The sequence below is a fragment of the Chanodichthys erythropterus genome, chromosome 14 (genome assembly GCF_024489055.1).
Source record: "Chanodichthys erythropterus isolate Z2021 chromosome 14, ASM2448905v1, whole genome shotgun sequence".
Lineage (NCBI taxonomy): Eukaryota > Metazoa > Chordata > Actinopteri > Cypriniformes > Xenocyprididae > Chanodichthys > Chanodichthys erythropterus.
This window is the reverse complement of record NC_090234.1, coordinates 33,466,625-33,706,197: the sequence shown is the minus strand read 5'-3', so window position 1 is coordinate 33,706,197 and position 239,573 is coordinate 33,466,625. Positions and strand designations below refer to the sequence as shown.

Here is a 239,573-nt window from a genome sequence, read left to right as displayed (position 1 = left end):
TTCCTGCAACACAGATCATAAGGAGACAAGGAGCTTTGGTAGATTCGGGGTTTATGCAGACAAATATGACTGTGTGCTGAAGGGCACTTCCTGTAGCTTGCCTGGTCTTGCTTGTTGTACTTGATACCACATATCCAGTATAACAGCATGAATGCAGCACTACTTTTGAAGAACAGTTCTAGAAAAATAAGGTCAATATCAAGTAGCAAATTTACAGTTCTTGGTCCCAGTATGTCAATATGCTTTGCATTGGAATAATCAGCATTTGTGGCATAATATTAATTACCACAAACTTATTTTCACTTTTTTCTTTTTCTTTATTAAAGAAAGAAAAAAAAAAGAAAATGGTTTTATTTATTTATTTTACAATGGAAGTGAATCCAGCCAATCCATGAACATTGAAATACTCACTGTTAAAGGTGCAATAAGCGATTTCAGAGAAACACTGTTCACAATTCTGTGAATATTTGCTAGATGTTTGTTCTGTTTGTGTGCTGAAAAATAAAATATTGTGTTTGTATGACAGCTGTTTCATCCATACTTACGCGAGCTGTCTGATGCAACAGCTGTTAGTGCTTGCATATGTTGTATAGCTTGTTTGTTATTTGGGGGGTCGAGCAATGAGGGAGGGGTGTGTTTGTTTTGGGTGTCGATTTTGATTATAAACATTGTCTCAGAAATCGCTTACTGCACCATCAACATGTTTTTTAGTGTAAAAAACTGCTTGGTAATCTTTTCTGTATAAATTTGTATCCTATTTTACAATTTGTTGCCATGACAATGCAGCTAATACCTTAAAATGACTGCACATATTATTTATACAGATTTACTGCTCAAAGTTTTAACAGAAAAATTAATGTACATGCTTTGATAAAATTATAAACTTTACATTTCTACTTTTAAATCCTTCAGAGGGCAAGGATTTAAATGTATAAATGTAAAGTTTATAATGGGTACTACCATTGTATGTGCTTCACCATAGTAATCAAATGAAATTGAATTATGAATCCAGATGAAAATCACTCAGTAGAATTTGCCCAGTATCATAAATTTAAATTAGACCTATATATATAACACACCCCTCCCTCATAATATATATATATATATATATATATATATATATATATATATATATATATATATACATATATATATATATAATATATATAATATATTATTATTTTTATTTTTATTTTATTTTTTTTATTTTTTTGGAGTGCACTTATGATGTTTTTAAAATAAAAATATGTTGCTAGCTGTCTTGTCTTTATCATTAACTGTTGATGTACTACTTACGATAAACATATGATAAAAAATTACTTAGTTCGAATCACTCTTAAGTCTCTTGATTTCAGTTTTCAACTTTAGTGTGCTTTATTGTCATGAGCCTTTTTTTTTTTCTTTTTTTTTTTTTTACAAATAATTTGCAAATGGACTTCAAGTTAAAATGGACTGTGCTGGATGATTTGTATGTTTGATTCACTAAAAAGTTTTGGCTTATTAGTCATTAGTTGTGAAAGTAATTCCCTCCATTTTTTCCACTTCCCACTCTTTACTTTCTCCAGGTTCGCTGGTGAGAGAAACCCAGCTTCAAGTAATTCCATAGTGATGAAAGGAAAATAAAAAACTCACCTTTTTCTTTGAGTCTTCTTTGAATGACACAGAAAGTCGAAAAATGTCATTACTGTCCCATTGCCTTGTTCCTCACTGAGGCACAAAGCTGTGTGATTTTCTCAGGTGGAGGGTTTTAGTAAACAAACACACAAACAGGGGGACAGTGTGGTCTGGGGGAGCAGCAGATAATTAGCACTTCCATTCCCAGTTGGCTTTTCTTTAATAAAGTTTCACCCCATGTCAGAAAATAATTGGCTCACTCACTGTTATGCTGTTTACTTTTCCTCTGCCTCCATTGTGGCGTTAATCTTCTTCGCATAAACAGGCCTGCATTGATGTGTTGCAGGGAAGAGGGGTTAGAGTTGTCCCCGGACAGACTGACAGACAGACATACAGACAGATAGACAGACAGGAAAAAAGGAGACATGCAGGCTGGATGCACTCATACCTGCCATGCTCCCTTCAAGCGGTTCTCTAATGGGAATACACTGAGACAGGCAAGACAGGAGGGCACAGATAAGTTTGGCTGGATGACAGCCATGCCGACAGAAAGACAGCTCTGGAGCTGTAATGAAAGAGAGAGGGAGAATCGAACAGAAAGGAATGAAGGGAAGGATAGGAGGAAGTACATAAAGGGATGTTTCAGGACCTTAGCTGTCTTGCAGAATTTACCTTTTAAGCTTCAGCTTTAGGATCACATTTTTGTTTAAAACACTGGTATCTTTAGAATGAAAATGAACCTGTGATAGATGGAAGTACGGTCAGTTCGATGTACCTCGGTGGTGATTGCTAAAAGGATAGTTTACTTTCAAAAATGTATTTCCAAACCTGTATGGCTTGCTTTCGTCTACGGAAGACAAAAGAAGATACTTAGAAAAATGTTTTAATGTTTAAATGTTATTTTGAACCCCACTGACAAAAAGAGCTGAAATTTCATTTATTGCAGTTAGTGAATCATTGAAAATTTTTCAGTGGCACTATTCAGACAAAATGATTAATCTGTGATTTCATGTACTAATTTGAATGGGACTAGGTTATCAGTAGTTTTCACTTAAACAGTAGCATTTGTTGTCTGGATGAGGCCATTTATGTACTGTAGGAGTATGTGCTCTGGATGTGTGTGTCTCGATATAAATCAAAATAATCAGGATTTATGTAATATTTGATGGAGGAATTAATGAAGGTTGTAGTGCCAGCTGTTATTTTACCCAGAAAGTTAAAGCAAAAAGGTTTAAATCCATAATGAAGGCGCATCCAGCAAATTTAGCTTTAGTATTGGAATTTAAAAAAGGTCAAAATCAATGAGAGGTGTCTTGAAAATTAAATACCATAATTACACATATTCCTATCTGGAAGGGATTAGATTTCTCAAAGGATACCTGAGGAAGGCAAAAAACTATAAGTAATTTGCCTACTAAATTTTACTTATAAATGTTGTGTTGGAGAAACACACAGACATGTTTGTCAGTTAACATCTCAAATGATAAACACTGTTCAAAAGTTGAATCTGAATCTGAAACATTGTCAAGTGGTTCCACACAACTATATTGAATAATTTGTACAAATAACAATTTAGTTGTATGAACAAAAGAAATTCAAGTAAAGCTGACAATGTCTGAGTAAATACAAATCATTTGATATACGTAATATTTATATTATGTGCAATTTACTTAATAATGTTATGTTTATTACATGAGGTGAACACATTTATTGACTTTATTTACCTTATTAAATTAACTATTTGCTCTACAAAATGCACTCAAAAAATAACTCACTGAACAAACTCGATTGAATTGAGAGCAGGAATTCCATCCTAAACATGCATATATGAGGCTCACAGCCTAAACACAGATCTTCTGCATAATGGTATCCACAAAAATAAAAATAAAAACATTACAGAAGCTCCTCTAAATATCCAACATAACTGAACATTAAACACTAACCTAAACTAACAACATCTTTCCCTTTACTGAAAAAAACCCCCATAAAATAACACTTTAATCCCTAAATTTACTCTCCTAATGCAGTCATTTGCAAAGCATGCTGGGAACTACAGTTCCCATTCAGTCGGTCACGTTCGACGTACGTCGGACAGACCGACGAAAAGGACGAATAGGAATCTCGCCAGAGAAGCCAATCTACTTCGAGTGTAACTAAACGAGCCAATGCACATTGGCATGCAATCATCTGCATCAGCTGCTCACCTCGCAGCGCGGGTATATAATGAGCAGCAGGTGCGTTGCATCTTCAGCTTTTCGCTTCGGAGCCGAACTACTGCAAACACGGTGGTTTCTACGAGCGAGTGTTTGAAGAACGGACTTCAACGAGCCAGCTCTCTCTCTGACTGCTCTTCTCGTCCGGTGCAGGAGGAACAGCACAGCAGCGGGGCCGATTTTTTCTTCTTTGCTTTGTGTTTTGCCTTTTTTATTTGAGCAAATTAAGCTGTGTATCAGCGTGAAGGCCGTTTTCACGGCTGGTGACGGTGCGCTTTAAGAGCGCTAAAAAGCTGTTCTCACAGCTGGTAAGAGCAGCGTCTGCAAAGAGAGTGCACACGACAGGCTGCACATTCCCTGTCTGTGCTGCAGCGGCTATTCCCCTGCGTGCTTCAGCACCTAAAAGAGTCAGTCCTTGAAAGAGCTTACACGAGTAGTTCGCGTCTTTTTAAAGATGTCGTTCTACTTGTGTGCTGCTGGATGCGGTCGTTACCTGGCGCCCCGGGATGGTCACCAACGCTGTATCGCGTGCTTGGGCTTAAGGCACGCTGAGGCGGCGTTTGTGGACGAGTCATGTACCCATTGTGGGATGATGACCGTCGCGGAGTTGCGGTCTAGACTCCAGTTCCTGCAAAGGGGCGGAGTCCCGGTGCCGTTGCCTCGTTCCAATCCTCCTCAGAGGGTTGCTTCGGGCAGCGGCACTGGTGACCTGAGGATCACGGTGAGCGCGCTTCCTTCGGGGAACCAACCCCCTAGGAACCCTCATCCCTCCTGCACTCCGCAGCCAGTAGAGCTGCCGGGGGAGCGTGGTGGACCACCCCAGAGGTGTGTACCATCCGTATCCTTCGGAGCTCCCCAGGATGACCGGATGTCGATCGCTGCATCGGAGGGTGAGCCTGATACTTCCGCGGATGACGATTCGGCGCAGCTGCCTCCCTCGGGAGTAACAACTGTGCCCGATTCAGACCCGGAAATGATGGCTATGTTTTCCCGGGCCGCCAACAGGGTCGGGCTCGTGTGGAATCCTCCACCGTGTCCCGAGCCCTCGAGGTTGGACGATTGGTATCTCGGGGGTGGCAAGGGCTGGTTCTCAGCCCCCCACCCCAGTGCCTTTCTTCCCGGAGGTGCATGAAGAGCTCACTGGCACGTGGACGGCACCTTTTACTGCCCGAAACCGTGTCGGTGGGTCCTCCTCCCTCACCACCCTTGACGGCGGGGCAGCGAAGGGTTATACGCGCATACCCCCTGTGGAACGGGCCGCGTTGCCATGCAACTGTGCCCCTAACTCCACCTGGCGGGGGGAGCCGTCTCTCCCTTCCCGGGCCTGTAAGCACTCGTCGGATCTTACCGGCAAGGCTTACCAGGCCTGTGGGGAAGCTGCCTCTGCCCTACACGCTATGGCGTTGTTGCAGGTCCATCAGGCCAAGGCACTGAGGGATCTGCACGAGGGTGGTCATGACCCACAAGTTCTTCAGGAACTTCGTGCTGCGACGGACCTCGCGCTTCGTGCGACGAAGGTTACGGCGCGGTCAGTGGGTCGTGCGATGTCCACACTTGTGGTCCAGGAGCGCCATCTCTGGCTGTGTCTCGCGGACATGAGGGATACCGACAAGGTCAGGTTTCTTAATTCCCCCGTGTCCCAGACCGGCCTCTTCGGCGACGCGGTCGAGAACTTTGCCCAACAGTTCTCGACTGTACAAAAGCAGTCTGAGGCCATCAGTCATATCCTGCCGAGGCGGTCAGCTGCTGCTCCACCACCGCCCGCAGCACCTCAGACTGCTCGTCGCCGAGGGCGCCCCCGCGGCCGCCCCCGCTCCCGCGCCCCAGCAGCAGCAGCCTCCGGCCAAGCGGCGCCGTGGAGCCGGTCGCGGTCGGCGCCCAGCCCGTCCCGCCACCCCCCAAGAAGAAGGGTGGCAAGGCCAAGTCCAAGCGGCCCTAGGACGGGCGACCCGGAGATGGAGAGGACTGCTCACAGGAGGTGGTGACCGCACCGCTCCTTCCCCCGGAGGAGGGCCGGGTGGAAAATCTTTTGTTTCCTTTTGTTTTTGTTCCGCCGCTGGCCCAACAGCCAGCGGTACCCAAATTCTCAATAAAAGAGCAGTTTCCTCTATCTCCGGGTCCGAAGAGGGCTCGGAGAGCAGTGGGAGGGCAAGAACCTCACCACTCTCATCCCCCTCTTCTCTCGCCAGCGGACAGCAGCGAGCAGCAGGCAGTCAAAGCCTCGACTGCTCCCTCTGTCCACCCGTGGAAGCAGGTAAGTGTTGCACAGCACACTGTGACGCCGCGTCGGGCCGCCTCGCAGAGAGAGCCCCCGGGCCGCGTCCCTGCGTTCCACCTCGCTGCCCCCGCTGCGGGTGCGCCTGTGGTTCCTCTGGTCCCGCTGGTACGGTCTCTGGGGGCCTGGTTAGCGCTCACCAGTCCGTCCCGCTGGCTCATTCGGACCATCAGGCTCGGCTATGCGATTCAGTTCGCCCGGCGTCCCCCCAGGTTCAGGGGTGTCCACTTCACTGTAGTGAAAGATGTCGATGCCCCTGTCTTGCGTGCGGAGATCGCAGTCCTACTGGCGAAGGATGCGATACAGCCGGTCCCTCCAGCCGATATGAGGTCAGGGTTCTACAGTCCCTACTTCATTGTACCCAAGAAAAGCGGCGGGTTACGACCGATCCTGGATCTGCGCGTCTTGAATCGGAGCCTTCACAAGCTACCGTTCAAGATGCTCACGCAGAAACGCATTTTCGAATGCGTCCGTCCCCGGGATTGGTTTGCAGCGATCGACCTGAAGGACGCGTACTTTCATGTCTCGATCCTTCCGCGACACAGGCCTTTCCTGCGGTTCGCGTTCGAAGGTCGGGCATATCAGTACAGAGTCCTACCCTTCGGGCTGGCCCTGTCTCCCCGCGTCTTCACGAAGGTCGTGGAGGGAGCCCTTGTTCCCATGAGAGAACAGGGTGTTCGCATTCTCAACTATCTCGACGACTGGCTCATTTTTAGCACAGTCCCGGGATCAGTTGTGCGAACACAGGGATTTGGTGCTCAGACACCTCAGCCAGTTGGGGCTTCAGGTCAACTGGGAAAGAGCAAACTCGCCCGGTGCAGAGGATCTCTTTTCTCGGTATGGAGTTGGATTCGGTCGAGCAGATAGCACGCCTCACAGAGGAACGTGCTCGGTCAGTGTTGAACTGCCTGAATACGTTCAACGGCAGGACAGCGGTCCCACTGAAATTCTTTCAGAGGCTCCTGGGGCATATGGCGGCTGCTGCGGCTGTAACACCGCTCGGTCTGCTTCATATGAGACCGCTTCAGCACTGGCTTCACGGCCGAGTCCCGAGATGGGCGTGGCAGCGTGGCACGTTCCGGGTGTCAATCACTCAGGAGTGCCGCCGAACCTTCAGTCCGTGGTCGGACCCCTTGTTTCTTCGGGCAGGAGTGCCCTTAGAACAGGTGTCCCGGCATGCTGTGGTGTTCACAGATGCTTCTGCCACCGGCTGGGGTGCCACGTACAACGGGCATGCAGTGTCAGGGGTTTGGACGGGACCCCATCTGCATTGGCACATCAACTGCCTCGAGTTGCTGGCAGTACGCCTTGCTCTGAGCCGCCTCAAAGGCCTGCTACGGGGCAAGCATGTACTGGTCCGTACGGACAACACTGCGACCGTTGCGTACATCAACCATCAAGGTGGTCTACGCTCCCGTCGCATGTCGCAACTCGCCCGCCATCTCCTCCTGTGGAGTCGGAAGTTTCTGAGGTCGCTTCGCGCCATTCATGTCCCCGGTGTGCTCAACCGTGTGGCCGACGAGCTATCACGAGCTGCGCTGCCAGGAGAATGGTGACTCCACCCCCAGGTGGTTCAGCTGATCTGGAGAGAGTTCGGAGAGGCTCAGGTAGACCTGTTTGCCTCACCAGAAACCTCCCACTGCCAGTTGTTTTACTCTCTGACCGGGGGAACACTCGGGACAGACGCACTGGCACACAGCTGGCCCCGGGGCCTGCGCAAATATGCGTTTCCCCCAGTGAGCCTACTTGCACAGACTCTGTGCAAAGTCAGGGAGGACGAGGAGCAGGTCTTGCTGGTTGCGCCTTACTGGCCCAACCGGACCTGGTTCCCAGAACTCTCACTCCTCGCGACAGCTCCCTCCCTGGCCCATTCCTCTGAGGAACGACCTTCTTTCTCAGAGACGGGGCACTCTTTGGCACCCGCGTCCAGACCTCTGGAAACTCCATGTCTGGTCCCTGGACGGGACGCGGAGGTTCTAGGTGACTTACCCCCGAGGTACTTAACACCATCACTTCGGCTCGCGCACTGTCTACGAGACGTGCTTACGCCTCGAAGTGGAACCTGTTCGTCGAGTGGTGCTCTTCTCGCCGGGAAGACCCCCGAAGATGCTCGATCGGTGTCGTGCTTTCCTTCTTGCAGCAGGGGTTGGAGCGTAGGCTGTCCCCCTCCACCCTCAAAGTCCATTCTGCTGCTATCTCCGCTTACCACGACCACATAGATGGCAAATCTGTTGGTCAGCACGACCTGGTCGTCAGGTTCCTTAGGGGCGAGACGGTTAAATCCTCCTCGTCCCCCCTCCATACCCTCTTGGGACCTTACTCTGGTGCTCAGAGCACTTCAGATTGCTCCCTTTGAGCCTTTGCTGTCAGCAGACTTAAAGATTCTGTCTATGAAGACTTTGCTGCTGGTGGCATTGGCCTCCGTCAAGAGGGTAGGGGACCTGCAGTCATTTTCGGTCGACGAATCGTGCCTACAGTTCGGGCCGGGTGATAGCCATGTGGTACTAAGACCCCGGCCTGGCTATGTGCCCAAGGTTCCTACCACTCCCTTCAGGGACCAGGTAGTGAGCCTGCAAGCGCTGCCCTCGGAGGAGGCAGACCCAGCCCTGGCTTTGCTCTGTCCAGTTCGCGCCTTGCGACTGTACATAGACAGAACTCAAAGCTTCAGGACCTCAGACCAGCTCTTTGTCTGTTACGGAGGCCAGCAGAAGGGAAAGGCTGTCTCCAAGCAGAGGATGGCCCACTGGATAGTGGATGCCATCGCCCTGGCTTACCAAGCTCAGGGCGTGCCCTGCCCGCTCAGGTTGCATGCCCACTCCACGAGAGGTGTGGCATCCTCCTGGGCGCTGGCTCGTGACGCCTCGCTAACAGACATTTGTAGAGCTGCGGGCTGGGCGACACCTAACACGTTCGCTAGATACTATAGCCTTCGTGTCGAGCCGGTCTCCTCCCGTGTTCTCGCCTCAGGTCAGAGGCACGGAGAGGCCCCGGCTTAGTGTCGGCTTGCTGCGCTACATGCGCGTTCTATTCTCCAGAGAGTCCCTACGGGCAGACCCTGTTGAGTCCTCCGGTTACCCTTCGGCAGCCGACGTGGCGGAGCGTCTGGCGCCAGGCCTATACTCCGTTGTATCCTTGAGAACCGGATTTAGGCTGGGTTCCATATGTGTGACCCTACGGGGATCCCATATGGCTTTTCCACGGCTGCTCTTAAACGAAGCCCGTGTCTTTCCCTCTGGGAGAACCCATCTCTATCGAGTTGGAGTCACCCCAGTTCTTCCATATGTAGCACAGCCCTACAGGGTTAGTCCATATGTACTTCTCCACATAACTCCTTCGGGGAAGGATGTGGCTTCCGCAGCGTTCCTTCAAACGAAGGTTACGCTTTCCCAGCGTTATCCAATAGTCTCACTGAATGGGTTTTGGAACAACAGTGATCGACCCTCTCTGTGTGTTAGCCCTGTCCCACCGCCCGCAGGCAAGGGGGTTCAGGTGGCTTACAACAGAGCGCTGGAGGAGGGCAGCTCCTGTGGCGCTTTGGTAGGGATTCCTATTCGTCGGTCTGTCCGACGTACGTCGAACGTGACCGACTGAATGGGAACGTCTCGGTTACAAAAGGTAACCGTCGTTCCCTGAAGGAGGGACCGGAGACGTACGTCCCGTCGCCACAGTTGTTGTCCTGCTGTGCTGCCGCCTGCTTGGTTCGGCTCCTCAGCGAAAACCTGAAGATGCAACGCACCTGCTGCTCATTATATACCCGCGCTGCGAGGTGAGCAGCTGATGCAGATGATTGCATGCCAATGTGCATTGGCTCGTTTAGTTACACTCGAAGTAGATTGGCTTCTCTGGCGAGATTCCTATTCGTCCTATTCGTCGGTCTGTCCGACGTACGTCTCCGTTCCCTCCTTCAGGGAACGAGGGTTACCTTTGTAACCGAGACGTTATTTGTCAACATTAATTCGTGCTATTCACTTATTTTTCACTTAAGTAGAAACAACTCAGTTAAATTAAGTTCATGTAGTTACATGAGTTTAAAGGTGATAGAGAGGATTTTTTCGTCGACTGAGAATCCACAGACTGTTAGTGAGTTTTTGAAATGAGCGCATGTGTAAGAACAACCCCCCTCCTTCACAGCTCATTTCAAAGGAACGCCTCCCAAAACTCATGCACGAGTATTGGAACACGAGTGTTTACCACCGGCATTCGCTGTGTCGTGTTTTTTGGATTCATTATGTCGGTCTCACCGCAGGTAACTCATAATCTGCAGTTGTTACTCCTGTCTCCTGACAAAAGCATTGCATGCAGCGCCTGTGGAGTGTGGAAAGTTACTGGAGCGCGCAGCCACGCACGTCTCTCACAAGGAACGTCATGGCAGTCATTGACAAGCCAGAGGGCCAATCCGCGCACGTCTCTCACAAGGAACGTCACGGCAGTGATTGACAAGCCAGAGGGCCAATCGTTTATGCGATGATCGCGTAAACGATTGGCTGATGTTTTTAAGGCCCTACCTCATGCACAGATGAGGTTTAAGTAATATTGCAAAAATGTATAAAATAAAACATCCTCTTTAGCACCTTTAGGTAATGTGAACAAGGATGGTTTGAGTGAACAGTAAAAGTAGTTCTGTTTTTTTTTTTCTAAGATTTTTTTTTAAATAAGTCTCTATGCTAGAGCCATTACTCCAGTCTTCAGTGTCACATGATCCTTCAGAAATCATTGTAATTCACTAATTTAATGCACAAGAAACATTTCTTACTTTGAAAACAGTTGTGCTACTTAATGTTTTTGTGGAAACATGATACATTTTTCTTCCAGGATTCTTTGATAAATAGAAAGTTATAAATAGAAATATTTGATAACATTATTAATGCCTTTTCTGTTACTTTTGATCAATTTAGTGCATCCTCGCTGAGTAAAAGTTTTAGTTTTCTTTTTAAAAAAAAAAAAAAAATATTCACCTTATTGTTCTTATTGAAAACAAAACGTTTGAACAGTAGAGTGTCATTAAACTTACCTGGTTCAGTGGATAAAAAATATGTTAAGAAAATGTGTTAAGAAAATTACTATGACCAAGGATATTTAGACAGTCCAACTCGATGAATGGACTGTATTTCTATGCTTCACATCCTCCATTTTTTTTTTCCATTTGCATCACAATAAATATTGTGTCTAGCTATCCAATTTGACTCAAAAACAGTAGGCCTAAATAAAAACCCCATACAATCAAAAATTTAAGTGTTGTTGTGTGAATGGAGCATTGTTAAAATATAAAACCGCCCTGATAAAAAGAGCACTCAAGGCCTATATAGAAGACAGTTCTTTCAACATCACTGTTGAACAATCATTTCCCACTTATAGTGTAACGCAATGAGAAATTGCTTCTATAAATGGATCCCTGCTGCTTCTTCTTCTCATTTTAACTATATCCTGATGTGTGGAAGCTGAACGAATGACAAAAGCCCATGGAGTAATTGTATTTGATGGGCATGGTAGACGCTGCTTAAAAGACCTGCAAATAACTGCCATTTACAGAAACCTGCATCATCTCGATTTTTTTTAAAAACACATTTTGCGAGTGTTTTTAAAGGAGGAAAAATAGCGCTGCATTGTGGGTTTTCTTTACATCTCTTTACTAATTCAACATGCATTTAAAAAAGAACAGATGGTAGTCTGATTGTGTCATCAGCATATTTCACGATGACATTTAATGCAATTTCATAGCTTTATATATTTACATTGATGCCTGTCATGCATTCCAGGCTGTTAATCCCATATGCAGTGTAGTGTGTATGTGTGCTTTGCAGAGTTGTGTGACTTGATATTCTCAGTTAATGTTGTCTCAGAAGTACTCACAGGTGTTTTGAAAATGATAAAAACAGTTCATCGTCTCGTCTCGGTGTGTGGTGCACCCATACTGAATCCGTTTTTCCTCTAAAAAAAAAATGTTCAAAGAATGCTTTTAAGAATATATTGTACTGAGGCGAGAGAGGACTTTTCCTAGTTTTTTTTTATTTATTTTTTTTTATCATCAGCTACATTTTCACAATCCACAGAGAATTTGCAGTGCCGTTATCTGCATGACTCTCGGCCAGGTTTATGAGGAAGCTTTGCTGGGTTTGATAAGGGTCCTCAGGCCGTTTTCCCTGGTGTGAGTTTGTTCATCTAACTCTATAGAGAAGTCAGGCATCATCACCACCTGCTATGGCTGGTAAACCAAGGAAACAGAAAAACATCTAACTCATTATCTTTTTTACTGCGAGGACTTCAGAACCATTATACCTTCTAATCAAGCTGTTTTGGCTAATCCACGTATTTAAGTTTGATAAATGTCCCCATAGGAAAATGACAAATGAGATTTCTTTAATATCTCAGGTGATTCTCATAGGCAGCAATTAGTTTAATGTTTGCTTAAAGTATTAGTTCACTTCTGAATTCAAATTTCCTGATAATTTGCTCACTTTCATGTTATCTAATATGTCCATGTCTCTCTTTCTTCAGTCAAAAAGAAATTAAGGTTTTTGAGGAAGACATTCCAGGATTATTCTCCATATAGTAGACTTCAGTGGGGTTCACTGGGTGGAAGGTCTAAATTGCAGTTTCAGTGCAGCTTCAAAGCTCTCTACACAATCCCAGATATAAGAAATAAGATATCTACGCAATCCTAGAAATAAGGGTCTTATCTAGTAAAACTATCGGTCATTTAAAAAAAAAAAATATTTAAAATGTGTATATACTTTTTAAGCACTAGCTCTGTGATCCGCATGCATGACGTAATCACTTTACAAAGGTCATGCGTGACGTAGGCAGAAATTCCGATCCAGTGTGTGCAAAGCGAACATGTAAAGATTAAGCCAAATGCCCTTTACAAAAAAAATTAAATGAAGTTTTTCACCCTACCGCAGAATTTCCACCTACGTAACGCGTGACCTTTCAGTGTAATGTGTGTCGCATCGCAGAGCAGTGCAAGACAAGCATTTGTGGTTTAAAAAGAATATACTTTTTTTTTTTTTTTTTTTTTTTTAGAAAATGATTATCGTTTTGCTATAAGACCCTTATTCCTCATCTGGGATCGCGTAGAGCCCTTTGAAGCTGCACTGAAACTGCAATTTGGACCTTCAACCCACTGAACCCTACTGAAGTCTACTATATGGAGAAGAATCCTGGAATGTTTCCCTCAAAAACCTTAATTTCTTTTCGACTGAAGAAAGAAAGACATGAACATCTTGGATGAAATGGGAGTGAACAAATTATCAGGAAATTTGAATTCAGAAGTGAACTAATCCTTTAATGTCTCCATTTCTGCCAAATAATCTTTCTCCTCAGATTCTTTCAGAACAGATTGTTTGTCCTATCCAGTTAATGGTCAGAACTGTATACTCTTTCTTTGTCTTTCTTTGTATTTTTTTTATTTTTTAAAGAAATTATAGGGGACACATCAAGCTTATTAATCAAACATAACTACTGTGAACTCCATTCAAACCCCGTGAAGTCACTTAATTAGTGCAGTTTTCTTTCCTGTGCTGATGTGGAAAGAGGAAATTAGTGGACATATCATTGCTTGACTTTCAGAAATTTCCAAGTCCACTTGAAAGGCACAAGTTTTGAGCACATGAATGATAAATCGAAGTTATGTTCACGAGTGGGAAACTTGGAATTCTAGATGATACATGAGTTTCAGAGTTTTGATATTGGAAGACAATTTATTATTGTCTAATATAGACAATAATATTTATATCTGTATATTAAGAGATCAAGCAAGTCTTGCAAGTTATTTTAGTTTATGCTGAATTTCAATTATTTTAGGTCTGATGTACAGAACAACTGATAGACAACACGTGTAAAGTTAATCACTTAACTTACATTTTGCTTTATGTAACAAACATTTAGTTTTGATACATAATATCAGTGATAGAAATTAATAATTGCCATTTTCAGTTCAGGTTTAGGTTAGATTTATTGTTCACAACATAACTTTTGTTTTGTTTAGGCTACTTTCGTGTTATATATCCAACTTGAATGCGTGACATAATAACAAATGCCGGGGGTACGAGTTTACCAGGTGCACTAGAAGACAGCATCTCTCTCTCTCTTTATGAACCATGGTTTGCTATTATCTAGTTGGTGGCAGGTGGTATTACGTGGAGAGAGAATCTAATTTTAAAGCGCATTTGACTGGACAAGAATCTGCATAGTGCTGAATAAGTGGTCAATATTTTTTGTTTTGATTTCCCTGAGAACATTTTAAAAGAGTTTATCACTGGAAGTGAACTTTTATAAACTTTCAGAAGTTCACAAGCACATAGATGACCTCAGAGCTATCAGACATGGACTACACATAAATGCACATTTTGATTTGCTTTTCAGTCTCCTGATCTATGAAAGCACAACTTCTGAGCAATAACATTTTCCTCGGGGATACTATTTGGATTCTAATATTGTGTTAGAAATATAGCCTAAGATATTTTAGATAAGTCAAGATTCAAAACTTCAAAAGAACCCAATGCTTCACGCTTAGGTCTAATCATTACAGGCAACAGCTACAGCATGTTATATGTGTGAAAGCATTGTAATAGTGTGATGTTACCCTTGAGTGTGCTCTCTTCCAGGTGTAATCTAATGGTCAGGCTGGCACTGATGTGTCGTTTACTGGGCTCGGTTCACTTTAATGAAACATGAGAGAGACTGCACTGCTCTGGCTCAGGCGGCTAATTAAACCAGGCTTTTATTTTAGCCCGTCATTTGATCTGATCCAATTAAACCTGTGCTCAGTGTAGCCAACATCGGTAGCACCTGGTCACACTCACTCTCCTCTTCATTAAAAAACGTCACTCTGGTTAAAATGGGTCTAATATATCCAGTAAACTAAACGGTGTTTGAAGAAGGAAATGCCAATCTATTAATTTAACAACATCCCTGATCTCTTGGAATAAAATAAAACAAAATATAAAATTAAATGAAATAATATTAAATAAAATAATATGTAGTTATTGTCTTACAGTCACTTGTAATGATGATGATGTGCTTGATGCTGGTCTTTGATGATCTTGGGTTTTGGTTTCTTGCAGGTCATTGAATTTTGAGAAAGAGTCAATATCGTGGAGGTTGAGTTTTCCCTCTCGGCTACACAATCTATTTCTGCATGGATTTCCTGGAATATAATCAGAGTTTGATCATCTCCCTAGGACCAAAGTTCAATCTCAATAAAACAAGTCTGTTTTTGGAATTATTTAGTTCTGTTGTGGGCCCAGCTGTGTTGGCACTATTGATACAAGCAATCACTTCTGTGCCTATAAACAGTCCTAATCAAATATTGCAAGAGCATATGACTGTTAATCAGGTTAAGATCTCCATTCTGGAGCGTTGAGAATCAATATTGTTGTGGATTTGAGTACTACTCTTTTTTTTTTTTTTTTTTTTTACTTCTTTTTTTTTTATTGATAAACATCCCCTATCGTACAAAGAAATCACTCAGTTAAAAGTAATAAAAATGTATCTTTCCCCATGCTGCCCGAATGAAATTGAACTGTGGAGTGAGAGTGATGTGTACCCTCTTTCCCCACTAGGCAAACTCATTTGGAAATTTCTATTTCACTGACAGCACAGCTTCCTGACATTTTCTCTTCTCTAAACAAATCAATGTTGACATTTTCCACACGCCCCCTGACCGTTAGCCTTAAGACTGGGATGCCTTTGAGTGAAGGAAGATATTTGTATTTCCGTACTTCACTCCTACTTTCTTAATCCATACTTTAAAATTCTCTCTTGACTTGTGATGGCTGCTTTTCGCAAAGCTGGCGAAGGAAACCCCCTGCTGTGCTGGTTTGAATCTGTTGCTTTTTAAACTTTACGTATCGAAAGCCTAACGCATGCAGCTAATAAAAACGAAATCAAATTAGAAAAGAGAAAAAGCAGGTGTGAGGAATACAGTTACTGGTAGAAATCAAAGATTTTTGTGTAGCAGCAGGAAGAAATGAGAGTTCAAGAGAGGATAGCTGATTGCTAACTTAAATGTTTCTGGCTGTGATATAGTGAGAAATGTTGGGTGATACAACTTGTGTTCTTTTCAGTCGAATACTATATATAGTACCATCAAGGACATTTTCATTAAATACTTCTATTACTAGTCCAGTGCTGTGTTGCCACTGAAAAAATTAAATTTTACATGCACTTGTTTATTAATTTTTATGCTTGCATACTTAAACGTTTGTCTTTCTATGGTATATTCAGTGTTTTTTCTTGTAAATTCTGCTGATTTGTCAAGATAACGCTGTATCTAACAGAGATAAGGTTTTGTCAAATTAGAAAAAAAAAAATATTTTGAGAGAAATATTTACTGTTGAAATTATTACTTTTGAACTTTTTATATATCAAAGAATCCCACCACAACTGTTTTCAACATTTTATAAGACAAATCTGAAGACTGGAGTAATGGCTGCTAAAAATTCAGTTTTGCCATCACAGGAATAAATTAGATTTTACTGTATTTTTAATCAAACAAATGCAGCCATGATGAGTATAACAGACTTCTTTCAAAAACATTAAAAATCTTAAGGACCTGTGTACTGTATATCCCTACAACAGAAGAAGAACATGAAGGAAGAGGTCATACAACAACAGAAAGCAAATTTGAAAGTAATTCAAATGAAGCTCATATAGGTAGGATTCTCATCTCCATGCATGTTCTTCGTTGAGACCTGACTAGGGATGTACAATTATGCCAGAGACACAATTGAGATTTGCCTTAATCTGACAGACCATTTATCTTAAATTGTGTCTCAGCATGATGGCAATCTTGCACCATTGTTCATCCTCTGCTCTACCTGACTGAACGTTGAACTTTTGCCAGATGTATGAATGCAACGGATGACTAGCGTCCCCCGCCTCTTGGTGCATTTGATCTGGTCCTTTTCTTCTTTTTGTTTGTCTTATTTCTCTCTCTCTCTCTCCCTCCACTCTCTCTCTCCGCTCTCCCTCCATCAGTAGTTGATGATCAGGCACAGAGCAGATGCTCCCTGCCCAAGTGGCCATCTCCTATGACTACCCATCAGGCTGCTGAAATGGGAAACGCAGCCTCCATGTGTGAAGAGCTCTGAGAATAATGCAGTCATTACCATTCCTGCCTGACCCTCCACAGACACACACCCTTATGTGCTTGCGTATCAGGCAGAAAGATCACCGACCGCACTAGACGCCGCACGTCCAAGGACCTTTGCCGCCAATGAACAGTTTCAGAGTGCAGCCTGTAAATTCACTGAAGAGAGAAGGCAGAAAATAGAGATGCGGTGAAACGAGTACATGGAGCTTGTGTAGCGGGTGAAGCGTTCTTTGCGTTTGATTAGAGAGGGAGGTGGAGGAGACTGAAATAAATGGACGATTTATGAGCAGATTTTAGAGCTCATTCGGCAGTTGTTTTGTGGAAATTTGGTCTATTTTGTTGGAAAGTCTTTTCCGTGGAAGCTGTGGAGGCCCTTGGTTGAGCATTGACATGTTTTGGCTGTCTGGCATTTTAGAGCTGCTCTAACAGAGATGGAAATATCCCCCTGCTTTCTGTGTTCGTGAATGAATTCTCCTGAATCAGCATGCTCTGATTAACACTAATATCAAAAGTGTCGGTACTTTGGCACCAGGCTGAAATAAAATGAAATAAAATGCTGATTCAAGTTGACTCACATTAACACAGATGCTCTTAAAGGAATAGTTCACCCAAAAATGAAAATCGGGTTATCATTAAGTCACCTTCTTGTAATTCCAAACCTGACTTTCTTTCTTCTGTAGAACACAGATAGAGATATTTAGCACTGTTTTGCCTCACAAGATGAAATTTAGAAAAGTTTGACAAGTTTATATACATTGCCAAAAGTTTTGAGATGCCTGCCTTTACGTGCGCATGAACTTTAATGACATCCAATTCTTAATCTGTAGGGTTTAATATGGACTTGGCCCACCCTTTGCAACTATTAACAGCTTCATCTCTTCTGAGAAGAGAGAGATATAGATAGATTTCCAGACAGAGAAGCGTGATTCGTCACTCCAGAGAACACGTCTCCTCTGCTCTAGAGTCCAGTGGCGGTGTGCTTTACACCACTGCATCCGACGCTTTGCATTGCACTTGGGGATGTAAGCCTTGGATGCAGCTGATCAGCCATGGAAACCCATTCCATGAAGCTCTCTACGCACTGTTCTTGAGCTAATCTGAAGGCCACACAAAGTTTGGAGGTCTGTAGCTATTGACTCTACAGAAAGTTGGCGACTTCTGCACACTGTGTGCCTCAGCATGCGCTGACCACACTCTGTGATTTTACGTGGCTACCACTTCGTGGCTGATTTGCTGTTCTTCCCAATTGCCACCACTAACAGTTGACCGTGGAATATTTAGTAGTGAGGAAATTTCACGAATGGACTTATTGCACAAGTGGCAACCTATCATGGTACCACACTTGAATTCACTGAGCTCCTGAGAGCGACCCATTCTTTCACAAATGTTTGTAGAAGCAGTCTGCATTCTGAAGCAGGTGCATGATTTTATACTTTTGGCAATATAATGTGTGTATATATGTAAACTCATTTTTTAACTGAATTAGTTCATTTTAATATTACAGCATTTTATTTGTGTATTTCTATTAAAGTTTTTAAATAAAAGAGAGTGCACATTAGCATAATATATATATATTTTTTAAATTGGTATTAAAAATCAAACCATACTACTAGCTGCATGTGCATATACGTTTCCAGGCTCATGAATATAGCGTCCTTTCCAGTCATTTCACAGTTTATGGTCAAATCAAACATGTCACCTGCCTGGCAACAGAGAGGCAGACTCAGTCAGATGGAAAATCAGAGGACTGCATTCCAATGATAGGCATTATATGGTGATTCTTTTCACTTTTTAAACATGCTGATGGATGTCTTGTCAATACAGCATAAGCACACTCACTTTCAGGATGAAAAATGTGATGAAAATCCATGAAAAATGTGAGCCCTCTGCTTTCATTACAGTACTTTCCATTCTATTAAAAAGAACAGAACATCTTATCTTCCCTTAAAATCATCTTGTATCTAACCTAAAAGGCTGTTCTCAGCCCAGTGGGGAACTTTATTGCTCAGAACGTACTCTTTCATAACTCAGGAAAATTAATGAATTAATCATTTGTTCTTTCAGTTGATGAGAAGTGTTTTGATTATTTTTAATATTCATATTGAAATATCTGACTGCGTAAATTTTAGGCAGATCTATTGACAGAAATGCAATATAATATACATGACTATGTTTTCAGTGGTGTATAAAGACATAATGAACCATTATGTTTTTATTACCTTAGAATGAGTCATTTCTATCTACATACACCATGAGTCCCCTTACATGTTAAGTTGTCATTTTGCTTTGGCATGTTTCTACAGTAGCCCTAAATGGACAAACTGCTTTACAGAGCATGTTTTGTCACTATGTGGTTGTGATTCTTCTTTGTTGGTGTTTTTATAAGCAGCTTACATCATCACTATGTTGAATACGCATGGAGAAGTAGTAGTCGTCTGGTTTATTAGAAGCAGAGACCATTCTTTGTTAGAAATAAGAAGAAACCTCATTGCTTGACTGGCTACTCTCTTCTGTCTAAGACAATGACATCTTTGTCTTGTGTCAGGCACCGTAGCTTCTGCTAAAATTAAAATTTACACACTGCACCTTTAATTAAAACTTGCCGATTTCATAATCACAATTATGAAAATTATGAAAAGTCAAATCGCAATTGACCCTTCGCAAAGACCTGCCCCCCTTAGTTACTTTTGCTTTGTCCGACAAGCCGTGGCGCTGTCACGCTACACACAGTGAAAAATACATTGCGGAGCCAGGTACGTGATTTTACATTACTGTTACTTCCCGGTTTGTGAACGGGAACATGGTTTGTTTTAACATTACCAACATATTATTATGTGTTTGATAACATAGTCAAGCCAAATGCTAATCATATAAATTACCGTTATGTGTTCAAAGTTGCAGTGCTATACGAAAAAAATGCATTACCATTCTGATACATCGACTTGTCGACAACCCTGTATAATTCACTCTTCCTCTTCTTCTGAATCAGTTTATAGTTCAAACATATATGGCTTAATTATATCGATCTTTCCAATTGCTATAGTGTAGCATTTGCTACAATGGGCTGAGTGGATCAGGAATTCTGAGCTTGTGTGATCAAGTGTAGGTGGGGACTAATTTGCATATTCATGGATCCGCATATACTAAATGAAGCAAGGATGTAGAGTTACATTCAAGCTATTTCAGGGCATGAAGAATTTTTCACTGAAACAAAACCTAAATATGCCGTTTTGATTATCAAATGAGTTAAATTGTTCAACTTGTTGTCTCATTGGTGTCTAGAAACAAGTGAGATATTGAAGAGATCACAATTGTATTTTCTCTTGTAGTATTATAATAATCCTTTTTGTCCTTTTGATGAAAGGTTGGTGTAAAAGCAGTTTTCTGAAGTGGTATTGAACAAGATTTTACGATATTGAAGCTGGTAGAGTCAGTATGAAAGCAATTTTTCCTAGCTTGTGGAAGTAAATCGCTACTGATGACATAATTTGCTTTCTAGTATAATGCTTTTCTCAAAGCTGCTTGACTCTGAATAAATTGCCTTCAGAGAGCATCTCCAGGTATCTGTGGCAGATAGAGGGTTATAAATACTTCTGTAACATAGTGAAAACTGGCATCTTCTCCTCCTGAGTCGTTACCTAGCTACAGTAGCTAGCAGCTGGTGCCAGTATGGTACTCACTTTGATGATGCAAATCACTGTGGTTCAGACCAAGAATCAAATTCAGATTCAGACTAAGCATTCTAATTAAATGTGAAAACAGCCTAAGATTATGTATAAGACATTGCATGCAACATTTTTTTTTTTTTTTGCACATTGAATGTATGCATTACAGAGGCTTTGAAAGAAAGATGTTTCACTATTTGATACATAACGCTCTGTCTCTCATTATGTCCTCGTTTCAATCCCCACTTCACTGAAGTCTTTCCCCAGTTTGTCTTCATTGTCTTTTAGAAGTGAGTGAGCCATTCATGGTAAATTAATGAAGACATTTGAGGAGGAGGAAAAGGCTTACTTGAGTATTCATTTGAGCTTGATTTGATTGTTCCCTAATTTCACAGAGACAGAGGAGGGATTCTTCTACAACCCGAGCGAATTTGATTTCCTACGATAAAATGGCAGTTAAAGTGATTAAAGTCGTATTACAGACTCCGGAGGGAAAAACCAGAGTGTTGGATGAATTACTTGGGCGACTTGAGCAAAGCTCTGACTACATTAGAAATCCATTTGCATATTTTGGTATAAAACTCTCGATGTGGGTCTGTGTAAAGGCAGAATAAAACACTGGTGAACGGTGGTTATTATGGGGTTGGTGAAACACTATGAAAGATGTTACACTATAAATTCATTGAATTATATTACAGACTGTATGTACAGAATGGATGCTGTTTAAATTGAGAATGCATAAAGAAACGCTGCACATTACCATGTTCAGTACAATATTATTTAGCATGGTTAGCATGGTCCAGTTCACCCCTGCTGGTAGATGTTGTAACTTCACCAAAAAAAAATAAATAAATAAATAAAAATATCCAATGATGGCTATTCAAAAGTAATTTGAATATGCTTATATATTATATTATATTATATTATATTATATTATATTATATTATATTATATTATATTATATTATATTATATTATATTATATTATATTATATTATATTATATTATATTATATTATATTATATTATATTATATTATATTATTCTTTTTTGTGCCATTAGCTTAATATAATATTTCTGGTACTGCTCTTCTGTTACAAGGTTGATGATCTTTGTGCAGTTCATTGGATTTGGCTGACACTCGGCTGGCAGGTGTGAATGCGACTGATAAGGATGGGTCATGGTGGCTCATTTTACTAAGATTACATTTTCATCAGTACCTTTCTCACTTTTAGATCACACTCTCTGATGTGAATGCATTAGATCAAGTCGTAAGAGCAATTCTAACCAGCCAAACATTAAATTCTGAATGTGGTAAGATGTAAAACTCAATTTATCCAGAAACAAGATATAGGTTTAAGTAGTGATTCTCTGGTCATTTCTAGTATCTAGGTCTTTTATATTGCAGTGCAAGGTCACAGTTTGCCATATTAATGTAGTATACAACTGATGTTTTAAGATTTTTAAGATAAGTTATGTGTGCTTAAAATGACTTTAAATGTGCTTGATTCAGTTGGATTTATAATTTTGGGGCTTTTGGTTTGTAAAAACATAGTCCCCTAAATCTATCCCTAACCATATACCTATCACTAAAATAAAATAATAGGTGAATAACACTGATGTAGAAGCACCTAACCCTGGTTGTAAGACTGAAGCTATAAAAAGACAGGAACCATAATATTGTCCCTCAAATCTGATTGAAATTACACTGTTTTTACAGTTACAGGAATATAAAATTACTATAAGATTTTTGTCATACCCTATACAACAAAGTTTTAAAGGATAGTTCACTCCAAGATGAACATTCTGTCATTTACTCACCCTCTTGTCCTTCCAAACCTGTATACAACTGATGTTCTTCATGCAGAACACAAAAGAAGATATTTTGAAGGTTTTTGTCCGTACACTGAAAGTTATTGGGGTCCAAAACAACATTGAACCTCACTGATTTTCGTTGTATGGAATAATAATAAAAAAAATAATAAAAACATCATCTTTTCTGTTCCACAGATGAAAGAAAGCCATACAATGATGACATTTTTTTATTTTTGCAAGAACTTTCCTTTAATATGAAAGAATTACTGTATAAATTGGAAGTGCAGCCCTTGAGGCTAAAGTGGTCCTCCTTTGTGGCTCCAGAGCTTTCAGAAGTTGAGTCGCCCTGCTCTTTGCTATCCATTGGTCTGCTTCATCTCAATTTCTTTTCCGCTAAGGACTTTCACGCCAGATCGGTTCAACTTTAGCATAATTGCCCTGAGGGAGAACTTGATCCTTTGGGGGAGGCCAAGTAGAATGGGAGACCTCACATGAAGATTGGAAACGATTAAGTGCGCGTCTGGCTGTGAGGAACGACCCCTATGAGAGGTTACTGTGTAGGTGAGTGATGGGGGCAGGCCTGTTCCGCTCCAACTCTGCCAGTTTCTGAATGCCTGTGTGAGGGCTGGTAACAGGGTCAGCATGTTGGTGTGAAGTGGGCCGACTGCTTTTGGATCTTGTTCAAGTTTGTAGTGCCTGCTTAGGAGAGGCAGGCCTTCAGCCAATGTTTCGAGGACATATCGGCAGAGCAGAGGTTTTTTTGTTTTTTTGTTTTTAATCAAAATCAGCGTTTTTTGTATTGTAAAGTGCTGCCTTTGGAGTGCCGCTCTAAGGGGAGCAAAAATGCTTAGCTATAACCTTGCTTTTACCATCCTGCCTGTGCAGGTGTTTAGTCTATAGCTTAGTGTGGGTGGTTAAGTTGTTATGAAAGGCCAAAGTCATCCAAAAATCGTTCAGTCAACCCGCTGCCCTCAAAGTGGGTGGTTGAGCCAATGCAAAGAGACAGGCTTATTTCGGAAAACAGACAATATATTTGCAGCTCTGAACTGTTTATAGCCGAGCGCCGTGTTGGTGCAGCTGGTGTCGAGAGTGGTCCGGAGAGCATCTAACTGTGTTAGAAAGCAGATGATGATTTTTAAGTGCATCTGTGGCAATGCTGACCTGGAGGAGAGAGGTTGAGAGAGATGAGCGCTGGCTTTTGACACTCTCAGGTGGGGGTGAGCTTGGCGTGGGCAGCGGTGATGTGGGGTCCATGTGTGGGTGAGTGAAGGGCTGCCAAGCCCCAGCTGCTAAGTGTGCCCTCGAGGGTTAGAGGGAGGCATGAGGAAATGAGAAACAAAGTGTGATAGTGAAATATATTTGGTATACTGAACATTTAGAAGTCTTAAATCAAATTGTAGCACATTTCCACAAATCCAAAAAGCACAAATCCATAGCACATTTAATGATTTTTACAGTCATTTTGAGTTTTTTTATTTATTTATTTATTTATTTTTGTGCTTACAAGGAAGAAGTGGATAGATATTATTCAAACTTTCTGGTTAGGGCTTAACCTTTTGGAATTAATTCATGCTGAACCACTTAACCGACTGCACAGACATTCAAATATTGTTTGTAGATCATTTTAGTCTATTTTTGATTGTAAACTTTTTTTTTTTTTTTTGTAAACATTTACAGGGATGGTCCACCCCGAAATGAAAATTCTGTCATCATTTACTCACCCTCAAGTTATTCCAAACCTGTATGAATATCTTTCTTCTGCTGAACACAAAAGAAGATATTTTAAGGGGAGACACTACAGGCAAATACACTGTTTTTTCAGCCACCTGTCCATTTTGAGATTTTGCGCCTTTTGGCTTTTAGTTTTTTGCCTTTTTTCAGACTGGTGGAAAGAAAACATCCAAAATACACTTTTAAGTGTATTTTTTATAGCACTTTATCTATTTGCGTCTATAGATTTCAATTATAGTAAATATATTTAAAGGCCATTTTCTCAAAATGAGATTTTTCTCCTGTTCTGAGTCAGAAATCTCCACTTTAGCAGAACTTACATACACCAAACTTTACAGGTTTATTCCTATCTATATTCTGAAGGTTTTTACAGAGGGATTTGTTGATGTATAATTTGCCAGATTTTCTACATTTTATTCCTAAAAAAATGGTGAACATTTATTTTTTTCTGGCTGTTTATAGTATTTTCTGATTTATGAAATGATAAAAAGATATATGCAAAATTCCCTCTGTAGAAACCTTTGAATTTAATATGTCCAAAAAATTAAACAAGAATTTTTAACCTGACTTCATCCAATATTCAGATTTTTGTTCTAGAAATGTATGCAAATTAGCGCATATTTAATTAGATAACGTCTCATTTTCATATTTAATCATAAGATTTTAGAAAACTTGTAATACAAAAAATATTTGCAATTTTTAATGTAATCAACCAGCTGGGGAAGTATTGTGATATCTATTAGTTAATTATTTTTTATTCACCTGGGATGTCTCACCTTGTGGGTGACCAAACAGTTGATAGTAGCCATTGATTTCCGTCGTTTTTTTTTTTTTTTTCCTTCTTCTTCTTTTTTCAAACTACTTTGTTTGACACCGATAATGACATAAGTGCTGGACGAAATGACCTAAAATCAAAATCTTGATTGATTGAACATTTTACTATTTATTTATTTATTTATTTATTTATTTATTTATTTATTTATTTATTTATTTATTTATTTATTTATTTATTTATTTGCCCTTAGTTCACTGACAAGGTTTGTGCTGTAAATATGCTTGCCTATTAAAGGTGGGACATTTTTTCCTAATGAAAAAGTGCTCTGACATAACGGCTCACTTTCAGCAGTTATTTTATCTGTGGTTCATAATATTTCTTACAGAATGCTTGTTGTAAATCAGATACAGATAAATTAGCACAGTACGTTTATTTGAATGCATTAATGAGAGAGCGATTGTGTGTGTGAATTAATCATACCGTCTCTCTATTAATTGTGAAGCTGTGGGTTGTAAGTAGTTACTTCAAAAGTAGAAAAATACCTTTTATAACTTTTGAGTTTCTAAGCTACTTTAGTGATAAATCACAGGACAGCGTTGACAACGAGTTTCTGCGCTCCTCTCTGTGTGAGCGATACTCACGTGATGTGCAGCTACAGTCAGTATGAGTGTTTGTGTGCCACAATGCCTCAGTGCAGTAGCTCAGTATAATGATGCACATCCAATAGTCTAAAATCACTTGAATGTCCAAACTGGAAAGCCTTAAAACACATACAACTGACAAACTTTCGTGAGGACGCAAGTAAAAGTGGGCATTTGAGTTCGCCTCCGTGTTGCTTCCATGCCGCTGACTGGATGGGGCAGAGTCACGTGACTACACACACGGTTGTATGTTTTTAAGGGGAAAGTATCAACAAGTTAAAAAAAAAAAAAAACTAAATAACATACATGGGAAAATTACATTGGTTAGAGGTTCTACGTCGTAGAGGTTTACGTCGTCCAGCCCTATGATGATAGAATTTTTATTATTGAGTGAATTATCCCTTTAAAAGGTTTAGCTCACTCAAAAGTGAAACTTCTGTCATTATTTATTTACTCACTGTCATGTCATTACACATTAGGGCTGGGTATTGACACAATTTTCATGATTCGATTAGATCTATTCACATGCTTGCGATTCGATACTGATTTAGATTTGATTCAGTATCGATTATTTTGGATGTTGTATATCAGATTACAGTACATGGCAAATTTTAACAAATGCTGTAAACATGTCAGTTGGTACTGCTATATATTGAAGGTTAAAATTAACTTATTTATATACAAACACTTAAATTACACTCAATTATGTTTTTATAATAAATACGGTTCATTTGTTAAACATTAGTTAATGGATTAACTAACATGAACTAACAATGAGCAATACATTTGTTACTGTATTTACTAATCTTCGTTAGTGTTAGTTAATGATAATACAGTTGTTCATTCTTTGTTCATGTTAGTTCACAGTGCATTAACTAATGTGAACAAGCTTTTAATAATGTATTAGTAAATGTTGAAATTAACATTAACAAAGATTAATAAATGCTGTAGAAGTGCAGTTCATTATTAGTTCATATTAACTAATGTTAACTAATGAACCGTATTGTAAAGTGTTACCAAATAATGTTTAGAACTATATAATCATATTTCTACTCCAATTCGTTTTTTTTTAAATAGGCCTATAAAAATTTAAATTGTGGCTGTCATAACTGATTTATTTAAACATGCATTAAATATTGAAGAACATTAAAAATTATAATGAATATGTAACAGTGCATATATTTATCAGAATGCTGCTCTTTAGAGTTTATTTTTCTAGCTGATTAACAAGTGTATGGTCACTGAATATGGTTTTTCTGAGGTAAATGTGACGTTACTTGACACTGTTTACAAGTTGTTTAATTGATGTCTTTCCGCGGTTGAAACACTGATAGAGCTATTACACGAGACATGATAAGGATTTTGTTAAGTTGTACTGTATCTTTTAACATACCTTCAGATGTTTAGTCATGTTTATTTCGCTCTGTAACTGGTATTAAAGCAGAGGAGAGGATGTTCACATGTGCCCCTTCTCTTTAACTGAGGCGCTACAGCGGTCTGTCACGCCACATTAAACAGCAACAAAACGGTATTTATTTTTTGAATCTCAAAATAAGATGGATGTCATAAATCTGAGACTTTGCTTCATATCAAAAGTAACAAAGCACAAAGATTATTGTGATTTATTAGATGGGAGGCACGCTACATATTCTGTTCATTCATCAACTGAAAACAGACTAGACTAATCGATTCTTGGGATTTAAGAATCGATATCGGCTCGTTAAAATGAGAATCGATTAAAATCGTGAAATCTATATTTTTTACCCAGCCCTATTACACGTCTGTCATGTTAAATTTAGTTCTGAAAGTAATGAAAATTCCCACCACAGATTATTTATTCTATTTAATAGCATTTTGTGATGGGAATGACAGTGTGAAATAAAATGCCTGACAGCTTTGACTAATATTGCAGTTAGGATTTTATGTATCCTAAATGAACACAATCAAATAATATATATATATATATATATATATATATATATATATATATATATATATATATATATATATATATATATATATATATATATATATATATATATATATATATATATAAAATATATGCAAAAAATATATGCAAATTAAAAAAAAACTAATATATATATATATATATATATATATATATATATATATATATATATATATATATATATATATATATTATAAACATAATATATATATATATATATATATATATATATATATATATATATATATATATATATATATATATATATATATATATATATATATATATATATATATATATATATATATATATATATATATATATATATATGGGTCTAGGGCCAGTTTTAATGTGGTCTCCATATCACAAACAAGTTGAAATATGTTACTTTTATGTCCCAAACTTTTTTTTTTTTTTTAATTAAAAGAGCCTAGAGTTGAAGAAACACTCACAAATTAGAGAAGCAATGTCTAATTTGTAACCAAATCATTCTTTTGAGTAACATTTTTCTCTGGCATATTTTAGTTATGAACCGCATCCCAACCTGTTTGAACTGGAATTGTCACTGACGTTCTGCAGCTTTTTATCCCTGAATCTCTGACCTCTGTTCCTGTTCCTCTTGGCTACCTGCTCTTTTTCACAACCCATTGAACTGTTTCACTCTGTTAACTCCATCATTCATACATTTTACAGCGAGCTCATTGTATCTCCCCACCACCCTTTTCTCATTTATCACTAGCCGTCTACCTCTCCTCTTTTTTACACATGGCCTCAATGCACTCCCTCATTTGTATTTGAGACCTGATCTCTTTGATTTATGACTTTATGCATTCAGTTTTCCAGTATACTCTTCTTTTTCCCCCGCAAGGCTGCATTACTGCAGATTAGAAAATAGAAGAACGCACATCACTTTCCTCTACTCTAATGTATCAATTCCCTGAAGCCATTACGTCAAGGTCATGTTTGCCGCTACACCACCACCGATGATAACTCCCTAGGACTCTGCAGAGTACTTGACAGGTGTGCGTGTTGGTGTGTGTATTCCTGTCCTCTCCGAGCAGATGGACCACCGTGGGCCACAGCCCGTCGCACACAGCCGCGTGCAAAGCCGTTCATCCATCAGGCTCTGTACATCTAATCCTCTCCGCTCTTGTGCTGTTAAGATGCTTTAAGCTGGAGGAAGGCATGAGCTCTGTGTGTGAGTCTCTCAATCCACAGATATTCCGGAGGGGAGGAACTGCTGGCACGGCATACTGCTTGTGAAGGGGAATGCATCATTGACTTCATCTCTATCTGCACCTTTTGAAGGCCGGTGTGGCCTGTCGATCCCCAGGAGCTAATTTGTGAATGTCTTTGGATTATCAGAATAAACAAGCATGCGGGGTAGAGAAGGGGATGAGAGCGATATTTAATAAAAAAGGTGTCTGGCTTGGGGGAATGGAGGTGGGCCAAGAAGCGGCTGGAAGATTGACAGTGGGGGAGTGACTCGAAGCGTTAAGAAACAGAGCATGAACAGTAATTGTACAGTAAATCAACAGCTGGAATTATATTGAGGCGCTTGGTGTTAAGTATACGAAGCTGTTGAAAGTAGAGATACTGCAGCTAAATTTAATTTTGAATAATGCATAAGGTGTATGGGGGTATAGTGGAGCACAGCTGCAAATCACAACAAATATATTTACAGGGTTTTTCCTGGCTCAGAAATGGTCTTCGAAATCGCTGCCATTATAAATCACTGAAGCTGTCAATTACAACGTGATATACACAAAGCTGCACGTTTGCGAAAACTCCCATTATAATTAATGAAGCTGTCTTCACTGTGCAATGAATCTTTTATTGACATCGTGTCTCTACTTTGTTGGTTATAATGAAAGGATTTGCCAGTGTTCAGAACTTGCTCTGAACAAAAACTTAGCCGTTTTGAGTGGTGTTGAGCAGATTCTGACTAGGTTAGTTCAACCAAAAAATGAATTACTCTCCCTCATGTCGTTCCACACCCATAAGACGTTTGTTCATCTTCGGAACACAAATTAAGATATTTGTGATAAAATCCGATGGTTCAGTGAGGCCTACATTGCCAGCAAGATAATTAACACTTTCAGATGCTCAGAAAGCTACTAAAGACTATTTAAAACAGTTCATGTGACTACAGTGGTTCAACCTTAACGTTACGAAGCGACAAGAATACTTTTTTGTGTGCCAAAAAATTCAACAATATCTAGTGATGGGCGATTTCAAAACACTGCTTCATGAAGCTTCGAAGCTTTCCGAATCATTGATTCGGAGTACATATCAAACTGCCAAAGTCACGTGATTACAGTAAACGAGGCTTTGTTACTTCATAATGCCAAGTTTACACTACAGGACTTTAAACGTTGGCAGATCGCTGTACTGTTCAGACTACATAATAGGGCTGCACGATTAATCGTAATTGAATCGAAATCGCGATTTGGCTTAGTGCGATTATGACATCGCAAAGATTTTCGATTTTTAATTATATAAATATGTACACAGCGTGTTAGTGAAGAGCTGCTCTGAGATCAGTAGTAAATGACGCTCCATCTGAGAGCACTGCATTAGAAAAAGCAACACACGTCAAATATACAAACTTTCCAAACACAAGAAGCCTTTTATGAACTTAAACATTTACTGTGTTTTTACTCCAAACTCACTTCATAACGTCAGTTGACTGTTTGAAATAGCATTTTGATTAGCAATGGATTATAAATATAACGTACTTTATGGAAATACCCGAGAAGGCTTGAAGAAAACAACATACAAACCATGTATTGTTGTAGTCGTCTGTTTATTTTATTCATGTTTAATCAATCAAAGCGTTTCTACCTTCTTTTTATTCAGTCACAGTGATAGCATGATGGCCATTGGGGATTTCCTGGAACAGCGTTTGTTATATTGTGTATATTTGGAGTATCTGCTCAAGGGCGCCCTCTTGCGTCCAGTATGAAACAGACATGTTTAGGTAATCCTGTTCAGGGTAAAAGTAGGAAAAATAATTCCTCTCTCTAAAGAAATATGTTCAATATGTTTTTCTTCAGCGTACATAACTGTACAGGGTTTTTTTCCACAGTGGATGCATAAGAGGCACATAGTTCATATTAAATACAAGGACTCCATTTTTGATTTTGCATACCTCCTGACAAAAATATAGAAATGATTGAGACTTTTTTCATAATAATATAATATTTGATTATAAATCATTAGAAAGGTCTAAGGATTTATTGACATACTGCTTGTATGTTAACAGGTAACCCCACATTTTGTCATGCAAGTTTTAAATATTATTTTCTAATTATTATAGTTATATTGCTAAATACTTTAATAATGAAAGTTATTACAACAGTAATATTTCTTATTTGGTTTAATATTTTTATTTAGCAATAATGATAATAATTAAAATAATTAGTCAAAATAATATATTAGCACAAAATTTCAGGCCAAATTGTGCAGCTCTACAAACAAGCAAAACAAGCCTGATATTGTTTATAATTTTTTTTCCCATTTGTTTTATAAAATCGCATTTTAAATCGCAATTTTAACCAGAAAAATTGCAATTAGATTTTTTTCTCCAATTTTTGCAAATCGTGCAGCCCTACTACATAACTTGCTGTGGAGACTTTAAGTCTTTGTGGTGTTCACACAATGTGACACTACGTAAATGATCTGCAACAGGAGGTTACACACTACATGAGCTGAGAACAACTGTCACCCAACGACTTTATTTGAAAATGGATGTTGGGAGGAAATAGACCCTTTTCACATTTCCAGTTTTCTCAGAAGCAGAAGTTGTCATAGTTGGGTAAAACTCTATGGAGGTGAATGAACGGCGACGTGTCAGCGAGCCTCTTTGATGCGTCGTTGAGTAGTTCATACATAAAGTTTGGCGAGCGCCGATCACTTGCTGATTTTCCCCCGATCGCAGCCCGACCTGTTGGCGAGCTCATTATCTTGTAAATCAGGCTTAAATTGGGCTTAGTGTAAACTTGGCTTAAGTGTTTCGAAATGTCAATGGTTCACCACTGGGGGCCATGACTTTGGCAGTTGAGACACGCTCCAAACCACTGATTCGAAGATTCATATAGCTTTAAAACTTCATGAAGCAATGTTTTAAAATAGGCCATCACTATATATTGTTGAATAAAGTCGTTATTTTGTTTTTTTGATGCACAAAAAATATTCTTGTCACTTCGCAACATTTAAGGTTGAACCACTGTAGTCACATGAACTGTTTTAAATATGCCTTTAGTAGCTTTCTAGGCGTCTGAAAGTGTTAATGATCTTGCTGGCGATGCAGGCCTCACTGAGCCATCAGATTTTATCAAAAATATCTTAATTTGTGTTCCGAAGATGAATGAAGGCCTTAAGGTTGTGGAACGACATAAAGGGTGAATAATTAATGACAGAATTTTCATTTTTGGGTGAACTTACCCTTTAAACACATTTGATTGGCCATTGCGCTCACACACTCAACAGATATGTCTGTGATTGGCTACAAAGTTCAACGCTGCTAAAACATGTTGTAAATATTCACAGAGCACTTACATAAAAACTCACTGAAGCAGCTATCAGAGATACTGCAGAACAGCAAGTATTTTATATTTCATATTTTTCTAACACTTTTCTAAATCTGTACTGTACAAGTTCAAACAATTTCCTTACTTTCCAAAGTAGGCTAACTTTTTTTAAGGCAGATTTTAACAGCTGATGGCACTACATAAACATGTATTGTAACTTTTTTTCCAAGCAACATATAGATAAGCAATCCAGCCACATACACACACATACGCGCAAAATGGTCACATTTAATTTACAGCAAGATAATTGTATTACAGAAGTGTCAATTTAGTAAGAACACAGCATCCAGGTCCCTCCAGGGCTGCAGTGAGATTAATGGAAATGCTAATGGACTGATATCTTCAGCTATATCAGAACATAGTTATGTACTTTATCCTAGACTGGTTCTGTATTACATGGAAACAGTCTTAACATTTAGTCTCGAGGTGTGCCAGTGTGAATGAATGTACAGTACCTGCTTGTGGCTCTCTGCATTCCCAGCCTGCCTCTGAACCTGTCAAAAATATTACTTGTGTTATTTATTCTCTTCTCTGAGAATGTATTCTCAGCCAAACACTGCCTGACTGAGTTGTACCCTTTATCTAAATGACCCTTTAAACACTCCATGAAGCAATTCAAGCTTTTCATGAGAAACAGATTAAAACTCACTCATGCCCTAAATCAATTTATCAGCAATCGGCTGAGACGGCTAATTAACCCCCACTGTTTCTACCGAGAACCTCTTCATTTGTTAACAAGTGCATACACCCACCCATCCAGCATTGACGCACCTCTGCATCTTGTTTTATTCTGCCTGTTGCTCGCTCCACCTCACCAGAAGGCCCCACGGCGCTCCTGCTGTGCTGTACGTGTATGTGTGTTGTTCAGAGCTCTGCGCTGGTGTCTCTGCCTGTAATCTCAGCGGGTTTCCATGGCTCACTGGGTGATAAATAGAAGTGGTAAATGGATATACTTTTTTGTCCTTGTCACCAGATCCATCTCAGGATCTGTTATCCTCCCTACCCTCAACTCAGCAGGCACGTACACTTCAAATGTCATGTGCAGGGCGCGCGTGTGTGTGACGGTTGTCTTGTTCGGTCTAACACTTCGATGCACACTTGCTGGTCGACTCGGCTCTCGAAAGCCATTGTTGTGCGCACAGTTTAATCCTAAAGAGCAAAGGAAGCAGATATACTTATATAAATCAATAGATCCTCAAGGCTGTGTGCAACTGAAATGCCAACACTGTGTTGTTAGGAGTGTGTGTGTGTGTGTGTGTGTGTGTGTGTGTGTGTGTGTGTGTGTGTGTTTGTGTTTGTGTCTGTGTGAGTATGTGGGTGTGTTCATATATCCGTCCACTTCATCATTTGCCAATCAACCACACAGAATGCATTCTGGACACGTAAGCACTAGGACAAGGCAACAGTCATTGAATTTCCTCACCGTTCAAGGCTGCAAATCACTTATGGGTATATGAGAACCAGCAAATGTCAAATAAAGCACAACATTGCAGCATTCAAAAGTCTTTAACGCACAAGATGTGTATCAAGCAATCAATGTGCAATCCAAATATATATTTTCACCCTGTTTTGTATTTGGTATTTCTTTTCGTGTGTCGTCTTTGCCAGCTTTGAGCTGTGATCTTGATGTGTCGTATTGATGTGCAATTCTCCAGACAACTTTTATTGACATGCTGCAACAATTTGACAAAATGATCTGTTAAACTATACCTTGTGTGACAGCTATAATATCAGCACTTCTGTCCGCTGACGTGTCTCTCTGCTGGGCGGTTGTGATATCTCTGTAATAACATGCTTTTGACTTGACGCTTAATTCAATTGGCTCTCTGTCTTTGGATGATCAAAAATATGCTGTTGTTGTTGGATGTTGATTTACGAAATCTAAATTTGATCTAGTTTGGCATTGCATTATTTATGCATCATACTGTAGTTATTCAGTGGCGTTCTGTTTGGTTTGTGTACCGAGAGAGTGTTTGGATCCCTCTTAAAGCCAGAGTGAGAATTGAGATGACTGAATTCAAATATTGATTCTGACCTAAATTTGTTTTTGTTGTTTTCTCTCAGAAATGAGAGGAGTACAAGCAGGGTGCAAAATTGGCAATTTACAATGGGGCTTTATTTAACCAGTTTAATATTTGGTTTTTCTCAATGACCTGCGCTGTTTGACACAAATATGCAACACGAAGAAAAAATATATATATACTACCATTCAGAGGTTTTAGGAATAAATTGTATATTCAAGATGTTTACTTCTGTCACAATCTGTCACAATACATGATGAACAAGAATGAATAAGAGTGACAACTTCATCCTATAATCAAAGTGAGAAGAATTTTGGTAATAGATTTTTTTTTTTTTTTCTATTGTCTATACAGTGAAAGTCACTGTAGTTCAGTGTTGTTTTGATCCCCAATGCCTTTTATTCTATTGTACAAAAACAGTTCTTCAAAATACTTTTTTGTGTTCCATAGAGGGGAAATAAATCATACAAAAATCATTTGAACAGCGTGAGGGCGAGATAATAATGACAGACTTGAACGATCTCTTTATATTTAAAGGTGCCCTAGAATTAAAAATTGAATTTATCTTGGCATAGTCAAATAACAAGAGTTCAGTTCATGGAAATGACATACAGTGAGTCTCAAACTCCATTGTTTCCTCCTTCTTATATAAATCTCATTTGTTTAAAAGACCTCAGAAGAACAGGCGAATCTCAACATAACACCGACTGTTACGTAACATTCGGGGTGTACGCCCCCAATATTTGCATATGCCAGCCCATGATCGAGGCATTACACAAGGGCAGACCGTCTGGATGTGCACAGCTGAATCATCAGACTAGGTAAGCAAGCAAGAACAACAGCGAAAAATGACAGATGGAGCAATAATAACTGACATGATCCATGATAACATGATATTTTTAGTGATATTTGTAAACTGTCTTTCTAAATGTTTCGTTAGCATGTTGCTAATGTACTGTTAAATGTGGTTAAAGTTACCATCGTTTCTTACTGTATTCACAGAGACAAGAGCCGTCGCTATTTTCATTATTAAACACTTGCGGTCTGTATTATTCATAAACACAACTTCATTCTTTATAAATCAATCCAACAGTGTAGCATTAGCTGTTAGCCACGGAGCACAGCCTCAAATTCATTCAGGATCAAATGTAAACAATATAAAAGTATACAATACTCACATAATCCGAAGCATGCATGTTGTATGCATGACGAACACTTTGTAAAGATCCATTTTGAGAGTTATATTAGCTGTGTAAACTTTGTTTATGCACTGTTTAAGGCAAGCGCGAGCTCCGGGGGCACATTCAGGGGACACCTTAGACTTATATAACATCTTGTAAAAAAACATTCAGTGGCACCTTTAAAATGTGCTGTAGTTGAATTGAATCATATGATTCTTTTCACCAAAATAACTCATTCACCAATTCATATGGTGACATCTTTAATGAATCATTCATGTCACTTACATTCTTACAATTCGATTTGAATGTACACTACCATTCAATAGTTTGGGGTCTTATTTTTTTAAATAAATGTTATTTTCACCAAAATTTATTTGATCAAACATACAGTAAAAAGGTAATACGATGCCATTTTAAATTGTAATAATATTTAAAAATTACATTTATTTCTTTGGCAAAGCTGAATTTTCAGCAGCCATTCCTCCAGTCTTCAGTGTCACATAATCCTTCAGAAATCATTTGAATATGTCTATTTTGGTGCTTGAGAATTTGTGCTGCTGCTTATTTTGTGGAAGCCGTGATACATGTATTATGAGTCCCTGACAAATTGTTCAAAAGAACAATATTTATTTAAATAGATTGCTTTTCAAATCCAGTTTTAACTCTCATTTGGTGCTTGGCAGGTGTTCGTTTTTGACCCTGAATAGAACAGAGAAAAAAGAGGATAGCAAGACAAACCCCTTCACACAGCATAGATCCCTTTATTGATTAGTTGTCATACTCCAGTGTCCAGAGGTCCGAACTTCAAACAGCTCTTTGTTGAAGCAGATGATAACCCAGCAATGTACACCACAAAGGACAATTGAAAGCATATTTTTAAACATCCCCAAATGCATCGTTGGCCTGAACGCTTTAAATAGACCTTGGATATTTGCTGGGAACACACTAAAAATGCTATCGGTTATGCCTGCTTCACGCTTCTCACTGGATTTTCTGCAATGCTCTTTAAACATTAATAGCGCCAAATGTCAGGCCTCCCACCCTTCCATCTTCCTGTGTGTTTGGATTCTCCGCAGTCCCTAATCCTGTTACTGGATTACAAGTTTTATTCCTCTCCATTTCTTCTGTTCCATTTCCCATGAACCCAAACACTGCAGTGCTTTAGGAGGCCAGTTTGAGGATTAGCATAGCATTACTGAGGTGTGAAACCACATAGCTATGGTACCACTGGGTAAAGAAACCACAGAGGATCCTTAGAGCAGCAGTAATGTATATTCAAGTCCATGTGTTAACCATGTGTTATCTAAAAGTGGATATTGTTCTTAAAGGCTTATTGCGGGTGATCTATCCCTTTAAACATCCGCGGATCCGACCAAATTGCACAAAAGGTTCTTTATAGTATAAAAGGTATAAAAGGTCTTCATATTATTAAAAAGTGCTTCACACTAAGAAAAAAAATTGTTCTTTTAAGAACTGTTCCATGAAAAGTTCTATTGGTAGCCAAAAATGGTTAATTAATGGCATCACTTTGAAAATTTCCTTTTGGAACATTTATTTTTAAAAGTGCCCTAGAATGCTTTTTCACAAGATGTAATATAAGTCTAAGGTGTCCCCTGAATGTCCCCTGAATGTGTGTGAAGTTTCAGCTTAAAATACCACATGGATTTTTTTTTTTTTTATTAATTTTTTTATCTGCCTATTTTGGGGCATCATTATAAATGCGCCGATTCAGCATGCGTCCCCTTTAAATGGTCGCGCTCGCCGCCCCCAAGCTCGCGACTCTATAATACATTGCATAAACAAAGTTCACACAGCTAATATAACCCTCAAAATGGATCTTTACAAAGTATTTGTCATGCAGCATACCCGATTATGTAAGTATAGTATTTATTTGGATGTTTACATCTGATTCTGAATGAGTTTGACAGTGCTCCATGGCTAAAGCTAACATTACACACTGTTGGAGAGATTTATAAAGGATAAAGTTGTGTTTATGAATTATACAGACTGCAAGTGTATAATAATGAAAATAACGACATGGCTCTGGCTCCGTGAATACAGTAAGAAACAATGGTAACTTTAACCACATTTAACAGTACATTAGCAACATGCTAACGAAACATTTAGAAAGACAGTTTACAAAAATCACTAAAAATATCATGATATCATGAATCATGTCAGTTATTATCGCTCCATCTGCCATTTTTCGATATTGTCCTTGCTTGCTTACCTGCATAATGTCTGATGACTCGGCTGTGCACAGCTCCAGACGTTAATACTGCCTTATCTAATGCCTCGATCATGGGTTGGCATATGCAAATATTGGGGTCGTACATATTAATGATCCCGACTGTTGCGTCACAGTCTGTGTTATGTTGAGATTCGCCTGTTCTTTAGAGGTATTTTGCACAAATCAAATTTACATAAAAAGGAGGAAACAATGGTGTTTGAGACTCACTGTATGTCATTTCCATGTACTGAACTCTAATTATTTAACTATGCTGAGGTAAATTCAATTTTCAATTCTAGGGCACCTTTAAGAGATTATGGGTACTGTAAACACATATTCTCTTTAGTTTTACATATTTATCTGTATTTGAATTTGCCGCATTATCTGAATCAAGAGCAGAGTTTTTGGCTTTCAAATGACCCTGAACTGAGACAAAGAGATTTAATTGCTCTAAGTACAAACCCATACACACCCACACACACTCAGACAGCATCTTGTTCCTACACAATCTTTCTTAAAAGACTGTCCAAGGGCTTTATTCATCCTAATGAATACACCATAGAGCTTTAACATTGTGTAGGTCATCATATTTATTCGGAACAGTAGACGGATGTGACTCTCAAATTGACTTGCAGACAAGTGTGAATTGAATATCATCTGTATGGTAACTGCAGTCAATGCTATGGGCGTAGCAAGCATTATAACACTTTAAAAAAATCTCTAAGTGCACTTAATTTTTAAGCAGGCTGCACTAGGGTGGTCTTCCATAAAGCCATCAGCTTGCCTTTACCACTACATTTTCATACCTGGTAATTTAGTGTCACTATTAAATCGATTTAGAGCTACAATTATGTTCTATAATTAAAACAGGCCAGACTTTTGACTATCGGCATAAATTACAATATCATTATTACAGTATTGGCATATTGCAGCTTATTCTGCAACAAAGTGAAGGTTCGTATAAATTATAGTGTAGTGTTCTGTTCTGCGGACATTTTCAAAGACATGACACCTGTTTGTTGACCTCCTGGTCAAAATTTTGTAAAAAGCACAAAATATTTCAATTTTTTTTTTTTTTTTTTTTTGCAAATGTCACATCACATTAATCATATTTACAAGCAAAGCTGGAAAGCATTGTATTGTGTATATTTATGCTTAGTGAATTGTATATATGATGTACATCTGTTGCAAACTTTGTGTATTCAGTCTTCTTTAAAAGTATATTAAAATACTGTACAAGGCAGGCTGATCCTTTACATGTATTCTGCAAGCAATCACATCATCAACGCATGGCACAAGCTGATTGGCCTCTGTTGATCCTGCAGCCAATGAGATTGCATGCTCAACATTTAAATACTCTGATTCAGTGTTTGTTGTAAGGTAGTCCTGCAGCGCGATATCAGAGTTCTTCTGAAAACGTCCACCTCCCCCAGCTCCACCTGCCTAGATCTGCTACAGGATTTATGAATGTCTATTGATGCAGCATCAGCATATCTTACATTCTCACAGCAGTGTGTCTGTTGCTATTGACAATAGCAAGTCCATACCAAAATTAACAGCACGTTTGTGTATTTACAATGTAATGTAAATTTGTATAGTGATATACATTATATTATATAGTGTATAGTTATATTACATCTTGTGAAAAAGCATTCTAGGGCACTTTTAAAAATAAATGTTCCAAAAGGGAATTTTCACAGTGATGCCATTAATGAACCATTTTTGGCTACCAATAAAACCTTTCATGGAACAGTTCTTGGAACATGGAACATTTGGAACAATTTTTTTCTTAGTGTGAAGCACTTTTTAATAATATGAAGACCTTTTATAACTTTTATACTATAAAGAACATTTTGTGCAATTTGTGAGTTCCTCTGAAAACCTCCACCTCCCCCAGCTCCACCTGTCTAGATCTGCTACAGGATTTATGTATGTCTATTTATGCAGCATCAGTGTATATATATATATATATATATATATATATATATATATATATATATATATATATATATATATATATACTATTAATAAATGAGCAAAACTTGGCCACTAAATATTAAATATTCAATTATTTTAATTATCATAATTAAAGTTTTAATTTTTTTAAATTGAACAAGCACAACATTCAGCATTCAATCGAATATTCTTAAAGATTAATTATTAATAATAATGTTACTTCAACATATTGTTATTTCGACATAATATGTGTGTGAGCAACATGCAAGATGTGCATTTGTAAATTCAGTGAAAGTGTGTTTCAAATGGTGTAAGTATGACCGCGGCGCGCCGGCGCCTCCATGTAATTATTATATTGTCTGCTATATTGCTTTTTATGTATTAAATCCAGGCAATTGGTTGATGAAAAATGTATTAAAATTAAGATACAATTTATACTAAACAAAATTCACTTTAAAGAAAATCTTTCTTCAAAACAAAACTTAACAAACTTGAAACTATATGTGCTTATTTAATGGCTTAAACATGTACGCTACTACAGACTCTCTTTTTGTACAAATTGCAGCACATTCATTCCGGGCTCGGGCTTGGGCAGAGAATCTAAGCTCTAGTCTGTGTATCTATTGACAATAGCAAGTCCATACCAAAATGAACAGCACGTTTGTGTATTTACAATGTAATGTAAATGTGTATAGTGATTTTATTTTATTTTTTTAATATTACATTAGAAATGTGTGTGCATATACATTATATATATATATATATATATATATATATATATATATATATATATATATATATATATATATATATATATATATATATATATATATATATATATATATATATAAAATATATAAACTAGTATATAACTTAATAAGTTATATAAGAGGGTTAAATAAGAGGGTTTTCTTGATGTCATCTGTAAAGAAAAGTCATTTCAGAGGTAAAAAAAAGTTATTATATTTTGATAACCGATTACACAAACCAACATTTTGACAGGAGTTTTGCACAATACTCCTGTTTTCATTTTTCGTAGCCTGAGAGAGACTGACAACCCTAACATTAGCGATTGAATGCAGAAAAAAACACTGATGTGCATACTCATGCCATACGAATGTCAGTGACGTGACAGTTCTTGACATGCTAGTTGTCCATTGCAGTTTTTGAACATACAACACCCAGTCTGCTCTTAAAATGTAATTTGTGAGTAGTCAATAGAAAGGCTCATGACCATAATTAGCACTGAAAACAGGATGCACAATATGTTTTTTAGCTTTATTGTTAGCTTACAGAGAAAGAAAATCCTGCTTATGTGTCGTACTTTTTAATTTCTCCCACTTTTTTAGTCTTGCCCATCTCTCTGTAGTCACTCTTGTTGGTTGGTCTCATTTTTACTGCATTTCTCTTTTCTTCTTTTCTCCTTTAATATGTTTGGTGCAGTGTTGCATTCTATTCTCTGAAGTCTGACAGAGAGAGACTGATGTTCAGTTGCGGATGACGATGTTCACTCGTTCTGGCTCAATGAAGGGAACTGATCTGAGCACAAGCTGAAAGCAACAATATTGATCTATTTGGCTTGTGGTTTTGTAAAGTATTTGGAGCCATCTAAAGATACAAAACACCCACACTATTACTACTAGGATGTGTATATATAAAATTTTAATACTCAAGTACTTTTTTAGAATTATTTTTTTCTGCAACAAGATTTATGACGAAGTATTTAACATCACATAATGTACATGTATAAAACACTCGAAAAATATGTAATTTGCCTCTGTTCTTATTTGTGGATATTTTAAATTGTGAATTCACCAATTAATAGATTTCATCTTGAGGTAAATAACTAAAATTCTACTGTAGAACAACCTTCAACTAGGCTGATGTAGGAGCCAGTCGATATCTCAGCACAACATTGTTTTCATATTGATTCTACTGCTCTGACAGTAGTGAGAGAGGAAAGTTCTCTAGATGCAGAACAAGTAAACTTTTCAAATGGACTTTGAATTTAAGTTAATAAAAAGACCTTAATTTCAGTCATTGTGAGATTATTTGCACCTGTTTTCTTTTGATATAAAAGCTTTAAGAACATGTTGAGTAAGAGTCGCACGTGTTTGAACCGAGGGGAATATTCTGTCTCTAGTGGGCTTGCTGAGCTAAAATATATAAGAGAAAGCTTTTATCTTCCATTAGCCACAAACGATGAATTCATACTTGTGGAGTATGGGGTTCTGCTTTAATGAATTGCGTGAATTGTTTGTTGTTCGGTATGTTTTAGCTGTACTGTTGTTTCATGCCCTTTGATGACCTTTAATCACATAGGACATTATTTAAGAAATGTCATATTTCCAATGAAAAATGGCTCATGAATGTCATTTCATGGTGACTTTAAATTTCCGTTCAAAGGATAACATTTCTTAGCAAAGCAATATACAAGAAATTCTCCAGTGCTCTTTCTATTTCTCAATCACTCTTCATCTCTTGCATGAATCTGTCTTTCATTTCATTTTTTTTTTTTCCTCCATATCCATTTCTTCCTTTCTCTGTGCAGTTGCTGAGCTGGCAAATCTCTCTCAGCTTGTTACTGACTATATGCAGAATTCCCACTATTCTCTCTGTTGTGTTTTCAAGCTGACTGATTATAGCAGGTGGGCCAGTGCCTTTGCCATCTACATGTTTAGATGAATGCACATTATAGAGATGTATCTGCATATTATAGAGATGTATCTTTGTACCACATAGCCAATCTCATTTAGTTTTGTGTATCATTAGTCAATGTGATGCAGATTAAAGTCCTGCTACTGTGCAAATGAATGATTAAACACTCCGAGCTGTTCGAGTTCCATTTAAAGGACAACAGGGTCTTTTCGTTCAAGCTCATTAGTTACGTTACAGGACACAAGCGGGATTTACAGCTTTCTTTGGCTCCTGTGGAAAAGAAAGTAAATAATGGATCAGGTGATGGTGGTCAGGTGGGTTGGGGGTACAAGTCAGTGGGTGTGTGAGCCTGGAGATTGGTTTTGCAGACAGGTGACCTTCCCACATGAAAGTGTCTAATAGCTGACTTATCTCCTGTATTATTTACCGCTAAATGGCTGTGCCGCCAAACCAGCTCAGAAGGCAATTAAACCTTCACATAGGCATGTATTCCCTCTCTCTCTGACCCAATCGCTTAATTGGGGGTCCATAATCACACTCATTTCCTGTTCTCAGAAATACAATTACACCTGTGGCTCTGCCCTTTTAAACCAGGCCTGATCTCCACACACATCACACCAACTCGGTTCATCTAATTTATCAACCACGCAAGACAATAGGATTACGCCCTGCTGAACAGACCCACGGCCCATTAATGATTCTCATGAAAATCATTTGCAACTGAGATGAAGCTGTAAAAATGATTAAGGATTCTGCAAAATGTGAATTTTTGTAGAATTCAGATTTTTTAATTTGCCTACAGCTGTGGTTCACAAAGTGAGGGGTAGAGGTATTAAAAGAGGGCCAATTGAGGCAAGCCTAGCTCAGGGTGAATTTCCATTTCTTGCCGACTCATGCTGTTTATTCTGTAAACAGTTCATAAGGGCATGTTTATTTATTATTTTATTTTTGAGCTCATTACTGTTAATGAAAAAGTCATAACTCGATTTTCCGGTGAAACAAATCTCACTGTGGTGACGCTTACCGGACTTCTCCAAACATTTAATCTGCATAAATCCCACCCCTTTCTTACAATCAACTGCAAACTCTCAGATATGCCTCCATCCAAGTACCAACTAGTAAACTGAACCAAGTCCCTGTCCTACATTTATTTCTTTTTTAATCAGCTGTTTCACTTAGTTGTACTTCACAATATGGAATAGAAGATCTGTCACTACTTGCGTTGCATCCCAATCCTTGTAATCGTTGTTCTGTGAAAAGACTCGTAAGATTTACATTTGACATTTAGGGTACGTTTACACGACAACAATGTATTAAAAACAGAAAAGTTTTTCCTTTTTGTTTTTCACAGAACGTTGTCAAAATGATCCGGGTTCATTCAGATCTGCAAAAACTACTAAAAACCCTGTATTATGCTGTCAGGCCAGTAGTTGGCGATGTCAATTTGTACAGAAACACTACGCGCCTATAGACACATGATGTCACCGTTTTCGCAAATGTTTGTTTTTGTAGTTTACAAAGAGACGATAAAGTTATCGTTACAATATTTTATTATGATTATTATAAGCAAGAGGTAACTTGATCTTTGAGTTTAAGACAGTAATTTGGTACACAGCACAAGAAACTCGTATATGTGAAAATCAAATCAAGCTTTCTTGACTACTTCTAATGATTACAAGAACCTAAGGCTAAACACACACACACACATACATACATGCACACACGTTCGCGGAGTTGATATGAGTTATGAAAAGTCCCAAGTTCAGTGCTAACTGGAATTGTAACCTGAGAAAAATCACAAAAGCAGAGCTTTGGCTTAATTTTTTTCGGTTTAAAGGAGTTTCACCAGTTTCCATCGAGAGAGAGAGAGAGAGAGAGAGAGAGAGAGAGAGAGAGAGAGAGAGAGAAGTTTGGCTTGTATCTGCGTTCACTCTGACAGCTGAGGTAAGTGGGTGTTTCATGGCTCTGGTTGAGCGGAATCCAAACCTGGATTGGCTGTTTTGCAGTGACGTCTCTCGGGGAAGCCCTTCGTTGGGTTGAACAGAAGCTTTGAAGGAGTTGCCGGCTGGTGAAACGCGTTCTGAGCAGCTTTCTTCCTTGGAGACTTTGGTCAGATAGTTCACTGAGAGTTTCAGAGTTCTGGATGTGACGGCTTTTGGGTGAGAACTATTAAGCTGTGCGGCTCGTGGATGAAGATAGTCAGCGACTGTTAGATGGAAAATCAGCCATGGGACAAAGCAGCTGTGGCGCTTTAGATGTAAAGTTCAGCCATGGTCAAAGTATAGGTTATTTAACTTCTTCTTTTCAGCATAACCCAAACAACTTTTCAGCCGTGGACAAAGTATCGGTGCTTCAACGACTAGCTATTTTGGACAGCATAGTTTTTAAGGAGTAAGTTGGCTCCATCCTTCAGATGATATCCTCCAATGAGACGTTGCTACGGAGCTTAGACACGCCCCGTCTATTGTCTATTGATTACATCGCGTGATATCCGCGAAACATTCTCCTGTTTTATTAACAACTTTATAACGTTTCTTAATATCTTCCTGATACTGAATTTCAATGTTTCATTCACACAGAATTACAGAGAATTATAAATCCTGTATTTAGAACTCAAACATGACACACTTCTTACACACATATTACTAGACTGACCTAATTAAAGGTGCCCTCGAATCAGAATTTGAATTTACCTCGGCATAGTTGAATAACAAGAGTTCAGTACATGGAAAAGACATACATTGAGTTTCAAACCCCATTGTTTCCTCCTTCTTATGTAAATCTCATTTGTTTAAAAGACTTCCGGAAAACACTCGGATCTCAACATAACACCAACTGTTACGTAACAGTCGGGATCATTAATATGTATGACCCCAATATTTGCATAATGCCAGCCCATTCGACGCATTAGACAAGGAAAGGCAGTATTAACGTCTGGATCTGTGCACGGACAAGGTAAGCAAGCAAAAACAATAGCGAAAAATGGCAGATGGAGCAATAATAACTGACATGATCCATGATAGCATGATATTTTTAGTGATATTTATAAATTGTCTTTCTAAATGTTCCATTAGCATGTTGCTAATGTAATGTTAAATGTGGTTAAAGTTACCATTGTTTATTACTGTATTTACGGAGACAAGAGCCGTCGCTATTTTCATTTTTAAACACTTGCAGTCTGTATAATTCATAAACACATCTTCATTCTTTGTAAATCTCTCCAACAGTGTGTAATGTTAGCTTTAGCCACAGAGCATATAGCCTCAAACTCACACAGAATCAAACGTAACCATCTAAATAAATGCTTTACTCACATAATTCGAAGCATGCATACAGCATGCATGACGAACATCTTGTAAAGATCCATTTGAGGGTTATATTAGCTGTGTGAACTTTGTAAATGCGCTGTAATATAGTCGAGAGCTCGTGTGGCAGAGGAAGCGCATCTCTTAAAGGGGCCGTGCTGAAAAAATCAGTGCATAGTTAATGATGCCCCAAAATAGGCAGTTAAAAAAATTAATTAAAAAAAATCTATGGGGTATTTTGAGCTGAAACTTCACAGACACATTCAGGGGACACCTAGGACTTATATTACATCTTGTAAAAAATCAATCTAGGGCACCTTTAAAACAATGATTACAAGAGATAGAAAATGCATACGGGAATACAAACATATAATGCATTGACTCCAACATGTTAGTAGTCACATCATAGCATGTGTTATTCTGGATATAGTTAATACTTAGTATAGTTAATACTTTGAATGATCTCCTTTTGAGATTCAAGATTGAGTCCTTAAAGCAGAGTTTAAACAGTGAATGGAGTCACAAGTGACTGGGTCAACAGGGATTCCTAATCAGGGGCTGTCTGTGTGGATCCGTTGGGTTTTTATGTCCATTAATTAATGTTTCCTGCTCTATTTGTTTGATACAAAAGGGGTATTGGTCTTAAACCTGTTGATTGGTCTTTTCCTGGTCCATTGATAATACAAGAAGGTTTTGTGAGAGCATCAATAGATTCAGACCCCATGTGATAGGTTTTGATTAGTTTACTGCTGATGAGCTGAGAGTTTCTCAAGACAGCCTTCTTTGTTAAACAAAATCACGTCATCACTTCTGTTAAGGCTGGGGGTCTTGGGGTCAGGAAATGCACCAGTCAACTGAAGCTTTGTTTGGTCTCTTCCTGGTTGATAAAGTCATTTGTTCAGTTCTGTTGAACGATGCCCTACAGTATTTATTTTCAGATTTTTGAAAGCCATTTATGCCGTTTATGTATTTATGCAACACTAGTGAAAGTCCCATTTAGTTTTTTTTTTTTCTTTTTTTCCACTAAAGAATCTCAATTGTCTTTATTTATCAGTGAAAATTCACTGTAAAACATTAAAATGCTGATAATATTTTAGAAATAATGTAATGTCATTCCACAAACATTCCCCAAAGCTGCCTTTCAGCTACTAAAAACTATATTTAAAATGGTGACAATCTTCTATAAAATTCTTCAATTTTGTTCATTATTGTTCATTTTCTGCCTCAAACATGTAAAAAGGCATTCTAGAAATATTCAATGAAGGAGTGAAGAATTTTTCAGGTGAACTGTATTATCATCAAGTATGCACCTGGCTCTGGTTCTCATTGGTGGAGAAGGCCCAAGGTTGCAGGACCAGGTGGCCTGAACGAGTAACACAGTAATGGATTCATGGCAATGGTGGCACAGTAAGCACCAGGTGCAGCTCATCACCAGTAGCACCAGTGTTATTGCATTTCCGCTTCCATCCTCTCAGGCATACATTGCTGTTGTGAAGCTGAATGTGGGCCAATGGTAGAAGGACCGTGGTGGCTGAATCCAAATTTGCATATAATCCTCCCTATATAGTAAATGAGAGTCAGATTAGTACATCCCAACTTAAAAGCGTCTGTATGTAACTGGAATTGTGACGTAATACTGCTGATATTTCATTTGTATAAACATACTAATATTTATAGATGTTTCACCAGTTCCCAATTCTTTTTGGAGGGCTCTTAAAAGCATTAAAATTAGCTCTAAACATGCATGGTTGCTATTTAACAAGATGCTAGCAATTACACATGCAGATTGTATTTGATTAAAGGAATCTGTGGTAGATGCAGGAATATATTTTTACTACACAGTAAAAAGTACATACTTTCCCCTTGCTAGCAAAGTACTTACTTTTAGTACATAGCAAAAGTATGCAAAATTGGATTCATATGATGACTGGAGGGTGTGAAGTTCCTCCGTCACACCGGCCATGTGTGAAATGGCTTTCTTCAGAATTGGGCTCCTGGACATTAGAAGATCTAGTGCCCAGAGTCTGACGGGCCAGAAGGAGAGAAGAAATAGGAAGATTAGAAGACAGAATGACAGAGAGAAACATCTGTGGTGAGGGAGAATGACTGGAGGAAGAATGTCAGGGGACAGGTTGGGCATAACTCTGCATGTGGTGAGGGATATAAACTGTCCTACAGGCAGGTTTCTGTGGGTCTGAGGGATGAGAGGAGAGCTTGTGTTCTGATAGGATGTGAAAACTACCGTATATCAACCACTACTGGATCAATACTACAGCACTGTTGCACATACAAACACCCGGCACGGCCACATACACACCGTAAAACACTGAACAGCACCAATGCTAGCGAGTGATCAATCTCATAGGTCTATTCATGACGTGAGGGATCAATATCATCCAATAATTTAAAACAATCTACACAACAGTTTGAATTGAAATAGCCATTTTTTAAGCCCATAATCCAATAGCTTGGTTTCTCAAACATACAATACATAATGTTTTTTAATGAAGGCTATTGTAAACATTACATTTATTTCACTTTTATTTAAAGAAGAAAATCAGGACTTTATATAAAGTCAGTTCTAAACCACTTCAGTGAACAAGCATAAGACAGCAATGGCATGAGAAAACACTGTTAAGGGCAAAGAAAAAAACATTTGAAGAATGAAGTCTCTGGGGCAAACCCTTCCTCAACTGGTCTAGAACAAGTTATATTGGTGGTTAAGGACTATATAGTGTTGCACAGGCAAACTTTAGACTATTGGCATGTGTTTGGTTCAAACTTAGCTTATGTTGGCCAAGAATGCCTACTTAGACAATATAGTACCTTATTTTTTAATTTCCTGATGCAATTAAAGTTACACTATTACTGTCCACAAAAAGTAGATGGTAAACAGTCGTTTATTTAAAAGCAATGTTTGAGAACATTTTATAGTAATCATGGCTGCAGTTATTCATGAGAAAATCATTATAAATGGGCATATTGGCTGTGCAGTTAATTGTATTTTTTTACATTTTAAAAAGTCGATTGAGGTGCCTAGATCTCATGGTGAAGTGATGATGTATAAATTGTTAATCTACTGAATCTTCTACATAGAACAGCTTAAAGGGTCATGAAACCCCCCTCTTTCCGCTCAAGTCTAGCTCACAATCTTTTTGAAAAATGCAACTTAAATGGGCGTGGTGGCTGTGAGAAGAGGGGAGAGGAGAGGAGAGGGGGGAAACTCTCATCGCCAGTAGCCCATGCATATCGACTGTCACTAAAAATCAGTGGTAAAACATGAGGAAATACTACATTTAAAAAAAAAAAAAAAAAGAAAAGTTAAAATCTAATGAAATACACTGACACTTTATTTTTGTCTTTTCAAGAGTTACTGAATGCCCTGCTACATATATCCTACAGTAATCGTAATTCTATTTAAAACATATTAATGTACATGTGTAATTACAGTCATTATAAAATATATAGTTGTTTATATACACACTATACATGCATATATTTGAAAAAAAAAAAAATAACGCTTAAAAAAAAACCTTGCGTACATAGCATAGATCTAGTGCCGAACCTGCAACACGCTCAGTCAGTCAGGCTGCGTGTCGACTGGAGCAGAGCAAGCGACCAGTCACATTTAACTTACGCGCGGCTCAACTTCCATAGGAATGAACCGAAAACACTCGCGCTTACCCGCTCGCTCCGCGCCAACGGACACGCACCGTCAGTCAGTCAGTCTCTCTCACTGTTTAGTGCCGTTAACCGTCCTCGTCATTGGAAAGATCCACGTGGTGTCATGAATAATTAAGAGAGTGTCTTCTCATTGGATAAAAAACTCAGTCTCGTTAATAATTATGAAACACCGATGAGTCATCAAAGCACTATCGTGCTCTGCCACGTCACAGCCTGTGACGTGGACAGGATGAAGATTTTAAACCCGGAAGACGAAAATAGCGTATAAAAACTAAAATTTAACCATTTCCCCCCCCACTATTAAATCTAACAGATGCTAACATTGTCTTCAATGGTGTTCAACACACATACCTCTGTTAAAATCTCAGAAATTTTGGTTTAGGGTTTCATGACCCTTTAAATAGCTTGCAAGATGGAGAATTGCACCATGTAAGTTTGCATTCAGCATTTTTCTATATATTTCTGACATTACATGATTTGCTTAATCATTAGCAAATTTGGGAGGTAAGACAAGCATTTGTTAGTGAAAGATGTACCTAGATCACAGTATAGTGAAGCGTTGATGTCTAAATTGTGTTCATCTGCTGGGTTTTCGAAGCAATGCCATAGATAGAAGAACCATTTTGGGATCCACAAAGAAACTTTTAGTGAACTTTTTTATTAGTGCAAAGAACGCAAAGAAAAAAATTGTTTGTTTTTAGTACATGGCTGTCTTGTAATCACACCCTTAACTACGCAAAAACGACAAAACCAGCTATTTTGTTGATAATCTAAAGAACATTCATGTATCTGAGAACCTCAATGTAGGCTGTGAATTTTTGTGATGAAAGATTCTTCGTGGGATCATAGATGCCAATAAAGAACCTTTCCTTTTAAGAGTATAAATTTTGAATTTTATAAGTGTTTTACAATGTTTGAATATTTGTAATTATGTTACAAATAAGCTCGATAACTTTGTGTAATGCCAGTGATGCCATCTTTATTGGACTTTTAGATTGGAGCTTAGTGCAAGCTTCTTCTTTTTTTGTTATGTAAAATGGTAATAGAGTTATTTGTAATAGTAATAAAATCCTAAAATAAATGCTCTTGCTGTTTATTGTGGCAAATAAAGCTGAAAGATTTAGACGTACGCCACCATGGTGGGTATATCTTTTTATAATACGATTCTAGAATGGCATTATTCAAATAGCTTTCATCTCAAAGTGGTGGTAAACAAATAGGAGTTTACCCCTACAGGTAAATTTTTCATATGCTATGCTAATGCTAAAGTCATCAAAACAAACTGTTCTGAATGGAAATGGTGCGGATGCAAGCACAGAGAGCAAGAAATGGGAAATCCAGCTTAAATGGGAAGCCCTCTGTGCTTAATTGCCTGGAGGAAAAGGGAAAGCAGAGGGAAATTACAGTGTTCCGTTATTGCAGCCCATACGGACAGACGTGTAGCTGTCAGGAACCAGTGAGGTGTGTGTGACGCTACACTGACGGACTGCCTCTCTGACAGCCTAATCTCCATCAACCTGTCTGTCTGCTGTCGCACCTCCACTGGAGCTCTCTCTTTTCTTTTTCTGTCACATTCTTCTTTCCCACCTTTCTTACTGCCGCTCTACCTTTTACCCACAATTCCCACTGCATCACGCTTTTCATTTTCTTGCTTGTGGCCTTTTTTGTGTACTTCTTTAGTGCCTACCTAATAATAAGTTTGAGTTTTAGAAAAACTGCTGATGTACACTTTCTTTCACTCTCGAGCGTCGAGCCCAAATAAACAACTATCATTTGGGATATGTTGGGTCCCGATTCCCCTATCAAGACGAAGCGTTCAGTCTACCTCTGAACTTCACCGAAATTAAATATTGATTTGCATGGTACAAACAGTTTTGTTTTTGTTTACCCACTGTACTGTGCCTTACTGACAGATATACATGCATTGTGTTGAATATGAATTAGTCAAGAGGAAAGATCTAGAACTTGATCAATGATTCTCATTGTGATGATAGAGACCTCTGTTTATGCAAAATACATTTGCACACTGTATAATGGGTTACTTTTATGTCATTTAGGATAAGTTAAAATGTATCGCTTTTTCAATTTATTTTCTCCATTAAGGCAGTGGCTTCAACAAGGGGGAAATGAAACGCTTTAATTCATAACTAGGGGCTCTAATTTGTCTAAGTACATAAAATCTTAGGAAAAGCTTGCCAAAGAAGGTCCACTGTTTAATGAGAAAATTGTTGTTTTGCATTTCGGTCCACACTGTTAGAGACGTGATAACTCTTAGTATTAATATTTTTTTAGAAAGCACATTAAACCTTTTTATTCCCTGTCTTTTTCTCAAGCTTCTAGTGGATGTGTGAAAAGCGCTGACGTTTCCAAAACATTTCATTTGTCCCCTGGCGACAAAGAGGTAGTTCAAAATTGCTGATGTTTTTTTACGGTTCAAATTATGACTTTCAATTTGGACAAAGAGTTTTAATCGGCATAACCACCTGTACAATTACAGACAAACTCTCCTTTTACAGTCACATCTAGCCATCCATTAGTGAACGTGAATATGCATGCTGCATGCATGTGCCATTATCACTCTTTTCCACAGTGATAAATAGACTGCATTCTGGAACCACCCTAGAGGGCAAGAATAGCAAGCCAACATGACAATCATACCATAATTCTGTGTCCTGCAGTACATGTTAACGTAATTTTAATTAATCATATACCAAACTCTCATCATCTTGCAATTCTGAAGAGATTCAATCAAAATTGTATGTATATATATATATATATATATATATATATATATATATATATATATATATATATATATATATATATATATATATAATTATTTTATATTATATATATATATATATATATATATATATATATATATATATTTTTTTTTTTTTTTTTTTATTATAGATTATAATGGAACAAGTGTTACAGCTATGGTTGTGTAGAGATTACATCAAGTACATTGCTACAGTGTAGTTTTTTTTATTATTATTTGTGACTACATTGGCTAACTAAAAAAGCTAATTGAATTCACCCTCTCTCTGTTTCTTTTCTTATTTCAAAGGTGCTAAGATTTATCTTGCCTATTGCTTCACTGATTCCAGCCTGATATTTAAATTAATCTCACTAAAGCCAGCAAATTAAATAAACTTCAGCTAACCAATCATGTGTTTAATGACCCGTTGCAGACTTAGCCGAACACTATACTGCATAGTAAGACATTCATTGGTTAATATTCATTGTATTGCCAGGCGGCTACACTTCACTTGCCAGAGAGTTAAGCTGCAGTCACAAAATTACTTCAGACCCAGCTACGAATATGTGCTACAGGATATGATGTCAGAGTCTAGTGCATATAATTAGTCTACTCCACATTCACGGAGCACTACAAGCCGTACAGGTTGTTTGTATGCAGCAAGATTGTTATAGTTGTTCTTTTTATTACATTGTCTTGATGACGTTTCACCAAACTTGAACTTTGGATTGAGTTCTCGCTCTCTGATGTTCATGTGCATATGAATTTTGAATCGTTTTCAGTGTGGACAAATTACTCGTCACTGTGCGCCATTCAACATTGAGAATGTGGTTTAAGTGACAATGTTATTCCTGAATTTGAATTGAGGTACAGTAGTAGACAGGAGTTTTGAAAGTGAAGTTTGTGAAGTAAAAAATAGAATTTTTGCTTGACAAAACCATTACACCAATTGAATGAATCAAAAAGCATTTAAAAGATTGTTAATAAATATATATATATATATAATCTATCTCAAATAAATTAAATGGGTACAATTCATGCATTGGGTACAACTCTTGTATAAGAACGTCACAAGTGTAGTCAGGTGCACAGTTGGGATGAGGCTCAACATCAAAAAGGCGAAGTACATGGAGTGTGGGCCCAAACCGACGGCACCATCAGCATTAATGGGGAAGATCTAAAGAAAGTTGCGGACTTTAAGTACCTGGGCTCCACCATCAGCTCAGATGGCAGCATCACAACCAATGTAAGATCACGAGTCAACGCGGCATGGATGAATTGGAGGCAAGACACCGGAGTGCTTTGCGATCTGAAAATGCCAGACAGGCTGAAGGGCAAGAAATACAAGACCATCGTCCGCCCAGTGGCACTCTATGGATCTGAATGTTGGCCAGCCACATCTGCAAACGAACAAGCTCTCCATACTATGGAGATGAGGATGCTCAGATGGAGCCTCAGACTCACCCGATGGGACCGTGTCATGAATGAAGACATCAGGAAGCGACTTGGTGTGGCCCCCATTGTGAACAAGATGCTTGAAGCAAGACTGCGGTGGTATGGCCATGTGATACGAAGTGAGGAGTCATCAGTGGCCAAGATTGCCATGTGCATTAAGCCAGAGGGCCGCCATCCACGTGGACGTCCGAAAAAGCGGACCCTGCACCACAGCGGGAACAACGCTAGGAAGAAGATATATTTCAAATAAATGCTGTTTTTTTAGACTTTCTATTTATCAAAGAATCCTATAAATTTATCAAAAAATATCCTGGTTTCCACAAAATATTCCACAACTTTTTTAAACTGTGATAATAAGAAATGTCTCTTGAGCACCAAATCAGCATATTATAATCATGTGACACTGAAGACTGGAGCAATGGCTGCTAAAAATCAATATTGCCATAACAGTAATAAAATTAAGTAAAATATATTAACTCAAACCATATAGTTTAAACTCTAATCATACTTCACAATATTACAGTTTTTAATGTATTTTCAATCAAATAAATGTAGCCTTGGTGAGCATAAGAGACTTCTTTCAAAAACATTCATGCGCACTTTTGAACAGTAGAGGATGTATAATTTATTTGAATTACAGTTCAGTAAATTCCTTTTCCTCATTTCAATTCAAATTCCAGTTAAGCTTCCCATGTGGTGCTAGTTCTTCAATTCTAAATGTGCACAACCCTGGTTAGTGTTATTCTGACAGACAACAAAAAAGTTAGCTTATTTCAAAAAATGTTTGGAGTTCAAGCTTTTAAAATGCAAATCAGTTTTTAAACTCACTTCATATGAATACTACAGTTCCTTTTCTAAAAGTAACTGCCTTGTCCCACTTACCATTTGAACAGTTCTTTCTAAATGCCAGCATGAGTACCATTTCCCTGAGCACTGAGAGGGACTGGAACCATTTTAGCACTTCATGAACAATGGGAGCTCTCATCATACACATGTTGAGTCGATTCAACCAGACTGCTGCATCACAGAGGTCATGTTTCCCATCAGGGTGGTCCCTGTGTTCAGTGTCTCCGTGACCTCAGGATTGAAAGGGATTGTGGAGAGGTCATGAAGCAAGAGCAGTGTGCGCTTATAATCATATTTCTGAGATGAGCTGCAGGGTCACTGATCTGCTGTCTAATCAGGGAGATTTTTGGAGTGGATTCTGTGGTTAAAACTCCCGGTGACCTCCCACTTTCTCGAAATCCTTTGAGTGTTGAACCCTTAACCCTTTTCAGAATGAGCCAGAGTGCTGTGCAGGTGATATGGAACCTCGGTGAAAGAGCCAAAGTGTGTGAATGTGCTGTGGGATCTTCAGAAAATGTGAAATCTCTTGAGCGTGTTTTCGCTCATGGCTCGATTGCTTGGTTGAAAGCTGAGTTTGGTGCCAACTCTTCCTCTGCCCCTGCAGATCTCAGTTCACTTTATTACTTGGTAGTATGTTTGAATCATCAACACTATACTAGCTGCAGATTTTTACAACTGTATCTTGGTAACAAAGAGAAAAAAACACAGCTAAAAATAGAAAACATTACTTTATTTAGATTCTTCAGATGTTTTTGTCCCTTTGGTTTTATTAGCAAAAGTTAACACTGTGACATTTACGTCACTAATGCACAAAGAATGCGAGCTGTGCTGCCTGCGGAAAGTAATTTCAGCAGAGACATGCAACAATGAGAAATGCAATATTCTACAGGCCAATTAAAGGCCTGCATCAACAAGATAGTTCACTTTCAAAAATTATGCCAAATTGCTTTTATACAAATTGCAAAGCATACTAGATTCCACATAAACAGTACCTCAGATACCTGGACTTCTGTGAGGTTTCTTGGTGTACAGCCAGGCAGTTTCATTTTGGTATCAGGGATTTCATTTTTATTCATTGATAATTTATTAGATATACAGTTGTAGTTGTGTATGCTCATTTCAGCTTTTCTACATTAATATTATCTTTGCCATCATCTAACCCACACTTAAATTTAATCATTTTTAATTAAAAAAATAAAATAAAATAAAAATAAACACTAATTTAATTGCATGGTTAAATGTAATACTTACTGTATAGCAAATCTCAAAATTAATATCCACTTTTTCAAACTGTACATTGTCATGTTGAGATTGCTTAAATTCACTTGTTTCATTTAAAATAACTGATTTCATTAATAAATATTTATTGTTTAGTTTTTAATATTGGTTTGGTGCCGATTTAGTTGGTGAGCCAGCATAGCCACCTTCAAAATTTGAATGGTGAGGCTGGTCTACCAAAAAAGTATTGCATGTTAAGCTATTTAAGACCCACACCATCACCCCATACTGGGGAACTGCATTCAAAGCACATCATACACTTCACAGCTTTTAATGAAAACACATAGTGATTGGTTTGACTGATATATAATGTATAAAGTGTGACAACCATCATTTATTATTTGTGAATCTGACATGTTCTTGTTAAGCACTGTATCAGTAGCAGAGCAGAACATTGATAAAGCTGAGGAGAGAGTTTGCTGTGACCCTGCATCTGATCTGCTCCCTGCTGCTGAGATGAGGGTTAACAGGGTGGCTAATAACCACACATATATGTCTTCTTGTTTAAGTTACGTCCTGGAGGAAGGGTTACCGCTGCTCATAATAGCAGGGTGTATGAAAGGATCTATCTATCGATCTATCTATCTATCGATCTATCGATATATCTATCTGTCTGTCCTTCTGTCTATCTATCGATCTATCTATTTGTCTGTCTGTCTGTCTGTCTGTCATTCTATCTGTCTGTATCTATTTGTCTGTCTGTCTTTTGTTCTATCTTTCATTCTGTCATTCTATTTATCATTCTACCTATCTATCTGGTGCTATAGTTCAGTACTCTTTGTTTTTTGTTTTTTTACTTTTTAATTTAAAGGTGCCATCGAATGTTTTTTTACAAGATATAATATAAGTCTACGGTGTCCCCTGAATGTGTCTGTGAAGCTCCTGTTCAAAATACCCCATAGATTTTTTTTTATTAATTTTTTTAACTGCCTTTTTTGGGGCATAATTAGAAATGCACCGATTCAGGTTGCGGCCCCTTTAAATCACGCGCTCTCCGCCCCCAGAGCGCGCGCTTTCCTTAAACAGCATAAACAAAGTTCACACAGCTAATATAACTCTCAAAATGGATCTTTACAAATTGTTCGTCATGCATACTGCATGCATGCGTCGGATTATGTGAGTATTGTATTTATTTGGATGTTTACATTTGATTCTGAATGAGTTTGAGGCTGTGCTCCGTGGCTAACAGCTAATGCTACACTGTTGGAGAGATTTATAAAGAATGAAGTTGTGTTTATGAATTATACAGACTGCAAGTGTTTAATAATGAAAAAAAACAACAGCTCTTGTCTCCGTGAATACAGTAATAAATGATAGTAACTTTAACCACATTTAACAGTACATTAGCAACATGCTAACGAAACATTTAGAAAGACAGTTTACAAATATCACTAAAAATATCATGATATCATGAATCATGTCAGTTATTATTGCTCCATTGACCATTTTTCGCTGTTTTCCTTGCTTGCTTACCTAGTCTGTTGATTCAGCTGTGCAGCTCCAGACGTTCTGCCCTTGTCTAATGGCTTGATCATGGGCTGGCATATGCAAATATTGGGGGCGTACACCCCGACTGTTACGTAACAGTCAGTGTTATGTTGAGAATCGCCTGTTCTTCGGAGGTCTTTTAAACAAATGAGATTTATATAAGAAGGAGGAAACAATGGAGTTTGAAACTCACTGTATGTCATTTCCATGTACTGAACTATTGTTATTCATCTATGCCAAAATCAAAAGAAAAAAAAACAAAGAAAAAAGATTTTTTGAAAGTCTGGTATGCATCTAGTGTTAAATCTATGTATTTAATAAAAACATTTAAACACAAGCAGAGATTTAATTAAAAGAAAATTAAACTCATTTCTAAGACCCCCAACTGCAACGGAAATGAGGAAAAAATAATGATGTATTGTTTTAATTGTAAAGTATATGTATCTGTATATCTTCAACTGAGAGCAGCTGAGGCACATAGTATAAAAATAAAGGCTTCCCCTAGGACAGTAAACACTGCTAACAAAACAATAGTGTCATTATGGAGACAAACGTAGCGCTGAAGAATGCTGACACGCCTCTCTTGCTGATAGATTACCTGAAATTGTATTCAATATATCTAGTGGATTTACAACAGGAACAGACAATGATTTCCTAAAGAATGGAACAAACTTTATTAAGCTGTTTCCTCAGGATAGAGGTTTTGTTCAGGGATTTAAGCAATAATTGTTGTTTAGAGAGATAACGAAACAGCTGTAACGGCACATCTCTGTACATTTACAGTGATTTATCTGACGAATAGGCTTACAGAAGTGCTCCAGAGAGGGAAATGCAATGAGGCCACTGCCAGAAGGACAAATGAGAGCTTTCCTTCAATGTGATTAATCTGCATGCACACTCAACAAATCTCCATCAGCTGAGAAATAGGGCAGTTATAAAAAGTATAAACTAGCCACACATGACAAAATATGGAAACATTGATCTCATTTTTGTCACTTTGAGGTAAGTCTGTTTATCACAGTGTTTATTTCAAACACTTTGTCATGCAGCATAAGGCCATATTTATGGTGTAGTTGGCCCTGCCAACACAAAGCTAACTCTGTAACCTTTAAAATGGAAATGCGCTTATGTTGTAATGTAAATATTTCAGTAATAGGGGTGTAACGATACGCTCAGGTCACGATACGATAGGTATCTCGATACGGAGTTCACGATACGTATCACGATATTTTGAACAAAATGAAACTGGAAGATTTATTAAAAAAAACATTAACAAATTTCAATAATTGTCCTTGTTGTACACACAAGACCACATTTCAATATAATAAATAAATATAAAATTTTAATAAAAACCTTCTGTATTCAAATTAACAGTTGAATAGGGCTGTCTGTCACTAAAATTTTTTTTTTTAAATTTAACATGAACTTAGAATTATGAATAGGGGCCGTTCACATATCGCGTCTAAAACGCGTGGAAGGCGCGGCCGCACCGCTTCTCCTTCTTTCCAAAGCGCTTGCTCTCCCGTGGCGTCGGTCGTTGCTATGCAACCTTGAACTGGGCTCTCCAAGAGGATCAGAGGAACAATCGGATGTTTCTGCAAAGGATAAATGATTTCTAGCCCTTGCATTAGTTTTACTACGAGATATATTGATGGAGATAAGATATAAAAACCACCATGTACAGCTATGATCAGCTGTTCGGCTGAGCTTTTGATGTTTTGTTACGGAAAGGCCATAGCTGATCGGTTGATTCTTGTCACACGACCTGCGGTGCGCTTGCGGCATTCTGAGAAGTTGAGAATTGCATGCGCGTCGCGACCGCGTTGATCCCATTATGAGCGCGCCTGCCGCGCGGCTACATTTGAAAATAATAACTGACTTGCACGCGGAAAAGACGCAATATGTGAACCAGTGCCGTTTCTAGGCATAGGCAAGCAAGGCGGTCGCCTAGGGCGCAAACAGCTGGGGGGCGCCAGTGAGAGCCCCCGCCCCTCCAAGATTTTTTATTTATTTATTGTATTATTATTATTATTATTATTACTAATATTATTATTTCGTACTTTTGCTATTTTGAGGCATTATGATTAGGCTAACGTTACTTGCGATTATCTGAGTGACAAGTCTCCTGGTGATAGGCTAGTGGATCGCATCGGGATGTTAAGTGAGCTCTCAGATTCAACCGCTGCTGTTAATAAGAGAATAGAGAAATGAGACGTAGAAGGCGGCAGGGAACGTCGTTATCCATGCTTAGTGGATTAAGTGTTTTAGTTTCAGAAAGAGGATGAGAAAAAGAAAGCGAAATATGCAGGTATGTTACTAATTGATTAATTGTTCTGTTCTATACAAGTTGCTCCATCATCACGAGCAAAACATGACACTGCATATTAACACAGGACAGGTTTACCACGTCATGCTCATTTCAGCAACGGAATATTAATTTATAGCATAATAAAGTTGAATAAAAAAATCATTATCAGAGATGGCTGTTTAGTGTAAATTGACCAAGTGATAGTACCATAACTATGACAAGTTTGACAACCAGCGTGGACCTGCCAAACGAACATAGCTTCAACAGAAAAACAAACAAAAAATAAATAAATAAAAATTAGTTTACATGAATTCAGTGCATATCAAGAAATAACTTAAAAACATCAAATATATACATTTCTTCATGCTGTGTGCAGTTGAAGTCACAGACAGACAGGCATTGTGATTTGGGTGTGTAGATCACGAGAATCTGTTTCTGCTGGAGAGTTTTATATTAATTCTACAAACAATCATAAGGTGCACTCAACACATTTTTGGAGAAACACAAGGCAGATGCTACTGTAGAAAGAGAAGCTAAAACAATTATAGAACATAAATGAGTGGTGTATTGTTATTCAACACATTTTTTAACTTTGGAGAAAAAAAAACATTCTTAAAAATATTTTATTTCTGTAGGCTACATGAACACCAAAATACCATCTTCATTAGATTGTATTTAGAGTTAAACTAATAACAGTTTCATGTAGTTTATTTTATTAACTATCATTTTTGTGAGTAGAATACAATTTTAACTAGCTTAAGAGTTTCAGTTTGCTCTGAAATATATGTTTAAACATTTTTTTTCATCATCTTTTTTTCATGCATGGGTTCTTATAAATATTTTTGTAAATATATAACATGCAGAGAGCTAGTAGAATTGACTCACAAAAATGGGGGGGGGGGGGAATCTTAATAGGAATCTTGCCTAGGGTGCCAAAAAGTCTAGAAACGGCCCTGATGTGAACGGCCCCACAGAACTTCTTAAAGCAAAGCATCGCAAGTGTCTTTTGCTTTTCTGTGAGCACAGCTGTTGCTGTGCACTGCGGTGAAAGAAAGCCACGACTTTTCTCACGCGACCATGCAAGAGACTGACATGAGAAACGTTTAAACCTGCTTGCAAGATTCAATGTGTGCCCGAAACACTTACTGAACTAGAGAGCTGATTGAGACACACCATCTACGATAAATCGTTACACCCCTAATACTTATAGTAATTTAAAAATGTGGTAGCATTGGATCTGGACAGGAAGGATAACTCTGGGAGTTGGAAGGGGTGTGTCGCGATTCTGCCTTCTCAAATCGCGATACAGGTTCGTGGACCTGCGTATCGTGATTTCGGTTTCATATTGCATATCGTTACAGCCCTATTCAGTAAAGAGGTTTAGCAGACTTTCAAAAATATAGCCTACTACCATCAGTTGCACTTTATTACTTATAACTTGGTTATTTACACAATGGGAAAAAAAAAAAAAAAAAAAAACATTTCCTTTATGGGATTGAAATAAATGGCTGAAGATTTGAGACTTAGCTAAATGATTAAGTTATAGTCTACAAAATTACATTTTAAATTAAATCTGATGTTTATTTTAATCATCATTTGAAATCGTAATACTGTATAACCAACTTTTTTCAAGCAGGGTGGGACAAGATTTAGACTGAGGCAAACCAACTGATACTACAAAACATGACAGAATGTATTAAATCCACTGTTGAAACTTATTTTAAAACTAGAAAAGATGTCACTTCCTGGAAGATGAAGGACCTGTTTTTTTTAAGAAACAAGGAAGAATGTTTTATTGATGACAAAAAATCCCAATAAAATATTTAGATTGAAACATGAGAGTTGTTTCAAATTGCTAGTTTTCGTTTTGGACTTTTAATGACAAAAATCTCATCCATTGTTCCCTTATTTGTGATATTGTGCTAAAAATTAAGAAATATATATATATATATATTCTTTTTGAATATTAAATTGTGAATGTAATACTTCATCCAATATATTATGACATATGAATATGCTGACTTTAGATGTGCCATTGAACCCTGAATATCAGACATGAAACTAAAGAAATGGGTGACGGCAATCAACTTTTATCATTACTGGACCCTTGTGCAAGGCGTTTTACTTTATAAGGATCCAATTAGTGTACAGTAGCTACTAGCAAATAACACTAGTGGCAATCACTAGGTTGTTTGACTCTTTGTAACTGCTGTCTTCAGCTACAGGTCACACAACAATCAGAAATGGCTGATATCCATTTGGTGTAATGACAGATTTACACATAATCAGTGTAGTTGTGTTATGAAGCAGAGAATGAGAGCAAGATAGAAGGATAGAGATAGACATGGTGAGAAAGAGAGCAAGAGACCAGGAGACACGCTTGCATGGAGTGGAATATCAAATGGGGTGAAGAGAATGATTGAGTATTCTTCACGGGCTCTTGCTTAGTGAGACTGGCAGCAGAGATTTCTGATTGGTGATCAGAGATATGCCAAGAAGTCCATGATCGAAGCATCCAAAACTGACACACAGGAATTTGAGAGTCATAGATTGCACACAAAGACACTTACAGAGGAATAGTTCACTCAGAAATGAGAATTCTGTCATTATTTATAATATTTTGTTCAAGTTCCATATGCTGTTGTTTTTCTGTAGAACACAAAAGGAGAATTTTGAAGAATCTTCACATAGATCTTTGTCATACAATGACGGTGACCATGGACCAGTGACCAATTTGAGAGTTACAACAGAGTTTCACCTTGTTCCTCCACAAACTATTTTATCTATTTTTCAACTTAATATAGTTTGCAGTCTATATAGTGAATTATTTTGGTGGTTTTATTGTTTGTTTGTTTTTTGTTGTTGTTTTTTTTATCACCATCATCTAATGTTGTACTGTATGGAAAAAAACTCAAGAAAGAAAATTCAAGAAAAAAATAATACATTTTTGTTTTCCATGGATAAAAACATCATAATACAGGTTTGGAACAAGATGAGGATGAGTAATATATTTGTTGGTAGGGGAAAGAATTGAGGGTCAGTAATATATTTGTTGGTGAGGATTTTTTTTTTTTTTTTTTTTTTTTTTTTTTTTGAGTAAACTAGGCTTTAAGGATGAATCTGGTCATTTATTTTTGTTATAATGCCCCTATTTTGCTATTTTATACATTCCTAATCTCCTACAATAGGTTTATATGCATTCAAGATAAAAATAATAATAATAATAATTACATTTTTAATTTATTAAAATGTTATTTTATTTATTTTTTTCAGTGTTTGAGGGCGGGTCAAAGTACTAGGTAAACGTTTTTCACAGGGTGCCAAAGAAGACCATAAGTTGGCATTATGCAAATATATTCCAAATATATATATATATATATATATATATATATATATATATATATATATATATATATATATATAATACACTATATTGGCAAAAGTATTGGGACACCACTCAAAATCACTGAATTCAGGTGTTCCAATCACTTCCATGGCCACAGGTGTATAAAATCAAGCACCTGCTTCAGAATGCAGACTGCTTCTACAAACATTTGTGAGAGAATGGGTCGCTCTCAGTAAATTCAAGCGTGGTACCATGATAGGTTGCCACCTGTGCAATAAGTCCATTCAGGAAATTTCCTCACTACTAAATATTCCACGGTCAACTGTTAGTGGTATCATAACAAAGTGGAAGCAATTGGGAACAACAGCAACTCAGCCACGAAGTGGTAGCCACGTAAAATCACAGAGTGTGGTCAGCGCATGCTGAGGCACACAGTGCGCAGAAGTCGCCAACTTTCTGTAGAGTCAATAGCTACAGACCTCCAAACTTTGTGTGGCCTTCAGATTAGCTCAAGAACAGTGCGTAGAGAGCTTGGAAATGGAATGGGTTTCCATGGCTGATCAGCTGCATCCAAGGCTTACATCACCAAGCGCAATGCAAAGCGTCAGATGCAGTGGTGTAAAGCACGCCATCACTGGACTCTAGAGCAGAGGAGACGTGTTCTCTGGAGTGACGAATCATGCTTCTCTGTCTGGAAATCTGATAGATGAGTCTGGGTTTGGCAGTTGCCAGGAGAACGGTACTTGCCTGACTGCATTATGCCAAGTGTAAAATTAGGTGGAGGGGGGATTCTGGTGTGGGGTTGTTTTTCAGGGGTTGGGCTTGGCCCCCTTAGTTCCAGTGAAAGGAACTCTTAATGCTTCAGCATACCAAGACATTTGGACAATTTCATGCTCCCAACTTTGTGAGGGCAGTTTGGGGATGGCCCCTTCCTGTTCCAACATGACTGCGCATCAGTGCACAAAGCAAGCACAAAGACATGGATGAGTAAGTTTGGTGTGGAGGAACTTGACTGGCCTGCACAGAATCCTGACCTCAACCCGATAGAACACCTTTGGGATGAATTAGAGCAGAGACTGTGAGACAGGCCTTCTCGTCCAACATCACTGCCTGACCTTACAAATGCGCTTCTAGAAGAATGGTCAAAAATTCCCATAAACACTAAACCTTGTGGAAAGCCTTCCCAGAAGAGTTGAGGCTTTTATAGCTGCAAAGGGTGGTCCAACTCCATATTAAACCCTACAGATTAAGAATGGGATGTCATTAAAGTTCATGTGCATGTAAAGGCAGGTGTCCCAAAACTTTTGTCAATATAGTGTATGATACAGAAGTGAGATTGGAATTGCTGAAGACTCATTTCGGCAGTTCAGCAGAATCGATTCTTTCTTTTAGGATACAATAACTTTTTTGTTGTGCACTTTGATCTGTAAAACTTCGCACCTTTTACATTCACAAACAGGTATATTACACATTGCATGAAAGTAATATATAATATAATATAAAAAAAAAAAAAATATATATATATATATATATATATATATATATATATATATATATATATATATATATATATATATATATATATAAAAATATATAATAGGGACACTTTAAAATACTTTCTTCTATATCATGTCAAACTCTGCAGCCTGCTCATACATACCCATACATACAAAAAATCACTGCAGTCTCCAGCTGAAATGAACACTAGTGGCAGTAAAGCACCAACAATTTATATTCCTGTTGACACAAATTATTATTACAGGAGCAGATTATTTATTTTATTTTTTTTTTATTATTATTTTCACACAGTTCCTTGCACAAGTCATGTAATGATAAAAGAGCTCAAAGGCTTGTAGAAGAAAAAATGGCAGATTGGAAGTGGGGCAGAAGATGCAGAATGTTCATAAACAGAATTAATGTTTGTGTAAATTGTTTGTAAATATTGTTTTATTCCATGTGGTGTTGCTAGTGGTGCAGATTTTTTTATTTATTTTTTAATGTATGCTTTTGGCAGATGCTTTTATGAAAAGTGACTTAAAGGACTTAAAGTTCACTTTCAAATAAAAATTCCCCAAGTTTTACTCACCCTCAAGCAATCCTAGGTGTATATGACTTCCGCCAGACCGCTTTCCGTATTCAACTTATGCAGAAAGTATAACGCCTCTCGCAGTTCAAAATGCTTATGCTAGGTTCTACACCTTCCCTATTCAACTTACGGAAAAAGCTTAACTGACGCAATGACAGTTTTGTTTTTTCGCAAGTTCAATACGGAAGGCACAAACACATCGCTTTGCTTCAGAAGGCCTTTATTATCCCTGGGAGCCATGTGAAATACTTTATGATGGATGGATGTGGATGGTAGCACTTTCTTCAGCTCATATTCATTGGTATCATTCACTGCCATTATAAAGCTTGGATGCATCAGGATATTTATTAATATATCTCCGATTGTGTTTATCAGAAAGTCATATACACCTATGGCTTGAGGGTGAGTAAAGCTTGGGGTAATTTTTTATTTGAAAGTAAACTAATCCTATAAATGGCCTTCAATATATGTTTTATCAGTTCATCCATTCCATGGAAATCAAACCCATGATCTTGGCATTGTTTGCACTGTGCTATACTGTTTAAATTAAAGTCTTGTCTCACATACTTTATTCTAAGTTGCATGCAACACATTTTTCCCTGAGAGTATTGTTTGTGTTTACAGAACAGGCTGGTGTGGTAGAGGTGTGAAATGAGTGGAAAAGACAAGCTGGTTCCATTCTCTCCTTTTCCCTCCCTCATTTCACGTCCTTCCGACGGGCTGTGATATCGCAATCGCAGCAGTGAATGGATTTGGCACGTTTAGGCCGCATCAGAAAAAAAAGGGATTTTATGCAAATGCATCTTGACATGGGGGCGGGAGAGCACTAACGGCATGTAAACTTGGCAAAGGCACAACCAGGCTTATTTCACGCTGGGAGACTCAGATTAGCTGTATATTAATAATCCCTCTTTTTGGACAGAAATGAATGTGAAGAGAGATAATGGAGGAGAGGCGGAGGTAGAATATCCCATATTGATATTTGTGTCTGAATCTGTTCTTGACATTGAATAGCCTGCATGTTAAATGGAAGCCCATAATAGCCCAATCTCAGTGTGAGGAAAACAATTGAACAAGCTAATGAAATGATAGCATTCCCGCCTTTTCTGTGAGACCTAGCGTTAGCCTGTTAGCTAGCTTGTTTATGTCACTGGGGTGGCTTGTGACTGAATGAATGTTTCATGACAATGAGGACTGGCTTGATAAAACTGTTAAAAATGAGCCTGGGGATAATATGTAAAGGATAAAAGACAGTTAGCCAGTCATAATTGGAAAAAAATATCTTTTAAGTTATCTTTCATCCAGCTCTTTGTGTCTATTACAATTTTGTACTACTGGGTGTTTTCTTTTTTCTTGCTGTAACTGAAGACTCGTCGCCTCTAGCTATCTTTCAAAAGATGATCTTCTATGCAAAAGTAATACTGAAGTCTCCCAAGACTGTTTTTAGTGACTCTGATCATTTTTAGATGCAAAATGGTGCCAATTAGGTATTTAAACTTGCATTTGTAAGGCAAAACCGAGAAACATGAAAGGAGATATGTTTCCTGGTCAGTTACAGAATTACCTGGATGAGTGCTCATCATTCAGAAATATTTATTGAATGCTTTTACTGACTAAGAGCTTTGTAAAAAAAAATAATAATAATAAAATAAATAAATAAATTGACTGTTTTTTCTAGACACAGACTAGTGATTGATTTATTTATTTTTTTTTATTTTTTTTAATTGTATTTCATTTAACACAAAAAAATGCCATGGTATATTTATTTTTATGCTTTTTGGACATGGTACCAATAGTATTGCATCATTTTGAGTTTCCTGTCCCCACTGTAATATTTCATGTTAATTTTTCCAGATTTCTGTCACCTCGAAAGTGTAAATTGGGTGAGCTACAGGAAATCTGTTGGATAGCACTGGATTTGATTTCCCTAGCATGGAGTTCTGTTCAAATTTCTTTTCTTTGCATCATAGCAAGGCAATTGATGTGGCCAAGGTGGCTCCTACAGCATCTTTACACTGCTCAGCTGCTGTAAAGCCTTTTATATTTTGCTTTTTATTGATGGACACAGTAGAAAGATGTCAATACATGATGAGGAAAAAATGGAGTACAGAGATCAGGGCATGACACAGGCTTTATTCAAACCCACATTGAACGTCAGATAAGACTGTATTGGTCTTAGGGCCCTGACAGCGAAGTTTTCATTCTTTGCTTTGGGGTAAAAAGAAGTTGTCACCAGCGGTATACTGTTAGCAAACGTCCCAACACTGCCCACACTGCTGAGAGCAGCGTTTAGATAAATATGTAAATGTATGATGCATGCTTTCCATTCAATAACAAAATAAACACACAACAAAAATGACAGCAGTGAGAAAACAGTTTGCACAAGCTGTGCAATTTGATCCACTAAAGCCATGTCATGTTTATTTATATCACACTTTACACAATAGATTTTTTTAAAAGCAAGCAGCTTTACAGTATTAAACAAAAATAATTTCAGTGTCTCTTTCAATTAGAATTCCAACTTCATTTTCTACTATAAAGCGGATCTCTAGTGTGTTCATGTTTTTTACTTGCAGAAAATAAACTGAACCGAGGAAATGAACTGGAAGATTACCACATCAAAGGAGGCGGAGCCTCAGAGCACACCTACCTATTACGTAATCACCATTGACCAATGGTAGTTCGAAGGGGTTTACCAGCCAGAGCGAACTTTTACGTGAAGTTCACTTTGGCATGCTATTTTAAACTCCCTGAAACTAACACAAAACAACTTCATTTTGGCCTGATTTTGTTTTTAAATGATGTCACACCATTCGTGAAATGTATTGCCACCTTTAACCAGATGCTTCTCTTTCCTTATAAACTCAAGGTCTTTCCTTTTACTTCAGTGTAAATGTGTGTGTGTGTTAAGCAGTGGCCCTTGAGCGCAGTGTGTTCGCCTTGAAATTACCTTTAATAGAATGAGAAAGTAACACATGCCTCTGTTTATCCAGCTTATTGTTCTATAACTACAGTAGCTGTCTGAATAACAAATGCAAGCAGTTGAGCGCAATACAACTGCACATTCATTACAGTGACGCATACCACACACAAGTGCCAACATATATAGATCCGTGTCAGGGGTTTTTAGCCTCTGTTTTGAGCAGATATACTCACCCTTATCTCAATGTATATCTCTTTAATACCTCTTTCATGTCTTCCCATTTCTCACACTCATCGACAAACTCAAAAAACACACACTTATTAACCTGTCTATTAGGAAAGGGATCAGTTTCTTTAGCTCTGGCTGCCGTGATGTTGAGTATGCAGATTACCCATCTGCTACTAGGCCTCGCTCTTCAGTCTCTCTCTGCCTCACTTTCTCTCAACCTGTGATTAGTAAAGCTCATTGGAAGTCCATCTGTCCTCCACAGCCACATCTATCAGAAGTTGAATGGATTGCTACACAGTTCATGAAGCATGTGTCCAAGCTGAATTGATATAAACTGTGGAAAGCTTTTTGTTTGTGACATGAAGGAAGGAGGAATTGGCTTGGCTTCCTGTAGCTCTGTCTTACAGTCTTAGTCTACATCAGATAACATTTTGCATTGATTTTACTGACATTTTCTGCAGAATAAAGTAGTTGTATTGCTTTTGTAACGTCTCGGTTACAAAGGTAACCCTCGTTCCCTGAAGGAGGGAACGGAGACGTACGTCGGACAGACCGACGAATAGGAATCTCGCTAGAGAGGCCAATCTACTTCGAGTGTAACTAAACGAGCCAATGCACATTGGCATGCAATCATATGCATCAGCTGCTCGCCTCGCAGCGCGGGTATATAATGAGCAGCAGGTGCGTTGCATCTTCAGGTTTTCGCTGAGGAGCCGAACCGGATAGGCGGCAGCATCAGCGGGGTACAGCGACTGTGGCGACGGGACGTACGTCTCCGTTCCCTCCTTCAGGGAACGAGGGTTACCTTTGTAACCGAGACGTTCCCATTCAGTCGGTCACGTTTCGACGTACGTCGGACAGACCGACGAATAGGAATCCCTACCAAAGCGCCACAGGAGCTGCCCCCTTCCAGCGCTCTGTTGCAAGCCACCTGAACCCCCTTGCCCGAGGATGGTGGGACAGGGCTAACACAGAGAGAGTCGATCACTGCTGTTCCCCAAAACCCATTCAGTGAGACTATTGGATAACGCTGGGAAAGCGTACCCTTCACTGGGAAAGGAACGCTGCGGAAGCCACATCCTTCCCCGAAGGAGTTATGTGGAGAAGTACATATGGACTAACCCTGTAGGGCTGTGCTACATATGGAAGAGCTGGGGTGACTCCAACCCGATGAAGGGTAGGTTCTCCCAGAGGGAAAGACACGGGCTTCGTTTAGGAGCAACCGTGGAACCAACCATATGGGATCCCCGTAGGGTCACACATATGGAACCCAGCCTAAACCCGGTTCTCAAGGATACAACGGAGTATAGGCCTGGCGCCAGACGCTCCGCCACGTCGGCTGCCGAAGGGATATCGGAGGACTCGACAGGGTCTGCCTTGTAGGGACTCTCTGGAGAAAAGAAGCGCATGTAGCGCAGCAAGCCGACACTAAGCCGGGGCCTCTCCGTGCCTCTGACCTGTGGCGAGAACATGGGAGGAGACCGGCTCGACACGAAGGCTATAGTATCTAGCGAACGTGTTGTGTCGCCCAGCCCGCAGCTCTACAAATGTCTGTCAGCGAGGCGCCACGAGCCAGCGCCCAGGAGGATGCGACACCTCTCGTGGAGTGAGCATGCAACCTGAGCGGGCAGGGCACACCCTGAGCTTGGTAAGCCAGGGCGATGGCATCCACTATCCAGTGGGCCATCCTCTGCTTGGAGACAGCCTTTCCCTTCTGCTGGCCTCCATAACAGACAAGAGCTGGTCTGAGGTCCTGAGGCTTTAGGTTCTGTCTATGTACAGTCGCAAAGCGCGGACTGGACAGAGTAAAGCCAGGGCTGGGTCTGCCTCCTCCGAGGGCAGCGCTTGCAGGCTCACCACCTGGTCCCTGAAGGGAGTGGTAGGAACCTTGGGCACATAGCCAGGCCGGGGTCTTAGTACCACGTGGCTATCACCCGGCCCGAACTCCAGGCACGATTCGTCGACCGAAAATGACTGCAGGTCCCCTACCCTCTTGATGGAGGCCAATGCCACCAGCAGCAAAGTCTTCATAGACAGAATCTTTAAGTCTGCTGACAGCAAAGGCTCAAAGGGAGCAATCTGAAGTGCTCTCAGCACCAGAGTGAGGTCCCAAGAGGGTATGGAGAGGGGACGAGAAGGATTTAACCGTCTCGCCCCCCTAAGGAACCTGATGACCAGGTCGTGCTGACCAACAGATTTGCCATCTAAGTGGTCGTGGTAAGCGGATATAGCAGCAGTATGGACTTTTGAGGGTGGAGGGGGGACAGCCTACGCTCCAACCCTACTGCAAGAAGGAAAGCACGACTCTGATCGAGCATCTTCGGGGGTCTTCCCGGCGAGAAGAGCACCACTCGACGAACAGGTTCCACTTGAGGCGTAAGCACGTCTCGTAGACAGTGCACGTGCCGAAGTGATGGTGTTAAGTACCTCAGGGGGTAAGTCACCTAGAACCTCCGCATCCCGTCCAAGGGACCAGACATGGAGTTTCCAGAGGTCTGGACGCGGGTGCCAAAGAGTGCCCCGTCTCTGAGAAAGAAGGTCTTTCCTCAGAGGGATGGGCCAGGGAGGGGCTGTCGCGAGGAGTGAGAGTTCTGGGAACCAGGTCCGGTTGGGCCAGTAAGGCGCAACTAACAAGACCTGCTCCTCGTCCTCCCTGACTTTGCACAGGGTCTGTGCAAGTAGGCTCACTGGGGGAAACGCATATTTGCGCAGGCCCCGGGGCCAGCTGTGAGCCAGTGCATCTGTCCCGAGTGTCCCCTCGGTCAGAGAGTAAAACAACTGGCAGTGGGAGGTTTCTGGTGAGGCAAACAGGTCTACCTGAGCCTTTCCGAATTCTCTCCAGATCAGCTGAACCACCTGGGGGTGGAGTCGCCACTCTCCTGGCAGCGCAGCTCGTGATAGCTCGTCGGCCACACGGTTGAGCACACCGGAGACATGAATGGCGCGAAGCGACCTCAGATGCTTCCGACTCCACAGGAGGAGATGGCGGGCGAGTTGTGACATGCGACGGGAGCGTAGACCACCTTGACGGTTGATGTACGCAACGGTCGCAGTGTTGTCCATACGGACCAGTACATGCTTGCCCTGAAGCAGGCCTTTGAGGCGGCTCAGAGCAAGGCGTACTGCCAGCAACTCGAGGCAATTGATGTGCCAATGCAGATGGGGTCCCGTCCAAACCCCTGAGACTGCATGCCCGTATTACGTGGCACCCCAGCCGGTGGCAGAAGCATCTGTGAACACCACAGCATGCCGGGACACCTGTTCTAGGGGCACTCCTGCCCGAAGAAACAAGGGGTCCGACCACGGACTGAAGGTTCGGCGGCACTCCTGAGTGATTGGCACCCGGAATGTGCCGCGCTGCCACGCCCATCTCGGGACTCGGCCGTGAAGCCAGTGCTGAAGCGGTCTCATATGAAGCAGACCGAGCGGTGTTACAGCCGCAGCAGCCGCCATATGCCCCAGGAGCCTCTGAAAGAACTTCAGTGGGACCGCTGTCCTGCCATTGAATGTATTCAGGCAGTTCAACACTGACCAAGCACGTTCCTCTGTGAGGCGTGCTATCTGCTCGACCGAATCCAACTCCATACCGAGAAAAGAGATCCTCTGCACCGGGGCGAGTTTGCTCTTTTCCCAGTTGACCTGAAGCCCCAACTGGCTGAGGTGTCTGAGCACCAAATCCCTGAGTTTGCACAACTGACCCCGGGACTGTGCTAGAATGAGCCAGTCGTCGAGATAGTTGAGAATGCGAACACCCCGTTCTCTCATGGGAACAAGGGCTCCCTCCACGACTTTCGTGAAGACGCGGGGAGACAGGGCCAGCCCGAAGGGTAGGACTCTGTACTGATATGCTCGACCTTCGAACGCGAATCTCAGGAATGGCCTGTGTCGCGGAAGAATTGAAACATGGAAGTACGCGTCCTTCAGGTCAATCGCTGCAAACCAATCTCGGGGACGGATGCACTCGAAAATGCGTTTCTGCGTGAGCATTTTGAATGGTAGCTTGTGGAGGCTCCGATTCAAAACTCGCAGGTCCAAGATCGGTCGTAACCCGCCGCTTTTCCTGGGTACAATGAAGTAGGGGCTGTAGAACCCCGACCTCAAATCGGCTGGAGGGACCGGCTCTATCGCGTCCTTCGCCAGTAGGACTGCGATCTCCGCACGCAGGACAGGGGCATCGGCATCTTTCACTGTAGTGAAGAGGACGTCCCTGAACTTGGGGGGGAGCCGGGCGAACTGAATCGCAAAGCCGACCCTGATGGTCCGAAGGAGCCAGCGAGACGGACTGGGGAGCGCTAACCCGGCTCGCAGAGACCGTACAAGCAGGACCAAAGGGACCACCGGTGTACCCGCAGCAGGGCAGCGAGGTGGAACACAGGGACGCGGCTCGGGGGCTCTCTTTGTGAGGCGGCCCGAAGCGGCGTCACAGTGTGCTAGGCAACACTTACCTGGCTCCACGGATGGACAGAGGGAGCAGTCGAGGCTTTGGCTGCCCGCTGCTCGCTGCTGTCCGCTGGCGACAGAAGAGGGGGATGAGAGTGGTGAGGTTTTTCTCCTCCCACTGCTCTCCAAACCCTCTTCAGACCTGGAAATGGAGGAACTGCTCTTTAAAATTTGGGTACCGCTGCCTCTTGGGTCAGTGGCGGAACAGAAACAAACCCAATAAAGGATTTACCACCTGGCCCTCCTCCAGGGGTGGAAGAGCAGCCCCACCCATCTCTGGGTCGCCCGTCTCAGGGGTGATTCTCACCAACCAGTTAAACAGCTGCAGAGACGGGAGGCGTCATCTCCCCGCAATGGACACAGCAGAGCCTGCTGGGCCGGAGTTTCTTGCAGGGGACGACACCCTTGGCGACGAGCAGACTGAGGGGCGGCCCAAGAGGAACTCAATGGTTTGTCATGGGAAGCTCCCCTATCCGCTACTAACTGAGGAGAACCGCTGGGCTCAGTCCTCGACAGTGTCACCGAAAGGCCACCTCGTAAGATGGGAGCATTGAGAAAGCATTTAGCTTGACAACCTCTCACACCTCACAAGGTAAGCCAGGGGGCACTTCTGGACCACGGAGGTGGACATCGTCTGGCTGAGGGCCTGCGCCGTGACTTTGATCACGGTTAGTCAACAAGCGCAGCTCAACCCCAGCACAGAACTACCCTCATGCAAAAAGAGTGCCTTGGCCTCACATGCAGGGTGGGTGTGGTCTGTGTACAGCCACCCCATCCAAGAGGGTAGTGAGAGAGGAAAAACTTATGCAGATTGGCACCTTTGGCATTCCATATTTATGGCACCAATATACCCCCATACTGCCAAGTTTTCCATGCACATCTGGAAGACCCAGGAAAGCATGGCTGTAAACTCTGAATCTGAGTCAGCATAAGCACACACCATTACAGTGGGCAGCGTCACCCTCATTTCCAGAGCATAACAGCACTCTCTCCGATGCTGCAATCGACGTCTGTCCCTCAGCTGGAGCTCTGAATGAAATGCTAGGTTCCCCTATGAAAAGGACCAGCAATCCAATCCAGAAACTGCACAGCTTGCAATGCGCTAGAGAGGGAGGGGCCCTAGGGGTTGGTTCCCCGAAGGAACCCCTCAACCTCATGTCACCCAAGCCATATCAGCAAAGTAGACCTCTTCTGGTGCACCAGAGAGGGCGCTACAATGGAGATTACGCAAGGGAACCGCGCATCTAGAGCGCCGAGCGAGCGCTGGGTTGCCGTGACAACCCGCGCTGCAGCCCGGCAGCTCGACGGCACACGACACGCAGAGGAGCGAGAGGTTTGCTCTCGCTGATCTCCGCGGTCTCCCAGAGTGTCGGGCAGAGCCGCGGCTGTGCTTTTACACACAAGCGGCAGCTGGCCAACAACAGAGGGGACTCAAGCTTCCCGGAGAAAGAAGAGTCACGACCGGCGTGTCGACGTGATCATGTTCTCATATGAAAACATGAACACCCACGAACATCATTTCAGCACGCGCCCAGACATGCGAAACGGTGATCGTGGCCGTCAGTGAGGACAGGAACGATCGCATCCAGAAACACAAGTAGGATGTCGTCTTTAAAAAGACGCGAATCTACTTGTGTAAGCTCTTTCAGGGACTTTACTCTTTTAGAAGTGCTGAAGCACGCAGGGGAACGGCCACCGCAACACAGACAGGGATTGTGTGCAGCCTGTCATGTGCTTTCTCTCTCTTTGAAGGCGCTCACTCTTACCAGCCGTAAAAACGGCTTTTCAGCGCTCAAAAGCGCACCGTACCGGCCGTGAGAACAGCCTTCTGACGCTGTCAAACAGCTATTTGCTCAAAAACGGCAAACGAAACAGAAAAAAGAGAGGACGTCGACCCCGCTGCTGTGCTGTTCGCCCGCACTCGGAAAAAAAGAGAAGTTCAACCAAAAGCTTGACTCGTCTTCTAGCAGACACTCGCTTGCAGAGAACAGGAACAACACCGTTCGGCTCCGAAGCGAAAAGCTGAAGATGCAACGCACCTGCTGCTCATTATATACCCGCGCTGCGAGGCGAGCAGCTGATGCATATGATTGCATGCCAATGTGCATTGGCTCGTTTAGTTACACTCGAAGTAGATTGGCCTCTCTAGCGAGATTCCTATTCGTCGGTCTGTCCGACGTACGTCGAACGTGACCGACTGAATGGGAACTCAGGAAACTTAAGTGGACTTCTTGATTATGTTTCAATGAAGAATTAACTTTGTCTTTCTTGTTTCTTATAAGAAATAGAAACAAATGAAATGGTTGTTGACAGTCAATATGAATATATAGCTATTAAGTCACTGAGGATAGCCCAAACAAAATAGTTTGGAAATTGTATTTTTACTTTACTTTTCTTTATTTGGCAGACTGAAGTACAAACACACATTTATTTTAGTCGACCTCAGATATGTTACAGTTGGTTGCAGGAAGGTAACACAGACGAGGAGAATATATACAAAAACTAGTTTAATACAATAATCCACAGGAGAACATGCAGATACAGTAGGTGCAACACAACATAGTCGAATGGTGAACGGACAAAGACTGAGTGAAAAGGAGGAACTAAATAGCAAACATAACAGGGTTAATTAATGGGACAGAGGTGATGCAAATGAACTAATGATGATGGTGGGAAACAGAACATGTGATCAATGAAAACAAACTGAAAGTCCATATAAACTGAAACTAGACAGACTGTAACAAGATCTTCATCACAAATGAGGGCTCTTTAATGTCTTGGCAGTTTAGAAGAAACAACTGATACATTAAAGAGCACTCATTTGTGAGATTGTTCTTTCTTATGGAAAAGTATTAGGATTTTGGAAACACATTTTTTATGGCAACCTCAGATGACTTACAGAAAAGGGTCACAAGCTTAGTCATTTTGTGTCTTGACTTGATCATGTGTAAAGAAGTTAGCATCCAACAGGATAAGCCAGGCTTTACATTTAAAAAAAAAATCAAGACATTTCACGCACCAAGTCTGCCATCACTGTTTTGAAATTCTCATTGGAAATTTCTTGGATGTGCTGCCATAACCAGTCATATATTTTTCTGAGACTCAGCCTTGTATGCCCCCTCTGTGCACTGCCACACTGCTGGACAGATAACAAGTTTATCCTTCTTTATAGTCAAACTTCACAGAGGGCCCAGTCAAGCACACAGACAACTAAACCTCTTAGTGTCCTCTCAACCAACCGAGCCTGACACTGGCACTGCTGATGCAGTCAAGCATGTGGCCGTACAGCCAATAACTGGCACAGAACTTTTAGATAGATAGGCACATGTTATAACACATACTGCCCATGGCTGCTATCAGGGAGGCCTCATAAAAATCTCTGACATTATGAGACTCGGTTTGAGCAGAACCAGTGAAGAGAGTTACAATGTAATTAGTGCAGGAACGTGTTCCATTACTGTCATTTTATTTGATCTAGGATAATTGATAAGGCATTTTAGAATTGCTGGCTTTGGATGAAAAAAATGTGGAGGGAAAAAAGTAATACATTATTATTACTCTACAGCAGCAGAAATACAGCAGCTTATTTTATTTTTTGTCAGTAGTAGAGGTTAACAGTAGGGCTTGGTTAAAAAAACAAAACAAAAAAACATTGATTTCTTTATTTTAATCGGTTCTTATTTTTACAAACGAATCGATCTGTTTTCAATTGATGAACAAACTGAACTATGTAGCGTGCCTCTCATCCAATAAATCACAATAATTTTTGTGCTTTGTTACTTTTGATATTAACCAAAGTCTCAGATTTTAAATGACATCCATTTTATTACGAAATTCAAAAAATAAACAGTTTTGGCGCTGTTTAATGTGGCGTGACAGATCGCTGTAGCGCCTCAGTTCAAGAGAAGCGGCAACAAGACACACATCATCTCCTCATATTTAATACCACTTACAGCGTGAAATAAACATAAATGAACATCTGAAGGTATGTTAAAAGATACAGTACAACTTATCCATATCATGTCTCATGTAATAGCTCTATCAGTGTTTCAACTGCGGAAAGACGTCAGTAAAACAGCTTGTAAACAATGTTATGCAACGTCACATTTACCTCAGTAAAGCCATATTCAGTGACCATAAACTCGTTAGTCAACTAGAAAGATAAACTCTAGAGAGGAGCATTTAGCTAAATATATGCTCCATAGTACATATTAATTATAATTTTTAATGTTCTTCAATATTTAATGCATGTTTGAATAAATCAGTTATTAAATAAAAAAACAAACAAATTGGAGTACTAATATGAATATATTTCTAAAGTTAGTGTTATAACTTTATTTATTATAAAAACATGATTCATGAGTGTAATTTAAGTGTTTGTATATAAATAAGTTAATTTTTACCTTCAATATTAGTAATGTTGTACCAACTGGCTCCCATTTATAGTTTACAACATTAATTTAGAGATTTTTTTTCCTCAAGAAAATTTGCCATGTGTATCTGATATACAGTATATCCAAAATAATCTATATCGAATTGAAGCGAAATCGGAATTGAATTGAATCGAAAGCTTGTGAATAGAAATCAAATCAAATCGTGAAAATTGTGTCAATACCCAGCTCTCGTTAATAGAATGTTCCGACTCTGCTGACAGCATTTCTAACATAATGTGTATTACCACAGAAAATAATTTTGACTTGTCTCGTTGCAGAGGGTTTAAGAGTATAAAATGTGATTTTTTTTTTTTAGATTTTTTTTTAAGTACTTACATGAATTATTTAGTAAAAAACATAAATAAATAAATTAAAAATAAATAGTTTAGATATTTTAAGTGGCCTAAGTCATCTTTTTGAATGTTTCCAATGTAATTACCACACAGTCCCAGTCTGTCCTATGTAAGTGTTTTTTTGTGGTTATCGACATTGTGCCACAAATGTTGTCGATAGAGCTTTACTTACAGTATATTGGACCCGGTACATTCCATTAAGTAAACGCACCCTATAACTGATACGTTATTTTTATTAATGCCGTAAATGTTAATTTCTTAGCCATTCAGAGTTCAGTGCCTGGAAACTCCTGTTTGAATGGAGCCATAATAAACGAGTGCCCAGAAACTGTCACTGCAAAGTTACACAGTCTCCTTCACCACAGGGTCAAACCCTTCAATTACTACTCGATAACGGTGCAAGTAAACCTGCAATTCTGTGAGTGTGGGAGGGCTGAGCGGTGTGTTGAGGTTACAACAGTGCAACTAGCCAGATTAAGATGTGGTTGGGTCAGTGCAAGGGTTGCATTTACCCTTTTACTGGCCTTAACTATGCAGTGAGATCTATTATTCGGCCAATAATCCAAGCCCTAATGGAAATAGAGGATGAGAGAAGGCAAGAAGCTAAAATATTATCAAAATAAGGATTCAAAGGCATGTTAGAACAGCAGAGGAATTACGGCCGTGGATCTGACACTGCTGCCTTCAAAAGCACTTGATATTTTCATTTGAAGTGATCTCTGTGGCAAGAATTTCCATAGAGGGCTCAAAGAATTTTTTTTTTTTTTCTCCTGAAATTTCACATTCCTTTGGTGAAATTATTCCTTTAATCCATAGAAAGCGCAGGAGGTTAATTTGCAATGCTTTTGTGTATTGTAATCAACACCATTCGTTTGCATAAACCCCAGCGGGGTGTAAAGATCTCCAAGAGATTGTGAGGCAATGCTTAGACAGGCAGTGCTTTGTAGATAAAAGAAACATCATTCCAGTCAGTAATGTGAGCAGTTGTAAATCAAACACATTTTAATGTTATATTTAGAGGGACAGGGACAACTGTCTGTGTTTCTTGCTAATGACTTCCTAGCCTCTGAATCACCATTGCCTGCTCTTCAGTCTTAATTTGTTAACCTGACCACTGAGTTATCAGTAGTAAGCCAACCAAATTTCTGGAATAGTGAGGCTATTGGAAATTATGCATTATACACCCAGCTACCTTTCATAATTTTTTTTTGTTGTTGTTGTTGTCGAGAAAAACATTGACAGCCAATCAGAATAAGCATTTAAAGTGAGAGATGCCATAACTGCATTTTTGGTGTGAACCGACCTTTAGTCTGGAAACTGCTCCTGGGAAAAGAAAAAAAAAAAACTTATGGGACTCGAATCCTGATGGAGCAGGAGATTTCTTACTGTAGGTGATGGCTAGGAAGAATATTTACATTGCGGTTCATACACTGCCCGGCCAAAAAAAAAAAAAAGTCGCTGTTTGGATTTAAATACAGGCAAATTTTTAAGAGTCTATGACTGGATCATTATTGCAGTGATTGTTATGTTTCTAACATGTTATATGTTTGGCAACAGTTCTTCTAACCATAATTGATGGAGTGTGTAGCTTTTCATTTCTGAAGCAACCATGTAGGAAGACGCATCATGCCCATATTCCAGGATGACAATGCCATGATTCATCAGGCTCAAATTGATGCACTTCTTGATGAAAATAAATGTTGTCATGTTACTTCCATCAAGAGGTGCATCAATTTTTGGTCAAGATCTTGTATTGACACTCTGTAAAGTCTACTCCAGCACATCCCAAAGACTCTCAATAAATGTAAGGTCTGGATTCAGAGGTGCCAATTCATGTGTGAAAATGGTTCTTCATGCTCCTTCCCAACCATTCTTTCACAGTTTGAGCCTGATGAATCATGGCGTTGTCGTCCTGGAATATGGACCTTCCTACATGGTTGCTTCAGAAATGAAAAGCTACACACTCCATCAGTTAGGGTTAAAAGAACTGTTGCCAAATATATAACATGTTAGAAACATAAAAGTAATAATCCAGTCATACACTCTTAAGCATTTGCCTATTTAAATCCAACTTTCTTTTTTTGGGGGGCTGGGCAGTGTGTATTTCTCATTTTTTGTAAAGATTTTAACTCAGTAGAATTGCATTTAGCTGCCACTTGCACAAAGGAGTAAAACTACAACACTGCAAACTCAGACCTCACTGTTTTTAAAACTGACAGCCCGTTTGACAAGTGTCTTTGGAGAAGTTTTACACTTCCGTTCATTTTTCCCACAGTTTATTCTCACTCTCGTTTTGTACCCTGTAGCAGCAGCTGTTCAACCGCAATGCATTTTAGAGGCAGTGTGACTCCTGTGCCTCACGGCAACTATACTGTGACTCATACCAAAACTATCACTGTTTGTTGCTTAGCTCAAAACCTATAAATCACTTCCTCGTAGCTCACATACAAAATCAATACAGTCACACTTTAACATCTAACTTTTGTTGATTATGCATTTCTGTAGTCTTAGTAAGTGACCCAATAGTACCAGTGGTTTTGTTTTTATACTGACACCGGTTGGCCTGGATGTATGATGTTTCCTGGTGCTTCACACCGAAGCTGCTTGTTTGTCTTTTGTTTTGTTAATTTTTCCCCCCATAGTACACACATTCATACAATGGACAAAAAAAATATTTGTGTTGTTGATGCTAGCATGACTGTCTACTGCACCCTGCAAGTATTTTACAGTGTTTTAGCTGTGACTGTGTTTTTGCTCTATTACCCTAGTGAAAAATATACCAAAATATATTTGAAATACATTTGTTTCATGTATACTACATATACATTTACATATATATGTACTTAGTAAAAAAAAAAAAAAAAAATACCCTGCAACTGTACTTTTGGTATACTAGACTGGTATATTTAAAGTCTGCTAAATTGGAACAACTTATTTTGTACTTAATGCACTTTAATTTTTTGAAAAAAGAGCTGAGGTCCAAGATATGCTTAAGTATATTTGATTGTACTAAAGTGGAACTATTGCAAATATACTTTAGGTACACTTTAAATATAATGCATTTAAAGACTAATATTATTCAAAGTCCATACAATCCTTATCAATATAGACACTAAAACACATTTTAGGCTTATATTAAGAAATGTGCATTGTGCACAAGTAGTACAGGTAGTCCAAATAAAGTTTAATTATGATTTTATATCAGTAAGTCTCAAGTGATACATCAGTAAATGTTAATATATGTGAACTATACTTAGTATGAAATAAATGTATTTTAAATATATTACTTTTTACTAGGGTATTGAAGTTATTTAAAAAATAAATTAATTATAAAATTAATTAATTGATCATTCCCATTACTTTTTCATACATCAGCACGTTTTACTGATTCGTTCCCTTGTCTTAAGTACTTTAGGCATACAATATAATAATTTGCTCTCTTGTTTTACTAAATCGTGGCCATGTTATAGTTTTTAGTCCAATGTGTCCAGTTAATAAGTCGTGGCCACAATTTACTAAAACAATGAGTTCTTAATTTGTGGCCATGATATATACAGTATATTTTTGTCTGCATGTCATGTGCGGGGCTCCATAATTAATAAATCATTCATTAATAAATAATAAAATTAAATTACTTTTTTTTTTTCAATTGCTAACATACTTTTGTCTTATCTGTAGTCCCATTTTCAAAACTCTAAACACATTTAGCAGAATATCCGTCTGTTGTGGCCATACCATTAACACAATTCATGTAGTTTTCACACAAAATGCAGTCAATTAACACATTTCTAAAATGCTTACATTTTCTTTTCATATAAGCTTACCCCATACCAAAATCATGAATCTTTCTCATCTTATTTGCAAATGCTTAAACACAGCAAGTCAGAAATGAAGACCTAATGTTCCAATCTTTAAATATAGTATAAAACCTATACTTTTGGAGGCATAGTCAGGTGTTGAATTTATTTTCATTACATGATTACACAGTAAAATGGGACTCTTTGAATCGTATTTGTTCAGTGTGGATGAAGAACAACACAGAGGAGCAGAGAGAAAATAATGTCTGGGTAAGGGAGAGGAATAGATGAAGGAGGAGAGGAGAAGTTGGATCAGGACAAGAGAGAAGAAGGGGTATGGGAGAAGAGGAAGAATGTGTGCTGGATTGTGCTATGTTTTTGCCCCCTTGCACATGTAGAACCAATGAAAGCTTATTTCTGCAATGAATAGAAAAAGAAAAAAAAAGATAATTATGACTTTTTATCTCACAATACTAAGGGGAAAAAAGTCAGAATTGTGAGATGTAAACTCAAAATTGCAAAATAAAAAATATTTTTCATAAAAAGTCACAATTACCTTTTATGCTTTTTTATTCTGTGGTGGAAAAAAAGCTTCCATAATAACCAAAGACCGTTGGATTTTTTGTTAATCAGTGGCAGCAATTTCATGTTTTCATTTCAGTAAAAGCTTCATACTACAATGACTTTACTACAACAATTCCACTACCACTGTGCCATATTTACAAAATATGTGGTCTACATAGGGCACTAGCTACCAAGGGGACACCATCCCACCCTCTATGGGAGCACTATCAACCCCACACAACCAACCCCAGAAAAAGATTTCAACCAACAGGGACACTGAAGTTCTGCATAGGGGACCCATTTGACCCATAGCTGCCCTGAGCAATTATGTTACTTTCTTCTTCTTCTCTTTTTCTACTGTACATTCTAAGTAATGACTCACTTCTGTTGCCAAGAATGCACACATTCAATACTCAACCAAAATGTAGAATGGCTTACATGCATTATACTTTTACTGCAGTAAAAGGAAACTGAATTTTAACTATGAATTTCATTTTTTCTGCAGGTAGAACTGAAACATGACAAGTAAATGCTAGTTTTTCATAATGTTATCAAATGTTAGTATTTTGACAGTCATTGTGCTTTGATTGATTATATGTTCATGTTGAATAGAAAACTAGTGCTATGTTTTGACAGAACGACTCAATTTCGAATCAGAGTTAGTATAAGTATTTCAATATTTCGAAATGTAGAGTTTGTGTTTATTTAACAAAATATGGTTTTGAGCAGAAAATTAACAATTTGACTAATTATGTGATGTAGGTGTGTTGCCATGTTGAGAGTTTAGAAAACGTACTTTAAGTAACGCTTGTTAGCATTTGAAAAAAACTGTACACTAAAAAATGCTGGGTTAAAAACAACCCAAGTTGGGTTAAAAATGGACAAACCCAGTGATTGGGTTGTTTTGACCCAGCTGTTGGGTTGAATCTTTAACCCAACCTGCAGGGTAGTTTTATTTAACTCAACTGATGTTTAAAAATTACTTTACTGATCACTTAAAATGAACCCAAAATAGGTTGGAAAATAACCTTTATTAATATGTTTAATTAATAATAATTAAATACAGTTTTTTACAGACGCTATGACACATTTTTCAATACTTAGGTCACTTTTGCAAAACTCTTCACACAGTTCTCCTAACCAACTTTCAGCTTGGCAAATGAGTTTATTTCACATTCAAAATGCACTACAACTACCAAAACACTTTATTCATGTCTCAAGTCAACTCATTCTTCCAGAGCACTAGCAAAGGTTGACAGCCGACAAACACACTTTGTCACCCTCAAAACAATTACCTAAAAAACACTAACAACATGTAGCATTATACAATGTTTTCTTGTGTAAAACAAGGACACATTTCTGTTTATAATTCACTGCAATATATGTTACTGGAATAAATCAGACATGATGCAGAATTCGTTGACATTTTATGTAGTTCATTTATTTTTATTTTTTTTGCACTGAGTAATTCCAAAATACAAGAATTTGTATACACACCATCCACTAATACAGATACAATTCAATTGTTTTTATAGCATTTAATTTTAAGATTTAAAAATATATTTTATTAAAATATTACTGTAGGTATGTAACAAATTGCTGTCTTATTCAGTTTTGTATTATGTTATTGTTTTGAACATAAGTTCAACAGTTTTGAAAACAGTATGTAAGCATGTGCAAAATGGCATGTACGTACAAAGAGTTTTGGCAGTTGTTGTGTCTGAGTGAGAAAAGAATTCATGAAATTTGAGAGATGTAGTCACTGAATGCATTTTGTGCCAAAGCAATGATAATTGATCCTCAGTTTAGCCCACATAGACTTCAATTGTGCTCACTGTGTGAAGAGTTTTGCAAAAGTGACCTAAGTATTGAGAAATGTGTCCTAGCGTCTGTAAAAACTGTAATAAACATCTATTGAATTGCTTTTTAATGAATGTTCACCTTTTAGTTATTATTGTTGCCTCTAATTATGTGTCTGATTTTTAATTTCCAACCTATTTTGGGTACATTTTAAGCCAGCCATATAGTCATTTTTAAACAATAGTTGAGTTAAATAAAACTACCCAGCAGGTTGGGTCAAACATTTAACCCAACCACTGGGTTTGTCCATATTTAACCCAACTTGGGTTGTTTTTAACCCAGCATTTTTTAGAGTGTATCTTTACATAATTTGTATTTTGTTGTTTTCAAGAGGTTGACATACGATCAAGGCCGTCCTTAGGGTAGTGCAACCGGTGCCCCCCGCTTGAGGGGGCTCCATGGCAAACGGACCGAGGGGGAACTCCGCTCCCACCCCTGGAGCGAGATCGTGAATCTACTGAGGGGGACCCCCATTCCGTTAACTCTTTGCTTGGGACGGCCCTATAAATTGTAAGGTATTTCGGCTTACAAAAAGCTCATTTGTTGTTATTAGTTGTTGTAGTAATAGCATTAACTCTCATATGGCTGGGAATGAGATGACAACACGGGAGCACCCATGAGAATAAAACAGCTTTTTCTAGAAGACTGATGCAACTTGAGTCTTCATTTCATGTGATTTAATTTTAATCATATTTCTGACTTCTATTCAGCACCTGAGTAGTTCTATTAATTTCTTTAAGTATAAAACTTTTTTAATTAGCAAAAAAATGACTGAGTGCACCTTTAAGATGACCAGCTATTCGTTAACATGCTGTACATTACAGCCACAGGGAACCCTGGCCTTATTGTAGCAGCCCAGACTTAGCACGGCACTGCTGATAAGGCACATTTTCATTAAATTCAGAATCGATTCAGTTATTATTAAACCCCTTTTCATTTATTCTGTCTCATTTCTCAATACTGGCAGTGCACATCCCATCCCAGTAGAGATCAATGCTTTTTGGGTAGAGTGTATAGTCTTGGAAGGCCAGCAAAGGTTAACAGTTAAAATTATAGCAAGTAAATTCTGGCATTTAAAGTAGTTTGAGTTGCCAATTGCCTATTTGTTTTAAATGTATGGATCGTAATAAGGTGATGTTTCTGTTCGGAAGTAGCATGAATAATTGACGTCTCTGCAGTTAAATGCCTTGGGAAGTGCCGTATATTAAACATGAATGTGTTGTGGGCTATCACAAGAGGCTTGTGTTTGAGTTGTATTAAAAATACATGCATTTGTGCAAAGTGGGTACAATCTTTAGTAAGGTGAACATCTGACACTTTATCTATTATTGAGCACATGCTTAGCATTTTTTGAGATTTTCTGTAGAAGCCATTGCATGCCTGTCAAAGAGAAGGCTTGCATTCCATCTCTGTGATTTCTGGACGTTTTAAAAACAATACCTCTTTCTTCAGGTCTCCCTTGCTGTTCGTTCACAGTTTGCTTATTTTCCCTCGCTGTCCCCCCTGTTTGATTCATGTATGTTTTAAATTTTTGCTTTCCATAAACAATCTCCCACAGGCCGAGACACATAATTCAGAGTGATGAAGAGGGACATGGGTTGCCACAGGGAATGAGTCTGTTGTCATTATTAATTACACATTGGTGAGAATAGTTGGTTTTGCAGCTCATAATTATTAACCAGGGACACTATGGGGTGTAATTATGCCATAAACATGAGGTCTTATCAACATTACTCTCTCATGGTGCTTTATATTCCCCTGACAGGCATTGTATTAATGTTCTGTCAGAGCCGGCTTATTTGTGTAGCTTACCTACGTTTGTGCAACGCTTGGAGAATGTTGTGGCAGAACCACAGAAAGGTGCATGTGTGTGTTTTTGCATTAGTGTGACTGTGTCTGAGTATGTGTCATATTTGCAGGAGGCAAACATCATTGCAGAAAATACAATGCCATACTCTGACCGTACGTGGTTTCGATTCGTTCTTTAGCACCAGGCTTGCATGGAATTGTGGGATTGACAGAGGAGTAAAGTAAGCGATGAGAGTTTCCGAAAGTATAGAAATGCTCAAAAATTGGTTTAACTTTTTGAAGGAAAATCATGGCTTTAACCATGAAAATATTTAAATTTGTTAAACTGATTGTTACAAAGATTTCTGTTTCAAAAACATCCTGTTCTTTTGATCTGTCTATTCATCAAAGAATCCTGAAAAATGGATCACAGCTTTGCCATCACAGGAATTACATTGTAAAATGCTGCCCTGGTGAGCATTAGAGACTTTTATTTATTATTTAAAAAAAAAAATACTGACCCCAAACAACATTTTACAATTTTTATTTATTTTAACATTTAAACTGATCCAAAATGTACACTGTAAAAAATATCCCAGTAAAATTTACGGTAAAAAAAAACGGCAAAATACAGTAGCAACGTAAAAAAAAACTGTTAAATTTACAGTAAAATAACATATTTCATTAACTGAAATAATGTTAATTTACCAACGTAATGAAGTACTAATATCTGTTTTGTACCTTGTACACTGACAGTCACCAAACACAGTGGTTATGAGAGTCACATGATGAATCAAAGTTCATCACAAGCTGAGAAGGACAACACTAACATATAAAAGGTGCACACAGTGTCATTCACACACACACTAAACACCATCATGGTAACATGCATGAAATTTAAAAAGTGCAATAAACATTAATTTAACAACAATAGATGTAACATAAAACCCTAATGTACATAACTGATTAGAAAAAAATGAGAAAAACTAAGAAGAAACAGAGTTATTTCAACGAAAATATATGAAATGTGAAGTGTCAAGCAGGGAATTGTGGGAATGTCAATTTACGTTTTTTCACTGTAAATTTTACAATGAATTGTTATTTTTCACTTCTAAAAACTGTTAATTTAACGGTATTTTACCGTAAAATTACATTAAATGTACCGTTAGATCTATTACAGTTATTCACCGTATATAGTACGGAAACTTTCTGTAAACCAATTAACAGTTTTTCACCGCAGCATTTTTACAGTCTTTTACTGTTAAAATCACAGTCATTTTTTACAGTGTAGATGAAACAGGTGAATCTTTAGCAGTCCTATAAAAAACTGTTGCATAAAGTAATTTATTTATTGTACCATGACTCTATGTAATGATAACGTACTGTATTCACACCTTGGCTTTTCTCTTTCCTTGGGTATTGGCGGCAGTTAATATGTACAACCGACTTATTGGTCGATCTCCATCAAGCTTGCATTTTTGCCATTTTGAACAGGTTTTTTTTTTTTCACACTCCACACTTTCGCTGACACATGACCTGTTGGCACTGCATTACACTTGTCTTTCATTTATCTGGAATACTGGATCCATTTGATCCATGACTTCCAACTTCTCCTGCACCCGCCCCCTTTATTAAACCACCACACCTGTTCCGGAGAGGTTCGGAGTGCAGTTTGATTTCTCATGGGCTGTTTTATAAATAGCTTTTCTTTCAGATAGCTGCACCTGATGGTCTGAGGAGGTAAAGAAGCTCTCAGTGACTCAATCCTGCTTTGTTTCAGGAGCTTCTGGGCCGACTGAAGGGTTGATACAAGTGTCAGTAGTGAGATCTGCCTGTCTGCCTCATGATTTAGTGCAGACTGGGCCCTCCGCTCAGCCTTGTCCTTTGAGACACTGCGGGCTGAGAGATGGTAAATAAAAGAGGTGTCGTGCTGGAGATAACGTAGGTTTTACTGCTAATATCCGTCTCAGGGAGGGTGGCTGGAATGGTTAATAAAACAGAGAAATGAAACTGTCACGGTATCTCTGTGCGGTTGGTAGGTCTGATGCTGTCTCTCTTCCAGTTTTGATACTCATTTGTTATTTGTGATCTGCAGAGCAGCCAAAGGATATTTTCTTCTGTGTGCCGTAAAGTCTATATGAACAATTCATACAGGATGTGGGAGGGTGCCCATCACATATATGGTGCACATATATATTCACATATATCTCCAATATGGTGTAATCTTTGATCTTGTAAAGCCTATTGAACCTTTAGAAACACACACAGACATGTGTTTTATGAGGACATAAAATATAAATGTTTGTCCGTAGACATAAGAATTTTTATACTGGAACAATTGTATATTCTCTTCATAAAAACATTAATTATTATGATTTATAAGCTGTTTTTCTCATGGGGACCAAAAAAAAAAAAAATGTTTTACAATCCTTGTGGGAACATTTCATCCCCACAATGTAGGGTTTACCCGGACAATAATAATAATAAAGTATTATATAATAAGTTCTCATGACAAGATAAAGAAGAAGAACAACAATATTATTATTATTATTATTATTATTATTATTATTAATAATAATAATAATAATTAGTATTACTATACAATGTTTATAATAATATAATAATGATAACAATAATATTAATAATTGTAATCATTATTACTGTTATCAGAAGTTATATAATAATACTATTTTATGTAATGATAGTTATAATTAATAGTTATAATAGTTGTTTTTGTATGTGACATCAGGCTGTTTATAACAACTAATTATAATTTCTCACTCTAATTAAATCTTATTTAGAAAATAATGAAATATTTTAAATTAAACCTTTAAATTAGTATTTCAGTGAGGTTATATTTCAGTTTTTAATTCATTTAATTTATGCATCATAAAATAAATTAGTCTTTACTAAAATAAATAATAGAATATGAATATTGATACTCACATTATCAACACTACTTATAAATAATGTATGGAATATTAAGTAAGCTGAAGTTACCTGATTCCACTAAGTATTAATTTTGTAATATCAGTAACAAATTAAATTTGTGCTTATCATTGCTCTATCATAATTGGCAAAGATTTCCAAGCAAAAAGACATGGACATGGTGGCGGACGGGGCTTGGATAATCCACCAGGGGGCAGAAGACACGTAATAGGTGTTTCAGAAAAATTGATTGGTTAATGTTTAGAGGTCTTAGAAAGCTGTCCTACAGCTTTAATAAGATGAAATAACTCAACTTTAAATCAAACTATAATGCAATCAGATTATGTGACATGGGTTACAGTACTTGTAATGTGTTACCCTCTACACTGTTAGGTTTTTACTGTATACAGTTCATCACGTTAATTTAGTGCCTGCATTCTGGTACTCTGAATCCTCATGACAGAAAATTATGTACAAAGCTCCTTTTATTCCTCACCCTATATGGAGGGAAGATGGATGAATGTGGCCTTTCGCGTCACACACTGCTGTGCATCAGCGTTCCGGATTGCCGTCGGAGACCCGCAACCCGCCTCTCCTTCACTCTCCTCTCTCTCTATTAGCCTGATGGATTGACCATTTGTCCTGAACGCTGGCCCAAAACCATACACGCAACTTGCAAGCCAAGCATCCATTTACAGCTTCAAAGTCTATTTAAGGTGCAGAGTCTCTTCAGTTATTCAGCACCACACTGGGTTACATATGGGGTTAAATAGACAATCTGTTACACTGATGGCTTAACGTCACGAGTCCCACGTCGAGGAGAGGAACAGTATGGTGTATTACTTTGTCAAGTAGTTCTTTAACACGATAAGTGACACTTACGCAGGTGTGACAATAATAGCACCTAGCTAGTCTTCAAAAAGTGTCATTTGAGAGACCATTTTATTGCCATGGAGGTGACGGGTGTACTGATGCAATAACATTTCTCCATTATTGTACTTTTGACCTCTTAGTGTGTTTTTCTAGCCAGTTTAACCATGACAAACTGATTTTAGGTCTTTTACCTATTTTCCAACAGTATATAAGGCAGATTTACAGTATAACCTGATGTACAATAGCCTGATGAATTGACTCTTAAACTACGTGGAGATGACCCTAGTTTAAATCTTGTTAGAGGCATTTTCTGATCCCTATATATCCTCTGGTCTTATTTCATTTACCGCTATGAGTTTTTGCCCTTTATTTCTGCTCTTCACTGTTACTATCCTTATATTGTTTGCTCCTGTTCTCTTATATTTGATCTCTTTTCTTATGGCTCATAGCTTCTCTTTCAACTTTGTTCTAGATTAATATTTTATGTAGTATAGTAAAAAAAAAAAAATGATGTAAATGAAGTGTAAGCTTCATTGATGTTCATTGTTCATTCTTTGTGTAAGAAATATTTTAAAATATAACTTTTTTGCTGCGTTTCATGTCACAATTCATTCAGTCCACAAAATTAGTAACACTTAACCTAAATGTACCTCTGTTACTAATATACATCTATTACACAGTACATCTATTACGGCACATATGCACAGCACATCTCTTAAACTTTGGCTTGCCTTGTGATTCACTGAAACTGTGCCATATTTGGTGAGGTTTGATCATTATATACTATAGTAATGTTGTACTTGAAATACCATGTGCTTTAATTTCGTTCCTCTACTTGATTTTATACTTATAATTGTTTGTTTTCACAGGCATTTCAGCACATCATGCAAATTTAACACTACTTAATTGTGTCTTGTATTAAGAATGATATAACTGAATATTCATATGCTTCTCAGATTTGTTGGATCATAACAAAAGCGGCAGCTGTTGTCTGTTGTCTCTTGACAACCTCAGCACTTCATTACGATTTTCTGGGACACCAAATCCCTGCATTTCTTGCAAAGATGCAGCCTTACACAGATCCTGTTTGATCATGCGGTTTGATTGGCGCCATACCATGCTTTGTTTGTTTGGTCTTTCCTATTTTCTGCCTAGTTAACTCAAAGCTCGAAAAACAGCACCGTAAAGATTTTGATGGAACCAGTAAAAGCAGAATCAGGGCAGAGACAGTATTTTATGAACACAGCCACTCAGCTGTCGGCAGTGATGAGTTGAGGATTATAATAAATCCGCAAGATTATGAGAGAAGAGTGAGCAACATCTACTTCAACAGTCTCACTGGTTGGTCCCGTTAAAAAAGAGAAAGAACTAAGGAAGATGCTCCATCAACTATAAATACCACAATATCTCACTGCTCTATAATAAGCTGAGGACACATTCCAGACTGCCGAGTGTTTCCATGGTCTCTGCTGCTGTTGCTGGGCAAGTGTTTTCAGCTGGAGATATTGCGCTCAAGCAAACACCTTCATTTATGGAAAGGGATGCAGTCCCCGCAGCACAGAGTCAATAAAGTGTCGAAGATGAGTTTGTGTTTTCCATATGGCCGGGGTCACTCCTATTGCGAGCTGCTCAAAGAGGGTAATTATGCCTCTAAGATAACAGTGTAGCCTATATTATCTTTCATATCACGCTCACATGTTGATACAGCTCTCCTGAGACGGGGTCTGGGATGTCCTCTAAAAATCATAAGGAGGTCCCATCACCAGATCTGTCTGTCTTCTGTCTGTCTGTGTCCATCCATCAGTAAATTAGATGAGTAAATTCTGTTAGTAGGACTAATTTTGTCACATTTACTGACAATCACACAATATCCTACTGGGAAAATATTAATAACCCATGACATTTTTCTTTCAAAATATGTTTTGTGCTAGTGTTGTTGCATCCAAATTATTTTGGGGTTAAAGATCAAGTCACAATATCTAATAAAGGCCTTAGCAAGCAAACATTGCACTAGACCACATTACTCAGAGTTTGGTTGTGCTTTGGGTAAAGGGTAATATTTAGGGTATTTTTTATTCTAGATAGCTTATTGAAATGTAATGGTGATTAATGGGAACATGGAATTTGGTTGATAGTTCTATGAAAAATGAACATTTAAAAATACAGGTAATGTATAATTTAAAATGATTTTCCTTTTCGCACTGATAGCTTAGTGATCCATATGTGTTTGGTCTGTTTGTCTACGTGGATAGTTGTACAGGCTCATGTATTCTCCAAATTATCATCTGTTTTGAGACTAGTCATATTATGCTGCAAATAGCAGAAGAGCAAACACAAATTCCTTCTCTCACCATTTGACCTCTTTTCCAGTAAGGGAGCCCTTCATGTGAATACTGTAATCAGATCTTAACACCCTCCTGCTGCTTCAGACTAGTAATACAAGGGTTTATCCTGTTATATGCTGTGTCTAAATAGGCCTGAGAAGTGCTGTGTGCTGAGCAGTGGAACGGCTGATGTTCAGTAGTAATGGTTAAATCAAATATAACCTTTTTAAGGTCACACTAACTGTATCGGGGGGTGGATCACTATCTCCACTCCTGTTGGCAGTCGCTGCATAGCTTTGCTTCATTTTTGCATAAAGCTCTGCTCAACTTTCTCAGTTAATGTCAAAGGAAATTTGTTGTGGATAGCTTTCTTTCTGATTGCCCCTTTTAAAGGTGCCCTCGAATGAAAAATTGAATTTATCTTGGCATAGTTAAATAACAAGAGTTCAGTACATGGAAATGACATACATTGAGTCTCAAACTCCATTGTTTCCTCCTCCTTATATAAATCTCATTTGTTTAAAAGACCTCCGAAGAACAGGTGAATCTCAACATAACACCGACTGTTACGTAACAGTCGGGGTGTACGCCCCCAATATTTGCATATGCTATAACTGACATTATCCATTTTTGTGATATTTGTAAACTGTCTTTCTAAATGTTTCGTTAGCATGTTACTAATTTACTGTTAAATGTGGTTAAAGTTACCATCGTTTCTTACTGTATTCACGGAGACAAGAGCCGTCGCTATTTTCATTTTTAAACACTTGCAGTCTGTATAATTCATAAACACAACTTCATTCTTTATGAATCTCTCCAACAGTGTAGCATTAGCTGTTAGCCACGGAACACCATCAAACTCATTCAGAATCAAATGTAAACAATATAATAGTATGCAATACTCACATAATCCGATGTATGCATGCCGCATGCATGACGAACACTTTGAAAAGATCCATTTGAGTGTTATATTAGCTGTGTAAACTTTGTTTAGGCACTGTTTAAAACAAGTGCGAGCTCCGTGGGCGGGGGAGCGCCAGATTTAAAGGGTCCGCACAGCATAAATCGGCTCATATTTAATGATGCCCCAAAATAGGCAGTTAAAAAAATTAATAAAAAAAAATCTATGGGGTATTTTGAGCTGAAACTTCAGACACATTCAGGGGACACCTTAGACTTATATTACATCTTGTAAAAAAATGTTAAAAAAATGTTCAATGGCACCTTTAAAGTGAAGTATGTAATTTCTACACCACCAAATGTAAAATATATTATCATAACAAATCAGCATCACTGAAATATTTACACTTTTTGTTTATTTAAAGGTGTTATAGGTGATTCTCTACAGAAAAAAAATAGTGTTATACAGGTTAAAAGTCTTATATCCTTATAGCAATCTCTATGTTAAACGGTCACAGACGATATACGTGACCCGTCACGGAAACCAGGGACACAAGTCGGCAGCACAACTTTCGAGCAAAAATGAGAAAGAAGCATTTTTTTTCAAAATTGGTGATTTTCGTTTTTTTACAGAATCTGTTAGTTGAGATCATGAAGAAGCCTTTCCGTGTTTGAGATATCAGTATTGGTATATTTAAAAGCGTACATTTTGAGGTTGAAATCGGCATGTTTTTCGGAGATTCTAGCATGCAGTAGGGGCGTGTCATGTCTGTGTGTATTTCCATACTGGGAAGCGTGGCTACTTATTATGCAGCGCTCTGGCCGGCTCTAGCTGATATCAAAATTCAATGAAGAACCGTGGCCGTTACACCGAAAATGTTTTGAAGTGCTTCTTCGACAAGCCGGATGCTTATGAACAAGTGCTCACTGATTCTGAAGACGATCTGAGCGACGATGAAAGCGGCATAATAAGACATTACCTCTCTGGAGTCGGGTAACACGCCGGCGCATTTTGCAGGATTTTTTTCACATTGCAGCAAAACAGACTTAAAATACTCCGTCATTCAGAGACATAAGTAATATATGAATTGAAACTATAGAATGTCTTCTTTTATTTGTGTACACTCAGAGTAAAAACAAAATGTTGTGCTTTTTGTAAAATAAAGAAAACTAATATGATGCGTGATCTCTCATCTCCCTCTGAACGAGGGCCAATCTGATAGTTCTCAGAAAAATGAACTGTAACTTAGTGAATACTAATCATAAAAAAATTATACTTGTGTCTGAAAAAATTTTGAAATGTCAGGTTTTAAATCGTGTAAGTCAAATCGAAAACAAACATTCTGTGTTTATGTAATCTGTATGAAAAGAGAGCCATGTCAGAAGTCTGTGATTCAGCTCATTATCCGCTAATGCGGCCACGCCCACGGAGGGAGCGCTATTCAGACGCAAATTCAGTCAATACATGCATTCATCGTCTCAATTGTGTATTTATTGTCTTGAAAAGTGTTTTGAATAGCCATAGTTGGCGATCTCTGGCCTCTGTTAGTCCAGTTAGTTCCTGGATTGCCTATTCTTCTTTAACAGGCTTCTCAGCTGAGAAAATTTCATTTCATGATTATAGTGACCAAAATGATCACGGTTATCACAGAATCCTGTTCAAAAAGTAAATTCACCAAGTATCATGTGGAAAACCAGCAAATAACAAATAAAATTTGCATCAATATGTACTTTTGCTTTACATAAACATTAAAATAATAACATTAAAAATGATGGGCAGATTTTAAAGGAGTGTCTTACAACAATCTACAATGCACAAGTTCAAATAGAGTTTTGACAAAAAAAGTCACATATTTCAGCCTCTAAATCATTTTTATAAAAGTCAAAAAAGATAAATTACTGACATTTATAATGCACATTAACCTTTATTATTAATAGTATGCAGTCCATGCAGCTTTACAGGGGGTATGGTTTATCTAAATGAGATGTAAATGAGCCCTATTGTCACTCCCAGCAGGTGAGAACAGGTGAGAACTGCAACTTTAGAGGCGTTTTTCTCCCTACAGAGCTTTCTTGAATGCCTACCTTCAAATGGCCACAACTTCTCCAAACATTATCAGATTTCCATGTGTCACACATCGTTGGAAAGCTTGGAGACTACACTTTCAGAAACTGTGAATAACTCAAAATGCCCCAGAACCGACTTGTGTCCCTACTTTCCGTGACTGGTCACATATTTTATAAATATATCGTCTGTGAAAGGCGTAGGACCATGAAATGTTCATACAGTCATTATATTCAGACCAATTGAAATAATACAATGTCCTACCTGCCTGTTAACGTATGTTTTTACATTCCCTCGCGCACCCCGTTTGTGCAGACATTATACGTCATCAACGCGTTTCATGCTATGCAGTGTTTATGTAGACAGACGTCAGTCGTGAAGCACTGCAAACAAACAGCAGCCACCTTCTACAGTTCCTGCTGAATCAAAATAATGAGCTTATGCTGTATTAACGCCATAACTACCATAATTAAGAGATGGCAGCCCGTGACGTTCTAACCGGAGATGTTCACGTCCTCAGACTCGGAATTATGCATTTCCATGTCAACAGTATCAATGCTGAAATGAATCTGCAGAAGTCAGGTATAAGCTCTCTAAGTTGTTTACATTCATTATTGATGGTAGTTTAATGCCATCTCTTGTGACACTTTGCCAAGAGCAGCTGTGTGTGTGTCTTCATATGTTTTGGAGGAGGCGTGGCTTTGGAAACGCTCTGAAGGGAGGTTGGAATGTTATGATTTAAAAGCTAGCTCACTATTGCTAGCCTCTCCGAAAATGTCCTATTGCACCTTTAAATGAAAAGTTCTGATTCTTTCCTGCGTTTTTTCTGTTTAAAGAAATTTTTATTTCTCTAATTTTTTAGATTTTTTTTAAAGGTTTAAAGGGGGTTTGAGAACCACTTAATACATCCTTGCTGAATAAATGTATTAATTTCTTTTGAAATTCTTAAAAAAAAAAAAAAATTACTGACCCTAAACTTTTGAATGGTAAGTGTATTATTTATAATTTGTTACAAGCCAAAGCCTTTAGAGATTGACATCATATCCTGTTGGCCATATACGTAGTGTCTGAAATGATTTTGCATGCTTGAAGTCTAGTGTGACCACAACGCTATGCATTTGGTAAGTGGAAAAATCAGCTGTTGAACTTTCAAATTTCATTAAAGTCTTAATTGATACAGGAATAACACACTAATCATGTTTTCCATACCTAATCTATGTCATTCCTCTCCATGATGATGATCTCATTTCTGTTGATGACCCTTCCTTAGCCTTTCCCAGGGTTCTAAGGTGTACAACTCTCTGATTGGCTGACCACTTGTACTGAAATCAAACCGGCAATCAGTGTAGACAAAAACAAACATTTCACGTAACCTGAGCCTGTGCCACAGGGCCAGTCTGTGTTCCATCCAATCAGTGTCCAGGGTGATTGGCATAGCGCTCAATCCCAGAGAGGCCTCCTTCATCCACCTCGAGTCCCTGCTCCACAAATCACACAGTGACGGCACAGGATCCAGTGACTTTGCCATATATCACACCCCATGCGAGGGCACGCTCAATCAGCGTCATTATCCTCCTCCTGCTCGGAGGAGGGCGGCCATTTTAACTGCACTGATTATGCTAATCTGGTGACAGGGGACCACCCTCGGTTGATGTAGTGGCTTATTAATATTTACTGACAGCGTCCCAGCACGGGGGAGTGTGTGACATAGCACTGGATCTGTTGGGAGTGCTGACACACTGCCGCACTGTGTTTACATCCCTTCCTTTCTGATGTTCTACAAACTGTTCAATTAACGCTACAAAGACGAAAGCATTCGCATTTGTATATTTATCATTTAGCCACTAGCAGATCGTGGTAGTGGTAGGACATTGCTATACGGACATGGAAGAGAGTTGAAGGGGATAAAGGAATGGATGTGTCGGTGTGACAGGTTTCATTTTTGAGGAGAGCTAAAGCGATAGACCGCCAGTGGGGTGTGAGAAAGAAGATTGAAGAGTGAAGAGAGAAATGTATTTATTTGTGTCAGGGCTACACAAGCGTGGTGAGCATTCCTCACTGTTTGTTTGGGGTTGACAAATAGCACAGTCCTCCTGGCACAGACTGATTGACAGTATTGAAGACTGTGTGAGACATCAACAGTGTGTCTACAGAGGAGACAGCTTAAGCCAATCTGTCTTCAACTCTAGAATAAGGAAACGGGGAGCAGAATTATGTTGTGCATCTATATATTAAAGGGACGCCCAACAATGGCAAAATTGTTGGGATGGATCGGGAAGCGGGGGCGCTCGGGCCTGGGCCTGGGTAAATTTTGAGGTCTGGTACAAATATGATATATAAAAATACATAGGCTACAGGTCCATATGTATGCACAATTAATCATTAAAATATTGCAATCTCGAGTCTTTATTCATTTATTAAGTCTTTATTCAATATTTTTTTACAAAATGAATTCATTTAAATTAAAATGTTTTTAGAACATTTAGACATTTATAAATTGACTCATTTATAACATTAAATACAACATTTTATTAGAACCTCAAGTAAATTAGGCTACATATTAATTTGTTTGGTTGTCTGATGTTTTGTTTTCACGATCTCTATTTCTGTCTTTAAAAAAATACAGATTATCCAGAGTAATAAATTAAGCTTAAAAGAAAATATATCTGGCATCTAACTTATAGGCTACTATTAGCACTATTAAACTGTACAGTCTTACAGACTAGGATGTAAAATGTAGCTACAATCTTACAGACTAATAATAATAATAATAATAACTTTATTTATATATATAGCGCCTTTAAAGTAGCTTCTCAAGGCGCTTTACATAAAACAAGCGGTAACACTTTATAATAACTGCACACTATGAAGCATTAGTTAAGCATTAGTTAATAGTTATTTCATCACTTATAAAGCATTAATAGACATTAGTAAGTAGTTTATAAATACAGCTATAATTGCTTTATTCTTGATTTATAAGCATATATATAATGTGTTTAATAATTGTATTTTCATACTTTATTAATAATCAATTTATCATTTCTAAATTAAGTATTACATTATTTACAGACCAGTTATTTAGGAGTTGTCAGTAGTTCATTTAGTAAGTGTAAGTAAATGATTAATAAACTATTTAAACATTCATTTATACATCTTATTATTTAGACACATAATAATAGTTACTTTGTGTGTTAGTAAATGTTTTATTAACACATATTCCTACTGCAATTCATGATTAATTCAGGTAATTATAAAACTTTTAGAAGTAGTCAGTTAACTATTTTTATGAGCTCATCTAAAGTGAGGACTATTTATGCTTTCTAAAGCTTTTATAAATGAGATTTAAAGGTTCAGTGATCTTCTGCACTGCTGTTCTCTAATGTTTTAAAGTTAGTACCGAGGTAGTTTTGACACTAGGATTATGTGTTAATAAAGCATTTATTAACACACTGAGTAACTAATACTATATGTCTAAATAATAAGATGCATAAATGTACATTTAAATATTTTATTAATCATTTACTTACACTTCCTAAATGATCTTATGAACCACTGACAACTCCTAAATTACTGCTTTGTGAATAATGTAATACATAATTTAGAAATGATATATTGATCATTAATAAAGTATGAAAATACAATTATTAAACTCATTATAGATATGCTTATAAATCAAGAACAAAGCATTTATAGCTGTATTTATAAATGGCTTACTAATGTCTATTAATGTTTTATAAATGATAAATTAACTATTTACTAATGCTTAACTAATGCTTCATAGCGTGAGTTATTCTAAAGTGTTACCAAACAAGCAAATGAGAATACAACACACACAAAGTAAAACAAGTTATGCATATACATATGAAAGATAAACAAGACAATCAAGAAAAAGCTACTCAAAAAAAATGAGTTTTTTAAATATGATTTAAAAATACTTAAATTCTATGCATCTCTGATGTGAGGAGGGAGTGCATTCCAAAGCCTAGGAGCGTAGGATGAGAAGGCCCTATCCCCTACAGAACGAAGCCGTGTCTGTGAGACTGCCAAAAGACCAGCTTGTGAAGAGCGTAAGTGACGCTTGGGTGTGTATAAGGTTAAAAGTGCAGACAGATACTGGGGGGCCAGACCATGCAGTGCCTTATATGTAAGCATGAGGACTTTAAAATCAACTCGGAACCTAACCGGAAGCCAGTGCAAGGACTTGAGAATTGGTGTAATATGCTCATTTCTCCTGACTCCGGTCAGGATCCTAGCAGCTGAATTTTGCACTCATTGTACTTTTTTAAGTGTGCATTTAGGAACCCCAGCCAGCAGGGCGTTCCAATAGTCAATGTGGGAAAACACAAAAGTATTAATAAGCCTTTCAGTCACCGAGAGCGATAACATAGAGTGGAGCCTAGCAATATTTCTGAGATGAAAAAAGGAGTTCTTTACAGTGTACTGAACATGAGAGTCAAAAGACAAACTTGAATCAAATATTACTCCTAGATGAAGTCTAAGATGAAGTCTTTATGTAGCCTACATTAACAATGATTCGGGGCAGTTATAATGTATTATAATGCTTTTTTTCAGTTGACAAAAACATTTTAATTAGTTTTGTTAACAATAAGGACATACTTATGGAAGCCCGTTTCTGCCACTAAATAAAAAAATAAAAACAGTAATCGCAACGTTTTATCTTAATCACAATTGCGTGATATAAAGTCCGAATTCTGACTTTTTTCTCGCAATTCTGACTTTTTCTCACAATTGTGAGTTTATGGGCCCTATTTTAACGATCTAAACGCAAAGTGTAAAGCGCACGGCGCAGGTGCACTCAGGGCGTGTCCAAATCCACTTTTGCTATTTTAACTACAGAAAAACGGTCCGTGCGGCGGGGCGCATTTTTGAAATGGGTTGTCCATATTCTCTTTATGAGTAATGGGCGTAACGTTCAATAAACCAATCAGAGTGTCATCTCCAATTCCCTTTAAGAGCGAGATGCGCTCGCGCCATGGCGGATTGCTATTTACATGGCGGAATTTGTTGGCGGAAAAGCTGAACGCTTTTCAAGCGAAGAAACCGATCTGCTCGTGCGTGAAGTTAAAGCGGGCTTGCAAATGCAGACTTTCAAACAGCTCCGCGTGATGAGTCAGTTAATATGTGTGTGTATTGGCACGATTGTTCAATTAATTAGCCAATTTCGTTCATCATTATAAGTAGTAATAGGCTGAATTGAAAATAGATAGCCTAATTCTAATACACGCAATGACTATTCATCATTACATTTTTATATTTATGTAGCCTACACAATAATATTCTTTTACACTGTAATCCTTTTGTTTGTAATATTTGGCATGTTTGTGTGATGCGCATCCCTGTGTGTAATAAGCAAAGTCAACGCACACTGTGGACACGCCCAGAGGCGCAGTTTCTACCAACGCGCTCTAACGAACAAAATATTGCGGCAATGACTTTAGACTTTAGACCAGGTTTGAGTCTATGGCGCAGTCTATTTTCAGATCCTTAAAATAGCAATGTGCCGGCAATGTGCCTGAACACACCTCTTTTTTAGACCAGCACGCCCATGGGTGCACTAACTGGCGCAAATGCATTTACTAATTTAAGGACGTGACGCTAAACGGGAAAACGAGAATGGCGCCGGACGCAAACTAGCAACCACACTTGTGCCTTGCATCGCATTGCGCCGGGTGTATTATAGGGCCCTATATCTCAGAATTGTGACTTTATAATTCAAAATTGTGAGAAAAAAAAAGTCAGCATTGTGAGAAAAAAAGTTGCAATTACTGTTTTTATTTTTTTTTTATTTAGTGGTGGGAAACGGGCTTCCATAAATATTTGACCCATGCGGCTTTCTTTGTTGCTTCTTTGTTTGCTTCTTGTTGGAAAATAGCAGCTCAGACTTTGTTGATAAATATTTCCTTTTTGTGTTAAAAAGAAGAAAGTCATATGAGTTTGAAATTACATGAAGGTGAGTAAATTAATTCTTTCTTTTTTTTTTTTACTTTTGGGTATTAAGGTGAGGGTTTCAACCCTTAATATATGGACATAAACAAGTCTTACATGATCCTTTTCCACTCTCTCTTTGATTTTTCTATTTTAAGAATCCTGTGTGTAAATCAAAGTGAAACAAAATTACCTTTTACAATTGACTAACCTCTTTGCAAAAGAAATGACTAACAATTCTTACTTAAGTTATGCAATATAGTTCTCTTCCCAATTTTGCCTTTTTTCAAAGCCAGCATTACATTGTTCACGCTGATATGTGCCACACAAACTGTAAGGTCAGGCTCTAGTTAACAGGAGCCTTGGTAAAAGACTTCAGTCCAGTCAGAAGGGATCCTTTGGGAAGGTTATGAATGCCCTCCTTAAATTGTGATTTTTTTTTTTGGTTTCTCCATTTTCTCTGCTCATGTTTGCCCTTCTGTCAGATTAATATCAAACAGGGAAGAAAAGCAGCTCTCATCACACATAAAAAAAAGTGATGTCTTTGCATTTAATTAGCACAGCAGGAACCAGACAGCAGGGAGAAAGAAAACAATTAACATTTCCAACATGTCCCTCTCTGTATTGCACATATAATCTCATTTAAATCTGAATTCAATCTAGAAGGAAAGTAAACATGTCAGATGTCAGACATCTCTCTGGAATTGTTTATATCGTAAACGCATTAAATGCGGAACATTTGTAAAATTACACCTTGCAAAACTGTCGATACGTGTGATAAATGAAAATAATAATGAACTCAAAGTTAATGGTAGGTCATCTGGTCTGAATAAGCACATTTGATAACAGCTTATCTGCACTGTGGATGGTTAGCATCGTCTTTGTGTATTCAGGTCATTCCTCATAAGGGAAGGATTTTACATGTATTCAGAACTTGATTGGCTTCAGTATGAGCGTCTGTCTTGCATTCAGTCATATAGCCACTGAGTTAAAGCAGATAAGACTTATCCCTGTTCGTACGGCAAGCGCGCTGGCTGCATTGTCAGCCTGAAGAGTTGAATTCAACTCATTCACATCTCCCTTATTTAAGCAGGTCAGTCGGTGTCAAGTCAATTCCGCCACGATAATAAATTCTCACGGACTAGACGGAGAGTCTGATTCAATTTCTGTACAATGAAATCTTAACCTACAAACCCCAGCAGGTTTCTCGAAAAAGAAGAAGTTCGTGCTCAATTCTCCTTTGGCTCTGTTTATGAGAGTTTCACAAGAGCTTGACCCTTTCCTTTGCCGCTCGAATCTATTTTGGCGACTTACAGAGCTGGTTTGAAACATAATTAGATAGCACTTTTGGGAAAACGCTCATCCCCAGACAATTTTTGGGGTTTGGTTTGCTCTGAAGGATTTGATTTGTACAGATCCCAAAGGTTCTAACTACATCTAGTCTCTGTTAAACCACTAACTTTGGTCGGGTCCATCTGTGGCACATAGTGTCTCGGTTATCAGTATCTTACACCTTGGTCATTTCTATTTCCTCTGAGAGAGATGTAAGCAGGCAGAGGGGACAGAGAGAGATCTCTCAGTAGTCATTTACTCTGACATTTCGGGTGCAAGGGAATGCACAGAAAGGGACGGGGGGAGAGAGGAAGCAATGTAGCCATCCTCTCTCTAGCACTTAAATTACCTCTGTGGTAGAATCCAGTCTTATCTCAGGAGAGAGAGAGAGAGAGAGCGAGCTGTGCAAATGCCCAATACCATCCAGTAGTTCCTTCAGACAAGGTGGACAGGTCCAGACTGTGGAGGGAGAGGTTAAAGAGGAGCCACTTTAATAGGAAAGCCTGCAATAAGGAAAGACAACTTTTCAAACCCATATAATTCTTTTGACACTACAGTATGTGAAAATAAGTGAGTGAATGTTGCTGTCAGTTTACAAGTAAATGTATGATTTTTCAATGTAGTCCATTTAGTGAGAGTTCACTTGGAAAGTCTTTCGTCCAACAACTTTTAGCAATTTGGATCTTTTGAACTTGTTTAAATGAATCAGGTTAAAAAAATGTATTCAGTGATTTGCTAAAATGGAATTTCACTGAAATCTATCTATCTATCTATCTATCTATCTATCTATCTATCTATCTATCTATCTATCTATCTATCTATCTATCTATCTATCTATCTGTCTATCTATCTGTCTATCTATCTGTCTATCTGTCTGTCTGTCTGTCTGTGTATCCGTCCTTTTTATCTATACTTTTTAACAGTTGTTCTCCATTCATCCATCCACCTATCCATCCAATCTATTCTTTCTATCCGTGGTTCACTCCATCCATCCATCCATCCCAGTCTCTGCAACCTGACATCACCGCCCATGATAGCCGCTAAGATGGTTTTGGACCTGTCCTGTGATATACATTAGCCAATCAGCATCAGGTTCAGACAGTGCTTCAGTTTGACTGATTAAGAGGAACTCATTCTAAAGATCAGAATTATCCCAATAAGAATGAGAAAGCCTAGTGCTTATAGCTGCATGATTAATGTTTAAAAGATCACAATCTCAATTCAAGCACCCACGCAATCTCATTTTATTAATGACAACGATTCGCCCATGTCTATTAAACCTTTGACAAAATCCTACCGGAACATCCAAATCTGTGTTTGTGCTGCTGCGCTGAAGGAGAGCAGTTTTGAACCACTCAGTAGTTATTTCTGTGTTACAAATATTCAAATATCACAGAAGTACTGAGATAAAAGTTTAAAGTGTAAAGGATATAGGCTAAACACTGATGTCTACGATAGTGATCAAAATGGAGCAAACTTTTTAAACTAACTCGACACTTATAACTGTTGTATGAATTAAATTTTACACCATCGAATCATTCTTTCAAAGGATTTGTTCGAAAACATTGATTCCAGTAATGAAACAAGTATGTATTAATGAGTCATTGAATTAATTCAAAATCATTTTTTAAGTAATTAATTCAAATTAATTTAACTTTTTATCAGCAATTAGACCCCAGCAATTAATATTTTGTCAGGACCTCTAGTAAATTACATGTAATTTTGTTTAGTTGTATATTCAGAATCTCTATATGTGATCTCTATTTGAATCGAATCAAAAAATCGTGAATCTCATTTTATCCAGAATCATGCAGCTCTACTAGTGCTCCATAGTGAAATGCTAAATGACTGTTGTGTAGCCCTTCAGCCTGGGGGCTTTGCACTGCTGCCTGCTTAATTACCGCTAACTCACCTCTTCCACACAGGCTTTTTGTTCAGAATGGCAAACACACCACAGAATTACAGTAAAGCAGAGAGTTGTGTCTGCACCTCAGGCCCCCATTGATTTCAGACTGTTTTTATTGGTCTGGGTTCCCACATGAGCAAATATTATGAGGTGGACCCATGCACTTTATTTTACAGCTTTTAGTTATCATTACAGAAGTTTCTTGCTGCTATGTCTCAGTAATTTTTTTATTTTTGTTTTTTGGCATGTATTGGTATTTTGGTGTATTACTTATTTATTTTGGCACAGCCCGCACATTTGTGGCTGGCTCTCTCCATTTGCACATCTAATTGCTTTGGCACCTCATCTCTTCAACTCCCGCACTCTCCCGTGCTCTTCCATTTTCTGTTTCAGAGATACGCACTACCATCAAAACACACTTGTTGTGTGCCACTGCTTGAAATAGACATGTTTAATGCCAAAAATTTGGATTTTCCTTATTGGTGGTCTGATATGTTAATAGTGCCTTTTTTGTTTTTCTTTTCATTATCTCAGCTCGTAAATTAGTGAAAAAAATGCTGTTTTCTATATTTTGCTTCAGTGACTGCTGATTCATATCAGTTTAATTAGATTATTTGGCTGACAGACAGTTAGGTTTAATCAGAGAACCAACTCTTGTGTGAGTGTGAAGTAATTAATTGCGTTAATTACATTTAGTTCCAGTCCTGGCTCTGAGGGAAGTTGTCAAAGATAACCTACATGCTATCAGAGCTCAAACTAGGAGATAAAACAGGCAGGTGTGAATGACCAGAGAAAGAATGATACTGGATGGATGGATGGATGGATGGATGGATGGATGGATGGATGGATGGATGGATGGATGGATGGATGGATGGATGGATGGATGGATGGATGGATGGATGGATGGATGGATGGATGGATGGATGGATTTTCACTATCATGCAATAGTTTTGGTCAGTAAGATTTTTTAAATGTTTTTGAAAGAAGTCTCTTATTATCACCAAGGCTGCATTTATTTGATTACATATACAGTAAAAACTGTATCATAGTGGAATATTATTACGATAAAATGTAATTTATTCCTGTGATGGCAAAGGTGAATTTTTAGAAGCCATTATTAGAGTTTTCAATGACATGATCCTTCAGAAATCATTGTAATATTCTGACATATCTTATGTTTTCTTTAAAGATTTCTCATGTTAACGTTAAAAACAGTTGTGCTGCTTAATATATTTGTAAAAAAAAATGTGACCTTTTTTCAGGATACTTTGATGAATAGAAAGTTCAAAAGAACCTTATTTTTTTAAAATATATTGAAAAGTCTTTACTCACTGTCACGTTTGATCAATTTAATGCATCCTTACTGAATAAAAGTTTTAATTAAAAAAAAAGTAAATACATAAAATATTACTGACCCCAAACTTTTTAATGGTAGTGTGTACATATATGTTAAATAAATGTTATTGAGTCCACTTGGCACCAGCAAATAAATCTTTACTTAATCAAAAGAACAGTATATGGTCGTAGATTGCATCACTGCTACATCTGCCATTTATTGCTGTTTGTCATTTTAGGGGCGCATTATCTTGTCTATCTATGTTGCTTGTGTGCCAAATTTTGATCAAGATCAATGTTTATATCCATGAATTATGCATTTTCTTTGACACATTGGAATTTCTTGAGGTGAATTTTGCTTTAGGTGAAATCAAAGACATGGAAATATGTTCCAGGAGTGTGAGTCTGCTTAAGTATAGCACAGGCAGTTTGCCTAACATCCTCTCTCATCAAACACTTTGATTACAGGTGTTAATGTGCTCAACTCAAAGTGTACAATGTAATAATATCTTCAAATCATTTTTACACTATATTAAGTGTCATTTTGTTCATTAACTCCTGACACCAAATATGTAATATTGTTTGAACAGTACAATAAGTGGAAAAAAAAAAACATAATAGGAAGGCTTGTTTTTTTTTTTTTCCAAAGTAGTCTTGGGGAGTAATTATATTCTGGTTGCTACGGGCAGCAGCTCACATACCCTCAGACTTGTCTCCATCCAGATGACTAGTTCCAGCCCCACTGTGCTGTAATTAATCATTACGCCAGATGCCAGTGCTTCCCCCGTGAGCTCAGTCAGTGTGTGTTTCTTTGTGTGTTCGCAAGTGTGTACGTGTGTCCAGTTTGCTCTTGACTCTTGCATGCCGATGTGCGAAAATCATAAAAAGAACTGGTCATTCTCAGATGAACAGAGAGACCTCCAGCTCAAGGAGTTTGTCCACTTTCTCGCACATTCATGCTCCAGCATGCATTCGTATTCTCATTCATATGCGGTCCGCTGCCCTTACCTCTACCTGAGCCACAAATTCACAGACCACTTTTAACAAGGAACCCCGGACCTCCCACTGTCATCTCCGTATGATTGGCTCTGTGGGTAGAAGAACATGGTGATTTCATCTGGTACTGAACAGTTCTCAAGAAAAAATATCACTTGAAATCTCACTAACCCTCATGTCCCACTTAATTCAAGTGACCAAATTTCTTTATTGCATGTAACACAAAAGGAGTTATTTAGCATGCTCAAGCTGCTTACGATACGCTCACACACACACACACACACACACAGAGCCAAACAGATGCACGTGTACACCGAATGCCATTCTCTTCCGCATCTATTTGTGCCTAAACGGACACATGCATTCAAAAGATTATCAAAATGCATGTAAAACAACTAGACAATTGAGAAAGAAAACCAGATGTGTAACAGTATTTTGGATCCGCTCATTCGGCCTTAAAGTGACAGCAGCCTAATATTCCTGCTGTCTTAAATGTTAAACAAAAGACAAAGAGAAAAATCACTTTTGTAGTTTTAACACATTAATTATATTTCATTTATACAGTGAAGACTCTGCAGTGTTACTTTACATTTGATTTTTCAATTTCTGTACCTGAATACTGTTAGAGTTACCTGAAAAATATAAAGCACTTTTTATTTAATTTGTATCTTTGTTCTATTATATTTATTTATACTTGTAATTTGTGATATGTAATTATTTTATATGCATATTTACTCACCTACAAAATCACCCAATCATCCTAGAATGATTAATTCTTTCCAAATAGAGTTATTCAATTCACCATTTTTTTTTCATATCACAGTATATATCGCAGAAAAACTAAATATGAACAATTTGTTCATATATATAGTCAAACCAAACATTATTCAGACATTTTTGATATTTTTTTAACTAGTGGGTGCAGAACACTAGTTCATTTATGTAAGTAAGGATAGCAAAATAAAGTAAACTGTGACATATTATAAATATGTCTAAAATTCTTCATACAGTGGACTACCAGTAAAATTGATAAATTTGGAACCAAAAATTATTCAGACACTTTGACATGACCATGTTTTGCTTAAGTGTTATCTGACATAATTAAGATTAATATTTTCTGATACAGTTTAACCCTGAGATCTTGTCATATTTTATTACCATTTTTTAAACTATAGTGAATAAACTGTATTAATGAATAAAATGTTCAAGGTATCTGAATAAATTTTGGTTTGACTGTATATGGCACTCCAAGTTGTCATCATTTAATTTCATTGTGTGGAAAAGAGCAGCTTGGAAATTCTGCTAGTGTTCATGTTAAACTCTATAAATTCGTGAATCGCATGCTAAAACAACGCAGAAAAAGCCTACAAATAAATAACTCTACAAGCGGGTGCAGTTCATTCTTAGTGGATTCCTCACTAAAAGTGAAATGCAATGCAAGAACAGACCACATATATATATATATAAAGAAAAAAGGCAGATCAAAGCTTTGTCTGTCTTGTGTCCTTTTCTTTTCCTCACTTTTTTTGTACCAGGTGCTAGATGTTCCAGGCTGGCTAGCCTGATTGAAGTGATTGGGAGGGGGCTTATAGAAGTCTCGCTGTACCCTCTCATCTCTCCCGCTTGCAAAGACAGTTTTTTTGTGCCGCCTGTGGTTTGGTGTGATTTCTGTGGCAGGAACATGTGAAGCACTCTTGTTGTACCTGCAGTTCGTGCGCTGAATTTTTGATTGCTACCTCTCTCTCATCTCTCTCTGTCTCATTGTCTTTGTTTTCCAGGTGTCCTCCAGGTGTCAATCTCGCTAAAAAAGGTGGAGCTGAGTGTTGGAGAGTCCAAGTTCTTCACATGCACAGGTCAGATCTCTCGCAGCACCTCCTGATCATGTGTCTGACACTGATGTATATGAGACAGATGCATAAATGCACACAATTTACGTAGTGCTGACTCGAGTAGTCGTTTATTTAGGTTGAATGGCTTAAATAACGTCTCCTGTCTAAGCAGTATTGAATACAAAGACTAAGGCTTTCTTGTTGATTGTGTGTGTATTTTTTAATATTTTTTTCTTGGACTGACAGCTGTTTTTATATTGATTGTTTTATAGAGGTGGATCGGGGGGGTGGCAATAGGTTGCTTTGAGGGAATTTTACCAAATATTATTTTTAAGGGCTGTCAACATTACCAATTAAACAATTAAATTGTTTATTTTGTTATGTTTATCACATTTACTGAAGTTGATATTATTGTAGTCAAAATAAAAATAAAATAAAAATTTCATTACATTGACAGACATAGTTTGTAATAGTAAAAATAAAAAAATAAAACATTTACACACACACTAATTTTTAAAACTTCATGGTCGTTAAGTTTTTTATTATTATTATTATTTTTTTTTTTAATTAATACTTGTATTAAGCAAGACATATTAAATTGATTTTAAAAGGATTTATATTTTTACAAAATATTTCAAATCAATTAAATGTTCTTTTGAACTTTCTAAACATCAAAATCTATTTCCATTTCTAAAATAAAAATTAAGCAGCACAACATAATAAGATTTTTTTTTTTCATGCTCACCAAAATCAGTATATTAGAATGGATCATGTGACACTGAAGATGGAGTAACGGCTGCTGAAAATTCAGCTTTGCCATCACAGAAATAAATTACATTTTAAAATCTATTAGAATAGAAAACAATTATATTAAACTGTAAAAATATTTCACAATATTACTGTTTTTACTGTATTTTTATTCGAATAAACGCAGCTTTGGTGCATTTAAAGTATTTCGAAAGACTTATTTTAAAAACATTTTAAAAAAATATACATTAGTGACCCAAATTTTTGAATGGTAGTGTACACATACAGTGTAACACACACACACACACTTAATATTTTTCTCACAGAGTATAAACACACCTTAATACATATAAATGGTAATGTCATGTTTGGGAGTCCTTGCCATTACAAAATCTGTAGTCTAAACACTACAAATCAACACATTTCCCTTGCTCAAAGTTACTTATCATTCAAGACCAGTTAAGTGTTTTCTGTAAACTGCAGCTCCTAAGCCTGTTTCTTCTTGCACACTCCAGGCAAGGTTGTGTTTGGACAGTGTACTGGAGGAAATGAGTATGGATATCCATGTGCACAGGGGTAGATTATGTTGGGCAGGTTTTGTGATGAAGCTGGGTGCTGTTTTTCTTTTCCACATGGCTGAGCTGCTGTAGTCAGGTTGCAGGGCTTTGGTGCGTGAGCTCCAGGCACTACCTGACAGCATGCTGTAAACAGGGTGATGCATGCTGACCCCTGCTGGACGCCGGCCAGATTGCGGGTGGTTAGCACACCTGGTATGTGTCTGGAGATATGAAGGGTGCACACATACCCTGCAGACCTTCAGGTCAACTAGCTGAGGCAAACCAGCATGCTTGCCTTTAAAATAGCTTTGGGATATGCAGGGTATGTAAGTGAAATTATATTGCTTTGATGTATTTATAAAGTTCTATTTTTGGCTTACAGTAAGACAGATAAACTCTTTAATTTGGGTGCTGCATATTTTGGAAAAAATTAGCTCCAGGAAAGTAAATGTTGCACATAATGGTGGATAAGTGTAGAAAAATGATTAAAAGACTTATAATTTTTTGTGCAAGCCTATTTTGAGCAAACAGCTAGTTCAGTACATACTGAAATTGAAAACATAAACAGGTCACAGTGGCAGTATACAGTGTCTTTGATGTCTAAAACTGATCATAGGCTCAGTCTAGATCTAGTCACATCCTTGCTAGTAGTGGTCATTTATTAGAGCCTCACAACATAATGAAATAAAACTGATATTGTCAAATGGATTAATGCAATAATCATGTCACAAAGGTTGTGATTTAACAAAATATATGCTGTACCATTTAAGAGTGAAGCGCAGCACATTGTTCATTTATACAAGTGCAGTTCGTGATAGTACAGAAGCATCTTGCAATTCTGACTTTTTGTTTTTGAATTGCATGATATAAACTCACAATTATGTGTAATAAAGTCAGAATTGTGAAATATAAACTAACAATTCTGAGATATGAAGTCAGAATTGCAAGAAAGTGTCAGACGTGAGCTAACGTTTTCCCCTCAGAATTGGGCTTCATAACTCTCACAATTAATGTTTATATCTTGCAATTCTGAGATGAAAAAGTTGCAATTGCCTTTTTTTTTTATTATTATTATTCTGTGGCAGAAACAAGCTTCCATATATTTTATATGTATTTTACAGTGCAATAGTGTACAATATAACAATAGTTTATTGTAATATATTCCTTAATTTGTTTAAAATTTTAGTATTTTGTTGTTTTTGTTTGTTTGTTTGTTTTTAGTTGTTTAAATAACAACTAACAATCATATTATTTTATAAACATTACATTTGTCAAAATTGGCAATTTGACCTATGAACACTCACATTTTCACTCACATTTTTCTTTTCTTTTTTTCCCAGATCACTCTCTAAAAAAAGTCTGAGTTAACAAAAAAGTCATTTTTTTATCTTTGTAAAAATAGTTTTATGTTTTATGCAATATCATGCAGTCTTAACAGTGACTGACAATACTCGTTTTACTGGGACAAGTGGGTTAAGTGTCTTACTCACAGTGTTGATAGCTCATTGATCCCCCTTGCAAAGCTTGAACCTACAATCTTTTGGCTGCCAGCCTAGATCTTTAACCACTATGCCATACAATAATTATTTCACTTCCCAAACTAAACTAAGCTTCGTTCACAAGCGAAGACAATTGAACGTGACCAGCAAAGTGCACTAAGCTCTGTCCCTGAGCCCTTCAACCTCTAACATGTCATCCCAACCCCTTCGGCGACTCCTCCGTGGTCCAGCTTCTGCCGGTTGCTGCCATGTCCTCTCCTTGAACCCCACACATCCCACAGATCAGCCTCTGCTCCTTCGCTGATAACCCCCTGCCCACTCTCAGCATCTCTCCCCTGGCAGAGCTACATCACAGAGCCGGTTGCATCCTCGGCCTGCCCGTCTGCCTTGAGCCGCAGTCTCACGCTCCCCCGTAGTGCAGCCGAAGGCCCCCGTTGTGCAGCTGATTGATCCTTTGAGCGGAGAAGTGCTGCACCATGCTGATGCTTTTTATGACCTTCCAGCAAAGCAGGATTTACAGCACCAAGCACATTGGTACCAAATGTGGGTTTGGCCAGCCGGACTCTGCAGGACAAAGCACGTTATTGCAGTGTGTGTGTTTGAGAGACAAAGAGAGAGTGTATGCCATTACCTGAGGCTTAAGACCATACAGTGCCATTTCATTCTGAAACCGGCAGCACATATTTTTATTTGCTGGCAACTCGTCAGAATGAAAGCTTGATGGTTTACCATTTGAAAATGAGATGAAAATATTAGTATTGTAATTTTACAGTAAAATAAAATTCTTTTTTACAGTACATTAAAAGTACATTATTATTACACATCAGTACATTATTACAGTATTATTAAATATTTCATATTTTTCATTTTTTATTTAATAATAATAATAATTAATTACAATTATTAATAATATTATTTTAGTCGTATTGAATTGGTCAAAAACAGTCTCTGCTCATGAGGGAGGAAAGTGCCATGGTGTAGACTTAGCAGGCCCCACCCTTGGGATGGCCGATGGAGACATTGCCACTGGAGATGGAGAGCCAGGTGTAGCAGATGAACCGAACAGCCCACGCGACACTGCTGGCACTGGAGACCGGGGTGAAGCCACAGGGATGAGTGTCCGAGGTGGACTCAGGGAACCAGAGGACTGAGGCGGAGCCGGTGGGACCAAGGATGGTGGTGGAGCTGGGGGGATGGAGCCGAAGCTGTAGGCAGGACGATGTCTGACCAAGGTGGAGCCAGTGGGACAAGGGAACCAGTTGGAGCTGTCAGGACGATGGTTTCTGGTAGAGCCGAGGGAGGGAGGATCCAAGGTGGAACCGTCAGGTTGACAGGCCGCTGTGGGTCGATGGGTACTGAGGCTGAAGGTAGACCCAGGTGATCCTCCATACTGGGAGAAGCTGGTGACTTGAGGCTCTGAGGCATATCCGCAACTGATGGTGTAGGAGATCCAGAGAGGCTGAATGGAACCTGTGGAGGCAGGGCTGAGGAACTGGCTGTCAGAGGAGGCAGGAAAGGGAGCCTGGGAGGGATCACAGGTGACCAGGGACTGAGCGGAACCTGCAGAGAGACAGGAAGTTCAGGGCTGGGCAGGAGAAACAGGGAATTTACCCCTCAAACAGCTCCATAAATTCCTCTAAATAGTTTCCAGAGGCCATGTCCATCACATCCACAGTGGTGGGGTTGTGGGCAGGGCTTTACTCCTAGCCCTTGTTAGTTCACCCAGAAATGAAATTTCTGTCATTAATAACTCACCCTCATGTCATTCCACACCGTAAGACCTTCGTTCATCTTAGGAACAGAAATTAGGATATTTTGATGAAATCCGAGAGTTTTTTTTTTTTTGTAATTCTCCATTGAAAGCAATGAAATTACCATATTCAATGTCCAGAAAAGTAGTAAAAACATTGTTAAAACAGTCAACGTGACTACAGAGGCTCAACCTTAATGTTATGAAGCGACGAGAAACCTTTTTGTGCGCAAAAAAACTAACAAAAATAATGACTTTATTCAACATTTTTTTTTTCTTCCCTGTCAGTCTGTTACGCAGTTGGTGCAGTGCTGTGTTTACGTGTTTACGGCAGAACCCTGGCTTATTATTGGCTGGCTCCTGCATCACACACTTTCCTCATGCTGCACACATGAACAGGCGTTGGCCAATATGGAGCCTCCGTTCAGATGTAGAACCTGGAAGCACTACAACGAAAATAGCGCAGCAGAATGACAGAGGAGAGACGAATTTGTTGAATAAAGTCATTATTTTTGTTTTGTTTTTGCACACAAAAAGTATTCTCATCACTAACATTAAGGTTGAACCACTGTAGTCTCATTGACTATTTTAATTATGTTTTTACTACTTTTAATTTTTAATTTCGTTGCTTTCAATGGAGGATAAAAAAACTCTCAGATTTCATCAAAATATCTTAATCTGTGTTCCAAAGATGAACGAAGGTCTTACAGGTGTGGAATGACATAAGGGTGAGTAATTAATGACAGAAAGTTCATTTTGGGATGAACCTGCCCTTTAACACTCCCTCTGTGATGCACGGTGTTACGGGCTCATGCACCTGGTCAGACTCTCCGTGTTGATCTGGCTCCTGGGACGATGTTACTCTCCATCCTCATAGCGGGCTAGGGCTCGTTCATTGCAGCAGGCCAATCTCGTTTATCTGTGGTGGGCTCTCGTGTCTCCACAATGCCGGTTGTCGGTGGTGCATGGCTGATCTCTGCATGTGGAGTGGGGCTGGTCTGGTCCTCTTCCAGGCCGATGGTAAACAGGGAGTTGGTATTTACCAGCACCCACTCCACAAATGCGGCAAAGTTATCCCTGGTTCCATCCGCTGGAATTCTTGCCTTAGACCGTGGTAAAAGACACAGAGTGAGCGGTCCAGGTAATGTCATGCTAGATGTAAAAAGTCCCTTGTGTGGTCTTCCAGCAGATGGTCACCCTGCTCCAGGCAGAGTATCTAAACTGCAGGGAAGTCCATGGATGAAAAACAAAAGGGAACAAAAAAGGGAAAAAACATTGCAAAAACACTGTTTAGTCCATTCTTCGGGCACCAGTAGCTGTGGTGAATGAGTCACACGACAGGAATAGTCCAAGAAAAGACAATTTTAATAAACAATCTAACACAGGAGAACATAACAAGTATATCATAGATGAGAACGAACAAAGAAACAGACTGAAACTCAGGATATAACTAGACAGGAACTAATGAGGTAATTAACAAGACACCAGGCGATCGGGATAACTAATCAGACACAACGGGAAACTGGGGCAAAAGACAGGCACCGAACTAAAACATAATGAAACATATCATAATTCTGACAATAAATATCATTATTATTATTATTATCATTATTATGCAGATGCACTCCCAAAATCATCCCACCCCACATATCGCAGAAAGAAAATTAAATATTGCAATGTCCATTTTTTCCCAATATCGTGCATCCCTACACTTTATCAAATGCTGCGCAATATTGTCAAGTTGTCCTCTACACTATATTCTGTACCGCACTATGACCATAACTATGTGTGTGTTTGTAGTGATTGGGGAGCCTGTGAATCTGGACTGGTATAACCCGCAGGGGGAGCGGATGGTCCCGTCTCAGCGGGTGGGCCTGCACAATGAAGGTATCCGTTCCAGACTCACCCTCTACAATGCCAAAATAGAAGATGCTGGCATCTACCGGTGCCAGGCCAGCGACGCACAGGGACATACAGAGGAGGCCACTGTGGTGCTAGAGATCTACCGTGAGTATCAAACACACAAATAAATCTGCTCATACACACTTTTTATTGTCATCTTGGTTTTTATAACTTTACATATGCAGATGCGTATGAAATAGGATCAGAAATGAATGTGGATTTGGGGTAAAATACAAAAAATGTTCCATAATGTAGAAGCACAAAATACCCTTTAATGAATTTCTCTGTTTTAAAGTATTTTGAATGTAAAATGAAAATGACTTTTCAACAGAACTTTGAAAATTTTTCAAAAAGAAAACTAGAATGTAACTGTATTATCTAAGTATTATCTTAATTAACTATGCAGAAATCCATTTTGAGTGTATATATGTATTGTAATTTTAGTCTAGATGTATACATCTGAACTCTCTATTCATCAAAGAATCACAAATATATCACCGTTTCCAAAAAAAAAATTAGCAGCATGACATTTTCAACATGACAATTTTCAACATTGATAAGAAATGTTTCTTATCCAAAATCTGTTTTTACTGTGTTTTTGATCAAATAAATGCAGCCTTGTTGTGAATTAGAGCATTAAATAAAAATCATACTGACCCCAAACTTTTGAACTATATTTTTGGTGCTGTACAGCAAAGTGAGGATCAGGTAATGACATGAGCTAAACATGAACATTGTCTGTATGAGCACTGAAGCTCAGTTAGTCATAGCACAACAAATCTTTTAACTTTAAAGTTAGTGTTTACTGTATAATGCTTGTGTTCGGAGAAAGAACCAGTTTTATAGAGTTTTGAGAATTTATTCTCTAAATCACCTGTGATTCAACACTGTGGGGCTCTTCAGCATCAAAAGTAAGCAGCTTTTTCTCCCACCTGCTCATGGCACTCTGCACACAAAATCCACCCAGGGGATACGAGGCTTCCTGGCACGCCTGTGGTCTCTGAGCAGCGGGGATGCTCTCCCTTTCAACATCCTATCACTGTCAGAGTCCATAGACTCACATCTGTGCTGAGAGACCAATCAGAGATGCCTAGATCTCTTTTTTTTTTTTGGCTCTATTTTTATTTTCAGAGTTTTCAGGTGGTCAAGTAAAGTTATGGAAGTGAGATCAATACAAAGATTTCAGAAAAAAAAATGCATCTCAAGAAAAAGAAAAAAAGATTCAGTTACCCTCCATCTGTAGTCATTTGTTCTCTTTGGAGATTAGTTTTGATGCAAACTTTTACTTCGATACATATTATCATACATTTACATTGAGATTTATTCAGCGTATTAAAAGGAAGCATGCTGTTACATGTCTTGGCTATAAAAGCAATTCAAGAGTACTGTATATTGATGCAAATTACAAAGGAACAACATCTTGGCACAACTATTTAGGAATCCATTACATAGAAAAGGACATTATGTGTGTTAGCACAAAAAACCTTCCGCCATTGGAAATGCAGCCATTGAAATAGCTGTTTTGATTTCCCTGTGAATAGAGGACATCCAAAAGCCTCACAATGCAGGGAAAATGGACGTGTTCCATCCGAAGATGTTTGACAAATCTGTTGATGTAAAGCTAAATGTAATTCCCCCAACAACGAGACAGCTGCCGCCACACAACAGGGAGAGAACCAGCAGCAATGAGAGGTAAAAAAATGACAGGGATAGGGGAGGACTTTACTATAAGAAAGAGAGAACAGTTGTGTTGTGGTCACAGCCAAATTGAATATGTCTTACAGTGGTGCATTTAAAGCAGTAGTGCACAACTTATGCCGAGTTCAGACTGCACGATTTTCAAAGTAGTCGGGTCACTGTTCTTTTCACACTGCATGACTATCTTGGCCAGCATTCAGTCGCTGCTGTGTTCAAACTGCACGATGGATCGGCGACAGAAGGTTTCACACTGCATGACTTTACAATAGGAAGAATCGCCGACAACTCTGTCTGGCACGCAAACTACGTTTCACAACCAAACACACGCGAGACCTGATAAGGAAACAACGCGATATCACGCGTTCAAGACCGGAGTTCTCACGTGAGACTGGCCCTGCGTCTCAATCAGCTCCCTAGCTCCCTAGGTAGTGAATCAGTATATAATGAAAGTGAATGTGGCTGATACCCTGATCAGTGCCCTGACTACTGAACTAGGGAGCTGATTGAGACACACGGTGGGATTATTATTAAAAAATAGTAGCCCGCATGAAGCTTAAAATACGAATTGCCTGTGCGCTGATTTGCAGCGAAAACAATACAAAGAAAAGAAGAATATGGAGGAAATGTTTGGGGAGACGCAAAGTACAAGGATTGTGTGTTCTGCAATGACAGTTGGAGCTAAATACATAACTTTTCAATGTGCTGCTGTTGCGGATGGTCAAGCAAATGTTTGTGCTTTGTTTCTGTTTGATAGAATTGTAATGTTTATGTGAATGAAGCCATGCTTGCTGATATTGTGGTCTATAACTCCTCCCCGAACTCTCCGCTGCTCTGTATCTTGCTCTCTCATTGGCTGTCAGTCATCGCCGATGTAGTTTTCAGTCAGAACTCTTTTCACATAGCAGGATTTTGAATCGCCGACAGGTCCAGATATTTAGCATGCCAAATATCTCACAGGCGTCGGCGATTCTCTCAGATCACGTCTTTGCTCATTCACACTGCGTGATTGTCACTCGCGTGAACGAGCACCGATTTGCCTGTGATTTCAGGCATTTGTCGGCGATTTCTCAAAACCTGTCGGCGAGCCAAAATCGGGGCTGAACTCGGCTTTACTTTCTACTGTGGAACAAAAAGGGGAAATTTTATAGAATGTCCTGGTTGCTGTTTTTTTATTCAATTATAATAAATGAGGTATAGCTTTCAAGATAATAAAAAAGATGCCAAAGAAAGTATCATAACTTAGTATGAATGGTAACACTTTAGTATAGGGAACACATATAAACTATTAACTACAACTTTTCCCTCAATAAACTCCTAATTTACTGCTTATTAATAGTTGTTAAGGTAGTTGTTAAGTTTAGGTATTGGGTAGGATTAAAAATGTAGAATAAGGTTGTGCAGAATAAGGGATTAAAGGTGCTATCGAACACTTTTTTACAAGATGTAATATAAGTCTAAGGTGTCCCCTGAATGTGTCTGTGAAGTTTCAGCTCAAAATACCCCATAGATTGTTTTTTAAACAATTTTTTTAACTGCCTATTTTGGGACATCATTAACTATGCACCGATTCAGGCTGCAGCCCCTTTAATTGCTCATGCTCTCCACCCCCCCAGAGCTCTCGACTCTATTGCTGCATAAACAAAGTTCACACAGCTAATATAACCCTCAAAATGGATCTTTACAAAGTGTTCATCATGGAGCATGTCTAATCGCGTAAGTATGGTATTTATTTGGATGTTTACATTTGATTCTCAATGAGTTTGATAGTAGCCTATGTGTGGCTAACGGCTAATGCTACACTGTTGGAGAGATTTATAAAGAATGAAGTTATTAAAAACGTATTAACCACATAAGTGATATACAGTATTTAAACCAGTGGTAGCGGAGTAGTTAATTGTTATTAGGAGTAAATAGTTGTCACTTTAGATTAGGTCAGTATTTCCTATTTTTATTATGCTTTTTCATACTTTTAAAAGCTTTAAGACTTTAATTTCCAATTCATTGTAACTGGATGGAAAAGAGCAACCTGCTCATAGTCCAAAATATATTTTACATGTTCCACAGAAGAAACAAATCGGGTTTACAACAACATGAGGGTGAGAAAATAATGACAGAATTTTCATTTTTGAGTGAACTCTCCTTTCGGAAACACATTGTAATTCCTTTGTTAAACTCTTGAAATGAATGGGGACAAAGTAATAAAGAACGAGTTTGAAAATGAGAGATCCTTAGCACAGACAAAGTGAGAAAAAAAAAAGAAAAAGGTGCAAGGGTGAGGAAATCTCTCTCTTTAAAGGGACTGACTTCAAAGGCTTAAAGCACAGGGGTAAATCAAGTCTACATGAAATGTTCACCAGATGCTCTTTTTTTTAATGTATAGGAATGATATTTTAATACTCAGTGTGTATAATTAGTGGATCTTGCAAAACTTTCAGGAGATATTTCACAAGCTTGCTTCTCTGGCTGACTTTGTACCAGGCTTGGCATTTGCCTATGTTTCATTAGAAGTTGAATTTAGAGCAGTGGGAGCTGTGTGTAAACAGACATGACTCACTGATCAATACGCAGAGCTGCTACGCTGATGAGGGTGTGCAGCATCTCTCAGTCCTCTGAAGACACATTTTCTTATACTGCAATGTAGCAGCTGTTTACAACAGCTTCCCACACAAACAGAATGTGTGTTTGGTGTGTCAGAATGTGGCTGTGAATATTGAATAATCAGAGACTATGTAGAAGCACACCTGATTTATGACAAGCAGACGAGGATGTTGACATGTCCCTTGTTTTTCGTTGATTTTTCTTTGGTTTTCTCACTGGGGGTCTGAACTAGGATTCCAAAGCCCTCCTGTTGTTTCTTTCATCTACATACAGCTAGGATTTTAAGTGTTACAAATCAAATCTGTACAACTTTCACCCAACACACAAACCCATCCTGAATGATTAGCAGTATCCAGCTTAATTAGGCTGGTTTGTTTGTGTTTTGTATTTCATTGAAGAGAGAAGAAGAGGAAATGTCACAATTAAGGTAGAATCAAAGTTGCATCTTCTACATAAGCACCATGATGCCATATCAGAGCATGTGCACTAACCACCTAGCCATGGCTCAGACAGATACAGATGTGTTCTAAACCTGAAAATGCTGTTTTATCAAATGATCAAAGTCAACTTTATTGTCATTTTTTCTTTATTGTCATCACATGGATAATCACAATGGATAAAAACCAAATACAGTTCCTTCAGGAAACAACAGGGACTTATAGACAATCAGGATGACTAATAGACAACAGTAAATAATACAGACAATACCACAAGTAAAAGCAGAACTGACAGGTAAATAAGTAGGTAATATATACATTAGGATATTAGCACTATTACAGTAGTTCCGTTGGGGGTATCCAACAGTATTATGCAGTATCCTGAGAAAGTATGGTTTAATTCCAGTGTTTCTATAACATCTTGTCTACTGTGATTCCTCAATCTGACCAAGATATTTATTTTGATGTCTATGATATCCCACAATCTCGTGCATGCCGTTTGGCAGTTGGTTGGTTTGTTATGATACTGTTTCTACCAAGGATTTCTTGTTTAAGCTCACTCAGATGTGTTCTTGATCAGTAGATTTGGCATTATGGTGCTTTGGAAGCCGTTCTGAATCCAGTGTCCTTAGAAGGGACCTTCATATAAAACACTGCAGCTTCCTTACGTTTTAGACGGAGCCATCATGTAGCATTGAACATACACTAAAAAAAAATTGGTTGGTATGATTTTTTATTTTTATTTTTTTTACTGCTTTTGAAAGAAGTTTCACCATGGCTGCATTTATTTGATCAAAATACAGTAAAAACAGTAATATTGTGATATATTATTACAATTTAAAATGTTTTAATATATTTAAAAATGCAATTTATTTCTGTGATGGCAAAGCTGAATTTTCAGCAGCCATTACTCCAGTCTTCTGTGTCACATGATTCCTCAGAAATCACAGTAATGCTTGTATGATAAAATATGCTTTTATCATAATATTTGGTGCCCATTAACATTTCTACATATTGGTACTCTTAAAAACAGTGCTGTGTAATATTTTTTTGTGGAAACAGTGATATAAATTATTTTTAAGCATTCTTTGATGAAAGAACAGCATTTATTTGAAATAGAAATCTTTTGTAACATTATAAATGTCTTACTTACTGACACTTTTGATCTATTTTATGCATCCAGGCTGAATAGAAGAATTAATTTCTTTCAAATAAAGAAATCTTAATGAAGTTTTGAATGCTAGTATATATACAAGTATCATTTTACATAATTTTTCTCCTCCCTGATTCACAGAGAAACTGACATTCAGAGACGTGAGGTCTCCTCAGGAGTTTCGACAGGGCGATGTGGCTGAAGTGGTCTGTGATGTCACCAGCTCCCCCGTGCCTGTGGTCTCCTGGTTTTACAACAACGTGGAGATCATTGAAGATACTGAGAGTAAGTAACCTGCCATGAAAAATAAAAAAATAAGATAATTGCTAGAATATAGATATGTCGGTGAACATTTGAATTGTTGAAAGTTAATGTAGAGTTCATGCTGCTCTGGATATAATTTGAGAAAGACAGAAGGAATAAATTAACGCCTAAAGTATTGTCATTGTAAAGACCTTATTTCAATGTATGACTTTTAAAATATTATTCCCTTTCATGACTCAATGTTGACAAGTGTTGATAAGTGTTAACAAGCGAGTTGGTAAAAAAAAAAATACTGTTTTATGTAAATGTGATTTCAGCCAGCAATAAATATAGCTCCTTTGAAGGCAAAATTAGCCTGTCATTAACACCATCAAATATTTTGTACCTCCAGAGTTTCAGCTCTTACAAAACAACAATCTGCAAGTCCAGAGAGTAACTAAAGCAGATGAAGGAGTGTATCGCTGTGAGGCCAGAGTCGAGGCCAGGGGAGAGATCGACTTCCGGGACATCATCCTAGTAATTAACGGTGAGTTTGACAAGCTGTGAGGAGCAGTAGAATCCAGTAGTCTTTCTTGAGATCTTTTGGTTTAATTATTAAACTTACTATTTTCATCATTTGAATTTTTGGGTGAAGTATTCATTTAATTGAAAATTGCCATCGAATTGAAAATTGAATTTACCTCGGCATAGTTGAATAACAAGAGTTCAGTACATGGAAATGACATACAGTGAGTCTCAAACTCCATTGTTTCCTCCTTCTTATATAAATCTCATTTGTTTAAAAGACCTCCGAAGAACAGGCGAATCTCAACATAACACCGTTACGTAACAGTCGGGATCATTAATATGTACGCCCCCAATATTCGCATATGCCAGCTCATGTTCAAGGCATTACACAAGGGCAAAACGTCTGGATCTGTGCACAGCTGAACCATCAGATTAGGTAAGCAAGCAAGCACAATAGCGAAAAATGGCAGATGGAGCGATAATAACTGACATGATCCATGATAACATGATATTTTTAGTGATATTTGTAAATTGTCTTTCTAAATGTTTCGTTAGCATGTTGCTAATGTACTGTTAAATGTGGTTAAAGTTACCATTGTTTCTTACTGTATTCACGGAGACGCTTTTTTCATTTTTAAACACTTGCAGTCTGTATAATTCATAAACACAACTTCATTCTTTATAAATCTCTCCAACAGTGTGTAATGTTAGCTTTAGCCACGGAGCACTATCAAACTCATTCAGAATCAGATGTAAACATCCAAATAAAAACTATACTTACGCGATTAGACATGCTGCATGAGCCCTGGGTTATATGGGTTATATTAGCTGTGTGAACTTTGTTTATGCAACGATAGAGTCGAGAGCTCTGGGGGGGCAGAGAGCATGAGCAATTAAAGGGCCAGTAGCCCTGAATCGGTGCATAGTTAATGATGCCCCAAAATGGGCAGTTAAAAAAATCATTTAAAAAAAATCTATGGGGTATTTTGAGCTGAAAATTCACAGACACATTCAGGGGACACCTTAGACTTATATTACATCTTGTAAAAAAACGTTCGATGGCACCTTTAAACATAAAGTCATTCCAGCCCTATCTTTCAGACGATAGGTGTGTGTATCCTGTTATCGCAATGACATTAGCCCTGTTTGCTCTGATGGGAAAGAAACGGCACAGTGACATCACCCCGTCTGCGTGTCCTTGTCTAATGCAATGATAGCGAACATGAACGGGTGTCTGTTTAGTTTACTTCTGATATTTTCCTTGCTGATCCAATCATGGTGCTCAATGAGGCATGACCGATAATCCTGCCGACATGACAACACATATCAGAGGCAGACATAAAATAAATGCCACTCTGCGGGGCTGTTCAGAAGCCCCCGGTCAGATAAGTGTTAGATAGGGAATACAAAATTAATATGTCTTTGTCCTCTAGGTGACGTTTTGATCTTTTCAAAGTTAGATGCATTTGCTGGACACGTGTTGTTGGACACTTTGAGATGACTTTGAAATGCCCAGGCCATACATATTAAACAGCGTCTCTGTAATATCTGTAATGTTGTGGCTTTAATGCGTGACTAAAGCTGCAAAGAGCTTAGCTTTCCTTTGGCCCCTGCGTGATGTATGTATATTAATATAGTTATGAATAGAAATGAAATGAAAATAACTGTTCAAGAAGTTTCTGAAGGAGTTTTCATTTAATTAGTTTGCATACATGAATGACTGGAATTTTTTATTATTTTGTAATATTGTGTTTGCGGTTGTCACATTTTCATTTTCACATGTTGAGAAATGTGAACTTCTCTATAATTTGTGTACATAAATATATCAGTGAAATTCAAAGGTTGCTCTTTCATGGCTCTTCAAAACTCAGAAGAGTTGGTTTTTCTTATTTTCAGTGGTGCACTGCTTAATATTTTGTGGAAACTGTGATGCATGTTTTTTTTTTCAGGATTTTTCTTTATTTAAAATAAAGCATTAATAATGTTACAACAAAATCTTGTCACTTACGATCAATTTTTAATGTGTCCTTACTGAATAAAAGTATTGATTTCCATGAAAAAAATCTTACTGATCCTAAACCTTTGAACTATAATGTAGTTCAAATAATTTGATAATTATCAAAGAGCTTTGATGAGATGTTTCATATTAATATTACTGATTTCCAATTGCCTTTGGTTTCTCGGCCAATCTATGCACAATTTGAAATATTGTTGAGATCTCATCTGAAAATCTAAATGAGCCACCGGTGAGATTATTGTTTTTTATTCCCATGAGAAAAAAATATAAGAAGCAGAAAACCTTTTTTGCTCTCTATTGTCTCAGAGGAACAATTAAGATATTAACGAGAGCTCAGTGGTTTTCTTTCCTACAGTTGTTGTTGTTGTTGTTGTTGTTGTTGTTGTTAATATTTGTAGTCATTTACTCCAGTTTCTGACTCATAGGTTTTCTTACTGTCCTTCAAAAGAACTGCTTTATAGTCATTTTTATTTATAACTGAATTATTAGCCTTTGAAAGCATGTAGTTATTGATACTAAAGGTCAATTCACTCTGTGTTAGATGGTTTTCTGGCCTGATTTCATGTCTTAATGCCCAATTGTGTCTCACATTAGCAGAGCTGTGTCAGTTGGGCATGTGTATCTGGGAATAGGTTAAATTAGATTACTGCCTTTGGAAAATAGGCATCGATTGGCAAGAAAGTCAATGATAATCTTGTTGGAACCATTTCGGTGCATGACAGCCCAGTGCTGTGCAGTGTGTGTGTGTGTGTGTGTGTGTGTGTGTGTGTGTGTGTGTTTCCTCTATGACTCTTACCACAGGTCCACAGTGTGTGTATGCCAATGTATAGGGACAGTTCACTGACAAATTAAAATCCTTTAATGATTTACTCACCTTCACGTCATTCCAAACCCATGACAGACTTTCTTTTATATAACACACAAAAAAAAAAAAATATATATATATATATATATATATATATATATATATATATATATATATAATATAATATAATATAATATAATATATATATATATATATATATATATATATATATATATATATATATATATATATATATATATATATTCTGAAGGCTGTGCTTGTTGCTTTTTTTCCATACAGTTACAATAAATGGGGACTGAATATTTTAAGATTACAAAAGACAAGAAAAAAATAGCAAAATACAAAAGAAAAAATAGTCTATACAACTTGTGTGCTTTATTCCAACTCTTCTGAAGCCATACTTTGTGTGAGATACCGAACAAATTCAAGATGCAGTAAGCGATTTCTGAGAAACACTATTGATATTTGAAATCAATTCAAACAAGCATGGGGTCCCTTCATTGCTCCGCCCCCAAAATGCACAAACATGCTTCACGGAAAAAGAGAGGATGACGAATGAACAACAAAGATGAACAAAATATGAACGTACTGTACACAAGAGTATATACAATACAAGCAAGAGTTGGTGTCACCAACAGCACACCAGCTCCAGACAAACAATGACACTCAAAACTGTCCTGTTTCTATAACTTACATCACATCTTGGTTCGATGAATCATAGCAAAACCAATGTTACTCACATATGGAGCAGAAACAACACAACCTCAGCATCCGTTTTCAGGTGCTGGAAAACTTTTCTAATACACTCTAAAAAATGCTGGGTTGTTTCAACCCAAATTTGGGTCAAATATTGACAAACCCAACCGTTGGGTTAAAAAACTGCATTTAAAAATTTAACCCAGTGGTTGGGTTTGTCCATTTTTGACCCAAACTTGGGTTGAAACAACCCAGCATTTTTTAGAGTGTACTAATGCGGGTCCTAAAGTTCTTACCTGATCATAACCCCTCTTTTTTCCAATGATATTCCTCTGACTTCTTTTGTAATGTCTCTCAGCCATTTCTCTTTCTACAGTCTTTCTTCAAATCTCCCTCTTATTCACTCTTTCTCTTCCCACATCATGAGTGTATATGCCCCCTACTGCTTACAAGTGCTCGGCCCGATCCATTTTCAACAGCGTTTCTCAGAAATCACTTATTGCACCTTTTAAAGTTGTTGATGACATGCTTTATCTCCATTGGGCTGTCTGCTGTGTCAATGAGTTGAACTTCAGAACCGGATTTTTGTGAAAAGATTTGATTCAAAAGAATAATTCATCCACAAATCATTTATGATTCATGAATGAATCAATCTCGACTTTGGTTCTCTTTGGCACATTTATAAATTAATGAGAGGAAATAGCAATGTTCAATTTTGTTTCTTTCTCAAATATTCGACTTCAGAAGACTTGTAATATAGTGCACAAGTCATATGGGTCAATTTTATTCTGGTTCTAGTGTTTTACAAAAGACAGAAAGTCAAGTGTGGAACAGTATGATAAGTGAACTATTGCTGTAACTATGGGGGGAAAAAAGGCACATTTGTATGATCAAATTCAGAGAAAAGATAAAAACCGACAAGTCTGCAGTGGCCCGTGTGTGATCTTTGAGCTGCCCACTCACACAGACACCCTCATTACCACCAGCTCAATTGTAGGACTGCCTCCAAGGTTCGAACTATTTAACCCTGGAGAGTGGTCAAAGCTTGCTGAGCTAGTCTGGTTTGAATAGAGGTTTGAGATTGAACCCCAGCCGTAATGATGATGATCCCCATCAGGACCTCCACGGCTGTCATCTCATCAACAAAAACACACTTATTTCTTCTTCAAAGTGCCCTTGCGGGAGTAATGTGTGCCATCGATGCACTGAAGACAAATGGCAAATGGCAAAACAATCGTGGCATTAATTTGAACTTGGCTGTCAGCTGTTTGGGTTTACCTAATGAATGACCCATAATGTGCAAGGGGAAAAGCAAATAGTGTGTGCGTTTATGATTTCTAATAGAGGATGAGAGCGATGTGTTAATATACTGCCAAGTCAGGCTGAAAGTGACCATGAATAAAACATCCATTTAATCTAATCTTTTTACCCTGGCGCACACTCCATTAAATTGTGTTATGTCTTTAAACCAGTCACAACTCAAAATGATGCCTTTTTCCAGACAGGTTGGCTCCATCCATTCCCTAAACCAGAAAATTGGAAAAGAGAACAAAAATGCTGTATTTAAAAACCGGTGTAGGAAGTTTGCCGAAGAACATTGCTGCCTATTATTGAAACTATTTGAATGCTGTTCCCTCTCAGGTGAATTACCTCATTCTGAAGGGCAAGGCAGAGTAATTTCTGAATGAGCCGAAATTGGGTTAGGTTCAGTCTGAAATTACTTTATCACCTTCCAGTTCTCTGCAGAGATGGAAATATAAAAATTCTCACTCAAATCATTGCACATACCTATAATAGCCTGTGCCAATGAAAATCGCTATCTGCCTGACCTTGGAGTACACATATAGAGCTTTATTAGACACACACACACATATACTTTCAGCTGTAAACAGTCACTTTACGAAGATAAGTCAATTTTTCTCATGAATATAAAGTCTGAAAAACCAAATTCTTTTGTGAGATTGTTAGTGGAATTTTGTTTGAGGTCATCCAGGTTGACCTCTTTTTTGACCCGAGGTTTTTTCTCTGTTGACCTTTCACTATATAATTAAGTGGACTGCTCTGGACATATTGATTCAGACAGAGAGGGTGGCTGATGTATATATTAATTCTGTTTCTGGCTTGTGAGGTGGCATTTTGAGTGTGATCACGTTGTTGGTGATCTGTATGCGCTGGAGATGAAGGTGAGTGAATAAGGAGTTAGTTATATCAACTGCTGTGCCTGTGTGTGTTGGAATATAAATGAAAACTCACTGCATTACTGGATAATACAGTATTGTGCTGTCAAACACTCTAAAACAGCTGTTTTCAGCATGACCGTGCTTTGTAATGGAGGAATTCAGATCTTGGGTCTCAAGAAAGAAGCATTTCGGCATTAATTTAGCACAATGGGTCCCACATGCTGTCAACCACCATTTCCCAGGAATTGAACATGAGAACATGTTGATGGCTTGTGAATGAATATGTCATTTGAATAAGTATTTGTTGAGACTTCAACATTTGAGAAAATACATAAAATCTGCCAAGAGATTTGACACTGAAAAATTAGAAATGACAAGTTAAAGTTTGTGTATTTGCATAATTTATAAGTAAAACACCATACAATATTTTTCTCTGTCAAACAGTTCCGCCAGTCATCTCTGTGCCGCAGCAGTCCTTCAACGCCACTGCCGACTATGGAGAATCTGTGACCTTCACCTGCCGGGCCTACGGCTCACCTGAACCCGATGTTACGTGGCACAGGTATGACTTATCACCATCGCCGCAAACTCAGAACATATGGATGGTTTATGTTCAGTTATATGGAAGTAAAACAGATATTTTGACATTTTGATAATGTTACTGTATGTAATTGTTTAAAGGGTTAGTTTTCTGCCCTTAGCGGAGGAGCCTCCTGTGGATTATAGTCACACAGGATTGTGGGAGAGTGGAAGTGACAAGGTTGTTCATCCAAAACTGAAAAAATTCAGTCATCATTTATTTGCCCTCATGTCGTTCCATACCCTTAAGACTTTCGTTCATCTTCAAATCATATATCAAAATACTACATTTTTTAATGAAATCTGATATAATTCTGTCCCTCCATTGACAGTCTATGCAACTACCACTTTGACGCTTCAAAAAGTTCATAAAGGCCCCATTTACACTGCACGGCTCAAGTGACCCAATTCCGATTTTTTCCTCCCATGTGGCACAGATCGGATATGAGTCACGACCGTGTAAGCAGGAAAAAAGCGCATGGATTCCGATTTTCACAGATCGGTTTCAGGCCTCATTCATATGTGGTTATAAATCAGATATGAATCGGATACGTGCGTTTGCGCCTGCAGTGTAAGCGGGCAGATCGGATATTCCCCTGTAAATGCGACTCCTGCGTCATTGAAAAATGAGGGTTTTTTAATATTTCGCGGTACAGACATACCTATAACAAACGGAACATCTCTAGTTGACTGGCAGATTATTAATTGCATTTGTTTGTGTTAAATACAGGGCTCTCAAGTGTCACGCATTGAGCGTGACAGTCACTCATTTCGGTCTTTTGTCACGCACTCCCGCCACACATTGTATTTCTCACGCAGAAAACTATTTATCATATATTTAATATTCCGCAGCGCCCAAAATGTATCTGGCCGCGCCGGCCGCTCTCTCTGGAACCGGGAAGGAATCAAGCGCGTCTCGAACCTGCCACTTATCAGCCAATCAAAAAAAAAAAAAAAAGAGGCTACACAATAGCCAATCAGACAATAGCACTATTGTATCTGGGTAAGATTTAACGCAACAACCAATGAAAAAAAAGCATATCCTGGAATTATTCACCGGCTGCGTCCAAAAACCTAGGTAGCTGTCTTGCTGCCTCGCTATCTTATAAGAGAATGACTTGTACGGCAGCATTTGTGCATGAAGGCACCTCACGAAATTGATTTCGGACAGACTTCTGAGGCAGTGTAACAGTTTAATGATCTGCAGCAATATAGCGCGAGCTTTGGTGAGAACTAAACAAATATTTAATTACTACAGTAGTAATTTCTCGATAGAAATGATATCAAAAATGAAATATGTTGATCAAAATCGCACATTTATACACAAACTGAGCAGCAAACGCAACTTTCGGAAGCCATCTTTATTTTTCTAAGCTCAACTGTCACAGAATGGAAAGCACAGGATTGTGGGATATCAAAGGCAGCTAAGGATACATCTATGCTTCCTTCAAAAATCGATCAGATGAAGGTATCTCATGAGACAGGAAGTGAAGCTAACATTGGATTCGGACGTGCCTTGATGCCTTACTACCTTGAAATGTTTCCTCAGAAGGCAGCATTTTCCAGTTTTCGGACGCAGCCAACATCATCCTCGTTCATGATCTCCTGTTTTAATGTTACAACAAATTCACAACTTGTTTGACACAAACATTGACAACTTGACTGCTGTTAGATAATCAGATAATCAGCATCAGTTTGTGTCTGAACTTAGCCAACAGTTTTACAGCCTGTTCATTGACACCTGCTCAGAACAAGTAGTCTAGGCCTAGTTATATTTTGCTATCACACGATGACTGACATTTTGTTACATTAAACATCTCTCTCTCCAAATAGTTTTAATAATTTTATTTTGAATTACCATTGTGTATGAAATGTGCTATACAAATAAATTGTCTTGCCTTGCCTATATTCAAAGTCATCTGAAGCCATTCCATAGCTTTTTTTTTTTTTTTCCAAGAATTAGGCTAGAATACTTTTTGCTGCTGAATTATATACTCACCTAGTTTACTTATTTATTTATTGGTCAGCTTCTGATTATATATTTTTATTCATTTGTTATTTTATCTATAATGAAGTAGTGTGTTTAGTGCATTCTGGATTGGTTAACAAATCAAAGAGTGACCAGTTCCACAAATACAGACACAGGTTCCCACAAATAAATTAATTCAACAAAAGTAACCTCTTTTGCTACATATTTTTAATGGTTTAAATGTGTACTCTACATGTTTGACCACTTACGAACTCTCATTTAGCCTACTATATGTCGTGTACATGACTATGTGCCCAACCATCAGCTATTAAGTAATTACTTTTAGAGCACAAAATTGTTTACAAGAGAACAAATTTCTTCATTGATCTAGTCACTTAATTTTGCTCTTAGAATGCACTAAATTCATGCATTTAAATTTAAAATGTACAATTTTTTTTTGTCACTCTTGCCTGTCTCCAAAACTTGAGAGCCCTGTAAATAAAAGGCGATCTGACTCTTCAAATCACACTGAGTGTTCGTTGTCGCTGTTGTCAGTGACGACGGCTCGTGCACAGACGCGCGCTTCAGTCCCTATCCGTTCCATTGAAACCACAAAATAAAAAGCACACGAACTTGCAACTGCCCTTGATATACAATCACTGATGAATGCATTTGTTTTAATGATAAAAAAAAAACAAAAAAAAAACCACTAGTATAGAATGGCGGATTCGAGCCCATGAAGCTGTGAATATCTACCCGTGCCCGAGTATTCTTCAACTCGCACGCTTCCAGCGGAGCTGCGTACGTATAGTGTCGTGAAGAATTTGTATTATTTTTATGCAGGGATGTAACTATTGCATTAAAAGGGTTTCTATATGAGTTCATGTCAATAAATTAAGCTCAATGTACCATTGAAATTGATTTGTGATGTCAAATAGGCTATTTTTGGTACGTTTCACCAAGTGCAGTGTAAAAAGGACACATCCGATACAGTTCACTTTTAAAAGAAATGTAAGCACGTCGTCCAAAAAAATCGGATATGATCAAAAGATCGGATCTGTACATTAAGACTTGCAGTGTAAATGCGGCCAAAGAGATCTTGAAACTAATATGACTTGAGCAGTTTAGTCCAAATGTGCTGAAATGAGACAATCGCTTCATAAGTTGAACAGATTTAATTTAGGCTTTTAATTCACATTTAAACATTCATCAACACATACATCAGTTGTGGAAAACGGAAGCTCAAGCATACTTGCATTACTTGCAAGAACCAATGAGGTTCATTCTTGTGTTACACAGCACATTTGAGGTTCCCCTAGAACCAGTGATGTATGGAAGTACGGTTGAGCTCAGGCCCGGCGCCACGAGGGGGCAAAAGGGGGCATTGCCCCCTCAGATCTGATTTGTGCCCCCTCAGTTTCAATTTGTCCCCATTCACCCGATCGATTTTAACTTTTTCCAACGTGTAGCCTACGATAACACGGGTGTGATGAGAACGTTCAATACGCCACTGCTAAATTCAAACCTGCTTTCCCGCTGCTGGCGCTGAGCCAGAGATTGACGCGCTCTGTGCTTTTCATATATTTCACAAATATTCAGTTTTCAACCACATGTTTATTTGAGGTTTCAGACGTTTGAATGAGGTCTAGGCTATATATAAAAATGACATTTATACTTTGTTAAATGCAGATTCCATACCAAGTTGTTTATTCATATCAGATACAATGCGTATGAAACAAAGTTTACTCTCTTATCCCAGTTCACCAGCCACTTACATTTATTTTGGGAAAAATTTATGAATTTATGTAGGTCTAATGTAAATCCAACAGATCCTCTGTTTTATCAACTAACATGATCAATAAAGGTGTTTAAACAGAACACATTCACTTCCACATATTTGACAATCGGAAAATATCATATAATTCATGATATAGTTAAGTTTGTGAATATTTTAAATAAAAAAGGAAAAACAAAACAAACGCGATACCTGTAGCTTGGCTGCATGACGCGTCGCCAAGGAATGAATTTAAAACAATGTTCTAAAAAAACAGGGTTTCCCAAACGGGGGCTCGCGAGGGAATTGCAAGTTAATGACAAGCAATTCATTAAATATAATTAAATCATTAAAAATCGAACATAGACTAAATAATATTCAAATAACTAAATTTGGCAACAAAACTTAATATTTTATTTCTTTATTCTGCATGTGACAAGTTACAGAACTAAATGCGTCTGCTCAATTCAAAGTGGGCTGACCTAAAGTCGCACCTCACTTTGCCCATTTCGCTTCGCCTTTGACTGACAAGATGATTGAGGAAAATTTGGTTTCAAAGAGAAATGTAAAAGCGGCTATTTAAGCGAGTTTGTCATTGATTGTAGCCTACTGTTGTTTTATTTATTTATTTATTTATTTATTTATTTTTTATTAAGAATAATAATGAACTCATCATTACTGAACCCATCATTAAAATGTGTTCACGGGCGTTCATAACCGTGCGTGTCCACTGGCGCGATGCCGTTTTGAATGCCCGTGCGGCCGTGAGCATTTTACTTTCACTTTTGAATTAGCGATTCAAAAGCCCCCTCCGTCATGTATATACTCACCTTCACACCCCTAGTTCAGAACCACCCGAGCCCCCTCCAGAATTATGAATGACCCCCCAGTTTGTGTGTCCTGGCGCCGGCCCTGGTTGAGCTTCTGTTTGTGTTCACTGATCAGTGTTTATATGCGAATAAAACCCTAAATTAAATCTTTTCATCAGCAAAAAAGTCTCTTCAGAAAATTTGGACCACTCAATTCATATGGACTAGTTTCATGATCTCTTTATGAACTTTTTGAAGCAACAAAGTGGTAGTTGCGTAAACTGTCAATGGAGGGACAGAAATCTCTCAGATTTATTTAATCATCATTTGTGTTTCGAAGAGGAATGAAAGTCTTGCAGGTTTGGAACGACATAAGGGTGATTATTTGATGACGATTGTTTTTTCCCCCTCAGAAAACTTTGACAAGTTAAGGTGTTACACAAAAACTGAGGAAGCAGAAATTTGGGGAACAGGAACGAGGGTTGCACAGCCAAGAAAGAGCTGTGATAACAGAGAACGGACACATTTATTCCATCCTTAATGTGCGGGCTTTGAATGACAGCAGCACAATGCGTTGATTACAGGCTCTCAATCACTGTAATTACCTCCGGCTCGGATGAGAATGAATGTGATGAAAGCGATCCCTGCCGAGCATTCTCACACGTTGACCTTTAATGAATGAGCCTAACCAAACCACTCACTGATACATTGGGACAAAACAAAACCACCACCAATTACATTACGCTTGCTAAAACCTGATAGTTTCATTTAATATTGTGTGTGTATGTGTGATGTTGCCAAAAAAAGGATTGTGGGGGTAGTAAAGTGTATTCTGGGAGAATGCTATAAATTAATGTATACCAGTAGAGTTAAAGTAAAGTAATTTAAAAGGGTGGTTCAATGCGATTTCACTTTTTTTAACTTTAGTTAGTGTGTAATGTTGCTGCATGAGCATAAACAGTATCTGCAAAGTTACAGCGCTGAAAGTTCAATGCAAATGGAGATATTGTCTTTTAAAGTTATGGCAGTTTATTGCCTACAAAAACGACCGGTTTGAACTACAACGAGCTTCTTCCCAGGTTGGTGACATCATAAACCCTGCAAAACACGCCCCCGGGAACACGCAACAAAGTGGGCGAGGCCATGTGGTGCAGCATAATGAAAGCGGAAGAGTTGTGTACACCGAACGCGTCAAAAGATAATAGAACCCATTATAATCTGTGATATTTTCTACACTGAATGCGATGCTGAAGACAGCTTCCAGAATCTACACGAGTTTAATGCTGGATTTGCACAAAGCTAGGCTTTTACTGTAAAAGATGGAGCAATTCCCATTTGAAGCTGCTGTTTATTGGCTTCAAACTGTAAGTACGTTTTATTGTTTGGACATGTCTTTTAAACATATAGTTCTGTTGCTGTTTTTTGGATGCATTAAGGACATATACAAAGAGCAACTCGTTTTTGCTTCGCTAGCCAGTTAGTTGTATTATAGTGCATACTTCTCCAACAAACACCAACAAACGTCTCTGTCCATAGACAAACAGTTGTTCATGCAGTAAATTAAACGCTACCTTTACAAAAATGCGACTACTCAGTCATGTATTCGGATACAGTAAAGCTTTAATCAAGATAAAACTGTATATTGAAAGCTAACAAACAGCAGTGACAGCAACTAAACCCTTTGACACAAATACTAAATGAAAAACCATTCATAAACGTCCTTTAAAAGCCGTGATTGCTGTTCATCTGGGTCTGATTCGGGCTCAATTTGATACAGCAATATAATGAAATTGAGCATACAGTATAACCGAAGCCCACGTAACCGGTAACAAATGGTAAGGGGCGTGGTGTTTCCGGACGCTTCAGCGAATCACGATGGCTCTGGGCCTGCTAACCAATCTGAGCGCATTGCTTATTTCGGAGGCAGTGGCTTCATAGAAGCAGGAAGTCAAATGAGCCGTTCATATGACAGTGAAAACAGAGGTGTAGAATAAAGATAAAATATATGAAAAATACAGCGTATTCAAAAAAACGAAGCATTAAAACATGTTAAACTGCGCCCCAAAAACACAATCAAGCCTAGAAAAAAAACGATGGATGGATGGATGGATGGATGGATGGATGGATGGATGGATGGATGGATGGATAGATAGATAGATAGATAGATAGATAGATAGATAGATAGATAGATAGATAGATAGATAGATAGATAGATAGATAGATAGATAGATTGATAGATTGATAGATTGATAGATAGATAGATGGATAGATGGATAGATGGATAGATAGATTGATAGATAGATAGATAGATAGATAGATAGATAGATAGATAGATAGATAGATAGATAGATAGATAGATAGATAGATAGATAGATAGATAGATAGATAGAAACAATGCAGTTAATTCCAAGAGATTGAGATCACAAACCTGCTCTATTACCATTGCGCCCTTGAGCATTGCACTTGGTTGCACCAGTGAGACTTGTGTACAATTAGTGTCATGAAAATTAGTGCGTTGTAATGTCCTCTGGCTGAAAAAAACATCTGCTCATTTTCAGCAGTTTTGTTGTTTGAGCATCCGGAATTTGAGCATCTGTCTGTTTGCGTCTCTATTGACTCGTTGTGTATAGCCAGAGAGAGTGTGATTTGATTCCCTTCTCTCCATTTCCTGTAGCCACACAGGTCTCTCTGCTTTAAATAGATTTCATTTCCATTCATTCCTCTCCTAACATTATGACAGTCTGAAGCCGTGCTGTAATCTTCTCCAAAAAATATTTCATTACCCTGTCTCCACCTCGAAGGTATACCTATACAGCATGTATATTGAATGTAACAGAATATTCTGAAATGTTGCTTCTCCGTCTATGATGAATAACCCATCACCTGGCATTTCTTTGCTTCCTACATCTGCATTATGCATAATATTTTTGATTGGCTGGTCGGAGAGATTTTCATCTTGCAATATGAATAATACCACAGTGTTGAGAATTTAGGCTTTGTTCAACTGACATGTGTTGTGTATGTGTGGTTTGTCAGGAAGGGAGTGCAGCTCCAGGAATCGGAGCGGTATGTAATGAGAGCTCGAGGTACAACGCTCACAGTTCGAAACATTCAGCAGGACGACGGGGGCTCCTACACCTGCAAGGCCTCTAACAAGGCGGGAGAAGTTGAGCATGAACTGTTTCTCAAGGTTTTTGGTGAGAACTCCTTTTTATTGGGTTACATAACTCTTCATCCGTTAAATAGGATGTTACCTGTCAGGCTATAAGTGCTTGCTGTTCTGTCAAATTAATGTTCGAATTTTAAAATGAGAGGGGAAGGTTGTTGATACCTAAACATCTTTATATAAATAATTTGAAAATGAAACCACAGACTAGTGTATAATGAGAGGAAAAAGCCAGGCTTTGTCAGGATGATTACTGTGCAAGTGTTGATTTTAGGTCAAGGCCAGGCAACATTTTTCACATGAGGTGATTTTTTTTTTTTTTCCATCACAATGCCTCATCACCCAGAAGTTGTTGTGATGTCACGTGTGACCAGCAAGCACAACAGTATGAATAAATCATACTAATTAGAGCCTTGTTGTTTACTGATTTACTGCATATTTTGCAGTAGTGTTGTTGTGTTTGTTGTTCCTTGAGTATTGTGTCATGTAGTGATAATTGAAGTTGTGGGTCATTGAGTGTTTGCATGTGCAACAAAACACTTAGTATGAAAAATCTGCTCATTATAAAAAACAGCTTATTATAAAAAAACTGTTTACATTTTAAAATAGTTTTTTCCAGGTTTTTCAACAGTTTTGATGTTAAATGCATGCATATTGAGAGCTGTGAAATTACACATTTACATGCAGAGCGAATGTGGGGTTATTGACATTTCTAAAAAAAAAAATATATATATAAATAAGAAACAAAATGAAAGTGTACACTACCATTCGCAAGATTGGGGTTTGTACGATTTTTTTTTTTTTTTTATGTTTTTGAAATAAGTCTTTTATGCTTACCCAAGGTTGCATTATTTGATCAAAATATTGTACAAACAGTAATATTGTTAAATATTACAATTAAAAATAGCTATTTTTTTATTTGAATATATTTTCATATGTAATTTATTCCTGTGATGGCAAAGCTGAATTTTCAGCAGTCTTTACTCCAGTCTTCAGTTTCACATGATCTTTCAGAAATCATTCTAATATGATGATTTAGATGCTCCTATTTTTTTACTGTTACAGTATTAATATTAAAAATTGTTGTGCTGTTTTTTGTAGAAACCATGATATATTATTTTTCAGTATTCTTTGATGAATGATAGAAAGTTCAAAAGAGCATTTTATAATAAATGTACATATTTTTTTAACACTATAAATGCATTTACAGTCACTTTTTACCAGTGTAATGCATCCTTGCTTAAAAGTAATAATTTTTTGTTTTAAATGGTAATATACATTTTAAATAATTTGCATTTTTATTATTAACAGAATTTATATTTAATAAATAAATGTATATTTAGATACATTTATATAAACATTTTATATTAATATGTCTTGCTCTTATCGCCAGAATGCCAGTAATTACCCATTTATGTGCCTGAACTTACTGAAAACTTTTTTAGGCTATAGTTAAATCGAGTGAACTGTACAATGGTCTGCATCTGTGACTCCTGAGTGCAAAATTAAGACTATTATTAAACTAAATAAAAACGTGCAACTGAGTAATCCCTGATATTTTGAGAACAAAGTGATTGACAGGTACATCCTTGTGCTTCACTCTTTCCAGTCCAGCCATACGACATGCTTTTCTTCCATAAACAGACCGCCTTAATTACATATGAATGGGTGACGCATCCTTTATGGCAAAGAATTTCGATTTCGATTTTTATGAAGCTGCCAACATTTTCAATGATTATTCAGATAGCACCTTGTCTGCTCATGTAAATGTATGGAGATTTATTCTGTAGTCATCAGAATCCTTTCCATGTGCAAGCAAAGGGTATTCTTCAAAGCAACTCATTTAAATGAGCCCCCAATATTGGATGGGAGTTTTGTTTTGCAAAGCGTGGTGGGATCCTGAGTTGTAACTTTCCTTTATGACCCCTGACAGCTAACAGAGACAGGGCTGCTAGGGTTTCCACTCAGCTAGGCAGTAAGCGCATATCTTTCGCGTTTTCGGCATGCTCACAAAACTTTTTTTGTCTTTAATGAATGGCATCCCAAGGTTTAAGAGCTGGATTATCTCGTCACGCCTTAGCTCTGTTTTGCCATTTGCTGATATGTTTGTTGGCTTTTTTTTTCCCCCAGCAGTTTTTTAGTAATCCTTCTTAAATAATGATTATTGTTCAAAATGTGTAATGAAACTCTGACATTGTGAACAAATCATGGGCTGCATTTGCTATCTATTGACAAAGATGTAAAAAACAAAGTGTGTTTTAGGCATCTGTTCTAAAGGCAGCTTTAGAACATCTAAATGCAAACCAGTCGGTGTCATTAGGATTATCCTCATTTCTTAGCTTGCAATGTGCACCACAAGATACTTAATCTCTTGAAGGATGCATGAGAAAGTTTTTTTTTCAGCCAGTACTATTATTGTTATCATAGCTGAGTCTGTTTTGAGTATGTGGTTTTGTCAGTCTGACCTAAAACCAAAACATGGTGCTGGACGTTCTGACTTGTGGAAAATAAAATAGATTAATATGACTTTTCATCATTTAAAAAAGCAATATAACTGCTAATATTAATTGTGAAGATTGTCTTAAGATGCTGAAAAAGAAAAGTTATGTGCTGTTTATGCCGTTGAAGGTTGAAGATCAAGACATTTCAGCAGTGTAAAAATTCAAGAAATTTAGATGGCTCAATTTTAGGACACTTAGACATGTCGTACCTGCAGCATATTTGACATATTACATATTTTTTCATTCATTCACTTTATTTATAAAGCACTTTACAACTGCACCTGCAGACCCAAGTGCTGTACAATCAAGAAACACTTCATTAAAATAACACACAACTTAAAACAACACACATCTTACTAAAACAACCAAGACTAGCCCACCCTCTCAAAGGCTAAAGACAAGTAGCTTTTGATTTCAACTTTAAAAGCATTTAAAGATGAGACCTTTCAAAGTTCCTGAGGAAGACTATTCCAGAGCTTCGGACCCACAACAGCAAAGGCCTGATCCCCTTTTAACTTTAAATGAGTACGAGGGACAGTAAGCAATAACTTATTATTGGATCTTAGAGACCTGGGTGCTTGATGAAAAGCAATGAGCTCAGACTAAAAGCAGGGGCCATCCCATGCACCTCTTTAAAACATACAACAGAATTTGATATTTTATCCTGTAGTTCACTGGTAGACACTTGAGAGAAGCCAAAATAGGAGAGATATGATTACTTTTCTTAGCATAATGATACCCATAATTTGCGCGAGTGACACCTGCTCAAAGAGCTCAAACTCCTTACACAAGCCGATGACATCTCAGACTCAACTGAAGATGTAGGCAGGCTAGTTCTAATCTTCTCTACTTTTTCCACAAAAAAAGTCTGAAACATTTCACATGCTTCCAATGAGGGGGTCAGGGTAGAACATCCAGTCGGGTTGAGAAGTCTATTAATTAAAAGGGCTGCAGGGGCATTATATTTCTGTGTAAAATAATTTTGCCTTCTCACAGCTGCTTGGTAGTCTGAAAAACACTGCCTCATAAACTGAAGTGAAACCTGTAGCTTATCCTTTCTCCATTTCTGTTCAGCCTTCCTGCATTCCTGCCTCAGAGAACGAGTATAGTTGTTAAGCCATGGAGTTAGATTAAGTTTTTTGCATCAAATAAATTACAGAAATATTGATGACTTTGTTTTTTTTGTTTGTTTTATACCTAAATAGTGCAACGTATCCTGGGAGATACAACTCATAAAATTCATATATCAAATACATTAAAATTTCCTATGGATATGTTTTACTAAAGTCCAGATGATATAAAAGTAAGATGAAATGATTTTTTGCTGATCATTTTCCACTTTTGCATGTTTAAGGGTTAATTGTTTGTTGAATCAATCTCTAATGTCAACATAACAAGAGAAAGAGATTAAGCTGACAAGATTTTTTCAATATCATTTTACAATAAGGTTTAATTTGTTAACATTAGTTAACTACATTAGTTAAGTTGGACTAACAATAAAAAATACTTCTAAAGCATTTATTAAAGCTGCAGTCCGTAACCATTTTTGGTTAAAAATTATCCAAAATAAGTTTTTGAGCAAATAAAAAACCAGCCTGTGTTCAAAACTATCTCCTTACCTTAACCAGATTCACAAAGGGAAGCTTTTAATAACGTGTCCTAATCCGGATGGTACTAGTAAGTTTCCGCAGGAAATTCGAGCATACAGCCGTTCGTCTTTGCGTCACTATGTCACGTCTGTTTACATAAAGAACAAGTCCCAGCTAGTAGGCTATTTCATGTGAGGATGCTGCAGATGGCGGATCATTTAGCTGGAATAATTAAACTTATCATTTTGATGGCGGATTGTAGGATATGACAATTGAACTTTAGAGATTAGACTGTACAGAAATTGAAATCTACAGGTGATGCTAATACACACTAAATACACATAGTCACGCAATGCTGATGTTGTTAACATTAATAATTTGAGAACAAAGTATAACAGTAATAATAATTTGCCCGGTTTGATGTGATATGAGCTAAGCGATCATTAGATTTAATCACCATTGGTAGTGCAATTTATTGTAATGCTTTTTTTCTCAGTTGGTCAAAACAAAAGTGGCAGACATGTTACTTACTTGTTCAGATGACATTTTCCGCTGAAAAGTCTCATTTTGGTCATACTTCCAAGACTACAATCTGTGATTCCGAAGTACAGTATCCACACCGGTGCGGTGACTGACAGCAAACATTCATCTGCGCTGAGGAGCCTTGCCGATACACAACCCACGTAAAGATGATAATTCCTCAAATAACTGCAATTGCAGCTTTCAAACAGAGATGGCAACAAAGAGGCAAAACTTACGGACTGCAGCTTTAATCTTAGTACATGTTAATTTACTACTGCATTACTAAAATCAAAACTAACATTAACAAAGATTAATCAACAATGTAACAAATACTGTATACTGCTCATTGTTAGTTCACGTCAGTTAATACATTAACATTTACCAAAGTCCCTTTAAGACAAGTAATTTCACTCGACGGCCATTTTTGAAACGCCTCTCGGGCATCCTGGGCATCATGCAGCTCTTATCTCTTTGAATGGGGAAACATTGAATTCTCCAAAACTATTTGCCAACCTTACGATTACATTTCATATTTGAAATCACCAATGAAATCTGACAACAACTGTCTCATAAATGTTTTTCCAAACTCTCGAATCATGACAAAAAAACTATTTTTCAGGCTGGATCAAGCTAATGCGCATGCGCAGACCTAAATGCGCGTCTCTTGTGCCTCATTTCGGAGGCACGAGTCTGACTGTTTCTATAGAAACCGGTGCTTCTAACAGCCGCTGCAGTGACTAGATGACTTTACCAGTTGGCGATTGCTTCTTATTTAGAAGGGGGACTTATTCCGCCATATTGCGCATTACACTTTTTCCCATTCAAAACAATACAAGTGACACGTCTTGTGTTATTCTATAGTCTTTGACGTTTACTAATGGGACCTTATTGTTAAACATTGCCATTTTTTCTTACTGTTCTACTGTTCTCTTTTGTTTATCCGCTATTGTTGTGCACCCTGCAGGAAAGCATTTTCTGATGTATATTTATCAGGTTAAATGCTGCGATGCTGTCACCTCTTTGCTTGAAGGCTGCCGCTGTTGTACATCAGTTACCCTACTAATGAGCATTGCTACACAAGACAAGCCTTATCTTAGATTTATGATGAGAATCTTAAGTATTCCTATGCCACACACCCCCTGCAGTTTACTAATGTTTATTTACCACTGGGAGCCTGTTAGATTCAGATAGCAACAGATGTGTTGTGCTTGTCAATGCACTGTTTCTTTTTCTGAACTCCAGACAGACAGTAAAATGCTGACCTTTCTGTTGTTTTCTGGGGTGCCCATGAAGGTTTTTTGATTGTAAGACCAGAATCATGTTGTTGATGCAAAGTTCAGTCTGATATTTACTGAATCGTTACCCAAGAGCAATATGTGCTCTGAACAAGAAATCTTTGTTCAGCAGTGGATTATATTTTTATATTGAGTGTCAAGAGAAAAGAAATATACATTTCTAATAGATGATGTCTCTATGAGCTTTGGTGAGACACTCACAAAGGTAGTCTTTATTCTTAAAACGAAAAGATGTTTACATGCTCCACAGCTATTGGAATGGTATACATATAATATTTTTGTTCATGTAAAGGCAGTCAGTTATGGATCTTATATGACTATTATAAGTTAAGTTTTATTACTCACCCTCATGTCATTCCACAACCGTAAGACCTTCGTTCATCTTCAGAACACAAATTAAGATATTTTTGATCAAATCCGATGGCTCATTGAGGCCTGCATTGATTGACCAGCAAGATAATTAACACTTTTAGATGCCCAGAAACCTACTAAAAACATATTTAAAACAGTTCATATGATTCAAGTGGTTCAACCCTAATGTGATAAAGTGACGAGAATACTTTTTGTTCGCCAAAAAAAAAAAAAAAAAAAACTATATCTAGTGATGGGCAATTTCAAAACACTGCTTTGAAGCTTTGCAGATCTTTTGCTTTGAATCAGTGGTTCGGAGTACCAAAGTCACATGATTTCAGTAAACAAGGCTTCGTTACGTCATAATTGTTTCGAAATTTCAAGTTCATGCAACTTTGGCAGTTTGATACGTGATCCAAACCACTGATTCGAAACAAAAGATTCATAAAGATTTGAAGCTTCATGAAGCAGTGTTTTGAAATTGGCCATCACTAGATATTGTTGAATAAAGTTATTTTGTTATTTTTGGTGCACAAAAATTATTCTCGTCACTTTATAATATTAAGGTTGAACCACTGTACTCACATGAACTGTTTTAAATATGTTTTTAGTAGCTTTCTGGGCATTGAAAAAGGAAATGATCTTGCTGGCGATGCAGGCCTCTCTGAGCCATCAGATTTTATCAAAAATATCTTAATTTATGTTCTGAAGATGAACGAAAGGTCTTACGGGTGTGGAATGACATGAGGGTGAGTAATAAATGAGAGAATGTTCATTTTTGGGTGAACTAACCCTTTCAGCCTGAGTGTGTTTGTTTCTTGTTTCTCTAAATATCTCCATTATTTAGTTCTGTATGTTTCTCTTTTCTCCCTCTCTTGCAGTCCAGCCCCATATTACTAAGCTAAGGAATGTGACGGCTGTTGAAGGCAGTGCTGCTATGATCTCCTGCAAGGCTGAGGGTGAACCTTTGCCCGAAATCTCCTGGAGGAGAGCAAGTGATGGGCACAGCTTTTCAGATGGAGATAAGGTACAATTTGATTCTTAGAGATAGTAAATAATGTAAAAATCTGTTAAAAAATTTGGGGTTGAAAAGATGCTTTAATGTTTTTTAAAGAAGTCTCTTCTGCTCACTAAGGCTGCATTTATTTGATAATGTTGTGAGATATTATTACAATTTAATTTAATAACTGTTTTCTATTTTAATATATTTTAAAATGTAATTTATTCCTGTGATGGAAAAGCTGAATTTCCAGCATCATTACTCAAGTCTTTAGTGTCACATGATCCTTCAGAAATCATTCTAATATGCTAATTTAGTGCTCAAGAAACTTTTTTTTAATGTACATTTTAAGCAGTTGTACTGCTTATTGTTTTGGGGAAAATCAAGATACATTTCTGTCAGGATTCTTTGATGAAAAAGTTTGAATATTTATTTGAAATAGAAATGTTTTGTAACTGTTAATGTCGTTTGTCACTTTTGATCAGTTTAATGCTTCTTTGTAAAACTAAATTTCTTTAAAAAAAAATCTTACTGACAAACTTTTGAATGGTAGTATATTGTTTTCATGTGGCGAGTGTACATGTGATGCTGTCATTAGTTTGGGACAAAAAGAATTTTATTTTCATGTACACTTCTTATAGAAAACACATAATAATGAATCACTTAAAAGGATAGAATTTTAAAGTTTGTATGGAATTCATACTTAAAAATCTTGTTGATTAAATGATTAATTGTTGCAATTGTAGCACGCCCACTGTCCAGTTGGCAGTACTGCAGTACAATCTATGTGACAGAAATAATGAGACAGTCAAAGTTGTGTTGCTGTTCAAAGTTGAGCCGCTCTAGTAATGACAGTCTCTTCCTCGCGGCTCACGTTACCATAGCAACCCTGGATCACACACCGTCCCGCCATACTTTCTACTCAGGATATTTCATGTCGTAAGTCCAGCATTGTTGTAACAATTATAAAGAAAATAATCAACAAAGAGAAGCAGATATTACCTGCATTAAGACCTATATGATCAATTGTGAGGAAATGGTACATATACATATAATCACATGTGACCAAACATTCAGGGTGTCACACAATAATGGCAGATGTTAAGTCATAGCAACTTGGCATTTTAAGTTTAGTGAATACGTTGCAATACATGCAAACTGTTGACATTTTTTAAGTGCTGTGAACATCTACTGTAAGTTTTCATTGTGTACCATAATCAAACTATTTCCAAGAACACATGTATGTGTATTTGCAGGTTTTCAACCACCATTTCCTCTGAGTCACTAAACAGTATAGCATTTTGCCAGCACATTAACTGCCAGATATGTGAGACGTTCAGTCTTTGCTCACGCCCACTGTAATAGTCACGGACATTAAAGGATATAATAGACTAGCACACAGAGACACAGCCCTGAGGCACGCTTAGTCTGTGTACTGGTTGAAGGCTGAAGAAGGCTTTCTGTGCTCCAATAATGCTCTGCATTTCCTACCGGCATGCTCGGTGTCTGCGTTGAATACGAATGCGGCCTGCAGAATGGCAAATGCGATTGCAGTGGCCAGCCGGGAAAGATGATGGGAACAGAAACTGTCAAAGATCATTAGAATTCCGTGAAAGGTGGGTTGTTGGCGTCAACAATAGAGGCAAACGGAGCCTGACTCCAGGGAGGAACTGTGAAAAGACTCCCCATCACAGTTAATCTAGCGAGAGCTGCTCGGGTAGCGATTAGAATAGCCTGCGTGGCTGGGAAATGAAAGAGGATTCATACAAAGAGGTGTAGGAGAGCAGCGACGCTTGCCGCCACTCAATATGAACAAAATGAGTTTGATTTAAGCTGCTCTTACAGAGGTGTGGGGATGTGGAGGTAAGGTAGGGGAGTTAGTCTGGTACAATTACATAGGGGCCGGGACAGAACCTGTGCTCTGAATTCAGAAGTTGCAAACAATTGATCGGGGATTTTACTCTCAATACTTAAAGTAAGAGTTCAAAATGGACACCAATTCACTGCTTGGAAGGCGTTGAATGGTGGAACTATGCGGTGAGAGATTTGACATTTGGCGCTTAGCACAGCCCATGGGGGCCAATTAACAGCTTAGAATGATTTGTCTCACTCTAGAGGTGTCTACATGTGGAAAAACCAAATGAAACACTGTGAACATTTAAAAGAATACAGCTACATCCAGTTTTTCATGGTTATATGGTTTCTTGCTGATTGAAGGACATTTATGGTCTGGTTCAAGATTATCTGAGCTGGTTTCCATTAGTTAGCTGCAGGGATGAACTATAACTGCAGTAATATATAGCTATGATTATAGCATAAGTATAGAATGGGATTCTGCTCGGAAAACACATACAAAAATAATCTAGGTGGGTACGTTTTTTATAATGTTTTTCAAAGACATCTCTTATGCTCACCAAGGCTATATTTATTTGATCAAAAATACAGTAAAAATTTATATTGTGAAATACTATCACATTTTAAAATCTGTTCCTTAAATAAATCATTCTTTAAAAAAAAGTTTAAAAGAACAAAATGTATTTAAAATATATATTTTTTCTAACAATTTAAGTCTTTACTGTCACATTCGAGCAATGTATTGCATTTTTGCTGAATTATATAAATCAAATTTCTTTAAAAAAATAAATAAATAAAAAATACCAACAGCACCAAACTGTTTGAATGGTAGTATATGTTGTATATAAATTACAGTGCCCTCCACTAATATTGGCACCCTTGGTAAATATGAGCAAAGGCGGCTGTGGAAATAAATCTGCATTGTTTATCCTTTTGATCTTTCATTCAAAAAATTCAAACTTCTAACCTTTCATTGAAGTAAAGCAATCGAAAATGGGGGGAAATAAATGTTTTATGTTAAATAAATAAATGTTGGCCATCCTTTTCCCAAGATAACAGCTCTGAGTCTTCTTCTATAATGCCTGATGAGTTTGGAGAACACCTGACAAGAGATCAGAGACCATTCCTTCATGCAGAATCTCTAGATCCAACCATACATATAAACTATTAACTACAATTTTTCACTTAAAGGGGACCTGTTGTGCCCTCATTTACAAGATGTAAAATAAGTCTCTGATGTCCCAAGAGTGTGTATGTGAAGTTTTAGCTCAAAATACCCCACAGATTAAAATTAAAATTGCCACTTTTTGGGGTTGAGCAAAAAACGCCATTTCATTGTGTGCCCTTTAAATGCAAATGAGCTGCTGCGCTCGGCCTAATAAGAGGGCGAAGCTTCAAAAGCTCGTTCTCCCCTTTCAGGATTCAGTCAGGACACACTATGATGTCAGAAACTGCGAATATATGCTGCATGGAGATAGAACAGGTATAGTTTCGTTCAATTACGGTTATAACGTATATTGTCTTCTTGTTTTTATCCACTATATTAGTACAAGCCAGTTTACCAATGAGATTTATAACATTTATTGTACTTCACACAGTGCAAGTGTGCATTAATAAACTCAAACTAAATAAAAAAGGTATTCGGTAGGATTAAAAATGTAGAATAAGGTCATGTAGAATAAGGCATTAATATGTGCTTAGTAAGTAATAATAATAATAAATAGCCAATATTATAATTGTAATGGATGGGAACGGGACAAGGAGTTGGAGATCCACGTGCAGGCTTTATTCATAAGAAGAGCGTAGTCAAACAGGCAATAGGTCGATCACCTGTGTCAAAAACACAGGCAATGGTCAAGACAGGACAAGGAACAGATGGAATGCAAACAAAGGGCTAAACAATACTCAGCAATGTGTGTGTGTTTGAGTGCAGCTTATAAAGTGTCACTGATGGGAAACAGGTGTGAGTGTGTGATTGGGTCGTAGATGGGGAATTGTGAGAAATGTCCATATGATGACAACAGAACACGGACCCAGGGCACATGTAACAATAGTAATAATAGTAATATTTTTTTCTAATTTTAACTTTTTAATTAAAATGTACCTTAAATATGAAACTAAAGTGCCAGTATGTGGCAGCAAGTCACTGTCTTAATGAGTGAGTGAGTCAACGATTTGTTCAAATGACTGATTCATTCAGGAACGAAGCAAGTGACCATCTTAATTTTAATCATTAAACTGATTTGTTCTAAACGCGGATTCAGTCAGTATAACAAAAACATTAATGTTGCACAGGGGCTCTGTTCTGCTGTTCATAATTTTGTAATTTTTGTAATTTATAATTTTCAAAATCTTGTAATTTAACGACATTTTTCTCATAATTTAACGAATTTGTTCTCGTAATTTAACAACTTTTTTTCTCGGAATTTAATGACTTTATTCTCAACATTTTATCTCGACTTTTTTCTCGAAATTTAATGTTTTTTTTCTCGTAATTTAACAAGTTTATTCTCAATATTTTATCTTGACTTTTTTTATCGAAATTTTACAACTTTAATCTCAAGATGGAACTAAAAGACCCTAAAAAAAAGAAAGTGTTACCAAATTATTTATTTTTCTGACTGGGCCACCCAAAAACGTCTTGGTCCTTAAGTCAAGTCCATCTTTAATCAGCTGGTGTTTTGTTTTTCCATGTGGACCACTTTGGACCATGTTCCAAAAAACAGCTTTCTTGTCTTAAAGAAATAGTCAACTTAAAAATGGCTTTCTTTCTTATGCAGAGCACATAAGGTAATTTTCTTAAGAACACTCTGGTCTACTCTTTTCATATAATAAAAGTGAATGCAGAGAGGTTGTCAAATGACAAAAAACACACGATAAAAGTATCACAAATGTAGTCCAAATGACTGGTACACCTTAAAGTCTTCTGAAACCATTTGATAGATTAGTGTGACGAACAGGCTTAGTTTTAAATTATTCACTGAAATTCTTGACATCCAGCCTATTTTTCCATTGTGTTCATGATGAAGTAGTGAGTTCATGAGAAAAGTAGTATTCAGTTCAAGAATGAATAAATCTTTTGAATCAGATCCTTTCAATGTATTGGTTGTTCATGAAAATGGTCTCAATGATTTGTTCACAGATCGAACTGATCCAGTCCCTGAGTTCAACCCATTGACTCATTGATCTGGTATCATTGAATACTGACATAAAACTATTGTATATCTTCAAAAGACTTGAAATACAGTGCACAAACCATATGGGCCACTTTTATGATACTTTTATGATGCTTTTATGATGCTTTTCAATCTTTTTTTTTTTTAAGCTTGAATGCTTTTCATTGTAATTGCATAGAAAGTCAGTCTTCAGAATTTCTTTTGTGTTCCAAAGAAGAAAGAAAGTCAGATGGGTTTGGAATGACATGAGGGCTAGTAAATGATGACAGAATTTTCAGTTTTGGGTGAATTATTCCTTTAAGCTGGTGTGACCTGTTTCTTTCAGCAGAGAGCGTCTGGAAAATGGGTCTGGCTGCTATGATGCATGTGTCAGCATGAGTACGGAGATTAGTGACTGACTGAGGGCAATTTTGGTCAGCTCAGATGATGAGCAGGGTGTTGAGACAGGAAGACAGGCCTCAAAACTGTCATCATGCACTGCCTCTCGTTAACCACACTACTGCGCACTCTCACTAATCAAAACTGACACCGCCACACATCCCTCTACTGCTTATTATGCACTGAACGCTTCAGAGGGCAGTGGGAAAAACTGAAGAGTTGATTTACATCAGAGCGGTGTTGTGGTCTGCGAAACTGAATTCTGTGTGATGTCTGCTCAACTTCTTTGCTTTTAAAATTAAGGTTAGACAGTCTGAGATCTATGTTTGTAAGGGTGTCTGACTGTTTTGCATCCTTTAGAGACAGACAGTGCACTGAGTGATAATAATCTATTGTGGGACCATGCCGTCCTATGGCCTTCATACACTTTCACAGATTTCTTTTCCCTTTTTTGGTTCAAAAAAGCCTTGAGGATGAGTTGAATTTGAAGCTGTAGAAAATAGAAGTTCGGTATATTCTAAAAGTATTCAGTTTTTCAAAAGTGAAATGTAACATGATTACATGTAAGCATTTTGGAAAGTTTTACATATGTAGCAACATGCATCATACAGATTAGCAATCTCCTCACAAAGGGACATTTCTAATCATTTCAATAGAAGTTGGCATTATCATGTTGCTTAGCTAACGATGCACTACTCTAAGCATAATATCATTATATAATATTTTTCTAAAGAAGTCTCATTTGCTCACCAAATTTTATGAAATCATTTTATGAAATACGATCAGAAATCATTCTAATGTGCTGATTTGGTGCTCAAGAAACATTTCTTCTTATTATTACCAATGTTGAAAAAAGTTACTTAATTTTGTGAAAACCACAATACATTCAGGATTCTTTGATGAATAGAAAGTTTAAAAGAACAGAGTTTATTTTATAAATGTCTTCACTATCACTTTTGAACAAATTAATGCATCCTTGCCGAATAAAAGTATGAATTTCTTTTTAAAAAAATCGTACTGACCCCAAACTTTTAAAGAGTAACCATCTTGGATTGGTTTTCTTCACACTTACTGTAGCTTGGGGTGGCATTTTCTGCTAATTTCATGCTGCTTTAGAAATTTTCTACAAGAAGGTGTCTTTGAAGGCGGCATAATTACGCTTCCAGAAACAGCCTTTATGTTGGTAGCATGCTTATCATGCCTTAAAAGCCTGCCTACATAGGCAGCTTGCTTTGGCACAGAGCCTTTATGCATAATATCACCAACCCTTATGCTAATGAACTATATTACAACTTCTATTTGTTGAAAACTGTTGTCAATATTTTATAAAAGCACTTTTATATAACATAGTTTTTCTTATAACTGTGTCTTATAGCTTTATGTTCTTTATTTAGAAGGAGTAGTACATGACACAGGTTGGAAATGGTTCTGTACTCACTTACCGTGAGAAATTTTTATCTGATCAATTTTTATCTGGTCAAAAACAGGTTAAACACTTGAAGTATGTTAAAAACTACACCCTTCCCTCCCATAAATCCCTTATAAACTCCCTGATTTGAATCTGTCCTTGTGAGTGAGTCAATTGTAAAATCCCCACTTCTTGCTATTACACGATTTTATATTTAATCCTACAACCTTGACTCTCTAATTATCAGGTTTATATGCTTTTCAAATAACTGAAGCATGTGATGTTTTTTCAGAGTCCAGACGGCCGTGTGGAGGTGCGAGGCCGTTATGGTGAATCCATGCTGACTATTGTTGGAGTCAGGCTATCTGACTGGGGACGTTTTGACTGTGAGGCTCTCAGCAGAATTGGTGGACATCAGAAAAGCATGTTCCTGGATATTGAGTGTGAGTGGTCTAAATGTTCTATCCAGGGTGGAGAAAAATTCTGAATTAAAGAATTTATGAGCTGGAATTTGAATTGAATTGGTCACAGCTGACAGTAAACTGAATTGGTATTTGAATTGGAGTGACAGGAAGAGGAATTTAAAGAATGGCATTTCATAAATAATTACATGATTAAAACATGCCTATTCATCACTTTTAATTTAATAATAACAATAAAAATAATAGTTTTTATTTATTCATTCATTCTGTAAAGATCCATTAATTACCCATTTACTAGGGGTGTAACGATACCCTCATGTCACGATTCAATACATTTCGCAATACTGAACTCACGATACAATATTATTGCAATACTCCAAGACATATGGTAAAAGGATAACAAAAAATGTACTGTTGATTAAAATGCTAAATTTGGTATTACATTGGGGGTGGAAATGAATAGGCTTGGACTTGGTGCTGGTAACTCAATGCACAGAACAGAATAAAAATATTCAAACGCTGAAACACAGATTTATTTTAGTTGAATATGCTTGCACTCTGTCACTGACTAGATATATTTAAAATAGCGTAGGCCACTTTTTACTGGTTACGTAAGACAAATATTATTCCCACATTATTATTATACATTATATTTGACATTATATATATATATATATATATATATATATATATATATATATATATATATATATATATATATATATATATATATATATATATATATATAGGGCCCCAAATCAGCTTCAGGCTCCAGAGGGTTTTTCATTTTGGGTGAACTATGCACAACACATATTGTAAGTATGATACAATATTGTTGCACTTTTGTATTGTAATATATTGTGACATGTTATATTGTTACACCCCTACCATTTACAATAACATTTCATTTAATTTTAATTCTACTTCCTAAAATTCAAATTCAAATTACAATTCTGTATCATGTATCCTTCAGTATCCTTAGAACCAGTGACAGCAGCAGGGTAGATACTGTATATATCTCATAATGGGGTGCACTGGAATGGACCGTCTAGCAGGGTTGCTAATATACCCCTTCATTGAGTCTCAATCCGTCACCGATGTGACACTGTGGGCTGCATCAATCTCTTTAATGGAAAAAATGGGTGTGATTGTGTGTGTGCTTTTCCTCTATGTCTGTGTATGTGTGTGTCTGCCGGTGTATGTGGGTGTAAGACTGAGAAATCGTAGACAATGCAGCATTTCCCAATATCACGATGTCTCACACCCTCAATGCCTCATTGGGTCTCTCTTTCATACTGCCAAATGAAATCTTTTACCACCCACTGTATTGTGGGAAAATAGGGGGTTTGAGGTTATGTGGGCTGTTTTGAAAAATTAAAGGAAACCTGCGAAAAGTGGCCATGCTTCAGATTGAGTTTGATTAGGAGCCCATTTTACCCAAGTGAAAGTGAACTCCATGATAAAGTGTTCGGTTAACTCGTACGTGGAAGCTCTTACGTGCTTGGTACATGCTCGGATTTAATTTAGACTTAGGGCAGCTAATCTTGAATGAGTTTTTGATGGATCACTGTTAGAAGAGCTTGGTGTGCCATTGCTGAGTACTCTTTTACCGTTCTTTCACAGATGCACCAAAGTTCCAGACCAACCACACAATATATTTCTCGTGGGAAGGGAACCCGGTCAACATTAGCTGTGATGTTATGTCTAACCCTCTGGCTACAATGCTGTGGAGACGGGAAAAGTTGACCATCCCCAGTGAGGGTGCCGGAAACATGCGAGTGCACAGTGCCCCCGGCAAATCGCTCCTAGAGGTAACCAACCCACTGCTGTCAATTATTTTCACTCCTATTGGATCTTTGTGTTTGCTCAACTAATCTCCTCATGAGTTTTGATGAAGATAGGAAGACCAAGGGAGTTAGACACTAATAGCATATTTGCTTTAGCCAGTTGCTGGCATGTCATAATGCAAACAAGTAGTTAGTAAATTTAAATTTACATTTATTACATTTTACTTCCTAAAATGTTAAATTAAAATGTTAGTAATCATTTTGTTTTTTTAAAAAACAAAAGTGTTTATTACTTTTATTTATTACTTTTTTTATATTTGGCTATTAATGCTGCCATAGGTTTGTTAAAAAAGCTAAATTAATAATCAGAAATACTGAAAAAAGATATAATGAAATAATATAAAATTTCATAAAAATATAAATTAATGAAAATATCTTTTGTGTTACAAAAAAGTGTATTACAGTATTTGCTACTGATCATGCAGTTTATGTAAATATTAATACATTTAATGTACATTTTTTGCATGATAAACAATTTTGGTGCTGTGTTGGATCACCTCTATATTATAATGTAAAATCTGAAAACATCTTTAGCTGAAATATTCAAGGCTACAGGTGTAGCAAGCTAGAAAAGTATTGTCTGCAGTGAATATTATTTGCAGTGATACAAGCAGATTCGTCTTTCTTTTGTGACCTCATCTGACGTAGACAAGTCATCTGAATTCTGACAAGACTCAACAACACTTCACTTCTCTGGAAACGGATGTGTCCTCAGCACAGGGTTCACACGCGTCCTGGAAAATACCTAGAAAATGAGAGAAAATGTACCATTCTTTTTTTGAAAGAATTACTCCATTGACTCAATCATTAAGTCCATTATTTGCTTGCAGTGTTAGTTCAATTTTAAAAGTATCTTTCTTTTTTTTTTTTTTTTTTTTTTTTCTATTTAAAATTTAATATGCATTTTAAAACTTTAAAATAGCATTATGAGCAGAGCATTATTTAGAAAATTGTGACATATTGTGTTGATATTATATTAATACATTAGATTACTAATGATTGTAATGTTTGTGTCATTTTATTAAATAGTTTGTTAATAAAATATGCATATGCTATCACATAATTTAAGATCAATATAGAAAGTGTGCTTTCCAACAAAGAAAAAATGACAAAGAAGTACAATGAATGAATACTGTCGAGAATAAAGTAAATTAAAACAAACATATAGTTTTTAAGACTTCTGGAAAGAGGAGTATATTGCTTTAGGTTGTGAATCTGGGATTCTTGTCTTTTATTCCAATTCTAAAGAAATGTAAAATGTCCTAGAAGTGTCCTGGAAAATGATCTTTGAAAAGGAGTGGGAACTCTGCAGCAGTTATGTTTACTGAGCAATATTTGTGTCACATGAACACAAGAACAACAAAGCAACAATATCTCATGTCATTAGACGTATAAAATGACAAGCATGCGAAACAAGAAAAATGTACAGTGTGATCACGTTGTATGTGTATGTATGTATGTAATGCATGTATGATCACGCTAACGCATTTTCCTCAGGTTACCCCGATGTCAGACAGAGATTTTGGCCGTTACAACTGCACAGCCAGAAACAACATTGGGATGCGCTTCCAGGAGTTCATCCTAGCTCAAGCAGGTGAGTGTTTAGAACAAAAAAAATTACTGTGTTTGCCAGTGTATTAGCTGCATTTTATTTTCAATGTTGAAATACTTTCTTTTAATCCCAGTTTAACATGTAGAGACAACAACATATAGGTCACTCTGATTCAAATCCAGACACTTCATCTTTAAGGCTTAAATGGATTTTAGGCACATTAGAAGTCCCAACCAGTCTTGCTCTTGTCAAAGCCTGTCCACGTACATGTAATCTCCTTACAGAGCTCCTCAGCAGATAATAATGACTTTTGTATCAGGCTGAACAGCAGCGTTAAAAGTAAACATGCTTTGGCTTTCAAACAGCCAACAAAAACATGTTTCAAGTTACTCAAGCTTTGAATAGCTTATGGCAGAAGCCTTTTCAAATATAAGGCAGATCACTCTGACGGATTGTTGTCCACTGTTGTTGTATTTTTTGTGTTTAGCACAATGAAAACACATGTATGTCTGTGTGTGTCTGTGCTTGTCTTTGTTGTAGCCTCTTTCATACCTCGTACTAGCAGACAGGCAAAGGTGGAAGTGGATTTTGTGGCACGACTTCCCTTTTCTGTCTGTCTTAGCATCTCCTCCCATATGTCTCACTCTGTCCCACTGTCTCTCTCACTGGCACTTCCTCTCCATGATCCTCTAAAACACACACCTAATTTGTTTCTCTCTGTCTTCCTACTGCCTCTCCCTGTTTCATTTACTATTTCTCTCTCCATCAGCCATCAGCAGTCTGGCTCTCCCATTCTCGGATGCTTGTTATTCAGAACAGTTTGTGTTTTCTGGCTTGGCAGGGCAAAAAAAACCCAAAACCAAAGCATGAATGATTGCAAAGATGGTCCGAAACTGTGCCATACTGCCTACAGTTCATGCGTGAGAGGTTTAGGCAGGGTACAACATGTTTTTGTATCAGATTGGCAACATCATTGTTTGTGTTACCTGAGGACTGTGAACTAACATTGGTGTCTCTGTTGTGAAAAAGCCTACATGAAATCATTCATAAAATCTGATGTATCCACACAGCTAGTACTTGTGTTTATCAGTTATTTTGGCTATAGTTTTCAGCTATCAATAAGAGTATCTCTGCATTTTACACGTTTATATTTAAACCTATTGTGTGGCTGGATTTAAGCTTGTCCCCCACAATCAGCTGAAAATATTTTTAAAAAATTATAGATAACTTTTGTGGTATTTAAAGCTGTTTTCAAGCCTTTAGAGGGAGACCAATTAAAGGATTATTTCACCCCAAAATGAAAATGATTTCATTTATTACTCACCCTCATGTCGTTCCACACCCGTAAGACCTTCGTTCATCTTAGGAACACAAATTAAGATATTTTTGATGAAATACGATGGCTCAGTGAGGCCTCTATAGACAGCAATGCCTTTGAACTTCTCAAGATCCAGAAAGGTACTCAAAACATATTTAAAACAGTTCACGTGAGTTCAGTTAATATTATAAAGCAACGAGAACTTTTTGTGTGCCAAAAAAACTAAATAACGACTTTTCAATGATATCTGAAATCATGGTCGAATTCAAAACACTGCTTCGAATCTTTTGTTTCGAATCAGTGATTCGGAGCACCAAAGTCACGTGATTTCAGCAGTTTGGCATTTTGACTCGCGATCCGAATCACTGTTACAAAGTGTTTTGAAATCGACCATCAGTAGATATAATTGAAAAGTTGTTATTTTGTTTTTTTGGCACACAGAAAGTTTTCTCATGACTTTATAATATTAAGATTGAACCACTGAACTCACATGAACTGTTTTATATGTTTTGAGTACCTTTATGGATCTTGAGAAGTTCAATGGCATGCATTGCTGTCTATGTAGGCCTCACTGAGCCATCGGATTTCATCAAAAATATCTTAATTTGTGTTCCGAAGATGAACAAAGGTCTTATGGGTGTAGAACGACATGTGTGTGAGTAATAAATGACATTATTTTTTTTTATTTTTGGGTGAATTAACCCTTTAAACTCAAGTCAAAATACTGCTGTATCGATAGTTCTGATACAGCCTGATATATGTATTTATTTATCACTTTTTATTATTATTATTGTATTTAATCTCACATTAAACACTTTTAACAGTAACATTTCACAATAAGGTTTCATTTCTTAAGATTAGTTGTTAGTTAACATGAGCTAACAGTGAATAATACACAGCATCTTAGTTCATTTTAATTTCTACATTTACTAATATATTTTTAAAATTTAAAGTTGTGTCTGTTAATATCTGTTTATGCACTGTGAACATGAACATAAACATTTTTATTAACTAACATTAACTTAGATTAATAAATGCTGTAAAAAATATGTTAACTAAATGCATTAATGAGACTTTACTGTAGTTTTACCCTTTTAACATATTGCTTTACAAAAACATATTGTTTTTATATAAGCAATAAATAAGCAACGAAAGGCAGCGTGTTACCATGATTTTACCATGGATTTTAGGTAGTAAGAATACCTTTTGATTGTAGCTAAATCACTCCGTTCTGGCTTACGATTTCCTTTGAATTTTTATTCTGTTTGCTTATGTTTCAACCTTCATTGGAATCATGTATTTTTCATAAGATGGCAGTACAGTGCCTTTTCTTGCTGAGTGTGTTTGTTGACTTAAAAGTCTTTCGCTGAGGGAGTTTGGGTTGTAAGACACTGAAAATAGCTCTATAACTGTGTTTTCTACCCCACAGAAAGACACACAACCAGTTCCTTTGATACGCTCAGAAACGGTGACCTCGGCACATAAATGGAGTCGTTTGTTAGTCTCTCTTCCCCTGACCCATAATTTCTCTGTCACAGATGTTCCCTCAAACCCTTACTCTGTTCGGCTGAGCTCGGTGGCACAGCGCGTGGCCACAGTTACCTTCACAAAGCCAGACTCCCATGGCGGTGTACCCATCAGTTACTACCTGGTCAAATACAAAGACATCAGCTCACAGGACTGGAAGGATGTGAAATCACAGGGGACGCAGAGTAAGTGCAATGCTTCTCCACTGCTGTGTTTTATCAGTGCTGATGTTAAACCACCAAATTATACTGTCACTGAAACAATTAAAAATTCCTTACCAACCCTAAGCTTTTGAAAGGTACTGTAGTTCCATAATACACAAAGATTAATTATCGAGGAGTATCCTGTCATGAAACTCCAAAATGACAAAAAAAAAAAAAACACCTTTGTAGTCCGTTTCAGCTTCAGCAGGAATATACAGTAGCTCACAAACTGGCTTTTATTATAGTTTCATGTTGAATTTTATCATCAGACTTTAGCTTGACCCTTCAGCCTTCATTCTCACTACATTCAAATGCACAGAATTGCCCAAAATTTCAGTCCATACTGGCTTCAAGCGCCAAAAGAGAAGAGTGAGAAGAGCTCTGGGAGATACAACTCCAGTCCAACCTAAACTTACAGTGCTTCAATCGATTTTCTCTACCTACATCACCCAAATGGGTTCTGCAGGAACTTTAAGAACACATTACACAGTCAGATAACCCAGTTAGGCTACTTCATGGACTCTAAACTAATATACATAATCCTGAAAAGGCTAGTTTGCCAAGAGCATGACTAGAGAAAGAAATCATTTGTAACCATGTACATTATTTAGGAGACCGGTTGAGTATGTTCATTGAATAATTTCCATCTCTCTGTCTTTCTCTCCTACAGCAATCGTGTTGCTCACTAACCTTGAGCCCAACACGACCTATGAGGTGAGAGTAGCGGCGGTGAACGGAAAAGGCCAAGGAGAGTTCAGCCGCACAGAGAGCTTTCAAACTCTACCCATACGTGAGTGCCCTATGCTTTGACCCTTAAACAGTGTATGTTTGGAAAAACAACCTTCAGCCATTACGCTATTGCAGTAGTATGTTGCTGCCAGCCATTGAGTTAATTAATAACAAGTTATGAATATGAATGTGGACCATTCATACATTGTTTTCTTTTTTCGTCATTTAGGAGAGCCGAGTCCCCCTTCGGTTCAGGGTCAACGAGGGGTGGGGAAGGCGTACCGACTGGGTCTGGTCAAGCAGGACGATGGAGGAATGCCCATCTTGGAATACATTGTCAAATACAAAACAGTAAGTGAGCTGCTCTTAAAGCTGCAATTAACCAGTCTCGCAAGGAAACGTTGCTGTAGCGCTGTTTCAGTGTTTATTCAGTTTATGAAACTTTGCTCTGGTGATTATTTTACCTTAATTCAGAGGATTCATCAAGGCTGTTAGCATTCATGCTTGAATGATGCAGACTACAGGTACAGGTACAACCACTTTATATGGAGATTTTTTTTTTAGTTACAGCACAAAATATAGTACATACATTGTTTTTTTTTTATTAATTTAATACATATGTACAGATGGATGGATGGATGGATGGATGGATGGATGGATGGATGAATGGATGAATGGATGAATGGATGGATGGATGGATGGATGGATGGATGGATGGATGGATGGATGGATGGATGGATGGATGGATGGATCAGTAAACTGCTAAATACCGCTGGTACGTTGACGTGATTGATAAAGGTAATTTGTGATGTAAGAAACATCAGTGATTTCAAATTGTCTTCAGATCACTGCAGTTTTAAAAAGAAAATACTCAGAAATTGTGTTGACTTATGAATTTGCACATGGTTTGTCTTAAAGCATATTAAAAACACCACATACTGTAGACATATGGACAACATTAAAAAAAAAAAAGATTTTCACCACAAGAGGGCTTTAACATGTGCTTATAAGTACTAATAAGCAGCCAGTATCCTAGTAATATGCATGCTAATAAGCAACTAGTTAATAGTGAGAATGGGCCCTAAACTAAAGTATTACCATAATCATGATAATTTTATCATGACTTAATTAGGGGATTTTTAGTTTGTGTCCAGCGAAACAGCATTTTACAAATAGCAATGCACTTCATCATTAACTAGCTGTAGAAAAGCAGCACTAAATGGAATCCTGTGGTTTTGTTGTTTGTTAGTGTAGCGTGTGAGATTGAGCTGGAATACAGAGGGTGTTATTGCTGTAAACACATGGAGATGAGTGGGCGATAGTTTTGGTAATGAGCATGAAAATACATTTCTTTGTTTGAGCCCATGCCCCTTGTTTATGCACCAGCACAAACTGCAGCATGCATAAAAACATGCTTAACCTATTCTGCACAAGATATTTTGTTGTTTTTAGGGCTTTCCTCTCAGTGACAAGTTTTGTGTGTCAGGTGTGACTGCTTTGATGTTTTCTGTGGAACTGGCGTGTGTGCGATAGAGGAGTTTCGGGGGGATCAGGCTTTGCATATATTGTTGATATAGAATGAACTAAAATCACATACACTGTAGGGAAAAGTCAACATTTCCCATGAGAAAAAACAGACTATGAATATAAAAACAGTAATAAGTCAAAGGAAAGTCCCCACCATGATAGAAAAGCAATGTGCGGGGAAATAAAGCCAACAATATATTTTATTCCATAAATATAAAACGTTTTCTTTTTGGGTTACATTTATGATTTGGATTGAAAATAGTCTTTAGTAATTATTATTAGCTTAATGTGAAAACAATAGAATAATGCATATTCTCATGAAAAAAAAAAAATAAATAAATAAATAAAAAAGCAATCTGTTCCAGTTGACTTAAAGAGAAAAATATCCTCTTTTTAATAGATTTATTTGGTTACACTTTTTTTGATATTCCACTTTAGACATCTATAAGAAACTTTGCAACTACATGTCAACTAACTCTCATTAGAGTATAGGCTTTATGCCAAAAGTCACATGAAGAAACAGGAAAACAGGTCTCATTGCATCCGCTTGTCAGAGAAAGTGTTAATGGCAGTACAAACTGATGGTCAGTATCCATGGACTTTTTAAGGAAATCCGCTAACCTAGCTAGTTCTTTTTATTGTTGCCCTTTTTTTTATTTAAATAACTAAATATTAGGAAGAAGAAGAAAAATAAAAAACTTTTAGATATCAATCTACATTGGTTCTGCTCATCTTTGCTCTTTCCATTCAAGGTATTGTGTATTGTTTATATTAATATATTTTATGTGTTTATATTAATATATTGTATATATTAATAAAGCACATAAAAAAGACCTGAACCGGTAACGATGCAACCTGTTTTACAGAATATGTTTGTTTGTTATGCATAACCCCCAATCAGTAGACTATTAGGTTAGGATTAGGGTTAGGATTAGTAAAATTAGTAGAGTTAGTAGAATGTCTAAAGTGGACTGTTGAAGTGTTACCATTTATTTTATTTTAAATTGAGTAACGAAGTGTGACCCTACAATTAGTCTTACTTAATTTAGAACAACAAAAATGTCCATTGATGTGTATTATAGCTCGATCTCGGTTAAATTCTATAAGCTATGTTAAATATGTTTTTTTGTTTTGTTTTGTTTTTTAAAGTATAAAAACTAAGAACACTTTTATTATTTTTGTTTTGCACAATTATTGGCGAATGCAGCCCATTGTTTTAGCATTTAACATTTTGGCACTCCTTTAAGCCTCCTTTTTTTCCCTATGACATTCACAACGATTTCTGCATTTTGCCCCCTAGTGGCAGTCCCGTGGAACTTTCAATTTGGTCGTGAAGCAGCTTTTAACCTCCACTTATTCAACAGTGTAAAATATTATTATAATAATTATTTTGGACATAATTATCTGTAACCACTCATTTTTTAGAAATAGTGTTCTCATCTCACACTAATTGTTTTGATTAGAATACATCATTCCCAGTCAGGCGGTCACATAGAGTCTAGCCACAAAAGTTTAAATATTTCAATGCACCTGAAGCTCAAATCGGAACGCATAAGTTCCACATACACATATTGTTGGAACGCCACACAGTTCCCCTGCTACTCACCATTGGAAATGTATGACTTCCGGTCTGTCGTTTAGAATCAGCATGGTATAAAGTGGTGAAGTGATGATGTATTTTTGTAGGCCAAAACCCGGAAACTTCTTAGCCTTTTAGCACTTCCGGTTCCATTGTCCTGAAGTCAAAGGATTTTTTTGAATGGGTTTTTGGATAAATGCTTGAAATGAGGTCTGTGGTGAACACAAACATAAGATATTTTCATGTTTTATTATACGATATAAAATATATCAGTATTACCCTCTTATGATTTTTTTTAAAAAAGCTTTTACTTGTCTTGTAAAAGGTGGTTGCTAACAAGTGGCTAAATGGGACTACAGAGGTTGACGGGGACATTAAAAGTCATCACGCCGAACAGGTAAACTCATCTACTCACTAGGCCACTTTTACAGCCTCATTGTGTTTAATAATTGCACAATTATTTGAACTATTAATACTCAAACTTTCAGAGAAAATGTTTTTAAACAAAGACTGATAGAGTTGTCAGAAGCTTACACTCTAAAAAATGCTGGGTTAAAAACAACCCAAGTTGGGTTGAAAATGGACAAACCCAGCGATTGGGTTGTTTTAACCCAACTGTTGGGTTAAATGTTTGCCCAACCTGCTGGGTAGTTTTATTTAACCCAACTATTGTTTGAAAATGACTATATGGCTGACTTAAAATGTTCATTTATTAAACATATTAATAAATGTTAATTTTCAAGATATTTTGGGTTCATTTTAAGTAAGCAAGTACAATACTGTATTGTTTAAGTACAATACTGTAATTTTTAAACAATAGTTGAGTTAAGTAAAACTACCCAGCAGGTTGGGCAAACATTTAATCCAACTGCTGGGTTGTTTTTAACCCAGTGATGTTGAAGTCATGCGACTGTGGTGTATTTTGTTTATAGCCTATGTTTAGCTTTTGACTTCTCTCGATTGTATTTATGTTTCAAAATACATCAATTGTTAATTTGTGAAGATTATCACGATGAACAAAAAGTGTAAGAATCATAAGTTATTGTTAGTCACAGACCTTATTTTCTGCAATAATCCAAAAGCTTGTTGGTTTTTGTCGTGGGAACCGGGGTGATGCTAAATTCCGGGTTGGCGTACAAAACTACATAGTTACTTACTAACAGCAAAATAGCCCAATAAAGACAACTATGCCATTTCTTAAATATTAGTCTTAATGCAGTCACATGACTATTTGCAGCCAATATTTGTTAGTAGCATAAAATGAGACACTTCAACAACAAGTAGATCTCACTTTGCGCAAGAGCTGTGCCCTTGAGCGTATCTGCATTCTAAAAGGCCTTGAGTAACTCTGTTTCGCTGACGTCATGGAGTTATATTGTCACCACTGTCTCAATTCATACAGTTTGTCTACAGGTTGTTATTGAGTGCTGTCACACTAACATGTACATTCACCACTGCTCGCTTGCTCTCTCTCCCACAATCCCTCTGTTTGTTTTTCCCCTCATGGGCTTCAACATTTCCTCATTTGCTTCATCTGTGTCTGTCTCAGTATGTTTGGTGATGCCTCGCTTCCTCCTCGACCTTAATAGGGTCCGCTGGAATCTTTTCCTTCTCTTTTATTTGTACTCTTCCCCTTTTTTCTTTTTTTTTTTTTTTATTTCTTTCGCTCTCCCTCTCTCTCATTTGCTCGGTCTCTGATCGCCTGTGCATGTGGAGGTGAGAACAGGGGAAATGGAGATGTCACAGTACGCCTAAGGACTGTCAGCATGTGAAAGGCACATTCAACCATTTAGCCTTTAAAGAGCTGAGGCGTTTTGAAAATGTCAAAATATAAAAGCAGTGAGTTTTTGAAAGCTGTATGTGTGGGCTTAGTTTCAAAATTTTAGCCGGTGAAACAGCCGGCACACACATACATACACACGCTTATTATATTATGCACACACTTGTGCTCAGATGCTCTGCAGGCAGGGACACAAAGAGAATAATGGATGCGCTGGAGTGTTTCTGCTGTAAGTGTGTGGAAAAGTTTGAGGATTAGAGAAAAGCATCTCTTTCTTGTGTGATGCTCTGAGGATGGATGATCAGATGGCCTCTTAATATATAGCCTTATGGTTTGATTTCCATCCATCAGGGAAAAAAAAGATTGATACAAAGTGCCATTTATAAATAAAATAATTCGTAACCTATACTTATATGTACTTATTGTGTTCATATTGTATTGCAAAACACTTTTGCTGCTATTGAAGTTTAAGGGTGGGTTAAGGTGTAAGGGATGGGTCAACGGTGTAATTATAAAAGTAGCTACAGAAATTAGTTACAGATGTAATTACATGCATTGTATCAAATGATTCATTTAAATGTAAGTACGTAGTAGTTAAGGCCACCTTATATAAAGTGGGACTGTAAACACAAAGGCCAAATTCCCTTAATCATCTCTATCTTGTCTTAATGCGTGGTGAGGAGGAAAGATTGAGTGGCCAAAGACTCTGCAAGGATCACAGTTGAAGAATTGCAGAGATTAGTTGAGTCTTGGGGTCAGAAAGCCTAAAATAATATATCAAACAGCATCTGCATCACCACAAGTTGTTTGGGAGGGTTTCAAGAAAAATCCTCTGCTCTCATCCAAAAACAAACTCCAGCATATTCAGTTGTCAGACAAGACTGGAACTTCAAAAGGGACCTGGTCAGATGAAACTTTTAAAAAAAAAAATTGCTTTTGGGCAGCAAACCCAGCAGATGGTCTTGGTGCAAACAAGGAAAAAGTACCCCATCTCTATGGTTAAATAAACTGCTGAATCTTTAATGTTGTGGACATTTTTTGCTGGAGTACCTGGACATCTTGTTCAGATATATGGTATCATGGATTCTAGCAAATACCAACAGATAAAAAAAATCAAAACCTGCTTCTGCTAGAAATCTTATAATGGGCCGTGGCTGAATCTTCCATCAGGACAATGATCTAAAACAAACATCAAAATAAAAACAAAAAATGTGTCACTGAGCACAAAATGAAGCTTCTGCTATGGCCGTCCCAGTTTCCTGACCTGAACTTTATCAAAAAATGAGTGGAGTGAACTGAAGAGAAGAAGCACCAGCATGGAGCTGGAATCTAACGGATCTGGAGAGATTCTGCATGAAGGAATGGTCTCTGATCTCTTGTCAGGTGTTCTCATCAGGTATTATAGGTGAAGACTCAGATCTGTTATCTTGGGAAAGGGATGTTGCAATAATGGCTGCCAAAAATTGTGGCTAACATGAACTAGAAAAAAAAAAAAAACATTTATTTCATAATGAGATTTTCCCCCCACTTTCCATTGCTTTACTTCAATGATAGGTTAGAATGTTGTGAATTTTTTTGAATGAAAGATCAAAAGGATAAACAATGTAGATTCATTTTCAAAGCCCCCTTTAAACATATTTAACAAGGGTTCCAATAATTCTGGAGTTGACTTTATCTAAGTGAATTTACATAGCTAAACAAATGTGATCTGTTTCATTTCACCCCTTGAGGAGAACAATATCCTTTTGCTATTGTTGTAAATAAAACAGCGGGTCTTATTCACTAATTGTGCATTCACACATATGTTTGCAAATTTTTTTACGCAGATGTTCAAAGCCAGATGTTGTATAAAAAAAAGCCAATATTCACACACCTGTGAGCGCTCACATGCAATAACGAGATGTTTTTATGCCAACAAGTTGTCGTGTGTATAAAAAAAATAGTGAGAGCTAATTGTTCAAACAAGTCTTGTCCCCTAAAGCCAAATGTATAGTCATATGCTTAAACTGTATGCTTGTGCATGTTTTATGAAACACTTGTGGTTTTGTGTAGGACAAGGAAGAGCAGTGGATGACAAAACTGGTTCCAGGTGTGAACGATTTTGTGCTGCTGCAACCGCTCCAGTGGAATACGCAGTACGAGGTGGAAATCACCGCCCGCAACGTCAAAGGCCTGTCTGAACCCACCTTTGTGAAGTTCTCCATGCCTCAGAAACCTGATATCACAGGTACACGTACTTCCACAACACATGGAAAGTATTACTCATTTTCATATGACAAATTGAGTCCGATTACCTAAAGTACTTCATCACCCACTCACAACATCTATAGCTGAAATTATATGTCTCCTATTATAATTATATGCTCTGCTACAGTTCAGCACACTTGCCAGTCGCCCACGCTTGATGGAGCTCATGTATTTCAGAATCAGAATCAAACGTGCAGGGTAACGCACTGTAACAAATTCTGTGTCCTAATCAGGAGCGAATTGTCCCTTTCCATTTGGAAAAAGAGATGAGAAAGATATTATCGCTACAAAAAAATGTCTAAAAATGTCATTCACACCAAGAACGATCAATACAAAGATAACTATAGCAATAACTATATTAGCATCCACATCAACACATGTTATTGTTCTGTTTATTATGAGTGCTCACTGCAGTTATGTCATCTGCCACTTTAAATGCTCAAGCTCTTTAAAGCAGAATAGAATCTGATTGGCTATCAATGTTCTTATCGTTCGTCAGATGGAAAAAAATTGTTGTGAAAGTGATTCTTATGATATTCTTCTTCTGTGCCATTATCGTTATATAGATGTGGTGTGTACTCAATTCTTTTACATTTAGAATGATTTTTACAACTATATTTTTATTATTATTGTTAATAGTTATCATCCTTGGTGTGAACGGGCCCTACAGTAACTATCCGTCTGTCAGTACCTCCATATCACTGTGATTAGCTGACTGACCACGTCCTATATTTTGCAGTGATCTTTTTAAAGTCATGCTTCTATAAGAAGGCTTTTGGACAGATCTCTGGTTAAATGAAATCAGAAGCATTCAAGGATCAGTCTAAAGCTGTGGTAGCTGATGGGTGTCTCTGAATGGTGTAAGCATGAAGGGTAATTTGCTGGGTGAAAATAGTAAAATTGATAGCTAAATTGATAGAAGTGGTTTGCGTTCCCCATCAGTAATACAATAATACTTTTATAATGCCTTTTAAATGGAAAGCAATGTCTTTTGATTGATCTATTCTTAATACCACTGTGTTTATGTGGGCGGAATCTCAGGAAGGAGATATTTTTTTCGAAAAACATGCTAGAACTTTCCTCTGGTTTAAAATAACACTCAAATTATAGACACTTAATATACTGCAAACAGAAAAGCATGTGTTTTTTACACGTGATAGGAGAATTGGTTGGGAAATACATAGAAAACACCATTTCGATAGTGCTTTTTCTCTGGCCAAGGATTCATTTTAATGGTAATGGTGGTATGTTGGAAAAACTGTGTTGTCATACCATCGGCATATCCCATATGATATAAACATGGTTTTCAAGAGATACATATTAATATCCACATAACAAAGGCACACACACATTCTGTGCTGATACGCTTTAACTGTGTGATGCAGAAGTACAGTGACTTGACTTTTGATTTTTTGATTTTTGATTTTTTAGAAGAGCATTTGCAAATTTCCAAGTTAAATCTAGAATATCTATTTATTTTCAAAAACTATTTATGAATCACAATATGATCATGAAATTACCTGCAAAACATCATTTAAAGGGGTCATGAACTGAGAAATCAGCCTTTCCTTGAGCTTTTGATATATAAAAGGTCATTATACTGTAAGAATATCCTGTAAGTTTCAGAACTGAAAACTTCCTTGTTAGTCAAATAAAAGCTTTTATTGACACCAGGCCCATTGAACGACTGATCCTGGAATGTGTGAAACTCCGCCTCTGCAGAAGAAATCAACGCCTACTTCATCATTGCAACGTTAGCCCCGCCCACTGGCGTGTTATTGAGAAGAGCAATACAACAGGACATTACCTTTCAAAGGATCCTTATGCTAGGAATATGCTTATTTATTTTCAACAATGTGAATGTCTCAGTTGAGCTTTATTTATTTCTAATAGGTACATTTCCTGTGGATTCTTTGGTAAATCAGTCGCATTTCATAACCTTGAGAGCTGTAATAGTAAAAACGCACTAAAAGAGAGAGTAATACTTGGCTATTTCAAATGGAAAGATGTCAGCCAATCACAGCAGTGGGCGTTTACACTGAAGTCTCAAAGCAGACACGCCCCTTAAAACAGAGAGTTCAAATAAGAGGGCTAAAATCAGGGTAGGTTCATGATTTAGGTTAATCATCTAAATGATTTAATTTCAAGTTCTCTTTATACAGTAAGTTGTGGACTTGTTTTATTTTTAACTTCCTGGTACTGTCGATCCATGGAATTAGTCATTTTAGTTTGATGTCAATGTAATTGTTTTGGTTTGAGTATGTGAGGTCTCAGGCTCATACCTGCTCTAATAACAATGTTTGTTTTAATGAACCAAGCAAAATTACAGCTGTACGTGAGTGGATTTATATTAGGGGATGCAACTGACGAACACAAAAGAGTAGCTGCAAGCTATTTCATAAAGTTGTGGGGACATGTCCTCACATTGCCACCATAGCATGATTGATAGACAGATAGATGTTTCTCACAGTCAGCTGATAGGACAAAAGGACTGTCCCATAAAATGCCATGATATTGACAGATGATATTTAAATTGTGTCTGGACTTGTCCAATTATATGTGAAATATTCTGAGATGCAGTGTCAGTGCATGTATAGGTGTACATCTGAATGTGAGTGTGTGTGTGTTGACAGCACTGCTCCTCAGCAGCTTGAATTTACCTTGGTAATTTGATGTCATTTGTATATTCTCTCCCAACTCCTCATCCTTTCCTTTTTCTCTCCCTCTCCACCTGCCCCCCTTCATCCCCACTGGCCCATGCTCTTATTTATAATTCTATTGTGCTTCGTCTCACTGTTTCACTCTAAACAATCCTGTTCTCCAATTCCCACCTAATGAATTATGCAACACATTCTGGGCCACATCGCAAATCGCTGGGCTTTTTGTTTTGCAATGAACTGCCACTAAACTTCCTTTTCTGTGTGCATATAAACACCCCGCGATCCTTTCAATCAAACAAACCTTTACAACGGACACTGGTTTGGACTCGCTCCTCGCTCATATGTCAACATTTTTGTCACATTCACCCCTATTTATTTCCTGACCTGCGCCAAAATAATCTCATTTCCACTCCTGTAATCATCCTTTCTTTTAACCCAATGCTCTGGTGTGGTGAAAAAACTGCTTTTCATTCTCTTGCGTGTGTAACCATCCTGCGTCCTTTGCTGGCTCCACACACCTACCGTATGTCTTTCCCTCTTCCTTCCCGCTCCCTCTCCCCTCCATCTCATTGCAGATCAGTGTTGCGAGCCCCCTCCAACCGGACGTGGACATCCACATGTGCAGCCCATCCATACGGTGACCGTCTTCGGAGCTTCTCTGTCACTGTTGCTGTGCTTGTGTCTGTGTTGACATTATTCCATCTTCACTTTATCTGGAATGAGCCCAAGACTGAGCCAGGGACTTTTTTTTTTTACCCCCCACCAATAGCTTGCTAGCCATGCCGGTTCATTGCTCCTTATCAGACTCTGGTGGCATTCTTGTTATTGTCTGAGCCCATGCTTGTGAGCTGATCTCTCCTGTTTCACTATCCATTCCAAATCCGGCCTTGTATATGTAAGACTAAGGTCTTACATATTATTGACAAGAAAGGAAAAACTAAGCGGCTAATTTCCTCTCTACCTGTAACAGTAGCGATCAGACCTTTAGTTTTATGTTTAATTAGCTCCTTTTTGCTGGTGTTTACTAGAGGCACAGTATAAGCCACCAGCATGAGGGCTTTTCCATCTTCTGTGCATCCACAGGCTCTTTTGTTTTTGGTTTATTATGACTATGGGAAATGTCAGCAGTTGCATCGCTTGAGAGAATGCATTTAATGATGTTGCTGATACACGCACACAAAGATATAGAATGCAGCACTCATTAAATGGAGTCAAGTAGGATTTCAAATTGATATGACTTTTAAACACTGGTATCATAAATCAAACAGGCTGACTTTCTGTTGCCCGTAATGTGAGAAACATAAAACAAGGTTTCTCCCTCGCAGTGAGTCAAAATATAATGCACATTAATTTCCATTCTCTGGGTACACCTCTGGCAGAGACGTTGTCGTGACACTTTATTGTATATTCTCAGTATCGATGAGAAAGAACATTAGTAACTGGAATCGTGCGCAGTCTGTGAATATGAATATTTGTGTAGAATGTTGCTGTCATGAAGGAGTTATGCATATGAATACAGCGAATTAAGCTAACAGTCATTGTTCTATGTCATTGTATAGCTGAGGTCTACACTAATGTTCAAGAGTTTAGGTCGGCAGGATTTTTAAAATGTTTTTGAAAGTCACTCATGCTCGCCAAGGCATATATATGATAAAAATGCTGTAAAATATTATTACAATATATAAAAATATATTTAGGGCCCGAGCACAGATGGTGTTGAGGACCCTATTGTAATTTAAATTTATTTCTGTGATGGCAGAACTCCAGTCTTCGGTGTCACAGGACCTTCAGAAATCATTCTAATATGCTGATTTGCTGCTAGAGCATAATTTCTTATTATTATCATCAATATAGAAAACAGTTTTGTAGAAACCATGATACTTTTTTAGTTCAAAAGAACAGCCTTCATTTGAAATCAATTTTTTGTAACATGTAAAAGTCTTTACTGTCACTTTTGATCAATTTATTGCATCCTTGCTAAAATCATTTCTGAAATTCAAATCTGACCTCAAACTTTTGAATGGTAGTGTATGTTATCAAATAGCAAGAATGAACTTTCTTGACTGTGTATGCAGTATTGCAATCTTGATTTGACGAAGTGGCGTGCTGTAGTCAGAAGCTTATTTATTTTCTGTTATCTGAAGAGTGCATTTTGAAATCCATGAAATGTGAAGTCCATAACTATAGATATTCTGTGCTATTCTGATGCAACATGTTTGAAGAATCGATTTGAATTTATGTCAAAAGCAGTGTAGAAGTCTTCGTCGGAATTTCTCAAATAAACTTAGTTTACTCTGATACAATAACTACAGCCTCTGAGCTCAGATTCCTAACACTAATCGTGACTTATCCTTGTACCAGTGAACCACATTTTGTGTGCATAATTTGGTTTATTATAGGTAATTAAATACAAAAGAATTGGATTATCTGAATCCATATACTGCACAGTCAATGTCTCAAATTTAATATTGGCCAGTAAAACAATCAAGGAAAGATAAACATATTGAAAAGCCTTTGTCAATACTGAAGGGCTATTTTGCAGTAATGACAAAGTTCCTTACTTTTCACTGAAGCAATGAAAACAGATATCATAAGTGATCTTGAGTTTATAGAAGGTAATATGTCTGTCTCTAACCCTCTCTTGTCCACAAAGCAACATGTTCTCCAACCAATACGACCATATAGGTCGTTTGTCACTTCCCTGAAATACGACCCATAGGAGCGTTTGCTAAAATTGCGCCCCTTTCGACAACAGGACACTTTCATTTTAATGCATTGTTCCCTTTTATCTGTGTCATATTTCGGGTTTCGCGTAGCTCAAATGGTAGAGCATTGTAATAAAATTATGAAATCATGTGATCATGCGATCGTGGGTTCGATCCCAGGGAACACATAAGTGTGTATGTACTATAAATCACTATAAATGGGGGTGGGTGTAGTTGTTAATAAAAAATTTGTTTTGCTAAATGGAAATAGGAGAAATTGTGTAAAAAAGTCCACACGTTGCATTTAAATGAACACGCATTTTGATTGGTAATGACAGTCATACGTCATTTCATGACGACAGACGTAACACGACTCATTATTTTTACACCCGCTAGAGGGCGCATGACTTCAAAACGTAAATATAGGTCGTAATAAGGTGCTTGAAAAACGACCTATAGCGTCGGGGGGTTTTTTGGAGGACAGTCTCCCACAAAGCATCGTCCCAGTTAACAGTTTTTTTTATTGTTCTGTTTTTTTCTTTTGGAAAAAAAGGTAAAAATATGCCTTGCTGTTATGTGTTCACTGCATAGAATCATAACTAGGATCTCATAATGCTTTGCAGATGACATTTTTTATCATTGTAAATTGTAAAAAAGTTGAGAGGTTTTAATACCCTCACGGCATACCTGACCTAATTAAGACGATCTCAAATCAATGAAAGTCAGGTCAATGGAGGCCATTAATCTTGATCATCTCTATGTGCTGCCCTCCCCATTCTCTCATTACACGGCAATAGAACATTGCATTTCATTTATGGGTATGTCAAAAACCTCAATATTGTTCTCGTTAAAAGAAAGGGTCTGAAACTCAGTCCATTAAGGCCTTTATTTCCTAATGTGGCTTGACATCTTATAAGATTAGAATGGCTCTTTGTTGACTGTTCCAGCTGGGAAAGATTCTGGCAAATGAAAATGGACCCGTTGTTTTACTGCTGTCCATTACAGCTGATCACACCACCCATAAATAAGCTTCTTTTTTTTTCTCCTTTGTTTCTGGAAAAGAAATAAGCAAAGTCCATCCAGCTTGCCAGAGTATAGTCATTTATTCTAAAGCCAGGTATATGAAGTCATAAATCAGAAGGTATCAGACATTTCCTTGAACAACACAAGCAACAATGTGTCTCTTGTACAGGGAAAGAAAATACATTGCACAGATGGGGGCCTATACCCTCGAAAATGAAAATATTTTTAAAAAAATGTCTCCTTTTTTTGGATATAGCAAAAATAAATGGGATTTAATGTTATTTAGACCATTGACTTGCATTGTATGGACAAAAACATTTGAAACGTTCATCAAAATATCTTATTTTGTGTTCCACAGACGAAAGAAATTCAGTGGGTTGAAACTACATGAGGGTGGATAAATGATGACAGAATTTTCATTTTTGGGTGAACTTTGTGGGTGAAAATGGCAGCTATTTATGAAGTAAATGTGATTGTGCTCTCTGAGAACTGAGTCTATTGTAATATGTACTTTCAAAATTGTTGTGTTAAAAAGAAAAGAAAGTTTATTAATCAAATAGAACAACTATAAGCAGCAAAATTATTTCAGATCCTCCATTTGTATGTGAAATGTATAATTACATTCATTTGGAAACATGACCAACCAATGAAATGGTTACGATAATGTTAATTTTCCTATAATATACACTACAAGTGTCAGAGAATTCTATTAAAAGTATGGAAAAGTGACGTCTAATTGGTGCCACTTGACACCCATTTCATTCGTTCTGACCCATCAGTCCAACCTCATGCTGCGCAAAGACATCTTTGCCACTGATAATGGCTATCCTGACGGCAGTCGGTCTATTAATCGTTTAACGGCTAGAGGGTCCCTTCTGCTCGTCAAGCATAGCGTCTTAATGAGCGTCAGAGTCTTTAAACCATCATTATGGAGTCATGCTTGGCTTGTGTCCTCTGTGTAGGTAGTGCAGAGGTTGCTGGGCCAGCATAGGGTGAGGGGAGGAGGAAGAGTCTTAAAACTAGGGACCTTTTCCATAATGGCCAAAGCTTTAAATTACCTCAGGACTCCAGAAAGAAGCCATTCAGCCTGGAGATAAGAAAACTGTCTCATTTTATGGTGTGCTCTTTGGGTTTTATGGGTTGATTAGTAAAAAGGACCAAACTGTCACTGGTCAGCTCAATGTATCCACTTAATACAACCCGGAAAGCTATAAAAGTGGCATTTCATGTGTACTAGGAGAAGTATTTTGGCCATTTAGTAGCTTGGTAACAAAAAAACTGATGTTCTTTCATGGCACATCAATTGCATTTGGCAAATGTTTGCTTAGCTTTTCATGAGTTTAGCAAAACATTTGCTTGGCTATTCATGATTCAAGTGCATAATCTCACTGAATTTTACCTTAATATTAGGAACAGTTTTGACACAATTTCATAATTTAGACTTCTTCCTGACTCCATGTGACAATTAATATGAAATGCATTCACAACCCTATTTACTTTTGTAAATCATTGCATTGAGTCAAACCAAATATTCATTAAAAAAAAACAGGACAGGGCTTTATTTTATCCATCAGGAACTGATTAGATTATGAAAAAAAAAAAAGAAAAAAAAAAAAGTTTTCTACCAGAAGAGTTGGAAAAGTTGGGATTGACAAGATCAGCCAAGAAGGAACATCAAGTTATTACAGTAGTTAAGAATTAAAGATTATCAAAACAAGTGTTCTTTTTTTGTTTTTTGGAATAAAACACGCTGATGAAGTTTTAATTTCATCATACAATATTTCATTCATACAATATATATATATGTATATATAACAGATATTGTATGCATGTGTTATAGCAATTATATCATGCAATATTTTGATCATTAAGGGGATTGTAGTTATTTTTATCATATTGGCTCAATGCTACTGTTCAAAAAGACATTTTTTAAAAGAAATTCTTTCCATAAAAATGTTAATATAATAAGAAATGTTTATTGGGCAGCAAATTGGCTTATTAAAATGATTTCTGAGCGATCATGACACTGAAGACTGTGGTAATGGCAGCTGGCAAGGCAAAAAAAAAAATTTGGCCCAAAGTATTCATACTATTAGGATAATGACTGTCATAGCACATCAAATGTATTTGGCAAACATTTACTGAACTATGCATGATGTAAGGGGTGTCATTTCCATGGTATTTTACTATAATCTGAAGCCTCCTCATGACAGATTTACTCTGGTTTGACTGAAGTCTATTTTTAGACGCCTTCCATCTCCAGCTTTCAGCATTTATGGGTGTCGTAAGTGCAGAGGTAAGTGTTTGAATGATTAAGCAGTGTAGCTCAAAGGCTGAGGGATATACAGTACTACAACCTTGAAGAGAGTGCATTAACCGGGTCTCGATTACACCTATTGCCTGTACTTCACACTGGAAGTTTTTCCGTGTAAAAGTGTTCCCAAACTAGAAAACCGTGGATCTGTTTAAGCCCTACTTAGTCATGTATCCGCGTGACATAGCCATTAAGCCCCACACATGATTACAAGCTTCATTACCTTGTCAATCATCTGCTGGGAGCCCACCCACAGACCTCCCTTCAGAGTGAGGGTGCCGTCCAGACACAATCAATCGAGCTTGAGTTATTGCTTCTCATTGCGGAGTCTCAATCACCGTTCATACTTAATTAATTGAGTGCGTTGAACTCAGATGCGGATGGATCACGCCCATTTGTGGAACTTCAGGATAAGTGATATTAACGAGATGCTAAATTGAGCTTCTAATGATGTCATAAATCAACAACAAATCAGCTATAGGAGCTGGGACACATTTCTCAGGAAGAGCACGGCACAAGATGGTGAAAAACAGATGTGTTGGCCGATAAGCACAGTGGAGTTGGTCATGTGCTCCTTGCATCAGAAGTAAAACTGTACCAGGATCTTTGAGCGTAACTCATCCATGGAGAAAGTGATATGCAGTTGCGTGGTGTCATTTGAACAATGGTCAATAGATCATGATGGTCAAACGATTTCCTAACCTGAAGTTTTGAGGTCATGATCATAGATTTATTTAAGTATGGACGAAAACATTAACGGATCTTCCTATGTTTTTGTTTTTTGGTAACACTTTACAGTAAGGTCTCATTTGCTAACATTAGCTAATGCTTTAGCTAACATAAACAATATCTTTTTTTAATAATAAATATTTGTTAATGTTAGTAAAAATCAAATTGCTCATTGTTTGTTCATGTTAGTTCACAGTGCATCAACAAATACATCTCTTTCTAATATTAGTAAATATTGAAATTGCCTTTGACTAAGATCAATAAATGCTGTAAAAGTATTGCTCATTGTAAGTTCATGTTAACTTATGTTAACAGATGAAAATTTGGAAAGTGTTACCATTGTTTTTTGTTTTTTGTTTATTTTATGTTAAATTTAAATGTATCCCCAAATGGTAGAACCAAATCTACACTCTTGGTTGAGGTGGATGTGAATTAAAAAAAATAAAAATCGAACGAACAGCTACTGAATTGTTCAATGGTCTTTTCTGTTTAGTATGCCCTTCCTTCTCTCATCTATCATGTGTTGCTTTTCTCACTCTGATGCCTTGTCACTGTGTCCAGATCAAACCACAGACTTCTGGGATGCTTTTGCTAATGGCAATGCTACTTTCAACGGCGTGTGTGATTGATGTGTTTAGGGCAACAACATTGCCCACAATGGTCCTTCAAAATGGATGTTTCCCTCCGAATAGCTTCTCAGACAACCTCATTTCCTCATGCAAAGTCTTGACCATTTGAGTTTAGAAAATGGCATGAAATTGCATCAGCTTGAAGTTCTTAGAGCAAACTTAAACTACACGAGATAGCTATATTTATTGTGTTGTTGATAGAAGATTGCTGTTTTATTATATTATGTTTAATGAATGCTTTAATTGACTTTTCTTTAAATTGCTTACCTGGTTCTAATCATTTTAAATTCTAACAATCATATGTTTTCAGCAATGACAATTTATTTTATTATTTTATTTGTACACTATTTATCTCTGAACTTTTCTGTTATATCTTTTCTGGACTCCCTGTTGTTTGGTCAAAAATAACCATAGAATAATTTGATTATAATCCTTTTATGAATTCTAAATGCAGCATATACCTTATATATTTACTTGTCATGAATATATGAAGAATTTGGTTCCAAAACGCAATAAAAACTGAGTTTTCGCCAAAATCAGTATTGTAGCCTATCTGGTTGGTATTGAAAAGTCCTTTATTAATTTTGCGCAAAATGCGGTATCCGTCTTGTCATTCTGTAACGTTTTCTCTTTCCAAAACGCGACAAACGGCAGTCTCCTTTTTCTGCAGAATGCACTGTAAACATAAAAACAGCTTTTTAAAAAGCCGTTTTTATACCAATGTACTCGGCAAATGTGTTTATTTAACTGTGCGGTGGCACCAGATACTCTTTAATTGGTAATGACAAATAGTTTATAACATTAACAAGATGACCCGTTGAATTCATTTTGGGAGTGACGGCTGAATCTATTTTTAGTAAAATGTCTGTATATAAGATAAATATTGGCAAAGTTTAGACTCTGTCATATATGTAAATCAACTTACTTTGTTGTGTATTTTCAATTTGAAAAATAACTTTTGGTCCCACTTTATATTAAGTGGCCTTAACTACTATGTACTTACATCAAAAAATAAGTACAATGTACTTATTGGCTTCATATTGAATTGCAAAACACTTTTTTTGCTATTGAATTGGGATACGGGTAAGGTTAGGGAAAGCTTTGGTGGTAAGGGTAGGGGTAAGGGATGGGTCAACAGTGTAATTATAAATGTAATTACAGAAATTAATTACAGATGTAATTACATGCAGGTGTTTTAAAATATAAGTACAATGTAAAAACATGTATGTACACAATAAGTGCATTGTATCAAATTATTAATTTAAATGTAAGTACATAGTAGTTAAGGCCACTTAATATAAAGTGGGACCTAACTTTTATATTGATGGATTAATTGCATTTTGAAAAAAAAAATGTCATGGATTTATTGCATTCTGGGAAAAAATAATAAGTTTTTATAATAATATTTTTTAAAATCAAAATGTAGGTGGAATTTTTAATGTTTTTATAACCAAAAGATATTATGTGAAAGTCTGAAACAGAAAATAGTGTTTTTCATCTTGCCACTTTCTTGGTAAAGAAAATGCCTCAAATTAATCAAAATGGAGTTATTGGAACCAAACTCTTCGAATGGTCTCATAAAGGAGCGTATGTGTTGTCGAGGCCCATCATTGATTGTTATGTTTGCATCCTGTCTCAGCAGATTCGCTGTTCAGCGGCCTAGGCCTGGGCGCAGTGGTTGGGCTGGGGTTAGCTGGCCTGCTGCTGCTGCTCGTGCTAGTGGACGTCAGCTGCTTCTTCCTGCGCCAGTGCGGCCTGCTCATGTGCATCACCCGCAAGCTCTGCAGCAAAAAGACAGCCACAAGCGGCAAGAGCAAAGAGCTAGAGGAGGGCAAAGCTGCCTACCTGTGAGTATCCCTTTTGCATCAGTTATTTGCATTTGTATTCACATTTATTAGTTAAAAACAGGGATGGGTTGAATTTAATGTTAATGTTGAACTTACACAAAATTATACAAGTCGTCAAATAAGTAATGCTACATTTCTTTTCTTGGTTAAATTACCATTAACCGGTTAATAATGTTATTTTATCATTCTGTTTAATGTTTTAATTTGGCAGTCATCTAATCATGAATTCAAATAGCATGGCCTATGCAAATGTGACATTGACGCATCCATCATGAGTGATAGTCAAGTCATAGGTAAGTTGCAATAGCCAAGCGCTGGCATTAGCTTTTGGATCGCAGGAGTTTTTCTGAAGATGTGTCCCCAACCAGTAAAGCATTACATTTAAGTGAAAAGGAATGACAGGTAATATCCAGCATGGTGTGTTTTGAAACCAAACTAGAGAAAATTGCAGGTTAGTGTTGAACCGCTAATTTTTAGGAAATGGGGAAAAAAAACTGTATTTTTTAAATAACTAAACACCATGTTGTCAAAGTTAGTTTTGTGGCTTTGGTTACACTTTATTTCGATAGTCCACTTCAGACTCTTAAAACTATAAGTAACTTTGCAACTACATGTCAACTAACTAATAACTAGATTATCACTGTAGTAGACTGTTAGGTGTTAGGGTTCGGTTAGTAGAATAAGTTGACATGTAATTGTAATGTTTCTTAGAAGTTTGTTGGGAGAGCATCAAAATAACCAAAATCAAGTCACAGGTTACCAAGTTAATTGTAGCTGTGTGGGCGGTCAATTTTTCCTGTCGTTTAATACATTAGGCCAAAATCTTGTGTTATGAAAGATGAAGTTCTAAGCATAGGCTGTATTGGCTATGAATACCAGACTAAAACACTCTTCTCTGCTCCTCAAATACACAAAACATTAACTTTGCAAACAAGACGATCTCTGAAATGTGTGTGTGGCCTCAATTCACGATTGAGGTGGGTGGAGCTACTGTATGAGTTTTTGCTGACAATTTGAAGCAAAAGTTATGAAAACACTTTAGTTTTGGGAACAATTCTACCTATTAACTATAGTTGCTTATTAGCTTGCATATTACTAGGATATTGGCTGTTTATTAGTAAATATAAAGCACATATTAATGCCTTATTCTGCATAACCATGTTCTGCATCCCTTAATCCTACACAATACCTAAACTTAACAACTACCCTATTAACTATTAATAAGCAGTAGACCACACAAGCAGAACCATAGTGTTTATTGAGGCAGAGTTTATTAAGGCAAAAGTCCTAGTTAATAGTTAGTTAATAGTGAGAATTTGACCCTAAAGTGTTACCAAAGTTCTATAGTTATATAAATAATGTTATTAACCAGAATTTTTTTTCTAATCAAACATGTTACAGAAGGAATGCATGACCAGAAACATTAAAATACTGATTCTGCTCAGAACGAACCAAATTGTTATTTTTTTAAAGCTCTGGGTACTTGATGCATTGCTTCCTGTAACTTTAATTCCCATGTAAATATAAATGTACTATAAGTCTGAAAATGTCATATGCCATTGCATATTATATAAATATAAAGTTCAAAAAGGCAGCAAATAAAGTCTATCACTTCCACTCAACAGAGAGTTTCAGTCAGATATCAGTTAGAAAAAATAACTTGATGAGTTACTTTGCATAAAAAGTAATGATGTAACATTATCAGTTAGTTTTTATAACGAGTAATACTACATTGTAATGTGTTACTTTAAAAAATAATGTTAACTTTTAATACTTGATAATAGTAAAACATGCTGCAGTACAAAGTCCTCAAGTTGGCCTGTGACAGAACAACAGTAATACAGTAGCAGTAAAACAAATCTTTATTTGTGGAGCATGTACGTCAAAGGAGTATTTAGTGTACAGGCTTATCGGCTTGTTTACTGTGAATCACTCATTTGACTTACGCAATCTGTGATTTATTGTTTGTGAATTGTATGTTTATCCTCTTTTGATTGTTGCTTTTACGGTTCTTGACATCCTGAGTAGACTTTATCCTTTAGTTTACAGGGTGACTGATCTGTAGTTATGCACTGCTTTAGCAGTTGAAAAAACTCAAGTTCTGCCAGGTTTACTTGGCTAAAAGTTCAAAGAGATTAAGGCAATGATTGTCTTTAGCTATGATAACAAGCAGCCAGGCTTTGTAAGATCCTTTTCATGTTCTAGCACATGAACTATGGCATTCATCTGATATGCTCCCCATACCACCCCAAAGAAGAGCCACACAAGGGCTTAGAAATAATGCACAGATGCAACCGAGCCGCCACAGGGCCTAATGTTGGCTTTGTGGCCCAAGAGGGTTGCACAAATAACTCCCAGAAAACTTACATTTATAAACCTATTGGGTGATATTAAAGTCAACATAAAATGTACTTTTTACTTCCATAATGTGATGTAAAGTATTCTCGAGTGAAACAAGATAACTTATTGTTGATAAGTACAGTAGGTGTTGAAAAAGTTGGTGAGGTGAGCCAAACAGGAAGGCAGAAAAGTCGATAATTTTAATTAAAGATTGCAAAGACAGACTTTATTTTTCTTTGAAAAATATGTCATGCACTGATAACTTGTTCATAGTTAAAGGTTTAGTTCTAAAATGAAAATGATTTCAACATTTACTAACCTTAATTTCGTTCCAAACGTGTATGACTTTAGTTCCATGGATCATAAATGAAGATATTTTAGGTAACACTTTACAATAAGGTCTCATTTGTTAACATTAGTTAATTTCACATAAATGCTGTTCTTCTGAACTTTATATTGTGTCAAGGTTTCCACAAAAATATTAAGAGAAACTGCTGTTTTCAACATAATGTTTCTTAAGCATCAATGTGACACTGAAGACTGGAGAAATGGCTGCTGAAAACTAAATAAAATGTTTAAATATAATATACTAAAATAGAAAATAAATTAGATGTAATATATTTTACAATATTGCTGTATTTTTTATCAAAGAAATGCAGCCTTTATAAAAGCATTTTAAAAATCCTACCGACCTTAAACCTTTGAACAGAAGTTGTAGTTTGGGTGCATGGCTCAAACCTGAACCGAAGCCACCTTTTCAAGCATCTCATTGGTACATAAAGTTCATAAAACCAACCAACCAAACAAATCAAACTGTGGTGCCAAATAGACTCTGGTCTGCGAAAAGCACCCCAAGTCTCAATTTCAGACTCGGGAGAACCACAATGTCCAGTTGTTAATTGAAAATGTGTTTCTGACCACTCTGTCAAACTAACCACTGTGCACCTCTGTACCTTTCTTCTCTCCTGACAGGAAATTGCCACTGAAAGAGGAAAACGGCAAGGAGACTCTGAAACCCGACACAATCGAGATCAAAGTTCATGGTGACAACAGCCTACACATGACACAGGAGGACAGTAAAGCATAATGGAGGCCCTGCTATCCTCTAAAAAAAAAAAAAACACGCAAAGTGAGCCACCCAGAGACCAATAGCAAGCAAACTAATGAGAATACAAGCAAGAACACGCCAACCAATTGTAAGATCGTTTGTTAGAGACTCCTCGCCGGGGTATCAGAAGAGGCCACGCGATAACTGCTTTGTGAAACATTTTTCGGAGGTTGCCGCTCAACAGACAGGCTCCTGTTTATTTGTGCTTGTTCTCGCTTGTTTTGGGTTTTGTTTTTCAAGGCTTTGCTGTTGCTTTGAGTCTGATTCTTTGTTACTTGAAGAGGTTGAGTCTACACCGTAAGCTTCACATTTTCTCTTGCTCTCACATTCCCCCTTTCTTTGGAATCCGGCTGTTGCACTTTTCCAGTTTGGTTACGCAAAAACATTGCTTCTTAATGCGTCACTCGAAATTAAGCGTGTGGAAAACCCGCACCTATTTTTGCAGTCCGTGTTGTAGTTTTGGGTAACTGTTTGGGTAATGTATTTACTTTCTAGCCTTTTTGCTACTATATGTCTCACCCAAATGCAAAGAAATTACTGAATGCTCAGTAGCAAAGTGAGGATCAACCACACTTTACCCCAAACTGAGAACATGGTACATGGGTGGTCCTGGTATTGAGCTCTGACACAGGCCCAACTAAGCCTGAACAATGAATTTCTCATAGATTACAAGTGTTTTTGTGGATGAAAATATGTCCTTGTTTTCATCACTTTTGTTTCATCAGAATCAGAGGAGCATCGTATGTGTCATATTTTCTTGTCGAGATGTTACGAAAAAAAAAAAAAGAAAGTGCATTTCCTTTAGAAGCGTGTGAAAGTTTGTGTGTGTGTGTGTGTGTGTGTGTGTGTGTGTGTGTCTGAGCATGGACATGTTTTTGTGAGGGTGTGTGATAGCGAGCACGGGGTGTAGAAAGATAAAGCGTGACAAAGAAAGTAGAGGTTGCCAAATCATAAATGAAAATAAGGATTAGGAAAGTATGAAAAATATATATTCAAGTGTGCTGATGTAAATACTTGTTATTTCTTTGGAACATTTCACAACAGAAAAAATATGATTCATTCCAGGTTCTGTCTTAGCATCAGACATAACTGATGACAAATTATGTTCATCAAAATTGGCAATCAATGTAAAGATTCTCTGTGTAACTGATGAAGTTATCTAGAGCTAAAGAAAGGCTGGTGGCCAAGAAGGTGGATTCAGATGCATCACAGAGGTTTTAGCTATACGATTAGCTGTTTTGGTAATCAAATCCATGCCATTTTGGGATAATTTGAGGAAGGAAGCTTTGGTTGTTAGAGAGAGGGGTCAGCAAGCGATCAGGATCTTAGTGTTGCAATAATAAGGATGGAAATGGCATACTGCATAGACGCAAGCTCATTTTACCAATCAGAGTTTCAGAAAGAAGTCTTGATGTCCATCTTCATGTTCAGCACATTGACTTTGGTTTGAGCCAGCAAATTACCCCAAACAACTGAAATAATGCAACAAAAAAAAATCTTTTTTTTTTTTTTTTTTGCATTATTTCAGCATTGTATTTCATATACACCAGGCTCTCCACACTCAGTGCGATAAAACATTGTGGAATGTTGCCCATTTCTTTTCAGCAATCTAAAGGGAGCACTCCATACGCCCAACTGTACTTGTGGAATTCTTGTAATCCAGTGTAATTTTTCTTCTGTAAATAAAAGTGTCCCAATAGAAAAGTTTAAGCCATTTGGACTCTGCTTTTTTAAAGCATATAGCACACATTTGTGTTAAAGAACACTTTTCATAGTCTATGACAGTTACACAAAACAAGGCTGTGTTCCAAAACTTAGTGAGCTACCTAAATAGGCAATATTTTAAAGGGCCATTCACATATCGCATCTAAAAACACGTGGAAAGTGTGACCGCACCACATTTGTCGTTGCTATGCAACCATGAACCGCGCTCTCCACAAGGAGTATGAAGTTTCAGCAAAGGATAAATTGATTTCTAGCCCTTGCATTAGCTTTACTACTAGATATATTTATGGAGATTAAATGTAAAAACAACCCTGTATAGCTATGATCAGCTGTTCAGCTGAGCTTTTGATGTTTTGATACGGAAAGTCCGAAGCTGATCAGTTGGTTCTTGTCACATGATCTGCGGCATTCTGAAAAGTTGAGAATTTTTTATCTCGATGCGCCTGGAAAACGCACCGCATGTGCCTCGCGACCACGTCACTTCCATCATGCTACATTTGAAATAACGAATTTGAGCATGCAAAAGATGCGATATGTGAACGGGCCCTACGGCATCATAGGTGGCTTCTTGACACGAAGGTTGTTTCAAACGGTTGGCAGCAGACTACTGGTGAACTTCTTTTCACTTCTAAGACACTATTGCATTCATCCTTCATAGAAGAAGCAATCCCACAGTGTATTGCAAAACACAAATCTGAAGAGAAATGTTGATTGTAACGGATTTCATTTGTTAGCATTAGTTAATTACATTAGTTAACATGAACTAACAGTTAACAATTGTATGATGCACCGAGTTGCTGTGCATGTAGATCATCCTAAATTAGTCATTTATGAGGGTCTGTTTCAGTTAATATACTGTCTGTGTGTATACTAGACAGCAAGAAAGCTCACTAGGTTTTGGAACACAGCCATTGAATATGTGGTGTGAGAAATGAATGTAGTTGAGATTCAATGGTCCTTAAAGGTTCCTGTCCTTGTCCTGGAGCCAGTGACCTGTGGAAATGAAGAAAGAGACTGGAACGTCCATGCCTGACCACGTTTGAAAGAAACCATCCATGTTTCCTTCGGGGGTCCTGCTGTATGCTGCACCTTGAAGTGTAAGTACTGGAGAGCTAGTTCAGACTCACCCGGGCATTAGTGTCCTCGGCCTTGGCTATCCACTGAACACACATGGTCTGAACACACAGTAGATAATGGCTGCTCAACTGAGAACAGTTTTGAGGATGCAAACTGGTTATAATGATTTACTCAACCCTCTCAGGCTTTCCTAAATGGGTCTGATATGATGAATGAGCAGATGAAAGGACATTCAGCCCAGAGCATCTTTAAATCCAGCCAAACCTATGCAAGCACATATGAGATATTTGATGGTTAACATGGGAGAGTTGCTTACCTTTTTCCTCTCTATTTTTACTAACCTCCAGACAAGAACTGTGTGTGGCTTTTGCAAGATGCTATGAAAGTAGTTATCTGAGCAAACGACTAGCATTTTATATCATAAAAAAATCATGTCTTAAGGTGCGATGCACATTTACTGTTGTTCAGCAAATTTTCATGGGCAAATTCAGTCATTCCAATAGGAATCCATGTGATCGGGAATTTTATGTGAAGGAGAAAGATTTCCCTATGCAGATTTTGCAACAGGTTGAAGATGGTCTCACAGATTCGACCAGAGGAAAACTGCTCGGTTTGAAAGTGAATTCTGTGTGAGGTGGGCTTTTTTAAAATCGACAATGAAATTTCACTAATGTGACCTCCTTAAGAAACCTGCTACCCATGTAATACCAAAAGTCAAAGCCTATGAAGGAGGCCCTTTGTTTGCGGAAATTTTTGTTAATTCTGTGTGGAAGTTTGAAAGGCTATTTTTGGGCAAATGTTCAATAAGAGAGAAGTGTTGCAGTTTCCATATAGCACATCCAGTGCTGTGAAAAAGCATTTGTATTTTCATCTTTTTTCTTCTTAGATATACAGTGGGTACAGAAAGTATTCAGACCCCCTTAAATGTTTCACTCTTTGTTATATTACAGCCATTTAAAATCATTTAAGTTCATTTTTTTCCCCTCATTAATGTACACACAGCACCCCATATTGACAGAAAAACACAGAATTGTTGACATTTTTGCAGATTTATTAAAAAAGAAAAACTGAAATATCACATGGTCCTAAGTATTCAGACGGCCAGCTCTAGGAAGGGTTCTGGTCATCCCAAACGTCTTCCATTTAAGGATTATGGAGGCCACTGTGCTCTTAGGAACCTTAAGTGCAACAGAACGTTTTTTGTAAACTTGGCCAGATCTGTGCCTTGCCACAATTCTGTCTCTGAGCTCTTCAGGCAGTTCCTTTGACCTCATGATTCTCATTTGCTCTGACATGCACTGTGAGCTGTAAGGTTTTATGTAGACAGGTGTGTGGCTTTCCTCAAGTCTGAATCAGTATAATCAAACACAGCTGGACTCAAATGAAGGTGTAGAACCATCTCAAGGATGATCAGAAGAAATGGACAGCACCTGAGTTAAATATATGAGTGTCACAGCAAAGGGTCTGAATACTTAGGACCATGTGATATTTCAGTTTTTCTTTTTTAATAAATCTGCAAAAATGTCAACAATTCTGTGTTTTTCTGTCAATATGGGCTGCTGTGTGTACATTAATGAGGAAAAAAATGAACTTAAATGATTTTAGCAAATGGCTGCAATGTAACAAAGAGTGAAAAATTTAAGGGGGTCTGAATACTTTCCGTACCCACTGTAGATTACATACTTTTCCTTGAATATCATAGAAATGAAAGATACACCAAACATTTGTTCTCATTTTACAACCAGACAATAAATTACCACAATCCAAAACTGACCACATAAAATGTTAAAAAAATATCCACAAACTCAGAAATTCAAGGGCAGTTTTCACCGTACTTAATATTAGTGTTAAAAAGTTTATAAGGATTTAAGATTGTTTATGTTCTCAAGGATATGCATTTAAGGTCTCTAGAGAACATCTAATAATTTATTGTAAATTGTCTGGTCTTTCCTTTTTTCCCCTATATAATATCATTCAAAGTTTCATACAGCAGTCAATAGACTCAAAATGGCATATTTCTGAGCACTTTTAAAAAGCATGTGTTCTAGCTTTTTAAAGAGTGAATTAGGAACTATTCCCTACTATAGTTTGGGTTAATTTCACGACAGCTGTCAAGAAGATCTCCCTCCTATTCCCTCTACTCTCAGTGTCAGCAGGGGAATTAGAGCTAGATTACAATGTTTATTTGTATTGTGTTTCTCTTTAGCTGAAACTGTTATTGCTTCTGTTGTTAATGCATTTCAACCAAAGACATGCCTTAAGGGAGTTCTCGATAACAGCCTGGACATAGCGCTGAGTAAATACCATACGGCTACAAGCATTCGCTCGGCTTTTACTGCTGTTTTAAATAGCTTTGCTTTTGCTCTAATTACATTCTTGCCTGATGTAATTAGTTTAAAAAGAAGCAAATGGATACCTGTGCCTAATTGCATTTATAATTGATTTTTACAGCCATTGTCATTTTAAATAAATTCTGTTATTTTAAGCAACATTTTAGCAATCAAACGACAAAGCAGGCCATAAAATGAAAACACAATAACATCTTTGTGAGAAACAAGGCAGTCTTTTGTCCTGTTTTCGCAGCAGTATAACAAAAGGACTTATTACTATCAGTGCGACCCAGTGTGAATGACTACACATAATGACAGATGATAGCAATAATGATAAAACCTCAGAGGGCTTACTGGGGGGAAGCTACTACATCACCTATATGGGTATTTTTATTATGTATTAGAAGTGATTCAAATATATGAATGATATGATTTAACAATAACCTTTCTTGACCCAGCATTTACTTAATGTATTCCTCATCTATACTACATAAATCATGTTTATATGGCCAGATTTTATCCGTTTATGGTTGCAGCGTTTGTTCGGTTTGAAATTGATCCATTTGAAAAGATTTATGGGGATATTCAACTTAATTTGTCACTCACATTGAAAGAGTAACTTATCTAAAAAAATAAGTACACATGATTTATTTTCCTAGCAGCCTTTTTTGAGAAACGTGCACAAGCACAAGCTGGCACAGTCATATTAATAGAAACTTCTGATGTAGAATGCTAGATTGAAGCCCCATGCTTGGTGAACAAATCCCTGTCTAAGCCTGAGGGGTGCAGAAAGCCTTCTGTAATCTGCACACAACCAGAATCATCCAGTCAAGTCAGACACCATTTTGGGGCATCCCACTTATGATGAATAAAAGCAGCCGTGCAAGTTCCAGAAAGGTTGCAAGTCGGTCTTTAGCAACACTTTTCTATAAATCATGCATGTGTGTGTGTGCCCTCTAGCAGACTTGCATGCTCTCACACACCTGAATTTGCTCTTAAAGCAGCGAAACATGTGAAGCGTTGCAGGAATCTCTGCAAACTTCAGTGAGCAAATCCTGCAGTAAACCTGTTGGCAGGTGCACCTCCTTCCTAATCTGCCTGCTCGCAGGATCTCCCATGATGCCATGGGTTGCTTGGTGAACTTCCTCACCTGCGATAAGGCGTGCCTGAGGGACATACTGAGATAAATGTTTAATAATTAAAGAGATGGAGAGGCGTGTCAAGGGCTCTGTGCGGTTAATGCCTCACAGGCTGCGAGGATGAGCGTCTTATAGCCACAGCCAGAACACAGCTCTCTCAAACAGATGGGACAGGCTCATCTCATTCGCTGTCTCTATGTATTCATCCATCTCTCGCTCACTCTCACATTCTGACCACCATTAAAACTAATTTGATTTATTGGATCAACAAAACACATTGAACATACATTACCATTTAGGATTTGGGATTTTTAAAGGTGCCATCGAACGTTTTTTTAAAAGATGTAATATGTGACCTGATCCAGCAAAATGAGTCACAGTGACCCAAATTTCAAAATTGAGATTTTGGTATCAATGGAAAGATGAGACAATAAGCTTTAAAATGATATCCGTCAAACCTTGAATGGTTTTAAAGATATACCCATTTGAATTATGGTCGTCTGCCCTCTTTTTCAAATTGAAAACCTGAGAAAATCGCTTTTAAAGTTTTTTGCCCGTTTTTTTGTTTATATCTTTCAAAATCCATTGCATTTAAAGGGATAAACTATTTATTTTACAGCTTAATTTGACCAAAGACATTTTTATATATATAAATGCTAAACCAGGCTGAAGCTCAAATTATTTTAAAGTATTTATTTGAATTAACCCTTTAAGACCTGAAGGCTTTTTTAGAGGTTTTTTTTTTTTTTTTTTTTTCCTGAGCGACACACACAAAAGTAAAGACTAATAACTCCAAAACTGTAGTTAGGAGAGTCAAAAGGTAGGTATCATTTGATAGAAAACATTTAAAATTTTAATAAAATATAAATTACATTACATTTGGACATTTTCTTGCTGAGAAACAGCTGATAAAAGACAAAAATATATATACTTTTTTTAAAAATTTATTTTTTTTATTTGACATGGAATAACTCAGGAACACAATAAGATAGCTAAAAAATATTTTTTGATGATACTCTCCTATATGTGAGCTGCATCTGGTTCAAATTTCGTGGTGATAGCATAAAGAATATTTTGAAAAATTGTTGTTCATTTTTTCCGCAGCCAGGTGGCGCCAACGGGCGGTAAACTCCGGTTTAGAGGTGCTTCTCAGCACTCGTTAGGAGTTTTTCAAAAAGGTTAGATGCATTAAAAAGATGAGATTCTAAGCTTTAAAATATATCTATTTTGTGTTATTCCACGTTGGAAAACGAACATGGATGGGTCCCGGAACATTGGATACACTATGCATCCCAGAGAGATGAGAGACATGTTTTTAGCCAAGTATGTATCATTCCGTGAGTAATATCTTGTGATCATCGCAATATATTATATTGATTTTGGATTCATTTTAATCTTGAGTCTGCTTTAAATATTGATGTGCCATTTTTATGATCTGATTCTGTGCATTTTTCATGAAGTTATGAGCACGTGAAATATACATACTTGTATTCAGTTAGCGGCTGTGCTGTTTTTGTTGTAAACTCATATTACTCAGACTCATTAGAGGGTAAAAACACCACAACAGAAGCATGTTGGAGGCTTGATATGAAAGCTTAAAGTCTCTGGTTTTGTATGCAAAAAGAATTTTTGTGCTACCTATATGGATTCAATTTTTATTGGCTTTTAAAGAGAGACACGCAAATGGGAGTTTTATTTTATAAGGCGCGCTAGTCTGACAGGAGGATGGCTGGACCGATCGCGTGCCTGTCAGTCGAAACGGGGCTTCCCATTGTTAAAAATCAGCGTTTAGGTCAGTGTGTTTACATTTCTAAGCTTTTTGATTGGTTCTATACAACGTGTAACACCATATTTGTAGAGCAGAGATAATGACGTTTCAGGGGATACCGGGAAATGCTCATAAGTGACGAGAGGAGTTGAGAAGTTCATTTCCAGCGAATTTAGTAAAACCATGTCAAATTGAATTGCCATTTAAATACCTTTAATCAATTATCTGGACTACGAAACTTTGGGAGATTATTTTTGAAAGTCTGTTCTTTGAAATTAGCTTAAAAAAAAAATCGATTTTTTCATTGTTTTCCACATTATTGGCCCATATCTTAAAATAGAACGTTGCGACTTCCGACTCATTTCGCCAGATCGGGTCACATATAAGTCTAAGGTATCCCCTGAATCAGTGGCGTGCAGTGGTGCTCTGAAATGAGGAGGCACATTTTTTTTTTTTTTTTTATGAATCATTGTAAATTCATATGCATTACTCTTAAAGTTGACAAATCTTCCATGTTAAATGAACATTACTTTACAGTACATCAAAAAAAAAAAAAAGAAAGAAACCAAATACAACTCTATTTTGTAATTTTACATTAACAATGTAACGTTCTATTTATCAAAACAAAGTCAATCTCATCAAGCATCGAGTGTTTTAAGCATTTCTACATTCATTCCAAAATAATAACTAAAGGCAATAATAATTTAAACAATATATTTTATTTGTTTATTGCGGTTTTTCTTTTTAATTGTCAACCTAGAATACTTTGGATCATCAGTCATGCTCCATTAACACCGTCTGTCACAGACACGAACTGCATTTTTAATTTCACGGTGATATCTAACTGGGTGATCTGTTTACTTACTTTTCGATTAGTCTTCCGATTGACGCCATCATTTGTTCAGTCAAACCTACGCGCGGAACGCCCACGTCAACGAGAGGCGGAATTTATTGCACAAACCAATCATATCCAATCAAAACCAATTACATCCAATCATAGCGCGATGGAGACATTGCCTCCTCTCACGTGACTTTCCCCCATTCATTCTCAATTACCCCCCACAAAACCCACCGCACGCCGGGGGTCTGATGATTTTCTATAGATTCCTATGAGAGGAAAGGGAGGCATGACTCCTCTGTGTAACTTTACCTGCGGGTGTCGCTGGGCAGTGTTCCTTAAGAAATACGCATGACTTGCGCTCTTTTTAATGTCATAATTTGTAATATTTGTGTTGTTTTATATGTAATATGGATTATTTTCTCATCCTGTTTTTTTGAGGAGGCACTGCCTCCCTTGCCTACTCGGAGGAAACGCCCCTGCCCTGAATGTGTCTGTGAAGTTTCAGTTCAAAATACCCCATAGATTTTTTTTAATTCATTTTTTAACTGCCTATTTTGGGGCATCATTAACTATGCACTGATATATAGGTTGCGGCCCCTTTAATTCTCGTGCTCCCCCGCCCGCTTGCTTTAACCAGCATAAACACAGTTTACACAGCTAATATAACCCTCAAAATGGATCTTTACAAAGTGTTCGTCATGCATACTGCATGCATGCGTCGGATTATGTGAGATTTGCATTTATTTGGATGTTTACATTTGATTCTGAATGAGTTTGAGGTTTTGCTCAGTGGCTAAAGCTAACATTACACACTTTTGGAGAGATTTATGAAGAATGAAGTTGTGTTTATGCATTATACAGACTGCAAGTGTTTAAAAATGAAAATAACAACAGCTCTTGTCTCCGTGAATACAGTAAAAAATGAAGGTAACTTAAACCACATTTAACAGTACATTAGCAACATGCTAACTTAACATTTAGAAAGACAATTTACAAACATCACTAAAATATCATGATATCATGGATCATGTCAGTTATTATTACTCCATCTGCCATTTTTCGCTGTTGTCCTTGCTTGCTTACCTAGTCTGCTGTGCACATCCAGACGTTAATACGGTCTGCCCTTGTCGAATGCCTCGATCATGGGTTGGCATATGCAAATATTGGGGTCATACATATTAATGATCCCGACTGTTATGTAACAGTCTGTGTTATGTTGAGATTCGCCTGTTCTTCGGAGGTCTTTTAAACAAATGAGATTTATATAAGAAGGAGGAAACAATGGTGTTTTAGACTCACTGTATGTCATTTCCATGTACTGAACTTTTGTTATTTGACTATGCCAAGATAAATTCAATTTTTAATTCTAGGGCACCTTTAATGTAAAGAAGCCTCTTATGTTTGCCAAAGTTGCATTTATTTGATCAAAAATGTGTAGTGATATGAACTCAAGTAGTATTGTTTATCATTAATATTATTAGTTATCATTTGTTAAATATAGTTCTTGCGTTAAATGTATATGAAAATATATTTGTATGTAGTACTGTGCAAGGATGCCAACTTGAACATCACTTAAGCCGAGTTCAGACTGCACGATTTTAGCCCCGATTTTGGCTCGCCGACAGGTTTTGAGAAATCGCCGACAAATGCCCGAAATCACAGGCAAATCGGTGCTCGTTCACGCGAGTGACAATCACGCAGTGTGAATGAGCAAAGACGCGATCTGAGAGAATCACCGACGCCTGTGAGATATTTGGCATGCTAAATATCTGGACCTGTCGGCGATTCAAAATCCTGCTGTGTGAAAAGAGTTCTGACTGAAAACTACATCGGCGATGACTGACAGCCAATGAGAGAGCAAGATACAGAGCAGCGGAGAGTTCGGAGAGGAGTTATAGACCACAATATCAGCAAGCATGGCTTCATTCACATAAACATTACAATTCTATCAAACAGAAACAAAGCACAAACATTTGCTTGACCATCCGCAACAGCAGCACATTGAAAAGTTATGTATTTAGCTCCAACTGTCATTGCAGAACACACAATCCTTGTACTTTGCGTCTCCCCAAACATTTCCTCCATATTCTTCTTTTCTTTGTATTGTTTTCGCTGCAAATCAGCGCACAGGCAATTCGTATTTTAAGCTTCATGCGGGCTACTATTTTTAATAATAATCCCACCGTGTGTCTCAATCAGCTCCCTAGTTCAGTAGTCAGGGCACTGATCAGGGTATCAGCCACATTCACTTTCATTATATACTGATTCACTACCTAGGGAGCTGATTGAGACGCAGGGCCAGTCTCACGTGAGAACTCCGGTCTTGAACGCGTGATATCGCGTTGTTTCCTTATCAGGTCTCGCGTGTGTTTGGTTGTGAAACGTAGTTTGCGTGCCAGACAGAGTTGTCGGCGATTCTTCCTATTGTAAAGTCATGCAGTGTGAAACCTTCTGTCGCCGATCCATCGTGCAGTATGAACACTGCAGCGACTGAATGCTGGCCAAGATAGTCATGCAGTGTGAAAAGAACAGTGACCCGACTACTTTGAAAATCGTGCAGTCTGAACTCGGCTTTAGACCTGTAAACGCTGGCGGGTGACGCTAGAGGTTGATCGTGAGCCGCAGGATATAGAGCTTCATTTATATATGAAGAAGCCACTCTGGCAGTCACTAAGATAACTAATTCTTATCTCTGTTTATGTGTGTTTACAGATAAGATGGGTGATGTGGCATCACAGTTTGTGTTCATAAAATGTTTATACGTTAGTTATATGTGTTAGTTTGATGAATTTGTATATTTAAAGCGATAGATTTAGCGGTTGATATGCGGCCGGTGTTACGAGATTTTCGGTTTCAGAAGGCGGAGCTTACATGAATATTAATGAGTTTCGCAGACATGCGCGATTGCACGTGCAACTGAGAATTTTAGTTCACATTGTATCTCAAGACATTAGTGGATTATTCCATAAAGGTAATTATATTCTCAGCGTCGCGGCTGACTTATGCCTTAACTACAGTTGTTTTCAACACGTAACAGTTTACAATGTGCTCATTAGTATGCACGATTTGTGCAGTCGTCTTTAACAATGACAGATACTTCGTGTAACAGCAGAACACCTTCAGCTATCGTCTACAATGAGTTCTGCTCCTCGTGCTCTTCCTTTGCGTATTTTATTGGTTGTTATTATTAAGTACATCACTGCCTGTAACAACTGAAATAAACCTGTATAAATGTTTTTGAGGACCTAGCTATATCTAATTCTGGTATTGTTCTTAAATTCTTGTTAATTTTGATATGATGTAGGACTATTGCTCTTCAAAAGGATTAAAATTATTTATGTTGAGGCTCACCAAGGTTGCATTTATTTGATAAAAAATAGGCAAAACAGTAATATTGCAATTTGTGTTCTATTTTAATATATTTTAAATGGCTGTTTATTCCTGTTCCTCCAGTCTTCAGTGTCACATGATTCTTCAGAAATCATTCTAATATGCTGATTTGCTGCTCAAGAAACATGCTACTATTATCAGTGCTGAAAACAAGGAAACCATGATACAGTGCCTGTTGATTCACAGAACAGCAAGTTCTTTTGTAACATCAGAAATGGCTTTTTTTTTCTCCTTTTTTAAAAAAAAAATAAAATATTTAATTAACTCTTGTTGAATAAACTTCATCTTTGTGAAATTAATTTCTTAAAAAACAAAACAAACAAACAAACAAAAAACTACAGTGATTCCAGACATTCAAATAGTAATTTAATGCAAATGCATTTGTGTAAATTATTTGGGGGCCACTGTCTGTAAAAAGATAACGTTTTGTTGTTATAAAAATAGTTTTAAGTAAATAAAGTCATTAAAATTCAAAGTCAATCTTTGTCCATGGCCCATCTTTTTGTACAAAAACAAAATGTCATTAAATGTCTCACATAATATCATATGTTCACTCCATCACACATTATACAAAGCATCTATTAATCAAAAGCAAATCTTCATTCCAGGATTTGTGATATATGTTTTGACATAGTTTAATTATTTTATTTTTTTTTTAATTTCAATTTCAAAATGTCATGTGCCCCTAAGTAAAACCCCATGAAGAACATGAATGTTTATGAACATTAATGACCAGTGAATTCAGGTTGACTGGGACACATTTGGCCATTGAGATGACTGGGAAAAAGTTTCCCGATCAACCTTAATATATGTCAAATATTGAATGTTTGTGTATCAAAATAAATTGTCCATTTATATCACTGATCATCATTGTATATCCAGGTAGACAAGTCACTCATGGTCAAAACAACGCATAGCAGAGAATAACAAAAGGTTGCAAAAATCTTTATTAGGCCACTGATTTTAGACATTATTTCTTTCATTTCCAGAGGGATGACCTAATTTTAAATCTTCATAAGGTGAGGTAACAGAAGAACATAGCAATACATCATTGAAATGGCAGCTGCATATTTTTAACAATATGTTATTTATTTATTTTCCCATTTATTTGTTAATCAGTATAATCTACTTCAACTCATTCAGTGTACTGGGATGCTTGGTTTTATTGAGTAATTAAAAAATTAAACCTTGTGGTGTCAGTGTATCTTTCTTTGATATATATAAACGGAAACCATGAAATGACAATATATTTTCAGCAATATTTTCAGAATTTTTCACCAACCGGAAAACCAGAGAATATTAATCTGAACAGGTAAAATAACACATGTATAATCACACCAGTAGTCTGTAGATTACAAAAAAAATATTATGTCCACACACAGACGCATTTATATGGGATCAGCAGTTAGGGCTACATCGCAAGGTAGCCTATATGGAATAGCACAACTAGCTGAACTTAAAGACGATAGCTGAAGGTGTTCTGCTGTTACACGAAACGTCTGTCATTGTTACAGACGACTGCACAAATCGTGCATACTTAATGAGCACATTGTAAACTGTTACGTGTTGAAAACAACTGTAGTTAAGGCATAAGTCAGTCGCGACGCTGAGAATATAATTACCTTTATGGAATAATCCACTAATGTCTTGAGATACAATGTGAACTAAAATTCTCATAAAAATTTTATTTTATTCTCTAAATATTCATGTAAGCTCCGCCCTCTGAAACCGAGAATCTCGTAACACCGGCGGCGCCCGCGCGATGGATTGCGCAATCGCGGCTGGTGGAGGCCGCGCGAGACATCACGACATAATAATAGTGCTTAATGTCGTTAGACAATATAATTGCAATCACTCGTTGTTATAAAAGAGTTGATATTTGTTTATTGTTAAGTTTGTGTTCTCTAAATCTGTCATTGGTTGGGGACAACTAAATTGCTGATACAGATCGTTTACAACAGAGCACACAGAGAGAAATATAGTCTACTACTAAAAAGGAAACAAAGTGCTTATACACCATTTGTGTATGTTTATTGAGTATTGTCTGTTTGATGTAATGCTAGTGTGTTACAAACAGTATACAGCAATGTATTTTCATTTTCTTTTGATGTATTGTCATAAGATTGTGCAAAGTGTGTTTATTGAGAGAAAGCTTCATATATTATTTTATATATGAAGAAGCCACTCTGGCAGTCACTAATACACAGTTGAAGATAACTAATTCTTATCTCTGTTTATGTGTGTTTACAGCAATAAAACAATAAATGTGCCACCAGAAGTCCCCGCCTCTTCTGTGTGTGCAACAAATGCATTAAAAACAGTAATAATGTGAAATATTATTATTTAAAATAACTGTTTTCTATTTTAATATACTGTAAGAATAAATTTATTCCTGTGATGGAAAAGCTGAATTTTAGCAGCCAGTCTTCAGTCACATGATCCTTCAGAAATCATTCTAATATGCTGATTTGGTGCTCTGAACTCTAAACTTTGATTATCTTCAATGTTGAAACCAGCTGTGTTGCTTAATATTTTTGCGGAAGTCGTGATCATTTTTCAGCAACTTTTGATGAATATAAAGTTCAAAAGAACAGCATTTAATTATTTAAAATAGACATATAATTTTACAAAACAAATCTGTCATTTTTGATCAATGTGTCCTTGCGAAATAAAAAAAAATAGTTTCTTTAAAAAATGTAGTAAAAAATAATCATTCAAGTTCAGTGTCATGGGAGACGTGAGACCAATGGCCTTTGCAGCACAGTTATGTTCTCCTCATGCTAAAGGTTGAACCTCAAAGAGAATGTTTCATTTAAAATAGCCTAAATCACTGTTATCTTTTCATTGAGACCTGGTAGATACCCTCTAAATGTCAGTAAGTGTCCGTTAATCATAAGCCCTGGGGTTCTTCTCAGTAATGGAGTGTATGATTGAAGTAAGCTGTCTGTCAGGAGATAATGCATTCAGAAGCTCAGTGTGATGTCATCAACATGAAGGGCAGAAACTAATGAAGCAATAATGAAGCCTCTGTCTCTTAATCAGAGCAAGCAATCAGATTTATGCCAACACCTGTTAATTTATGTAATTATCTGTTTTGCAATTGTCAGCTAAATTTACTTGCACCAAGACTGTTTTGGGCAAATCAGAAGGTCTGTGGAAATAATGATTGAATCTTTATTAATGACGTTTAAGGAAATGAAGACAGAATAGGGCCTAATATAGGCTAATGGATCAATCAATTTAAAGGGTTAGTTCACCCAAAAATGAAAATTCTGTCATTTATTACTTACCCTCATGCCGTTCCACACCCGGAAGTAAAGAGTGAATCAAGTGTGTCGAATCATGATTCGGATCGCATTTCAAACTGCCAACGGCTGAAATCACGTGACTTTGGCGCTCCGAACAGCAGATTCGACACACTGATTCACTGTGCTCTGATGCTTCCTGAAGTATTGTTTTGAAATCGGCCATCACTAAATAAGTCGTTATTTTTTTTATTTTTGGCACTCCAAAAATATTCTCATCGCTTTATAATATTAATATTGAACCACTGTGCTCACATGAACTGATTTAAATATGTTTTTAGTACCTTTATGGATCTTGAGAGAGGAAGTGACATTGCTTCCTATGGAGGCCTCACGGAGCCATCGGATTTCAAGTAAAATATCTTAAGTATATAGTATTTTAGTCTGCACTTGCTTCACTGAACACTGAGAATTTGCCAATTCTTCTCAGAACTGAAGATTGCTGAAACGCTGGGTAAATACTGAATTTTTGAGAGCCCTAGAGACCATTTGACCCACAAATAGTTACCCTATTTTGGAGGTTACAAAAGTAGAAATTGTAAAATAAAAAAGGAAAAACAAGCACACTAGAAAGGTTAGACCTTGCATCAATGTCAACACAGAAATCTGGTTGTACTCTGACAGAGAAAGAGTAGGTCTGTATATTTTTGGTATGAATATGAATGGAGTTAGTCGTCCATGCTTTGCTAATGAGACACAGGGAGCAGCCAGAAGAGAGAACTAATTAATTATCTGCTGACATTTATGGATAATAACCTTATGGTGCATATCAGACTTTATGAATATACATGGGTACATGTACATGAACAGAGCACTACCAGTATGCTGGATGAATTGAAAGAACACAAATATATACATCAGCTTAATACCCCGCTGGGCACTATGAACAGTGTCAAGTGTGCATCACAAATAAGCTCTTCAAACAGAACCAAGGCCATATTGCATTGCTAATCATCATTTTCCTAATCATGAATGTTTTTGTTTTTTGTTTTCCAGTAAAAATATCTGAATGCCAGCTACTGCAGTGCATTCTTGAATACCTGATTCTTATTGGTCAATAGAGCCATCCAGTGGTCAGATGTTTTGTGGCCGTCTATGGCAACGAGATGACCTTTCCAGGAAACTGATACCAACACTTCCATCAAGCAGTCAATTGGATTTTGCTTGTTTCATGCAAATGCAACAGCCATCATCTTGCGTCTCAGTTATCAATTGCAATTCAAATAGTTTCAGAGGACTTCAGTATTAATATAACTAATATTTTTATACTGTTTATCTTGATTAAAGGGGTCATGAATTGAGAAATCAAATTTCCCTTGATCTTTTGACACATAAAGGCTCATTCACTAACTATAAAGATAATGATAAAGATATAGTTCTAAAAATCATTCTAAATAGGCTATAAAAGAATAGCAGAGTCTTCGTCTATTTCTTCTAAAAGATTTGAGAAATAAGATCTAGCAGTTTTTAAAGTCCACCTGTAGTCAATTATTTTATCCCTTAAAACTCATCTTTGATCACCAAAATTACATATTTAAAAAAACAAATTCAACTGAAAAAAAAATCTTCATGCCTTAAAATAGTTTGAATGTAACATATGGATCAATGAATATGCAAATTAGCCCCGCCTCCACTCACTCACACCAGCTCGGAGAGTCTACTGTTGCTGCAGTGACGATGAGGCAATTTGTTGTTTGTGTTGTGGCTACATGAAATAAATGAACATCTTTGAATGAGCGCGGATTTCCAGCGTATTTACTTATCAGGCGGCCAAAATCAGAATTTATAATGGACTGAATAGCTCTCTCAGAATTTGACGTGCCACACTGACTGACATATGCACAAGAATCACACGCACACGCTCAGAGCAATATTGTTTTAGCTATCTTTTATAGTATTAAAGTATTTTGATGGACAAAAACATAAACTTTATTGGCTTTACTTCAAGTCAGCTGTCACTTTACTTTGGCGAGAGCCACTATGCTCTCGCACACTTGGCAAAGCCCTTTCGACGGTTCTGTCATTAATTAATATGAATTAATGTAATTAGCCTTTTTCTTGACTACGTTATCAAACGGCTAATAATATGTTACTAATGTTACACACACCGGTCTGTTCCCGTTCTTCATTTCAGACAGAGTCAGACAGCTGCCTTCTAACAATCAGTATCGTTACAAACACTTTGAACAACTCAGAACGTCAGCGGAGAACGGCTTATAGTTCATCATAACATCATCGTAATAGACTCGCTATATTAATAAATGTACACAATTTACCGAAAATTTACCGGGATAACTTGGCTTCTCTTGAGACATTCCTGCTTCAGAGCAGTCATATTTAATGATATGCTAAAGCCTGTTGTTGTGACAAGGTAATCTGTGACATCACAAACACCACCGATTTCAAACCGCGGGTTTTTGGTTTACTGCAGGTTTAAACATGAAATACTGTGAAATACTGGTGCTGACTTATGAATTTGCACATGGTTTGTCTTAAAGCATATTAATGCTTTAGATGACATCGCTCTGCTGCAAATATCGATCCCATGTGACAATATTAGATCTAAAGTATGATTACAACGAGTGTGTCCTGACACGTGTTGTCTAACTCCAATAGAGTTTAGAATGTCTATAAATGCCAATCCCAATGCGTCTTTATCATTATCTACATGGATATTAAAATCACCAACAACAAGGACTTTATCTGCAGCTAGTACTCGGTTAGAAAATCAGCCCTGGTGGCCTGAATACAGTAGCCAGCACAAATGTCAACTTACATAACATTACATAAAGCACCCTCACTTTGAAGGAATTATATTTGAAAGACTTTCGAGTAATAAAGATATTACAATAAATTACAGCAACACTTCACCCTTTTTTCAAAATGGAGTGGTTGAAAGAAAGGGTCAAAACATTATAGAAAATAGCTTATTACCTCTAAATTAGGGTTATTTTGATGTAAAAATCTTGATAACATTATAAGTTGACCTTGGAGAACATTATAAAAAAAAAATCCAGTTCATAAACCCTTTAAGCCAATTGGTTTGAACATTGTAATGGACTATTAAGATTCACACAGAAAACATTTGTGCATAAAAATGTGAGGAACGTCTTAATTTTAGCGTTTAGCGTTTTTAACAGTTGACTTCTTTTAACTTGTGTGCTACTTTATTTAGAGGATGTCATGCTTGAGACACTGCAAAAAAAAAGAAAACCAGTGCAGCTGAATGTAAAAAGTTTAATTCAGTTTATATAGTTTCATGTATGTTATCAGCATGGAAATTAATACTCTTGATTTTTACAGTGTTTTTAGGATATTCTGACCCATTTTAAAATGCCTTTTTAAAGTGACATTTACAATTCAATTTCTCACTATTGAAGTGTTAAATGGTCATTTCACATTCTAGGCCCAAAGGGTTCTATCACACGGCAATAATAATTCATTGGGTCATTAGGTGCAGAAGCCCCTCAATCACGGTTTTACCGCTGCTGTCAGCGTGTCCAGCCGCTCTGGACCGTCAGTGCTTTTGATCCAGGGTCCATGCGGAGGCTAATGGAAGCATGCAGCTATTTCCCACAGGTTTTCCAGAGGTTGTCCTCATTCACGACATCCAGTCACCCCCTGCTATCAGGAATACAACAGCTCATTAGCATCTGCCTGCTTTTAATGAAGAAATCTGCATACGCTAATTAGATCTGATTGTGTCTATGTGGTGCAGTCGCAGGCTGACTGATGGTACGGGGAAATTGCCTGTAATATAGGCTGTCTGACTCACAATCATGTTTATGATTATAAAACACATGTCATCTTCTCCACAAAGCCAGAGACTGGCAGCATATTGTAGCTGTGGTTATATTGGTTTGTAACAAGCTAGCAGGTGATTCTTATTCCGGTCACTCTTGGCTACTACACACATTGCATTTTAAAACCAATAAGGTATGATGAAATTGAAGTTGGTCATGACTGCCATATGCAAGTTATTACTTTGACTCTCGTGTATGAAATATCTATGAGATACATATTCGTGATAAAGTTTGATCGTGCTTGTATCAACGTACTGGCGTGGTAACCTGATGTAAGGGGTTGCTGGTACATTTATGAGTATTGGAGACGGGCCTCTCCAGTGCCTGGTAATTGCTCGGCTGACTCTGTCATTTCCTTTTTCTAAGCGACACAGTCGATAAATCAAATAAATGAGGCCTTTGGCGGGGTTAGATGTGTTGCACAGTGCAGAGTTCAGCCTTTTCTATTGTCTGAGATTTCTAACAAACACCACGTCATTGATCTTTTCACAGTACATCAATAACCGAGAAAGGAGTAGTTGTGTTCATACTGTGCAGAAAAGTATAAGAAAAATCACTTTCCTTTGTTTCTTTACAGTAAGTGCACTGCAGTAAGCTAAATGTGTTTCTAAAAGTTGTTTTGGAAGACTTAAAGCATTCCGTGAAGGGTTAGTCATAGCATGTGATAAAAGAGTGATGTTATTTTAAGAAGCAACTGATTTTAAAAGAGGTGTTTTTGGATGTTTTTTTAAGTAGAGCATGGCTATCTGTTCCACTACATTGACAATACTACAATCTCAGAAGATTTCTGAGATTACTGGGACATGACACTCTCAAAGTATGCGGAAGATATTTTCAATCACATACAATAAGGGCGTCTTGAAATTTCTGGAACTACTTAGCAAATGTCATATTTTTTGTCTCTCAATACACCTTTTTTTAATAAATTATAGCTATATTTAATCAATATACAGTAAGAGCACTTGCTCAACCAACACAAATAAGCTTAGAAGTGGGATTTACAATCTATGATGGTTAAATGAGATGATGAAATATTTTAAACCACTTTTTAACTTTTGTGATTTACTTAGATTATCATAGCCAGTAAAAGTTTTTAGATATCAGACACATTAGATCCTTATGAACAGGTTACAGTCATTCAGCTACAGTGACATGCATATATATGCAGTACGGGCATTCAGATATCTATAAGATCTGTAATCTTTTCTGTCAGGCACCCTCAGCACTTGTGAATCATGTTGTCCATCTTTGAGGCTCTCAGCCTTGAGCAACTCACCCGTCAATTCCACTGGATAGCTTGATTGCTGTGTCATTACCCTGATGCCTCATTCAACCTGTGAAAGGCCAGCACAATCTAATGCATGTGAAGTGCCAGTGGTGATGGACAGAAAATGCATCTTTATTTTTGTGTAATTGTGTTTACGATTCAAAGATCCAATTCAGCATTTGATGATTAAAAGTAACTGGTCAAACTGTGTTACAGGCCTACTGGTGGGAAATTGTTGGGAACTTGTAGAGTTGTTAAAGGGATAGTTCACCCAAAAAATGAAAATTTTGTCATCATTCAGTAGTTGTTCCAAACCTGTATAAATGTCTTTGTTCTATATAGTATTGTAACCAAGCAGATCTCACACCCTATGACTTCCATAGTAGGAAAAAAAAAAGGGGGGGGCGAGATCTGCTTGGTTACAAACATTCTTCCAAATATCTTCCTTTGTGTACAGCAGAACAAAGAAATGTATACAGGTTTGGAACAACTTGAGAGAACCTAAACGATGACAGAATTTTCATTTTTGGGTAAACTATCCCTTTAAGATGAGTAGTAGCATCTACTTCATAATGGCTCCATTCCAAAAGCTAGTGAGCAGCCTAAATAAGCAGCATTTTTAGGCAGGTATGATGAATGAAGTGAAAGAAATGTTGATTATAAATATTATTAAAATTAATTTAGTGCTGAAAAGTATGTGCTAATTGCAAACTCTATTGAAATCAATTGTGAGTTGGGTCTCCTGTGCACTTTGCCTGAAGATCGTTAATTAAATGATCAATAATATGAAATCTTTGACTATGTAGATTGTTTGAATCATTTATTTCCATAGGATATTGGAATAGAGATACTAAAGCTCTTTGACTAATAGGTTTATAAGAAGGCATTTCTGTCATGACAACTCTCTGAGTGGTTGGCATGGTAATGGATATGCCCCAGACAGCAAAATAGTGTGGCCCAGATCCAGCCCACATTTGGTACATGTTGATAACATGCGGATCAGATGTGGGCTGAATCTGGGCCGACACTTTGATGCTGTCAGGGTGACAATGTTGATATGTTTGGTCTGTTTCAGAACAGATCTGCTATGCTGCTGCTGTTGGTTTTTGCTACTGCTCCTGCAAAGCAAGTACAGGACTTGCTACTGCCAGTACATACACACTGCTCTGAGCAAGTAAGACATGCTGCTGCTGTACAAAATAGCATACATGAATTACCCATAGCAGATCTATACAGGTGGAGCTGGGGAAGGTGGAGGGTTTCTGAAAATATGCTGCAACTGCTATAGAAAATTATTGGGATGAGGTTGAGCAACCAGGATCCAATCAGCTGTGGCCTATAGAGAATGGCGTGATTGCAAGCAGATTGAGTAAGGATTAGCCTGCTCTATGATCTAGAATTTCATGACAGAACTTTGTATTTTTCAGACCACCTCAAAAAAGGCTTTGCTCATCAGATGGCACACTTGTAAATTAAGAATCAGACACCTTTAACCCATTTGCTAAAATTATTTCCTTTTGTTCCTGGTTTTTGCAAAGAATCATGGGCAGACTGTGTCTGTCTAAAATGCCTAACCACAGACAGCTCACTATTGACATCTGAAAGGTGCTTATGATCCTGTCGCTGGTTATCACTGTTATTCCACTACGACCACAGAGTTCCTTTCACATGATGTTGTACTGCACTATTCCAGACTTTCCATCTTCATCAATTATGCTTTCAAACGCAATCATACTCTCAATCCAAATCATTATTTCGAATGTCTTCCCTCCCAGAGCTGGCATAAAGCACATGGACATTTACAGACCTCTCAACATACACATGATAATCATAGCTTCTAGTCTATTTTTTAAATGCAGTCTTGTCTCGTTCAGAAAGTGGACACTCATTTCAGGCAGTATGTTCTGTTCCAGGGACACTTGGAGCATTCAGTAATCTGGAACACTCTTGAGGATAGTGTACATCAATCAAAGGGAAACTTTAGAGGCCATTACTGATACATCATCAAGTACCTTGTTGAGACCATAATGGTTGATTGTAAGCCTAATTTTACTCTTGAAACTTACTTATGATTACATTTGATTTAAAAAGATGCAGCTTGCATTTTTATAACCTTTTTTGTGCAGTAATAAAGAACTTATATCACTGCAAATCAATCAGCAGACAAGAAAATTATGGAAGTTCACCTGTCTTAAAGATTTGAATAAAGGGTTCAGGGAAACATAATCAGGTCATTTAATCTATATTTAATCATTTAAACCCTAAGTTGGTGGTTTGAAGTCCATATGTGCAATGTGAATTCTACTAATTCAATGATTGTTAAATCAAATTTCCCACTGTTAAATTTGTAGCGTCTGGACCAATCAGGCACACAAAATTATTCAATATATTTAATGAATTACCTATGAACTCACTTTATCAAAGTTTTGTGAACCCATCCCCCTAAAACAACCAACCTAGGTGTTCTGTTACAGATATATGGTACTTTTATGATCAGAAAGAATGCTGTAGAGACTAGTGACTCATTCTTCCTGAGAAGGACAAATAAACTCTCTTAATCCTATGTAGTATCTATATAACCACTTAGGAAATGTATAAACATGTATCCAATTTTCCCATCTCATGACTTTCCTTCTATAGGCTTTATTCTATGTGTTAATTCTCTCTTTTGAACTATTTTGGTATTAATGTTCCATAGTTGCAAATGTATAGTTGACTGAGATCACATTGGCAGCATGTTTGGTATCTGCGGACTCCAACTTTCATTTCCTATTTGGTCATTTATGTTACATGTTACTAACTCTGTGACACATTAGTATTATAAGAATCTAGAGGGTTCTTTTCTCAATCATCCAATCCAGTGTCTTATGCTAATATCTTGCTACAGAACAAAGACTTGTAAAACTTCCCTCCGAGGGGGCAACTCCTTATTGGCTCAGACACCTTAAGGGGGTGTGACATCTTCACCCCTTATATTCACTGATCACAAGATCAAACCCCTCTTCCTTCTCTTCCTCCTCTTCTTCTCTTTTACTGATAAATGCTGATGTCATGATGTCACTTTAAGAAGCTAGAAGCTTCTAAGGAACCCCAAGCTTGTGCCAGGCCTCGGCCTAGACCTTCCATTCACCAAAGATCCTCTGAATCCAACTGGTTCTCTTTCATCAAGACAATATCAGCAAAGATTCAACGGAAGCCTCCACAAATTGCATCAGGACAGTTTTAATTCAACTTGGAGAGACATGCAAGTATCAAACTTATTCTCATTATTGGATACATTGAGTATCCTTACCCCTTTTAAAGAAGGGCCTGTTAAAACTAACTGATGGTTTGCTCAAGGCTGTTGATCTGCTGAATGTCAAACAATGCTGTAACCTCTTGCTTCCTGTACTCTGCTTCAGCTCTCTCTCTCTCTCTCTCTCTCTCTCTCTCTCTCTCTCTCTCTCTCTCTCTCTCTCTCTCTCTCTCTCTTGGTAAACTGTATGCATGTATGTGTGTGAATGTTAGAGTAGTTTAAGTGTTTAATCTAGTTAATAAAGTCTTGTTCATGTCACATGAAAAAAATGTTGTCTGTGTTTTGTGCTCATATACTGGAGTCCCTATTCATGTCGATCCTGACTACAGGCTGTTAGTAGAATAAGATTGTTATTTCCCACAACCTGGAAACGAACATTTCTTAGAATTAATAAACAATTAACACTGTGTGTTCATTGGACAACAGGTTAATTGATTGTAATATTAATTTTATTACATTAAGTTAATTTTATTAACTGATTCAAATATTAATAATTAATTATAACTAGTTATGATTAAGTATTCATATTTATTTTGAGCTAATTTGCTACAAATTGCATTACAAGCCCGACTAGATTCACAAAAAAATCTTCTTAAGAAAAAGAGTTAAGAAAGTTCCTAAGGTAAAGAAACTTGGGGGAAAAAAGGTTTCAAATATTTTCTTGAGAACATTGACATTTAAGGATAAAACCATTTTTGGAATACAAAAAAAATCATTACTAACAACTCTTAGTAAATGTATCCATTTATTAACTTGAAGTAGCAAGTTAAAAATCAAATGAAAAATAATGTCAAAAGATGTGGTTGTTTAATGGGATTCACTGTCATAAGATATTTTATTCGCTGGAAACCATTTAGAAATGTAACAAATACTTCAGTATCCAATATATGGAGATTCTCATTGAGGAAAATAGTCCAATGATGAAAGTATTTTATAGGTTTTATAATTGTTTAATGCTTAGTACTTCATACAAGGCGATAAATTCATCAAACACCTTAATTTTGGAATTTAAACAAGTTGGGGTTTATATTTTTCATTATTTATTTATGATTTTTTTTAGAATGTTAGTTGTTCCAAAGCTCTATGAATTTATTTCTTCTGCTGAACACAAAAGAAGATATTTTGAAGAATATGGGTAACCAAACAGTTGATGGTGCCCCTGTGATTTCCATAGTATGGAGGGTGGGAATAAACTATGGAAGTCAATGGGGCACCATCAAATGTTTGGTTACCAACATACTCCAAAATATCTTCTTTTGTGTTCAGCAGAAGAAAGAAATTCATATAGGTTTGGAACAACTTGTGGGTGAGTAAATGATGATTTTGAAATTTTCATTTTGTGGTAAACTATCCTTTTAAGAAGATTTTTATTCTTAAGAACGTTTTATGAATCCAGCCCCTGTACCCTGTTCCCTGTTCCACTTACATCATTTTTGCTACTCGGAAACTCCACTAGATGTCAAAGGTTTAGACGCCTTCCTGCTCATCAAAAGCAACAAGAAACATCTGCTCTACCTCCACAGTGGGTAGAGATTCCTTTGGGTACCAAATCTTCCATTTTATTTCAGTCTTTGTGAGTGACACAGTTCTGGCACAGCCTCCTCTCTGGCTGCTGTGGGCCGTATGGTGGAGGCTGGGTCAGGGATGGGGCGGTCAGTCGTGACAGGCCCACCTGCTCTTGCCTGGGCTGGATGGACGGCACCAGCTGTTTCTGAATGTAGCGAGTCTGGGCAGCTGCCTCGCTGAAAACCCAGAGCACATCTCCAGCCGTTCGCACTGACATTCTGCAATTATGCACACCCACTAAAAGAGAGGAGGAGAAGAAACAAGGAGTAGCGGGTGAGACGAGGAGAAACAAAGGGCAGCGGTTCACTCGTGGTCACCCCGACCTCGATCATTAAATAATGTTAAGAGTCATAATTGCATAATCAGAGCTGACCTATAAGCTTTTTCACTTTTTTGTCCGCTCATGTCTTACATACAACATTGCATTATTGGCAAAGATGCATTTTTGTGTCTCTTCATTCATAGTATTATATGATTTGTGTAGTAGATCTAATTTTATACCCACAGGAAATGCATTTACCTGCAAATCTGATGGCAGATTTGATTCTTTTTTCTCTCTCTCTTTCTGGACTCTGGAACAATCAATCAATACTGGGACAGACTGCTGTTTGGTGATATTATCAGTGAGAGCAATCATTAAAACAAATCTTATTTGAGTGCTAATTGTTATTAAGGCCTTTTAGCTTAATAGATTTTTCGTCGTTTCCATTTACATTTAAATCATAGCATATTTCCCTGTGGCTCAATTCAAGTGCATGTTAATGTGTAGAATGAGAATGTAAATTGGCACAACTACAATCTTAACAGCAGGGATATTTATCTGATATACACATAGACAAATGCAATTTGGCCCAGTTCCCTTTTAAAAGACTATGCATGCTATTAGAAGCTAACTAATATGCTGTCCTTTATACTCACAAATTACTTCACGTCCTGAAGTAGGTTTATATAAGTTTAGCAAAGTGGGCACATAGATCACAAAGGAATTGGCCGTTAAAATCCTCATTTACACAGAACTATGAGAAGCCACAACAGTGTTTACTACTCTCAGTGTTCATATCAGTTCTATCTGGAGGCATGATTGAGATCAGACGCAACTAGACTAGATCAGCTACAGAATGACCACTAGGTTAAAAGGCAGTGAGAATGTGTAACTCACAGCTGTCACGATAATAGCACACTACACTTAATGCAGTATGAGATAAAATCTCCAAACCTGTAAAAACTAAACTGCTGAAACCTCAGTATATTATTTGCTATTATTTCTGGAGCTATGTTATCACAACTACAGTTTCCACATTGTATTATGCTGATAAAGTTTTCTGATTGTTGATGCGTTTTAAATTTAATAAATGTGGAAAAATGTTTGCCAACAACAACTGTACTGTATGCCATTTTAGTACAAGTAAAACATGACGAAATACTGACTAAAGACATTATTTAAAATATATTGCTCAAAAGGTTTTAAAGGTGCCATTGAACGTTTTTTTTACAAGGTGTAATATAAGTCTAAGTTGTCCCCTGAATGTGTCTGTGAAGTTTCAGCTCAAAATACCCCATAGATTTTTTTAAATAAAATTTTTTAACTGCCTATTATGGGGCATCATTAACTATGCACCGATTCAGGGCTGCTGGCCCTTTAAATCTCATGCTCCCTGCCCATCGAGCTCATGACTTTTTGTCGTTTGTCATGTATGCTGCATGCATGCTTCGGGTCATGTGAGTATAGTATTTATTTGAATGTTTATATTTGATTCTGAACGAGTTTGATAGTACTCGGTGGCTAAAGCTAACATTACACACTGCTGGAGAGATTTATAAAGAATGAAGTTGTGTTTATGAATTATACAGACTGCAAGTGTTTAAAAATGAAAATAGCGACGACTCTTGTCTCCGTGAATACACAGTAATAAACTTTAACCACATTTAACAACATGCTAACGAAACATTTAGAAAGACAATTTACAAATATCACTAAAAATATCATGATATCATGGATCATGTCAGTTATTATCGCTCCATCTGCCATTTTTCGCTGTTGTTCTTGCTTGCTTACCTAGTCTGATAATTCAGCTGTGCACATCCAGACGTTAAATACTGCCCGCCCTTGTCTAATGCCTTTCATAATGTTGGGAACATGGGCTGGCATATGCAAATATTGGGGGCATACACCCCGACTGTTACGTAACAGTCGTTGTTATGTTGAGATTCGCCTGTTCTTCCAACGCTATCTCACGACCAATTCGTACTTATTCTACGAGGTGGCTATTTCGTATAAATTCATACGACCTCACTCGTGCGAATTCGTACAATTTGTCTAAACCCCAGTGACGGTTAGGTTTAGGGGCGGGGTTTGGGGTAGGTCATTCGTATGAATTCATACGAATTTGTCAACTCGTAAAATACATACGATTTAGCAATAAACGTATGAATTAGTACGAGTGAGGTTGTATGAATTCATACTATTTAGCCACCTCGTAAAATACGTACGAATTGCCGTGAGATCGGGTTGGTTCTTCGGAGGTCTTTTAAACAAATGAGATTTATATAAGAAGGAGGAAACAATGGAGTTTGAAACTCAATGTGTGTGTTTCCATGTACTGAACTCTTGTTATTCAACTATGCCAAGGTAAATTCAATTTTTCATTCAAGGGCACTTTTAAGATTGAATTAAAAATCAGCTTTGATTTGTCATAGAGGATTTTTTTTTTTTTTTTTTTTTTTTGAGCTGGCTGTAGTTTGGATTGAAGTGACTGAGGAATTTTGATTTATGACATCAGTTTGTTCTCCCATAGTGATACATGACATTGCACCACACTTATCTCAAATAAACAGAGGGTGTGGGTTTAAAGTCATCATGAAACAGAAGTTGTGATAGGCTTTTCCTCCCTATTGTGACGTATATAAGAGTAAATTGGAATATGGGAATTGATTGGATCATTGTAGTTTGCTATTGCTGCGATCACATTCTATATGAATGACTGAATGGCTGTGTCCGAAAGCTTAAAAATGCTGCCTTCGAAGGATGTATTCCAAGGTAGAAAGGCATCAAGGCATGTCTGAATCCAATGTTAGCTTCACTTCCTGTCTCCGAGATACCTTCATCTGATCGACTTTTGAAGGCAGCATAGATGTATCTCTCGTTATCTTTGATATTCCACAATCCTGTGCGTTCCATTCTGTGACAGTTGAGCGAAAAAATAAAGATGGCATCTAAAAGTTGCGGTGGGTGGTCAGTTTGTGCGTAAAGTTCTGATGTCATTTCTAGCTTGAAATTACTAGTAATTATATTTGCTTCATTATCACCAAAGCTCTCTCTAATTTTCTGTATATCATTAAACCATTATTCTGACTCAGAAAACTGTCTGAAATCAGTTTTGTGAGGTACTTTGTATGCAAATCAGTGAGGCAACAAGTCAGCTGCCTAAGTTTTTGGACGCAGCCATTGTCTCGCCCCTTCTGCCAAAAAAAACATAATCAGAGAAGAGATGTTGTTAAAAGGGAGGATAAGTTATTTTGATTAAAGATTACGAGGGTATAAAAATGTTCACAAAAACAATATGTGGACGGATAAATCATTTTTATATAAAAAAAAAAAAAAAAGAAGTGGCAATTTTGATTTGTTCTGATTTTGATTTGAGGCAACAAGTCAGCTGTCTACGTTTTTGGATGCAGCCATTGTCTCACCCTTGTGCCAAAAAAAAAAAAAAAACCATAACCAGAGAAGAGATGTCACTACAAGAGGGAGGGTAAGTTATTTTGAATACTAGAATGTTCTCAAAAACAATATGTGCACGAACAAATTATTTATAATAAAAACCAAAGAAAAAAAAAAGGGGGGGGGGGGCAATTTTGATTTGTTTTGACTGTGTTTAATCAAACTAGACACTTCCTGTACATGTTTTTTTAGGGGCACCTTGAAAATCTAGGGGCATTACAGGTGAAACACACATTTAATTTTGTGCGTAGGTTATTTAGGTACTACAAAAGAAAAAGGAAGAGACCCATATTAAGGGAACACAATAAATGTCAACTCCCTCACCACAATCTGGAATTTTCCCTTTTTTCCCCCTCTCAGGGCTGTTTTAATGAAGTGGCTGACCAATACTATATAATGAAAAAAACATCCTTCCTTTTTTTTTTTACACCATGTCTGTTGTTGACTTGACCTGTACAAGATTCAGTGTGTTTCGCTTAACCCTCACAAATTGGTAAGTGAAAACGCTGACAAAGGTTAAAACTTAGTGATAGCACAACTAAACGTGTCAGTGTTTTTAACCTCAAATGAGAATTACACCAATACATTTAAAAGTCATTAAAAAAAAAAAGTGTCTATAGTAGTGTCTCAAGTTACCCCAGTGACCTGGCTTATGGATGAGATGGTTTCCATCGTGACAAAGCATAAGACTGACTTCTGCTCACCATAGGTTAAGTCTGAAATTATTATCATTCACCCGGAAAAGAATTAGCAGCAGTTATTTAGAAACTATAGCAAAGACATGGCTGCTTCAGACCCATAGACTTCTTTTACTTTTAATTTATACATACATAAAGTATTGTTAAATAATGTTGTTTATATAAAGGCTGAATTCAGGTTAATTGATACAAATGAATAACATTTTGTAATATTACACATAAAATACACTGCGTTCCAAATTATTATGCAAGAGACAAATCAGTAAGATTTCTGTACAATAAACATTCAGATTTTAGTTGTTCTAAGAAAATGTTTGTTTGTTTATTTATCCATGTCTTTTTAGATAACTGGTATCAATCTCAGACAAAATAATTTGCCAGGTCTATGGAAACCCTACTTAGAGGTTGTTCCACATTATTAAGCAAGTCACAGTTCTCATGCAATATGGAGAGGAAGAAAGATCTTTCTGAAGATGAAAAGCATGAAATGGTGCAATGTTGTGCAAAAGGCATGAAAACAACTAATATTGTGTGAAACTGAATGGAGATTATCGAATTATCATAAGATTTGTGAGTGATTTAGAGCACAGCAGAACTCGGTCAGATAAAGGCTTATTGAGGAAAGTTCCTGATAAAAAAATGAATTGTATTAAAAGGGCAGCTATAAAAAAAGCCAGTGTTGAGCAGCAAACAGGTATTTGAAGCTGCTGGTGTCTCTGGAGTCTCAAGAAGCTCTCCATGCAGGCTGGCAGTTGTGTGTAAAGATGCATTTCAGCCACTCCTAACCAAACCTCACAAAGAAAACATTTACAGTGGGTTTAGAAACACATACTCAGACTCATTTTTAAGTTTTATTCACTGACTAATGCCGTACTACAATCGATGGTCTAAATGGATGGATTTCTGGATGGTTGGTGAATGGCCACCACGTTCCAATAAGACTGCGACCTCAGCAAGGAGCTGGCGGGTGATGATTTGGGCTGGAATACTGGGAAGTGAGATGGAGGGTATTAAAATGACTTTTGCAAGATATGTGGAGTTCATAACTGGCCATAACTATTTTTTTTTTTGATAGGAACTTTCATTAATAAGCCTTTATCTAATTCGATCATCTCTATTAAGTTTCACACAATATTAGTTGTTTTCATGCCTTTTGCACAACATTGGACCATTTCATGCTTTTCATCTTCAGAAAGATCTTTCTTCCTCCCCATATTGCATGAGAACTGTGACTTGCTTAATAATGTGGAACAACCTCTAAGTAGGGTTTCCATTGACCTGGCAAATTATTTTGTCTGAGATTGATACCAGTTATCTAACAAGACATGGATAAACAAACAAACAAATATTTCCTTAGAAAAACTAAAATCTGAATGTTTATTGTACTGAAATCTTACTGATATTTCAATTGCATAATAATTTGGAACGCAGTGTAGATACCCAGATCATTTGAGAAAATTTTCACTCAGTATCAATGAGTATAATTCTTGTTTGCTTGGATTAAACTAGGCATTGTTCCAACAGAGTCACCCAGTTCTCATTGATTTTTTTTGGCAGCACATTCATGCAACACACCTCTCATGTCATCTCACCACAAAGGTGTTCTGTTGGATTAGGATCTGAAGAGAGTCGGCCGATAAAGGAATACATAAGCCAGCATGGAGTCTGTGCACACAGAATTGTACTGCAAGCCTATTCTAAGTTTGAAGCACAGAATTGTGTGGTGTTTAGGTTTGTGGCAAACTTCAGCAAGAATTTTTTTGTGCTGTGTGGCATGTGAATGATTTTCAGACAGTATCAAGGGGCCTACTGGCTAAGAAATATACCCAGCAACAGTAACTCATCGCCGCCACCAGACTGCAACGTTGAAAAAAGCAGCATGGATTCAAACTGTTTACGCCAAATTCTGACCCTACCATCTGCATGTTACAGAACTCAAGATTTGTTATAGACCAGGTGGTCACTTTCACTTAGATAATGCATCATATTCCAACATCACATATTGAGCCACATGATTCATTTTGGCTGGGGGTGTTTATGAGGTGTACCACTGGTCATGTATCTACAGTATATTTTTCAACACCCTGAGAGTACGCAACTACTAGAAAGACTGCATCGGTATTGTAGAGGGTCCACCAATTATTGTTTAATCTCAGTCATTTTTTGTTTAAAAAAAAAGTTAATTTCAAACAAAGCTAAATAAGATGCCCAACTGAATAATTAATATATCTCAGTAAATGAATTATTATTTTAATATTTTTGTGATGTAAGCATTATAAAGCATGTAAACATCATAATATATCCAAATACATGTTATTTCAGGCTAGGTTTATAATAAAACACTCACTTTTATACAATATGTAATTCCATCTCTATCCACCATGGGGTCGTGGGTTACAGATGCAAATGTGTTTTGTACAGTATTGCATATAGGGCTGCAGGAAAAAAAAATTATGCTGTTACTGTGAAACTTTTGAAGAAATGGAGTGAAGGTTTATGGGGGAAAGGTCAGTGTCTGCACACTAATATAATAGCTCCAAATTTTTATTTTACAAATGCAAAGTTTTGACCTCTTAGATCATCTTCAGGCAAAATGATGAATACCTGATGAGGACCTGAGAGGTTGAACCGTTGCATAAAATAGATGGCAAGCTAATAATATCAGTGTTTGGAAATTCACTCTCTTTTTCCCAGATAAATTTTATTGTTGCCTGCACCTGTACCCAATTTTATATGCATAATGCACATATGGCTAAACTTTATTTCAATAGTCCACTTTATGTTCTACTAAGTAAATTTGCAACTACATGCCAGCTAACTTATGTCAATTGACTGTCATTAGAGTATTAGCAAAGACTATAGAATAACACAAGACGTGTCACTCGTATTGTTTTGAATGGGAGAAAGTGTAACGCGCAATATGGCGGAATAAGTCCCGCCTTCTAAAGCCAAGAGCCAATCGCCGACTGGTAAAGTCATTGCGTCACTTCAGCGGCCGTTAGAATCACCGGTTTCTATAGAAACAGTCCGACACGCGCCTCCGAAGAGACGCGCATTTAGGTCTGCGCATGCGCATTAGCTTGATCCAGCCTGATCTTTTTTGTCATGATTCGAGCGTTTAAAAACTAAATTTATGAGTCGGTTGTTGTTAGATTTCATTGGTGATTTCAAATATCAAATTTAATCGTAAGGTTGACAAACAGTTTTGGAGAATTTGATGTTTTTCCATTCAAAGAGATAGGAGCTGCATGATGCCCAGGATGCCCGAGAGGCGTTTCAAAGATGGCCGCCGAGTGAAATTACTTGTCTTAAAGGGACTTTGGTATTAGTACACTGTTAGGTTAGGGTTAGGGTTGAAGTAATAAGTTCACATGTACTTTAAAATTTACGTAGTAGAATGTCTTTTGGGGGAATATCAAAATGTAATGCAAATATTAAATGGTTAGTTCACCCAAAATGTAAATTTATGTCATTAAGTACCCACTCAATGACATTGCACCTTTTGAGGTCCAGAAAGGTACTAAAGACTGTTAAAACCGGCGACGTGAGTTCAACCTTAATATTATGAAGTGACGAGAATACTTTTTGTGCGCAAAAAACAAAAAAAAACAAAAAATGACTTTATTCAATAAATTGGCTATTTTCATCGCAGAGCTGCCAGCTCCTGCGTCAGCATCACACACATGCGTCATGCTGCTCATGTGACCAGACCTGGCCAATACTGAGCCGCCATTCGGACGTAAACGCTGAAGCTCTGCAACGAAAATAGCATAGCGATCAGGATGTTATACTCTTTGTTTGTGCATCTGCCCTGAAAGTGTTTTTTCATTATGACTTGTTATGCAAGATATATTGTGTATAATGTTCTGTCTTTTTTTTTAGTAGCCAAAAAGGGAATTCCCTTGTGAAAGAATTAATCTGAAAGGTGAGAATAATCCATTGTATATATACAAAAAGAAGATTCATGCGCTCGCCTCAATTACTTCTGTAGTGAATCCAGTAGAAAAAAAAGAAGAAAAAAAACTTTTTAGTGTTTACCAAGATAATCCAGGTGCGTTTGATGTTTCATGCTCATGTGACCAGACCCGGCCAATACTGAGCAGCCGTTCGAATGTAAACACTAACGCTCTGCAACGAAAATAGCATAGGAGAATGACGGGACAGACAAATTTGTTGAATAAAATTTCATTTTTGGGTGAACTAACCCTTTAAGCAGACAGTCTACTTATACTCTAATGACTGATAGGTGACATCTAGTTATAAAGTTACGTATAATAATTTGTAGAATGTATAAAGTGGACTGTTAAAATAAAGTGTTACAACACATATTTCTATAAGGTTACGATTTTTAAAGGAAATAACATTTGTTTAGCAATTGGCAGACACTTTTTCCCAAAGTCAATACATTCAGTACATTTTTATCCGTATGTGTAATTGCTGGGAATCAAACCCATGACCTCATCGTTGCTAATAAAAGTGTCATGTGAGATTGTGAAAGAATGAATGGACCTCCTGCAAATTGTGTGTTCGTGTCTGACCTTCATGCAGCCAAGAAACACACCTCTAACTGGAAAAAATGAACACTATTAAAAAAGTATCCCAGGAAATTTTTGGCAATAGAGCCCATTCAATTGCTCAGTGGATTAATGAACATCTATTAGTGAAGTAAATACCGTGAGACAGGAATACACAGCTTGAGTGATCAGTGGCTCCTCGCCATCAACGCCATGACACATATTCAACTGGGACAAGTTACGGCTAAGTCAAAGCCAAGTGCTTAACGTTTGCCATGCATCTGTTGCTCTGTCATCTGTACGTGTGGTCTTGTGTCCTGACAGACCTTGAGTCCTGTGCTCTGTGGGGTCTTTTGCACATCTGCCAAAAGGATTTTTATGAAGCAGAACGCTTGGCTAGAACTTCGATAGAGGAAATGTTTTATCTATTTTCTCCAAGTTTTATTCTCCAAGCTTTTTAGACTACTTGGCTTGCATGTTGACAACTTTTTCTTTCTTTTTTTCTTTTTTGATAAATTGATTTAGCTTGTTGCAGTGTTTTGGGCTTTGGTGTTAGTGGGTAAACAGAACTCTGAGCAAGGGGGCAAAAAGCAATTCCAGATTTGAGCAATTTCCACATTGACTGTTACTCACCCATAATGTCCTGTTCTGGTAATTAATATGGGCTTTATGAGCTCACACTTAGTTTAATCCATCTGGTCATTTACATCTGTTAGCGTGATATGGTCTGAAGCTGATTCATTTTGAGACATCTGAGATGTATCTGAAGACCAAGAACAACAAACATGTTCCAGCCTGTTTCACTGTGACTCATAAATGTAATTTGCGAATTAAATTATCACTTTCTCTTTGCGCTTCCTCTGAAGGCTGAATATTTCTCCTGGACACTCTAAAACATTCCTTCTGGTGGACTGCTAGACCAGTGCAAGGTTACCAGATCTTGCTGGAAAAACAAGCAGGTATGACTAAAATAAGCAAGCCAAGATTATTGTGTTCTGTGGGCATCATGTTGCAAAGTAAATGTATTTTCTTAAAGTATATAATTTTACACAAATAATTTAAACGTATCACACATACAACTGGCTATCTAAATGAATAAATAATTCTCACTGTTGTGAGGGAGATGATGGGAACAAAAAGTATTGGTAACCCTAAAATATGCAACTGCATTTTTGAAAAAAAAAAAAAAAAAAAAATGCAAACCACAACAAAAATTTTTACACAGCTGTATGTAAAACAAGCCACTTATTCTTGATAATCATATCAGGATATCATACTTTTTGTTTGTGCATCTGCCCTGAAAGTGTTTTTTCATTATGACTTGTTATGCAAGATATATTGTGTATTATGTTCTGTCTTTTTTTAGTAGCCAAAAAGGGAATTCCCTTGTGAAAGAATTCATCTGAAAGGTGAAAATAATCCATTGTATATATACAAAAAGAAGATTCATGTGCTCTCCTCAATGACTCCTGTAGTGAATCCAGCTGAAACTTTTTTTAGCAACTAAAAATACTACATTAAATTCAAATACAGTAAATGTCAACTTCAGTCTACTTCAAGGAGAATTAATTTGATAAAAGTGTGGTTGAATGTTGAAATATACAACTGTGTTATACACGCATTTTAAAGGGCATACTTGTTTATATGTCATGACACTGAAGACTTCCCTTGAGAAAGTAAAACAAGAAGTGAAAGAAGATAACGAGACATGTAGCCACGTGTGATAGGTCATATATAGACATAAGTGGGTATTTCCCTTTTCTCTTAGACATGAAGGTGAAAAGTTCCTCTCTGTCACACTAAGTTAATTTGTCAACTTGATCGACAGCTTTAACTGTTTGCATTCAACATTACTCCAGTCAAGTAGGTTATGGTGATGTTTAACACCTACCACACACTTTGACTATACACCGGCCTAAAAATGTCAAGTGATGTAAAGTGAACCGAATACACACAGAGTTGGATGCTACACCCTTTCTGTATGTTGCTTCCTGATGCATCACCAAAGCTGTGGTGTGTAACCTCCTTTCCCATCACTCTTTGCACTGTCTGCTGCTTATTTTCAACAAGGGCAACTTTCCCATTCATCATACGTGCTGCTTTTATCCAGTAGTGGCATGGGAGATGGATGAGACCACTTTAGCTATAGTGGTCCTCCCTTTCATTGGGAGTATGCAGGATGGATGAATCTACTTTAACAGTTTACCTCCACCCCTGCTGACAAGACATATCCTCAGATCCCTGCCCACTTTTTTTTAAGGAATGACCCTGGTTTTAGTATCAGTCCAGTGGTATGCATCACAACAATCACCCGTAGGTATACTGTGCAATCGGCCGGGAAAGTGTGATGTCAGTGGAGCACCCGACTGTACGTCATGCGTCTTGTCATGGTTAAGGTGTGCAAATTCACAATTAGTGTACTTGCCTGTGGCTGGCAAATCCCAAATGCAAAAAAAAAAAAATATATATATATATATATATATATATATATATATATATATTTTAAAAAAATGATAAATATATGTTATAAACAGAACGGCTTATAGAAATATGTATTTTCAAAATTAGCATATATTTTTAAAATATAAGTAAGCAATAAGGTACGAAAGGAGAGGCTGTGCTGTATCGTGAATAAGTCACGACTGAAGGGTGTTATTAGGCATGACGCAAAGCATTATATTTAAAAATGTAATGGTTATCACACAATACAATATTAACACCAGAAATATGTATCAATGCAACTTTCATGAAGTAAACATTTTCTAAAAGCCTTCCTTCTGCCAGAAAAAAATAGTCTGACCGTGAACAGCAACAGAACTTACATTGTCACACCATTAGATGGCGGCAAAGACTGTCTTTATGAGTGTGTCAGTCAGTAGCAAAGACTTTTACATTGAAAAGACTGAATTGTTGTGAACACGGAAGAAGATGCAACTGACAAATGCTTTGACTAGTGCTGTCAGTCATGGGAAAACCCCTTAAATGTTAAAAGGTCAAGATAATACATCAGACATTTAAACAAATGTTTTATTATGAACGTAGGCCTGACCTGAAGAAAATGCTAAATCTGAATGCAGGTAATAAACTCGCTCACGCGATCTCTTTCTCTCGGTACTCTTCTACATAATACAGTAAGCTTCAATGAACAACGTCAAATGAGAACATACAGTTTACGTTGCTAAGAGTGGTTGCTAAGGGTGTTGTGTAGTGACACACAGAACCGTCGAGTGAAGTGGACATAGCTATTGACCAATCAGAATCAAGGACAGGAAGTAACTGTTTTATAAATATAATTCAAGTCTATTTATAAAATATAGAAAATATTTAATTATATCAAAAATATCGCTTCAATGCATCTTTACTTTTTCTATACATTTTCTCTTTACATGCTCTTTATCTCTCATAGATCTCATGGGGGAATTCACTAAACTGTTACTTTACATGAACAGAGTCACCACATTGGGTATTTGCTTGTGGTTTAAATGAATTATGGATGACTAATTATAGTGCATTTCTAGAATTGCATCAGTAACTGAAAAGGACTGCTTAAGTGTGATTCTGTATGCATTTAAAAGATAAGACTATGTGCATTTTGTGATAAAGGCAGTTGCGGTGAGAATTTAAACTTGTACATATCCAGGTGGTCCAGATGTCAAGCACTCTTTCTGTATTTTAAAGAGTAAGTTCTGGTGCCTGGATCACATAAAACCTAGCAATCAGAACGGTTAGCAACATGGTGAATTATGCAGTGCAAATTGAGCACTAACTTTTTGGCTGTTTATGTGCCACTACTGGCTTAGCATATTTACTTTAGTGCTACAGCAATAAAAACAACACATGCAACTTTCAGTTGCTGAGAATTCCCCTAAACTCTTCTGACATACTGTAGCATTGCATGCTCTTGTAAGTTGACATTTAGCAGACTTATGGGTGAGAAACATTGCGTGCATGCTGTTATTTACATGTGAAGAGTGCAGAGCTGTGCCATACTGGGCAGATACAGAACACCCTCATGACTCCTAAAACCTGATATCTGTAAGGTGAAATGACAGTGATAGGAAGGTTAAAAATGTTTTTTCTACAACCAGGAGACAGAAATAGCAATGCACAATGTCTGATGTCTAATCTGTTTTGGGCTCTTAAAAAGATTTCCATTGCCTCATTTCTGATGAGCTAGAAAAATTACAAAAAGATTTAAAATATAATTGTGTAAAGTTTTAGACATGACATTTAACAAAGCTGTTTTTCCTCCATATTTTCTAGAATTTTATTCACAGAAAGAAGAAAACATGGAAGACCTTTGGCCCAGTTCTTGTTTTTTTTTTTTTTTTTTTTTTCTGAGTTTCTTTTTAATCAGAATATTTGATGCCGTAACTTTATCAGTCCCTCCGGGATTTCACGGGACTTTCTTCTGATTTTTGCAGCCTAAAATGACTGAATTTGTGGCGGCTACACTCACAATTTGTGGCAATATTTGCGGCATTTCTTGTGTAGTTTTTCAGTGAATAAAATACACCACAGTCAGCATTCTTGTAACATTGTTATTACTTTTCTGACCTGAAGAACCATTGGCCTCTGTAATTTCTAATAGGAAAATGCTGATAATAACTTAAAAATATAATATCAACATTTCATTTCAAATGTAACACGAAGAAGAAGAAGTTTTATTTATATAGTGCCTTTCCATAGCTCAAGGTTGCTTCAGATAGTCAATATATGTGCACATCCACATACAGAAACACATAAGGCCAGATTTAGCCACATTATCCAAAATACATATTGAAAAGATATGTTTTTAGCTGTGTCTTTAAGGTAGGCAAAGATGATATATTACAAAGTGTAAGGGTAAGCGAATTCAATAATTCAGGGACATTAACACTAAATGACCTACCACCTATGGAGAGCTGAAAACAAGGAATAGACAAGAGATCAAGCTCAGAGGATCTGAGGGACCGGGCAGGAGAGTAGGAGTAGAGTAGGTCAGACAGATATGGAGGCGCAAGACCATTTAATGTCTTAAATGTTAGAAGTAATGTCTTAAAGTGAATACATGATGCCACAGGTAGCCAGTGAAGATCATGCAGTAGAGGAGTAATGTGAGCAGAACGCCTGGTAGAGGTGAGAACTCTTGCTGCTGAGTTTTGAACATACTGTAACCTTGCTATTAGTTTTTTTAGTAGACCAAGAAATAGAGCACTGCAATAATCCAGACGTGATGTGATTAATGCATGAATTAAGATTTCAGAATCAGCTAGAGTGAGAGAAGATCGAAGACGTGCAATATTATGAACATGGAAAAAAAGAGTTTTTAACGACAGAAGAAATTTGAGAGGCAAAAGATAGAGATGAGTCAAATAAGACCCCATGATTACGGACAGAACAAGAAGGCTTAACCAGAACCCTGTCAATTTCAAAGGACAGGTCCATCCTTTTGACTGAGGTAGTAGAGCAAATCATCAATATTTCAGTTTTGTTATTATTTAGTTCAAGGAAATCCAAAATGAGCCAATATTTGGCAAGACATTTCAAAACACTTTCAACATTTGATATGTTATCTATATTCTATTGTCAATAAAATATAAGTTTATGATATTTGTAAATTATTGCATTCCTTTTTTAATCACAATTTATACAGTGTCCCAACTTTTTTGGAATCAGTTTGTAATCTTACTAAGACATATTACTGGAAGATAGTGACAAATGTGACAAATGATATTAATATGTATTTTATGTAAATATAGCTTGCTATAATATACTTAACATTTTTGGCCATATAAATAACAACTGCACCAAATTGCTTAGTCTTTAAATATTTGTGTTAATTAATACCACATCGAATACAAAAATCTGAATGCTACTTGAAAACATTTACTTCCTTTCTTCTTCGTGACAAGCGGTGTCAAAGGTAAAGTAGTAGAATGCTGTGTTTGGGGTTACCCTGGAAGCCGCTATATTACTGCTGCTCCATAAGCGCCACCTACAGTCAGAGAATGAATTTACATTTCACCAAGTGCAACATGTAACTGGATCAACATTCCAATCAACCAATCAGATTAGAGGGACAGGTTTACAGTATATGTCACGTTTAGGCTTACAACTATGATTAGGTGCTTCTATATCAGTGTTATTCACATATCATTTCCCTATCATTTTAGAGATAACCTATGGGTTGGGTTAGGTTTAGGGGTAGGGATAGGGTTAGGGTCAGGACTACATTTTCGGACCAGGATATTTTTCCAGGATCAACAAAATATGTTGGCCCAGGAACGCATCTAACTCTTCAAAGTCAGGATATGCCATAACTATGTACTGCTACCCACATAAACACTCTTGAAAAATATCTACTTCCTTTCTTCCATGGAACAAATAACAGCATACAGGATTGGAACAACATGAGGGTCAGTAAATAATGAAATAGTCTTCATTTGTAGGTGAAATACTGCCTAAGATTTTTTTTTGTTGTTTTTGTTTTTTTCTTTTGCTCTGGCCTTTTGGGTCTTTTTAAAAAGCTGCAGTTATAAATATCCAACAACCTGTCACCTTTCAAGTTTCAGACATCAGTTTTCAACAAATCCTTTGAACAATGAGACAATGGGTTTCCACTAAAGGCAGTTGATTGAGAACGACATGTTAGAAGGTGTTCTTGCTCGATTTCAACATCAGCATTCCAAAAGACTTTGTAGGTTAGGAGAGGTTAGAGTTATTTAGATGGGGAGAGGTTGTATGAGATAGAGACGTATTTAAGGATTGAGGTATGGAGTTATAACCTGACAGCGTGGAGTCCTCGCTGCCCTGAGCGCTCTCAGTAGTGGAGTGACAGAGATGGATGTGGCTGCACTGCAGTGCTAACGTCCTCAGCCTCAGGGTCAGTGCAAAGCAGGGGAACAATCCCATCAACCTCTCCTGCAGGAATAGCACCCCCTAAACTGACAGGCATCTGTGAACCGAGAGCCATACACACTGGCCTTTAGCCTGGAAATGAGGAAAAACAAATTTAACACAATTACAATCTTCACCATGACCTCTTTGTGTTTTGAGAACCTATTAGAAAATTTGAAAGGACTCTAGTTTGTTTATTTAAAATATTAAATGCCCTTATAAGCATAATTTTGGAATAAACAAACAAACAACAAAAAAAAAACTATGAACATTAGAACAGTATGTGCAGGATTTGGGTAATCTCAATTAGGGTAATCTGAGATCTGAAACCATTAAGCTGCACACAATTTCCAGCAATTTATAGATTTCACATATGGAAGAGAAGGTACACATGTTTGAAAAATGATTGCAAGATCAAATGTATGACAGTTTAATAATTTTATAAATGAGGCTCTGAGTCTTAAATATGGTATACAGGGATTTGAATCGTTTCTGTATCTCTTCATTCACCACCAGAATTAACGATTCACAACAATTCTGCACATGGAAAACTGTCCGATTTGAGGAAATGGGAAGGATAGGCCTAACAGCAATAGACTTTTAAAATGACTTGAAAGCCTTGATGTATGTGGCAGGAACAATGCTAAATCAAACTTCTCAAGATAAAGGATATAGTGATCTAGGAAGAAAGATCAAAGATTGTCGCTGTGTTTCCTACACCATTAAAACACCATTATAAAGCAGTATATGCAGCCACAATGCACCCTTCTTTTCTATGTAACTGCAGTTATCTGCCTGGGCTTCCCACTTTGGGCTCACAACTGGGTAAATTGCTTTCTTATCTGGTATATGTGTCATTGTGGATTCGAGAGTGCTGTTAAATCTAAAATGTACTGCGCACCATGTTGTCAGGGGGGTTAACTGGGAAAATTTCAGGTACCCTTTTATAGCATGTCCTACTTTATACTCTTGCACCCATATACTATATTTTATTTAATGGTGTATGATTATAATGCATTGTGGAATAACGGTAGACTGTATGAAATCTACATACATAATGATAATATTAAAATAGAGCAAATGGTGGAGAAAGTGATCATGGAAATGAATACATTTCCCCATTTTTGTACAACAACATACACTTTTCATCTAAAGGAAGTGTATTTTCATCAAGAGAGAGTTTTTTTTTTAACATTTAAAAAAAAAAAATGTGCTTCACAGTCGTTCTCATTTCTTCAGTTTTCTCACGTGATATGGAAAGATCCCTAGAAAACCCAGAATCTATTCTAGATGTAGAAGGATATTCCCAAATTATTTTGTGGAAATAGTCAGTATTGGCCCACATAATGTCGTCATGGTTTTTAATAACCAGTTTGTTCCCTGTATGCAAATATATATTTTGCATAAAATTAGAAAACAAGAGAACTGTCAATGCTCTTGATATGTAGCTACCAATGAGGCAAAAAGATATGAATATTTAAAACGGTGACAAATATTAAGTATCTTTATCCAAGTTTTATTTGAGTGATTCATCACCACATGCAGTAAATTATGCTGTTGGACTCAATACTGAAATAAAACTTGTCTGAACTAGAGAGGGCACATTCTGATAGACATGGTAACTTTCTGTTGGAAAGAGAGAATTGCAGTTCAACTACTTTGAAGTTTGAGACAAACAGCAATTTAAAAAAAAATAAAATAAAAGAAGCTATTTTAAGCAGTTGCAATGATAGATATTTCTCTCTTTCTTTTACATCTTTGTCATTCTGACTAATTAGCCTCTCAACACAGTAATTAGACTAGATTATAAACAAACACTTGTATTTCTTAGCCAAAAAAAAAAATCCAGACTTTTCATCTTTCTCTGAGTTTAAATCTGTCAAGCCTGAGGCATAAATCAATCACTTTTTAATAATGTCCAGACAGATCTTAAAATATTGGCAGCCTGTGACACAACACAACACTGGCAGAGACTGGTTGTGTTGAAACCATGACCGATTTAACATTGGATCCTTTGAAAATCCCCTGTGAGTTGACCCTGTCAAAAATAAAAGGGACTGGATTGCAGTTAAAGAACAAGTCTGCCTGAAAAGTGTCGAGGTGCAAATACAATCTAGAGGAAATCGTAAATCTAGTCTCAAAAGATTATCAAGGGGTCATCTTAGTAATTCCCTTGTATTTTTTACAGCTAAAGCAAGGTTCGTGTCGTATCACACTTTTGAGAAATATCATACATATTAGCTCTGTTCCAAAACCTTGAACTCCTCAGGCAGACAGCACTTTAAGGCATTATAGTCAGTTCAGACTTTGAAGTACAAATACCTGTTTTCCAAAATCTAAGGCAGTGTTGCATATATCCTTTTATCGAATTCAAAAATATTTATGCTTATTAGACAACTGTATTGTTAGCTAGCAACATGCTTAGGGGTTGCTGCCTATGTAAAGCTTTCCAAATCAGTCACTTATGAGGTTCCTTTTCTCTTTGGATCCTGCCTATATAGAGGCAGATCACTAGGTTTTAGAAAAGAGACATTATTTTATCTGCAAGTTCTTGAATGGAAAACAAAAATTAAATAATATTCAAGTGAGAGTTATATTTAGCTCTGTGAATATTCTACTAAAATACTGTGTCCCCAAAGACTATAGAATAACCTTAAAGGGACTTTGATAAGAGCCAATCGCCGATTGGTAAAGTCATCGTGTCACTGCAGCGGCCTTGATGTAGTCTGAAAAATACAGGATTCGAGCGTTTAAAAACTAAATTTGAGACAGTTGTTTGTCAGATTTCATTGGTGATTTCAAATATGAAATTTAATCGAAAGCTTGGCAAACAGCTTTGGAGAATTTGATGTTTCCCCATTCAAAGAGATAGGTAGTAAGGCATCCAGGCACTTCCAAATCCAATGTTAGCTTCACTTCCTCTCTCAGATCGATTTTTGAAGGAAGCATAGATGTATCCTTAGCTGCCTTTGATATCCCACAATCCTGTGCTTTCCATTCTGTGACAGTTGAGCTAGAAAAATAAAGATGACGTCCGAAAGTTGCGTTTGCTGCTCAGTTTGTGTATAAACGTACTATTTTGACCAACATATTTCAATTTTGATATCATTTCTATCGAGAAATTACTACTGTAGTGATTATTTGTTTAGTTCTCACCAAAGACGCGCTATATTGCTGTAGATCATTAAACTGTAACGCTGCCTCAGAAGTCTGTCCGAAATCAGTTTCATGAGGTGCCTTCATGCACAAACGCTGCCGTACAAGTCATTCTCTTAAAAGACAGTGAGGCAGCAAGACAGCTAGGTTTTCGGATGCAGCCAGGAGCTGCACTTGAATGCCCGAGAGACGTTTCAAAGATGGCCGCCAAGTGAAATTACTTGTCTTAAAGTAATGTCCCGAGTTCTTTCAGTTTTAATCCAAGATGTTTAGATTCAAATACTGTAACTCTGAAAGTCTCTGAAAGGTTGCTTCAAGGCCAAACAGGTGATGAAAATAACTAACTAAATAAAAATAAAATACAATACAATATTAAAAAATAAAAAGCAGACAATAAAAAACTATAAGGAATAGTATACTTTATGTGAGTGAGCTTTTAAAGTTATTGAATGAAAAGATGAAATAAATATTCAAGTTAAACTGGCCCTGTTTCCACCTGGTATTAAGAAATGCGTTTTGGTCGATCGGATCACAGTAGATGAGGGAGACACTCACCTGTTTCCACCTGGTATTTTAATTAGTGGTGGGCATTGATTATTTTTTTTAATCTAGATTAATCTAGATTAAAATGGCTCATTTGAATTCTGCCGAAGACATTCAGAATATGTGAGATACCCAAATTGTCCCTGCATCCCAATGTCCGTACTATCCATCCTAAATAGTATGTGAGATTAAAATAAGTGTGTCCCAAATCATAGTATGTTGAAAAGAGTATGCCAAAAGTCCCCGGATGGTCTACTATTTCCAGTAGATTTTCAAAGTGTGGATCCGTGCACACTATAGAGGCTAATATTGCCCACAACCCATTGTGCGAGGATTCAGTTCAGAACTACAAACACAGGTAAAAAGTGTTAAAAACTACAAAACATGGCGAATATGCACAAACGACGCTGAGAGGTTGTTTGAGTGACTAATAATCCGTTCAATGAAATGTGGAGGATGTAAGATGATTGACAGGGCAGTTTACGGTAACTGGACGCGGCAGAGAGCAAAGATGCAATTGTATGACGTGATAGTATGTCCCAAAGCTTGTCTACTCTTTTGCTACACACTCAAAAGTAAGTACTTTTTGTTCACAGAAAGAGTACATACTTTTATGGCGTAGTATAACTGGGCGAATTGGGACGCAGCAAATGACTAAAAGTAATTCACCATTTTTCCCGACAAAGCAGACAGGATTAGAAGATTGGTGGAGTTAAACTTGAAAAATTGGGTAACGTATATTGACATCTTTCCGCATTTGAAACAACATTGATTCTCATGTTCATTCATGTTTATCTGATGCTATAAATGGACTCGTAGTAAGAGATGATCGGTTTACGAGCCTCTTGAGCTGAGGCGCTATAGCAATCTGTCACGATCATGGTCACGACATATTAAAGAGCAACAAAACGGTTTTTATTGTTTGAAATTCTTAAAAAAACTACAGTTTTAAAGCTGGAACTTTGTTTAATATCATAAGTAACCTGCTCTGTCTTGTCTGTCGACGTGTTGTCACTGTCAGTATCCTCTTTGCTCCGTGATGCATTTATCACTGCGTGTGGCGTGACAGCGCCACGGCTTGTCGGACAAAGCAACCGTAACTAAGGGGGGCGGGTCTTTGCGAAGGGTCAATTCGGCTAGGTATACATCCGCGCTAAACTATCAAGGTGAAAGTCATCATAGCTTGCGTAGAATAGACCCAGCTCCCAACCCAACTTTGAGAATAGATCAACGGCGATATTTTTTTATCGCCCGATAAGAGTCTCACGTTAACGCAGCACGTTAACGCCGATAACAGCCCACCACTAATTTTAATCCATCTCTTTTGTCCACTTCAACCACTTCTGTCCTGATTTCTTCGAGGGGAGGGTCTATAGGTGGGTAAATGTATAGGTTTTTTCAGATGTTTCAATCTAATGGACAAAATAAGCTCATGCAATTTACATATGAACGTACCAACCCGATCTCACGGCAACTCGTACGTATTTTACGAGGTGGCTAAATCGTATGAATTCATACGACCTCACTCGTACTAATTCATACGTTTTTTGCTAAATCGTATGTATTTTACGAGTTGACAAATTCGTATGAATTCATACGAATGACCTACCCCAAACCCCGCCCCTAAACCTAACCGTCACTGGGGTTTAGACAAATCGTACGAATTCGCACGAGTGAGGTCGTATGAATTTATACGAAATAGCCACCTCGTAGAATAAGTACGAATTGGTCGTGAGATAGCGTTGCAACGTACTTAGAGACGACATAAAAACATACGGAGAGCAGCAGCTTTTCATCTGTGCTCTAATAGTCGCAATACTACGCCGAACGCTGTGAAATGGTAAGAGAACATTGTGCTTGGTATGTTTTTCGTCTTCATATAAAACGTGGGTCTTCAGTCAACAAAGTTTAAATCCTGTCTGGCTATAGCGCTTCCCATAATGTTTATGCATTAGGTCAGTAGACGTAGAGTAGACGGCCTTTAGTGGCTGTTCAAACACATTCGGCCACATGAGCGTTTTCATTTTCAGCTACCTCTGGAAGTGGTTGAAAGTGGAAAAGTTCAAAAGTCTTACACTCCATTTACACCTGTATTTAGCATTGTCCGCTTGTGATCCGACTGACCAAAATTCATCAGGTGGAAACAGGCTTTTGGATTATTCTGATACTATAATATATCTGTATTATTTCTTAGTTTTAGCCAATATTTTTAATTTCAAATAAAGTTTCAAACCAAACACGAACAGGCCATTTATGGGATATAATAATTCATGTACATTTAACTGTAAAATGAGAGTACACCAGGCCAAGGATTGAAATGGAAAGTGATGTGATTTCTATTGGTTTCTGCCATATGACGGATGATGTTGCCATGGTTCCTTGAACCTGCCTTTTTGGTTGATCCCCAAACACTAGTAATTACATTCCCATCTGTCCTTCCTCACCATCCACCATTCATCATCATTGCAACAATTTCATTAGTTCCCACTGCATTAGTAGCATGCTTGTGTAATTGGACAGAAGGAGAGAGATGTGAGCAGCCCCATTCTCTAACTGTGTTTGACAGGGTTAATCTCTCAAAACTTGCTGTTTTTTCTCTCTCTTTTTTCCTCCTTGTCCTGTTGGACTGAAATCACCACTGGTGATTTCTTTCTCAAGGGCTCATCATCAGAAAACAGAGCTTCTTATCTTCACTGAAAAGATGATCCTTCCTCACATCTCAGCAGGGTTATATGTTGGCTATGAGAGCAACACCCCTGCTAAGCAACCATATAAAACCATATAAAACCCTATAATTAACTTGTGCCTTGACAAACTAAAGCTGGAGCTATGGGAACTCCCCACTGACATTTTTGCTCTGAACAAAGGCAATCAATTATGATTTGTAAAGTGAATGCATAGACAGTTCAAACCAATTCACACTGTGCTAAACTCCTAACTTTAAATTTGTGGTCATTTTTTTATTGTATTGTGATGATTATAAGGCCTATGAATGCCTCAGTTAAAATGTTTACCTGCAGAGACAGGTTCCCAACAAAAAATATGTGGCCAATACGATGTTTGACTTTATTCATGCCCATCATAAACTTATTTCTGCATCTTGTTCCCATACCTGCTCAAAATATGATTCTTGGGGTAAGCTTAATTCAGTTGTAGACTGTGGCTGCATACTCTGGAAACAGGTTTTCTTGACATTAAATTAAATTGTGAAATCTTCTCAAATAACTTGAAAGAATGGGAATCTAACTGAATTGAGTAAAACACAATTAAATTAGACACGTCCAATGTTACTTGACTAAATATCTTGCATTTAACTACTAGCAAGCAAATAACACATTGAACATTAGCAAGCTAAAAATATCTTTTTTAAAAATTCCCATCTTATGTAACATTATGGGCCCTATCTTGCACCCAGCGCAATTGACTTTGTACACCGACGCATGTGTCATTCCTATTTTCCACCCGCGCAAAGCGCGCTTTTCCCTCCACAGAAGCACGTCGCTAAACTAGTGAATGAACTTGCGCTCCCTGGGCGGTTCAGCGCAAAAAAGGAGGCGTGTTCCGGCGCAAACAATCCCTGGTGCTATTTTGCTGTTCCATTAAACAATTGCGCCACTGACCAGAAAAAAACCTAGTCTAAAGTCAGTGGCGCGTTGCGCGTTGTTCATTATGCTATTTTAAGGGCGCATGCTTGACCATAATGTATAGCGTGCACAACGCGCATACACTTTGTTCATGTAATCTACACAGATGCAACAGTTATTTTTGCAAATCATAAATTGTTACACTAAAAAAATATTAACACATGAGATGACGGAAATCATTGTGGTGTGCCACGAAGATGTGAAAAAACCTGTTTAACCGACGCTATTTTGGGTGGGTTTCTCCCATCCCCATACAACACAACTTCTCTGTCTTTCACTGCTCTTACAAGAACATCAGTCTCCTCGGCTGTGAACCGCTCCTGGCGTGCGCCTGGTAAATACGCCATAATAATAGCAATCCATAATGGAACTTGCGCACCTGCTTTTAAAGGGAATGTTGGATGACGCTCTGATTGGTTTATTTCACGTTACGCCCAAACCACACCTATGAATAATGAAGCTACTTCAGACCAACCCATTTTAGATTTGCGCCGGGCGCAAGAGCCATTTATCCCGCCGGGAAAATAGCAACAGCGCCGAGACCCGCCCACAAAGTTACTTGCGCTTCGCGCTTTGACACTTGCGTTTCAGATCGTTAAAATAGGGCCCATGGTGTTAGCAGGATGAACAAAGAAGAAAAACAGGTTACTCCACATGCAATTTCACAGTGACCCTTCATGTAACCATTCTCAATTTTAGCATACCCTTACAAAATAGAGGTATACTTCAAGTTCAAGTAAAGTTCAAGTACATTTTCCAATTATACATTATATATGAAGTTTACTAAAATCAATGTACAAGTATACTTGTAAGTGCATAAATTCAATACTTTTTGTGACTAAATTGGTCCACTTTGTAATTTATAAAAGTATTAAGTGTAACAGGGGTAAACTTTGAGTAAACAACTAGTTTACATCCAAGTTTTTCTTTTGTATTGCATCTATACTGTGAACTCAGCTTACACTGAACTTAAATCTATACTGTTAGTTTACCGGCTATATACTTCTAGCCAACTTTTTAATTTATGACAGTACACTTTAAAGTGTACTCATCTCAAACTACTAGTTTAATAGTATTTATGTAGGCCTTCTTTAAGTGTGACTATTAGTATAGGATGGCTTAACATCATACTTATAGTTTATGCTCTCTGTGAAAGAATTGCAAATAAAATCAGTCAAATGTTTATTTATTTCTCTAGCATGCTTTTCATGACTGGTTTTAGCAATGATAAACTAATTCTGACAGAAATGATTCATTTGGTACCAACACAAATGGATTAAGTAAACATCTATTTTACAAATTAAAATGGATTGCATACAATAACAAAAAAAAAAGTTGTGAAAAAATGCTTAAGAATTGTATTGCATTAGCTTATTTTAATTAAGTAAATTGCCTACAGTCTCTTCATTTGAGATGAATACTACAATATCCTCTGGGAAAGCTCTGTGGAATTATGTTACATAACCCGGCTCCAAAATTTATTTTCAAAAGCTTAAAAAGTTAACATTTGATTAAAGACATTTTCTAAAGGGTTTCTGGAGTTTGCAGATCATGCATATATATATATATATATATACACACACACACACACACACACACACAAGAGGCTGCTGTATCTATGTATGCTGTATCATGAATATGTATTGCGAAGCAGAGTACCTGTAACCCCTTCAGCCATGACTTATTCACGATACAGCACTAGCCTCGAGTACCTTATTGTTTTTATAAAACGGTTACCACACAATACAAATATTAAAGCCAAAAATATATATCAATAAAACTTAATGAAGTAAACTTTCACTAAAACCCTTCCTTCCGTCGGAAAAAAATAGTCCCTGGCCGTGAACAGCAACAGAACTTACATTATCACGCCATTAGATGGTAGCAAAGACTGTCTTTATGAGTGTGTCAGTCACTAGCAAAGACATATTTTACATTGAAAAGACTGAATTGTTGTGAATACTGAACAAGACACAACTGACAAATGCTTTGACTAGTGCTGTCAGTCATGGAAAAACCCCTCAACTGTTAAAAGGACAAGATAATACATCAGACATTTAAACAGATTTTTTTATTATGAACATAGGACTGACCTGAAGGAAAATGCTAAATCTGAATGCAGTGTAGTGATACCCAGAACCATTGGGAGAAGTGGTCATAGCCGTGTTTTATCGTGAATAATCAGAATCAAGGATAGGAACTAACCGTTTTATATATATATATATATATATATATATATATATATATATATATATATATATATATATATATAGTAAACTTTTTTCAGCATGTTATTCACTTTACATTTCATTTACAGCCAGGACTTTACTCTGAAGTTATGATTTGTGAGTAGCTGAACTCTGTTCCTAAACCTCAGGTCACTTCCTATTGTGGATACTTTCATTACAGTACAAGTCTTGTGAGCATTGTACGCAAAACTCATTACGCAGACCAGTGCAGACCAAAGCCACATGTGTTCAGCTGACTTTCCATCCTGATTTTAACAATACACAGTGGTTTACATAAGAGAATGCTGTCTGCAGGGAAATGTTTTTCTTGAATTATAGCACTGACCCTCAGGCAATCTGTCTGAAGTTGATTAGTTTACAGTAAACTGATATGAAAGTTACATAAGGTTGACCCAAGGCCAAACTGGTAACTATGATTGAGAATAAATTAATAAATAAAATATAAAAACAAAACAAAATAATCTTTTCAACATTAAACAAAAAGTTTAAAAAGTTAATGAGTTAAAGTCAAAACAAGATTGCCATAGGCAACAGTTCTCTCAAGTTACATTTTGATGTCTTAACAAAAGAGTGAGAGAGTTCTGCGTCAATGAATGGTATCTGTTCGAACACAGCATCCTGAGGTCACAGAAGTGTATCCTGATATGTGGCATTCTGTGCACTTCTGAGTTTGAAATGAACCAAACATATATAAAGAACCTATGACATTATGAAGCTGTTGCACACTTTCATCCTTCAGCCAATTAATATTAGAGTAATAATTGCAGTTTCACATGAAAATAACCAAAGAAATAGCTCAAATAAATCTTGCAGAACTGGGTGATGTAATAATAACATGATAGGACATATTGAAAGGGTGTGGAATGGAAACATGATGTTCTTTTAATACTGTTCTTCATTCATTCATCTATAAAACCAGGCTCTTGCATTTTCATGCAAATATCTTCCAGAGCAAAAAATGAGGTACAGAATATATCTATCTGGATCTAGACAGAATGAAATGGTTCAACAAAATGAGATGTCTTACCCTCACACATAGTCGTCTGTATTCAAATAAAACCTGCTAGAGTGAGCTATGAAAATGAAATTAACTTTTAAAGGGGAATTAATTCACTTTTATTTAAGTTTTATTTGTTTGTTTAATGAGAAAAGTCATTATTTTTCCACATTTTCAATTGAGTTTGTATCAAACCAAGACTTTTATGTCCTATGAATGAAATAGCAGAGGCTTAACCTAATAAAATATGAAACAAATTTAATGTGAAGCCCAGGCAAGATTGCATTTTGTCCAATTTTATGTTTTATCCAGTCTCATGCTTCAGATGGCAAGCCACAGACTGCCCACAGTCCGTTCACTGACTGTTTAATGCACACAAAACTGGCAGGCATTGTCCAAAAATTGGCAGTTCTGATCTGATTGGATGGCTTATACTCACCAAACCATTGCACCATGTTTTCTGTGGTGAACCGGTCCGTCTGGAAACAAAGTTGTTTACAAGATAGCAGGCTGATGCAATGAGCACTTAGGGGAAAAACTAAACAGTGGACATCAAATCTTGACTGACAGCAAATATTTGCATGCACCATATATATAAGCAAGTGAAGATGTAAATAACTAGAACCGATACCAAAAATACACCTACACTAACTGCATATTGCACAATTTTCTTTTGTAGTAGAGAGGGTGAGTAACAGTGTCATTTGTGTAATCGGTTCTAATGCTCTTACTCAGATTTCTCTGTTCTTTTTTTTTTTTTTTCTTGTTGTTGTTTTGTTTGTTTCAGTGTCACTGGTATGTTGACTTGTAACCACCAAGAGACGTAAAGAATCGTTATATTACTGAAAGAGAGGGTGAAATTATAAAATGAACTTTGCAATTTAAAAAGTAATGTAACCTTTCAATTTTAGTACAATGTAAACTTAAGAACAGTAAAGTACTTAAAGAATATATCACCAGAATCAGCACACTTTAACAGAAGTTAGATGACACTGAAAAAATGGTAACTTCTGGTTAAAATCTTAAGTTCAACTGTAATGGATCTATGTGGGCCCAAAAATATCAATAAATCATGAGGGTAATCTGGAAGAGTGAAGTACACAAAAACCAAGAGATACATTTTCTTCATTTTTAAGGAAAATAAGCAGTTTTGAGGCTTGAATTAAGGAATCGATTAAGCTGATAAAATTAAGAAGGCTACCTATTTATTTTAAGAGAATTAGTTCAGTTATGCGGTTTTATTTAGAGACACCATTTGGTGGTGATTGTTATTTCCCAGCATGCTTTGCATATGGCTGGAAATTGAGACTAAATATTGAAATTAGTGTTGTTTTATGTGTTTTTGAGTGAAGGGAAACATCTGTTCATTTTTAATGTTATGTTTGACATTTGAAAGAGTTTCTGTTGTTTTGACATTTTGGTAGTTACCATTGTGCAGAAGAGTAGAGCTTATAGGTTAGGTTGTGGATAATTGCATGTACTAATACTATGAAGCATGTATCTTTGTTTAATAAGCGATAGCATTGTTAATGCAAGTACAGTATCAAGTTTGTACTTATTTGTGCTATGCTTACAGCATATAGTCTGTTAATAGTACAGTATTACTGTACAAATATCATTTCTGTTCTCTCAAAGTCATACATTTAAGAATCAACTTCAAATAAAGAAACACTTTTAACTAAAATGTTAAATTCATTTTGTCATAGACTAATAATAAGGATAATGATAATAAAGGATATTTTACATGATTTATTCAGGTAGATTCCATTAAAGAAATCAAGGTATAAAAGCTACTCAAACATATCATGTTTAATATTGTTACCATCATTTTTACTGTGAAATAATATACTGCAGATTTTTCATAACACAGTATTTAGTTTCACCTCCAACATTTCATGCAACCTGATGCTTTCAACACGGCAAAGCCAAGATCCTGAAGCCTTCCTTTAAACTATGAAAGCCTTCTATGTAAACCACATCTGCTTGCCAACATCTATAGATCTTTTAGTCATTCTAGGCCATTCCAACAAAGAAAACTGCATATACAGTACCAGTACACCATATGTCCTAATTCAATTGCTTATCTCAAAACCTGTCAGAAATAGAGAAATAGATGTTATCAAAAACAGCATTTTAACTTCAGGAGATGAAATAACAGATAATTTACCAACTTTAGTTTCATATACCGTTGAACTGAAGGAAGGAAGGAAGAATTTCTCTAGAAAGTGGCCATCATTTTTATAATAATAATTTCACTATTCCTAGTACTGGCACAATGTCTAACTTGTATATACGTCTTTTGTGGCTTGTGATATTGGGTTATAATTTTGTCAAATAGGCCTATCTTAAAGCTGCAGTCCGTAACTTATTTGGCTCAATTTTTGAGCAAGCACATAACCAGCCTGTGTTCAAAACTATCTCCTGACCTTAGCCTGATTCACAACAGTAAGCTTATAATAATGTTTTATAATTTGGGTGGTATTGGTGGGTTAGTGTGGGAAATTCGAGCATGCAGTCATTCGTCTTTGCGTCATTACGCCACGTCTGTTTACATGAAGAAGGAGTCCCAGCTAGTAGGCTAAATCACATGAGAATGGCAGATCATTTATAGCCTTTTCTCAGCTGCAATAATTAAACTAATCATTTTGATGGTGGATTGTAATCCAGAAAGGTCCAAATGACAATCATCAGTGAAAACTGGAGATTCACCTGTATTTAAAAGCATAAGACGTCAGACTGCGGAGTGGCTGCAGAAATTGAAATGTACAGGAAATGCTAATACACACTAAATAAACATAGTCACGCAATGCTAATGTTATTAACATTAACAATTTGAGAACAAAGTATAACAATAATTATAATTTGCCTGGTTTAAAGTGATCTGAGCTAAGCGATCATTAGATTTAATTACCATTGCCAGTGCGATTTATTGCTATGCTTTTTTTTCCTCAGTTGGTCAAAACAAAAGTGGCAGATTTGTTACGTACTCCTTCAGATGACATTTTCCGGTGAAAATTCTTATTTTGGCCATACTTCCGAGACGTAGAATCTGTGATTTCGAAGTACAGTATCCACACCGATGTGGTGACTGACAGCAAACATTAGATTCATCCTCACTGAGGAGCCGTGCCAATACACAACCCATGTAAAGATGATAACTCCGCAACTGCAGATGATAACTGATAACTGCAATTGCAGGTTTCAAACAAAGATGGCGACAAAGGGGTAAAACTTAAATTTTGGAAGAAACATATTGACAAGGTTTTCAAGGTATTTGACTTGCCTAAAATTATTCAGTCAGATGGCTTGAAACCACAATAGTGAAATATCAGGTTTACACTCTTGCTCTTGAAGTAGTATCCAACACCTTTCAGTACTTTCCAATTACCACAAGTATTTGCTGAAAGCAAACTTACATATGAAAATGAATAGTGACAGGTAAAAAGGTTGAGTACCCCACACTGACTTAACTGGTTTACATCAGCATAGTTCCCATAAGGATGAGAAAGCAATTGTCTCTAAGACTGAAAACAGATCATGCACATTTCTGTGCAGAGCCAGGGCCATTCTGGCTGCACAATGTAATTTATGCCGCTCTAGCAATTGAAGCATAAAACAGAAGTCAGTTGCAGAGGAACATTGTTTGGTGAGTTGTGAATTGGCTCCACTATTCTTTGTGAATGAATCAGATGGCTTGAGGTGCACCACTGTATCCATTGCCTTAGCAAAATGTCTCTTTTTGGTTCAAGGTTCATTGTGGCTTCAAGCTACTCTGAGACCTTCCACTGTATATAGTAGTAGCCTGACCTTCTTATGTTTAAAATCAAGGGCAAGCCGGTGCCTAGTATGCCAAAGGAAGCCATGTTCAAACATCCATGTGACAGTTTTTAATTAATCAAATTCATTTGCTTCAAACATGAGATGCGGCTCTGCTTTTCTTGTGGCTCACACATAGAGCTGCGGTTTTAAAAGTTAAAGTGAAAGTGACATGATGTCTAGCCAAGTATGGTGTCCCATACTTGGAATTTGTGCTCTGCATTTCATCCAATCAAGTGCACACACACACACAGCAGTGAGTATTGAACACATACACACACACACCCAGAGCAGCGGGGAATCATTATTGCCCTGGCGCCCGGGGAGTGATTGGGGGTTAGGTTCCTTGCTCAAGGGCACCTCAGTTATGGGTAATGAGAGTGGAAGAGAGTGCTGATCATTCACTCCCTCCACCTACATTTCTTGCCGGTACTGAGACTCAAACCCACGACCTTTGGGTTACAAGTCCAACTCTCTAACCATTTTAAAGCTGCATAGACGACAAGTTTAAAGCTGCACAATGTAATTTATGCCGCTCTAGCAATTGAAGCATAAAACAGAAGTCAGTTGCAGAGGAACATTGTTTGGTGAGTTGTGAATTGGCTCCACTATTCTTTGTGAATGAATCAGATGGCTTGAGGTGCACCACTGTATCCATTGCCTTAGCAAAATGTCTCTTTTTGGTTCAAGGTTCATTGTGGCTTCAAGCTACTCTGAGACCTTCCACTGTATATAGTAGTAGCCTGACCTTCTTATGTTTAAAATGTAAACTCAGTTTATACAGTTAAACCAAAAATTATTCAGACATTTTTGATATGTTTTTACAAGTGGGTGCAGGACGCTATAGTTAATTTAAGTAAGTGAGGATAGCAAAATAAAGTAAACTGTGACATATTATACCCAAAAATTCTTCACAGTGGACTACCAGTAAAATTGATAAAAATTTGGAACCAAAATTTATTCAGACACTTTGACATGACCATGTTTAACTCTGAGACCTTATATTATTACCATTTTTTTAATCTATAGTAAATAAACTGTATTAATGAATGAAATGTTCAAGGTGTCTGAATACATTTTGGTTTGACTGTATATTATACCAGGTAATAGGTTGTTTGCAATCACATGGTTCTGGTGACGCACGAAATTCAGGTGGAGGGCAAGCAGTGAAAATTAGAATGGAAGAGATGGAGAAAAGTCTGTACTGTGCTGGTTTAGAAAGGTATAAACAGAAAATCACAACATATATTGAACGTGATCCTTATGTTATGAGGACAAGAGATGTTTCTACTCAACTGAAAGGTATAGAGATATAGAGAATGCGAAAACACCAACTGATCATGATAAAATATCTTCTCTTCCTTGAAAAGATACCATGAAGAATGTGAATATTTAACCAAGTCAAAAACAAAAAAAGGTATACAGGTATCCATATTCATTTCAGTATCAGCAGATGCAAGGCGCTATAAATGGTGACAACTTTTAAAGTTAAAAAATGATTAAAGATACATAAACGATAAAAGCTCCTTGTGGTTTCTCGGTTACATAGATTTGAGCAACCATAAATGACCCACAACAGGAATTTTGAGATTATGAAAGGATTTCTATATATAAAAATCACTCCCTGCCCTCCAGCCGCATTTCGCGCCACAGCAATGATGTCATGTGCAAACAACTTACTGCTTGAGAAACTATTAAAAATAAATTTGAAAAAATCAAGATTATGACGTCATCAGAATTAAAGTGATTTGATTGGAGTTCAAATGCATGAACAGCTCTGTATTTGCATTTTCACAGGTGTCTTTTGAGGGAACGTGACTCATATTCAGAAATTATATTTCACCTCAGCTTGTCAAAAATGATGTATGAGGCAGTTGAATTTAAAAGGGATCTTGCACAATGGGTTACAGATGGATGGCTGTGAAGAACAGATATAAAAAAAAAAAAGTCCAGAATACCTTTGATGAACCTTGATTTTTTTTTAAAACTATTTTCATTAAATAAATCAAGTATGATCTTCTCTGAAGGAAAGTGATTTGGAATGTTCTTCTTGTGACAGTGAGCGAAAACACTTTAATCAGAATCAGTTGTTGTTACAAGAAATTATTGTCATTAAGAACTGTAATGATATCAGCAGTACATTATATTGGTTCTGTTCTGTTTTGTCTAAGGGGGGTTATTGCAGCTCTCCTTGCTTTTATCCATGCTAGGCTGCATGGATGGGCAGGGCGTTCTTGCCCATAATAGAACCATATCGCCAATCCAAACTGTATGCTAACTGTCAATCATCTTTGACAACAGTGGTCTGGATAGGTATTTTATATATATCATGCAAACACATAATGGCTTGATTCCCCCTTTGCTTCCTTTGAGTGGTGGATTCAGGCTGAGGATTTCCAGGTCTTAGAGAGACCCTTAGAGGCGGACTGAGAAAGAGGAGAAAGTACATCTCACACAGCAATGCATGCTATACTTACAACCTTTAGAGTAACTGAAATATACATACGTAGAGTACAGTATATCTCTGCTGAATATTAATACAAGGCCTATGTTCAAATTAAATCAGGCCTTATCCATATAGCCTGCTTGGTTAAGTCTGTTAGTTAAGTCTGACCTTTCAGGGGTGTGCTAAGCAAGATCCAGGCACCATTTTGGTTCCTCAGATTGCTCAACTGTCAGAGTTCTTATAAACATAATATGGAACTTATTGGTTCCATTTTGTGCTGACTGTTCGGTTGAAAACATTTAAGGAATTAGTTCCAGTAAGTTCTAAGAAACAGTTGCATCTATCGTACTTCCCTCTTAGTTTTTAGCCATGCGTAGGGGGTGCAAGTGCTTTCAGCTAATATCCATCATGGACACGGTTGTGCATCTTGGATTTTACATGTCGCTTTGAATGAAAGTGTCAGCCAAATGAATAAATGTAAATCTAACTCTATAAGATCACAAAGTTGTGGAAGATCTTAAATATACTTTTTCAGTTTAGTTTCAGCAAATGCTAATTTTGGACAGCAGAAGTTGTTTTGAGTTCTGGAATTACAGTATGTTATATAAAATTTCATCATTAAAGATGAAGAAAACTAAAGTGCACAACAATTATGCTTTGGTGCCAAAATTCTTTGCTTTCAAGTTGTTATAAAATGTTACACAGCTTGTTTTACAGAAACTTCCAGGATCGCAATCTCTCTCACATACACAAAAGTTTACCGAGCACAAACTTTCCTGTCCAGTTTGCTTAACTTCCTGGAGACTTGAGTATTATGTAATCTTTTGAAAGTAGATACATGATCGGCTTCTCATTGTTTATCATCTGACATAATGAAAAGACTTACTTCAAACCGGTCATTTATCACAGGAATATCATGTTTGTGTTTGTACACGTTGCAGGCCTGGAGTTTGCAGTCAAAGCCAAGTAGTTTCACTAAACTATTAATAAAGCTCTCTAAGAATGAAAAGATGGATTAAGCAACTTAAAGAAAAATGCGGCATCACAATAAACAGGAAGCAGAAAAGTAAATTTATATGGGAAAACATAATCGGTATAATTTTTGATTTGGTCATGTGTTGCATTTCACTGTAGCGCAAAAATTACATCATCACATGACAATGTCCCTCTCCGCTGACATCAGCATGGGACTTTCCATAGCGAAACAATCAGAGGAGAGAGAGTGTTATTTCTTTCCTTTAGGCACTGACTGAACTTCAATTCAATCAAGGTGTTTGCTTTACTTTGCACTGCAAAAATTTCTTGGTTTCAAAGGTTTTGAAATAGCTTGACAAAGTTTCATTTCACTATTTTTTTTTTCAGTTAATCTGTGTATGATGTACACACATTGAACCTACAATATCCTCTTTTCCGCCTGTTTTTTTTTTTAAATAAAAATTTCCCAGGCAGATATACAATGATAATGAGTTATACATGCCAACTCAGCTTTACTATTGTCAAATATTAACTATTATCGCTTCATCAACATGCTTTAAAAGGTCAATATGTTTGGGATTTTATGGCTTAAAAGAGGGCAAAAGAATGGCTTGTTTTTTTGTTTTTACAAATGATAATTGTATCTTAGATGTGTTTTGATAATGCTTCCACACAATATACCCTCATTTCAGTTTATCATTCCTAAAAATAACTACTGCAAAGCTTGCTTGTACTTCCTGGTGTGCCACAAGTAAATCTTTGAAAGGAAAGTTCTCTTACAAATGGTAATTTACTCACCCCAACGACGTTAGAAAAGTCTTAAAATTTCAGTCAATCCTCACGCAAGGCTATCTATCATATGATTTCAAAATATGCGGAATGTAGCCCACAAGATATTTGTGCAATGGTATTTTATGGTGTTTTGGTCATTTGGCATAAACATCCTCCCTAACATATTTTTTTCGTCAAGCCCAATGACATGTGAGTGAGTAAATAAACAAAGAATTAGGGTGAACTAGGTCTTTAATTTCACTGTAAACACTGTGGGAAAATATAATCTTGTAATGAAAGTTATTTTGAGGTTGGAAAGGTAACCGGAGCTATAAATGCCTGGCATTCATCTTTAACCACCTGCAGCTACTTCCTCTATTAGAAGCTTTTAATCCAAAATATGCACGTTCTTTCAATCAAACAAACCCAGCATGACAAAAAAAGCTATTAGTCTAATATATGGGTTAGGTTTCTGATAAATGAGCTTACTGTACTAATTTTAATAATCTGAAAAAACTTCATCTCATTTGACAAGAACATTAAGGATGAACCAATCTACAGTAAAGATAC

General features: G+C 37.4%; 1 protein-coding gene across 1 annotated transcript; it reads left to right on the top strand.

Moving 5' to 3' along the window:
• The first annotated feature begins 50,712 nt into the window (after positions 1 to 50,712).
• On the top strand, positions 50,713 to 179,070 carry ncam2 (neural cell adhesion molecule 2). Its single transcript, XM_067410282.1, has 18 exons — positions 50,713 to 50,876; positions 53,269 to 53,816; positions 107,753 to 107,827; positions 114,157 to 114,363; positions 120,286 to 120,429; positions 120,800 to 120,934; positions 127,079 to 127,196; positions 134,802 to 134,962; positions 142,071 to 142,216; positions 149,298 to 149,448; positions 151,051 to 151,238; positions 152,772 to 152,868; positions 155,683 to 155,856; positions 156,545 to 156,664; positions 156,833 to 156,954; positions 163,542 to 163,716; positions 175,436 to 175,643; positions 178,956 to 179,070. Exons 1-18 carry the CDS (start codon positions 50,713 to 50,715, stop codon positions 179,068 to 179,070), a joined length of 3,048 nt encoding a protein of 1,015 aa, XP_067266383.1.
• The last annotated feature ends 60,503 nt before the right edge of the window (positions 179,071 to 239,573 follow it).

What these genes read in the sequence shown, in the direction of transcription:
- ncam2 (XM_067410282.1), top strand. Translation starts at nt 50,713, where the DNA reads ATGGTGCGGATGCAAGCACAGAGAGCAAGAAATGGGAAATCCAGCTTA. An exon ending in GATCATTGAAGATACTGAGA is followed by an intron (nt 120,430 to 120,799) that starts GTAAGTAACCTG and finishes TTGTACCTCCAG; the next exon opens with AGTTTCAGCTCTTACAAAAC. An exon ending in CATCATCCTAGTAATTAACG is followed by an intron (nt 120,935 to 127,078) that starts GTGAGTTTGACA and finishes TCTGTCAAACAG; the next exon opens with TTCCGCCAGTCATCTCTGTG.